The following is a 256,226-nucleotide window of genomic DNA, read 5'->3' as shown; positions in this document are numbered from 1 at the left end:
AATTTGACATGATGATAGCTCACATTCCCGATTAACATATAGGCATATTCTTATTTCAAAAATCCTCTCGGGCTCCGCCCCAGTGGCTCTGCAGTTCCCTATGTTAACCTTATGAGTATTCATATTTAAAGGGAATTAAATGATTTAGCCAGCTATTTCAACTAAAAGAGTTGGTTCTATGATATGTAAAAGCATTAAAAAGTTATAAGATTTACCAACAAGGTGCAGCACTTTTTTCATTTTATGAAAACAGCTAATTTGAACTAGGCAGCAACAAAAACTGTGATACGGAATGAGAACTGTTAAAGTGTAGTAAGGAAGCAGATTTTCTCAAACCGTGTCTTCTCACATTGCAAACGCAAAGATCGAGTATAACTGCAATTGGCATTTTATACTTATATGCCAACCCCGTACGAAGGACGGGTACTCTGCTAGTATTGCAATATAATTTAGATTAGTAAACAGCTGGTTGGTCATCCAACATGTGTGATGCAAATGAGTGAAGATTACGAATGAATTGATACTTTATTTTTACTTTAAATACACACATTGTACACGCAAACGCTCTCTGACAATCCTTTGACAGCAAATCTTTCTAATACGGACAATACTATTGTTAAAAATTACTTTTATTTAATTATTATACAGGGTGTCTCCATAAAGAGGCTATTTTTGAATCGATAATAATCCAGACATATGGAACACGCATACAAATAAGTCTACTGTTATAATTAATAAATATATAAACAAATTCCCTTGGGTCTCATTCTATTCTGATGAAACAAAACGAAATAGCGGATTTGCAAAATAATGGTACGTTTTGTAAAAGTAAATCTATATATTTGATAAACCTTATTTAGCTACTTTAAGTTTATTTACCTAAGTAACACTGAACAACATTAACTTTTACTTTGAAATTATTTGGCAAATGCAATTAACATTTACGTACCATTATTTGGATGTTCCGTCATTATGTTCTGATTAATCGGAATCAAATGAGAATCTGAAATAGCTTCCAATTTTGGTGCCGTTTTTAATTTGGGGACACCCTATACAATGTTAGGTATTTCATATAATTTAGTTAGACAACCATTTATGAAATACTTTTAACTTTAAAGGTGGTGACGATTTTAAGTAAGTGTATTCTTTAACACTGAATTTTATTTCAATTGCACATCTTGTGTACATCAGCTAAATATTTTTTAGTTGATACTTATTCAACTGGTTGGTGCTGGACCAGAAGGGGGGCCTTCCCAAACTACTGGTGGAAAATCCGAACCACAACTTGAGAACACCGAATCACAACTTGGTGAGATTAAATTATCTATTTTAGCGAATTTCCTTATAGAGAAGTGGCTATTACCGTAGGTGGCACGGTAAGACCAAGGCCCGGGACCGATTTACTTTTTTATTTTGATGTCCCCGGTGGCCAAAAACACTATTCGTTCAAATTTTTTTAATGTTCAAATTTTTAAATATATATACGTCCGTGAATTTAAGTAATTTTTGTCCGATCCTGATGCAATTTGGTTTGAAGGTGTAAGGCAGGATAAACCCGAATGAGTTCGCGAACCAGCATGATCGAACCACGAGAACGGGGTTTTACGGGGGTCTTTTATGTGGTAAAAAATAGTTTTTCTCATTTTGACCCTCAAAACACAAAATGTCCCATTTTCTCTCTAGACCTTTTTAAAGAGCTTAAAAAAACAAATAATTTAGTTTATCAAAGTGTTTTCGTACGGTTATTGGTAAGGAAGTAAATTCAAAATATTGTAAATTAAAAATTTCCATGTTATTCTTAAGGAGAATATTGTTAAATGACGTAGTTTGCTTGTTTATTGATATATTTGGATCAAACTTGGCAAATTTGTTTATTTCATACTAAGCTAATAATATTTTACTAAAAAACTTGCTTTAATAATTTCCTGGTAGCAGCAAACCTAGGTACTCGTTAAACCTAATGTTATTTAAATAGATTTGATTGAAAATCAATTCAGAAAAAATGGAAATTAGCTAAGTCGGCAGGTTTGCTGCGGCGGGGGTATTATTCTTGCATAATTATTTTAGAGGATGTTATTTTGTGATCGAGGAGTTATTTTGTGATGTTATTTTTTGTGATGGTATTTTGTGGATGTTATTTTGTGAGGATGAATTTTTGATTATGCAATAAAAATGAGATAAAACGTTTTCCATTAATTTAAAAATAACGGGTTGATTTTCTTTTTACGTAATATACAATTTAGATTATAATTAATGCAATTTTATCAGCCTACATTTAATTTTAAATTGTGGCTCGGTTAGTTTTACTGTAACCAATTCATTAAACGCTATATCCCTAAAGTATAAACTGTATAAAGCGCATGTAGCCTACTTATCAATTTTATTTTGTTCCAGCCAACCTACATTCAGTGACGAGCGATGAAGACTTCGATAAAAAGTTGGAAGCAGCTAGACACAACAAACAGCTGGTTGTGATAGATTTCTATGCGACATGGTGTGCACCTTGTAGTGCTATAGAACCCTTTTTTGCCAAATATGTCAACAAGTTTCCAAACGTTATCTTTTTTAAGGTGGATGTAGACGAACAGAAAAATATTAAGCAAAGGTACAATGTTATAATGTTGCCAACGTTTAAGTTCATCAAGAAGGGTAAAGAGAAGACGGTGACTGGAGCAGACGAAGACAGCTTTGAGGAAACGTTTGAACATTTTATCCGAAACACTTACACATTAAAAAATTTCTGGAAAATCTTAATTCCAACCAGGCCACATTAAAGTATCCTTGTCTGACGAGCATTGCTACAACTTCATTTACCCTCAATAATGTGTTTTCAGACAGAAAATTAATGAAATAGACATTAGGCCTAGCGACTCACCAGTGAGTGACGTGGTGCGACTCATCATGATTGTCTGGGTAGCCGAGTGGTTATAGTGCTTGCCTTCAAATCTTAAGGTCACTGGTTCGAATCCAAGCGAGGTCGTTTCCAAACCCAGATGCCATTTGTCATTGGGCTATGAATTAATGATGCTATTTAACAAAAAAGGTCGATGTTAGATATTGAAACATAACTGAGTGCCCAGACCCCAGAAATAGGCTCGTGGAACTTCAACCAAAATTTGTGTTCGTGAGAGATCTGCAGGTTTTTAATAAGTGAAAGATGATTAACAAAATTTAATTACCAACACTCTAAAATTATTAACAGAGATGTGCCCTTAACAACTAGAGAATGTAATTTTCAATTGGGTACAAAGCTTAAATAAAATAGTTAGTCCTAGTATAATACGATTACTTTTCTTTTTGGTAGTAAGTGACAACTTCTGCCAGACCATAGGTTTAAACTTATTGCCAAGTTGGTATGTGAAATTTCTAAGATAAATAGATACTCAGAATAAATGTTAGACCATAATGAAAATTAAAACATTTTGACATAAAAATAACCATAGAATTAAATTATGCCTACCATAGAAATCATTAAAAAGTAACTTTACTGCATCAATAACAAAAGGCTACCTCTAAGGAAGTACGATCGGGCAAAAATCCGTACAGCTTTAAATGTACACAAGATTAACGTAAAATTATTTAAATAGCAACACAGACAATTATACACATATATTACACTAAACACAAAACTGGAGTGTTAATTTTAACTGCAAAAAGTATATATTTAGATAGCAAAAATTTTGTGGGGATGAATTTAGCACTGGCGTTAACCGAAATGGAATTTTGAGGAGGTTTGCCGAAGTTACCCCGTTAAAAACAGAAATATTCAGATTTTCTCTAACTTAACCTACATATACACAATTAATTATATATACAAGGAATTGTGGCATCCTACAAAATACATGAATACTTATAACATCTGACAACACTCGTAGACTCGAGATATTCGTTTTCGAAACCTTTTTTGTCCATTCAAGTCCCATAACTCACCCCGCAGCTACAGAGAGATATTGACATATTTCAAAACAGTACTTCTTCTAGGCTGCTGAAATATAAAGGTTTAACGGTTGAATTTTAATAAAAAAAAACTTGATATAAAATAACTGTTCTTGATAGTAGGCTAGTAGAAAACGGTTGAAGAAGTAATAATAAAATGGAGTTGATAGCACTTGGTTTGTTGAGATGATGAGGCCTAAGTTCTCGTAGAATGCTTCAAGGGAAGTCCTTCCGCTGCGAGTTGGTTTAGGTTAGGCCTAGGTTAGTCCGGAGGCATGATGCAGGGCTAGAGATCTCTAGCCCTGGGCATGATGTCTCCTCTTGCCTCGCCACGAGCTAGGTCAGGATGTACATAAGTACATATGTACAGGCAACGCACCCAAATAAAGGTGGTAAGTGTTTCACTTCCCCCCTTCATCCACTTTAAGTTTCACTTACACCCTTCATTCATAACTCTTTGTGCTTCACTTGTCCCCTGCACTTACCCCCTTATTGTTAGGTAAAAGTAGCGTACTACTGCAGCTAACATCATATCCAAATCAACTGACAATGAAAATTAATTACCTTGGACAGTTCCTATTTGTATTTTAGTGCGTTTTAATAATGTATCGGACCGTATTGGACCCACTTAGTACAATGAGTTGTTAGCTATTCTTTATAGGTAACTGCTTCCATGAAGTAAAAGATTGGACATGAAAAAGAAGTATTTCTTAGAAAAGTTGCAGAGATAAGACATCTAATAAAAGACAGTTATTACTTACACATTTAAAAAATATTAAGTATTTTTAACATTGTGGTATTTCTTTTGCATAGCTGGCTTTTAGTTACTATTTTTTGGACATAATTACAAGTCAGCACATAAAGTCTACGATAAAGACTTTATGTAAGTTTACTTGTTACATTTAACTTTATTTTGGTGCAACAACCTTATTTAAATGTACTTTTTATGGTAACATGTTTAAATAAAGTATTTTCTTTTTACCAAAAATAATTTATTTCTTTCGTTTACATCACTTACCCCTTCTTCCACTACGAAATTTTTTTTTTAAGTGGATTAAGGAGGTAAGTAATAAAAAAGTTAAAATTTTAGTAGTAAGGAACATTTTAATTTTTATAAAGTATTACGCAAAAAGATTTACTACTCTGCCCTTCCTAATAGCGTTTTAAGAATGAAAAAAAAAAAAAAAAACTAAAAATGAATAACCTGCAAACTTTAGGTCCATTTATCTCAAAAGGAACAAAATGTTACTTACCCCCTTCCACTCACCCCTTCAATTATTGTAGCCCCTATTTTTTAAGAAGGTTGCCACGAACCAATTTCAAATATCTCAAAAGGTTCATAAGATAAGGGGTGAAAGTTACTTTTCAGCCACCCTGTATAACACATTTTCCAATACAATTAAACCATTTATTCTGTTAATAACCTATCACGAAGGCAGCGTTACTATGTAAAAATCATGAAGGTAGCGTTACTGATATACTGAATAGCTAAATAAATAATATAGTTTCTGTTATTCTAGGTTCAATGATTTCAATAATATTAGATAATATTTTTTTGTATTATTAGAATGGTTACCCTGAAGACCCCACACAAGCTGGCGTAATGAATAGGGTAACACAAACATCTTAGGCCTATTTAGGAACACAGGCTTGACAAAAAAGGTAATCAAACATAAATGAATAGATTTCGATACTTTAGAGTTAATAATAGTAAAGTATAGTAAAAGAGTAAATAGATTCCTTACTTCCTCGTAAAAATGTGTCTGAAGCGGCCAGGGAAGCTACAATATGCTATCGTTTGGTAATAACTGTTGTTAATATTAGGAATTAATTAAATACTGTTATTTAAAGACCATATTTAATAGCGGTGAAACTGAATTCAATCTGTAATATAGATTGAATCCACCTACACAATTGATAAATCGGATCAGAGAGATTTACGAACATGGGACAGTTTTAATGAAATTACGACGTTCAATCGCTTTACTTGCTGTAGCTGAATAACAGTTTTTTTGTTCTCGAACCGAGGTTAGCTTAAAACTTCCTATTAATCAATTGAGTTACACGATGAACTAAGTAATAACAACAAAAATTTGGAGTATAAAAAATAAGTAATAGAAAATGTTGAAAACAATTAAAAAGGTTGAGTATTTGGAGGGTAAGTCAATAGTTTTTTATGTCGACACTGACACATTTGTTAAACAATCATACCAAATTGTATAAAATTGCTGTATACAGTAAACAAAGGATAAATTCTTCTTGAAGATATTATTAATAATACCTGTGATTTTAGTTTTTATAAACTAGTTTTTTGTATATAGGCCTATATAAGAAAAGTCTGTTGCTCTCATTAAATCTACGTTAACTTTAAACTAAGTATAGTTCATATGTTTTCTATAAAATATCTGGAAACATTCTTCTTATCAAGAATCTTCCTCATAAGTAATAGTATATTACAGATATTACGTTCTGTGTGTAGAGATGGCAAAGGACAACTTTTCAGCGTATCAAAACGGATGGAAAAGTCCCTGTTTCTGTGCAGTATGATGTAAAATCTATTACGAATCTTTATATTCGTAGTTCATTGGTTTGTGTCAATAACACCTTAATGCTCTGCGTTTGACGGATGTCAGTTGTACCCCAACTTGTTTCCAGACATTGTTCTCTTAAGCATATTTGATTTACTTTTGGGGATATCTTACAATGTGTTCCTAACGGACAATAGCTCAAACAATAAATTTCTTTCAGCTGGTACAAATTTGTGAAAAATAGCTTTGTACATAACTGCAAATAAATTAATGAAGGATTAATTATCTGCGTGCATTGCTTTTGCAGCCTTAAACGTTTAAGCCTGTTTTAAAATTGTAGAGTTATAATTTATAAAATGCATTTTATGTTCAAAATGAGCTTGTTCAGAGTTAAAATCCTCTTTGTTTCTCCTCTATGGAAGGGCAATCTCGTCACGGTCTAAAGATTTTAATTTTTCACTCTGAGGTAAAAGCCACGACACTATAGTTTAATACTTTTTCTCTGAAGAAAATGTTTGCTATAAAGCAACACTTTGTATTATTCAATTGTCCGTTTTACTTTTATTTGTGTAGAAAAAATGTTTATGTAAAACATATTTTGTATTTATTATGGAGGATGAATCAAGCTAATTAGTATTATTTTTAGCAGATGAACACTTTCATAGCACAATTTGTATCTCAAATGCAGCTTTTTGAAGGGTAAATAAAAAAAACTTTAAGTTTGGTAAAAAAAAATATATTTATTTAAATAATATTTTCCAAACGCTCAACAAAATTCAATAACTTTCAACAAACTAATAAATCGTAAGTGGATCATCCGCATTACTTAAAATTACAATAGCTGACTATAGCTTCTAAATTCAAAACTTTCTACTATCCATGAAATGTTAATTTATATTTCTGTTTACGAGGACTGTGTTGTGGATCCTGCTAATGGATTCGATTTAATAGATTTTGATAGACTTGATTTTACTAAGTCTACTATTAAGCTGCTTTAACAACAATCAAACTACCAAGTATTTAATTATTATCTTTGAATTGCCTCAGAATTATAAACTATGATGATTCAAGAGTTTTGAAGTTCTCAGTATTGTTGTTCCTGTTTTGCTTAGAGTGATTGGAACGTATTACAACTATTTAGCTTACATCCCGGAACTAAATTTCTGTAGAAGTTGGTTATAATGCTTGAACACTTTTATTCTATAATGGGCATGTGTCAATGTAACACGAAGTAAGAAGGAAAACATAGTTATCTATTAGATCTTCAAACCTAAAATTATTCTAAAATAAGTTTAAATCATTTTATCAGTTTATTGAGGTACATTATACAAGTTTAATTTAACTTATAATTTCTTTCAGAATTATACAGTAACTATTGATTAACCAACAAAGATTATGCATTCACGAAAACAAAAAAAAATTTTAACACTTCTTTAACCCATCCAAAATCGAGTCGAAATGTGATTTTTCCAAAACTAAAGGTAAGTTTAGGAAAAATCACTCAAACAACCAATTTGATTATTTATCATATTTCATTACAGTACTCCTTTATTTGATCTCACGCGGTGTAAATAAAGCCAATTGTATTTGCCTGGCCAATACGCACAACATGTATTGGCTCATTGGTTTATTAAATGTCACCGATCAAAGGAAGCCACTGTTTATTCGACCTGAACGGTGAACAATTTATTACCCCCCCCCCCCTTCATAACACACCTTTTATGTATAATGTTAAACTTTAACTTTCGTTTTATGGAAAATGAAACAGCTTAGTGGGTTTAGTAAATCATCTTATTTCACGTATTTATTATTTCAGTTTTGGAAATCAATATCCTATGAGCAGATCAATTGTTTGCCCACGTCTTGAGGAGGTTTTTCGCATACTTGTTATGAAGCACTTACGGTAACCCTTACATTCAAAACCCTTTCAACCCCCAAGCTTGCCACTTAGAGTGGAAGTGCCTGTACGCCCTTACATCTGCCACGCATTTTCAGAAAACGTTTCACCATTTAAGTCTTAAAAATCAGATTTTAGTGTTAATAAAAATAAATAATATTTTATCGAAAGCCTCATATATAGATTTTCAATGTAACAATGCATTGCTTTGTTTTAAAGGTGAATAGTTAGATTATGCATCTCAGTACTGCAGCCAATTGACTTGTTATTTTTCCAATTAAGAACAATTATTGTTATTGTCTCTGTTGTCTGTTTGAATGTCCAATTAGACCCATACTGGGCGTGTCAGGTCATGTTAGGATGTTAGAGATGGATTAATGAAATTTGAAATTTGCTTCTACACGGGTACTATTAGAATATTGCGTATTTATTCTAAACTAGCTGTTGTACCCGTGCTTTGCAACGGGAAGAGGACACAAAATAGAAACATTTTAATATTTACATCTGTTGCATATAATAGTTACACATCCGCCAACGTTTTTAGAAACAAAATTCAAATTTTATGGCCTTAATAGAAACGTTTAAGTTATGACTTTTAAATCTGGTAAGTAGTGGATACCACCATTTTGGTTTTGACTAATTTTAAATCGTGTGTAGGCTGATATGAGAAAAACTGACCAAATCTTCGAATTAAACTTTGACATACATGATTTACCTTCATCTCCCTTAATTAAGTATCTTTTAATTTATTATTGACATTATAAATTTCAATTTTGAAGTTGCAAAAATACTAAATATTAAATTTAAATTTTTTATTTCACTCTTCTTTATATTTAATCACAGACCCTTCCATCTTCAGTTTTAGTACACTCACAATAAATCATTAGCAAAACTAAGTCAGCTGTTATAAACTTTAGAAATATTGCTGTAGCTTATCAATACACAGTCTTTTGAAATATTCAAGAAACTATATCCATAGGTACTATAAAAAACTTTAAACAAATAATTTAGCATTAAAGACAGCGGACAAAACTAATATGATTATCAAACCATCAATGACTAAAAACTGTATTTGCTAATACAGTATATGTTTCATTGCATCTCTAATTCTACTCTACAAAAATATCAACAAACAACTTAATATACAAATCAGTTCTTTTAATCAGTTCCATCGTCCATTGCCTTTACATTTTCACACGTACCATTAAGTAAACAAAGTAACAGATTTTTTGTTGTTTTTAGAAACAAAAGAACACTGTGTACTGCTTAGTTTTATGATATTTTCCTTGGTTTAATTTAATCAGTGGTGTGGCAAAACACAAATGATAAATGTATCAAATAAAGTAAATGTGCACTGAAAGCTAAGTTAAGATAAAATAAGAGTATTTTGTATTACCATTTGATAATTAAATATAGATACACATATACAACAGATTTTAGAAAACAAAAATCAACGACAATTTAATTATTGATGATATTCTTTAGTTTAATTTAAGCATAGGTTTAGCAAAACACCTTAATATACATATAAAAAACAATGTGATCAGATTTTGATGAAATTTGGTACATACGTGTAAAGCTACGTTTATTTGAACGAGTTCACGAACCAGCATAATCGGACCATGTGAACCCTGAGTTATGTTTATGGGGTAAAAATGGGGTTTTCTCATTTTTTACCATAAAAACAAAAAATTCTTTTAGCACTATTTTGTAGAGCTTAAAAAAAGAAATAATTTAGTATATTGAAGCGCTCTTGTATGCCTAACGGTCACGTAGAAAATTCAAAAATAGTGTAATTTAAAATTCCTATGTTATTCTTATGGATAAAATTAAAATTGTTGTAGTTTCCTTGTTTATGGATATATATTGATAAAATTTGGCAAATTTATTTATTTCATCCTATACTATGAACGTATGGTAAAAAAAAAACACTTTTAACCTTCCCCGTAGCAGCAAACCTAAGCACTCGTTAAATCTAATGTTATTTAAATTGGAAATAAATATGTCTTATTTATGGAAATATTTTAGTAAAAGTGTAATCAGACAAGTTGGAATTCGCTTAGTCTGCAGGTTTGCTGCGGCAGGGGTATTTTTCTATAATCATTGACATAGTTTTAGAATAAATAATCCATGATAAAAGGTTAGATTAAAATAAACCTACCTCATAGTTGTGGACAATATTATATTTAATTTTTTTGTATCAGCTATCTGAAATTGTGAATTATTCAGTTTAGCAGTTCTTCTGGTTTAAATGTAAATTTCAAAGCAAATGTAAACAAACATTGTTAGTGTTCTCATCGCAACCATGGAGACCAATCAATATTTACTTTTAAAATGTTCACCTCAGAACTTTTAAAACCAAAGGGGCAAAGCCTACGGTCAGTATTGAAATGTGAATAGTCCTATAATGGTCCTTGGTATGGTAGCTATATTTTCGTAAAATTTAAGCCCAGTTGGTTCAGTAGTTTTTGCACCTATTAGTAACACAGATACAGACAGACACCATTAAATTTGTGTATAATAGTATAGATTAATTACAATCTTCCGACATTGTCGTGTTATGTTTTAATTAGTAATAGCATAATCTATTAATTTTATCCCACCACAAAATCAGCTGCATTAAACTATAGAGTTCTAAACATCAGAAATAATTATTTATCATTCCAACCAAGCGTTAAACAACTACAATTGTCTGGGTAGCCAAGTGGTTTTAGTGCTCACCTTCAAATATGAAGGGAGGTAGTTCGAATCCAAGCGAGATCGTTTCCAGACCCAGATGCCATTTGTCATTGGGCTATGAATCAATGATGAACAAAAAGGTTGACGTTAGATAGTGACAAGACCAGGGTTTGGACCGTTCTTTATCAAAACGTAAAAAATGCTACTCATAAAAAAAAACACACACTAAGTAAAATACAAAAATATAATAAAATCTAAGTAAAATATTGATTATAAAACATTGGAAATATTTCATCATTCTATGATGAAATGACTGGCCGTTTAAGCCTACAGATGAAGAAGAAAATACAATATCAGCAGGATTTATGGTTTGACAAAGTTTAATTGAAACAGTTCAAGCAAACATATCAACGTGTGCTGTAATGAATATTCGAGATATGTAAGGTATTGCAATATATTGGACCATCCATCAAAACTTCTCTGACATGTCTTTAGTACATTGACACAGTTCAAAACGCTATGTAACTATACCCTGCAATATTGTTAAACGCTAAGATCACACAAATATAACGTCAACGTGCATGCTAAAGCTTCTGTTAATTAAAGGTTCAAGAGATAATTCAAAAGTTTGCAGCTGTCATATCTAATTCTTGTTGTGATTTGTTTGCTCACAACGCAGTATTTGTATGGGTAGGCACATCAACGGATCGCTGAACGAGTGAAATAGAATAAGATACAATGTTACTTAAATGTTTCCAAAACTTATAGGAGAGAGCTAGACATAGTGCTATAAAATACCTGCATACAAGGTTCTCTAGGAAAGTAGGCAACGAGATAGTTAGGCATAAACAGATCGTGGTTTGTATTACATTTCAAACAGTCATCTTCAGCATAAAAATATTAATTTTTACAGATTATTATATACAGGACCAATATCTGTGCTAAATAATAGAGGGCAAAATAAATATTCAAGAATTTTACCTACTTCCCAAGAAACCCAATTACAAACTAGAATTGAATAAAACGACAACCAAAAAATATGATTATCTTAAAGCTATTAGCAGATAATGATCTTTATGATTATCAAAATGAGTAGATAAAAAAATAAACATTAGTTTAAACTGGCAATGAGTATACAATGTTTTTGTTCAGTCATTAGAATAAGGAGACTTTAATAGTTTAATTTTTGGTCACTAAAATCATTCCTACGAACAATCGTTGATTTCCAAGACAGAGAACTGATACAAATCTCACATCGTTTGTCATTGTCTCACTGATAACAATGTATTTATACTTACCTTATTCCCACAGACACCGTTTGTCATTACGACCACAATACGGAAGGCAGTGAAATTGATTTGATCCAATACATTGACAGTTTCAAATTCAACCGATTTCAGTAGCTTGTAGCTAATAAAGTTAGCAAAGTGGTTTTAGTTATTCCAAAGGGCAGTCCCTAAAAGAGTGCTATCGTCTTTACTAAACAGATTGTTTTATTGGTTTAAAACATAACTTAAAAAATTTTACATAAAATAAACTGTGGAAACGAAAATACAGTCACAGAACCCCAATTGATTTTTCGGTTGATAGAGATTAAATATGTATTAGAAGGAAGTACTAGTAAGGGATCAAAGGTACTAAGTTTTTAAAATTATATTTTTACAGTTAGTTGTTTTTGTCAAGTAGGGAAAAATGTAAAGCATATAATGTCCTCTGTATAGGCAAAACCTTAGCTATAACTTAGGGGGTTGAAAGGTTATTCCACTTCTTCAACCACCTGATACTATTAAAATTAAATTAAAAGTTTTTATGGACATTTTGTCTGGCAAAAATATTTTTCTCCTCGCTGCACACAATACAAAGTAGAATAACACAGTTTTTTTTCTAGTTTAAGGACGAGTCGTTACTGTGCAGCACAGTAATTGGACACCCTATCTGGAGCGATAACGACTCAATTATTTGAGGGATGTGAATGTAGCACATTTATCAACAATACTTTATATAGGGAAGTTCTAATATTTAATATATTGTATGAAAAAGTCATATAACTGTTTAAAAGCTTTAACTTTTACCTTATAAAAATACTATAAACCTGACATAAACATCAAAATCAGTTTTTAAACGTATGCAAAAATGATATTATTGGATCTAAGTAAGAATATAAAAAAATGATCAAAGGTAAATTGAACCTGTAACATTTAACCGAAAAAATAAAAGAAAGCATGAAGTCTTCGTACAAGCAATGACACACTGCAAAAAAAAAGGCTTAGAATAAGAATGAAAGATATATTTTAGTATCAAATTCCATTGTAGTTTGTTTGCTGCTTGGAATCAAACGTAAGCTATAATAAAAGTAAAGTAAAGAAACCTTTATCGTAAAGGTTTTTCAAATAGGATTCTGTTTTTCTTTTTAAAGAAATATAATTTTTCCCTATTGAACGTCTTTCTACACATTACTACTACCCAGCTGGGAAAAAACAATTTCAGATTATCACTACTTTTGGTGCCTAAAGAAGTTCATGGTAGAATTTTGAAAACACTTACGACTGATATCAGTTAAACATTAGATTTTGTAATTAATTCTTTTAGTGTTGACGATTTTGTAACGATAGTGGACACCACAACTAACTATTCGCCAACCCCTGTTTCTCATAGCTTATACTGTGTTATATAAAATAATATTAAAATAGAAGGGTAAAATATAGTAATATTGTTAAGTGGGCCAATTGTTTTATTCGTTACACGGCCACTGTTTTTCCTCGCCATCTCTTGGGCTGTGAAAAGTGTTCAGTTTACGTCTTGAAAACTCAATCCTCAATTTCCGTACACCAAAAAAATTCACCATTTAACAGAGGTTAAAAAAATGTTATTTAAAATTTTTCACCCCGTCTTCATATATTAACTGCCCATGCGTAGTAGCATAGATAAAAGGAGTATAGACAACTCTACTTCTTTTAATCTATGGTAGTAGTTACTAAAGTATCTCCTAACGTATCTTAATGTATCTATGATCCGTGGATTCCTTGGGAACGAAGTTAAGCGACAGTTAAGAAACAATCAAATTGCACCCAAAAAAGTAATTTTATAGTTATGAAGGTTAATTAAAAATTTATATTTACAAAAAAGTTTCATAAAACAAGTTTAGAAAATATGAATCTTCTATAGAAAAGAATTTATAACGATATTATTTAGGTAAAATACAAAACAAACAAATTTTAATTTTGTAACGTTTGACTGCAAAAGGTGTAAACTAACAGTCGAGCGGATTTTCCATTCACTCCTGATTTATGTCCAACATAACAACAACATTGGTTTCTTATGTTGTTTGCTGCAGCTGTTTAATGGAGTTATCTTTCAGAATCCTTTCTTGACTTTCAAAGTCTTGGACAGACATTTGAAGAAATTTATAAGAACATTAAGTCACGTACGTATAGACATTCCATCCCCATATTAAATATGTAGCCAGCCTTTTCATCAAAATCGTCGTAGTTGATGTGAGCCACCTACAAATTGCGCTGATCTAAATGACTAAATTCTGCCGAATACACAATCTTTTTAACCAAGTCAAATTAAGAGAATGACTTATAATGAGTTATAGCAATTTTTATGACCCATCAACCTGGTTAGCAACAAAAATAAGGCATAAAATAGAATTTTAGACACTAGCGCATTAGACTGGCTCACACAACTACTTTCTTTTTTAATAAAAAAAATGGCTACAGCTGGTCCATATAGATAAATGTATAGATGTGTGTATAGATAAATGTGGGAAGTCAACATGGTATAATAAATTAAGAGTTTGCGAGTTGTATATTATATTTTAAATTTGTAGCAACAATTATAATTTGAAAGATAATTTTAAACGTTCAAACCAATATTTTTCATACTTTTATTCTCAAACGCTTTTAATTTGAGGAAAACTGAAATAAAACTATATAGGCCTAGTGAAATAAATTACCCTCCTACAGTCATTAAAGGGAAACATTATGTTAAGAAGCAATATGAAGTGGAAAGTTTATCTAACGACCATATAGTTTGATACAGCATTTCTGCTGTTGATATCATTAATAACTATTATAATAATTATTATAATAATTGATTCAATTCAAATCACGCAAACACATGAACGAATGTTAGTAGTTTTGATTTTTTGTTGTAGAAACGTGTTTTAAAGACATGGTCTAAAGTAACCTTTTATTAAGTATCAAATAAAAAATTGTACGAAAATCAATACTTATAAATTATGTAACCATGCTTGGTCACTATTCAAAGTGAAATTCTTTAAGACAATTCACAACCAACTTTTTAATCGAATTTTATATTGACAAAAATGAGTAAGGGCAGACGTTTTCCACAACCTTCGAACAAATGCCAAATGAACACTCTACTTATTCTGAAGGCAAGAATGGATGTCTGAGAGATCTCTGCTCAGCATAAACGGACGAAGCCGGCTTTATCGAGTTATGGTAATTGATTTAGGGGAATTATTCAAATTACACGAAACTGTGGAATATTTTTGACACTCATAGACATATTTTTCATATTTAGGCAATGCTATTCAATTCCACAGCCACCTTTCATTCAAACAATAGTACTGACTTTTATACTAACGCAACATACAACATATATGTGATAGAACAATACTTACGTAGAGTTTTAATCAGTTATTATGTTACATTTTTATTCTTACATAATATTGTTTTTCGACGTAAAATTGGTAGAATAGCTTATCAGTTATCTTAACAAAGCACCATGCTTTCCATAACGTATTAAGTTTGTTGATAGGGTAAGTTGACAACAAACCAATTAACCAACAATAGCTATTTACCTTTTAAGTGTAGTAAGAGCGTTTTTACACTACGCAGGTGTAAATTTACCTAAGTGATGTAAACACGCTCTTGCGTAACGTGTAACGTACAAGATTTTACCTGATCCGACAATATACAGGAAGTTACGTACAATATTTTTCATTACCCATTTCACTCATCTTCTAACAGTAACGTTCTTTTACAAACAAAAGCAAGGTTAGGAAAATTCTTTAAAGTATAACAATAAATTCAAGCGCACAGCTGATTTCTAGCGTTGAACGTCGTTGGCTCCATAGAGGTATATTTTTTAAGTTAAGCACTCAATGTTATTTAAATGGGTTTCATTACATCACCGAGTGAGTTTTTGATACTTTACTTCACTCGAGAAGTAAAGAAGTTGTATACATCACGCTTGGGATAGGGAAGTTTAACATGGCGGGTTAGGTAAAACAAATTATACCACCCTTATAAGAAAAAATTTGATTATACAAATTCATCCTTTGTCGGGTAGATATACTGTGGAAGTTCAAACTCGTAGTTGTAGGTTGAGGTTAACTCCATCCTCAGCCTTGTAACTGAACTACCACATAGAAGTAAGATATACAGTACTTCTCTGTGGAACTACTTAGTTCTAACATGTTGAGTAAAGTAGCTCCTCTTAATCGTAAATTGTTGAACTCTTGTTGATCTAATCACAGAGACACTATCCGATAAGATATCATCACGCCTCTTAAATTAACTAAATGCTCTTAAGTGACAGGTCTGAAAACAATGTGAAAACATTTATTTTGGTTTTGATAACTTCTCTTATCTGGATGTGTAAGTATAGTAGGTAGCTCTCAGAGCAGATGTATTACACAAATAAAATAAAAAAAACAACATAAAAACAACAAAACACGTAAAAACGTAAAACAACAAGTTATAACACATATGAAAATATATGTGTATAACACAAAGCTATAAAATAGTTTTTGACAATATTTTCTCATTTTATTTTCCTCCATTTGTTTTTCATGTTCCAAAAATATACATGACACGTAAAATAGTAGTGAGTGTTCACAGACAACCCCAAACTGTAAGCTAAAAACTAGAAATACATTAAGTAAAACAAGGTATATATAGACTAATTTAAAAGAAACATACATTATAAACATATAAATGTATAGACTGTCATTTTAAAACTAAATAATCAGGACAGTAATACTTCCGATACACATAATATAATAATCGGTACCGGTACTAGTAAGCTAAAAATATCAGTTAAATGTCATCCTAATTAGGTTTTCAAATTTGAGAACTCCTACTTGATTTAAGCCCGAGGAAGCTAAATTAAATTTCGTCTGAAGCAGGGCAGGATATTAGATTTGTACATCTGTTTCTAGGTAGTTAACTCAAATTTAGGGAATCGTTACGAAATGTTCGTAAATAAAGGTTGACATTTTAAAAGAAATATAGTAAAATTAGCTTGTTTATTTATTTAGCAAGTTGGCAGTTTTATTTTGATTAGACCAATATAATTATTTTAAAAATTAATTTTCCTTGTTATACAGATACTTTTCTGTTCTGTTTGTACGCACTTGATTGATTAAAGGATTTGAGAGTTATACACAAACCCACCAGCTTTCTGTGTGTAATTATAATCTTGTAAACAAAACTCATCGATGTGGGAGGGGGTTTGGGGGGTAAAACTTTAGTAAAATACTTGCTTTGTTTAATAAATTAATCAATATAATTTTAAAAGTGATAGTTTCGTAGCAAATAAGCCTGAAATGTTTAGTATAGTGAATGTAGAGAAATTTAGTAATTATTAACTAATATATGTCCGTACTATATTTAACAAATTTAGTAATATTATTTGTATTACTGAATTCAACTGTAATGTAAATTCGAATTTTATCTCCAATTCAGAACACAATTGATCGGATCAAATAGATCTAGGGATTTGGAACAGTTCAAATGAAATTACGACCTGCAATTGTTTTACAAACTGTTGCTGGACGAATGTTTTTGTACCAGTGATTGGTTTAAAGCTAACAATAAAGTAAATCAATTTCAAAACTAGTACCTAGAGAATCAGTTAAACAATAAGTATTCGGGGTTTTCTCTGTTGATGGTTTACAATTAATGATATAACGTTTAAGTTTTAAATAATCAATCAAATAAATTATTTCTTGTATGCTGTTATAATAATAATAGAGTAACAACTGTTAATCCAGATTACAATATTTGCTGTTATTTTATATTAGAAGTGTTTTTCAACTAGAAACTTGACCACAAGTGGTGCTTTCATTTTTCTTTAAACGTATTTCCATTTTTCCAAGCAGAGCTTCTCTGGCCATGTATTCAGCTATCCTTCACTTTTCTGAGCTTGACAGATATCAGATGCACTCCAATAAATTCTCTTCCCATCATTGTTCTCTACGCACTCAATGTGTCTTTGATGTTTTATTTATTTTGGCAATATTATAGCGTACGTTTTGTTTATAACCACAGTTACGTATCAAAAGTTTATTATCATATTGCAATTTGGTTTGAAGTTGGCCACATTTCTTGTAATCAATTTGACTCCAATCAAACACACACACACACACACACACACACTCCTTTTCACACACTTTAGTAGAAACCCTATCGTGCAATTCATTTTAGTAGGTGCACAAAAATAACCAATTGATTACAGTCTTATGATTAGTAATTAATATACTGAAAATGAAACAATGACTACATTCTTATTGTTAGTATGTATATTTAACAAGATAGCTATTTGATGTCAGAATAATCTTTCACGAGCAATAACAGCCTAAATCAATATTGAGATTTTAACGAACGTAATCAGGTTTTTGTTCAAAATAATTTGCCCTTTTAAAATAAATTGCAACGTTCTGGTTTTGGTCTCTTTTGAAGGACAGTCTCATCGCAATGACAAAGCATCTTATTTTTCATCTTGAGGTACAGGTCACTACAAAATTTAGCTTCTTTCCTAAAGAAAAGATATCTTTGAAACGCTGAAAAATATATCTTTGTGTAAAAACAGTTACTTTGTCCGTTATTCTAAGTAATTTTTTAGGTTGATTTCATGTTTTTCCAAAAGGAGTTTTTTGAAGGTTAATATCGCCTACTTATTGCAAACTGTATTAATCTACGATACCCACTTCAACTAGGAAACGTTTAAAGCATTTAAGTTAAGTGATCCAAGCAACATCCAAAGGAAGTCCAGTTTCTTTTGAATTATGATAAATGTATTTGCTTTACGATTACGGTGTCTAGATATTCTAATGTGATTTAGATTTCTCATTCTTCCATCCACTTCATCACTAAATAAAACCCTAAAAAAAACCTGTGATATATTTTATATGTATAGTTGATAAGGGCGAAAACGATTATTTCCCATCATATCCCTATTATTTTCATTGCGTGCGTGATTACTTCGAGGCATCTTAGGAAAATTACAAATGCTAATGAAACATACTATTAAAACACGAAATCTCTTCTTAACATTTTTAACAAGTAATATTACTATATTTTACTTAAATTCTCAAAAAAATCAATAAAACATACTAATAAAATACAAAATCCTATCACAACACAAAATTCAACGTAAGTATTTTTTTTTACATTTCATACAAATAGCATTACAATATTTAACTGCAGAACTAAGCACAAACTCTGAAATTTTAAAAGCCCTTAGGACGAAGGGCTTTCACCAAAAATTGTGTTACAAATAAAAAAATATATATTTAATACATTTGAAATAAAAACTTCAACAATATTTTTAGAATTTTTAATTTCATGAGGCCTTTCGACAGCTATGCTGGCATCATCAGACACATCTCAAAACTAATGTAATGTTATTTACTAGAATAACATGTCTGATGATGCCAGCATAGCTGTCGAAAGGCCTCATGAAATTAAAGTCTTAAAATATTGGTGAAGTTTTTTATTTCAAATTTATATTTATTCCAATATTACCAGTTCTTCTTGAATATTGTACATTTTATTCAAAAAGCGAGACTATAGGAGATTTTTGTCGCAGCTAGTAAACGACTTCGTTCTACAGTACACTCATAATGTTAAAAACTCTAACGCTGATTCAAGTAGTCTGCATCGTTTGCACAATAGATAATTTTAACTAGACCTGGTATTTTCAATAAAGCCAATTGTATTTGCCAGGTCAATATGGACAAGAGCTATTGACTCAGAGGTTCATTTAATAATGCCAATAGTCAAAGGAACGTAGAATCAAACTAGAGCATTGAACAGTTGATTAGGCTCTTTGATCTCTTAATTATTAATTTGACATTTATATGACCTGTGTGGTTGAGCAAATTTAATTTTCCATTTCATTATGTCTTATAGCAGTAAATACAGTAAATAAGATGTAAGAATTTTCGAATCACCAATGACAAGAACCATATTATAAGGAGGTAAGAATGAAAGGCTGTTTGAATGGTTAGATCTCAGGACCTCCGACTTTTATCTTTGATGCCCAGTTTATCTAATTCATTATAAAAAGCACTTTCCTCTTCGAAAATAACTTGACCCAGTGGTTCGGAGAACGCTCTTAGATTTGGTTTACACATTAAGTAAAAAAGATCTCTTATTGAAAAATTTTTCTTAAGGGAAAAGGCTGTTTTAATATCCATACAGGGTGCGTCCAAATTGTCTGGATATATTTTGTGTACTTGTTCCTTGGGCTAAGACAAACATTAAACGCCGTATAAGTAACGCCGTAAAATGCCTTGACTTCTGTATGTCGGTCTGTTTGTGATTTAAAAAAACTATTTTATATCTTGGACATTTTCAAGATAGAAATTTCTAAATTGATATAAATACTCGTTTGAGTTTAGATGTATAAAGAGCTTAGAAATACCGTTCCAATATCTCAAACTATTTAAATATGACGGCTATTTAAAATTAATATTAAAATCTTCATGAAAACCGTAATAAAAAAACAAATATGATCAAAAAGACAGGAAATGTAAATCAAAATAAAATGAGACCGTTTTGGCTTCAAAATTGCAGCTAATTGGATTTGAAATGCACCAAATAAGAAACACAATTGTTATTCTCCCTCTGTTGTCTGTTTCATTTTTAATTAGTTCAATGCTGAGAGTGTCAAGTCATGTTAGAATGTTACAGCCGGATTAATTCAAGTTGACATTTACTATTAATTGTTTTGTTAGAATAACATAAGCTGTTTTATGTCGAAATGAATTACACTTTACATAAATATTATTGTCTAAACAGGTTGTTAAACTTTGTTTTCATTTGTATTAACCAATTCCGCCACACCTCATATTGAATTAAACCAACTGATTTTTAAAACCCTAATCATAAGTATTTTTTAGATAATCACAGCATGAGTTAAAAGTAATGTAAAGTGTTAAAGTGACGAAAAGTCAACTTTAACAAGATGTATTATTGAAATCGGCAAATGTCAAGAAAACATTATCACGGTCTGTTGTAATGCATATTCGAGACATGCAAGCTATTGTAATATATTGATCCATCAATCAAAATGTCTGAGATGTCTTTGGCTTTTACATTGACGCAGTTTGAAATATGAAACATACCTTACAACTTTGTTTAACTAAGATCAAACAAAGAGAAAATATTTCATATAGCGTAAGCTTTTGTCAATTAAAATGTTTTAACCTTCGCATTGTACGAATTTCAGTTGGTAAGTGTAGTGGTTTTCTTGAATACAATTTTCTAGTGGTATGTCTAATCACGGGTAACCCAATATAATTCAAAGAAACGACTTGGTTACTTGATACCCCTCAAAAGTTTTGGCAATAGCCTAGAAATTGTGCCATAAAATGCAGGTGTGCCCAAGGTTTCCTCTGGGATTACAATATTAATTTTCTGGGAAGCACAATGAATGTATTCCGTTTTATACTCGTAGTATGGGGTATAAATCAATTAATTTAATACTGCCAAGGTGTGGACAGATGATGTTTATTACACATCTGAAACATTTCATAATACGTTTTTACATACAAAATACACGTTTTTCATGTATCATATTTTTGGAAAACAATTTTCTCTGTTAGATAAGTATTACGGAATTATTTCAAGCTATTAACCTACTTATCATAAATACTACATATCAATCAGTATAACTCAACAGATGCCTTTTTAAATAATTAGATCACCAATTTAAATTAAATGTTCAGGAAAATACTTCGGCTCCACGCTCATTATAAGTTATGAAAAAAAAATAAAATTACACGATATTTCTTAGTTTTATTCAATATGCATAGCACCTTTTAAACTTCAAAGTTGATTATGCTGGAAGAAAATATATTTATTTATTTTTTTATTTATTTACGGCAAACACCATTTTTACAATCGTTTTACATTGTGATACATGCGACAAGATGCTTATTACATGCTGATAATGTTGTACAGATACATCAGTGATACATGCAAAGATTGAATGAAAATATGAAAAACATGTGCAATGAAAATGACACGTAGTTGTAATAACAATTGAAGAGTGAAAGTTGAATTAACTAGGTAATCATAATAATTAAGTAACATGCTCAGCAAATAACAGACTATAACTATAGGTAACAATAACAAATAAAATATATAACATGCTTGGCGATAAATAATCTATAACTAGGTAACAATAATAATTGGCAACAATACTGACAGTGGTGATAGATGCAATATCTATAACTAGGTAACGTTAATAATTGGCAACAATACTGGCAGTGGTGATAGATGCAATATCTATAACTAGGTAACAATAATAATTGGCAACAATACTGGCAGTGGTGATGGATGCAATACGGAAACGAGTAATAGTGATAACAATAACAGACTAGAAATAGATAACAGTGATAATGAACGAAGTAGGCAACAGTGATAAAATTTATAAAAAAGATAACAAAGTTGGACTCTGATGCAAACAGCAGATAAATCGAAACAACCCCACGCCCCACAATGTGGTTGTGATCCTTTAAAGGCGCCACCAATAACAAAACACAACACCGTTTCATAACCAGAACACTGTAGCGAGGTCACTTTAGTGGAGTAGCCTCCGGACGTCTCGCTTGAATGAAGCTGGTGATGGCCCGAAGAAGTCGAGACGAGAAGACACATCTTCGCTGGTTCTCAGGAGTCTAGAGATGCCGTGGTTACGAGCATAGTTAGTTGGTTAGCATAGTTAGTTTATGGTGTATCTCCTTGTGAAGACTGCTCAATATATGATGGCATGCATCAAATATTATATATATTTTCTTACACAAAGATTATTTAGCAGAGAGAAGTGATTGGATTCCAATCCATTTACACTCTTTACTCATGCTTGATTTTCTTAGAAATATACATACTGCTATTGGCTTTGGATACTGAAAGTAGTTTTATAATTTTTTTTTGTAAATCCGAAAACATACTTTTGCTTTATTTCTCGTTCAGTAGTGTTTGAGTACTGCTGATATCAATTCTTGTATGCGTGTTTGTATATTTTAGGGTGTACCTTATAATGAACCATTTTCCACTTTAGTAATATCATCAGACAACGAGCATTAATATTATAAATATTATAAATAATATGCAACAAACATTATAAATATTTGTAACGTCTCGACTCACAATCATACCTTCAATGCATAGGCCCAAGGGCAAATGCAATATTAAAATAGGCTTTTAACCCCCTAAACTAAAAATAAATACAGGCTTTGCTGCAATTTATTATCGTATTTCCTATTTGGATTTCCATGTGCTTAAAGGATGTAATTATTACTTAACACACAAATTTTACGTTTTATATTATTTACCAGCACAACGTACCTTCATCCTTACAACGGTCTTGTTACTATTTACCTCATTTAGGTACAACAATATACAGAACACTTTAGTGCCTAAAAATATGTATGTCTATTATTTTTATGTTTTATCCGCTAATTCAAACCCTATTGCTAATCAATCAATTGAAATCCCAAAACTTATGTGACAGCCTATGGAGTTTTTATAATTTTTATTTAAAAAAATCTTAAATAGCAATGCAAGATAAACATCAGAAAGTTTACACTTTATACAGGAGAATATATCTCATGGCAGTATTTTAAAGGCGTTACAAAACAAACAAATATGTTATGTAACTTTGGACTGCAAAGAGTGAAAAAGGTCGAACGGATTTTTCCATTCACTCCTGATTTATGTCCAACATAACAACAACATTTGTTTCTAATGTTGTTTGCTGCTACCGTTTAATGGATTCATCTTTCAGAATCCTTTCTTGGCGTCTTTACTCTATGAATGGCATTCATTCATTAATAAGATAGTAAAAATATAAAGTTTTACAAAGATTACTAAGTGTGCTATATAATATAATCTTTTAAATAATGTAACAACAATAATAATTTAATATGATAAGATTAGGAACGTTGGAACTAAATTACATTTAAATTGTGTTAGGAATTACACGAAATTTTATCGTACTTGACTATTTAGTCGTAATGAAGAATACAATAAGACTTTTGTACGTCAAAAACAATAAAGGTCTGAAAGTGCTATAACGTATTTTGAAATAACTATACTGTTTAAATATTCCTCAAAACAAAGTAAATCATACTAAGGGGTAAGATAAAATGTTATGTTTTGTTATTCATTGTAATATACAATGAACTAGTAAATATAAGATTTACGGAACACATGCCAACATTCACTATTGGCTATTATTAAAGAATCAAATCCCTTAAACTTATGGTGTTTCGACCTCAGCTAAATCAAAACTGAGAATTTTGTTTACAAATTTATGAAGCCTTTAATGTAAGAAAATGAATTATGGAAATGTGTGAATTAATGTATATATATATATATATATATATCTATCACTCTTTATTTAACAACCCAACAGAATATAATTGCTTTCTTGCAATACATTTTAAACACTGCAATGGTGCCAAGCACATCACTGGCAACCTTACCATAACCATTTCCGGAAACAATACAACGGCTACACAACTCAGTTTATTATGCATAGAAATATGTCCTTTCTAAATAATTATATCTTTAAAATTTTATTGATCCGTGTTAAAGCTGTTTTCTGGATAAAGTATTGTTTATTATAGTATACAATGATATACAAGTTAATACGTTGTTTACATACTGCTGAGAGCTGATGTATCTGAATCGCATTATTGTTAGTGTTCCGTACAAATCATACCGGTAACCGGATAGAAGTTTTGCATAGAAAAAACTTTTAAATTTATACACCATGTATGATTTTCATTCTGAACAATAAAGAGTAATTGGGATAAGGATAAGACCAAAGTAAGTAATCTTATATGGGCCCCAATAAGTCTATAATTAACAGTAGTTTGTACAAGTTAATTGTATACAATCAAAACTATTATCTAAATTCTTTTTGTTTCAGCTGGCACTGAGACAGCAACACCAGAATGGAGTGAAATATTCGGTGTGGATTTGTTACTTACGAAGAACAGTCAATTAAGAATTTAATTGTTTAAGACAACTAAGCTCAGTTTCCAACAATCAAAAAGTTCTAATTTTTAAGACCGAACTGGGTGCCTTTTGGCTATGTATAACACACTAACTATTTGGCTACCTATACTTTGGTAGTTTTACTGTAGTCATATAAAGTCTCCATATACAAGGTCTGACATGTCGGCAGACATGTCCGGTCTGCGGGCCGTTTTTACCACACACAATCCGACCAGTGTTTCAACCGCCATGCCGACTGCGGAATCATCGTGTAGCTTCGTGTAGCTTAATGGGGTCTTCATATTTGAAAATCTTCTTTAATTCGAATATGTCTCCTGGTCCTTTGTATTTTATATACAATCAATACTAAATAATCATGGTTAATTCGAATTATATTTTTGATAGTTAGTTTGTACACGAAAAAGGACAAGTGCCTCAATCTTACCCCAATTTTTTGTTGACGTACTGTTTGCTTCATATATCCCACAAGCATGGCATACTCCCGTACAATTGAATTAAGTTCCCTGAAAACCTGTTGTTGTCACTGCAAACTTTAATAGTTTTTACTCTGTACAGTTCGCCAAACAACTCAATTTAACTGCCAGTACGCAGACCAGGTCTGTCAAGCCCATAATCGGTCCTTACGCGGTCGGAGTCGGCCGAGTCGGCCGATTTGTCAAGATCGAACTGGATGTCTTTTGGCTGTCGGGAGAGCAATATAACTATTTGGGTAGTCATATAACACAGAACGGTTGTACACAGGGTGATATAAAACAATATGACTTACTCTTACTTACCCAGGGCCATTTATATCGGAGGTGGTATTTAGCCGCACCAACAAATATTCGCTACGTAATCCTATCCTCTGCATCTCCCACTACAATTCTCTTCAGGTCTGCTTTTACTTGTTTCTATCATCTGTGTTTTAGTTTTTTTTTGCTCTCCGTTGCGATTAGTTCCCATCCGACACCTTCCAACGACCCTCTAATACTCTTCTCAGTCTGCATTCTTCCCTCTTCTGACAGAATAGGTGTCCAGCCCATCTGATTCTTCAGAAATCACTTTCCCCAATAAATATTAACATAAAAAAATATTGTCACTTAACATTGTTTTGATAAAACAATATTAGGTGGTAAAATTATATATTAGGTGTTATAATTATATATTATAGATTAAATATTAGGTGTAAAAAACGAAATCTAAAATTATGGTCCATGTCTGTTCTACTATATTGAGCGCAAAGAAGTTCAGAAACACAAGCAGTACTCTAACAACAGTAAGTTTTTTAATTTGACAAAAAGTCGCTTTTAAATTCTATATCTGATTATTTCACAACCTTACAACAAAGGTCAGACAGGACAATCTACTTATTCTGAAGGCAAGGATCACTGCTTAGCATAAGCGGACAGAGCTGACTTTATCAAGTTATGGTAATTGATTTAGAATTATTCAGATTGTACGGAAGCCTTTCGCGAACGGCTGTATTTTATTGCTGTGTAAGGCAGCATTTACTTATTTGTTTTCTTGAATAACTTTAAAGTTTTTTTGTTTATTAACATGGGAGTTTACAAATGGTTAATTTTTTAATTGCAAAGAGTATTATATATTATGTATGCATTCAAAAACTTTCTGAGTTATTAAGATGAGTGCAAAAACGGGTATTCATAACTACAGCGCAAACTTAATAATATTATTCTAAGCTTTGTATAAAAAGCGTAATCAAAACATTTGCTTGTTCAAACAATCGTGCAATTTTTCTGAGAAAACCTTTTTCAGTTTTAGAGACAGGCCCCGGGGTAACTATAGAAGTAAAGATAATAACCGTCCTTTATAAACATACAATGTGCTCCAGAGCAACCGTATGAGTGCTTCTCCCTTTATAATATCAAACTAACAGTGAACCCACAATCGCGTAGGTTTTTGGGCATTCTAATGTAAAACTAAGTAACTTAAAATAAGTTTAAGGGATGAGAGTAATTTAGGACTATATCAATGTTTTAGGGAGAATTAAAATCAATGCATGATTTGAATTATGACGTATACATTTTTTACAATATTTGAAGTTCTAAAATCTTTATTAGATTTTGGCTAGTTGATAGAAAAATCTTCATTTCCAACCTTCTTACATTTTATAAAGCACAACTACAAACTTCGTGATGACAACTATTATTACAAGAGCCTTAAAGAATTTTTACACAGTTATAAAAAACTATGTAAGGATCTACAATATATCCTTAATTTAATAACAACATAACTGCTTTCGTAACGTTTTAATAAATATCATTTTGTAAGGTTTTAGGATGGTTTCAGTAAAAATCTACCATGGCTACAACAAATCCTATCTTTTATCCAGTAATATTTAAAGTAATATTTAGTAAGTATTTGGTGAGTCGGTGGTTCAGGCGGCAGGCACAAGACAGAGATGTCGTGGATTCGGATCCTAGTCACTACCGCAAACATTTTATTAGTTCAGTTCACCTTCGTACTGTACCGGCTCACCCCTTGCTTTGCTGGATACGATCCACGCACAGATACTAGTCTTTGTGGAGGGGTAAATGCAAGGTTAAAAGGGGCCGGGCCACCAACCTCTTAAAAAAAAAATATAATTTGTATAACTTCGAAATAGCGTTAGTCCTGCAGAATGCGCTTGCTATAAATCCTAAATAAAAAATGAGTAAATAGGGTTTTACACTTGAGACATTTTACTCGATTTGAGGACGAAGTAGCAATATTAAATTTCGTCTAAAACGGAGTTGGATAGTAGGTGTCTACGTTGATTACCAGAGATACTTTACGCGTACAGTGATTAACTTGAATTTTGAGTTACTTAAGGGAAAAGTTATCAATAACAGCTTACACATAATTTTAAATAAATATAATACAATTAGCACACCAGTCTATGATAATATTATAATAACCTCAAGTAAAAACTTTAATTAACTTTGAAGAACATTTTGTTAGTAACTTGTGTTCTCAAGTTTGGTCTCATTATTTTGATTAAGTAAACCATTAATACAGTTGTTTAGACAACGTAATATTCTGATGTATAAAGTTTGAAAGTCATTACAGACATTATTCCACAGGGAACACGAAACGAGGAAAGTTTTGAATGGATCAGACACTTTTATTGTTCTTTGTATGTCTGGAAATGAGATGAGTAAATCACACTAATAGCTTAATCTTTCACACCAAAAGAAATTCAGTTTTTACAAATAAATCAGAAGAATATGAAATAAATGAAGATATTTTCTGTTAACTGGTTTAATTTTGACATGATACATTTATGACAGCCCCACTAAGAAAAAAAATCAGTTTTTAAGGTCAACTCTTTAAGGCGAGAGGATTTATTTATCCATAAAAATAGACATAATTAGAGCAAAACCTCTCGATAATTCAAAGATTATTTTTTGCTGAAAATATTGGACTTTTTTTTGTTTATTAATAGGTGGAAAGTAAATAAAAGAAACGTCTTATAACACTTAAAACATTTATTTACGCTTATACTGTTACTCACAAGACGGTAAATATACAAAAAAGGTGGTAAGTGGTGATCGATTTCGATTGGACACTCCAATCATCATCAGACCCAATAGGCGAATGACCTAAACTAACTATTCATTAAAGTTGTAGTAAATATGACGACCGTTTAGCTTTAATGTAACAGTTTGATAGCTTAATAATAAATCAGATTATGTAAAAAATAAACTTTAAACCTTATGTGTTTACCTAAGGCAATGATTGACAAATAACAATAATTTAAATACGAATTAGCACATCAAAGTGACCACGGATTATATTCAACGGTCTGAAAGAGCTTGAGCTATTGGGAGAGCTTAGTTAAGTATACACTTCCACAGTCAACGATGTATTACAATAACTCCATCCATAACAGGCCTGTCAAGTCGTGTCCACTTTTCCTGCAAATATCTACCGTTAACACTTTCCCAACCAGAATATTTCAAAATAATATTTATTAACATTTGCGTAGTACAATTAGATATAATAACAATTGATGATTTTAGCTATGCGATTTTGCTAGTATTAACTAAAAATTATTTTGTTAAATAATAAAATTACATACTTATGTGAGGTTTTAATAGATATTGATCACTCGTTTATAAGTTTATGATTCACACGATATTTTTGGGTGCTTTCTACTAAATCGAATAATACTTTTTTTTATCTCTTACATCTTTAAGAAGGTGAGTGTTGCGTATTATATAATATCTTATATGCTACTGAAATATCAACACACAAAAGATGGTCTATAATACTTTTCCTCGTCGGTTGTGAAAACATACCTCAAAGGAAGTAGATGAAAGGATAACAAAAGGTGGGTTTTCTTAGAATGAAGAGAAATATTTTTGGAATAACGGAACAAGGAAAAAGTGTTTACATTATATTATTAAAATTATATTAGTGAAATTTGTATATTATATATTTATAGTATATTGTATAGTTTTACGTAGTGTTATCACAAAATATATAAAATGCTTCTAAAAAATGTTACTAATTATTTTCTAGGGGGATACGATATGTATTCTTCTAGTTATATACATTTTCTATTCTACAATAATTAAAGTTTGAGAGGAATAATAAATAAAAAATATAAATCTTTACTTCTATTCTATCAATAAGTGTTGTGAGACAGTTTATTTCATAACACCTGTTAATTTCTATTAATTATTATCATATGTTTATTTGTTATTCTATGTTTGTATAAAGGTAAATAAAGTTAGTTGAGTTTGAGTTATGACATAAAACAGTGCATTCACTTAATTCTTAGTCAAATAGTACATGGTGGCAGCGGTTTAGAGCTATGCCTCAGAAGAGAAATCCAAGAAAGAAACAATCTGACTATGAAGATAATGAAAATGAAAGAAGCAGAGAAAATGAATACAACAATTCAACTAAGAAGTCAATCATTGTATCAAACACTCATTCAGTAATTCAACCTCCAGCTAGTTTCTCCTTTGTACCAGCAGATTGGCCAAGATGGAAAACACGATTTCAAAGATATCGGTCAGCATCTGGGCTATCTGAAGAGTCTGAGAACAAACAAATCAACACTCTTATATACACATTAGGTGAGAAAGCTGATGAGATTTTTGCATCTTTTAATTTAGCAACCGAATCAACGCTAACATTTGAAGAAGTCTTAGATTTATTTGACAAACATTTTATTCCACGTAGGAACTTAATTTTTGAAAGAGCAAAGTTTTTGAAGAGACAACAAAAAATTAATGAAACAGTTGAAGAGTTTATAGTTAGTCTCCATTCCTTGGCTAGAACCTGTGACTAGGGTTCACTTAATGATGAAGTGGTGTTGATGGTACTAATACTGGGTTTAAATGATGAGAAACTTAGTGATCGCTTGTTGCTAGATCCCGAGATGAATTTAGACAAGGCCATTACAGTAATAAGACATGCAGATAACGTAAAGAAAGAGAAGGCAGATTTATGTGATGAGAGAAGAGTTCAAATTGAAGCAACTACGTCATCGAGTTCAAACCAAAATCAAGGATATAGGTTTCGTCAAAAGAAACAAGAATACCCAGCGCAATGTATCTGGTGTGGTTATAAACCGTCTCATCCAAGAAGCACGTGTCCAGCAAAAAGCGCAACATGTAACTTATGCAAAAAGATTGGTCACTTTTCGAAGGTCTGCAGATCTAAAGAAGCACAGGAAGTAACTGATGAAAATGAAGTAAGTGAACTTGGACCTTCAAATAATAAAGTATTCATAGGTACACTTGGGGATGGGTCAAAATGTAAGCCCTGGAAACTAGAATAACTATTTGAGGGAAAGCCACAAACATTTAAAATTGATTCAGGGGCAGATGTAACAGTAATTCCCCCTGGCATAGTTGATCCAAGTAGGATCCAGCCGACTCTAGTTGAGTTGTTTGGGGTTGGTAGAACAAAATTAGAAACTGTAGGTTGTGTTAGAGCTAATATCCAATACAGAGATGTTAAAATAAATCACATGGTATACGTAGTGAAGGGACTCATAACACCCAGCAATACAGGACTTGAAAATTTTAACTTTTGTTAATTCAGTTGCAGAGGTAGACAGTGACTTTTTTACCGAATACCATGAAATGTTTAGTGGTCTGGGCGTCATTCCTGATCCCTACACAATAGCACTTAAGGATGGCGCAAAGCCATACGCAATAACCACTCCTAGGACAGTACCTTTACCCCTAATGTGTCAAGTAAAAAAAGAACTAGAAAGTATGGTCCAAAATAATGTAATCACACCAGTTGAGCATGCTACTGAATGGTGCTCAGCAATGGTAGTAGTGCCTAAATCTAATGGAGATGTCCGCATATGTGTTGACTTAACAAAGTTGAATGAATCCATCCAGCGGTCTTATCATCCGATTCCCAAAATTGAAACGTCTCTCAGCTCAATTTCAGGAGCAAAATGGTTTTCAAAACTTGATGCAAACAGTGGTTTTTGGCAAATCCCCTTAAATGTAAATTCCCAGGATCTAACTACTTTCCTTACCCCTTTTGGACGTTTTAAATTTCTCAAACTTCCATTTGGAATCACATCAGCACCTGAACATTTTCAGAAATGCATGAACAAAATCTTAGACAACCAGTCAAATGTCGCAGTCCATATGGACGATATTCTGATTTGGGGCAAAACGAAAGAAGAACATGATACAGTTGTTCGGCAAGTACTTGAAAAGCTTAAAAATGTAGGAATGACACTTAACAAAGACAAAACTGAGTTTGGGAAGTCAAGTATTAAATTCCTCGGGCATTTCCTCTCATCCGATGGAATTTCTGTTGATAAGGAAAAGGTTTCCGCCATTCTCAAAATGGACTGCCCAAAAAACGTAAAAGAACTTCAAAGGTTCAATGGGATGGTAAACTTTCTTGGTAAGTTTATTCCTGACAAAGCTCAGATTTTGGCCCCAATGAATTCACTACTTCAAGCTAACGTTCCATGGATATGGGGTCCAGAGCAGGCTAAGGCATTTGATGAAATAAAACTCATTTTGACCAACTCTCCTTGCCTAGCTATTTACGATGTAAATCGGGAAACAATTATCTCATGTGATGCCTCGCTTCAAGGACTAGGATCAACTCTTTCTCAAGTTCAAGATGATGGTTCTATACGACCAGTATCATTTGCATCCCGAAGCCTTCTTCCTTCTGAAAAAAACTATGCAAACATCGAGAGGGAGGCTACAGCTGTTGCTTGGGCATGTGAAAAGTTTCAAGAATTTATTATTGGCAAGAGAATAACAATACAAACAGATTACAAACCACTGCTTCAAATTTTGAAGTCCAAACATCTTGATGAATTGTCTCCAAGAATTAAAAGAATTCGATTGCGTCTCATGAGATATGATTTTTCAATTACTTATATTCCTGGAAAGCAGCTTCTAGTTCCTGATGCTCTTTCAAGAGCACCTCTCCCATTTTCAGGTACTGATGACCGTGAGTTAGAAGAAGAAACTCAAGCGTTTGTTCAAATGGTTTTGTCATCCATCGATATAAACGACTGCATAGTTGCTAAAGTATTGGAGGAACAAAATAAAGATCCGACTTTACGTGAACTGAAAAAAATAATCATCCAAGGTTGGCCTTCTAAGACATCATTGCGAGATGACCTAAAACCGTACAATTCAGTTAAGGATGAGCTAAGTGTTGATAATGAGATGATACTACGAGGTTCAAGACTTGTAATTCCACCAGCTCTGCAGTCTTGGGCACTTCAAAGAGTACATGAAGGTCACTTTGGAATCACCAAGTGTCGTTTACGTGCAAAAGAGTCAGTCTGGTGGCCAGGAATTTCTTCAGCCATTGAAAGTATGGTGAAATCATGCCCTACTTGTATTAAACATTCAAGGAACAGTCATGAACCATTGCTTCCCACACAATTTCCTGACAGGCCATGGAAAACACTTGCGATGGATTTGTTCAAACTTGAAGGCGTTTGGTTTTTGACTGTGACAGATTATTACTCCAGATATTTTGAGATAGCTGAATTAGAGTCATTAACATCACGAGAAGTAATAATGAGATGCAAAGCCTTTTTCTGTCGACACGGCATTCCAGAAGAAATTAGGTCTGACTGTGGGTCTCAATTTCAAGTCCTTGAAAATTCAGATTTCAAGACATTTTCCAAAGTTTATGGCTTCAAGCATGTAACAAGTAGCCCAAAATTTTCCCAAAGCAATGGAGAGGCTGAAGCGGCAGTGAAAATCGCCAAAATGATTCTAAAGAAAAATGTGGAAGACCCTTATTTAGCGCTTCTAGCCTATCGAACGACACCCCTCTGGAATGGGTTCAGTCCCTCTCAGCTTCTTATGAACAGGCGATTACGGAGCACATTGCCTCAGACAGGACATTTGCTTTGTGGAAAACCAGATCTAAAGGATCTTAAAGGGAGAGAAGAAAGATATCGTGAGAAGTACAAACACAACTATGATAGAAGGCACAAAGTGCAAACTCTCAATCATCTTCATATAGGAGACCCAGTTTGGATTGTGGACCTTAGAAGACATGGCAAGATTGTGAAAATCCTGGACAGCCCTCGTTCATATATTGTTGAAACTGATAAGAGGAATGTGAGAAGAAATCGATTCCACCTCAAACTTGCCCCTTATTTAAGAGAGGAAAACAGTGAACAAAATTTGTCAGCGAATACACATCAAACAGAACCATACAACCGTACAAAGAGAAACATACAAAAACCAAGCTGGTTGAAGAACTTTCAAACTTAAAAGGGAGGATGTTGTGAGACAGTTTATTTCATAACACCTGTTAATTTCTATTAATTATTATCATATGTTTATTTGTTATTCTATGTTTGTATAAAGGTAAATAAAGTTAGTTGAGTTTGAGTTATGACATAAAACAGTGCATTCACTTAATTCTTAGTCAAATAGTACAATAAGTAAGTTGTTTATTATCTAGTATAACTGTTGTCTTAAATACTAAATATTTTATTTAAAGGAAAATATAAATTACTACAAAGTAATACATAATATCGTTGAACATTTTTGAGTTATTATTTGTTATAAACAAATGTATGTATTCGTGTGACTATACTTTATAATGATATTTATTTGATTGAATTGGAATGTTGGGATATAAAATGCACAACATAAACTATAAACCGTAATTTGTTGTGTAATTTGAATTTATCAACGAACGCAGCACTCAACAAATCCATTATGATAATAATCCTTGTAATCCTTTAAGCTGTTTTAATTACAAATCGTATATTAAATTTTTTAAATACCACTGGCTGATTAAAATATTGTCATTGTTTATTGTATTTAGTGTCAGCAAAAATTTACCAGCCTTTTGTAAAGTTCATAAAATTTAAAAAAAACCTTATAATTTGTGTTTAGAAATTCACTTATTTATAGTTGTTTTATCTATGAACCAATGGAGTGTATAAAGTCTGATTATCAAAAGTCATTTTATAATATATAATCCAATTTGTACAAACTATTATAAAACTTTTATTACTTCTAGTACCGAGAAATTACGTTTACAATCGATCAACGGTATAACTAAAGAAGAGTATACATCACCTGAATTTACGAACATATTTGCTCAATACGTTTTCCCGTTCTGCTTAGTTGATTTTAAACTACGCATTTGGTGAAAGTGAAGTAATCAAAAGTAACAATGATCGTTTTATTTAATAATCATGGGGATAAAACACCATTTTCCTATGTTCTCTTCCATGGTGCAATTAATAAATTAATATTCGGGTCAGTTAAATTTAATTTATAACCTGTCGCTTGTTTTGTCCCAAACATATCACCTTCAAAATATCTAAGAATATTTGACAAGTTGTTATGGAAACAAAATCCTACTTTTTTAAATCTTGGTATTAAATAAAGTGGTTTTGTAATATAATTTACAGCATGGTTTCACTTTCATGGCCTAGATGAGTTAGTGTGCATTTCTACTACTGTCTGATCAAAATATTCTCAACTGGGATTTCTCGTTATAGAATTTAAAAAAAATGTAATAAAATTGCTATTCTGTAAACAACCTCTTTATATTCATTTCCAAATGAATATTTCATATATGTTCCCATCATATTATCCAATTTCCCTACTGTACCCAATACGGGTAAAGTATAAACTTTAGTCATGAACCCTTGCGAAATTGCACAGTTAAATCCAATTCGCATTAGAGATGTGCAGCTGGAATTAAATTACTTTCTTCTTGGTTTGTATTTAAAAGTCAAATTAAATTAGTACATGAAATCCCAAATCGTTTCAAATGCTTTTAGAAACGAATATTTTCCATGAACTATCAACCTGCAACCCCCATTATTTTTTTAAACGAATGTAACCACAATATATATTTTGTTTAATTTATACATTTAGACATTTGTATTTGATTCAATTAATTTCAAAAGATATAAAATGTGGTACGTATACATATTTGGAATATAACATTATTGGGATTGCTCTGCGAGATTGCATAGCACCAAAGGAAGCCAATTAATGCAGCAGCTATGATTGATGATGATGATGTTCTTTGTACTAAAAGCAAACCTAATCAATCTCCTCCGTTCATGTGGATATACACAAAACACTATATTTTACGTTTAATTAAGTGAATAGTAAAATGATTGACCTGATTTATTTAAACGAAATTTAATACCTCAACATAATTATTAACATAGTAACACATGGGTACTAAAATCTCATTTCTATCTTTTAATGAACATCCATCTTTTGTAGCTTCATACGTGTAAAACCTAAGGTTGGTGTTTATAAATTATTTCAACTTTGAAAATGTGTTATAATTTGTTATAAAAGTGGAGAGAGATAAAGAGAGTTAAAAAAGAGGGTTAAATAAATACCCTATCAATGCAATTAGATATATTCTTCCTGCTCTGGTGCCTAAAACATATATTATTTTGTAAATAATGTATCCATTGATATAAATAATTAAATAGTAATAAATAAATAAATAAGTAATACATAAATAAATAAGTAATAAAAAAATAAAAAAAATAATAAAAAATTAATAAAATAATAAATAAATAAAAGAATAAATACAGCCTCTGGTTGGCTGGAGTACCCGGGACAGTGCGTTGTTTATTAATGATGATAGGAAAATAATCAGGTTATGCACACTAGTCTACTGATCAATGTCCAAGTTGATTATTTTCTAACCGCATTGTTGTAAGGCTAGTTAAAGTGAGTTGGAGACTGTATTTAATAATATATTCTTCCTCGGACAGGAATTGAAATTAAAACCTAATTAATATTTTAGGACATAGCTAGTGTAGTGGCGATCATGTGTTAGCTAGTATATTTTGGTCGTTTTACAAGAACGAGTATATTGCTTGTAGGCAGCTGATGACAAATTTTACCAGCCACCGATGAAATTCACTAATTTATACTATCACACAGGTTAAAGTCCAGTTTTTGAGGTTGAAGGTAGTATGCTAACCTATCGAGAAAGTATTTCAAGCGAAAATAAATTAAATAAGGACTCTCTCTACAAAATAAATAGGATATTTATGATTTGAAACAATTAATCTGCTTTAAAATGCATTAAGAAAGTTATGATTGTTCTTTATTGCTTTTTGATAAAGTAACATTAAACAGTGTGAACGTTTGTGATTAGGAATGATAAATTATGACACAGTGATTAAAATAGTATCTCATATCTATCTACACAATCGCTGAGCGTTTGTATTAATTAATGTTTTAGTTTGATTTTACACAGTTGCACAAAAGTGATGAAATCTGTGACGTCTCCAACCTAATATTATATCAGGATCTGGATAACCACATAGGACCGTGTCGGTTACATGTGTCGCCTACGTGACCTGGTATGTCATGGGGTGATCATGTGTTAGTTATTTACAAATGTTTGCAAACTGAAGTAATATTATTTGTAATCCATATCTTTATTGTTTATGTATCCAAATGATTATAAACATACAATCTCGATATTTCAGTTCTTCTCCCATACGACAAAACGATAATAACTACTATATCCGGGTTTTTGTAAAGTTCTCGGAGTAATCTGTTTTTCCAGGTCTGCCATATTTTATTTTATTTTATAGGTCCGAAAATCTGTCCTAATAACTTGGTCTCAAAGATGATTAATCTCATCGTTTTGTTTGGTTAGGCTCCAGGGCGCTAGTCCATACAAAAGTACCGGTTGATAATTTATAAATTCTTATATTTGTGGATTTCGATAGTAATTTGGATCCTAAGATTTTGCATATGCTTCAAAAGCATTATTGTACACCGTGTCCAAAAAAGAATGGATCAAATCTACAGCTTAATATACGTGTTATTAAGGGTCGTAGGAAAGTCAAGTATGGCTTATTTTAAAGCTGACATCTTTAAGTTTTTTTTTAGTATGATTCGACAAAAATCAGCTGTCCATTGTTGTGAGCTCGTTTGAATTTTCTAAACATAAACAAACCACACAGTTGCATTATGAATGTGCAGTTAAAAGCACAGCGTCTTGAGTGGTTCATTGAGACTAAATCAGTGGTTAAGGTAAAACGAAGATTTCGCACTGTATACAATGTAAATCCACCAACCAAAACAGCATGCAGCGATGGTACAGGCAGTTGAAGGATTCTGGAAACATCGGCCAGACGGATGAAACCTTCCCAGTTGGATTGGTCGCGGCGCGGCGGTCCCATACGGTGGTCTCCTAGATCTCCTAGATTACGCCTTGTGATTTTTTGTATGAGGATTTGTGAAAGATCAAGTGTATAACTTGCCGATCTCAAACTTAGATTAACTCAAAGCAAAGATAAGGGAAGCCTTTGGGAAAATATCCAATGAAATGCGACACAATGTGTGGTCTGAGCTTGAACACCGCCTTGACTTTCTCCGAGCAAACAACGGAGAACATGTAGAGGTTGGGCGGTGAAATCATGTTAGGAAAAACTTAGAATGTTGAGAAATAAAATCTATATAAAGTTAATTTTTTGTCTTTAAGAATAAAGTGTTCATGTCATTTTACTTTTGATCCATTCTTTTTGGGACACCCAGTATATTGAGGATCAAAAAGAGTTAGCCTATAATACTATTTGTGTGTACTAGTAGTAGTATCGTACTCAAAATGATCCTCCTGTTTAGTTATTATAAAATGTATTTAGCAAGAGTATTTATCAATTGATTAATATTGATGGATCTGTATACTTCACTGGTAATACACTTAACTCGCCTTTGGCTCGCTGGAGGTTCCGCCCCAGGCCCCTTTTGGTCAGGGTATTGTAGGAAATCTCCTCGGGGAAAAGTTGTAATTGAGGATTTTTTACTGAGTAAAATACCAATAATAAGTAGGTAGTTATAAACTGTAGAAGTGGTTGAGAAACTGTTATGGGAGTTTCTGTATATTTAAAGGGGGTTGCTGTTTATAAATTCCACATTTCAAGTTGATATAGAATTTTGAAGCAGTTAGCACAGTAAGGCATACATTAGCCAAACTCGTCAAATGGAGGTTTCTATTTATAAGGGTGTATGTGAGGGGGTTGAAAATAAAAGATTGGGTTAAGATTTATGTTATAATGACGTATTATACAATGTTAAGGGTTCCATTTTGATAAAAGATACTATCCGGTAAAAATCATTTATGGAATTATGCGCTATTATTCATAGAGGAACTACCCACTATTAATTTTAAATGTTGGTGACTTTAATGTTGAGATGAACCAGGTTAACTTTATGAACGTCAAGTCACCATAAGTTGAACATGATACCGTCATTGAATTGTGCTGACACTGATGAAGTATAGTTTTGCCAATATTTAGCTTTCAAACACAATATACTTTACCAATTTCACTTAAACTGATTCAATCGCGTGGAAGTAATTGAGGGTTCAATCAACGAAAAGCTTTTATGTGTTTGACAATGTGATTTAATCTCGGTTCAAACATTAGAATAGGATTACTCTGGGGTACCGTATTTAGGCATTGTAAAAAACATTTTTGAGAATTTTCTAGCGATACAATAAAATAAAATACACACAATGCTAATATATATATTTTACTTTGTAGTATTTAATTAATGTATACATTGTTGTAAGAAATTCAGATAAATGTCTCCTTGAGAACTATTGTTTCTAGTTTTTGTCATAGGCGGATCTACATCAGAAGCAACAGATGGGATTGAGTCCGGGGCCCATGAATGGACTGAGGTTCCTACGCTCTAACCATATGGTCAACTGCCATTCACCGAAACTGTAAAAAGCATACATACCTATAAAGTTTTAGTTAACATTTTAATTTGAATCTAATTCAAATTTACCATACAAAGTTATATGAATAAATTCTTCAAACATATTTATGATGATATCGGTTAACTGAGGTAGCAAAATTGGCTATACTTCTTTATTCGATTCGTCATCTGAAATAAAATAAGCATTCCAAAATATGAGGAAAACAATTACAAATAATAAATAATGAAATATATCGATATTTCAATAGGATAATGTTTATTAAATATAAGTTTGCTTAAAAGTTTTACAATCACAAAATTAATCTCTACCAAAGCATCAGCTGTTGCTTCAATTCAGCGTGGAAGTAATTACTTTATCTAATTAAACTTTAATGAAGATCCTTTGTGTTTGAGATTTAATTTCAATTTAACAGTATTTAGGTATTCAAATACTGAAATACGGGTCCAAAAATCTTAATATAATTTAAGTAGGGAATGAATGAGAAATGTTAAGGTGACATTTTAGTTACACTCTGATCAGTCAAACGATAATTCGCTTATCAAAGCGATAAATGATATTTCTGCAGGTTTGCTGTAGCGAGGGTATTCTGTAGTTTGATGCCACTATTTACTAAAGGTCAAACTGAGTTACAATGAAAGGCAATAGAAAAAGTATACGATGTCTTCTCCGTTTAATAAGAGTCTTGTTGTGTTTTTTTCAAAATTCTGAAGTGTTTAGAGTGACGACTTTAAAATTAATTAATGTTATACAAAACCTTAACCTATGTAAACGGTTATTTGCTTCAGAGCAGAAATGACCCTTAGACCAATGAACTTATACTGGATATAAGTTGATGTATACTGGAACTTACATTACAAGATAGACTCTACCTTTAGCATGGTTAAAGCAACCTAATCCAATCACCCAACCGACATTACTAGCTTCAACAAAGAAAAATTACAAACTAGTATTTTTCAGAGTGTAACATAACTGGAACACAAACATTCTGGGTTCCCCAAATAATTTACGTTACGAATTCCAGAAATAACACAACTAGGTGTTTGATACAAATCAATTCTCTATTGAAATGCATTTCAATATGATATCCACTGCGTTTACAATCCAGTTTTTTTTTCAATTTTGATTTTCAAACGCACTACTAAACTTTACCTGTTTCTGCTCAATCTAATTTAATTGCATGAAAATACTTTAATACAAGGAAAAAACGAGTACTCATAGTTTCTATCAACCTAAGCTTTGATGTGTTTGACAATCTTGTTTAACCATAAATTGGATTGCTTGGGAATACTCTATTGTTGTCTTTTAAACTTCCATTGGAACAATGGAGATATTTTCTATGTCTTTAAGATAACTAAATAAATGTAAATGCAAATATAAGAGTATCTTAGTATGTAAAATGATACGTATTTAACTACTGTCTGGCTCATCAGTACAGCTAGGTGTTTCCTCCTATTGAAAACCATAATTTATAGGTTTTAACATTAGTGGCTTGCAGCTTAGGTTGGGCTCTCCAGATCCTTGATGGAGTATTATACTGCATAAAACATAATATATACATAATTTATTACGACGGTTGGATTTTAACTTTAGACTCCAGAGGAGAGGCCTAACGATCTAGTATTGCTGTGCCCAATGCCCACTGATGCAATCAGAATGCAAGTACATACTGTAATAAAATGTCAGTCAAAATTTTATTTACGTTTATCTAACGATCACTAAGTCATACAAAGGTGGATCTAGTTTATATATTTATTAATGAATTCAAAAGGCAAATTTAAAAACATTTCATTAAAACTTCTGTGTAAGATCAGCGAATAGCGTCCAAGTTTGCTTTCTACAATTAAAAAAGCTCTTAACTTTCATACGGATTAGTTAACAAAATGCTATATTGAACAATGAGTTTTAAACAACGTTTTCAGGTTAAGATTATAAAAATACTATAATTAGAAGAACTCTAGTTTAAAGACCGAAAACAATAGATATATTGCGATCACATTAAGAGACTGGCGTTCAAAGAACGTAGTAGATGAAAGATTTTTGAGTCATTTTACATTTTTGAACAATGATTTGGGTTTATTCTTAACTACAGCCCTTCCAGTCTTGTGGTTTCTATAGGACCATAATTAACAATAACAACTCTCATGTACAATTCACTAATTAAGTATAAACACATTGATTATAATTGATTTGAGCTTGACCATATTGTTTTTGTCCAGTTACAAAAATGTCTTGGAAAGAAGTTAAGAGAATATAAATAGTTGTTGTTTGTCCTGTGTTTATTTATATTATTAACGAAAAAAGTTGCTTTCAAAGATATATAGTTAGAAAAATTAATTTTCAAAGTTGTAAATAATATATACGAGTAGCAAATAAATCATGTAAAGAGTTACAAATGTAATGTTAAATAATGTAATTTATATATTAAGTTATTAATTTTTGTAACATTTACTTTATTGTTTTCAAACAAAAGTTAAGATTTATAATAAGTAAACATTGCAATGAATGATGTGAATTAGTTTTTAAAGTCACTAATTAGAATTAGTTTGGTAGATTATAATTGACAGTAAACGTGATAATTTAATATTAATACAACTCTATGTACCATATAATAGTGGGTTATTTATTTTTATTGCTTGGTACTTACTCTAAAATAGTTTCCTAGATAAATTGAAATTGCTATTAATTTTGTTTCATATAATTTTTCTTAATATAAAAAACCTATAAGATATTACCAGGAAAATTAAAGAATATTTTGACTATTTATTTCTACAAAACTTACTCTTATTATTTCAAATAGTTTTTAGCGGTGAAAAACTCCACCTATCAGGCAAGTCAATGAAACAATCATTGATTTCCAAACAGAGACAGCTGTTTCAAACATCACGTCGTTTATCAATGTCACGGTGATAACAATGTCCTACTTCTACATTGATTCCCATAGAAACCCTTTATCGTGGACTGTCATATTGGACTCAATACAAGATAATTCATAAACATTAGGTTATAGGATGAATTTCTTAGCTATTGTTAACACTGGTGCGTGACTTTGCAGTAAAGCTTGATGTAGATGACTATTGGACATATAATCACTTAAGAGTCTGCAGGGCCGTCGGCCATCTTGGATTTTCTGCCTATAACGACAATATTAATCGTTGAAGCATATAACAGCATTGTTTATTAAGAAATTTTTTTTCAAAATATCTCATTTTAAAGCTATTGAAACCACGGATGTGATTTGCTATCTAATTTTTCATTTTAATTGTTATTATTCTATCAAACTACTTAAGTATATTGACTTAAACTATGTACAATATACTGACATAAACTAAACAAATTATTTCCACTTTTAAAACAAACATTTTTAAAATGCGAAAAGCAATTCACACGGAAAATATATTTAAGAGTACCATAACATTTTCTGCTCGGTAATCAAGTTTATGGTGTTTGGATTAATAAACTCCAACGTGAACGCATATTTTTGCTGATCGGCGCTAGGACAACAACTGTTTAGCCTGGCATCTGACGGTCAACAACAATGTAAAATTATCGACCCCTCTTGTGACTTATTGTATGATAGCAATATTTTATTGCTTTGAAAATTACTGTCGATTCATAAATGTAGCTCTTTTGTTCGAAGGTTCCATTCACTTCAATGGTTACAATTTTGTATTGGACTTTTTGTGGACTCTGTATATTGTTATGAATATTGATTAGCTGGATATTTGCATTTATATGTCTGAGTTTTCCTCCTTGATTCAAAAACTTAAGTATGAATTTGAATGTTTAGTAAGAACCGTTTTGTAATTAGGTATCTTAGGTAGAGAATTTTTTAGGTATATTAATTCAGAGCAAGTTGAAGTTGGAATCACATATAGTATTTGTAGATGTTAAAATATCCAAAGGTATGTTTATATTAAGAAAACTAAAAAATGTTGTTTCAATGGAAGTTCTGCTTACTGTTTACTATAGCTACATACACTGTCATCTTACCTATGGTACCATTCTTTGGGCTAATTGTGGTTATGTAAAATCTTTATTTGTATTGCAGAAGAGAGCTCTTAGATCAATTGCTGGTGTTCCACCGAAAACTCATTGTAAGCCCATTTTTAGTTGTTTATCTGTCATGCCTCTTATTTGTATATATATTTTTCACTGTCTTATGTACTGTAAAAAGAACTTAAACACTTTGTCTTCCCACTGTGATGTCCATAGTTATAAGACCAGAAACTGTGATAAACTAAGAAATTGTTAATGTACTTATAGTATTACTCAAAAAAGCTTTAAATATTCCTCGATTAAGTTATTCAATCATTTACCATATTATATTCAAGAGTTACCATTAGATAAATTTAAAATAGCTGTTAAGAATTTGTTATTGAAATACTGTTTTTATGACTTCGATGAATATTTTGACAATTGCTTTGACCTTTGAAATGTTTTATTAATTTACATATTGACGCAGCCTATACAGCATTGTATGATTTTTGTACATTGTTGTCTCGGAATAAAGATTGATTTGATTTAATTTGATTGGTAGTTATTGCATACGTTAGATTGATGAAGAATTAAAAACAATTACATAAGCAACAACAACAAACAGTTACATGGATACATCTAACATTGACAACTTTAAAGTAAACAAAATATTTGTAGTAATTCGCAATTTCAATAAATATTAATGAAGCACTTTCATGCAGTCTATTCAGTTTAACGGGGGTTTTAATACAGGAAAATATAACAGTGGTTCATTTAAACCAAACATTTGATGGAAGTTTTTGCTAGTTAAAATAAAATCAACGATCTTATGATAATTACTTGGCCATTTTCTCTTCTAAAATCTAACATCAGACACTTAAATAAGAGCTAACTTTATCACTAAATAAGTGATAAAGAGATGACGATAAAGTGATAAAATACTAATGATTTATATACTGTGTCAGCATAATAAAAGGATAACGATTTATATATTTTGAACCTCATAGTGTTAAGGGGAATTTTTTTAAGAAAACATGGCTGAGAAAGAAAAATACTTATTCGAAACTTTTAGCAAATGAAACATATTTCTAGTGGAAGAACCTCACATCCGTGAAACATTCTCAGATTGATCTCACGTGTCACTTGCAAATGTTTTGCAAAGGGTATCCGACTTATTCACTTTAAAAGCCCTATTCAATAACATGATATATTTTCTAAATTAAAGTGGTTATTTTTATATTATGTCATTTTAGGTTACATTATATACGACATTATTCGAGTATATACTTGAACATGGTGTGAAGATATAGTTTGGTAAAAAGAATCACTGACAAATAAACTGGCCTCTTTACCATATGGTAATATGTTTAAAACGACGTTCAATAAAATTATCTTTTCATAAGAGACCAATAACCAGCAATACCAAGTAAATGAGCCTGGGGTTGAAATAAGAGTACTGGGGTAGTAATTTTTCCTAAATAAATTATCAGTTAATGATCTGGAACTTCCAAATCTCGCTCTCAATAATTGAAAAACTTCACTCTTTATAACAATCAGATATTAAGGCTACATTAAAAAGGCAAATTAAAAAAAAACTATATCACACAAAGTGTCTCCAGCTCTTGAAACTCCAGCAAACTTGCAAACTCTGAAAAATGAAAATTTTTCTTGTCGTAAAGAATTATAGAAATTACTTTTTGTTCAACTAATCTAGTGATATTTGTAATTGGGTGAAATCTGGATAGTTTTCACAAAAAAAGAGAAGCTTACCACATAAGAGATACGTCGTAGATTATCACAAGATATTAGTAAAAACTAATAAGCCACATAAACAATAAAGAAATTTTTAAAGCTATAATAATTTATAATACAGTTTTACTGTTTACGTATTAAATTAAAGGTTTAGCAAGTAATACATCAATAAGTTGTATGACTGCAGCGCTGCCAACTGCAAAACCGGCCACCAATAATACCAGCGACATACAATTTACGTTTTAGTACAGGTAAAATAGGGTTTTATAAACAACAAAATTTGTACATTCATGAAAATTCACCTGTGAGTTACTAATAATATGATAAATGAAGATCCGATAAGTCCCCAAAATTTTGGGCGTCCTAAGGCCCTTTTTGGGGCCCTTTTTGTTCCGAAGGGCCCTTGTTCCTGAATAATTTTGTTTTTACGTTTAAGGTCGAGTGAGGTGTGGTATTCGATGGTTTTAGTTATTTTAAATCAATTGGGACTAGTTTTAAGTGTATTAAACCACTCCATACAGGGTGTTTCGAAATATTATTAATTTTTACGATATTTAAACATTTATTCATAAAGTAATAAAATTAGTTACCTCCATGCTCTATATAAAAGGGGATTATTGAAAATAATTGTAATTATTTACTACGTAAGGGGAAAGGATCACAAGGAGTAAGAGAAAATATTAAATACCCCCGTCACAGCAAACCTGCAGACATAGCGAATTTCCGTTTTACTTACTTGATTTACAATTAAATCTAAAATAGCATTGCGTTTAACGATTACCTAGGTTTGCTGCTACAAGGAGGCTTATAAAGTTTGTTTATAGTAAAATATTAATAGCCTAGTATAAAACAAATAAATTTGACAAGTTTGATCAAAATATATCTATTAACAAACAATCAAAATCATTTTACACTATTCTACATAAGAATAACATGGGAATTTTAAATTTACAATTTTAGTATTTTTATCCGTAACCATACAAAAACACGTTAATATACTAAATTATTTGTTTTTAAGCTATTTAAAATGTTCTGGAGAAAATTGGGAAGCTTTGTGTTATGAGGGTAAAGTAAATAAGAAACCCAAATTTTTACCCCATAAACCTCGTTCCCATTGTTCAGGACAAAAATGCTTGTACCGACAATGCTGCTCTGATGTCTTAGTGCTGTCCTGGTCGTCATAACCATGAAAGATAACCGTACTTGTATCTTGTATTGATTTAAAATAAGTTTGAGGAACTTAAGATACAAGTTGCAAACGTCAGTATGTATGAAAGGTGTTTTTGCACCACATTGTTCGTGCTTTAAGATTGGTGTTGCCTGTTCTGCAATATGCAAGGTTTTAGGTTTGTAAAGGGGAATCCTACTTGAACACCAACTTGGAAAAAATCAGTAAAGATGGACAAGTTGCTAAGAATAATAAAATTGTTAATGAGTCGTCTGAGAATAATTATTGTGATGATGAAATTGTAAAGAGAGATACTCCGGAAATTGTAGAAAAATAGCTTTAGTTTAAGTACTTCATTTTAATATAATATGTAATGTAAGGTTTTATACAAATACAATTGTTTTAATTTTTAATAAATGTAAAAAAAATAACTTAAATAACTACCTAAGAAAAATACATATCAATTTGAAATTGGTCTTAATAGATTTGCACAAAAAACACGTTGAAAGATTATTCTTAAAAGTTGCAATTTTTGCTTAGTAACTTATGTTATTATGTTATAGTGTAAAACTTAATCCATCCCCTTTTAGCGAACATCCCATATAGGAGATAAGCTATTACCGAAGGTCTTATGGTAAAACATAGACCCTAAACCGATTTACGATTTTTATTTCGATGCCCCCAGAAGCCTAAAGCACCATCCACTCAAAATATTATATATGTGTTTATATACATATATATAATATAATATATATATGTTATATACGTGTCCGTAAACATGATAACTCGAGTAATTTTGGTTCAATTTTAACGAAACCGGCATAATCGGTCCATGGAACAGGGTTTTATGTCGTAAAAATTTGTAATCTTTGACCCTCAAAAGACAAAGTTTCCCAATTTTACTCTAGAGCATTTTAAAGAGCTTAAAGAAAACAAATAATTTAGTATATTATCATGTTTTGTAAGTGTATTACTTACGAATAAAATTTAAAAACTGTAAATTTAAAATTCCATGTTATTCTTAAGGAGAATAGTGTAAAATGATTGTGTTTGTTTGTTTATAGATATGTCTTAGTAAAAATTGTCAAATTTATTTGTTTTATACTAGGGTATTAATGTTTTACTATAAACACACTTTATTAGCCTCCTTGTCGCAGCAAACCTAAGTATTCATTAAACTCAATGCTATTTTAGATTTAATTGAAAATCGGGCAAATGAAAATTTGCTTAGTCTGCAGGTTTGCTGTGAGGGGGGTATTTAATATTTTCTCTTACTCCTTGTCATCCTTACCTCTTATATAGTAAAGAATTATTACAGTTATTTTCAATAATCCCCTGTTTTATAGAGCATGGAGGTAACTAATTTTTTCACTTTATGAATAAATGTTTAAATATTGTAAAAAGTAATAATATTTCGAAACACCCTGTATGGAGTGGTTTAATACACTTAAAACTATTCCCAATCGATTGAAAATAACTAACACCACACCTCACTCGACCTTAAACGTAAAAACAAAATTATTCAGGAACAAGGGCCCTTCTGAACAAAAAGGGCCCCAAAAAGGGCCTTAGGACGCCCAAAATTTTGGGGACTCATCGGATCTTCATTTCTTATATTATTAGTAACTCACAGGTGAAATTTCATGAATGTACAAATTTTGTTGTTTATATGGAGTGTTTTTGTATTATTTTACCTGTACTATTTATACATTCGGATATATCCATGTTGGTTTGTTATTTATGAGTTCGTATTATGACTTTAGATATAATACTAGTCTACCGACTTCGTACTAAGTCCTTTCTATGAAATTGTTAGTTATAACTCTGCAAGGCAGAAACTTTATTTGAAGACAAATTGCAACAATTTATATTTTGATTGATTTGGGTGTCTTGAAGCCATATGAACAAACTTTGTCTCGTTATAGAGCATTTCAAAAGAAATAAAAAATGTAATATAACTGTGTCCTATCTCATTCCGTTTTCAGTATATCTGTCTGTATGCGATTTTATAAAAATATTCATAACTCATTAACTGTTTGAGCTACGGCGTTGAAGTTCTGTAAAAATGTTTATCTTATAGACTACTATGTTTGTGCAAACTATGAAAAAAAATGTCATAATCGTTTAAAAATAACGGATTTAAAAAATATTTTTTATAATTAACGGTTTTCATTGAATTGTAATCAAATATTTTATAACATAGTGGTCTATAAGACAAACATTTTTACAGAATTTCAACGCCATAGCTCAAACAGGTTATTAATTAGGAATATTTTGTAAAAATCATATACAGATAGATATACGCAAAACTGAAAATGATAGAACAAATGTTGTGTTAAATTTTTGGTTTCTTTTTTTGTTCGTCCCATTACATGTAACGTTGTTGTTCTGCATACGGTATTATTATTTATTTAATACATACTGGATTATTTGTATAATTTCTGTTCTTATTAATACATTCTTACATGAGAAAGAATACATTTCTGTTCCGATTACTGCAACGGAAACTAAATTATGAATTATGTTTCTAGGGAGAAATGTTCGTCTTTGATACATAGCCAGTTTGTTTTTAACGTTAAATATTTTAAAACTAAATATCAACTATATCATGAAAAGCTTAAAATGTATATCACATCATCCCATAATCAAAATTTGATTTCTTCTTCAAATTTTGTAATACGTCATATGGACAAAAGGAATCTTGGACAAAAGAATATATTAAGTATTAAGCATTCCTTTCTTGTCATGCTACACAAGTATTTCATAAAAAAATAAACTTACTATCCGCATATTATTGCGTGTAAGTTGAGTCAAGGTAAGTTGAGTTTTTAAAATGTTACCTAATGAAGAAAACTAATTAAATTTCAAAAAATTACTATTAATACAAAATCTGTGTGATTAAGGACTGACAAAATCATACGGTATTTCATATAATGATGGGCCAAAACATTAGTCAAAACTAGAAGTTTGGAATTCCAACAATCCTGTAACAATTTGGTAATAACAGAGGCGTGTAGTCATGTTTTATAGTGCGCTAAATGTCTTAAACATTATAATTCTCATTTAAATAATTACTAAGACGCAATAACAATAACTTCTTTCAGTGTGAAACATTTTGTTGATTTTATTTACGATCTAGATTTTAAGTGTAATACAAATTCCTACGTTATATTGTTTTAATTGTATTATATAGAAAATCAAGAAGAAGTAAAACAATTATTTAAACTAAATAATATAAATCGTATTTTGGGTATATTATTATCATCATTTATCATCATTATCAATTTGTAGCTAATAAATTGATAGTAATGACGCTGTGTATTTGATAACATAAAAAGATGTAAAATAATGTAACATAAAAAGTTTTATATTTTAATGTATAGAACAAAATTAGTTGCGAATTTCTCAATACCATCCCTACAAAGGTATCACAAATAAAGCAATTCTTATGATAAAAGAGATCACTTTGCATAAGGAGCGACAGACTTAAATCAGACCGTGGTAATGTATTACCAGCGTACTCGAGGTATTATTCAGGTTAAATGGCAATTGTTATGTCAATGGCTTCATTTTATCTCGGTTTGAGGCTTAAATTGCATTCGTACTTATATTGTAAAGCAAGTTATTTTTAATTATTAGTAGTTTTTAATCTTTCACATAAAATTTTATAAGATGTATAAGTTTGGTTTATAGCTTTAGGTTGTATTTTATACAATTCATATTTAATTAATATTTGGGTTGAAATACGTCCTCGTTTCAGTAGTAGCCAGAGTGTGATTACTTATAGCGTGCTAATTAATTTAAAATTAAATAAATAACATCTTTTGGGTAGTTATTTGTTAAGTCTCCTTTTAGTTTTCCAACTTCTCTTCCAGATTCTATTTCCTGGCATCTATTTATAAAAAAAATTCAAAATAAATTTTTATTAATATTATTAGTTTGCTTGTCTCCAATTCATATCATCATAAATACTTTCTTGGATAACAATTTTGATGCAACCATACATTATTGAAGAAGTAATAAATAAATATATATATAGATATTGTCTTTCAGCTATTTATGAACTCTTAGTTGTTCAGTAAATTTTAATTATCTCTAAACCATGTAAAAGTGATGTAATCGATGTACTTAGTAGACATTTTGACACGCTCTGATAATATTTAAAATGTGTTTCTTCAAGTAAGTGAGATTAACTGAATGTTTCATATACTTAGTTATATTTAGACTAATCGCTTAAAGTTTTAGGTAATTATCTGCAAAGCCCGTTAACATTTGTATTGTTGCTTATTTTGTGTATTGCATTTTTTCTATAGTTTTGTGTGTAAATATATCATAAATTGTTTAGTAAATTACGAAATATTGTTAACTAAACACTTGATTTCCTAAATAAACGAACTCCCTTGAATAAAAGTCTAATTACTCGTTCATAAATCCTAAAATAAAAAAAAAAACAATTGTTCTATGTTATAAGGAAAACAAGAACTACAGGCTATTATTTCCATCAATTCATCCCAGAAACCACACAATTTTCAGTTACTTTCTACAAAACATAATGCTTCATGTTTAAAAACCACCAACCTCAAACACGTCATTGTCAATGTTCCACAAAGCATGTTCGTGCTGTAAACACAGATAAGAAGCACGTATGTGAATATGTAACGTAATATGCTCTGCGGGAAAGGATTGCTGACAAAAACAGATTTATATTTACCACATTTCTTTGAACAGCACTCCAAGCTTCTGTTTGTAAGGTTTCAGAGATGTTGGTTTGAAAGGTTTCAAAGCACCTATGAGAAATATATTTTTTATCAAATATTTAAGTATTTCTAAATGTTTATTTTATATAAAGAAATGTGACTGAAAATAATGGAAGCTGCTTTAATAAGCGGACTAGGTGAGAAAGAGAGTTTTATTTAATATTTACAGGATGGAAAAATAATATTCGTAGCCAATCATACAAAAAAAAAAAAAAGATTGTAACAAATAGTTGTTTTGTAATGAGTAGTAATGAATAATCATACCATTCTTATTAGTAAATGGTTCTTCTTTGTGTTTCACCTTAACAGTTACAATATGTTTGTTTTGTATAGTCTAAAGTAGTATAATATACTAACTTATGAAAATACTTAATTACAAGCAACAAGCACATTGTTGACTTGACATTCCAACGATTTCTCCAAACTACAATCGTCGTTATTGATATAACCGTCATTAGATACAACAACCGTTATTATTATATTACACTTTTTGGTGATTTTCACCATTTCAATACGAACAAAATCCTTACTTAAAGGTATTTAGTGAACGAAAATTCATTTGTTTAAAGTATTCAAATATGAACGTGATCACTGATTTATCATGTCGATTTTCATCATTGATTGTTAAATGACACAGAATATTATTCGCGCAATAGCTGGAACAACATGCTATTACAGTACAACATGCAGTTCAATGTATAGGTATACAAAAAAAATTGCATGATCTGCACAGAAATACAGGGTGTCCCGGAACTCTCTACCAATATTTTAGGGCATTGCTCCTAATTTTTGTAAAATCAATGGTTTTTGAGTTATTTAAGAAAAAAATTTTTAAATGGCCGCCATTTTGTTTTATGAATTTGAAAAATCGTCATATTTTTTTTGTAGCTTTGTCTACTTGTCATAAATGTCTGTGCAAAGTTTCCATTTCGTATGTTTAACCATTCTTTAAAAAACAATTAATAACTGAAAAAAACAAAATGGGGGCTGTGTGAGTAACTAAGGACTTCCGGACAATTTAAATATGATATTTAAGTACGTTTCTTACCCAGGATCAATGCCCTAAAATATTGGTAGAGAGTTCCGGGACACCCTTGTATATACAGACAGTTTGTTTAGTATTATAAAAAAAAATAAGATAAAAACAATAAAATAACTTGTTTGACGCTTCCAACAACTAACTGCAATGTTTACTCACATAAATTCAATTCATTCGATATTGTACATTCGATAAATTTAACATAAGATAATTTGCAATTTTTCTTCTGAGTGCAAATCACGTTTGAGCACGTTTCAACCCCTCACTACTTGACCAAACACACTCCTGATGTGGTTTGTACGTTTGGCCATGGTTGAATCATTCTTATGTTATGCCGTCTCGAATGATAAGTTTTCATTATATTTTTATAGCGTTAGTTAGTTTTAGAGTCGTACAGTATTTCTACTCTTTTTATTTTATTTTTCATTTATATTTCATATATAGCAAAAATACTTAAGCTAGGGGTGGTAGTGGGAATGAGGGGCTTCGACTCCTGCAACTTGTTATACATTGTAGTAGTGTTTGTTGATATTATTTACATATCTATATCTCGTTTGTATGAAAGTATGTGTGCATTCAACAAAATACTATCTTATTGTACACTACTTCTATCTATGTGAATGCATTATAAACATTTCTTTTTATCAGAAAAATACGTCATGCAGCGGTGTGTGTTGTATAAAAAAAACCACCGAGCTAACGATATTATTCAACGCCAACTGTTGTGATGTTGACTAAAATTGTAACAAAAGCCTTAATAATTAAAACATTTGACAACTAATCATAGATTTTGTTTATGATAGCGTGTACTTACATATTTTATTTTTAGGAGTTTGTGCAGTTAGTTAATGTTAAATAAGACTGATTGACTATAATATATCACCTAACAAACAATATTATACTTACAGGGAAACGTTTACAGTCCTATAAGTTTAATATAATTTTGTGAAGATATATTTTAATCAACACATTTTTATGTTGCATAAAGATATTTTGTATTTGAAACCGTTTAGAATAGTACACAACACTTTGTACTTCTTTGTCCCGGTTAGAAGTGGGAACAAATCAGCAGCTCAAAGCTACAACACGACACATATGTTAGAGACGTGCTTGTCATACAACACAACATTGTCTACTCGTTTTCTTAAATATCTTCTTACTTTTAAAAAGTATTTTTTTCTATAATGCTTGTCAATATACTGTATAAGGAACAGATTTTCCGTGGTAAATCCTAACGTAAATTAAACAGTTTTAGTCGATTAAGTTAATATAAACAGCATGATCATGCAAAATATTAGTAAACCTTTATTCCAGTTTTTCAGATTTATAACGTATAATGGCATCTTATGAATTTATTCATTCTCACTGTACTGATAAACAAGATACAAGATTTTGGGGTTAGCTCTATGACCATCATGAATACATTTTATGATTACAATGTGGCTTATGTATTATCATATACAAATCTATAATGGCAGGCTCCATAAGTAAGATAGATTTATGTAAACCATATGCAATATTATACTTAAAATAACACCACCAATAAATAATATAAAATAAAAAAATAAATAAATACATAACACAATCTTCACATTTTTACTCCTAATCACCTACCAAAATCAGTTACACATTATCAAATTCCCTGAGATATTAGGTGAAACAATTAACCTAACCAATAAGGAATAATTGGGGATATTAGGGTTTGGAAATAGGTGGTGAGTACATACCCTCAATATAACACGAGTAGCACCTGAAACAGTCCAAATATAGAAACGTGTAGCTTAACATGTGTTGCCTACGTGATCAAATACATCATTTGGTGATCATCTGTTCTGGTATTTTAAGCTACAGACAGAAATTTATTGTAAATAATATATTTTGGTGTGTAGCTTAAAACTACGTTATAATTTCACATTTATCCAATAAGTAGTTAAAGTTTGAATGGTAAATAAAAAAAAAATATTTCTGGGAAAACATGGCTATTTTTTTCATAAAGTATTAACAAAGATTATATAGGATGGCCAAGTGTTTTTACCAGTGTCTTAGATTGGGGTATGTAATAGTGTAGTTAAAGTTGTCAAATCAGTGGTGAATTACGCATTTAAAGGTTGTTAGACCTTGCTATCTTTCTTTCTAGTATTATTACGTGTTAAATATACATTATAAATTAGCTATTATACTTGATATATTTATGATTAATTTTAAATTTCAGAACTAAACACAAATAAAAATTGCATTTAAATAGGCACAAAATTACATGTCGTAAAACTATGCACAACAACAACAAAAATTGTTTTACACATTCTTTTGTTTTCCGTCATGGTTCTCACATCATCATTAACATAGTTTGTTATATTTATTACTGCCAACTTCATAGTTCATCATATTTCCAGACAACAGTTTTAGTAATATCGACAGTTATTTATACAGTGAGCTGCTGCATCATCATAAAGAGTAAAAGTGCACATCTCTATACAATTATTCACACACTAGATATAGGAGAAATATATACATATTGGGTGGTTAAAACTCTAAAGTATGAGAGTATGAGGGCATTGCTGTACTGCAACAAAATATCACAGAACATTCATATGTACGTTGTTTATTCTGAGATATTGCTGAGTCGCTCGAGTGTAATAATGTCAAAGTAGAGAAACGTGTTTTGAGCTTATTGTTACTTGTTAAGAACGCCTTTTTAAATTAAGAGCTGCCGTTAATTTGTATGAAGTATTACCGAAAACTATAATACCATTTAGGATAACGGTTGCCGATCTTATATCTGACGACATGCATGATCGAATGGAGATGGTTGAAGATGGCCTCTTTAAGATGAAATCATACCAACTATTTATAATAAATAAGTTGCGGTAACAGTATGCTGCACGTGGAACTCCATTTCTTTTCTCATTAAATCCATAGAACATCAATACCGACTGATGGGGTGATACAGAATGATATTACCTTAACCGCCCTGGCGGGATGGAGTTTATTAGGCTTGGGTGCAGCAGAGGGCATAAGTGTGTGTGGGTGTAACATATTACACACACCGAAGGGATAAGTAAAATAATGTTATTTCATTATTGTTATGCTACAAACTGTGTTGTGTGTTTTTAGTGTTTTGTTATTGCTGTTGGTTTTTAGGGATGAAGGTCTGTGAGGTCATAAGTTTGACTAAATAAATAAGGACATTTGCTATTTTTTTTTCATTCTTAAGTACATTTAACCACTGGTAGATCTAAGATATAGTAGTGTTTACAAGATAGTCCTGATTATTGTAAATATTGGTTGACAAATTTAAACAACATTAAATTTAAATTGGAGAAGTCGTTGAGCATCAATTTATTATAAAGAATATTACTGTAATATCTACTTACCTATTGGGTAATTTGCAAAAGAGGGTTTTAAAAGAATCTTATTACAGTTTAAAAATATAAAATCGAAAGCTCATTTATCTCAGTTATCAAGTGTTTATATTACGAAAAGAAACATTTTTATAATTAAATTACAACTTTTAAAATAATTATCGAGGCTTGTGGACTCATTCAAGTAGGATGCAATTAAAAATAATTGATTCAAATTAAACTCTACTACAAAGAGTTTTAATAAATACCCAATTACGTGCATCCCCAGCCCTTTTGTCTCTCGTCCTTTGTTCCACTGTTGACCCTCCTCATAAATAGCTCCTAAAATACCAGCTTACTGAAATAATAGTTTCTCCATTTTGTTGTTGTTATTCTATAAAAAAAAATGTAAGCAAATATTGTTGACCTTATCTTTAAATAATTATACCCTTGAACATGCTATTTAAAGTTTCGTATACAATTGTTAGTTTCCATGGACAATGTTTAACTATCACAAAGGAAACAAAATCGATTAAGGATGAAGTTTAAACATTCTTAAAGAAGAGTTTTTGTAACAGGTTAAGTACTATTTGACACGTGATAAAGTGATGGCAAAGATATTTTAGTTTCAACCTTTTCGTTCGCGTTGGCTGCTTCCTACTCCAATAATGTGTGAATTAGAAGGTTAATAAATTAAAATATTTATATTAAATGTTGTGGATATAAACTTTGGGAAGTGGTAAACTTTTACGAAATATGTCATACATTTTTCTAGCTAACATATATTGGAAGAAACGACACTGAACATTAATGGATTTTTATTTTCTCTATGAAATGACTGCTAGGGGCGTTGAAAATTACTATCTGAAGGAGGATGTTGCTCATTGAGTTTCTGCGAATATGCGCACGTTAGTACATAAAAAGGTTCTGAAGCAATTTTAACATTTTTAATATTTTTCATCTGCAGTACATTCAGTTGGCGAGTGTTTTTTTTAGTAACTAAACAAACTTAAATGGTGTTGCAATGACATTTTACTGTGTTTGTAACTAGTGATTGCTAAAATAAGCCAAAGGCCTTTTTGAAACGATTTTAATGATAATATATTCTTTGTACCAAATTTATTCGAGGCACATGATACATCCCATCTATTGGACCTAGGACAGTTGTAATGGAATTACCAAGTTCAATTGTTTCCCCGGATTAACAAAAATGCATTGTCTGTTTCGTGAAATGTTTACATCTGAATGAAATGTTAACTGATTTGATATTCACGGTTGGAAACAAAAAAATACTAATCATTGATGTAAAATAGTTATGCCACTATGACTTTACGATGTTATGCTAAGAATGATTTTTACAGATTTAATAAGAAATTAATCTACATATTCAAAGAGCTTAACTTCCCTAACATTTAGAATCTCGCATTTTCTGTAAATTACTCACACATGAATTACATTTAATTTGCAGTTGTAACATTGTCAAATTGTGTAGTTTTGTATTCGTACAACTGTAATACAAAATTGTATTTTAGCTAAAAAATCTTATTTAGATTACATATTTTCTTTGGCTTTGGGTTAAACCATGGGTGTATGTCAAAACACATGACACACCTGAATTGAAAATCGTTAATTAGCGTTTTAATATTTGTATTTATGAGAGGATTCAAACTTAAGTTATTATTATCAGGTATATATGGGAAGACAGATAAGTCAGGTAGGCCTACAGAGGAAACATGGTCGTGCGCTTTCAGCTTTCAATGTTGTATCATAAATATAATTGGAATGAAAGAATAGCAAACACAGTGCGGAAATTCCAATTCACTAGGCCGTAGACAGGGTCCCTCCAAGAGATAAACATATAAAAATATGTATATCTGTAGCCCTGGTGTCTCTCTCCACCGTGATCTGCTAGTACATGGTGAGGGGCGATGTTAATCTTTGTCCTAGACACCAACCACTAATGCTAGGCACCAGCCACTAATGCTAGACACCATTTAAGTGCATTATTTAATGTTTCCTCTATACCTTACTTCTCTGGGATGTTAATTAGATTTGCCAACTGTGGTTGATTCTGTCAATTACATACACAGTAGCAACCGAAAGGTAATTAAATCGGACAGATGCCTGGACTAATTGATCCTCAATGTTGAATCGTTTAACTTTCGGCTGTACAGTGAAGCAATTAGTGTATCCGACAGGGCAAGGGGTTAATTAGTTTGTCAATCATAGCATCATATATGTATAATGAGGCTCTATTTATTGACAATTATTTAAAAGTATATATTTTGTTAAAGTTGTGATACGATAAAAATAAGCTAAATGCTACTAATATTTTAGTAAACATCGTTTTTCTGCATACATTTTTACGACCACAATCCTATTTACTAATCTTGATTTATAAAAACAAGATGGCTGTATTATGGTTCTATTTATATTGTTTCTAGTGGATATAAATGTGTGGCCAAAGATGTATTGTATACCCCTTTGAAGAAGAAAACCAAGATTTAAAATGAAATATGTTGATTGCATAATACTTTTGCTTATGACATGTAATTTTTAAAGATAATCCTAATAAATATTTGGTCACTATTGTTCTGTCAAAACTCTATGCTCAAAAACCACATTTGTTACATAGATACAAATGTAATAAATAATAAAATAATTGGATGCACATTCTAAAAACTTAAATGCAATAGTGGTCTTAGTATTTATAAAGGCTACAAAGCTTTAAATTTGGGGAAGTGGGCCTCCAATTAATTATGTTATAACATTAAAGAGTACTTGTTTAAATTCAAACTATTACATTTTTATAAAAAAAAAAAAAAAAAAAAATAGCTTTCACGAAGTAGATTTTACTAAGTAAGGTATTTACGAGAACATTGATTAAACTTCTAAGTTCAAAGGAAAGGACACTTTTAATTGAACTTTAACTGGATCTGAATAATTATATTCTGACGACTTTCTAAAATAATTAGTTATTAATCTCTTTTTCAATCTATTTAAGTTAAGCCAATATAAATAACACGCAGGATGTATTTAGTAAACTAATCTGTTTTAAACGAGTTTACCGTGGCTAATATTTTCAAACAAAATTACAAAAAATATTATTTTTTGTACGATTTACCATTTTATTTTGAAAACAATAATTTTTCAATCACATATATGACTTATTAATGTACTTAGATGCAATTATTTTCTCTATGGTATGTCAGCATTTGGTGTATAGGCCTACAATATGATCAAATAACTGATTCTTTCATAAATTCTTCATTGTTTCAGGTTTAATTTGGTTAATATGTTTTCTGATTTCTATACTGTTTTACGCGTAATTATCCTTGTGATGTTACAGCTTCAGCTTGGTTCGTTTACTGATGTTATGTTTGTAGGTACTTTTTCACCTGAGGACGGGATCAGATTCCAGATTTATTTACTAATCTTGAGGAAAATGTCTGCAACAATCGTTAAAACACCATAAACCAACTATCCCAAGATATTACTTCTAGCAAATAAACAACACTTTCCATAAAATAAAGCAAATAATGAATACTTTCGATTTGTACATAATTATAGTTTTTGATTTGGAGCCTATTATACGATGTTACTATAGTTCCAAACAAAACATGGATTACAATGCAATTTTATATTTTGCCTTCGTTACAAAAAGTAAAAGTAATGAATAACGAATCTATTACATTTTTTTTTTCAAAACACTGAAAGCATAAATTTTAGAGCTGGGAGATAAAAATGTATGTTTGAGCGGTACAATGGACTCGTGTGGATTAGTGGAATGTTACATCAAACGGGATATTTTATACAACATGAGCATACAACTGTTGAAACTAAAAAAGACTCTACATTTATTTTTCCTATTTGGTACTTTGTGTTTAAGGTTTGTCAAATGCTTAAAACTGCAAAGCGTATTCTATAATGCTTTTAAAGACTACCTTTGTGAACTGTTCAAACACATAACACTCCATGTTTATGGAAACATATAAAGATTTATGTATATTTAAATGTACTATGGCTTTTAAAGGATAAAAAACTTTCTACACAAAATTTAGCTGATTCAAGTTAGACCAACAATCTAGACTGTATTGTTTAGCTCTTTCGAAGAAGTAATATAATATTGCGTAGAGCTGAAAATAACTAAAATAAGTATCCTACATTGTTTTTTTATGTATGTATCTAAAGTTGAGTTTATTTTCAGCAAAGGTCAGTTAGTCAGGGAACACAAAACCTCTGTTAATACTTGTTATAACTTGTAAGAAATTATCATTTAAGTGTTCATTATAGAAAACTACACAATCAGCTAGAAAGTCATATGCTGTTTTTGTGTACATTTAGGAAATTTACGCTTCCTACTAAGTCAAGTAATAAGTAGGAAACCTGTTTAATTCTAAGAATTTCACGTACTATTGACAATATAACCACAGGTTCTTATATAAGAAAAGTTTTTATACCATAGTTAATTCAATATCTAATATAATTGAAAGACAAAATTAAGTTTTCATTTACCAATGTTTGTGAGCGAAACACGCAAAAGATTCGTCATTTCCTCTCAATATTAACTACTTAAACGTAGCTTTTATTCAGGTTTCTTTCAAGCCCTAAAAATACTTTTTATTTGGAAACGATTGTTCAGCTTTAGTGTAGGGTTTCCATACATAAAAAAATTAGAAACACCTTCCTAGACTAAAATGTTTCTCACATATTTCATTCTACAGCTAAATGTTAATAATCAGTGTTAATTTATATGTTGAATTTTGGTTTTATGTGTAAGAAAAACAAAAACAAATCTAAATAACAGTTCAATATCTTACATATAATGAAATTGAAGAAAAGGAAAGGATAACTGTTTACGAGGGGTTGTAACGGGTTTTCATATTTTGATTAATTAATTTGTTAATTCAAGGGTTCTCTTATTAACAAAAGTTATGCCGTAATATATCCTAAGTAAACTGACATTTTGCCTAACAAGTGGGATGTCTCATTCACTAATCATTGAATTATATTTACAATACATCATGTGATATTACCCTCTACAAACTCCAAAGCCAATCACACTTCCAAAATTTTTTTCCCTTAAACGAAAAAAATGTTACAATCGAAGATATTAGGAGAGTATAACTCATTATTAATAAGAAACACTCGTATAATAAATTGGGTAACAAATATTATAAACAGAACATGGAGAGATTTTTATAGCTAACAGAAATTTGGAACCTTTTCCGTTAATTCACTACCACTAGTTTTAAGAGCAATAGATTATTAGCAATAGAAGTGGTAGTGAATTAAACTTTGGAGAGGTTAGGTTAGGTTATGTTAGTATAAAGTTATAAAAACCTAACCTAGCCGAACCACATTCCACTAGTGGTAATGAATTAAAGGATAATGTCCCAAATTAGTTTTCAATACTAATTATTTCTAATACCTCTATTTTTCTCTATTTCAATGAAATATGTTTTAGACTGGTATTTTATACATGGTTTATTGTGCAGTTTTGCCAATACATAACTTTCAAACATACTAAACTTTACCAATTTCAGCTTAAACTCATTCAACTCAGGAATGTACTTGAGGTTACAATCTACGGAGAGCTTTTATGTGTTTGACAATGTCATTTAATAGTGGTTCAACGATTACAATAAAATTGCTCTGAAGTACCGTATGGTGGTATTCCATTTGCATTTTGTAGTTTCAAGTCTTCCAAGTGACTATATTTACTTCCAATGATAAAAATAATTTAGCATATGTAGTTTATAATGTTATATGATATTCATCCAATTCTTGCATGGCATCTGGTGTAATCTACTTAGACATTTCACCTCACATTAAGGACCATAATTTCTAGTTTTTGATATGAATGGGAGTAGTTTGTGGGGCTTCTGGCTAAGCTATAACCCTTTCATAAGACATTGACAATGTACATGTTGATATTTCGGCTGGCAGGCTGAGGTTTCAACTGATCTAACTGTGAGGTCAGTTGAGTCCACTGGGAATTTAAGAGTGTAAAACCTAAGGCTGTAGTAAATATTATCATCTTAACTATTCCTTCGGACTGAATTAGTGAATGTTAAATGCAATAATAACATGTTCACGAAAGAATGACTATAATTATACAGGGTGATTGATATAAGTGTGCCAGCCGTTTTATTCGAAAACTATAAGAGATATCAAAAAAAGTTAAATGGTAAGTGCCTTGGATTTTTTATTTAAAAAATTGTTGTCAAGTCAAAAAAATTATTTTAGCCGCCATTTTTCCAATATGGCCGCCAACTTTGATTTTTCTTACGGAACACCCTATATTTTATTATGTATTCTGGTAGAAAAAGTAATTTTAAGACGATTTTATTCTTGTAATTTTTTTCATAAACCTAACCGTTTCAAAGATAATTATGGTTAAAGTTTTGAAATTTCTGCATGAGAAAGAGTTTCGATAAAGGCCTAAGCAAGCATGCCAGCTGTTTTGTTCGAAAACCATTCAAAATTTAACAAATTAAACCATTATTATCTTTGAAACGGTTAGGTTTATGAAAAAAATGACAAGAATAAAATCGTCTTAAAATTACTTTTTCTACCAGAATACATCATAAAATACAGGATGTTCCGTAAGAAAAATCAAAGTTGGCGGCCATATTAGAAAAATGGCGGCTAAAATAATTTTTTGGACTTGACTATAATTTTTTAAATAAAAAATACAAGGCACTTACCATTTAACTTTTTTTTATATCTCCTATAGTTTTCGAATAAAACGGCTGGCACACTTATATCAATCACCCTGTATTATAATTAATTAAAGTAATTATATTTGTCTTAAATCACCCTTACTAAAAGAATGAACTATCCCCAATGTACACTTGTCACATATTATATAGGCCTAAGCTCGCACAATTATGTGGTAAAAGATGTTTGAATATTAGTTTTCAATTATATTTATTAAACTATTGTGTATTAAATACAGTTACTAAATGGCTTGTTTTTTATTTTTTAAACAGATTATAAGAGAATCACAAACTCCTAAATACAAAGCATCTGTTGCTTCAATCCGGCTTGGATCTAATTACTTTACCTAATAGCAGTTTTATAAAGATCCTTTGTTTTTGGAACTGGATTACAATTTTAAAGTATTGAGCAATTTGAAGACTGCCATCCTAGTTCTAAGATTTGAAATAATAGAGGTATCAGTACTTAAAAATATACAAACGATCCAGTAAAATTCTTTTTTTACTTTCCCTCTTTATTTTTTTACAGGTTCCTCAAACATAAAAATAACACACTATTTTAAGAAATGTAAAACATTTTTACATGAGATTAGTAAGAAAATAATGACTTATTACATTCTAAATAGTTTACTACGATATTTGAAATTAACTTCTTGTAGAAAACAGACAGGAACAAAATTATTTTGTTAAAAACATCCCATTATTAGTAGAATCCTTTGAATCGGCTATAACGATTTATAATTGGCCATGAAAACTATCCGATACAATTCACTAATTGAAGGAAAAACAATGGTTTTAATTGCTTTAACGAGTTAGACAGTTATAGTCTTTTTTAGCACAAACATGTTGTTGAAAATATAAAATGGTAACATAAATTATTTATAGAATAATAGAACTTAGTCTTATATGTATGTATATATTGGTATGTACCAATATATATTACTATGACTATATTACTATATTACTATGACCTATCGTTTTTGATACTTGTACAAAACCAGGGTTTTATTTTTCAAATTTTTATTTTATTTGTTTTTATAATTTTTCTAAAACTTTCGTGGCGATTCACTGAAATATATTTTTTTTTTTGTGCAATTATTTATGCCGGTGAAGGAAAGTTAGCTGGTTTAGTGGTAGAGCGCAAGGCTTCGGTTCACCAAGTCAAGTTCAAATCCCGCTAAACCACCAATGAAATGTATCCTTTTAATAATGCCACGGCCCTCTAAGACCAGTTTAAAGTAACCCATAAAAAAGATGTGGGATATAGCTAGCCTAGCTTCGTACAATCTGATGTGGAATATAAAAAAGCCGATGTATTATTTTATATCAACAACTAATAGTTAATTACATGTTTAATATGAATACTGATGAAATTAACAAGAAACTTCAATCAAAATAACGCTGTAAGAAAAATAACTTAGGCCTAGACAAAAGTAGAATTGCTTGAAATGAAACGTTCAAGTAACATAACAATTAATACTTTTACCAGCAAAATTAATAAAAAAGAGTATACTTGATCAACTCGTTTTTTAGTTAAGAAATTCCTCTAATACCTCAAAATAAAAGAATACGAACAAATCCATTTCCAACGAACTCCTTTAAACGGAAGAACCTCACATCCTTGTAACGTGCACAGATTGATCTCATTGTGTTGAGTCACTGGCAAATGTTGTTTTGGCCAAAGATATCGCCGTTTTTCACTTTCAAAACAATGTTCAATAGCACCAAAAACAGCTGCATGAAATTTATTGTTACAATGTACATGGCATTAATCAAAAATATAGGTAGGTCGTTTAAGTGTCGTAATTTAATTGCGAAAAGTCAGTGACAAATTTACTTTTTTATTTCCCCAAATAGTTATTAGTCCCAAATTAGTAAAGGAGCTTTCAATAAGGAGTTCCTGGGCTAGTAAAAATTTGTAAATGCCATATCAATTAACGATCTACATAATTTTAACCTAGATTTTGAAGACCAATCAACTTCACAGATTTAACCCTTCATACCAAATCTACATTAAATGACAGAAATAGGCAAAGGTTAAAGAAATAACAAAGTATTAGGGACATTTAAAAAGTTTACAAACCAAAAAACCTTCTTACTTAAAAGTTTGGTATCTCTAGCTAGAAATCCAGTAAAGTAAAATATAAAAAACACACCAATAAAGGAAAAACTGATATTTGGTGAAATTAGGATAGTTAAAAAATAAAGTGACTTTAAAAGCAAACATCAGAGTTTATTTATTATCACTGGTTATACGTTAACATAAGAATACCATTTTACTTATTTGAAGTATATAAAAGACAATTTCGACAAAATTGATTTAATAACTTGTCGAAGAAGTGGCCTGACAACGAAGTAAATTGTCGAGCAACTGGTAGGCTCCTAAACTACATGGCTAAAATAGTGTAAGCCACCAAACTGGCGACTTACCCGGAAATGCCATATACATTTCCGGAAGCAATACCAACAGCCTCACAACTTAGTTTATTGCACATCCTTGTTGGATTGTTATTTCTGTCGTGATTGCTATTGCTTTGTGTTATTTCTTCAGATATACTAAAATACACTATAATAATCTGATAGACTAATTAGATTATTGTAGTATCTTTTCCCAGAATTTGTAAAAACCCTATTAACATATAATATTTTTGATCTAGTTAGCAAAAAGGCACAATACAAAAAAACAATTTCGAGGCAACGTTTCCTAGAAATGTGTTGTTTACCAATCTTCAGCTGGATGTGGAATATGTATTTATGTGCTGAGTATTTTAAAAACCCGTGTTTTACACAATTAAATAATTCAGATTTTATTATTAAATTATGAAAAAATACGCATTTATGTCAAGCACTGACCTGATAAACTCATTCATCTAATTCCAATAGTTGATAAAACTACCTCAAGTTCATTTAGGACAATTTGTCACTAAAATGAAATGATACATTCGATACATTCCACTGTTGCTGTAAAACAATAAATCATTATCTTCTAGGCTTCTTAGTAATGTAGAAGATAATTTGTGTTTTTTTTGTAGTTTATCATTTACTAGCAGTTACCCGGCACCCGTTGCTGCGCTTAACAACTATTATTTTAAATAGTAATTTGTTCTGTAAGATAAAAATGTATATTAAAAACAAAAATAGAATATACAGGGTGGCTGAAAAGTAACTACCACCCCCCCTTAACTTTTCAACCATTTAAGATATTTGAAATCCGTTTGCGGCAAACTTCTAAGATGTGAGGGGCTACAATAGTTATGGTAAATTTTGAAAATTTTACCCTTAGGGGTAGCGGGGGTAGGGGGTAGCTCAAAATTTTCAAATGGCAAGTATGGTCGAGTTTGGTATCATTTTATAGGTATTGGCGAAACAAAACAATCGACGTAAAGAAAACTAAAATCGGCCTACTAATAACAAAATGGCGCCCTAAAACAATTTAAATCTACAGAACCATGAGGAGGGCTGAAAAGTAACTTGCACCCCCCCTTAACTTTTCAACCATTTGAGATATTTGAAATCTGTTTGCGGCAAACTTCTAAGATGTGAGGGGCTACAATAGTTATGGTAAATTTTGAAAATTTTACCCTTAGGGGTAGCGGGGGTAGGGGGTAGCTCAAAATTTTAAAATGGCAAGTATAGTCGAGTTTGGTATCATTTTATAGGTCTTGACAAAACAAAACAATCGACGTAAAGAAAACTAAAATCGGCCCACTAATAACAAAATGGCGCTCTAAAACAATTCAAATCCAATCATCCATGATAATGAAAATTTTCGTTAAAAAGTCTTTTAAGAAATGGTAGAAATAATTACCTTTTATTTGATGAGATGCTCGAATTGTTTTTCCTGTATCTCTATGCAGTAGTACAATCTCTGTTGAAACATGTTCCTTACATTTTGGAAAGTTTGATTGTTTATTTTTCTGCATTCTGTTTCTATCCGTAGTCTTAATTCTTCGAGGGACCTTGGCTGTGAGGTATAAACCGTTGACTTTAAATGGCCCCATAGAAAACAATCTAATGGATTTAGGTCCGGTGATCGGGCTGGCCATTCAATACTACCTCTTCGACCAATCCAATGATTAGGAAATTCAATGTTCAGTGTATCCCTTGCATCCCTAGCATAATGTGGAGGAGCTCCATCTTGTTGAAAATACACGTTATCTCTATTGAAAATTGGGTTTCCATCTGGTGTTGCAGTTGTTTCTATTAAGTTGTTAATAGCTGGAATTATTTGTGTGATTAGCATGTTATTGTATGCTGTGCCATTTAAATTACCATTTATGATAAAAGGACCTATGATGAAGTTACCAATGATTCCAGCCCAAACGTTTAGCCTCTGCGGGTGTTGAGTGTGACTTTCTCGGTACCAGTGGGGGTTCTCTTGCACCCAATACCTACAGTTATGCCGGTTAACGTGTCCGTTAAGTTGGAATGAAGCCTCGTCACTAAAAACTATTTCGAAAGTAGAGATTTCTCTAGATTCCAACTTCTGTGTCATTAATTCACAAAATTCAATTCTTCTATCAAAGTCATCTTCAGACAGTTCCTGGACTAACGTGATCTTATATGGATGGAATTTGTGGTTTTTTAAAACTTTGTTCACTGCCCACCTACTTATATTATGTTGTTGCGCAACTCTTCTTGCAGATTGCTGAGGATTAACAGAAAACTCTGCTAAAACTCCTGCTTCTGTTAATTCACCTGTGCTGGGCCGACCGGATCTGGGCTCATCCACAACACTCCCTGTACGATGAAACTTTTTTACTAGATTAGACACAGCTTTTCTAGTGATTTGATGTTCAGGATGCCTTTCGTTAAAGGCGTCAGTTGCTCCACTGTAAGTGCCAGTTTGCCCAAACAGTAAAACAATTTGCACTCTTTCTTCTGACGAAAAAACCATGACAAATTACAAACCAACATACAACAATCAAAAAGTAGCAATAGTGTAGGCCTGCAGTTTGGTTATGTACGATATGGGCAGTTCTCAGTACTGTACTACTGAACTTTCACCTAGAGAAAGAATTCGACAAACAAACAAAAAAGGAAAATGGACAGGAATAACTGATAACAGCAATTATGGAGTTTGGGATTTTCCAGGCACTGTTTACTGACCACGCATCTTATTAGCAATGATCCGAAATAGAAAAAAACTTTGGCTGGATACAAATTGATAGTAAATTAAAATTAGCCTTTTTTTAACACCAAATTGCAATTTTCTGATAAGGATGTCATTTATTAAAAGTATTTTTTAGCTGCCATTTCGTTATTATTTGGCCGATTTTAGTTTTATTTACGTCGATTGTTTTGTTTTATCAAGACCTATAAAACGATACCAAACTCGACTATACTTGCTATTTGAAAATTTTGAGCTACCCCCTACCCCCGCTACCCCTAAGGGTAAAATTTTCAAAATTTACCATAACTATTGTAGCCCCTCACATCTTAGAAGTTTGCCGCAAACAGATTTCAAATATCTCAAATGGTTGAAAAGTTAAGGGGGGATGCAAGTTACTTTTCAGCCCTCCTCATGGTTCTGTAGATTTAAATTGTTTTAGGGCGCCATTTTGTTATTAGTAGGCCGATTTTAGTTTTCTTTACGTCGATTGTTTTGTTTCGTCAATACCTATAAAATGATACCAAACTCGACTATACTTGCCATTTGAAAATTTTGAGCTACCCCCTACCCCCGCTACCCCTAAGGGTAAAATTTTCAAAATTTACCATAACTATTGTAGCCCCTCACATCTTAGAAGTTTGCCGCAAACGGATTTCGAATATCTCAAATGGTTGAAAAGTTAAGGGGGGGTGGTAGTTACTTTTCAGCCACCCTGTATATTTTTCTTAATTGTTAGTGGATAAACAATGTTTTTTGTTTTTTCATTAGGAGTATAAATATAAAAGTTTTTTGGTGTAAGTTACCCTTTTATGTTTACATATTTAATAGTGGAGAATTTTAACGTTGTTGAGTGCACAGGTGTGCTGCGATTGTTGCTTAATATGTTTAAACTTATCCAAAAGTGAAATGGTTTTCTTTGCTGCATTATGTGGAAACAGTGTGGCGATATTTCAAATCATGACTAATACAGAATGTTGTGATTATTCAAACCTACAAATCAGTTGGCGAAAGTAAACATCTGCTTTTAAATTATATTTATTTGTACACATTGTAGTTCCAAATATCTGACATTGGACCCCTTAAAACCCTCTGGGGTGGAGCCCTTTTGACGAATCTGCACCAAACTTCGCACAAAGCATCCTTGAATAATGTTCAATAATGCCTGAAATTTTCATTACAATCTGTGGGGCGGTTTCGGAGTCCATAAGGTACATACATACATAGTTCCTCTTTTATAGACATAGATTATAGTTAGTGCATGTTAAGGTTCCCATCACGATTAGTAATACACGCAGTTTTTATAACGGGAAGTACCTTACACACATCTCAATAAAAAATATACCAAGCCTAAGTTGGAAAAAAACACAGAGGCCTACATGATGCCCAATGTCTAGGAACTTTGTAGCATTTCCTTTGCGGACAATGTATGTACTGTAGATTTAACATGTTTCCTATGCCACCAAATGGGTCTTTTGCTGGGTGGACACGTGACTTCAAGAACTTAATCTGCTATATTTTTCTAATTTGTTCTTTACACCCTCCTCTGTTATTTTAGCGTAGAACTGTTTTGTTATAGGTTCTTTTTCTTTCAGACCACGAATTGATTTTTAACCTGTGTCTTGGCCGATCGTAATGGAAAATGTCAGCAATACTTCCTTAAATAACACAATTTTGTGGTGTTCTGACAGTAGGGATGGATCAATGTTGGGTCACAAACCTGTAACTAGGCCACTGTGTTATTGCTTGGTAAATCACATAAACGACCCCATTACATACGACGTCATTGTTCTGCATACAGCCTTACCCATTCCATGTATCGTCGATTTTTATTATTTGTATTCTTAGCAATGCATTGTTACACGAAATAGTATTACTTGAAATAAAATTATTATAACGTGAACTATATTTTACATTTTTTGTCTTAAGAGAAAATTGTTGTTTCCTGTTTTATACCTAGTTAACTTGTATTACAACGTTAACGCTTTTTAATGAACTCTCATTACAACAATGTTTGAAACACATAAATTCGTCTTAAAATTGCTACTTTTTTCTTGCTTACCGTTGGTAAGGACCAATAGCAAACAAGAAGTAAGGAATGTTTTATTTGGTTACATTTTTTATACTCTTTCCTCTGATGCTGCATTTACTTTTTTTATTTAAGCACATCTTATTACCTAGTAATTTATTAAATATTATTTTTAATTTTTTGTTACTTTCAAGGATGATTTTTATATGTATTTGATCCGATCTAGAAAATCGATAAATCGTCAAACCCATGTATGGTAAACAACGGAGATTTTTTGGCATTTTTAAGAGAATATTTCACAAATGAAATCCAGAGGATTTAGATTCCAATATTCGTACAACAATTAATTGTATTATCAAATTGTGGCGATGGTTGTGGCGGGGACCGTGACTTATAATGGAGAGAAACATGATTTTTGTTGTTGCCATAGAATAGTAACAACTGATCGAGATAGGAAACAGTGAAAGTTCAGTGTAAAAATTGGTGTCTCTATATAAATTTAGGTTTTTGGAAAAAATAAGCTTTCACCACAAACAGTGTGCCGATTCGTTGTTTATTTAATATTTGTAAATAACTTCTTGTTTAGCATTGTACGTGTTATTACATTTGCGGAAGGTAAATAAAAGATACAAAACATATATTTACGCTTATACTGTTACTCACAAGACGGTAAATATATGTACAAAAAAGATAAGGTAAAAGGTAAGTGGTGATCGATTTCGATTATTCGCTTATTGGGTCCGATGATGATTGGAGTGTCCAATCGAAATCGATCACCGCTTACCATCTTTTTTTGTATATTTACCGTCTTGTGAGTGAATACATGCTTTCAGGAAAAACAATTGCATTTCCTGTTACTACTGAACAACAGAACAACCAACGGTAATAGGAGAAAAATGATGTTGACCCATATTTTTCTCAGAACTCATAATTATTAATTTGTAAAAATTTTATTTGATCGTAAAAATAGGAGACTCAAGTGAATTGAAAATGTAATATATAAATAACACATATTTCGAGTGTATTTTTATCATTATCAAAACTCTTCATGGAACTTATTAAATAATTTTTGTAATCGTTATGTAAAATCATGTACGTAAACACGCGTAAAACAAAGTAATGTAATAGGATTTTATATATTTATGCAAAAAAACGTTTTATAATAAGTTTTATATACCTTCACTTCAAAGATCTCACAAATACAGCCATTCTTATGATAAACACGCTTGCTTTGCATGAAGAGCGACAGACTTTTATCAAACTATGGTAATGTATTACTAGGTTCGCGAGGCATTATTCGGGTTAAATGGCAATTATCATGTCAACGGCTTCATTCTATCCTGGCTTTAGACTTAAATTGCATTTCCACTCGTGAAAACATGATTTCCTTATTAGCTTTTGACTTTACAGAGATTTATGTCAAGTTCAGCTTATTAGTTTATTGACTGAAAGATAACCCATGTATTAGATAACTAATATTATTACAACATTTCAGTTGGGATTTTTTGCTAAGTTATTGTTAACCTTAAAATTCGGCAAACACTCACCATTTACATATTGTTAATGTTCTTCTTGAATTATAAATTACATTGTTTTTATGTTTATTGATATATTTTTGACATGTAAGATTTAATGTAATTTTTGTACAACTCATTTTCTGGTTTATTATTATTATTAAGATAAAATAAACTACCTACTTTTTTACTCAGTTGTCATACAAAGTGCGGAACAGAAGTAGAAAAGTAATAAGTTAATACTACAACCTTAATCCTTCTTTCCCTCAAACCTTAATACTTCTTTCCCTCATTTCGGATTACAACAACTGTATAGGAAGTATTTGAAACATTCCAAAAAGTGAGCAAATAAGCGTCAACGAATCATAATGAGCAAAATGCCACTTTTATGACCATTGCAGGCAAGATTGTTTTTTCTACCAAGAATTTTCTGTATATTTAAAAAAATAATTCCTAGTATTCCATACATTTAGAGTTATATTTTACATGGAACAAGAAGTAGACAAACACCCTGTTTGTAGGACAAACACGCAAACATCAATGTTCCACCACAAACATGTCCAGGCTGATAATACAGATAAGAAGCACGTATGTAAATATGACATGTTATGCCGTGCGGAAAAAGATTGCTGACAAAACCAGATTTTAGCTTACCGAATTTCTTTGAGCTCACAATCTATCTCTCTGCGAACCAATTGTAGTTGTAGCCCTGAAGTTAGTTATCCTTACTTATTTTTATAATATTTTTTTATTATTTCTATTAAAATTTATTACCAAACTACGCTCAAGGTCAAACAGGTGTACCAAACTTATTGCTAACGTTCGAAACTAAGACTGGCAAATATATTGTACAGCACCAAAGGATTATTATTCATCCATTTAAACATATATACTCTCGTGAGGTATTTTTAAAACTAGGGAGTTGTTTTTCGGACACTCTGTATAAATGTGACTCGGTTAACAAAAAACTACGATATTTCCCCATAATCTTTTTCACTTTGAAGCAACAAATCTCTGCTCCTATTACTAATTAATTTGGAATTGTTATATTTTTTAGTTACTATGATGTGTTATTATATGTGCTCTAGAATGTTATATTCACAAACTTTACGTTTGATTTGTCATATGCTTATGAAATAATTATAAGCAAAGGTTTTAAACAGATCAAATAAATAACTACACCATATAGCAGTACGTGTATTAGTCACACCTCCTATTGTGACAAAATAATTCAACCTTAATAATTGTGGAGTCAGCTAATAATAATAGAATAAATCCCTAACAATTATAATTATAGTTTATTATTTTAATAATTAATTTTACACTTCTCATCAATCATATCTATAATAATGTAACCTGATCTAATGAAATGTCATGCTTTAAGAGATCAGGCGACTGATAAAACATTTGATGCATTTGAAACGTACTTTATAAATGGATGTTTAGTAATCAATGTGTTATTTTAAATAGGTAAAGCTGTTATAAAGGTACAACTATTCATTCCATGATTAAGAATACCTGATTTTAAGAGTACCAATGTAATCAAGGATCCTTTCAGACTGAAAGGCTGACTGAGTCACAAGGACATATTGCCTTTCTTGTCACACTTTGTATATAGGTTCAGTATGGTTCGTTGTATCAGTAGTAGAGTAATAACTTGCAGACTTTCTTCTATGCCTACTTTGTGTTTTTCAACATCATTGTTTTTTGGCGAGTCTTTGTGAGGGAACCGACCTGTTCTTCTATCGTACTTTAGTTAGATGGTTCAATTCACAACTCTTGTGATAGAAATTATATCAATCGATGGTTTGATAAGAAGTTTCGAATCTTTTTCAAAATCATATTATGGTTTGTTTGCCACAAGGTGGCATGTAAGGTCTTTGTTGACTTCTGAAATTAATTACAACAAAAGCCACAATTTTGAAGGATGTCTCTTGTACATTATTTTAAAGGCTTTTTGGTTCTAATCATTGAGATTACGTTTTGTCTTGGTATTGTCGCTTTGCGAAAATTATAAAACTTATAAATTATATATGTATCATTTATAAAATAAGTACCAGAAAAACTAAATGTTTATGTAAAGGTATATTTGCATTCTAATTGAAAACAAAACGCAATGGCAAGTCTCCACTGGCTGCATTCATGTTAAACAACTTAACTCAAATACCGATTCAAGTTTCAAGTCAAAGTTTAAATAGTGCGCTCATTATTGATGCAGACCTTTGATAAATACTATCACTCAAAGCTGCTGCAATTTTTCCCTTCTTTTGCGAATTAAATTTTCCAGGAAAAGTTCACAGTATTTCTTTAGTATGATAGGAGACCGAGGTAAAATAAAGTAGGATAATTTGCTTCCAGTCTCCTTTAAATTATGTAATTTTATTTATAACTAACTCTTAGGGCAAACTAAACAACTCAATGCGTTAACCTTTACAATTAGTAAGATTACAGTAGGACGGATAATTACAACAAATATATAATGCATATTTTCATGGAGTAAACTGTGCATAGAAGGCACCTGTGTGGCTTAACAAGCATGATGTAAAAGTATGTATGTTATCAACATTTGTAAATCTCAACTCTGTGAGATTGGTATAATTCATTTACACCTTGATATGACAAAATTTGATTATTATTTTTATTTGCGACCGGTAGGTCACAGATATGGCCCAGTAGTAAATCGTTTTTCCCTGACTTAGAGAGAGCAACAAAGATTAAAGGGTTCAATTTTTTTCTTGGTCAGGAACGGTGTGCAAACGTTTAGGAAGTCGCCAGCTACAGCAGAGCCAGGTCTGATCGGAGCATCTAAAAATACAACATATTTATGAATATACAAAGCAGGTATATACAAAATGTGTGGCTTTGAAAGGTCAATTATGAAAGGTCAGTTCCAATCCTAGGTCAACAATGACCTTTTCCTAAGTTGTCAAAAACAAGCAACAACGAAGATAATGTATTATGAAAATTACATTTTATCACCATGTTTTCCCTTAAAGGTGTATATTTATAGAAACTAGCTTAGCGTTGTTTTTTATACAATCTGAAGTTACTAAGTTTATCCAAACAGAATTACCTAACAGTAATAGTATACAGGGTGAATAAAAAGTCAAGACCCCCCCCCATCTAATATTTTTCCAAGTAAATATACAGAGATATCCTTTTGGGGGTCGTGCAATCTTAGCAGGAAGTTTCTTTTTATGATTTTGAAATTTTTGAGTGTCTCCCCAAAAGGGGAGATTTGGGGGGTAACTCAAATATTTTAAATGTAAACCCCCTTCAAGTGACACCTAATTTTAAAGTGTTTACAAAAACTTAAAGAATGGTGAAAACTAGAGGTTTTCATTTTCATTCACTATCTCTTCTCTGACCAAAATGGTAAAATTGGTTCGTAATTGTAATATTGGCTACCATTTTGGATAGAGAAGAGATAGCGAACTCTGGTTTTCACCATTCTTTATGTTTTTGTAAACACTTCAAAATGAGGTTTCACTAAATGGGGGTTAACGTTTAAAATTTTTGAACGTCCCCCCAAAAGGGGGGGATTGGGTGGGCAACTAAAAACTTTTTAATGTAAAACCCCATCAAGTGACATCTCATTTTGAAGTGTTTACAAAAACTTAAAGAATGGTAAAAATCAGAGTTCGCTATCTCTTCTCTATCTAAAATGGTAGCCAATATTACAATTACGAACCAATTTTACCATTGATTTTCCACAACCTTTGACAGGCTACCATTTTGGACAGAGAAGAGATAGCGACCTCTAGTTTTCATCATTCTTTAAGTTTTTGTAAACACTTTAAAATGAGGTGTCACTTGAAGGGGGTTTATATTTAAAATATTTGAGTTACCCCCCAAATCCCCTCTTTTTGGGGAAGACTCAAAAATTTCAAAATCATAAAATGAAACTTCCTGCTAAGATTGCCCGACCCCCAAAAGGATATCTCCGTATATTTACTTGGAAAAATATTAGATGGGGGGGTCTTGACTTTTTATTCGCCCTGTATATTAAGTATACTATTGAATAAGTTATTATATTTGTGTATCACATACCATTAAAATAATTCGTACCATTAGACTATAAAAGTAGTTTGAAGATTAAATGTATTAAGAAAATAAATTATAACTGGGATGTGACGTTTTATAAGATTTTTGTAACAATGCTCTTAATGTTCTTTCTCCATCACGAGTGTTGGAGAAACAGATGCAAATAACAAGAATATTTCAAATTACACAACCCAAAAAGAGGCATCATTACAAATAGGAATAATGTGGGAGATGGGACAGTATTTCAGATAGAAAAACATTGTAAAAATGAAAACATCACAGATGAATCATTAGCATTGCAACATTGTGTATTTTTCAACAATGTAGATTGATTAACATTGCAGATATATCAATATTGCTGACCTTAAAACATTTAAAACATGTTGAGCGATAAAAAACAATACTTTTAAACACATTCAGTATTTCGGAGACAACTTCAGATGAGGCAACATTGCAGATAGGGAAACATTTCACAAGAAACAAATAAGTGACATCAATTTAAGTGCTTTGATAATGCAACACTCTGACACAAATATTGTGGTGTCATTATACACAGTGTATAGTACAAGAGACGGTCTGAAACTTAATTAAGGTTTTGTTTGCTCAAAGCTTATAGTGGAAGAGTAAAATTCTCTTAAGAAGTTGTATATTATTACGCCAATATATATAGTTACATTAAATTGTAAAAATAGCCTAAAATAAAGTAATTTTTTATAAAATTAGATTCAATGTTTAGAATGATGAACTAAAATATGTAAAATAAAAATAAATTCTGAGGTATTTAAGGGTAATTTATTTATTTTAAGGTTACACTCAACGAATGTTTTCCATAATAGTTGTATGCTAAATATCTCTGATGAAAGCACGTAGTACTGGTAAGTATAAAATCGCTGTCAATGTTATGTTCTTATCTTCAACTGTATCTAACAAAGTTATTTTCTTAAGTTTATTTATCAAACCAATATATACTTTTTAATACTAACTATTTAACAACAGTATACATTTCGTCATACGTCAAATATTTGATAATTCATTTGTACGTTTAAAATATGCCTTCATAAATGCTTTCATAAATAAAATTAAAAAGAAAACATTCTTATACATTTATGATTTTTGCTTGGACGCGTGTACATGACTTAATATGGATTGGAAAACGATTATCACGTTAAAATTGACTGACTGAATTTAATGTTCATTCAATCGACTGTATGATAGCGTGTAAACTAAAATATTACCTTAAAAAACAACACATTTTATTACATATTAACTAAGAGGTTTATTTAACGACAGAAAATAATAATTTAATCATAAATCTATATAATGTTTACATTTTTCCACCGCAGTGCAGGGAATATTTGCAAGACACATATACAACAAAGATACAACTCTTGACAGGCCAGTAATGGATGGTCATCTGGGAGTCATTGTAACACATCATTGTTGGAGTGGATACTTAATTAAATTATCTCGTTGGTTTAAGCGTTTCATAATAGTTTTATATAATTTATTTTTACTTGAAACACACAATGTATTGGATTAAATTACACAAGTTATCTTCTGTATACGTTTACTATTTGTGGTTTATTAGAAATCCTTTGAAATTGGGGTATTTCACTAATTTCTTCAATGCACACGCTTGACCGTTTCTCGTCAATAAGGTATATTTTTAGTAACCAATGTGCCCATGAAATAAACTCAACCATAGTAATATAGGTTAGACTTTTTTTATGTTGAACATTACATTTCGATACCCTAGTTCCGTTTCTCCAGGCAGTAAGAGCTCGGAAGATCACTCTAAAGACTTGTGGGGAAATAATGACAGCATGGCACGCCATTGCGAGTCCTAGATCTTGGTTTGAAAATCGAAGGAAGAACTTGTTTTAAAAACTGTTACCCAATCTATTTTACAATACTGAAAATCTATCTTACAATCACTTCTTGTTCAAGATTTTTTTTTTTTAATCTCTTCTTTTTTGTACAGCCTCTAATCTTTCGAAAAACGAATTAACATGTATTCTGGATACAAGTAACTAATAAATGAACAGGTCCACAGTAATTTTTTTTCGGCAATGATTACCATGTTTTATCTAAGTTTTATTTACAGTAATTTATTGGGTTATTTATTATGAAACTTTAGTTTTAATTCACATAGATTGAGTATTCCACAAATACTGAAATGCAAGTGTAGTAAGTATGATAAAATTAACATTCACCTTTTACTTACTCAACTACATTCTTGTGCATAATCACTTTAAATTAAATGTAACTATAGGTTAATGTAGTTAAGAGGTATTTTTGTATGTCACTGGCTCTTACTAGCTCCACATACTTAAAAACCAACTTGTAATGTTTAAAAACACAAACATTACTATGAAAAGGTTTCTTTTGAAATTAATTCAATTGGAATTGAAAACCGAACCGTTCTAAAAACATTGTTTTCCTACAGTTACCTAACAATGTACATTTTCTCTCACTAATTTGAGAAAGCAAAGTGGCCAATTCGCTCATCAGTGAGACAATGTTAACATTGTCTCACTTTAATTACTTTGTCTCACTCCAGATTTGCAACGTGAAGGCACGAAATAGTGAGCGCGTAACATGCAGGCAACGTCGTATGCGCGCGAAGTACGTTGGCAGCACTGGCTGTAAATCAGCTGGTCAGCTGTTGAACTGTTGTATTTGTCACTTCACATTAAATGTTATATTAAAAGTTCACTTCTGTGTAAAAATAGGTTATGTTTCTTCACCAATTTATTTGTTTTATGGTAACTGTAGGAAAAGTATAATGTGCAACTCGAGTTCAAAGTGCAATTGCCTCACTCGAGAAACCATTCTTCACTCGCCTACGGCTCGTGAGTAAGGATTTCTCTCGAGTGAGTCAATTGCTCACTTTTCTCACTAGTTGCACAAATAACTATTAAAATACTCTGGCTTACAATTTGTTATAAAGTTACAAAATACAGGACGGCATAAACTAAGTAGACCTATTAGTCTGGATTGTAACTATTTACACAGCACGAAAAATACAATTTTATAACCTCCTTGGCTAAGGTAAAATATCCTAATTCGAAATGTCAAACCGCAGTTTGTGAATGAAATGCTATGCACAGCTTAGAAGGCTGAAGCAATTACTTTAAAGACTCAAACATTCTTGGAAATCGGATTTAACCTTTCCGAATCGTTCGTTTATCAAGAACTCGCTCCTTTTTGTTGTCAAAGCAACTAAGTGTAATATTTCACATTTACTTTTAGAGACTGCATTTAAAACACGCGACTCCTTTATTTGTAAATGACCGGGTTAACTGGAACACTCGTACATTTCTTTTTGTAGTAAAAAATAAACTGCAAATATTTTTGCTATAAACAAAAAAAATCAAGCTGATATTTTTTAAAGCATATTAAAAACCTGTAAACACATTTATTTTTACGAGGGTTTATCATCTTTATGATACATTTTAAAAAGGTCACAGATATAACAGATACAAAGAATGCAAATAAGCTTAAAACACAAGAAATGCTGTTATTTGGATCTGTTTTTTACCTTGTCAATTTCAAATGTTTATTCATATGCTGTCTACTGCATAGTGTATACTACATAGGTCACTGTGGATGAAATTCATTAAAATTTATAAAGTAATTAAAGTTAAAAGATTGAGATATCCAAACTTGTCCTTAATACTTGTTGGTATCAGAGACAGTATTAAAGTCTGATCCATAAAGAACTTATTTTAACTTTAATATCACACAACTGTACTAAAAACAAATTTGAAAATCATTACTATAGTTCGGCCGCTTAGAAAACGACCTCCTCCAGCATTAGTTTAGCATTAGCGCGCAGGTCGTTTTCTAAGCGACCGAACTATACAAGAAGTGTGAAATACCAACTTTTAAGCCTGAAAAATGAATTGGCTCAATTATCTCCAAAAGTCTTATAAACGCACAGAGATAATAATCTTAATGAAGCACATTCCTCACTTCATGAAGCCCCTCTTTACTTTCATTTAGAAACTATTTATTTTGAAACGCTAAGAATTACACTCGATGTTTTCAAGAGTTTCTTCAGATAAATAAAATTAAGGAGAGAGTTAATAAATTACTTACTTTGATCATGACAAGAATGTGACCATCATATTTAATTTTATAGCTCTTGTTCACTCATTAAGTTTCAGTTAATAAAATATGCATAGACCTACTACGAAAAGACTTTGATATAAAAACATAAAAAGACATACCCTACCAATAAAATACGGATGTTTCATTAATAACGTTGTAGTAGTTATTTAAAATATTGTAACTTATTAAAGGCAGCTAGCCGATGAAGTTTAATCAATTATAAAAAATATTTCCATCGCCTTTTTAAATACTTTAAAAAGTATTAAAATGAACATTGGCATGGTCCTGAAGTTGCTCGTTATGAATAAAAAACTTTAATTAAATGGGGAAATTAACAATTTACCCTACGTTATTTTCAATAAATAGCTTACTTATCTGTAGTTCAGTATTAATGTAGCATGCTACTAGTCTTACTCAATTGTTTTATTAAAAAAACATTTATGTCTTTCAAATTTGATATTGTTCACAGAGCACTATCTTAAAAAACGCATGATTCTCTTGAAACTAACATTTTGTACAGCGCAATTCCTAAAACGCTATTCCTGGATGTTCAAATTACATTAGGTTGACCTGATAAGGCAAGAGGAATCCTCCTTTGAACCTTAAGGACGTTATCCTTCCTGTAGGCATGTCACATCTGAACTAAATATTGTTCGAACCTAGAGGAAACTAAAAAATACTGGATGCATTGCACGACGTGCAATTGTCACGATGTCCAAGTTCCACGACTTCCAGTCATAATATTAAATATACTTTATTGTTTATGGATCAATAAGATAACAAAAAATTTCACGTAATGTATCTATGCATAGTGAAACCCATATTCCTTAACATATCTCAAGACGAAATATGTAATATCCTAATAGGCTACCGATGCAACGTACAGTAGCCATACATGTTCTAGAGAACCTTCGTATACAAACCTCTTAAAAATACCAAAACATGTGGTATGAAAACAAATTTTGTAAAGAAAGAGCTTACAATGTAACAACAGTAAATACATCATTGTCACTCGTTGTAAAGAAGCATACATAAACGGGAACATCTGGTGTTTGGGAAAAACACTTTAAGGCCCGATTTCACCAAATTCTCTCTAACGATGGTTTAGTTAAACTTCGGTTAAAACTAACCGATGATTTAAACCACAGTTAAGGAAATCTGGTTTCACCAACGAAAACGCGTCAAAACTAACGCTGGTTTTATAAACGAGAGTTTAGAGTAAAATCCAGGTGGCGGTGGCAGTGAACTGTCATAATACCGGGCTGTTACGGGAGCAAGTAAACGTAAACATAACCTAGAAAATAGATCAGTGTCACTGAGCTCAGTGATCAGTGTCTAGTCTATGAGGTAGTGAAAACAAAACTGGAGACAGCAAGCTTACAGGAATACAATAGATTCTGAGCAAAATAACAATAGAAAGCAAGAATAAATACAAAAAAATTAACATTAGTAAATAAAGGCAAGGCAATGTTGATCAAACTTATTCGAGGAACAAATTGGTTGAGTTTTGCGGTCAAGTCAAGACTCATCAATCCAACTTTTTACAGGGTTAGGGTTGTTCAATATTCTGTTTGTCCACTAACCAGTTTGGTACATTTGAAGTAGTGAAAAAAACTGGAGCCAAAAGAATTACAAGAACGAGACACAATAAAGATAACACCAAAATAATCATTTTCTATAAAATACTAGCAGAATAGGTTTAGATTTTGCTTTAATTACGTCTGTGGTCTGACCGAACGCAAAACAATTGTTTGAACGTTGGGTTAGGGTTACCCAAAGCCGGGAGAAGGAAAAGGCAGCCTTTTTTTCAAACAATGAAATAATAAATTTGATAATGTTGGTAGAAGAGCCGGGACACTCTTTTTAGCCGGGATAAAGGAGTACGGCTCTTGATCGAAAATCAGTCCAATGCGGTCGCTGATCACAGATATAACTTACGCCTGAACTAAAAACCTTGTGGGATAACCTAAAGCAATGCAATGGATAGCCTATTTCCTAAAGAAAAAGGCTATACGTTTTGATGGTTCATATCTAATAATAAAATCAATTTCATCTTTGTTATTAAAATTATTAACCCTTTATCTTATCCACCTAGTTCGGAAAACAACATAGGCTACTCTTCATCGCAATCACCCAACCACTTTCTAAAGCAAATTCGTTTCGTATTCTCTTCTACCATTTGGCTTTTCCATATAAACTTTAACCTTAAATACATCTGATAACCTCCTGATCTGATCTGGTTTCCTTAACGAAGGATTAAAGAAGTTAACCGGTCAAAATTGGGCAGTTAATTATCTAACGACGGTTTAGTCTAAACTAGCTCTAACGGCGGGTGGTGAAATCCGATTTCGTCAGTTAAGAGTTAACTGCAGTTAGAGCATGGTTTAACGGCGGTTTAAGAGTTTGGTAAAATCGGGCCTAAGTGTCTGACACAGTTGTTGTTATATTGGAAAACATTCTCATCCCCACCTCTTGTAAGCTTTCAAATCACAAAGGTTGTCCTTTCAGAACTGTTCCATTGAAATGCATTGTTCCGATCTTTCTAACCTTTTAGTTTTGAATTAATTAAGGTTTAAACTAAATCGTTTATTGATCTATGAAGATATCAAAGTTAGAATAAGGTGAATGATAACTAATAAGAGTTAAATACATAAACATAATTCTACAATTTCATTATAAATACTGTAAGCTATACGTATTGTCAATATTAAATAATTTCCTTTCAAACACACTTGTATTACTAAAACAAACCGATAATGCTCATAAGTAACGGTTGTTTGATTTATTAAAATTAAATCCCATTATAAGCAACAACTCGTTATTCAATCTAGAACTAATCTCACATATGTTGTTATTTAATTTTGTCAACGATGAACGAGTTTCGCTTAATGATTGTAATTAGCACACACTTAATGGTAATAGCTTAATCTGAAATAAAATAAATTTTGAATTCTTTTTTTACACCATAGCCTACATCGTTATTTTAAACTCTAATCTTTCCAGCTAAAGAAGCTTCCTTTTATAACATTAATAGAGTTTATCTTTATGCACAAAGAATTATATATAATATAATAATAACTTTATGTCACATCATTTTTTATTTCCAAGTAGTCCTAATGAAAGTTGATTTATTTTCTTATTGCTAGATTCATCGACTTGTTCCAAAATGTGTTTTATGCTTGAATGTAAGCGCAAGTAGAATGTTATGTTGCATGAAGCTGCACAATTGCCTAAGGCGAGCGGATGTTAACGGGGAAAGTTTATGTATTAAGGCTCCAAGTTCTCTTATCTACAATGTTGTTTCATACTTTCGTGCATTGCCCAAAAGTGGTTTACGAAACTATTTCGTAAATGTAGATAAGAACTAACTAGAGTACGTAATAATTCTAGTGAAACTCTTCTAGTGAATGGTGGACAGGGAAGGGTGTTATGGTGATGGGTGTGAAGGAATTGCTACTTTTAAATTAATACATTTATTTGAAAACATTAAAATTTTAGCTCAATTCGTCTCTAATTAGTCAGAACGAAACGGCGGAGCATTAATGTAAGAACTGAATTACTTAAAAAAAAAAAAAAAAAACTGTTGCCAGTGTGATTTGATAAAGTATACAGTGATTTAATTACACAATTTGCGGTTTAAAATAAATGTTAAGAATCTAATTAACAAAAATGGAATTTAACAAAATTCATAATTTACCACCAACTCATCACTTATATTGCTTCACTGTAACAGTGTCACTTAAGTAAAGTTGTAAAATCTAGAATTTATGAAAGGGGTTTGCAATCAAATTACTTTCTACGAAAACGCACCATTTTTATGTTTTACCATTTTCTCCAGATGTTTCTGAATGCCGTTGGACTTGGTTCTTTTACATATGTGTTTGACACGACTATTTAGTTGCAAGTTTGCAGCATCTTCGAGCTGTCTTGTATGTTAGAAGTTTATTGTAAGAAAGGACCATGAGGTCATAAATTCGCCTCTACAAAGAACCATTTTCATTTCATTTAAATGAATGAAAGAAAACCGGTATACACCAAACCTTGAAGAGAAAAATATTTAACAATTGAAAATGTGAGTTTTAAGAAGCTCGTGGTATGTAAAAAAATATCAATACTATTATAGTAAAAAAAATAATTTATTATAAATGATAAACAATATCTGCTATTTAATTTTCTTTGTACTTTCACAAAATCCTACAAGTTGCTAATAAATACTCAAAGCATTTAAATTAGAATTAATTAATAATGACTCTTTTGGTACGTAACAATTATACTTTACTAATCATATTCATTATTTTCATTTAAAGAAACAAAAACAAAACAACATGTAAAAATATTTACTTGTTAGGTCGAACACATTTAACGATACAATCGATACAACGATATACAATCCCCCATATTATTAATTAACGTTTATAATTGGCAATAATTGCTCTCTGGCACAATTCACTGATTAAGAAAACACAATTATGCTTTAATTGGTTCATATGTAGACCGTTATTGGATTTGTTTATTCAGTTTACCGCTGAAAAAGACAAATAAAAAATAATAATGGCAACTATCGTATGAATAAAAGAACTACTAATACTAATACTAATAGTAACACTACTATAACTACTAACTAGTAGTATCTACTACTACTACTACTAATACTAAAAATCTAGTTTTTAATTTTGTTTTAATTTGTTCATTTTTATATTTTTTGTACAATTTTTGTTTTGTAAAAATAGGGATTACAGATTTTGCACTTTGAGTATTAAGGAGTATGGATGTTTTGAATTATTATGCATTACGATAAATGCTAGTTGATAACAAACTTACTGCAAGAGCACTTTTTGGTTTTTGGGACTTGTTATGGTAAAAAATATTTGAAATTGATTAAAATGATTTTTTTATTATTTTATAAAATAAAGTTTTATAAACCATGTTGACATAAAAAACATATTGACATTTAAAATACTAAACTATCAGCACGGACATTTCTTTAAAAAAACTCACGCACTCAGAGGAACAAATTTATTGGTTTAGGGAATTAATTTAATTCTTTAAAAGCATAAATTTGTTTAACAAAAGTATCACTATTGATTTTTTAATATTTATAAGTGCCGCTGTACTATTATATGTCCATGCGGTTATTACAATACACTCTGGTTTAACGACAGTAAATGTTAAATAGTCAATAAGCTTAGTTACCTCGATTAATGTTATTTATAAAAGTACAATGATAAAAGTATGCTATGTTATTAATACATCCAGATGAAAGTGATAGTTTTGACAACATAATTACAAGTTTAGTCAAGTCAACATTCTAATCAATAACAACATTGCCACTAACTTTTTTATATAATTACAACTTTCTTACTGTCAGATAAGGTGAAGTTTAACTTTAACTTAAAATTAGGTTATTTAATTTAACTTTAATTCTTGTTTATTTACAAACAGGTGTATAAATTTATCATCTCAAGTTTATTTTCTATTAGTAAAACCTTTTACTAACAAATAATTACAAAATATATTTCGTAAAACAAAATCATTGACTTCCAAGATAGAGGTGACTGATTCGATCTTCACGTCGTTAATCATTGTCACACTTGTAACAATGTCCATCCTTTCCCCTTGATTCCCACAGGAACTCCTTGTCGTCGACAGAAAAATAACCCGGTAAAAATCTATTTTCAAAACTTGTTTTTGTTTTTCAAATGAGTTACTTCTATGTGGTTTAGGTGTAATGCACTTATATGCTATTGCATTTGAAAGAATATTCAATAGTGTTTTAGGTAAAGATCATCTTCCTTGTTGTGGACCTAAAGGTAGCCATTTTACTGTTGTGTCGTGATAAGCCCCTAGTTTATTAGGGCTAAAACAATTAACTAAATAAAATACCTCAAATGACTGTGTACACTAAATGTTAACATAACTAATTTTAGTACAACCTCAAATGAGTACACAGCATAATAGGAAAACAAATCATACCCTTAAATATATTCTAAAATGTGCAAATGAATAAGTAGAAACTCACAGCCAATTTTGGTAACCAGATTCATGTAATACACATTTGACATGACTAAAACGATCATAACCATCCTATAAGATATTATATGCTCCTCAACTAAAAATTAATAACTATCCTTTTTAGGAAGAAAGTATTTTACTGACATTTGCGTACCTTGAATCTTTTCTAACCCAAAAGCTGCATATATTAAGTATTTTCAGTTAAATATCATACCAATTACATCCCGTGATAATTTTATACCACAGAAGACACATCCTATATGCACACTAAAATTTTACAAGATCCACAAATTGAATTAAAGTTTATTTTAACTGTGTACTATGCCGTTATTATTAATAATATTCCTGCTACTGACAGAAGGTAAACGTTGGCTTCTACTAGGATCCAATCATGAAGTCAAACTGTAACTGGATACCTTGACTGTTAACACAGCAAGCAAACTACCTTGTCAAAGAGATCATTAGCAGCTGCCGTTTCCTTAATTGATTACTTTTAACAGCAATGATTACCGTATTTATAAAAAAATTCTGTTCTGATTTACAGAAAGTTTAGTTATCGTCTATTTCTTAATTGTTTAACGAACCAGTGAGTGAACCCTGTCACACACAGTTTGTAGGACTACATTCCTAAATAAAAAACCAAAATCTGCTTCCATCAAAATCTAAAGTCTTAGCTTGAAAATAAAACCAAAACCAAATTAGTTTTTGAATTGCGTTGAAGAATAAAGGTAACTTAAAAAGAAAAGGTTATGAAAATGATGAGAGAAATAAAAGGTAAATTTATGATAAAGGGTATTAGAAAATCCTTTGGATTAATTCTCTATATATTATAGATTGCTTGACGACAAAACGAATATTTTTTATATTTAATTTGGTAACACTTCGGACAATGCATACAGTGTACGCTATGACAATTGGCTATAATTGTAATACCTTTATCCCTATTTACCTATTAAAAATGAGTTTGCTGAACATTAAGTCAGTAAATTATGTAACTGAAGGGCTGCCACCACAAAAGTTGTGCCCGGAAATGCCGAGTTTTCGTTTTGTTTTCGATTATATGACCTTCAACCGTAAGAAAGGTAAACTACGGACTAGAAAATTGTAATATAATTAGACTACCGACATTAGGAGATACGAATATACACTACTGAAGTTAGGAAATACTTTATAAGCACTTTTTTATAATTACATATTTTAAAGAAGAATTAATTCTAATAATACTATGACCTCCTGTTATAAGACTGCGATGAAAACAATCGACCACAAACTTGAAACCAATAATCTACTGCACTGTGCACATATACATATATTTAACATGGTTGGAACTGTGTTTGACTTACCCTGTATAATTGTTGCTGGTATCATGGACTAGAGTATCGTACGCATACCCAGGAAGGTATTTACGGTAGTTGCAAGAAATCCCATATCTGTGCACTGAAACTTACCTGAAGATACTAAAAATTGTTCACATGAACATTAAATCATCAATGATAATCAATACACTAGAGTTATTGATGTTCTGAATCCCACTGATATTAGGTATGCAGTAATGTATGAATCTAGAACGTACGCTTCCCTAATGCCATAGATACGAATCAATTAGTGTGTTGAATCCGCTTAAACAAGCCTCAATTATAATGTTATTCATTATACGTTTTAAGGGTTAATTCATTGTCTCTTGGCACCGATTGGTGACTATCTTCAGGTAAAGCGTATTGTCTTAAATTAACCACAAATATCTTTGTACTAACATACGAATAGTTGTAGAGCCCGTTCTTCAAACCCAATACAGCTCTGATCAACTTTGACAGGTCTTTCTAAAGTTTAAAGTAAATTCTTAACATGTGACTTAAAATATTACGTGGAATATTGCCAGTATCAGTTTAAACCTTTGTTTTAAAACTTAATTTACTATTAGAAAATAATTATATATTCTAAATAATATACTAGCCTTGCCCCATTACCTACATACAGTAGAAAACACAAAATATGCTCTCAAAATCTATGATATGATATGCTCAACAGTTTTTATTGGTTCGTAAACGTAAATCTAGAGAGACTTATAAATGTTTTAGAAAAAAAGACGTTAAACAATGTAAAAATTTACATAAATCTGTATAAAGATTGAAATTGCTATAAAACTGCTAATAATTGGATTACTGCTGTAATTGGACTGTACTGTAATTAAAACAGCAGTATTTCCGATTGTCTAAATAAGTATAAAACAGCGTTTTGTCTTCAGTCTGTTATACCCAGATCCTGTAATTAAAATTCTAAATAGGTAATAAAAGAAGCTAACACGGCAAAAATATTGTGCTACTAGGTGATTTGTTGGAGAAATTTACATTACTTATTGTATGACACAATACATTTTTCTATTGTAGACTACTCAAACTAAATTATTGTATGAAATTTACGATAATAATTTTTTTACACGGATCATTGGATAAGTAATATTTTGAATTTCAAACTAAATTATTGTCGTACGAGAAGTGGAGACAAATCAGCAGCTTAAAGCTACAACACGACACATATGTTGGAGACGTGCTTGTCATACAACACACACATTGTCTACTAGTTTTGTCAAATATCTTGTTACTTTTCCCTACTTAACTTAAACTTATTTATCTATCGCATTAAGGTTTTTAATTGATTAAAAGTGAGAACTTACAGCATGGAGTTGCAAAATAGTATATGATTCTAATAAAAGTCTTTAAATTTAGCTCTTGTAATGGCACTTAAAATAAATTTAAAATTGATAAATTTATCTATACTCATAGAGGACTCATAGACAAGGCGAAACAATTTTAGCTATGGGATTCGATTTACAGTATTACGTTTATAATCGTGTGTAAATTTTATGAGTAAATTTCCACATTATTACAACGAGAATAATTGGTCATAGGACCAACATTATTATTAATAATGCTGTAAAATCCATATGTAATTGACATTATCAAAGCTCTTTTGCCTAAAATAAGAGTATCGTTAAAATTATTTTAACTATTTTTTTGTTTTTAGATTGCTTTTACTTGCCACTCTGTTTAATGTCTTCTATCGTACATTAAGTGTCACATAGGCAACTGACACTTACAGTTGTTTATAGGAACTAACTAAACAGTAACTGCTAAAATCTGTACCTGAAATGTGCTGAAACCTAAAAGTTATTCTTACATCTACTAAGTACTTACCACATCACGTCTTTTATTGGTCGTTTCAGATATTAAGAACAAATTAATATTACATCACATTAAATGGATATATCAACATAAGAGGTATAAAGAGTGTGTGGCTTTGAAAGGTCTTTTATGAAAGGTCAGTTCCCATACTAAGTCAACAATGACCTTTTGTTAAGTGGTCAAAAACAATTAATACTAAAGATCGAAATCCTTAAACAGACATTTTCAACACCGAGTTCTCTCACCTTATAGTCCGTATTTAAAATAAAAGGCTCGTCATTCATATTTGATACCTCCAATTTTAGTTTTTGATAAGACACGAAATAAAAATATGTATACCAAATACAATATTTTACCGGTAGAGTATTTTTAATATGGCTTACAATATTTAGCGTCATTTAAGCTTTTTTACCACACTTCATTAAGTAGTTGGTTTTTAGTACTCTTTGTAGTTGCGAAAGGCGCTGTTTACTGTAAGATGCTGGTAATGTCAACTAGAGTAACATTAATTTCGATCACACTCACTTACATATGGCACTTTAAAAAAGGTATAATATGAGTTTATTCAGTAGGCTCTCAACGAGGATATCCATAACATTTTGTGTTTGAATAATGAACTGTATACATATTCAAATTGGTTGTGATTGTACATATGGATTGTGTTCGACTTTCCCTGTTTGTTGCTGGTATCATGGAGTAGAGTATCGTACGCATACCCAGCAGGGTATTTACGGTAGTTGCATGACATACCCGCAACGTTCTTGTACCTAAAACACTTACTTCCCGGCCTTGAAGCATAATATACTATCATGCGTTTTTTGAACACTGAACGAGTTTGAAGATAAATTACAAAAAGATGTTCACAATGTTACATGTTTGCATTAACATCAATCTGTCGTGTGGACACTCGTATGGAGAAGCAGATGCATTGTAACATGAATATTGCAGATGGAACAGCATTGCAACTGAGGCAGTATTGTAGATAGGACAAAGCTGAACAATAAGCAAGAGCCATCACTTTAATTCTGTGCTTTGCTTTGCACTGAGACACAAATTAGGTCTTTGAATTATTCACAGTGTAGAGTAAAAGGGAAGGTCTCAAATGTTGTTATAGTAATGTTAGTGGTAGAGTAAAATGTATATGGGTTAGGTGTTTTTTTATTCAACTACATAAAAGTACATAAATAACCTCAATTATATAGACTTTAATAGAACAAACTTTCCAAAATTTTATATATAAAAAAAAACACAACTTTGAATATTTAAACAAATTTATGAAATGCTTTGGAGAGAAACCCTCCCCCCCAAATATGTTTCCTATGCTTGAATGTTATAGAACAGCATGAATGCTATGTTTGTATTGAATGTTATGTTTGTTGGATGTTATGTTATGTTGTTGTTATGTTGTATATAAGCAAAGAAACTGTTCACTCATAAAATCTATCAGTACTGATTAGTGGGATCAGCAGTGATTAGTGGGATGGTGATTAGTGGGTGGGGGTGATTACTTTAAACCGACTTCTCATTCTCATTTAATCATAATTTGAATCTTTATTAGACCATAAAATGAAAATTTAAATATAAACTTGTTTATAGGAAAAAAATATTCAGCTGTTAAGTGAAAACGGTTTTATTGACACAATTTGCAGCACAAGTGGGCAAGAGACTTGACAGGCCTGTAATAGATGGTCAGCTGGGAGTAATTGTTATACGTCATTGTCTGGGGGAGTGTATACTTAACTAAGCTATCTCTGTGTTTTTTAAGATATAATTAAATACATGTTTCTTTTACCTGTACCATAATGGATATAGTGTGCACTATTAAACTTTATTTCTTCTCTATACATTAACTGTTTGTGGTTTATTTAATACTCTGGATTAAAGGTATTTTACTAATTTCTACAATGCTCGATCGTTGGCCCTTTGATTAGGTTACGTTTCAAATCAATATGCTGGTCAATTAAAAATAACCATAATAAAATAGAATGGACTGAAAAATAATAGGTGTTACTTTAGCAAAGCTTTTTAATTCAAACATTACATTTCGTTGCTCAGAGATTCTGAGAAACCGTTTCCCCAGTCAGTCACAGCTCAAAGTTTCATAAAAATCAGTTGAACAAATTCAAAGAAAAATTGTACATAAAAAATACAAAATGGTGGATATTAGGTTATTGAAGCGGTTTTTGTTGATGTATAAATTTGTGTGTATCCAACTCACTGTGAATAAAGTTAACTATTTTAAAGTACTGTACAAAAAAAAAGTACTGTACAGTGATTTTTACCGTTAAAAGGCATTTTTATTCTTATAAAAGTTGTTTATTTATATAGCTATATGTTTGACCGGATTTTGAAAAATGTTATACAAAGCGTAAAACTTATCGCTAAATAGAGCGTTGAAAGAGAGTTTTGTTTCACGTTTTTGTTCAACGTTCTGTGTCTATAGTACCACACGTGTTTCACATAAAAGGCCTTTTGGTATAAGAGATACTTTTTATGAAAATTAAAACACCTTTTTATTCTACTTAAAAATATACACACTGCTTTTAAAATAACTTACAAGTGTATTAAGTGTATTAATTAAGTTGTATGAGTGTTTAAATTACAGGTTGATATGATATGTCGAGAAATAAATACAAAACCTGTGTGGTACAACCTTCAAGTCTAAAACTAAAGTAGTGTCTATATCTCTAAGTCTTATGAACGCAAAGAAATCATGCTTTGGATAACCGTATTACTCATTTTTTTGGAGCCCTCTTCATTTTTATATAGATGATCTTCATTTTCGAACGTTAAGATAGACACATTGTTATCCTCAGGGTGATTGAGAATTTGACTTTTGATCAGTTTATTTAAGTAACATAAAAAACCTAGAAGTTTTCTTGTAACTTTCCTATAGCTCCAGGTAACTAAACCCGATACAGTTCATTGAAGTATGTTACAAAAAGAAGCAATCATTAATTTGAAAAAGTTATTGAAGGAATATGCAATTACGGATATTTCTTAACATGCTTAACATTTAGTAGGTGTGGAAAATTATTAAATTATTAAATATAGCTATTGCATGCGATATTTAAAATCACTTAAAATTTCCAAAGGCGGAAAGGGCTTATAAAATACTAAGATTTACTTGAAGGATATTTGCCAGTCCTGGGAGCATGCTTGCTTTACCCTTCATATTATTCCAGCATATCCTCAAAAGCATTTAGCAAAAGATTTTATTTTTTTATTCAAATGTAATTAAATTGTGGTTGCAACTGTAAGTTCTTTTACACTGAACTAAATAGCAATCGCAAATAAAGGTGTATGTAATTTCATTACTATCAACCTTAACATGAATAAAGTGATTTAAAAATAAAATAAAAACGCAACTAATTTTCTTGTATGTGTCTCATAACCTACATTATCCTTTTGTTTTATATACATCATACTTTGAAAACGCAATATGATAATAATATTACCGTTAATATCCATTATAGAGAAATAGCTTGTTTGAGGAAATACTAAATACCATAATACCATAGCATGTTGAATTAACAAACATCTTAGAAAGAAAGGTCTTAAATCTAACACTAATAAATAACATCATTGTAACTCTCAGCAAAGAAGCACACATAAACAGGAACATCTGGCGTTTAGAAAAAAACACTTGAAGTGTCTGACACAGTTGTTGTTATATTTGAAACATTCTCATCCCCACCTCTTGCTTTAGCTTTCAAATCAGAAAGGTTGTCCATTCAGAACTGTTCCATTGAAACATATTGTGCTGCTCTTTTAATCTTTTAGTTGCAAATAAAGGTTTAAACTAAAGTAAAAAAAAAAAAAAAAAAAAAAAAAACTATACATTTAATATAAATTTTATACATGAGACAGTAATTTCGTATTTTGTTGTAATTATTTTTAGCAATGTTGTCAATATAACATTATTTTTGTCAACACACTTATATTACTACAACAATCATTGTAACTAACGAAGGTTCGATTTATCAAAATTAAATCCTATGAAAGCAACAAGTCGTTATTCAATCAATAACAAATACAGAACATAAAGTTATTTTCTTTTCTTTTCACACTACGGGGCTGCTTAATAATCGTAATTATCATTTTTCCACTAAACCCTAAATATATGACATTTCATCTTGACCGTTGTTTTAAAGCATAGCCTACCGCGTTAATTTAAAAGAGTAGTCGAACCACATCATTTTGCACACTAATCTTTATAGTTATAGCAGTTTTCATTAACACTAATGACCTATATTTCATGGTAAAACTTTTTAAAATTAGTCTATGTTTGCATTAATAATGCCCACTTAGACTATAATCATGTAAAATGCCACCTAATGTTGTTATGGAAAAGAATAAAAAATTATAGCACAACCATTTTAGAATATTCTGGTTTAGTTAAGATTCGGCCACTTTTGTCCATATTTGTTGTAGCCTGCAATCACTATGGTATAATCATTTGTTTATGCGCTGTGTACAATGTGATTAGTTAATAAATCAAACTAATTTTTAAGTTATATTTTTGAAAAGAAGGAAATTAATATAATCGTTTCGTTTTTATTCTCTTTGATTGGGTGCTTTGGAGTTTCAACGTAATTATAAAGTGCTGTTACATGAAGCTGCACATGCCTAAGGCGGGTGGATGTTAACGGGGAAAGTTTATGTATAAATCTCAAAGTTCTGGTATGTATCTACAATTTTTGTTTCATTCTTTCGTTTTGTTGTTCGAAAGTGGTTTGCTAAAATATTTGTAATCGTTTAATATATGAGGACTAACTTCACGTATCAATATTACTGAATAATGCTTTAACTGAATGGTGGATTTTAGAACGTGGATGTAATTTACATTTTAAAATAATTAATTTTATGTTATAAAAGGATGATTCTTTAATATGTTGAGTTAAAAAGAAATATCTTTTTATCATTAGTTTACTATGTTTTATTATAGAGCTCACAATGATATTATGCATCAATAGAACCTCATTTGGTGCCGTAAGAACCCCTGAACCACTAACCCATGACATAACTTCAATAATATCATCCCGGGTGGTCTGTTTGTATAGGATGTACCCTGCTGGAGCTCTTTATAACAGTGTGGCATCGTGGCTTCCTTGTGTATAAAAACAAGTATTTTTTTTCAATTAGACTTCTTTGTCAATCCAAACCAATATGAAATTTACGTATTCTAAGGTTTTTACGCCTACAATGTTGGTATAATTGCAGCATTACTTTAAAATATAATGTCATTTGCTACTTACCATTTATAAAACAGTCTAAAAGAATGTACAAAACCTTGAAAATATTGTGCTTTTTTAAGATGGTGAGTATTTTTATATCGTTAAAATTTGATAGAAGTCATAATATTTATAACTTAATTCATATTATTTTATTAAGTGGCTTCTAAAATTTAAATCATATAAGTTTGGTAAAATATTAGGTGAATCAAGTATTAAGAATATGAAAATAATACTTTTTTTAAATACTGGTATAATTTTATTTTATGTTCTTTATAAAAGAGCATAAAATAATATACTATACTTTTTAAAATAGTTTTCATACATTTACTAACATAAAATTAAAACGTTATGACGATGGAAATTATGACATACTTTTATTTCATCAGCCTTTTAAAAAATGCATTAAATTTATCATTTAATTTGATTATTGTAAAGAGTAGGCCTATACTACATTAGATGTAGTAGCTGCAAATTCCAAAATATACTTAGACTCAGTTCATTAAGTTTGTACGAGTATGCATAATATTATTACTATAACTTTAGAATTAGCAAGCAAATTAATTGTTCTACAGAGACATGATATGACAGTAGTTGTGATATCTGAAAACGTGTGTTGTATAATTTCAGATATGACTAAGAGGCTTCAAAGTAATTATGACAAAGTAGAGAGACGTGTTTTGAGTGTGATTGCTGTTAAGTGAAAGTGGCGTCGCTAAGTGAAGTGAATAGATAAACATGTTGTAATTAATATCTGAATATGTTAAAAACTAAACAATATTTTGTAATATTAGAAAGTTAGCCTGTTTAAGTACTGCGGTCATTGGTATTTGTTCTGTAAACCAAGGTCCAAATCCCAAAAAAAATCACCAATATCTACAATATGTTTTGATCCGCATTTGTCAAGTTTTAGTTTTTAAATTAACCCTTATGAGAGTTTTTGTAAGAAAGTAATAAAATGCACCATTTTATTATTATAAAGATTAAAGTTATAACTACCTTCCTATTGGGTAATTCACTATGTAAGTATTTAAAATAACAGAAAAATACAAAAGGGTTTTCAGTGTAAATCGAGTGATTAACTATAGCTACTAGATATATTAATTATTTTGAATGTACCCCATGATAAGACATACACCATTCAATACAAGAACAGTTTTCATAATTATCCAGACTGCAACTTAAGTAATTACAAAATTGAATGTATTCAAGCTATAGCAATGTAGTTTTACATATACTCAATTAAGCTCGGCCCATTTGACTCAATGCTTTTGTTCCGGTTTTAGCCCTTCGGATAGTGGCAGTTCCAATTAGTCCAGTTTATAGTCAAAATAGGTTGGATTGATTGTTTAATGCAAAATTAGATGCAATCGTCCCTGTTAATTGATTGTTAATTTAACGCTTTGATACACTTTTATTGGCTGCAAACTAAACTCCTAATAGTACTAAGTGTCACATGGATTATTGAATACTTAATAAATTTAACTAATAAAAAAATTTAAAAGTAAATACACTGTTATAGTGACTGCAATGTTAAATATTTCGTGAACACAAAATACATTTATACATTTCCATACAGTATCAAAATGGTGTTTTTATTCCAATTGCCTTATGTATGCTAAAATTAGTTTTGAAATTAGTTTTGAACGCAATAGTTTTTAGCAAAGTTGATGTTTCCAAGCCAGGTTGTTTGGATAGAATTTGATTAAATGCGAAAGCTCAAAGGAAACGACCACTTTAACTAAACTTCAATTCTATTAGACTAATAAAATAATGTCTTTGATAAATAGTTCATACCGAAAACATCTATTATAATTAAGCTGGTACGTCTGTTGATCCTGTTCTTTATACTCAACGTGTATCCAAATGATACAAACATTCCTTCTGATACAAACATAAAAAAACCAGAAACAGAGTAAATACTGCTTGTTGTCCATATAAGGTGTATTTCATAGATTAGTAGCAGTCTAAGAATTAATTAAAGAGAGAAACCAAACTATTTCTGAAGTGGTAGAAGTAAAAAAAAACTAGTTTATATTTATTGTTCATAATGTAGTTTAAAAAAGGACTAATTAAAAATAATGTTTACTTTTCAAATGGGTACTATACTCATTGTAACTTATTATACAATAACTTTTAGTCAACTTATTTAAAAGTGGGTGGTCTAACTGTAACATCAACAAGAGCAGAAAATCACATATGTGTATTACAAAAAGTGTTTGTGAAAAGGGTTCTAAGTGAATGTGTTATTTTCTTTTCCTACGAAATATATAAAGTGTCGTGCTTTCCCAGGATCCTTTTAATCCAAGAGTGTATCACTTTACTTGGACGCATCTGTTCAACCCTTATTTTCCGCACATTGATAAAGTTCTGCCATCCTAGACGAATATGTTACAATGTACCAAAGTTTTAATAGTTTGTTTGTCATAAATCCCTTTTTCCAGGCGAAGCCATTAACATACAATACACCGTTGCAATATATTCAAAGGTAAAATTGAATAAAAAAAAGAGAAAGTTATTATAATACATACTGTTTTAGGAAATTCTAAATTATTCCACTATTTTAAGGAAAATTTTCTTAACATCTTTACAATTACATTTTAGTCTTACTAAATTTCGTCTTCAACTTGATAAGCAGTGTATAATAAGCCTTCAGACCGTTTAGGAGGCCCATTTTAAATTTGTAATGGTTATAAGGATTGTGGCTTTTTTGTGGGCTATGTATTAAATTACATAAATTTGGGTTTTAATGGGGTTTAATTACTTTACTTTACAAAAAGTATTTTATAATAAATTAGTCTAATTGTAGTCCGGTTATCCAGGGTGGATTTACAGTGTAAACTGATATCTACCTAACGAGCGGGATGTCCCTTACTCTAATTAACAAATGTTGACAATGCAGTATTTTTAATACCGTCTGAAAATTTAGAGGCCGTTCATTAGCTTAAGGCTGATAACATTATTATGTACCTTTAAAACCATTTTACCAACAAATCTTTTACAAGTAGTTCACTAATAAAATAATTGAGCTATCAAAAAAGTTTACCAAACAGCTTTTTAAACGGATTTCAGAACTTAAGATATTAACATATTAAAAGTAATCAATTCTAAGATATCTCATTTCAGTGTAGCCAGGATTACTAAATTTATTCCTCAACCACTTTTTAGTATTGCCAAACTAAATTTTAAATCACACTAACTATTTAATCTATTCCAGTTGTAATAGATTAAATGTCAGAAATGTACTTCAAATACCAATCAGCGGAAAGCTTTGACAACGTTTGGATTTGATCGTAGTTCAAACGTTTCAAAGGCAATGATGAATTCTGCAATATCATTAAGAGTAGTGATAGTCTAAAGATATTTAGATATTCATTACGTTTTTTAAAGAAATAATTCTGTAGAGTTTTTACGTTAGTAAAATGGTTCCTCTTCATAATGGTATTACAACAATAACCTAATTATTTTAAATTAGCCTATGCATTGCTGCAACCACTTGGCCTGAAGTAATGTGAAAATCAATTTCAGGCTAGTGCCTTGCATCCTAGAAAAAATGCTAATTTGCTAAAATCAGAAACCATACTCCCCAAACGTATTTTATTATGAGGAGAAGTTTCCTTTCTGATACTTGATATTTTGTTGGTCAATCACAATAGAACATCCCAGCAATCTCCGACACACAAGAACACATTAAAATGTGATATTTACATATGTTGTTATGGACACAGAAATAATACTTTAAAAGGTTCGTTGGTAAAACACACTGTATATTGGAATTATTACTGTTAATAATTCCATTTGTGCTCAAACATATTACACCATATTACACATTACAATTGGGTTTAACAAGGGTAAAACGTCAAATACTTAATGACTTGGATTAATATTATTTACATTACGTTAAAAGCATGATATCTTAATAATATTTCTAGATGGATATGACAGTTCTGATTAATTAATTACAAGTTTAGCTAAATCCTCGTTTTTTATCAATAAATCAAAATTACCACTAACTTGTTGATGTCGTTACAACTTTCTTACTGTCAGATATGAAGGTAAAGTTAAGCTTTTACCTACAGGTTAACTTTTAATTAGGTTATTCAATTTTAAGTTTAACTCCTGGTTGTTTTCAAACAGGTCACAATTTTATTTCTCAATAGGAAAACCTTTAATGACGAACTATTTTACTAACTACAGTACATAAAAAAGAAATCATTGTTTTCCAAGACACCTGACTTCCCCTTCACTTTATTTATTGTTTTCAATTTGATAACAATGTCCATCTTTTAATTGAGGAGTTTTAATACTAAGTAAACTGAAAGCTCCATTGTGCTATACAATTCTCGCCCAAATTGTTAAAATCAGTAATAAAAACTCGGTCTTATAAAAAAATATAAGTACACTTTTACACTAATATCTGGCAAATTAACTATTTAACGAACTTTGGGTAGTATTACAGAAAGAACGATATTTGACATGTTTGAATCAATAATCAAGATGGTGTGGGTAGCCTCCGGATTGCGAATAATAACTATGATAGTGGTTTAAATACCTTATTCATGCAATCCAATTGTTGTCTCCACAACTAGTTTCAACCTGCTAGGAGGTCATCATCAGGTGAGTACAAGGATGAATTACTTCATATGAAGGTCGTCAGTAACAGTTTTTTTACACTTACACAAACACACGAATAATAAACACATAGTGCGCACACATATACGGCCGATAAAAACATTGAACTCGACAAGCGGACCCGTGTTGAGAATGCGGAAGTTGCGTCTAGACTGTAGGGTAAACAGCTGGTCAAGCATCACGCGCATTTTCTTATCGCTCGTCGGTTCCATTCCCATTGTCTCTGCCCTCCCCTTCCCTCTCCAGTATTTCTATTGCAGTGTTGTATATGATGTTTGAATTAAAATAAAGTTGGTCGTTTAAAACGTTATCCATGTCTGATTTGACGGCTCTATAAATCTCGAATTCTTCCAGGGTGTTAATTTTTTTTTTACGTCATACGTCACAGGACAAGTTTAAAATTAACACCCTGGAAGAATTCGAGATTTATAGAGCCGTCAAATCAGACATGGATAACGTTTTAAACGACCAACTTTATTTTAATTCAAACATCATATACAACACTGCAATAGAAATACTGGAGAGGGAAGGGGAGGGCAGAGACAATGGGAATGGAACCGACGAGCGATAAGAAAATGCGCGTGATGCTTGACCAGCTGTTTACCCTACAGTCTAGACGCAACTTCCGCATTCTCAACACGGGTCCGCTTGTCGAGTTCAATGTTTTTATCGGCCGTATATGTGTGCGCACTATGTGTTTATTATTCGTGTGTTTGTGTAAGTGTAAAAAAACTGTTACTGACGACCTTCATATGAAGTAATTCATCCTTGTACTCACCTGATGATGACCTCCTAGCAGGTTGAAACTAGTTGTGGAGACAACAATTGGATTGCATGAATAAGGTATTTAAACCACTATCATAGTTAATAATCAAGAATAAAGTTGATAATACATCTAACGGTTTTAAACATGTACATTTTATACTCCAACACATTCTTTGCTAAAATATTACATCTATAAATTATACAACTACAGTGCTGCCAACCACAAAACTGGCGATCTACCCGGAAATGCCATTAACATTTCCGAAAACAATCCTAACAGCCACAACTCAGTTTATTATACACCAGTATATGTCTTTGCAGGAATGTTATTGCGGTTGTAATTGATATTGCTGATATTGCTTTGTGTTATTGCTACCGAGATTGCTGGTCTTTGAGATATTTACAGTTCATACCATATTGGGTTTGTTATGACTCTTTATCGCAAAAGGGTTTCTATGAATTGTAAAGAAATATTTGATATAACAGAAATTTATAATTGTATTGTATTGTAAATAATGGCTTCACCTACTTTTGGTTAAAATTTTCTTCCTTAAACAAATGATAACGTATTCTAATATGTGAACAGCTAAATGTTTTAAATGATTTTTATGTGTAACAATAACAATGTTTTTTTTTTTTTTTGATTGACCCGTTTTATTGAAATAGTTTAAACATAAAAACAATTACCTTAGAGTGTGATATTTATCGTTTGATACCACCAAGACGGGCAATATAATATTAATTTGTACAAACAAATGTTTTAAGAAGGGGTTCTTGTGTGTGGTTGATTCCTGGTTTTGTGTCAGCATACAAGAAAGAATGCTTGATATACACAACAATATTTGGGGATTCACTCTCACACAACAATAAACCAGCTGTATCTATACAACAGTGAACAACAACACTATATATATATTATATTATATTGATATTATAATGAGTGAATGGCTGTGTGTAGGATTCTGGTGTAGGAGGTGATTTGTGGTGTCCTGACAGTAGGGATGGATCAATGTTGGGTCACAAACCTGTAACTAGGACACTGTGTTATTGCTTGGTAAATCACATAAACGACCTCAATACATGCTCCGTCATTGTTCTGCATACAGCCTTATTACTCATTTAGTTCTTTAATGATTTTACGACGTATGTATTTTTTTCATAATATTATTCTTCCTTGTAGTTAACTGAAATTATTACTTAAATATTCAATGAAAGTATCACGGCTATACTTAGGCTACTATGTATCAGTTAGATAGTGTGCATGAATATGATGCAATTTATAATCGGCATTGCGTCAGACAAAACTAATTGACCCATCCTCTAGCAATGCGTGCTGAGGTGAACCACGCCCAGCGCTATGACAACATTATCTGAACACAACGATAAGCTTACGTCTAGGTTACCTGCAATATTTAACTTGTTTCAAGTTCCTAACTGCGGAAGACTTGACTAAAGAACCGACTGATTTAAATCATTATAGGAAAATATCATCTCATGGAATTAGCAAAGCTTGATGTCAATAACATTTAAACTTTTCTTCATTCCTGAAACTTCTGTTCTGGGCGATCGACTGTAAACTCCAAAACCAGATTTTCCATTGATTAGGGAGCCGTTTGTGTACCAGAGGAAGCTCTCCATATCTTGGAGATGCCCTTTCCTTCTTCACTCGCTGGCTGCTAAAGCTGGGGAGACGGCAGGTCAAGCAGGTACTTGCTCTTATCACTGGACACGGCCATTTCAGGAAACATCTCCTCATTCTAGGAATTGTCAATGACAAGCAGGAGTGTCGACTTTGCAACCAGTCCGATGAGAAGGACTCTGTTTGGTCTAAAGCAGCCAGGTGATGAACCAGACGCTAACATTGGGCAAAAGCTCCTGCACCTAGTCAAGGACACAGGCATAGGCTTACCCAGTTAGTGGCAAGTGGGATGCACAATAAGCTTCGGTTGACGTGCTTGGACCACGAGTCCTCCCCTCTCACAATCAATTAATCTATCTTTATTCACATGTATGTATTATTTATGTATGAATTATTTTTATTTCATCATATAAAATAGGATACTATGCCTGTATGAGTTTCACCAATTGGGTCTGATGATGATTGGTGTGATATTAATCATCACCAACCATCTTTTATATGGATTTACTGTCTTGTGAGTAAACAGTATTAGTGTAAATATATTTTTACAAGTGTTATTTGGCGTATTTTTTTTTACTTTAAGTAGATTAAGGGTTTTGATTCAGGATGAAATATCATTAGCATAGTGAATGTCATTTAAACTAAACAATACTTCGAGTTAGCTGGAAATGCATTATGATATTATAAAAGTTCATCATGCAAGTGAGCATGTTTAATAATAAACACGCTAGCTTGACATATTTTTCCGTTATAAAACAATAGATTTCTTCGTGCAACCGTCATACACGTCTTGAATTTTTATTCACCCTGTATAGAGTCTATTTAGAATTAATAATATTTTTACTGCACCAAAAAATAAAGAACAATTATAATACGTTGTATAACAAATTTTTTATTTCAAGAAACTGCACTACATTTTACCATAATATTTTGGTAGTCACACACGAATTGTTAACATTCATAATACATCCTAAAATGACGTGTTATCTAATTTTGAAATGATTTATTTCTACTTAACTCTCTATATCTCTATATCTTACAATTAAAACAAGAATGCGTAAACAAATGTATTACCTTAAACACATCTAGAACGTAAAGCAAATCCATACCTGGTTTTACATTCATAATAGTTATCATTATTTAGATTTAGTAATATATTACTACACCGCTGTTCTGTGATAATTAAAATGTTTTGCGATTATCGGAATTCGAAACTTCCAGATTCCACGAATGTTTTGGCCAATTAGTTTGTGTAATATGCTGCAAATACCAAACTATCCTCATTTATAATAATGCAACGGCTACTTTTGGCAAAGCTTATTTTGTTTTATTGTCAAAGTAACACTTGTAAATTTATCTGGAAATGTTATAATAAATAATTAAAATATGTAGAAACAGGGTGAAAGTGATATAGAAATATATAATGTAAATAATCACGCCTTTTATAACAATTGGAGGAGAAGTAAAAAATAATTCACGGGGAATATTTATATGTATTTCAAAACTGTTAATAACACAATCGGTGCTTCATTAAAAAAACTGTCAAGTTATCAACCTGTTAAACACGTTCTCCATAGAAACATGGCTCAATCTACCGGTTTATAGCAACAATCGGAACTCAATGTTGTTCTTTATTTGTAAGGATTCATTTATAGGGCTATGAAATACTAAAATCAACGATAGATGGAATTGGTAAGGCTGTATGCAGAACAGTGACGGAGAATGTAATGGGGTCGTTTATGTGATTTACCAAGCAATAACACAGTGTCCTAGTTACAGGTTTGTGACCATTGATCCATCCTACTTTTAGAATACCACAAATCGCCTCCTACACTAATGTCGTCTATCACCATTCAACTCAACCATTCACCGTTGTATAGCTTAATTGGGTCTGTTAGAATGTAAGTTTTCCTTCTAGTTGTGATCTCGAATAATGATATTTGTAGTTTGATGACTACCACGAATATAGGTGGAATAATGCGCATGCACTAAAATTAGTTACCGTGCATCTAGTAAACGTTAGCATTTGCACCTCTAACAGGGGATTTACCCAAGTTGTCGAGAGCGAACAATTATAAAGTATGAATAGTGTTTAAATTATTTTTCCTATCACGGTGCAGTGTAAACAGTAACTAAAATAGAGGGAACATTCGTGAATCATTCCCGCTCGCTAAATCAGCTGATTTTACAGTTGTCGTTTCTACACCAATCACAGCCACGGATTTGGTACGTTAACAACCGGTTTAGCAAATAACATAACCTAAAAACGCAAACGCTAACATGAGCTAAATGAATTTATATACCCTACTAAAATGGTAATCTGTGTGTTTTGATAATTTAATTATGGTGGTAGGAAAAATGTTGTACGTATTACGAGCAAGGCCATTGCCGCCTCGAAATGTATGGCCACACTCAGCTAGCTTTTTGCGGCCATCTAAAAAAGTTTTTGAGGGGCAATGAAGTACTTTGCCATTTTTTTTTTAGTAAAAGTCTTTTCGATTAAGTCAATTTTGGAAAAGACCAGTGCTATATTTCCTACCAGGACCTTTTGCTAAGGAATATACACAGAGCTTTATCATAACTTGATGAAATTTATACATAGAGTATCTAAACTACCTCTTTATATTCAATTTCGAATGAATAAATGAATGGATTGCAACGTTAGGCCTACTTCAATTTCTGAGCTAAAGAATATTTTTATATTCCGGGTCGCAGAATACTACAGATGATTAGGAATACCTATATAAGATTGGTTAGTACGCTTTTTTTAATGCATGTCTATATATTACAAAAGTAAAAGAAATATTTTGTTCTAAATGAAAAAAAAAATTATTTGGTTTTTTATTGCAGCTTTTTATGAAATTTTTGAGTAATATGATCTCTCTTAATGGCCCATAAATATAGAAGGCCTATTTAACTTATTCAAATATTTTAAAATTTCGTCCAATATGAAAATATTACGGAATCGTTGACTAATAAACAATTATGTTAACAGCCATTTATCTTAATACCCAAACATGAATATCTTTATAAAATAATTATTCTGTATAGAATCATTTAGACTAAAATTTAAGTTTCATAAATATAATTTGTAAGAAAAATATAACATACGTAATATAACATTTGTAATGCAAAAAGTATTTGTAGAGGCGTTAGGGTCCTGTCATAATATTTTTATAAATGACTTAAAAAAAATACTCATAATATAGAATTGAAAAATTATTATGTTGGGTTAACATAACCTAGTATTTCTACGTCACGCACTTTGTTGAAATATGCTACCCAAAATTGCGTACCAAGAACAAAATCTCGCAGTCGCATTTTGACGTTATTTCTGCTCTGTTATTTGAGTGATCTTCGGAGTAGTTACTGCCTGAAGAACCGCATTGAATGAAACTCCGAGTAACAACTTATAATCTTTTATCGAAACCAATGACTGTCATAACCTATTTACCAGTGATTCGTTTTATCGACTAATCACGAACTTGACGAACTTAACTGACTATGGGCTTAGATGCATTAAATATCAAAGTATTTATAATAAACCAAAAACAGTAAACCTATAGATAAGAAAACTAAGTGTAATAGAAAATAGAACATTTCCTTGGTAATCGAGTTTTTAAAGTGTTCGCCTTCAAATCTCAAGGTCGCTGGTTCGGTTTCAAGCTAACTTAGACCAGATTTTAATTGTTATTAGGCTACCAATTGATGATGCTATTTAACAAAAGTTTTAATTTGGATTTGGAATTATATGTATTTTGGAGCCTAGTAAAAATACTAGGGTGTGGACCACTCCCTTGCAAGAAAACAAAAACACTATTGGTGTAGATAAATAATAAAGAAAATTATATAGTATTTATAATAAATTGTGCGATTTAAGTAAATATTTGTTTTATGAAATGGTCAGCAAATGTATGGGCCACAGAGATAGCTTAGTTAAGTATACACTCGGACAATGATGTATAACAACAACTCCCAGCTGACCATCCATTACAGGCCTGTCAAGTCTTGCCTACTTGTTCTGCAAATTGTGTAATTAAAACATCCCACATCTTAAGCTGTCTTATGAATGAATCTTAAGAGTTAAAACATGAAAAAGATTTAATCCATCTAAGCTTATATTGCTTATATCTAATTGCATATAGAAATTTACATATTTGGGTTATTGCGTTAACTGTAAACATTAGACAGTTTCATCAGGAATGCCAGTTTGCATAGCTTACGTTAAGCAATATTTTTGACCTTAAAATATTTTGAATATCCCTTGTCAACACATGATTAGTATCATAGATTAAAGATGCTCCCTAAGGGAGTATTTTTTATGTATGTTAGTATATAACGTAGCAAGCTGTATACTCTTTGGTAGCCAAATATTCTGCCCTCTCTGCAACTCTACTAAATAGTACTAAATGATTTAAATTATTATCAAATTGTTTTGTATTTAATAATAAAAATAATTGGTTGAGAGTTGTTATTTTATGTTTTTGTGTAACTACGCCATTCACATTTTTAAACGACATGTGAAAAAGAGGTCTAAGCCTTGGTATTCTTACTAACGTCTACTATTTTGTTGGATAGAGTTTTTAAAGTTCTTTTGTTTTATTACTATATTATTTCTGTTGTGCTGAATATTTGTTTCACTATGGGAATACCCTAAATACTATTTAATAATGAATACAACATGTTAAAGAAATCTTTGATAGATATATCGCATACATTACGTAAAAGGGATTGCATATGGCAGTTTATTTCGAAGAAATACTACGAGACAAAATTGAAAGGAGTCACAAGCATGGTTATTCCCTTTATACAAAGCTTTGATTCTCTAAAGATCACAAGGGTTTAGTTATTCTACTTTGATTCTAGCCTTTAGAGTGTTTGAGGACAACATCTATTGTTGTCAAACAGATAATATTATAGGAATATATCGCGGTTAAGAAGCTCTGATTTTATAATAAGTTTAAAAAATTAAGCACCTCAGTTATTCATATTATATAAGTTTCAATTTAATAAGAACTTTCTTCAATTATAAACGATTTTTCAGTTACTACGTCTAAGATATAGTTCAAAGAAAATATTTATAAGCTGTAATAATCATCAATAAAGCAGTGTTTTTGTTTGAATACTAAGCACGGCCTTAAGTTAAATTAATGTAACTTGTTGTAGTGTAATATTACTTTAAAAAATATGTTTAACAGGTAGTATTAATTAGTTTAATTTTAAGGTATTCACAATTGTATATAAGGATATCAATATTATTGAGGGAAGGGTTACATTAGAAATAAAATTCAACTGTTCCTTCTTCAGATTTAAGAAGTCTTAATCATGTGTAAGGCATTGTTACACAAAATTACTACACATTGTGAATATTTCAAAGACTTGATCTTCATGGCAGAGTCAATTAAAAAATACAATGACTCAAGATGTTGTTACTTTTAATTTAAAATATCACCAGGGATGCTGGTGTAAAGATTCATATACTTACTCTCTTCTCTGCCTTCTTTAAGGTTGTTGTAAACACTTTTGCCCATACGTACCTACATTTAGCAACGAATATCTTGATTTACAGTTAATAGAATAAACAACGTCATCCTATTTTAAATGTTGTCTCTTTTGCAATATTTCTACATCTGAGCTACCGCATGTTAAATGGTACATATGATATGTTTTGGCATATTACTGTTAAATTAATTTTTAACATGCAAAATGTCAACCTTCATCATTGAAATAATAAAAACATAAAACATGACACTTAGACAAAACTCTCAAAATAGCTTGATTAGGTAAAAAAAATCATTATGTAAATAAAATACTAATAAAAACTTAATTTACATTGCAGATAAATGAATCCTTGTTTAAATCAAAGTTGAACCCACTAATATCAACAGAAAGCTGTTAGATACATAACGTGATAAAGGAAATTGTTTTATGCACAATTTAAAAGGATGTTTTTTGTTATTGCTTGTACTCGACAACTTTGGAAAGGTCATCGTTGACCCAGGCTGGGAACTGACCTTTCATAATAGACCTTTCAAAGCCAAACATTCTTTATAAAGGCTACGCTTTTTTGTTTTAAAATAGCGGAACCTATTTGCATGTAACCTGTCATTATTGACGTCTTCTAAAAAAATCGCTTCAAACCTGACGATATTTGATATAATTCTGTACTTTCTTTTTATTATTAATATTATAAAACATTTGTGTTTAAATCTAGTGTATAATAAATGGATATTATGATGAAGAAAAAACACATTCTTATGTGAGAGATGTGATTTGGAAATATGTACTAATGCTGAATTAAGTATTTTTCTAGTTGAAGATTTTCTATTGGTGCATTTTATTTGCTTTTAATTGGAAGTGGCACTTTTCTAAGTGCATAATTCTAAATTTATATTAATGGATGCTACAATTTGTAAAGTGCGACAACAATATGATAGTATCTCATTTGAAGTATTTTAAAACTACTTCAACATGTTTAAATTTTGATTAGGAAAGAGAAAGTTCGTTAAACATATTCCGTAATAATTTATTTATAATTTATTTATAATAATAATTTAATTTTTAAATATTTACTTGTCAAATCTAATCAAAATCAATTTTGATACTTGAGGACGAAAATGTTAAATAAATGATGAAACGGTGACCTCAGTGTTATTAAAAAAGTAATTTAGCTTTTATTAGTAGTTAAATAATTTAACACATTCAAATACAAAACAAACCCTAAAGTTGTCTACTTAGCAAAGAAAGGTAAATTATCATCAACACAAAAAATATACCTAAAATAAAGTATAATTCACTCCCTTTTCTAGTGTTATGCTGCCAACCTGCTTTTTGTGGAGATTGGAAATGGAAGATTATTTTTATCTTACCACGTAAAAGTTGTATTTTCCTGCCAAAAGGCAAACTCACCGCTTTCAAGCAAGACAAAAACGCTGAACATTTGTAATATTCACTAAATTGGGTTCTTACATGTTAGTAGGGACGAATAGTGATACAATAATTTTTATTTATTTTTTTAATTTTATTCATTTTTTAAGAGGTTGGCGACCCCTTTTAACCTTGCATAATCTTTTGCCCGTCCACATAAACTAACTGCCCGTGCGTGAAACGTATCCAGCAAAGCAAGGGGAGAGCCGATACGTTACAAAGGTTTACTGTACTGATAAAGTGTTTGTGGCAGTGATCCGAACCCACGACATCGCTGCCTTGGGCCCGAAGTCCGGGACCCTAACAACAGAGCCCCCAACTCACCTAAACTCATACTTAGAAACGATACAATTCCCTAATTTATCGTCTATCTTTTGATATCAGAAATTCTTCAAGGCAAAAAGAAGTGAATTCAGGCCTCTCCTTAATGTACACAATATTGAAAAAATTTTAAAAGTTTGCCATAAACAAATAAGATAGAACTGAGTTTTACAAACCAAATCATATTTTATCTTCGAAATTTCCCTACACTTTCACGAACATACATTCGACTGTCGTTAATATATTAAAGTGAGTTTTAGAAATTTAGTACTGTACAATAAGTGAGAACAAATCAGCAGCTTACAGCTACAACACATATGTTGTAGACGTGACTGTCATACAAAAAACACGCTGCTGTAATGTTATGGTCAACAGCAAGTAATATTTTCAGCTTTTATATATTTTTTTTCATTATAAATATTACACAGAGGAATCCCTCGTTTCATTATACTATGGATTAAGGAAACAAACTTTGTTTCCTTAGTCTATGATTATACATACAACAGTAGGTTTTCAATTTAAACTCAGTAAGATGTACCCTTTCTATTATTATACATCTTAATTGCTCTGTTTTTTTTGTACGTATAAAAATCCATATCATATGACCTCTTCACCCAGCCCCCAGTGGTAATAACAGTTTAAGGCTAGTTTAACTTAACTTATATTTTCAAATACTCACTGCAGAATCGAATTTTCAAGCCGGCCATCCAATGGTATGGCCATTATTGACGCAGAGATTTTCTTAATACTGCTTTTAGCGCAAAGCAGACCATCAATCATAATGTTTGCATTTGTTTTCTTTCCTTTCTGATGTAAAATTTTCCAGGAAACGTCCATTATTTACCTACCGATTCGTTGTTTTACGCAAATGTTTAAAATGCAGTGCTAAACAAAGTAAAGACAAAGTGATAGGGAGGAATAATATATATATTAAATTCTTCAGCTATACATAAAACCTAGTTTTTTTAGTATTTCAAATATAATAAATCAAAAGTCATTTTTGAACCTATTTAGATCCGTTCAATCTTACAATAATAGTTATTAGGTACGGTATATTAAGGTATTATTTACTCTCAAAAAATATCTGTAAACAGAAAAATAGTTGAAAAATAAACAAAAAATGAGCTGAATACATTTCCTTTATTGCAGAAATGAAACTCAACAGGCTAATAAAACTGATATAGATACAACCACCTACACTGGATCTACATACAAGGCGAGACAAAGTAGGCAATATGTCTTTGTCGCTCAGTCAACATCTCAGACTGAAGGGACCCTAGATTACATTGGTGTTGTGTATTCATTTTCCTAGCTTATAGAATAAAATCAGTGTAAGCGTATTTCCTGAAAAAAAAAAACAAAAACAAAACGCTATCTGCAGTGCATGTTTTCTTCTTCTTGGTGACGATCCAGTCCAGTGAGCTGAACCCACTGGACTGAGGCTTTTTTAAAAACTTTGTCCTCTGTTGCATTTTTTATTACAATAACTGTTAATAGTAAATAGCTATTTTTTTTGTAATACATACCCATTTTTAATTCTTGGGTCAGATAATGCTGTCCCATCAAAGCGTGTGGCTTAGTAGTATTGTAGAATGTGCTTACAAGAATTTGTTCTAACTGTATAAAGAACATATAAATACATATCTGGTACTATACGAAGTAATTTTATACTCTGAATTTCAAAGGGGTGGTCCAAGGTTAACATTATTTACCCACAAAACATAAGGGTTTAGGTTTAGGTTTAGGTTAGACTATTTTCTGATTCTCTGAAGTCTCTCTTCTGAAGTCAGATTAAATAAATAGTTTTTGAGCATAATCGTAACGTTCTAAATGTTTATTATAATCTTTAGAACCAATAAATAATGGCTTAGTAAAAAATGTTTACACGCAGTTTTTTTTTAAACGTGTGAAAAAGTATTCCTCATAACTCTGATATTTACTTAGTGTTAACCAATTAGCTCATAGTACCTTTAACCAAATGTCCTTTAAAATGGAACTCAATTTGTATGATCAAAGAAATATATAAACACAAATCTGCCTATTACAGTAATCTTTTTTCACACAGAATATTTTACATCACATCATTACTTTGCTTCTTGTCTGTGTGCCTAAGAAGCACACGCTGTTTGTGCAATACCATTGACATTGGCGTGTTTGTTCATGTTTCCTGTCTGGTATAAATGGTATTATCCCATTGTAAAGTTTTGAGATTAGAAAACTTATTTTCGAATATTTATCTGGTATGAAATACAAAATTTACGCAAATATTTATCAATTTTATATCTGTTCTATCTTTTTTTATTTTGACGACACACTTACAAAAGTGTTATGACAATAGACAATAAGTAAACATCTCTATAGGTAATTTCTTTAAGAAATGCATGACAAATTATTATACAAAATATAAATCTTTCTTGTTTTACAATAATTGTTTAGGTAGTTTCTTTGGGTTTCTATTATGTTCTTAGGTTAAAAAATCCTTTATTTAAAATACTGGTTAATTTACAGGTCAGGTCCAAAGTTTTTCTCTGTTTTTCCCTATTAGGTTTGTATGTGCCAATTAAGGGAATATAGAATTGTGCAGCCAATATACGATGGTTTCTCACTGAATTGTTTGGCTTGGTGGATGGGGATGGGAATGGGAACACAAAACTATTAAAAAAAAAAAAAAAACAAAGAAAAGATATTTTTGTGTAAACTGCAACAATACTGAATTATAAATAAGAAACGATACTAAAAATTAAAATAATTATTGTTTTGTGCATTAAAAATTTAATATTAAATATCGGTGATAATGTAGTTTATTATACCCTTTAAACATGTTACAATAAAGTTAGTTTACAAGAGAATTTTTGTTTTCATTTAAAACATATTGTTTGCTACGAAATGTAGGCAAACAAACTCTAAAAATAATATAAAAAAAGCCAGATGAAGAATAATAAAGCTGTATTTAGTAATTAAGTATCGGTGATTTACCAAGCAACAAAACAGTGTAACATAAAGAGGTTTGTGACCCAACATTGATCCATCCCTACTGTCAGAATCTCCGCCTACACGAGAATCCTACACACAGCCATTCACTGTTGTATAGCTACAGCAGGTCTGACAGAATGTAGGTGATTGTCCTAGCTACAGGTTTGTGACCCAACATTGATCCATCCCTACTGTCAGAAGACCACAAATCTCCAACTACACGAGAATCCTACACACAGCCATTCACTGTTGTATAGCTACAGCAGGTCTGACAGAATGTAGGTGATTGTCCTAGTTACAGGTTTGTGACCCAACATTGATCCATCCCTACTGTCAGAAGACCACAAATCTCCAACTACACGAGAATCCTACACACAGCCATTCACTGTTGTATAGCTACAGCAGGTCTGACAGAATGTAGGTGATTGTCCTAGCTACAGGTTTGTGACCCAACATTGATCCATCCCTACTGTCAGAAGACCACAAATCTCCAACTACACGAGAATCCTACACACAACCATTCACTGTTGTATAGCTACAGCAGGTCTGACAGAATGTAGGTGATTGTTCTAGTTACAGGTTTGTGACCCAACATTGATCCATCCCTACTGTAATGACACCACAAATCTCCGCCTACACGAGAATCCTACACACAGCCATTCACTGTTGTATAGCTACAGCAGGTCTGACAGAATGTAGGTGATTGTTCTAGTTACAGGTTTGTGACCCAACATTGATCCATCCCTACTGTAATGACACCACAAATCTCCGCCTACACGAGAATCCTACACACAGCCATTCACTGTTGTATAGCTACAGCAGGTCTGACAGAATGTAGGTGATAGTCCTAGTTACAGGTTTGTGACCCAACATTGATCCATCCCTACTGTCAGGACACCACAAATCTCCGCCTACATGAGAATCCTACACACAGCCATTCACTGTTGTATAGCTACAGCTGGTCTGACAGAATGTAGGTGATTGTCCTAGTTACAGGTTTGTAACCCAACATTGATCCATCCCTACTGTCAGGACACCACAAATCTCCGCCTACATGAGAATCATACACACAGCCATTCACTGTTGTATAGCTACAGCAGGTCTGACAGAATGTAGGTGATAGTCCTAGTTACAGGTTTGTGACCCAACATTGATCCATCCCTACTGTCAGGACACCACAAATCTCCGCCTACATGAGAATCCTACACACAGCCATTCACTGTTGTATAGCTACAGCTGGTCTGACAGAATGTAGGTGATTGTTCTAGTTACAGGTTTGTGACCCAACATTGATCCATCCCTACTGTCAGGACACCACAAATCTCCGCCTACATGAGAATCCTACACACAGCCATTCACTGTTGTATAGCTACAGCAGGTCTGACAGAATGTAGGTGATTGTTCTAGTTACAGGTTTGTGACCCAACATTGATCCATCCCTACTGTAATGACACCACAAATCTCCGCCTACACGAGAATCCTACACACAGCCATTCACTGTTGTATAGCTACAGCAGGTCTGACAGAATGTAGGTGATTGTTCTAGTTACAGGTTTGTGACCCAACATTGATCCATCCCTACTGTAATGACACCACAAATCTCCGCCTACACGAGAATCCTACACACAGCCATTCACTGTTGTATAGCTACAGCAGGTCTGACAGAATGTAGGTGATTGTTCTAGTTACAGGTTTGTGACCCAACATTGATCCATCCCTACTGTAATGACACCACAAATCTCCGCCTACACGAGAATCCTACACACAGCCATTCACTGTTGTATAGCTACAGCAGGTCTGACAGAATGTAGGTGATTGTTCTAGTTACAGGTTTGTGACCCAACATTGATCCATCCCTACTGTAATGACACCACAAATCTCCACCTACACGAGAATCCTACACACAGCCATTCACTGTTGTATAGCTACAGCAGGTCTGACAGAATGTAGGTGATTGTTCTAGTTACAGGTTTGTGACCCAACATTGATCCATCCCTACTGTAATGACACCACAAATCTCCGCCTACATGAGAATCCTACACACAGCCATTCACTGTTGTATAGCTACAGCAGGTCTGACAGAATGTAGGTGATAGTCCTAGTTACAGGTTTGTGACCCAACATTGATCCATCCCTACTGTCAGGACACCACAAATCTCCGCCTACATGAGAATCCTACACACAGCCATTCACTGTTGTATAGCTACAGCTGGTCTGACAGAATGTAGGTTACACGGATAAAATGCTCTTCTGCTTAAAGTCGTTCGATTGATTGGAAATGTTATCGTTTTTTTTTCTCCAAAGTAAGGTTAAGGAGCATTTGGCTTTAGAACGGTATTTAAAAATACTGGGTCAGCCTTTGCATAATGCAAAATTATCCTTTCCAACTACTTGTTTAACGTAAAATATGTTGAGTTTTTTGTTCCTCGTAACAATAATAATTTTATGATATTATGTCGTCTTGTTGGTAAACAAGATGATTTTGAATCTCGAAAAGAACACATTTTTAAAGTTGTATCACTTCATCATTCCTACTCTGCAAACAACATTAAAACAAAAGTTGTTTTTAACATTGATAATAAATCAGAAGTCAATGGGAAACCTCTTTCGGCTGTTTCCACATCCGATAGTCCGAAGCTGCAAAACATATGTGTTTATCTTTCAAAATACTTTGAAATGTAACCTCATAATTCTCTGCTTAAAGTGATTTTAGAGTTTTACACAAAGATTTAAAAAAAACATTCCTTAGGGTTAGGATTTTTAATACGAAATGAATATCATATAAATGTTTATTAGTGTAAAAAACGTTAATTAGCTTTCTTTTAAATACTTTGTGTTTATAACAATATCGAATAAATATTATTCTAGATTAAGATTAGGTGTAAATAAAAGCCACTCTAACTTAAGATTTGATATTCTTAAAGTTTAATCCAAAGACCAACAATCGATTTTATTTTCATCAAAAGGAAAGCACCCTTTTTGATTAGTGAACACAATCTTCCAAAAGTAGTTGATAGGTTTTACTCATTATCTCTTTAACAATGATAAAAGACACTTGTTTAACTCTCTACACAATATGCTAATAATTTAGTAAATGACATGACAATCATTGCGGTTATTTGCAAGTAATCAATGTTCAGAGCAGCAGCACATAACGACCGTTTTGGCAAGGTAATTGGTCTGCTATGTTAACAATCAAAGCAACTAGTTATAGGTTGATTTCTTGATTGGATAATTGCTTACGAACGATTACATTGCAGGAATATAATCGTTAGCGTCAATTGAATGGCTTAAATTTAATTTGATCTTAAATTTATGGATCTTATAAATGTGTGCTTCTAAATATACATAAATACTGACATTTTTGCATGCATCATTAATAAAAGTGAAGTTGTATTGTAACTATTAACTATCAATCTATATTTTTCTGCAAGATAATATAGAATGGCTTTAAACATTAAAGAACATAACTTTGAAATAAAAAGGGAAAAGCACACTTCAGATGAAAAATTTAAATAATATCAAGTTTTTGTACAAAATGTTTATGGTTGTGCATTATATTTATATAGTAAAGAGTGATAAAATCTTCTTAATTACATAGGACACATTTCTTAATTAATAACAAAACACTTGATAAATCATTTTTCTTTTACATGCACTCTGCCAAACTAAGATAAACAATAGGTTTCAGAACAAATACAAACGTTACTATCAATAAGAACAAAGTACCGGTAATCCATTTAGTAAGCCACCCACGATTTTATCGTGTTGTGTATTGTATCGTATTGTGATGTTGTGTGTTTAGCCTATTTATTTCATGACAACGTTTAGTGTGTAAATCAAGGCGGAAGAACAGACATTGTTACCAAAAGTGACATTATAAATGACATGAAGATAAAATCAGTTGCCTTTGTCTTGGAAATCAATGATTGTATTTAATAATGCAATATTAATTTGTTACTAATATCGGATATCGAGACAGTTTATTACCAGACAATAAAATTGAGATAAGTTGATGTTTCAAACTAATCAACATACATCTGAAGTAAATAACAATATGTTAGGCTTTATCTTCAAATCTGATGATTAGAAATCTGTAATAACATTGTTGGCAATGTTTTTTATTGGCTAAGCCTTCTGTTTAGCTAAACTTGTAATTAGGTTTGGATTACTATAAGGATCCTTCGGAAATATTTGTAGGATAGCATAGTGTTATCTTTATATTAGTTATAGCAATCTCATTAACTTTGAGGCTAGTTACAAAACCTGATTTAATTGATAATTATTATTACAATTATTGAAGTGTGATTTTAATGCTTATCTTATTTTGTTCACTTTTAAGCGCATATACTGTTACAGTACTACAATATCAGCTTAAATAGGTAATAGATTTATACGATGCGATTCATTATTTTGGAAATCAATTTGGTAACTAGATTAGCAAATGTAATATTTGTTTTACATTTAGATAGTAGTTAGTGGATTGGTGTGTTAACCTAATCGGTGGATTGTACCAGAGAGCAATTATTGCCAATTATAAACCGTAATACCCAATACGGGAGATTGTATGGTCGTATTGTACTTGGAACTGTACTTTTTCCATTATAATATTCACCTACATTCTATCCCAGACTTTAAAAAGTACTTTTTTAAATTTACACAAATATAATTTCTTTGTTTATTACGATTGATATTGGCTGAACTAGAAAATTAAAACCTTACAAAAACATTTATATTTCCTCTTATAAAACCCATGTACTTTTCTGAGAAGGATTGTGGATCAACTTAGTTCTATATGACATATTCCATATATTACGTGTGAAATACTCTTAAAACATTACTGGTCGTACATAATTTTATAGTAGATTTTTATAGTTAACAGATTTTATTGGCAGTTACACTGGTTGTCGTAAGAAATTGCATTGATATCCTGTGATGTATAGACACCATTCGTAAATTAGTGTAAAGGAACTCGTAAATCCCTTCTCTTAGGACAGATATCAGTTTACTTTGCAGGCTCTCTCTGTATAAAATGCCTCTAACATAAAACCCCTTATGAAGCTTATTGTGACATTGAGGTAAAAAGTACCTCGAAATCTCAATGTTTAGTAGTTTCTTCACTTAGTTTCCCTACTTGGACAAATAAATCATGATCAATTATATTGTAAAATAAATATTATGAACATCTTACTGCAATATTGATACTAGGTAAGCCAAACAACCTTAAACACCTAAAAAAATTGCAAAAACCTTAAAGCCAGATGGTTTAATCAATTCAGTTATCGGCTAAAACTAAAGATAAAATTTAATAGAACAAACTGAATCGTAAAAATGTTAGAGGAATGTTCCTTCAAGTTGGTTTAGTACTGGGACAAATTATAGCTCAAGAAATATAAGACTCTTTTTTTTTAAAAATATTCCAATTGACTTGGCCATAATAGTTGATTCCATAACTTGAAAAATGCGAAAAATTACGTAAGTAAAATTGTTCTCAGAGTGCTGGAAACGTAAGTGTCATTGAGACGTTTCTGAGTAAAGTGGCGCACTCAAGGATTAAAATGATCCTGGACAGGTTGAAACTCTCTCCGTTGTTTCTGTTGAATGAAAATAACAAATTTGTCACAAGTTCCACTCTAACATTACATTTTTACACTGAATATATAAATATATTCTTGTAAAACTGGATCATTAATCTAAGAAACAATATGTCCAACATATCAAGAAAAGACGAAGGTTACGATCACAATAAGTTATGTAGAATTTCAAATAATCTTGTTATAAATTGATTTAAAATAATGTATCGTTCATGTAACGATAAATATACTTCTAAACTAAAATGATTCTTGGTTCTATTTTAATTTGTTTATTAAAACTGAATAATGTACAAAAACAAGAATAACTGTTCGAAAGATTGAAGACATTGAATTAAAACATTTAAGTTTTAAATTAAAATTTTAAATAAATATGATTGTCAAATACTAAAATAAAAAGTAAAATTTAAAATAATAAACATTTGGTAGCTCGACGTCATTCAAAGTCATCGCTTTGTTCAATTAGGAGAGATAATGTGTTTACAGTTAACTTTGATAAATTACTACATTAATATATTCTTTTTAGTGATTGGAATATCGAATACTTAAGTTTAGGGGTGCATTACAGGGAAATTATTATTATACTGTATAATGGAATTTACTACTATATTATTAGGTTCAACCAACTACTTTTCAAAATCAACAGTGCACTTTAAATATAAAAAGGATATATTTTATAACCAAATAAAGATTTAAGTTATTAAGGTTTAAGTCGTCCGAGCCATGGGCATATAATTAGTTCAATATAGCCCAAGATCAATTAAGATCCTAATATCCTTTGAGCTTTGTCGCTTAACCATCTTTCCTATAAATACATTAGCTGTGCAAGATTGACTCGGCTTAGAGCATTATCCTAAAAATGTTAAACCTTTGAACAAGAGCTTTATGTTAAAAATGAGTATCAAAGCCAACTTAGCCTACTTGTACATTTAATAGCATGAATGATAACAAGTTACTTGAAATATTATAATGAAATCCATGAAGTTAGTTTGAATCTTGTTACCGATCAACGTTCCACTACCTCAACAAATTCTTTTTACTTTTCTAGAAGAGCCGGAGACCCTTTTCAGAGATTTTATTTGTATCAATGCACATCACATGTAGTCTTGTAATATTATTCTGTACAATGAAACTGAAATCGAAAGATATTTCAAAATAAAATTTATTTTTATATTACTTAAGTTACTGTGATTGTCAAAATTAGGAAGCTATACATACTTAACTCTATGAAACTTTAAAAACTTCTCATACTCTTACACCTGTCCAATGTGTATTTTGGTCTATCAGATGTAGTTGATCAATTATATGCTTGGAGTGAATTAGAAACTAGGAAATTATAAATAAAATAGAATGATTTTTATCTCAGTAATTTCTTTGAATTGAGTTAATTTTTTATGAATATAGGTTTGAATGTACTTTTTCTTAGTTTATAGTAAAACAACAATTTTTCTATTTGATAATGCATAAAAATTATACCAATCTTCATTGATTATGTTCGACTTTTAATATAATTTATCATTTGAATAACTACGATCCTATTTGAGCGATTATTATAATCAAAGTTATATTTTGACAATAGAGCTATTAGTAATGTTCAATTATCAGTTTCAGGTGCAAAATCTTGCAAATAAAAAGGTGAAATTTTCAAATAAGTTATAAAATATACTTGAGCCAAAACATTGGTGCAATGACATTACTTAAGACAAACTATTGATAATGTTTTAAATGTCTCTAATAGTCATATTTTTTATGAGTAGATTTAATAATGGACGCATATCCAGCTTGTACTGGCTTTCCGTCGTAAAGTTGATCTGGTTCGATCGCTGCAAATTTGTCACCAACGTTTAACAGAATCACGAACTTATTCATTTATGAAATATAGACTGTTTTTCAGTTGATAGTATTATTACGTAAACAATTCGTAAGAATAAATTATTAAGCTCAATTTGACGACAAATTAACTTATCCTCACATCTTTATGTATGTTTTAATGTAACCTCGATTTGGCATATTTATTAATATAATGCAAATAAGCAATTTTTACAACTAATCTTTAATCAGTATGTTTAATTAAACAGTTTATTTTTGCATAACCTACAAATCTTGTGTTTGGTGAATTGGGATTACATTTTTTTAGTTACAATAAGCCTACTAGCCATGAAAAACTAAATAAACCCTTTTTATTTCCTTCAACTTATAAACAACTTAAAACAGTCATGCAGCATTTCATACTTTCTTTATTTTCACTTTTAGATATCGTTTTGTTATCATTGTTAATGTACTTTAATGCATAGTTATCTTTTTGCATTTTTGTCTACTATTATATATTTGTCAAACGTTTTTCTATCGATTTTATTTTTAAATTTTACTTGTTGTGTTTGGCATTGATAATACGGGTTATTTTTATATTTAATTAGCTACATAAACATTTTGTTCCCGATAAGGATTTTTTTTAAGCGGTTTGAGCAGCTGTTGTTTACACTACAGAATTCCATTAAGCACCCAAATAAGACCAAGTGTTTTCCTGGAGCAATTTGTGAGGAATTCTTGGTAATGATAAAAATAGTGTATCAAAACAACTAAACTTAATTGGCTTCTTGGATCTAAATCAAAACTCAGTACACAAAATAAATTGTTACTGTACAAAACAGTTTTAAAACCAATTTGGACTTATGGTATTCAGCTTTGGGGATCAGCAAGTACCTCAAACATTGAAATTATTCAACGTTACCAATCAAAATTATTACGTAAAATTGTCAACGCTCCTTGGTTTGTTACCAACAGAACACTTCACAATGATCTTCAAATTCGAACAGTAAAAGAAGAAATTACAAAATATAGTGAAAAATACATTATAAAATTGGAAAATCATTCAAATCATCTTGCACTTAATTTATTGGACAATCTCAACACCATTTACAGACTGAAGCGACATACGATATTGGACCTACCATTCAGATTCGGCTAAGTGTTATCAAAATTCTCTTTGTTTGCTAGTGTTGACGGTGGTCAATCACTAGCTCATGTTCTTCAAGTTATTTTTGTATTACTATTTATATCATTTGCTTATTGTTCAACTTGAACAGATTGTAAATTAAATAAAGTTAAAAAAAGTGTCACACGCAGAAAACAAAAACGTTCGTTTCCTGTAAAAAATTATACTTTGTGTCTCTCAATTATAAATAGTTCATAATTGTAGAAACAATCTAAAACATGCTGGTAAAAATGAAATGTACATCAAATGTGATTTAACATTTTTCTAGAATTAACCTACATAGTTTTATCAATCTAAAAACAATGTTTATGTTAATTTATAGGGGATAAAAATGAACTAAATGTTGTATTTATTTGTTTAAGAATACAATTTATTTTGAACCATCCACTCTATGTCTATTGACAATGTCTAACAAAATTAGATTTGCAAGTTATATATGCAGTTTTAGTCCTTCACTATGCTCTTGGGTACCTTAAACAGTAATTTAGGGGTTATTTAGAAGTAAAATATACCGAATCATTCGATTCAAAATTTTTAATCACGAATGAACACGATATATACATAAATAATAAAGATTTAACACCATCAATCAGAGTACTTACAATATTTAAGTTAGCGTGTTACAGATTTCAAAACTGAGAATACCAATGTTATTTAAATTTGATGGATTTTTTTGAATAATTTGGAAGATAAGAGTTTATCTCCACGCTAGATAATTTAAAGATATTTCCTTTACTAGGCCCATGACATACCACACTCTGTGTAACGGCTAAATCTAGAAAATGGCAGATGTCGTGCATAATATTTCAAGCTTTTATCTTGCCACGCTATAAGCTTTTTTATTAATAACTTACAACAACTTAGCTGTTAATATTTGTTGTTGTACCAAAAGCGTACAACTGGTGAGTATAAAACCAAACACCAACCGTGAGTATAAAAACCCTTCTATGTGAAACACGTGTTATATTGACACAGAACATTGAACAAAAACGTGAAACAAAACTCTCTTTCAACGCTCTATTTAGCGATATTTTTACGCTTCGTGTAACATACTTGGAAATCCGTTCGGATGGAAATGCTGTAACAAATCCAAATCGTAGTAGGCTACCTGTAATGGGCTAGTAAAAACGTTCATTAAAAGGATAAATTCGTCCTCATCAGTAAAAGTGTGCTGTAAAACCCATTTACGTGGTCGGTAAATATTGAATAAACAAGTTTATACAAAAATATTTCACAAGTTAGTCGTGAAGAGAGTATTGAGGCAATCTGCGAATTATTTATATACCACAATACAATCAATAACGTAAACAGATTTCCTTGCAAGTGAATAATAAAATATGAAAGGTAATAAATGTGTATTTATTCAGTTACAATCACAAACACACAAGTGTATCTAGTTTATCCAGCAGTTTTATATAAACGTGTTTACATTTAGTTGATTTAACAGCAAGAAAGAGCAATACCTTGGTCAACGAACAAAATGGAAAGGTAAAAGCCGATTTCCTAGAATCTTTGAGTCTTAAAGTAATTGCCTCTGCCTTCTCAGCGAAACATGAAATGTCTTTAACAACCTGTGGTTTGACATTTCGGAAAAGGGAACCTTACACTGTCATTTAAAGGAAAACATTGAAATTTATTTTTTTTATATATTAAACATATCTATGTTATGCCTTTTTCTTCGTCAGATCTTATTTTTTGGTACAATTTTTCTCCAATTTTAGGCTGCAAAATTCTAAAATATCAGGTGTGGTATTACATTATCAGAATCATGTTGTCGATTATTTAAATCACGTTTAATCATTAACAACACACGTATATTTATTCGCCTAGTATATTATTTATGAAGTGAAGCACATTCTTTGAACAGTTCAATGGACAAGTACTTATGAGAAATGTGAGAATGCAGTTATTAAAGCTCGAGAAACTAAACTCAGGGTTTGTTACTTGTCACTTGTCATGACTAATGTCTTGAGATGTATTTCTCAGTACATCCATCATCTACTGTGATGTAACAGGAATGTTAAGTCAGCACAAACATTAGGAGTACCTCCAATAACCAACAATTCTGTAACATGTTAAAAGGGAACCCTGCAATACTATTTATACAAAAATTACAGCGTGAATGTTATCCATTGTCATATTTATTTAAACGAGTTTTGTTAATGCTTACTATATGTAAACGTAAATGTATATGTATATGTGTTTTGTGTATGTGTTTGTTCGTTAAATTGTTAGGAAAATCAACTTTAACATTACCAAAAATCAAGTAAAAAGTTGGTTAAACTTAGTGAGTCTTGCAATTCAATTGATGTCGGTCACGTCAAATCTATCAATCTATTACTGCTCAACAACCTTTAAACTCGATGGGGAATGAATTGATTCAATGTTTGATAGGTGATATTTACAAGAAATTACCGTGGATGTCTTCTAATGTGCACAATTTGAACCTCAGTTTTACTTAAAGCAAATCTAGGAAGGATCAAGCTTTTTACTCGCAAAGTAGCCAATTGCTGCATATTTACTTTTGCAGCACGTCAGTATTTTAACCAAATAGTGTGCTTTTATTAGGCATATGATAGTGTACGCTTAAAAAAGGTCGGCAACACTTAACGATACTACGCCTAAGATCAGCTGGTACAGCTTTTCTTATTTCATTAAACGCTTGGATTTAACCTAACCAAAAACGTGTTGTATAGTGTTTGAAAGACTATTATACGATATTTAGTAACTGTAGGAAAAATTTCATGTGTAACCCGAGTGCAAAGTGCCACTTCGCTCACTAGTTACACAAATATCTACTTCTAAGCGTTAGCACTCTCTCCAAAATCACCATTAATTCGGAAATAAAATAAAACGAAGTAATTTTTGTAAATAATGTAAAATCACATAAAATTGTAATCCTGCACAGTGCATTGTAAGTGCACACTGCTCATCAGCATTAGAACATCTGTCCTTCAGGAAAAGATTGCACATAACTCAAACTGGCAAGATCTTATAACTTGACATGAGATGGCTGACCTTTACAACCTAGAGGCAATTGTGTTAGTTTTGTCTTGAGAGAAACAAGAAATGATTTCTTATCTAATTGATACGGTTAGAAATTTATTGTTACAAGTAGAAGGTTGCCTTTAACTGAGCAAGCGCTGTGTTTATTTGTTTTGGTACATAACGATAATATCGTTGGGTTGAGACAGCATAATATGTAACGTCAATATGCATAATAGGTAGATAGATAGATTGTGTAGATTGTACATAGATAGATTGTGATTTTACTTTATGAACGTATAAACAGGTAAGATAACATTATGTTGTGAATCGGTTAAATTAATATTACTAGGAGCAAATGCTGGTCTAGATGTTAAAGCACTGGTCTTTTTCCCAAAGTTTCGGGTTTGAATTCGCCAGTCACAAAATTCCGTAGTAATGTCATCACCAGAACTGAATGTCAATCACCTGCGACTGAAGCCCACCTTAAGCTTATAAGTCTAAAAATTAAGGAAAAGTCACTCATGTGATGCAAACTACAATAGGAGAAAACTACTTTTTCTGAAAGATGTGTGTTATGGAATACAAGTTAAGACAACTTCAACTTTGTAACTAAAATATTATTTTTAGTTTAATTTGTTGATAATAGCAGAAATAGAGATAACTATATGCAATGATAGTTATAGTTATGCCTATGAGATAGTTATGCAATGGTTATTCTAGACTACGTTACCTACAATCATTATATAAATCATAAAAATAATCTGCAATCAATGAATTAGTAAGGTACGGATTAAAAAAAAACTCATTTCGATTACTTAATTCCTACCAGTTGTTGAGTAAATAGTGAGTGGATTTTTTGTAAGTAATATTGTTTGCCTGCTTCGTTTTAGTTGTAAGTTAAATTTACGTGTTCAATAATAAATGTTATTACTGAAATACCTTTATTTCCTTTAGGTTACGATATTTTCATTAGGTATTACCAACATAAACAAAACAATAATACAAAAAGACAAAACTCAGCTGATTACATACATTGCGGTACTAACACTACAATTTAATTAGTAACTTAGATTTACCGATATCTTCAACGTGACTAGACCGAAGCAGCTGATTTTAAGTAGTTCTAAAATTGAACTTTTGTCAAAAGATTTAAGTATAAATTGCACATTTGCTGAACTCAAGAGACAAGACTTGACATTCCTGTAATGAATGGTCATCTGGGAGTTATTATACATCATTGTCTGTAGAGGGTACAATTAACGAAGTAAGTCTTAAGAGCCAAATTCGGAACCAATAAAAATCGTACACTATTAATAAACGTCTTTAAAGCTTCCTTCTTATCATTAAGAATAAAATACTAGCAACTATAATAATTTAAACGAGTGGCTCCTAAAAAGAAAGGAAATAGTTTTCACAATATTAAATTGAACCACTTTTTAATTCACCTGCCTTTACAAATCACGTATGTCACACATTATCTCTTACACATTAGATTAAATAGTATTGAAAACCATTATCATAAAGATAAAATCATTGAAACATTTACCAAAAAGAAATACAAACATACTAATATTAGTGGTATATTTATATTGGCCATGACAATAACATTTAATGGCATTGGCCCTGAATATCTATACGGTTACGGTCCCATGACAATAATCCCTCCGCTCATATTCAAATGAAAACTTTTTACTGTATTTCTGGTAATCGCTTAACAATCAGTTGTATAGATTTTGGCAATTTGCATTTCACTCTCTTTCCTAATATTTTAAATGTCTGAAACAAAGCGTTTCAATTAACTGATAACGCGTTCAGTATATTTGCTAGTAAACTATTTTGGTACTAGGATTGAAACAATAAAATCTATAAGAGTGTGAATAAAAAGAGGAAATGTTTCATTTAACTTATTGAAAAGTCCGATTAGCATATCAAAAGTAGGTACACAGATACCACAACCATAATTACGTTAAAGTATTCAATATTGCCTGTATTAAGCCTGTGTTAAGCCCACAATTAATTAAAACGTTGTCGTGCACACAAAAGCATTCAGTTGATGGAAACCACCAGTATTATACTGCGGTAAATATATTTGATCTGAATGAATTTAGTAAAGTTTAGAACGCTTGGAATTTAGTCGATAAATTTAATGAAAATAAGTCATTTTAGATTTCAAGTCTATAATACTAGTGTAACTTTTCAGAAAAATGTTCCTTAAAAAAAGGTAGTGTACTTGGCAATAACTGAGATAGCAATGACAACTCATAATCCTAAGAAGCGCTTTCTTATGTAATGATACAAAAGTGAAACTTTTATCCTGCTGATAAATAAATAATGTAGTAAAATTGTAGTCTCACATATTGGATTTCTTATTGATATAAGGAAAATGCGTTGGCCATACAGTCGCTTCCCAGTAAAGTGGCTCACTCTAGCATTAAAGGAATCCTTTAGGGCGAAACTCCTTGAGTTGTTTGCACTGTATGACAAAAATATAGAATTTCCCTTATAAATATGGGGATTAATTCAAATAATAAGGTTGACATATTGGTTCATAATGACGTACCTATTTCTAGATTTGAAAAATTTAATGATTGTCAGTCAAAATTCAATAGCTGAAATTGGCCCTTCTTGTTGTAGCCTATTTCTTGTTAAAAACCATGGCATTTTCTATTCTTAAAGACATAATTGCTACTTAACACAACAACTCTTACTCTAGATGTACAAAACTTATCTACAAAAACATTCCCATTTAACTTGCACAAAATATAAATGTTCTTATTCGTCAACAAACACAAACTTGGAAACAATTTCATTAGTTTTTTTTTCAACTTTTAACGTAATTCTTTCTGTTTAAAAAGTTGTGTTATTAACAGTGGTTGTAGTTAATAATTTATGAACAATATTCTCTCTCTATTTTATAATCTTATTCAAAAAATGAACTTTAGGGGCTTATTTCTCTCTAATTTCTCTGAGCCCTTCTGAACACAAAAAAAAAATACATTTTATTGAAAAACTATGAAATGAGACAAATATTTGAAACCTTAAATAATAAAATGGATTAAGCAATAAGGCTAAGGATTAGGTTCGCTATGTTTCTGAAATTCAAACGATTTAACTAAGGAATAATCATACCGCAGTCTTCCGTTCGATTTAATTGTCTTTTGCCTACTAACAGCGTATTGACAGGAACGACCACAGTTAGGAAATCTTAGAACCATAGGCCTACATACGTAAATGAATGTGTCTGTCTTATCCTGTCAATCCGAAAGAACTATATTATTTGTAATATTGAAATATACCAATAAACTATAGTTTTGTTCCATATGCAAAGTGCATTCAACGCATCAGTACGTTATCTTAGATATCAGTTGACATATTAATTATCTCTCATTAATGCGGAGGATTATACATATGTATTTCATATTTAACCCTATGAAATAATCAAACTTGCACCTGTAATTAAATTACATCTTGCCAAGAAATGTATTAGTTACTCAGATGTTACTTATCAAGTGTGGACATGAAATAAATCTGGAACAAAGAACAGACAAACAAAAGAAATCGATTAATCAAATGTATTGTCTTCGGCAACATGGCTAAATTTGTTACCTATTGAAATGTCTAATACAATAATAGTAGGTCGGGACTTTATTATTCTTGAATGCTATTCAATTTATCACAAGCCCTAGTATTTTTTGTAAGTTAATACATTACACATTTTTACAGTAAATAATGTACCATGAAAGGTCCAACCTAATCCTAAGTAAATCTAAATTACTGTGAACCTGAAGTTAATATTTTGAGTGTCTATTTGTTCAGCAATAGAACTCATTTGGGAATTTAAGTGTAAATGTCAGTTACTATTTTCACAGTTATTTATATCAATACGTATGATTATTACTGTCTCCATGGGTCGAAACATAAATATTTTCAAAGAGAAAAACCTGTGAAATTTTGAAACCGTATGTTTGGTACCTATTTTAATGTCAGTAGGAATAGATGTCAGTACAATTAATCAATTGACGGAATCATGTCCAGTTAATGCTGTTCTGTCGGTCGTTAAGTTCAATCAGTGCATCTCTGTCAACATCATGTGATGAATAATTCCAAGGCATACCTCTATAAATAACAAGGTAATTTTGATGAATTCCATAATTCGGACAATAGCTAAGAGTAATAATTAAAAAGCTCAATCTGGCTAACACATTGTTTATTATATTATTTGTTATTTATCTTATTCCATGTGACCTAATTTAAACAAATCATGTAATTAAATTAATTATATTTTATGCACTTTAATTTTCTATTTCGGATGGAACTTTTTCAAACTTTTGACATCCAAGCAAAATTCAACCTTCATGGTTTCAGAGTGACTGAAAATGTTGACCTCCAAATATGTTTTGTGGTAGATTTTTTTCTGATTTCCTTTTTTGAATTCGTTTCTACTATTTCGGTAGTTTTGTCTCTTTTTCAAAATTCTTTGCTGCATGGTCCAAGGTTTCTAGCCTATTTTTATTTTTTGTAAAACATCTCTTTCCTTCTTTAAGGGTAACTATTACTTCCTAAAATTAATAATTTGATCAGGTAATTAATAACACATAATCAAAATTAATAAGGCTGCCTTAGAGTAACACTGTTATTTACACTGCAGAATCTCAACAAACGACAATTTAATACAAACGAAGTAATCAAACAAATTTTCTATACCTCCCAAAAAAATAATTTACGTAGTGTGCTAAATTGTGTTATAAGTATAAAAGTTAAATCATTGAGATTTATTATTATTTCAATAGCTTAATGGGTTCGTAATGAGCCAAACGTTCCTGTTATATTTCCTAGTCTGTTGATATGATGCATATTTACTTTTGACTAATTTAAATCGTCATATGGTTTTGTTTTGTTGTTGTCATAATAGTTTTTATATGAGTTGTTGAAAATAGAAGTGTGGTTTTAAAAGTCTAGTTTTTTCTAATTTTATCTTTATAGTTTTCATCACTTAAAGAAGGTAGGTGTGTAGTGTAAAACAACATTTGGCGACCGTGACAGGATTGTAGAACTCATTTGTCATGTTCTAATTGTAAAAGGAAACATTATCCTATAATGTGTCCTAGTATTCATTCCAAAGAAGTAGTGAATGAGTGTGTAAGCAAATGTGTTGATAAGGTATCTAAAGAAATGACAGTAGTGGAAGATACCGCTTTGGCCAATAAATCAAGTAGCAGAGTGAAAGTGTTTCTGCAAACAGTAAAGGCAAGATTAAGAACCCCAGGTAGTAATCAATTTGAGACTGTTCGCATTCTTTTTGATTCTGGTTCACAGCGTTCTTACATTTTAAAGGACTTGGCTGAAAAAATGAAATACGAAAGCTTAGGAGAAGAAACAATCATACACTCTCTTTTTGGTAATGTCAAATCTGGTGAAGTAATTCATAACAGACATCGTGTGTTTCTAACCAGTCAAGATTACAGTTATAACTGCAACTTTGAGGTATTGAGTCAAACTACCATATGTGGGGAAATTCCACCTGTTACCGAAGGTCCCTGGATACAGGAACTTTTAAAGAAAAATGTTTCTCTGACTGACATACATGAGACCGAGCTACCAATTGGTATTTTGATTGGAGCGGATATAGCGGGTAAACTATTCACGGGAAATATGATTCAACTGAAATCTGGACTAGTGGCTATGGAAACTCTTCTGGGATGGACACTGATGGGTAAGGCTATAATTAGTGGTAGTACAGGTTCAACTACACTCTCCACTGTTGTAACATCAATGTTTATTAATGATGCTGACATATCAGAACTGTGGAGATTAGACACTATAGGCATTACTGATACAAGTGAATCAGTTTCCAAAGAGCAAAAGGCTTTGGCAGTTAAAGAGCATTTTATAAAGACTACCACTATAAATGAAGAAGGTCGATATGAAGTAAGTTTGCCCTGGGTTGATTGTCATCCTCCTTTGCCTAGTAACAGAGAGTTAGCCGAAAAGAGGTTATCAACAGTTGTAAAGAAATTGGATGGTAACAATTTAACCGAAGACTATGACTCAGTTTTTAAACAGTGGTTAAGTGATGGCATCATTGAAGCTGTACCTTCTGACGATTTGAACAACAACTTTCACTACCTGCCACATAGACCTGTAGTGAAGGAGAGTAGTATTACCACACGAATTCGTCCAGTGTTTGATGCATCAGCAAAGACCAAGTTTTCACCCTCATTGAACGACTGTATTGAAAATGGACCAAATTTAATTGAACTGATTCCTTCTGTTATGATGCGTTTTAGGGAAGGGAAGTTTGGAGTTATTGCTGATATAGCAAAAGCCTTCTTACAGATATCGTTAAATGTACAAGATAGAGATTTTCTTCGGTTTTTATGGTTTGACATCAATGAAAGAAGCCGAAGTATTGTTTACCGCCATAAAAGAGTTGTTTTTGGAGTGAAATGTAGTCCATTTCTTCTAGGGGCAGTAATTGATCTGCATCTTCAAAAATCTATGACTTCTCAGGAGTTTGATGATAATGTGGTAAAGAAGCTGAGTAAAAGTTTTTACGTGGACAATGTTTCGACCAGTGTAGATACTTATGAGGAACTAAAACACTTTGTTGAAGAATCGAAACAAGTTATGGCTGCCGCTAAGTTTGATTTAAGAGGATGGCATGCCACGAGCGTCATTTAAGAAGGAGATAACAAGTTCGTCACTAATGTTTTGGGAGTTCAATGGAACTATATTGAGGACGTTCTGTTTTTTAACCTGACGAACTGTATTAAAGATTTGGACGTGTCTCGAATCACAAAGAGAGACATTTTATCCATATCTCACAAGATCTTTGATCCAATTGGTATCCTTTGCCCTGTTACTTTGTTTCCTAAACTTCTTCTGCAAAGTATGTGGGACTTGAAAATTGACTGGGACACTGAAGTAAGTTCAGACATCAGTAAACGATTCATACTGTGGTATAATGAGTTAAGCGCTGTTGAAAAAGTGAAAATACCCCGATGGATAGGTAAAATGACTATGGATTCAAATGGTTGTAGTATTCATACATTTTGCGACGCAAGTAAAGATGCCTATGCTACAGTTATTTACTTGAGAGTTGAAATTGAAGATGAAGTAAGAGTCCAATTATTGTCTGCAAAATCAAGAGTTGCTCCTCTGAATAAAACTACGATTCCAAGGTTGGAATTATTAGCCGCCACGGTGGGAGCACGTCTCACAAGCTGGACTAAAAATCAAAGTTCAAAAAAGGTTCATGTTTGAGTAGTAATACTACTCGGTGGGAGGATGTTATATTTCCTAGTCTGTTGATATGATGCATATTTACTTTTGACTAATTTAAATCGTCATATGGTTTTGTTTTGTTGTTGTCATAATAGTTTTTATATGAGTTGTTGAAAATAGAAGTGTGGTTTTAAAAGTCTAGTTTTTTCTAATTTTATCTTTATAGTTTTCATCACTTAAAGAAGGTAGGTGTGTAGTGTAAAACAACAGTTCCATTGTAGATACGATTTAACCTTAGCTATATTACTTTTGCATATTCTATTAGGTAAACGGACTTTTCTTCTACTGATCATATATGCCACAACTTGTGGATCATCTGACATCAAAAATATACGTCAACTACTGAAACGACGTTATTTTTTCACCATTCAGAGAACACCTGTAGACGTTTGAATAGTGACTAGGAATCTCTTCATCTTTATTCTGTGATGGATCCTAAAGCCTTTGGTGTGACCCCATATAGAGTAAAGACTCCAGTTCTGGAAACCCTTTTGGCTTTGAATGAATTTAATCCCAAGAATCCAGCCGGGATTTTTTAACTTTGATATTGATTATTTCTTTTTGCTGTTAAAGCTAATAGCATTCATCGTAATAGCAACCTTCCAAAAACAAGGCAATTTCACCCTTTGAACATTAAGTTATATATTAAAGATGTAATAAATAAATAAATAGTAATATTTTTAATTGCCCATACTATTTCTTTATTGAAAGGGTTAATTTGAGTTCTGTGCCCTAGCTCCACAAAAATAAAAACAGTTCTTGTAGTGTTTCAAGATGGAATAGAATAAAATAAAATAATAAAACATATAAAATAACATCAAATAAAATAGAATATATTTTAGAGCTTTGATATATTATTCGTAAATTCATTAACCTCTGAAAACGATTCTGAAAGATATTCTTTATTAGCAATTGAAAAATTATTTGGAATATTTTAGCAACTGTTTTTCAGATGTAAACAGTTTTTTTTTTATTTTTATTTTGAACAATGATAAATACACTAACGATAGGTTTTTCCCCTTTTAAACTATTACTTTTTACTATTATTGACAATGTTATTTTATCAATCTAAATATACCAACTGAAATAAAACCTACACATCTCCAAAACAATAAGTTGAAAGATCATTCGAAGAGAAGAGAATAGACATTGTTTGCATTAAAACCATTGCAGAATGCTCGCACATTATCGTATTACAAACAGTACAGATTACAAATGAAAATGGTAATAAATATGATTAGAATTATTAATAAAAAGTAATATTAGTCTTAGACAACAATAAACCGATGAAAATATCGTGATAATGAAAATAAATTAAACGTAATTCTTGTGTGAGTATTTCGCATTTTTATATTTATATCATAAAAAATAACATAGGTATATAGAAACATTCTGGTCATGTATTAATTTTAACCAATTTTCTTTATATATATATTTTAATGTGTCTATATATATTGTTGTGCAAGGTAATTAAACAAGGATTAAGGGTTCACAAATGTAAATTGATCAGGTTTAATTTTAGCACAAAAATAAAATCAATCAATTCCAATGCATTGATTAGCTTCCTTTGTTGCTATGCAATTGATATAGAGTTCCCAACACGTTTTATATTCGAAGGATATAAAATTCACGCTATATATTTTTTATTTGGCACCTTGAGAACAACTCATATGATATTGCTATACAATACAAGGCTTTAAATAAAGAAATACTTCTTCAGACATCGAGTTGAGCATTCCTTTTTACAACTATTGCTTATTACATTTTAAAACAAAAAAACCGTAATAAAATCTCAATTTAATACCTGACTAAACCCTTTTCGTCCTTACCCCCTTAACGATGGACAAATAATATTCTACATCGTTTATCATTTTACAAAAATGTCAACTATCATTCAAACAATAATGGTAGTTACCAAGAGGTTGAGTATTTGATTTAATAATTGCAATGTATAAAAAGTTCAATTGACAAGCGTTACCAAGCTAGAAAACGGCTTTTGGATAACTCAAGTCAGCGCCTAAACTAAGCAGTGGTTGATAGCTATTATTCAACTCCATTAATTAGATTTGTCTTACTTATTTACACTTTATAGTAAAAAGCCTAGTATTTCCTTTTCTAAAAATAGATAGAATTTATAATAGTATTATGGTAAACGATTGTTGGAACAGTAAGATATTACCTTAATGACCTGCTCATACCCAATATTGAAAACGTTTTAATTTCGTTTTGTTAATGGTAAATTTAGTATTATTATGCGCTAAAAAAGGAAAATTAATAACAAGGACCGTGTTTTGTACACAAGAAAGCCACGATGTTACAGTGTTATAAAGAGCTCCTGCAGGGTACATCCTATACAAACAGACCACCCGGGATGATATTATTGAAGTTATGTCATGGGTTAGCGTCACGTAGGGTATTACGATACAATATGAGGTTTTATTAATGCAGAATAACATATACAAGGCATTAAGAGCTCTACATGAATTCGGTACATTTTATGTTACAAAACTACATAAATTATGTGGTCATAAATTATTGGACAAATTTTAAGATTATATAATAACCAAGTAACCTGGAAACATGAGAATCGTTTCATTGAATAGCAAATGTAAAACAGTTTTATACAGTATCTGCAAAACAATAATTATATAAATGTCAGTAATTATAAAAAGGGTGCAAACATCACCTAAACAGTGAGTGTAAGCTATGTTTTTTCACAATGACTTGTGTTGTGGCATAGTCAGCATGGACAGCGTGGCATAGTTAGCATGGAAAACCCAGCAATGGACCTTTCTACACCAACTGTGTATGACATTTGGTGAAATAACCCTTAAACTGGCTTAAGTAACAAAACTACTAGTGTGCAATAAAAACAAATAGTTTGGTTTCATGAAAGCAAATCTGTTGTAACTGTTCGAAGAAGGCTTCGTTTAGAATATGGCCGTAATTTTCCGTGTAACAATTTTATAAAATGATGGTACAGACATTTCAAACGACTGGAAAGTGTCAAACATATAGTCTAAAGAGTCCATCTTAGAAGAAAATAACTTACAATAACAGTTTAGGTGATTTTTACACTATTTTTATAAGTAATTTTTATAATTGCTGACATTTTTATAATGATTTTTTTGCAGTTACTGAATGAAATTATTGTTTTATTTGCTATTTAATTAAACAATACTCATGTTTTTATTTTGTTTGGTTATTTATTATTTTATCTTAAAATATGTACAATAACTTATGACCAACATGTATTTTATTTGAGCCAAACGAAAAACAAAATGCTACACTGTCATCAGCTTTTTTGTCTGAACCTGTTACCAAACAAAACTGAATCTTGGCATTATAATAAAACCATGACACTTAAATGTATTACTGTATATCTTACTGTAGATGAATGTTTTAAGATGTGTACAACTTGTCCCATCGACCGATAAAGAGGTTTAATTTTATACTAAGTTTACTAAGTTTAAGTTTAATTTTAAGCTGTCGGTACATAAATGGACTAGTAATACTAGTAATACTAGTCAATTTATTTACCGACAGCTTTAAAACCTTATACAACTTGCAAGGTAGGGTTTAAAATTGTTTGTAAATGTTTTGCTATCTAATATTTATAAAGAGAGACGAAATTGTGGGTTCCTGGATATTTGACAGGTTTTCTTCCTTTAAAATTACTTTCTTAAGTTACTACTTGATATTTTACAGCGTTACAGCACAGTTTAGAGATAAAAATGTGCTTGTAGTGTAAAATAAAGCATTTAAGCTCTTTTGGCCATCATGTACATAAACTTCAAGACATAATTTTATACAAATAAACTCTTTTTGAAGTTTTCCGACGTTTTTGTAAACATATTTTGCAACGCAACACAAGTATGAAACAACATTGTAGATAAGAGAACTTGGAGCCTTAATACATAAACTTTCCCCGTTAACATCCGCTCGCCTTAGGCAGTTGTGCAGCTTCATGCAACATAACATTCTACTTGCGCTTACATTCAAGCATAAAACAAGTGTTTATAAATGGTGATACGTTTAAGATTCAAACGATGACATAACGTTTAGTTTGGAGTCTATACATAATTTGATATGCGGCATCAAACACACATGTTTTATAACAATTACTTTGCATAATAATACTTTTTTGTATTAGGACGCTAGGCACGAGCCCGGAATTGTTTTTCACATCTTTCAGGCTACACCTAGGGGTTACGGAATTATCACTTAAATAAAGTCCATTGGTGATTTGGCGGGATATGAACCCGGGACCCCAGGAACCGGAGTCCCGCGCTCCAACTACTAGACCAGCTCACTCCCCTGTATATTAATACTACGACGATTAAATGTTACCGCACGTAAAGACAATATGGTGAAAAATAAATTCGAATAAAATTGAAATCAACGATTTGGTGAACGGAATACAATATTTCATTTTCCAATTATTTTGAATAAAAAGCGTTCACTGTGATATCAACGTGTAGTTTGAAAAACGGAGGAGGCAAAATGTAATTCATTTTAGCTTAAGGGATTACCGATATTTTATCACGATTATTGAGCTTAATCCTTTGTGCTTTAACGAAATAAAATGATAACACGTTCGAATTTTTTCATATATTGAATTATTTTGTTTCAATAGACTTTCAACCTAACAAATCACACTTCATTTTTTCTCTGATAACATAATACATCTAACAACGTAGACAATCGTGGAACGCTAGGGATTGAAGAAAAAGGGAAATATGATATTATTATTGCTTCATAGAACCCGCAACCTTTTACAAATATTATAAGTCTGATTCATGATAATAACGGACATTTTAATATGTTCCAGCTGCAAGGTTTATTAATTAAACAGTCTGACAAATTAAATGTCATATCTGGTATTTATAATCAACACAAGACCCACATCTATCTCATATATCTATCATTCTTATTTAACTTCAAATACAACCAAACAATCTGTCGTTTGAAATTCATAGGTAAATGAATAAATTAAATGAGGTCGCAAAAGAAAACATTTAGAAATCAATTGATTAGTAAGTAAATACCCATTAACAATTTATTGTCAATATTCAATGATTTGTAAGAGTATTGCTCTTTTAATATAATCAAATTCACGCAAATATACTGTAGAATCGTTAAAATAAATAAATCACGTAGCACAAAGGTATATGGTTTACTGATCAAGTCAAGTTTACTTTTTAAGGCTAAATTATGCAAATTTTCAGATAAATATTAATGCAACAATTTTTATTTCTGGTTATTATGGCAAACAAGAAATCATCCGTTGAAAAACCTATAACATCTGGTCCTTCACTTTTTGGCAACATAACAATTTATCGATGTAAATAGAAGCAAGCACTTTAGCATAAGCCTTTCATTTGGAATTAAAAGGCACAACAAAGCTTTGTAATGAAACAGTTCAGAAAGGGCAAACTTAGTGATTTGACAGCTTAAGCAGGAGGAAGGGATGTGAATGTTTTCAAATATAAAAGCAACTGTGTCAGACACTTTCAAGTGTTTTCATAAGCGCCAGATGTTCACATTTATGCATACTTCTTTACAACGATGAAATAATGTATTTACTGGGGTTCTGTTTTACCATTTCAATATTCAATTTAATATTTAAGCTTTTTCCATGAAAAAAAATCATTGTTGACGTATTTTGCAATTTTACAATTTTGTCTGTGTGAACATTAATACATTTTCCATGGTCACTGAGAGTGTGTAAAGAAATGCAGACGGAATAGTTGTATGATTCTTCTAAATTTTATAACTGTTATTGTAATCGTTTAATATAGACTACAAATTCATTAATAATAACATTATCAAGGGTTAATATGGGTTATGAGAGTTATGTTCTAGAAAAATAATGTTGTCTGCCGGTTATTTTACATTATATTGCAATTTATAACTATTTTACAGTAAACACATTATTCTAATTATCTTCATATAACAGGGTAAAATAAGAAAACTAATAACACTCGCGTTCATTTTCAATTCTTGAAAACCTCTAACTGAAACTAAAGTTTGCGAAACATAAAGAGTCTCTAAATGAAAGTAAAGAGGGCTTCAGAAAGTGAGGAACGTACTTCATTATAATGATTATCTCTTTGCGTTCATAAGAGCTTTTAAGATAAATAGACACTGTTTAAAGGTTAATATTTCGCCGTGTTTTATACTACTTTTCACTAAAAGTCTTTTTTAATGCTAATGCAATTTATATAGGTAGTATAATAGCAGAATATATATATAAATGCAACATTTAAGGTACAAGTGCTATTTTTATAGGGCACCATCTCTGAAACCAACACGAGGTATGACTTTACAAAACATTGAAAAAAATTCAAACAAAACGATCTTTTAACAATTTATTTAAAGAAATACGGTTCGTGTAGATCATTTAAAAATACATTCGGATGAACATTTGATAGCAAATCAAAAATAGGAGTACCTTACAATGTCTCATACATTTGTACATTAAAATTATGAATTCACCGTCAGTGTTGTGCAGTAGTATTTGTTGTAAAAAAAAAAAAAAAAAAAAAAAAAACTATACATCAACATTAAATAGAGACATTTTAACAGACAAAATAGATCCATAAATATTTTACAAGTTGTTTGTTAAGGTAACGTGAGTACATATTTACGAAGTGTTATACAACTGATAAAGTAACAAAATTTCCTTGTAAGTTTTCAATTATGTTTTCGGAAAACACATTTGAATTATTTGACATTATTTTATTTAATAGCTCAAAAGCATGAAAAATTCGTTCGGTTGCAAAAACACATAAATCTCTAACCTCTAATTAAAACAGCCGTTTCATATTGGTTTAACAACGAGTAAGAACGGTTTCTTTGGTAACGAAATGGAAAGGTTAAAGCTGATTTCCTGGAATATTTGAGACATCTGAATACTCCGCTGAGCATTAAATATCTTTAAGAACCTGTGGTTTGACATTTGAATAAGGAAATCTTACACTGAATTATCCAGGAACATATTGAATTTGTTTTCAATATTAATTTCATATATATATTCAATTCCTTTTTTTATTTATAAGATATTATTTTTAAGGGCAGCCCTTCTTCCATTTTATAATTTTACCCTTCACAGATTCAAAATATAATTTCCTTTATAGCGTCATAAAAACCCTGTTGTTGATAATTTTATTAAATCATATTCATATAAATATAAATTGTTATAACAGAAATACCCACACTTTGCTAACTTATTTTAGCTCGGTTATTTATATCTTGGGTAACTCTTACTTTATATTTATTATCATTGGATGGTAAGCAAGTAAAACTCTACTAAACATTTCTGCCCATCAACATATCGGCCTCGAAGTAGGGTACATTTAAGATAACAAAACTTCAACATAGCTTGCACACTTTCATTGTTTGACTTGATAGGTAGGTCACGTGCTGAAACTAGCTGTCTTAAAATAACACTTTACATCGGAAACAAACATTTTAACTACATCAGAGCAAAATTAATAAAAACATAATTTCTCCCTTGACTACTGCCCGAAGACCACAAATCTACGGCAAGTGATCTTAGACGCTTATCCAAGACGAAATATCCTATTTTTTTGTTAAGGTCGAATCAAATGAAATTTGTTGCATAACTGAACGTAATTTAGGATATTTAAAACGTTAAATATCTTTTACCATTTACTAGCAAATTTATAGATATAAAAATATTTATAGACTGGGACGGGTGGCGTCGTCCTGTAACCTAGCTACTAGGAGGTCACGAATTGTGGATATTTATAGGCATGCTCTGTGGATGCGATACTCCCTGGTGTGGATTAACGTCCGCACGGGTGAGTACCGCACTATCCATAGTACTATCCTGATAATTAGACCAATTCGAAATTACCAAAGCAAAAATGTGGTTCGGATTCCACTATAAACTGTAGGTCCCTTAGTTGCCATTAGCTGTATGGGCTATTAATTAACAGCTGTGTCTAAGCATAGACAAATATGGTCTAAGGAATGTCGGCCTTAGTCACTAACAAGACTACAAGATCGCGCCACTCATCCTACACTCATCTCCATTCATACTCGGCTTAAAATACCTACTTTGTATGGTCGCCATTTCATAGAACAGTATTAACAGTATAAGCATTGCCACTTTAACTGTTAAAACAACAAATATTATACTAAGTGACATTGTATTTATACAAAAATAAACCTTTTTGGCAGCAAAGTAATCACTACTCATCTTTATTTGAGCAAATTATAATAAGATAATCTCATATCATGACAATATTGCACATAACTCAAACTGGCAAGAGCTTATAACTTGACATGTTATGTCGTAAATGTCAGCTTAGAGGCAATCGTGTTAGTGTTGTCTTGCGAGAAACAAGGAATGATTTCTGATCTAATTGATTGATTTATTATACAAGAAGAAAGTCGACTTTAACTGAGCATGGGTGGTGTTGGTTTTTTTGTATTATCAGTATCCGTAGATATATTTGAATATAATATATGCAATATCAGTAGATGGATTACTTCCGTGTTAAGCAATGAACGCATAAGTAAGTTAGGCCTACTCTGTGTTTTTTTTTAGATTTTTGTATACGTAACGCAGGATCACAATGTGATAATCCAACGACCTCGGGGTTTGAAGTCTACACTGAGCTATTCTTTCATCTATCTATATAGAGAAGAAAATTCTCTTAAGGGAGGTGAAACCCCCTTTTCCCTCAGTCTTTGAATTGGGGAACTACATTTAAACAGGCTAAACTGTAAGAAATATAACTATGCGTTGAAGTCTTTCATAATTTAAACTAATTTTGTTTTGCAGCAATTTTAATGGAATCGGAACAGAAATTGCTTTGAACACTGATTAATATCTAGAACAAACTATTTATACATATTTAATCACTATATAAAGCAGTGAATTAATAATATTTTGATCAAAATTTAACTTTAACATAATTTGATTAATATCTTCAATGAAACTACTCTAGAGCTGCTTATTTCAAGGTTATTATTTCGCTAAGTCACCACGGTTGTTTCCACATTGAATATTTGCTGGACAAGTAGGCAAGACTTGACAGGATTGACTGATTGTCATGTGGGAGTTGTTATACCGACATGATGGCTGTAAAAATGTATAACCTGAACTAGCTATAAGTAACTAGCTATAACTAAATTCATAACGTACACTGTCTAAATTTTATGTCTAGTTCAAGAGTGTTCTACCCAGTCAATTCAAGATGGCGGCTAAACATGCTAATGTTTCTAAACATGCCTCTAAACAATTGGCCTTATCAGAAACAAAACTACACAAGGCACTCTATTCTACACTCATTCTTTGGTGATTTTTGTGTTAAAATACTCACCTAGGTGATTCTCCTTTATAGATTGATAATTCTAACGATAATATTTACTTTTGCAACACTTATATTGTATTTAATGTACATACAGTCACGAATTCTGTAGGTAAATTTAATTAAAAACCATGACCGGTAAAAATATTAAATCATGAAGTATTTTACTGGAAATGAATGCGAAGATACCAATATTAGTATTATATTTTATATTGCCATGGCAATAACATTTAAAGATATTGGCACTAAATATTCATAATGCTGCGCTTCCATAACAATAATCCCTCCTCTTCAATTCAAACGGAAACTCATTAGTGTATTTCTGGGAATCACTTAACGATCAGTCGTATCGTTTATAACAATGTGTATTTTTATCTCTTATTTTTTTCAGATTACTAATTGTTTTTTCAGTAATGGCTGATGTTAAACGATTGCCACACGGAATAACGGACCTGTATATCAATAATATGTAAATAATGGCCTGAACCTTTCATAAAATGGCTATACAACAGTATATTTAAATGAAAATTATTAAGATCAATGTTTGTCGTAATACAGGTATAACTGGATACGTTTTTGAATCCTTCATATTTTTAATGTTTTAAACAGTAATATATTGTACATTTTGTTTTTGTTGATATTTTTAAAGTCCTATAGAAGTTACCCAAAGGGTGATTTGTGTGAGATGAGTCACATTTATTTACCCTATTGCAATTTTCTACCATTAGAAAAGAATTATCGCCAGTTTTGATTTTTTTTATGTGAGAATGAGGAATAATGTAGTGATTTTATTTGTAATGAAAACCGAATTAACCTACCTATTTCTTCGATGTGGATTTTATTTTAATCATTAAGAAGTTTTTTAAAAGCTATTAAAAACTAAATATTTGAATATTCTTCATATTTTGTCGATTTGTAGTATTAGTGGAGTTAGATTATATACTTTTCTCTTCAATCTCTATTTCTGTGACAAATTCCTTGACATCAATGTATGCACTCCTATCAGTTTTATGTTTCTGTGTAAGGTTGTGTAGTACATTCAGTAAGTGCAGCTGTCCTTGATCATTGAGCTTTTAATAATTAATTGATACTGACTAGAGAACTAGCTGATCGTAGCCAGTAACAACGCTGGCTAATTAAATTGAACACTCATCGTTCAGTCATATTCATCTTTTAATACGTACCCTGAAGTCTTCTTTCTGATCTCTATCAAATACTGTCAAAATGAAAGTTGTTGGTCACAAATGAAACACACCATAATAATTTAAATTTTATATACTTTTACAAATTCAGTCAATAATAAATTCTTATATGACAATATGAAGTATAAAACTATGTACAAACTCCAAACCGTGATAAAATTTCTATTTACAAACGATGGTATGTAGTTTAAAAAATTAAAAAGCTTTAAGATTATTAATACTTAAGATCTTATCATCTCAGCTTATAAAGAAGCACCAATATCATTTAAGATTTCTTAATTTTAAAAGTATGAAGCAAAAGATTTAATCGTTATTCTAAAAAAATGCCTATAAAGTATTTGTGATGAAGGTTCGACATTTATTTTTTTATTCTAAAAAAATTTCTACCATATTGATAGTTGTGTTATTAAGGATTTGCAAAATTCATTCCATTTATTCAACCAATTGCACAAACTTTACCTAATTGTAAAAAGTATTGCAGGCAAATAACAGCCGTTTCACAGTATGCAAAGCATAAATAGTTTGATTGATGAAGTAAATTGTTTCGGTAAAGCAAACTTGTTTAAAGTACAATGTTATGTGTGATTTGGACGATCACATAAAAGTGCAAAATGAACAAGATTACAGTTATATACATTACAAATTATATACTAAAATACAAACAGGCAAAAAGTAACAAAGTTATACACGAATTCAAAAATAGTTATGGATTATTCTCTATGATATCAACTTACAGGGAAGTATACATAGAGGTAACTAAGGAGGAAAACCATGTTATTGATGGCAGAATCTTTGCTTACATACTCTATTCATATATCAAGGCACTCTTTTCTAATTTTACAAAAAAAAACAAAAATTCTGCATTACTACGGCTAGTTGAACAAACATTGAAAAATACCTGTTGTTTTTTTTTCAAACAAATATCTGACGTAAAAAGGCTGTTTTATGCAATGGTTTTTATATGTATATATTATACCTAAATCGAGATAATTAATTAGGAATAATACTCCTACATCTACAGTATTCCAACATTTAAAATTTATAGGAGGAATTATAGCTTATTAAATTTAAATTTTAATTATATGCCACCCGTTTTATTGGCAGTTAATAATTATCAGTGTGCGTATTGTTAACAAGATCATTTCAAAACCCAGAGATGTAATTAGTTCATTTGGAATATATTGTAAAATTACAGTAGTAACAAAAAAAGCTTTTTTTATTAAAATATTATAACAATTTTTTTAATTGCTCAATGTAAAATGTAAACCATTCCAAAATTGTTTCGATTTGGTCACAAACTCTCTTTTCATATAATTGAAATATTGTTTTGTCCATCGTATCCAACTAAATTACTGATATGTCATAGTAAAACATACCATTTAACACATATACCTCATCTTCAACAGTGTCACACACCGAAGAGATTAATGGGTTAGTCTTTCTGAATGTTCCTTTGCACACTGTTAGAGCTTCTAGGATAAAGATGTCTATTTTCTTGCTACTAGAATCCAATCAATAATAAAAGTTCCTTGCCACCATGCAGTAACCATTAAGATTCAAAGTTTTTTTTTTCTTGCAGAAGGAACCATTCACTAAGAAGTGAAGTTCCCTTTTCTCCTGAGACAAGCTAAGATGTGATCCATCCTCGCCTCATTATAAGGAACTTAGAAGATGTGAAACCTCGTTTTTCGCCACTAAAGATCAGTCTCCAAAGGGCGAAGGGCTGAATGCTACTTGGGGTCGAAGAACTGGACGCTGTTCGGCGTTGTCGGACTTGCGGGCAGAAGCAGCTCTGTGTCGACTACCAAAGACTTACTGGACTCTGTAACACAAACACCTACTTTTTATTAGTATTGTCTTAAACAATATAAAAATTATATATTGATTTCAGCAAAAGCCTCCTAAACACAGGAGATTTTTCATCAGAACTTATTTTGGTACTACACAAGTGTAGTTGATAACAGGAAATGGTGGGAAATATTTTAAATGATAATTCAACAATTAATAAATCATGAAATACAGATAATAACAACCATCCCGTTTAAATAGTTTGGTTTGTAATAACATTAATCCTTAATAATCGTAATAGTGATTGTTCTTACATCTGATAAATAAATTAGGTAATTCTTTTGTTGAGTAAAGATCTACAATCCAGGATGGATTATAGAATTTTGAAATTGAAAAAAAATACATATATTAGTTTAGGATTGGCAATGGAGGTAAAATTTTAACATCACATGAAAAGAAGATTATTTAAAAGGTTTTTATTTTTTTAGGTTTTTAGTTCACAATATCCGATTATATAATACGTTGCACGCTATTGACAAGCAGCCAACTAGTTATTTGTCACTGGTTTTAATTGCTTGGTGGCTCCATTTAACTGTGGAAATAGCTCCTGGAAACAACGTATAATTAATTATGAGTTATTAAAACAAACACACTTGTTTGGTTACGGCTGACACGTGTGCGATTAATATATTTTAACAACAGTAATCAAACCATTTATCATACATTCCCCGCAGCAATTTTAACAACAAAGAATTACAATTAGAGTAAATAGATTAAGCACACAGAGATCGTTTTTATCATGGTCAGGAGGTCTATCGAAATTGTCATGTGAACTATATTTTGAATCGTAACCAAATATTATTGTTATCTATAAAACTCTATACAGCAAAGTAGTTTAGGTATGAGCACATGTTTTTATTTAACATTGACTACCTTGTCAAAAAGTTAAACTTGAGTAGTTTACTGTGAACTTCAATTATAGTTAGAGCCATCAATTACCATGAGACATCCAAAATAATTTTAATGTCTGTCTTCTATTAATATTGGACACATATTCGATAAGAACCGTTCTATAAAATAATACTTTTACGAGAACCCCAACATCACATCTACTTTAGTGTCCAGCTACACAAACTATACAATAAAATAAAATCCACACACTCTTAATGGGAATTTATATTATGAGAAGAAATTGTTTTTGGATACGAGAGTATTATTTATTCTTTAAAACTAGCCCTTACTATTTTGCCATCCAATGTCTACCAGATGATCAAATAACAGATGACTGTTTCAGTTTTGCACTCAGACCTTCGCCTACCTCTAGCTATATCAGGCGGCCTCCAGTTCACGTGGAGGCAGTCATTATTCCCACCGAACTGGACGTGTTTGCTATTGCTGCGCATGCGCGGATCCCCCACTGGCAGAGTGGGGTGGGGGGCTGTGGGACTCTGGGTGGGGGAAGCCCTTGTCTCGTGGTAGGTAGCAGCCCGTCTGGTGCTCAGGCAGCTTGTCCCTGTGGGCTGGGCTACGTATCGCACTGGAGGAATCTGCAACCAAAGATGTTATGAGTTTTAGTTTTAACATAAGAAGATAATTACGAAATACATTATAACACTTAAGCCTGCGACATAAAAAATATCACAAAATTGTCATATACATGATCTGAAATACAATTACAGCTAATTTAACAATCCAAAATCTGTAGGTAAATACAGAGAATTACATTGTATTAGCAATACATATCATGCTGAAATACAAATAAACAAAAATGGCCTTGATCCTAAAAGAAAACAAGCTAAATCTGTATTGAACATAAGTGAGAAATCTTAATTGTCAAACTCTTTTTCAAAACGTTTTTATTCATTCAAATACTCTCAGCTATTTTATAAGATTTTTTCTGTTACTGTATAGAGTAGTAAAAATATTAATGGCATCGGCGCTAGCAATATAAGTGCTACTCGTGTGCTGCAAGTCTTGCAACAAAAGATTAGCATGGCGCTGATGCCCACTCTGTGGTTACTAAACAAAGATTACTATGTATTTAATTTACTTTTTAGTTGCAGAAATCCTGTTTGCAATGATTTAAAAAGTTGTGTAGGATGCCACGCATGTAGAAATCGGAGGACGCTTTAATTTTGATGCACTTCATTAGAAAATTCTGGCTTAAACTCGTTTGCATGTCAAAAACATACTCAATGTGGGTCATCAGTCACTAAAACCGTGTACTATTGAATTCGGTGCATGGTTGCTCATTTAAAGGTTTTCAAACAGATTTACAGTCTTGCACTCACTAGAACAATCCGTTATTTAATTGCTTAACTACTCTGAAACAGTTTATCACAAATTCAATTTAAAGCCTCTGGTACAAGTGATTTTGCACGAACAAAGCTTCCTAGGAAACTTGCAGATAAAGGAATGTCCTTTGAAAATAATCATTATGTCGAGGTCTTATTTTCACTAAAATTTAGATCCGAGAAGATTAAACTATTTGAAAATCATATCTAAAAATCATAATAAAAATCTAAACAATAAAAAATTATATATAAAAATATCTAGCCACAATAATATCTAAAAATTAAGTGATAAAAGAGTGAAGGTGTTGGGTACACACAAGCAGGCTCACTTTGATACGAGCTCGACGGTCTAACTCATCATGGCCAGCCGTGCCTCGTCCAGCCTTGTACTCCTGATACTGGGATACTACACACAGTAGGCAGTATACCTGCACGAAAAACAGTGTTTCATATCAATAAAAATACCCTTAATGTTCACGTTTCATATACGAATAAACATATGGGATTTTATAACTGATTTTACATAATCGTTAGGATAATTGTTTGCACTTTTCATCCCAACACTTTAAATCTTACATAACAACCCTTATTCTATGTGTAATTGTGTTTAAAAATGCTGTTAGACTTTTACAATTTGTTTACTAAGTGTTAAACCTTCACGTGACGTGATCATATATTAACAAAACGTGCTTACACTTCGCGATTGGTTGGATGGGAAAATTATAATTATTACAAGTAACCATTGACTATTGGATACTAAAGTTGAATTAATAGTCAAATAAGTACCATACTCTCTTACACTTATTATCACTAAACAGTTATGAACCTCCGCCAAGTTGTTCCAATTTTAAACGTAAAAACTACCTATATCTTAAAAGGTACTAGAATTTATTAGTTTACTCACATTGAGACATAGAAGAAAGAAGTCTAAGGTGAACAGTATTGCAGTCATAGGATTGAAGCTCATCTGAAAATTAGTTTTATCCGTAAACAACTACATAATAAGTATAATTTAAAATTTTTTTTGTATAAAATGCTATATGAATTAATTATATGCAATATATGTTAAAACTATGCTTTCGCATTATACGGAGGCCGCATATTTTACAGCGCGCTACGGTGATTACATTAAGTTGGATAATCATTAATATGTTTGTAGGACTTTTCTCGTTTCGTTATGAATTGAACTATACCAGATGAGTCATACTTTCTATGTGTGATAACCCAACTAAACATAACCACCGCATCGCGCTGTATAAGGGTGGCCTCCGTATAATACCAAAGTACCGTTAGAAGAACCATAGATTGAATTTTATTTCTGTTCCTAAAATGCACTCTTAAAAACTCGCGTCAAAAATTAAATAGAATTTAACAGTCAAAAAGCTAAATTTTATTTTCGGTTTAAGGTTAGAAGATATTTTTACATTTAAAATACCAATTTGAGTTCAAGTAAATAAATTCCTTTTTTGGGTAGTTTTTGTTTAAGAATTTAAGCATTAAAAATTTAAATCCGTCTTTAATAAGGTTTAATGTTAACTTATAAAAAAATATTACTTTTATAAAAAAAAAATTATTTTATCAGCCACTTCTTCCTTTCTATAAGTTGAAATGGTTACTACTATTTTAACTTCACTTACATTTCACATAGGCATAAAGTTTTCATTTCAATAATGTTATTATATGTAATGTCATATTTTCTAAACCAATCAATATGTAACATTTTCTTACAGTTTCCAATGCGAACAGATAGAGAGAATGAGCGAGGTCCACCATGGTTGTCATCATGACTATGAAGATCCAAGGGATCAGGAACACTCTCTTGTCCTAGGACACAGTTAAAGATAAAAAAAGGTAAATACACAAAAAAAAATTGAACTACACATTATTCTGGTGAAACACAACATTTTAAAAGAACATTGATACATTTTGATGTAGGCAATTTAAGTCTATTGTAGATAGTTTCTTAAAACGTTAGACCAAGGTACTGTTAAAATACTTATTTGCCCCAACGTCATAAGTTATTCATTATCATGTTTACACTTCCATTAAAATACGGATTACATCAATGACTACCTTGGAGACATGTTAAGTTTTGATTAGAATATCAAATCTACCATCGATGTTATCTATACGTTCGATGGTATAGGGCCAAACGTTTTATTCGGTTTCTTAAAGTAATTCTACAAATATCTTTGGAAAATAAGATTGAAAACCAGAACTGAATGTTGGGTATTAAACAGTAAAAATAAAACCCAATAACCAATTTGTCCAAACAGTATAACTAATACAGTTTTCCCAACACTAGTAACAGTTAGGTTTTAAAAATATGAAAGACTAAAAGTAGGTTTAAAATGTCGTCTTGCATGGTTTATTACTTTGGTTGCTGGTGTTTATGGGGCAATACCCCCAGAATCCCTGTTTATGAATAAGCACAATCGTAAAATAAAATGCTAATAATAATATTTCATCTATACGTATATACATAATGAAAAAAGTTAGCACACAACTATAATGAAAGCGTTTATACTGGTGTCTGTTATCATACAATTAAATAAAAATAAATAAATTACAAAAACAAGAAATACTTACAGAAAACAAGCCGTACATGAGAAGAAGACAGGAAAAGAACCCCAACGATGCACACACCAGAACCACCATGTTGAACACCATCGTTGCTGGAAAAGTAGTATTTATTTTATCAACTGGAATAAATAGGTTTCTAAGATAAATTGAATGACTGAGTAGTGATCAGGTGTTACTTGATAACATGTTACAGCCCCTATCAAAAGTAAACTAATAACGGTTTTTGTATTCAAAACAATGTTATCATTAACATTTGCTCAATGGCCATAGCTACAGATCCTGAAAAAATATTAGATGCAATAATAGTAGAACTCAAGGTCACTTGATCATTAGTTTTAGAAAGAGTCAATATATTGGTACTGTCACTGAACAATTACTAGAATAATTAAAACACGTAAAATAGAAAATTAGTAATACTTTTTTCATAATTGAGTTAAATTTACACATTACACTAACATGTTATTTTATATTATAGATCCTCTGATATATAGTTAGGTAAAAATAATAAATGCATATATTTCCCACGGTAAAAAATAACATCTTTATAAATTTATTTAATCTTTGTGAAATTTATATTGGTCCCTTTCATAAGTAAGTAATTCATTTACATATTTTGTCATAAATAAATACATTTTTTTTATAAAAATTCACCCTGATGACAAAAAGAGGACGAAATAATCCTCACTGAAGATAAACTACACTGGATGTAAAGTTGAAGTTCCTTGCTCTCCAAAACTTCCCAGACGATGTATTGTACCCTGATATACTGTTATTCTTGTCATGTTGAAGTAGGGCAAGTTTAAGTTTGTCATATTGTATCCATATAAAGATTTGTTACAAAATTAAACGTGAGAAACTTTCAAATAAAATGTATCACATTTAATACTTTATTTAAGGATTATTGTCATTTGTAGAAAATGTTCACATAGCGTACTTTTAGGATACGTTTATGATCATGTTCAATGTATATAATACAGACTCGCTTTCGACTTATTTAAAGCACACACAAATCAATTGAGAGATCATCCTTTTGTTGTAATGCATGATAGTAATCTCACTTTATTCGTAATCCAATTTGTATCAACCAATTTTTGCAAAATTTAATTTAAGCTTTGTGTTCGTTCTTCTGTGTATTCTTACTTTTACTATTCAAATAAGCACATAGCTAAATTTGTAACAAATTTGTATTTCTACTAACACAGTTTCATTAATTTTTTTCATTAATCTGATTACATAACACGAAGCCAAGAAACATATGATACTACACTATTTTGACAGTTTCTGGGATGCTGAACACTTTCCATTATACTATACAGTACTATGTGAAATTCTCAACACGTTCAGCGTAGCGTAAGGATTTATGATTGAACTTATCTAACCTTAAACCGACTAATTACTCCATTGAGCCATAATTAATCGCTTCCATGTATCCTGATTGATATTTAGTGAGAGAATCTACATTATGTAACATACACGATGGTTGACACAATGTTTCATACACAATAATAATTTTGAAACGTTTTGCAAAAGTTGCTTGAAAAGAGGTTTTATTTGGACAGTAAACTATAAAGGCTAAATAAATAAAAACGCTATGTCATTTAAGTCCAGTCTATCTCATTCTACGAAGACTGTGGTTTATGAAAAGGACAAAAGATAATCCTTGACTTGGTGATTCATAGGCCGTCACATCACACAACAGCCCATGATGGATCGTATGCAACTTTCAGCCTGTTTCGATATTCAATCGCTACATTTACCATCAGTACGGATGGAAGTGGGCGTTGTCAATTGCTTTAGGATGGTATCTCATTCCTTCTTCTGATTACGGAGTGGTTTTCAGCAGACTGTTATGATTATTGTTGCTTAAAATTTGACTTAAGCACAATATAACTTTCAAATAAGTATATATACAACCTATAAAAGAACATTTCATATTACCTTGACAATACGTTCATAATTCATAGCCTGAGACTGGCTGGGTAGCTAAGTGATTAAAAGTGATCGGTTAAAAGTGAGACCTGGCTTATGCAGTAACAAAGCTACATAGATCATCTCACAGCATTCTTCACTCAACCTTCACTCATATTTGAGCTAAAATACGCACATAGGTTGCGTCTCCTATCTTATAATGATAATTTGACCATATTATACTATTTATTTTAACATATTTTGACATAGATTAAAAATATTGGTTGTGTTCCATATCTACTATTGTTACTTACATAAATACCAGCTGTTCCTTTTTCTTCTAATAATCATCCCACCATCTGTTCTCAGAGAGTGGAAGCTTGTTTTAAAAATTATTAACCCAATTTTTATGGTGTTACCTTTTGAGACAACGTAATTGAGGCATCCCTATACATTGCAGGTTCGAATTCCGTTTTTCAAGAGTTCGGTGGAGATTGGGGAGCATCCAATTAAATAAACTAATAATTCGATTAAAAAATGATTGAAGTACCAGGATATATGTAATAAGAGACAAATAGAATAAATATAGACAGTTACAGGAAGGTTCCGGTGGCCACCGCAATGAGTGGCGTGTAGTTATGGCGCACACTACTGCAGGCGAGGAGCGCAGGAGCCGTATGCTACCAGCAGACGCTGCAGCGGTGGGCGCCGTAACAAATGTTAATCAAGATGGACCGGTCTATATTTATTCTACTTGACTATGATATAATGTAAAGATATTTAATTAGACACGAAACTCACTTGGTGATATGGTTTCTGGCTCGAGGAAACTGTCGCTGATAGGTTGAGTCATGTTTCCAGTTAAGTAGAGCCTCTCTTCGTGCAGAAACTTGCTTACAATCACGATCGTTACTGAGAAGTAGCTCTGCAACAAAACCACCATTTTGAGTGGTTTCTTTGGCTAGAAATACAACTGGAGGTAGCACTGGCACGGCAACTCGGCTAGATAATCGAGACGCTGTATAGTTTTCTTATCATGGTACTAACTGGAATAAGTTCATTGGGTCGTTTAATGGATTTACAATCCCACAATTCCCAATCACCTTAGCTCAGTAGTGGAGAAACCACATTTAAAGTCACTTGGGGTTTTTCCCCCTTAAGAATAACATGGTGATCATTTTTAGACACTTTTTCAAAAACTCTGATCTTTGCCTATAGCCCAGGAATTTTAGAAAAAATAATGCCCTATAATAGAACAAATTAATAACTAGCTGATTTTTGGTGTGGTGTTAGTATGTCATTAGGTAAGTATTTTCTGAAAGTTCCCCTCACTTCCTCCGCTTGCTTCACCCAGTAAAGGGCTAGAAAGGGTCTAAGTGACGTAAAAATACAAAAATATTTATTGAGTGACACCAATGTCACCAATTTTAGTCGTTTTAGTCTTAAATAATTCAGAATGAAAGTATTCATGCTAAATAATCATCGCAACAATAATTCATAGCACTTTAGGGCGTTTTATTTTATATATTTTAATTTTTACAGTAAATTTTAGGTTATTTAAAGCGTTTTTGCTGAGAATTTCAGTTTTTGACATTTACTACCCCAACTTATTATTTGTTATTCGTCCTAAAATATATTCAAGAAAATTTTTAAATCAAGGAAACAATTATATAAATCATTAGTGTGATTTTTGATGGGCATAGTTATACCAAAATATAGATTCTAAGTTAAGAGCACCGAACCGCAGCGTATGAATCCTTCGCACATTTTTAACTATTTAATTTGTCTATATATTAACTTAAAATGGTCTAATTAATAAATAAACTCGCATAAAGAATGCTAGTAAATAATAATATTAAAACCCCTCATATCCATGGATACGAAAAAATAAATCATAAAAACTACAGGGTGTTGAGAAGTTTAAGTTTGGATATTTTGGGTTGGCAGCCCTGAAAAAAAGTTTTTGCCCAACAATGCTTTCACACCTGTTATTATGTACGTTCACAGCTTTATACGTAAAATAACCCCACCGAAGCAAACCGGCAGACTAGGCAAATTTCCATTTGCCTGATTTGGATTTACACTAAAATGTCTCCTTAAAAATATCACAATTATTCCTTACTAGCTGTAACCCGCGGGCTTTGCCCCGTTTAACTTCTTAATTTTCAAGATTATCTCGTTCGCAACGTTCACTCACCTTTAGGTTGGAGCTCGTTCGCTGCGCTCACTTGCCTTCAGGTTAGCTCGTTCGCTACGCTAACTCGCCTCCAGGTTGAAGTTCGTTCGCTACGCTCACTCACCTTTTGGTTGCAAATTAGCTGTTGTCATAAATGTAAAAGGGCTGCACTTTACTTGACATCCTACACTCATTCAATTGTTTTTTTCGATTCGATATTTTCATTCGATTCTTTCATTCGATATATCGTTTGGTTAGTTAGGTTAGGTTAACCTTACCTAACTAACCAAACGATATATCGAATGAAGCAATTGATTAATCGATATATCGATCGATATTTTCATTCGAATGAGTGTAGGACGTCAAGTAAAGTGCAGCCTGTAAAAGAAATAATAGTGCTGCACCCTGTTGGTAATTTTTGTAACTTTAATGCTATTGATCATCACAGAACAGAACCAACTTGTTTAATTGAAACAGCTGTTAAGATTCAATAATTTCATTTCTCATAAGGTTAACATGGGAAACTCCAGAGCCACTGGGGCGGAGCCCGAAAGGATTTTTGAAATAAGAATATGCCTATATGTTAATCGGGAATGTGAGCTATCATCATGCCAAATTTCAGCCCAATCCGACCAGTATTTTTCGCGTTCACTTGTCACAAACATACATCCATACATCCATACATCCATACATCCAAACTTTCTCATTTATAATATTAGTAGGATTTAAATATCATGGTACTTAGGTTTGCTGCATCAGGGAGGGTAAAAAGGTATTTTTTTTTATATATAAAATGTTAATAGTTCAGTATGAAATGAATCCATTTTCCAAATTTGATCAAAATATGATCATGAACAAGCAAACTACAACAGTTTACTTATTCTCCATAAGAATAATAACATGGGAATTTTTAATTTACACTTTTTTGCAATTTACAGTAATCTGATTCGTCCTGTTCGGACGCAGAGGAGGGCCCTAGTCGTCTCTCTCTCTCGTTCAAGCATCGATTCGGTGTTGGACTTAAACTGTTTGTTTTGTGGTAAAGATGCCTTGAACTGTGCCAGTACAAAACTCCCACAAAAATATAGAAAGGTTGTGCATAAAGTGCGTACCCTACCAATATTTAACTCCGTCAAGAAATCTGCTATAGAACGTAAAGATGAATGGGGTCAGTTTATATTATCCCAAATAGCCGGATTCGGAGATTTAGTAGCTGCCCAAGCAAAGTATTGCCGTGACTGTTATTCAACATTTTTTAGAAACCCGTCAAAAAAAGATGTAGGTCAACCGGTCACTACAAGAGATGCATTTTGAAATTATGTCGTTATATTGAAAATAACGACGAATCCCAGTTAAGCGTCACTGTGCTATTAGAAAAAATGGAAGAATTTTTACCAGGAAAGGAAATTTACAGTTCATATTACTTAGAAAGGAAGCTGTCCGAGCATTTTGGGGAGAAAATTAGAATTTCGACTTCGGTAGGAAGGGGAAATGTAACAGTTGTAACGTTGAGTGATACTTCTCAGAAACTATTACGGGGGTCATGGAACGCTGATAGGATGACGGATTTGGAGACCAAGCGCAGGAAAATAATTGAAGAGGCTGCCCAGATTGTTAGGGAAGACATTAGAAAATTAGTATATGACTCATCTGTTCATCCATCGACAGATTTTTGATCAAGAGGCATCTAAACTCAACTTGTTCTGCCATGTGTAGCCGCTGTTTTGGAGGCTGCGCCAATGGACCTCCCATATCTCTGTAGGGTGATGAAGATGTTGATGCGGGATTGTAGTTACAAGAAAGATTGTGTGTAGGTAAAGAATATGCTTTATTTTCGACGGGTTTAAATTCGCCCCAAGAAACTGATCCGTACTTTTCTGAAATGTGCAGGAAAAATTATTAACTTATCTTAGCTATATTTTTAGTTGGTGATATGTGAGTATTAGTTGTATATAAGATTAAAAAAACTAAGTTAAAGAAAGTCCAATATTACATATCTTACAAATAATGCAAGAGTTTTATTTATTTTTTTATATATATTTTTGTTAAACAAAAAAATAAAATATATCAAATAAAACGCCTTAAAGTGCTATGAATTATTGTTGCGGCAATTCTTTAGCATGGTCACTTTTATTCTGAATGATTTAAGACTAAAACCACTAAAATTGGTGACACTGGTGTCACTCAATAAATATTTTTGTATTTTTACGTAACTTAGACCCTTTCTAGCCCTTTACTGGGTGAAGCAAGCGGAGGAAGTGAGGGGAATTTTCAGAAAATACTTACCTAATGACATACTAACACCACACCAAAAATCAGGTAGTTATTAATTTGTTCTATTTTTTTACCTAAAGTGCCTGGGCTACTATACATTCCTATAATTTAACATAGATTTTGTATTTATATAAGACTCATGCGTGGATTTATCAAGCGAAAATGGGAGAGCTAGTAAACTAAGATTGAACCGTTAAAACGCTAAGCCATAGCGTCTCACCCTTGGTTTTAGAGTCCCACTACCAACTGTGCCGATTCCAATTTAGTTATTACTACAATTTATCTAATGTTTTTATCTTTTTATATACACATAATTATATGAATACTATTACATCTTCTATATTGCCTACAATTGAAAATATAACATTTAAATAAAGGGTGGAATTATTTTTAAAGGAGGCAGTTTGTGTGCAAATGTAAGTGACTTTTCTAATTAAGTCCGTAGCTGTTCGGTGGCCTTTACGTGCCCTCTGTACTATCATGGTATGTTTGTAATACTTGAAGTTTTTTTTAGTATTTTTTCAATAATTTTTAATGTACTGGCAACTTGCTTACTGGTAAACTAAAAATAAAAAATCTAAAATTAAAACCAAGAAACCAGTAATTTACGAGAGACTAGAAATATACTTCGAGAGAGAACTTTTTTCATTTCCCCAAAGCGAGGCCTAAAATTGAGAAGAGAAGCTTCACTGATTGTCGCCCAAAACATTTTAACAAACCCCATGTTGAACGAAGGCCTATACAATTTTCAGGTTCCTAGGCGATATAAAAAAAATAATAATATGAAAAATGAGTAATTGTTCTATTTTATTTAGTTGTTTTTTATACAGTGTGATAGAAAAGTCCCGGAACGGTTAAATATTTAAAAAAAATGATGCATATAGAGCTAAAATACTTGGTACAAAGCTACAGGGCATAAAACTTTATTTAACACATATTCAGTGATCCAATAATTCTTCAGGGGGACGGCCCACAAGGAGTCAGAAGAAAATCTTAAATGGAAGCATAGGTCAATATGCACATCAAATTAAAGGTCTTTTTTTGTATAATACAATGCCGCAAACCGCACTTCAAAAGGTTGATCCTGCGCAAAATGACAGTTGTTCAAAGATTAATTTAATTTACATTGCTGTTATACGCTTTCTCCTCAGGAGGCACAGCCCTAGGAATCGGAAGAAAATTGCTAACGTAAGAATATGTCGATATGCACATCAAATTTAAGATCTTCACTTTTAGAATACAATGCCGTAAATTCAAGCTCAAAAGAATGCCTGAGTAAAAAATGGCAGTCGTTCAAAGATTCAAAATGGCGGATTCAAGAAATCTTTGAACATCTGCCATTTTGCGCAGGATCAACCTTTTGAAGTGCGGTTTGCGGCATTGTATTCTACTAAAAACGACCTTTATCCATGTTTGCCTCCTGGATTGAATAATAATAATAATAATAGGTTAAATACCTTGTATACGTCAGTTGTGTCAGTCAGTGTACCGGTCCGCACAATGATGTAATCACTTTTGTTTAGGCCGGCCAAAAAAGTATAATTTTTCAATGTTACGTGTAAATATAAATGTTTCGTGTGTCAGTGTATGTGTATATATGTACTTCAACGGTGACCAATGCTATAAACAGTAATTAACAAGACAGAAAATTTGACAATGGGGCTGTTGGCCCCGAAACTATAGTCATTTTAAAAGACGACTTGGATTGAGGACGTATACAAGGTATTTAACCTATTATTATTATAAAAACGACCTTTAATTTGATGTGCATATTGACCTATGCTTCCATTTAAGATTTTCTTCTGACTCCTTGTGGGCCGTCCCCCTGAAGAATTATTAGCACTTTAGCTCTATCTGCATTATTTTTAAAAAAATTAACCGTTCCGGGACTTTTCTATCACACTGTATATTTTATTGTGTAAATTTTGCTCTTACAGGTTTTTTGATTTCTTTGTCTTGGAATTAGATTTTATAAAGATGATGGCTAAGAGAAACAGTAATTAAAAAAAGAAAATCTTGTTCAGTGGAGGTATTTTATTTATATAGAGCCAAAGGTTGCCAATGAGCAAGCTTTTATTGGTTTTCGAATTGAAAATACTGAAAATTGAAATGTCTATAAATGGGGTTTTGCGTATCTAATTTGAAAGAGCTGCACTTCAAAGGCTTGGAAATGTTTTAATAACGGTTTACGAGAAGTTGCTTACTGCCATGATACTGATCGAACTAGTAAAGGGTTTCGACTTGACATTTATGATGCAATACCTCATTTTACAGACATGTAAGAAAATCAATAAAACCAATCAAATTGATATTAGTTTTTGCTGAGAAAAAATTCGTTTCCCAACTACTTTCTTGATAAATATACACTGTGTTCATACTTGATCGAGTTTTCTACCATAAATACACATCAAAACCATAAATAATATGTACTTAAAATTAAGTTACATATTGTTTTATAATTTATTATAGAATAATACTTCAAAGTACTCAAATTTTAAAATACTTAAACTAGTAATTTGACATCACATTCACAGACTTGAAATATAATTCATGTAACTGCGAATATAAATACATTTACACTCATACTGTAGGTTTATGTTTATGGGACGTAAAATATCTATATATATGGAATAATTGATGAAGATTCATTTACACTGGCTATTTTTACGTGCCATCAGTCTCAAAAGGAATGTCAATTTTAAAATTGGTTGCCTTTTTAGCCAGAAATGTGTATGGCATGGGCCATTTTGAAACCTTTATACAATGCATATTTTCAATGTAATTTTTCATTTTTTCATAAATTCCAGCCTTTAGTATACGTATTTCTTTAATAACTTATGTTCAGTATTTAATTAGACACAACATATTCGAAATTCATATTTTTTCAAAAGTCAAAAAGCTTGTACTGTTAACGTATTTCGTTGAGGTATTTTTAAATACAGTAGCAAGCAAAAATTACTTTTTTTCAATGTCATATTTATATTAATTAGAATTATTATGGATTAGTTTCATATATTCTAAACCCCAGTCCTATTCCAAACTCAACGAATTAAACTAATACCTCAGTAAAGGGTTCCAAGAATCTAAAAGCTTTTCAAAGTTCAAAGTTGCTGAGCGTTGCACTTACGGAAAGTGGTTTGAAGTTTCTGAGGAATTATTTTGGACTCCTTTCTATATTATTTCCATCTTTGTTTTCACTGTGACTTGTATTTCATGTTGTAAATTTTATAAATTAAACTACTTGTTAATAATCCTTTTTTATTAGTAGGCATACGCCAGTTTAAAGAATATTATAGTACTGTGGTGAAATACACAATCATATCATTGACATAGAACCTAAACATAACATACAAACTCTTAAGTCAAAGCATAATCTAAAATTATCTTACAGTTACTGATTCGATTTATTTTCTATTTAAAAGTTTCTTTATAATTATAACAGTATACAATATTTTTCCTAAAAAATGCTACTCGACATAGTTGACTTCATTGCACTGATTATAGTACAAAAAAATTTTAATTGCTGCATTTACTTACTTTGTCTTGCCATTTATACTATGTCGCACGGTTTATACTTTGGCGCACACCTGTATTCCAACCAAACAACTCAAAATAGCGTGGTTTTATTACGCACGTAATCCACGCTTACGCTTGGAAATAGGTTGGCAACACTTAAAGATACTACTATTATGATCAGCTGATTGACTATTGATGCTACAGTTTAACCTGTCATTTCGTGTTTATATTCTATTTTCGTTCAACGCTTGGTTTGAACATAACCGAAAGTGTAGTATTAAAAAGAATAAGCGGACCTAACATATTTGAAAATAATGAATTCAGTGAAAGTGGTAGTGAATATATATGTACACTAGAAGAAATATCAGAAACTGCAAAACATGTTTCGTGAAACCCGTTACCTGAAAAATCAAAAAAGAAGTATGAAAGAGCATGCAAACTGTTTTCTTTTTGGTGCGTAGGTAAGAAAGTTACAAAACTGACAGAAAATGTGTATTCGTATTTTGCAGAACAATCAAAAGTGATTAAGTCTTCAACTATTTGGAACATTTATTCTATGCTCAAGAAAACAACCTAAGTTAAACATGACGCAAACATATGCAATTACAACAAATTTGTAGCCTTATGTACTTATATACTGTTATATACTGTATATATATATTACTGTTCAAACGTGTACTCTCGAAAATAAGTAACACCTTTGACTATTAATAGTCAATGGTAACGCTTTAAAGATACTATGACTAAAATCAGCTGGTGCAGTGTTTTGCATATGCCTACAACGCTTTGGTTCAACCTAACCTGAAAACGTATAAGTTCGAAAGACTAATTATTTATATGCTCTATAGTGACTGTAGGAAAAATATAATGTGTATTAAGAGCGCAAATGGCCTTTGCTCACTGTAGTTACATAAATAACCATTTCCACCACTCTATGGCTTAAGCCGTTTTACAAAAGACAATTCTGGAGGCTGAATGATATGCATTGTTGTCTATGCCAGATGTCGTAGTGATTTGGGGACCGAGCAGGTTTTTACATACTTAAGGCCAAAAATCTGCTCTTCGCTTTTTTACTTACAACATTAATGTATATGAAATACACAAGCAGTATTATGCATTGTAATAGACTAGTTATAATGTCACCCCTGCCTAGTAACTATTTATTATTTTTCTGATTCCTCTAAATATTTCTTTAATTAACCTTAAAGTTGTAGTTGTGTGCATTTATTGTATACATGTTCTTAATTTTGTATAGTGTGGTGAAAAATAGCGTTCGAACCACGGGCCGAAAAGGTTCTGCAGCTCTCGATCGTTTTAGTTCTCGACTTCGTCTCGAAAGTGATATCGAGTCGGTAAAACTTCATTTTCGGCCCCAGGTACAAAATATACTATTATGCAGCGTATAAATACAAGTAAATAAATACATTATAACGTTTAAATATATTTAACGATAAAATTTTAATATTATAATACAGTATTTTATATCTGATTAGTTATATTTAAATAATAAATATACTATAAATATACTATTATGCAGCGTATAAATACAAGTAAATAAATACATTATAACGTTTAAATATATTGAACAATAACATTTCAATATAACACGCGTAAAACTTGTTATGGATATTCATATTAAAGACAAATTTATTTATTTCTTGGTTAGTTACACGTGAAAGATTCACTTTTAACAAATGTAATTTTAAAAAAAAACTATTAAACTAAGAATAAAATCGTGGTGTAATAATATTCGTAATAATAATAAGTGTATGAGAAGAGTTTTTAGATTTTTTTGTTTTTCAAACATGAAAATGAAAATAAAATCCCTTTTATTGAGGTGAACTTAGGAACCCAATGGTCCTTTCTTACAGTTAACCTCTAACTAACTAATAATAAATATAAAATACTAACCAAAAATACTATATTAATACTGGTGTCAGTAGTTTAATATAATATTATTAAGAAATAATATTTTATTACCTATCAGTGTTATAAAAGAATACTGTGTACGATTAAAGGAAACGAAACTCTAGAAAATATTGTGTTCTTTAATACCTTTATCCTGCGTTGTATTTATTTCGCCAAGATAGCAGTGGAGCAGATAAAAGTGTGTTTATATAGGACGGGAAACCCATCGTTCCAGATAGGCCACAATTAACGACTTCAATGTTTAACCTTTTTGTTTTACTGCGATACAGATAATACACCCGATTATTTAAACAAATATTATTTTTTTAATAATTTGTGGATTGATTATAGCGTTATTTAAAATAAAATGAAATGAAAATGCTTCGTTTTTTTTTTTTTAGATGAACTTAGGATCCTATGGTCCACCCTTATAGTTAACCTCTAAAATAATAACAATAGTAACATGTTCTAATATTATTCGATCAATTATATCGTCATTTACATTGCAATTCACATGCCATAAAATGCTTTTAGAATAAAATGAGTGCATCGACCCTTACATTGAATAAAAAAAAATACAATATTTTATAAATGCTATTTATAATGGCGTCAGTAGTTTAAGATAATTGAATGTGTAGAGCTTTTCAATAGGAGCATATTAAACATACAGGTTAAAAATTAAAGCTATACTTTTATGTTTTTAAGAATCTCTTTCGTATTATTTTACAGCTCTTTTTCTTCTTAAAACAGTTATCGGCTAAACACTCCACTAAATGAAACTGAAACGGGATTAAGGCTTAAATCAGTTTTAACTTCCTATGAAACATTAAAAGCATTTATGGTACCTGTTATGTTTTCGTTAAGTTTATTTTTGTAGCTAGGACTTAAAACTAGAGTGTATAATAACCTTCATATTATACTCTATCATGGCGTTTATAATCTGGCTAGGTTTATAAGTTTGTCTGCTGAATTTTGTGGCACGATGTTGTAGTATTGGAGAAGATAAACTACGACATGAAACTGTACAGGAGAATTATTATTATGAGAAAATACATTTAAGTTACAGGTTAGTAGGTTTTGCAGCCAGATAGTGATTTGGCAAAGTAATGAGGCTGCAGAGTCACTTCCTGTCGATTTCTGCAATTCCGGTAGAAGATGTTCGACATTTCTAATTCTAATAAAGTTCTAAGTTATATGTCGGTAATTGCAATAAAATGTATTATGTTGGCACTGATTTCCCCATATCTTATTAAGTATCCAAGTTTAAAATCCCAGGGCAATTGAAATAAGAAAATATTAAGTGACGGTTAATCAAAACCTACAAGATATAAGATTACTTAGGCCTTTGTGTCACTAAAAAACCCTAACAGGATAAATTATATTTTGTAGCTAAATGGGTAAATGTAAGTGAATACTTTTTTCCCATCAACTATCAACTATTCCAAAGAAAGTCGCCGATTTATTTTAAAACCGGCATCGTAACAAATAAGCTAAATACCTCTCTTACATAACAATACTAACCAATACCATAAATGTGAGAGTAAGATAAACAAATAATTTTATATGAAGTTTTGCCGATCAAGCTATCTTTGTAACGCTATATACTTGATCAAAGTAAAGCCATTATTAATTTTAGCAGCCCCTGTTTATTTACTAATGCAATGCATGCAATATTTTTATTTTGCTACAAGCACTGTGCTGGGTATCAGGGCAAACCTTAAGTTGCAGTTTATCCCTAAGATCTCGATTATTATATTGATTATAAGGTCTTTCTACAAAATTATTTCTTCCAGGTTGTATGCATACTCTCTGGAAACTTTTTGGTGCAATCGCTTTGTTTTTAGATATGAAATTTCAAATGGCTACCATTTTAAATTAATAGTATTTAGAAATCCAATACTTCCACTACATAATTATGAACTAAGTTTGAAATCAATTACTTACAGGGTACAACATCTATAGATACATTTTGAAAATCACATACACAAGGCAGATGAAAAACCAGACATTTTAGACGCATTTGTATACAATTTTCTTTAATTTTTTTTACCTGAGGAACAAATACACAAAATATATCTAAGATGTTATACACCCTGTATACAAGTGTAGATTGTGGTGAATTTACTAAAAAAGAATCACGGGTTTTAGTTTAAAGCTTTCTACTCACAGCTGTATAGATGGCGCTGGCGTAGCTCCCTTTTCGTAGAGATCGCCAACAACAACATGATTGTAGAATGGCCATTCCGTCATCCCCGGTTCTGACTGCAACAAAATTTGATACATGAAAAACTGAGTTTTTGGAATGTGTATCTAGTTTTTAAGGTCCCTGAACTACCATAAGAATCCAAGCCACCTTTCGAGCAATCTTAGCAATCTTCAAAATTTGTTGGAAATGGGTTTCGAGGGTTCTTAATTTTGTTGTTTGGAATTCATTAAGAGTGGTGTTAGTATTTTAAAGTTCTCAGTAAAATTGCAACCTTTGACGAGAATGTATATAGCAAGAAATAGTCGTAGCCTTACAAGTGCAAGTCTACTTCAATTTTATCCTGCAACCAAATTTTTTAGCGTGACTAACTGACTAAAACATATTTTCGCATGCGTTCTTTTATTCAATGTTTTTTCTGGTAATATATTTTTTTATCTTTACTACTAATCTTAGTGATAAATATAGGTAAAATACTTACAAAAATTCTTATTTTGAAAAGCTGATTTGGGCTCTCTATTTTTAAAATTTACAGAAACACATTTTACGTCTGGATATTGAAAATAAATCATTTAATAATAATAACTTAACAAATTTCCAAAACATTATAAATAAGTTGTAATTTTTACAAATTATTTTTGAAAAAAACATTTTTTTCCATGTATTACATAGTTTGTTTGTTTCATTATCAGTTAGGATCTTTATCCACGTTTGTATACTGCATACATAAACTCTAATATCAACTGTTTAAATAATTATTGTTCTTTAAACTATTTATAACATTATATTATAATAGTATCGATTTGTTGATATTCTGGTTTGAGTCTTATATAGAAAATAAAATGTTAACACTGGGAGGAAATAAACTTATATTGAACAAAGCTTTCTTATAAAATGCATTCCATCTTGGTGCTCATCGATATTCTCATACCTCCCGTGCGCGGATTTTCATATCATGCATATTATTATTCCTTACTGGTACCTCTACTATACCGTCTGCTATGTAGTTTTATGGGATACAGAGCGATGTGACTGGTTAATATAATTTAGTTTGAGTAAAACCTATACAGGAAAAATACTTGAATAGACAAAGTTTATGTTATAAATATTTCCCCAAAATATTAGTACTGTACATTCTACATAAAATATACATTCTTAGACCATGTAGACAGTTCAATCACACAATGCCTCAAATATATACCTACACCCTTCTTAACTTTATAGATACATGTAACATAGACTACACAGGTACTTTACATTTTAAATGTATAACTATTTTATGACGTTTAAAGAACTCAAGGAAACTAAAATAGTACCAAAAATATAAAGATAATCTTAAACCTTAGAGGTAAAAATGGAATACTGAGCATGTTATGGAGGTTTTTAAAAGTCAATAAAAATCATCCGTTTGTAATGCACAGAGCTCTTGAAATAGATCATTATATTTTTCACTGAGGGAATACGCAATCATCACCTTGTAGAATTATTTATCTTGGATGATTAAATAATGTTTTATGTACAAACAGCAAGTAATTAGGTTGGTTTGAATCCCCCACTCCTCTGATTAAAACTTGAAAATTCCCATCGCTGAGCGATTTAGCTAAATTACTTTTCTCTTCATATAACTGTTTGACAAAAGATAGGAGTTGAACTTTACTATACTGTGCAGAGAATATAATTTCAAAATAATAACAACACAAAACCAATTTACCATTGTTTTAGTTTCAGCTCCACATATGTAGGCTAACTTAGTTTTCAATAATGCTACTCAAACGATTTTCTCATGAGACACATCGTAAGCCGGTGTTCAGTCCCGCCAGTGAAGGCTTTAGATCTGCTGGTAACTATTGAATTATTCAGAAAGCGATAAACTCACGAGAAACACGTCAACTGCAGACTAACCTGCTGGAATACAAAGTTGTACAGTGCAAAGAAACTTGTTTACGTGTTACGGTTATTCATCGTTTTTACATAGCTATTATATCTAGAAAAATGAATTACCTGATAATTTTGTTTAAGCCTTAAAATGTATATTCAAATATAGATGAAGGCTCTAGAAGGTAATTTAAATATAATACAGAGATAGTAAATATAATAAAAAGTACTTTTACAATTAATTGTAAGAAGCATACTAACTTTTACCGAATATATATGTAACGATTGAAATTAGCTTCAAATTTCAAATTAAAAACATATACAGAAAGATATATTACAGGTCCTATTGAACCATTTCGTTCCTATGGAAAGTGAAGACACGCTAATATTCACTTCCTAGTCCCCTTTGAAAACTTTGGAAACCCTGGTTTCAGAAAAAGAAAATAAATTATAAAGAAAAAAATACGGTGAATCTAGGTTTATAGATAACCTCTGTGCAATAGTTATATCGTCTGGGGTCTTTGAATGTTAGTAAAAGTCTAGTATTATAAAATTATATTGTTATAAAATTATGGTATTTTAATTGCCAAGTTCAGTTTATGTTAAGTAATTTAAGGTCAGTAATGACATCATTCATAAATATATCCTGTTTCTTATAAAAATACAATATGACCTTACTGGTGATCTTTTTTACTAACCTAGTTAGTACAATAAATAGCAAAACACAATTAGGAACCGCCTGTTAGAGGCTAAATGAAAATAATGCACGTATTCTTAGAACTGATGAATCATAGTTTACAGTTTAATGATAATCTTATTGTACTGTACATAGAAATAAATAAATATGTTAAAATAACATAAAAGGACATTTTTTACATAATACTGCCTATTGTAGATTTATATATATATATTAAGTACAGTCTCAAGTTTAGAATATACAACTAACTATTTTTTTTTACAAGATCAGATAGTAAATATATACATTCATGATGAATCTTACGTGCTGATATGCTCAAATGTTTAGAGAAACTGAGTAAAATACAATATACTTAATTTACTATGTCCCAGAGAGACAAGGGGAGGGTTTTCACAGCTAAGCCTTGGTAAAGCTCTCAACTACGATGGCGTACAGCCAGAACTCCTTGTATTTCCAAACGTTCTGAAGCGTCAAAGAAAATAAATATCCATGTGTCCGGAACTTCTATTGTCTCTTACGAAAAGTAATAAAGATTTCAAGGCCTCTCCAAGAAAACTTTATACGTATTATTTTATAATTTCTTTCTATAATTTTTAAATCATGTCTTAGAGTAATTACCATAACCAATTGATTTACGGTTTCCTAAAAGGGTTAAAAGTTTCAAAATCAAGTTAAGGAAGCGTTAGCTGTGGAAATACATTAGATCAACTCCGAAGAGATTTTTAAGAGCTTGTTATTTTAAAAGTCGTCATTAATCTTCAAGCTCGCTGCTTCTACCAACCCTTCCTTACTTTTGTTTCAATATATATATTTTTTTATGTTAAAACAAATATCTCGCATTGCTACGTATTATATCTTTATTTTTACTCTTATAAAAATACATTACAATGCATTGCTATAGTTTTGTTCACAGTCCTTTATTTATTTGGTTATGCTAAGGTTTGTTCACAGTCCTTTATTTATTTGGATAACCAAATCAGGGATACTTATACTAAAGATGCGCAGTGAGGAGCTTCTTAGCCTTATTTAACAACTAAAAAACTTGATTATTCAGCTATTTGGTCTTGAGGTTCTGTAGCAGTGTTTTATCACCTCATATCACCATATATTTCAACTCACTCATGGCTGCTGGTGTCTTTCCCTCAAATCTTAAGAATGGTTATGTAACTCCAATTTTTAAGTCCGGATCTCCTGCTGATGTCAGGAACTATCGCCCTATTGTTATCCAGTCCACATTAGCAAAGATTTTTGAATCGCTTGTGCTGAAGAGATTGTCGTTCGCTCTGAAGAGTGTGATTAATGCAGAACAACATGGATTTATGAAGGGACGCTCAACCACTACGAACCTCTTGTCCTTCCAGAGTAATGTTACTACTGCCTTCTTAAATTCCCACCAGATTGACGCTGTTTACACGGATTTCTCCAAGGCCTTCGATCGAGTTAGCCACAAACATCTGATAGCTAAACTTAGAGCCATTGGAATAAATGGACCCCTTCTAATGTGGTTAGAGAGCTACCTCCAGGATCGGTTTCTTCAGGTGCGAGTGGCTGGCTCGTTGTCTCAACCGTTTCCTGCTATTTCCGGGGTTCCTCAGGGATCGCTTCTGGGCCCGGCCTTGTTCACCATATTTATCAATGATTTGGTTCAGCATTTGGATTCAAATGTATTGCTTTTTGCTGATGATGCCAAGATCTTCAGAGAGATCTCACATGTGAGAGACTGCGAGGCTCTACAGAATAGTATTGATTTACTGTCAGTGTGGTGCCAGATGAATGAAATGTCTTTGAATGTCTCAAAGTGCTCTGTGGTAACCTTCACCAGATCTAATAATCCTATTATTCATCCGTATAAACTAGCAGATCAGCAACTTCAACGTTCTTCAAAGGTCAAAGACTTAGGCATCATACTCTCTCCTGACCTCAATCCTCAAGAGCACATTAACTACATTTGCAAGAAGGCCAACTCAGCACTTAATTTCATCACCAGGGTCAGTCATGACAGATTTTCAGTATCGGCACTGGTAACTCTTTATATCCATCTTGTCAGACCCATACTTGAGTTTTCCTCCACAGTTTGGAATCCGTACCAGTCTGGTCAGATCGCCAGGCTGGAAAACACTCAAAGCCGTTTTGTTCGCCTGGTTGGTCTACGTTTGGGGATGCAATACCGTGCTGTTCCTGTTCATGATCTGCAACTCCAGTTGAACCTGTTGCCTCTTTCTACCAGACGTGAGTTAATGATGTCTTATTCCTGAAGAAATTGATCACATCCTCCATTGATGCTCCCGACCTGCTCTTGGAACTAGACTTCCGCACATCACGTAGCCTTCGCCATACCCAGCTGTTTGCGAGGCGGCAGTACTCAACACAGTACATGTACCACAGTGCACTTCCTCGTCTGCAACGTCTGGCAAAAAACCTACCTGGTCAATTGGACTTGTTCAGCATGAACAATGAAACGTTTAAAAAAAACTCGTTAGCAGCTTGCGTTCCTCGTAGATTTATCATTATTATTGTTTTGTTGTTCTTGTCCGTGTTATGCTTCATTGTTACTTTTTATATTTATATTTATATTGTTATTTACTATATTTTGTTATATTTATTTCCTATTTACACTGTTGTTGCTTGTTATATCGTTATATCATCTTGTTATATCTATATCTTGTTATATCTATACCTTGTTATTTCTTATATCTTTATATCTTATATCTTTCTGTTATCATTGTTAATCTATTTATTGAATGTACTTCAAGTTGGCTAAAATTTCATCAAAAATGTCTATTTTTTTTTAGTCTTATATAAGTTTTGTCATATTTATGTATTGGTTTGACCGTTGGTATAAATAAATAAATAAATAAATAAATAAATAAATAAATATTTGTCATTCGTACTCTATAATCTTGATTTTGTTGTATTTGATAGGAAACTTTTAACGCTAAACTAAAGTGTTTTTAAAATGTTTTCATAAAAATAACCATTTTGTAGTAATTTAAGTTATAAAAATTGAAATGGCTGCCATTTTGAAACTTAAAAAATATGTTAAATGAATGTTTTGCAACCAGTTCATTACTATAGCAAACTGAATAACAAATTTCAATAATTTATATTTAACTACCCTACTGAACGAGACAGCTGAAAGAGTAGCTCAAGAATAAGCTTGGAAAGAAATTTGGCGCTGATAAGTTAGGGTAGTACGGTAGTTAACTTCAAAGTCCTTTTTTAAAACGTTTTGACCCACCCTGTAATTACAGTTAGAGATAATTACATTTTTTTTTTGCACCAAAATGATCGGGGTGATTAGACCTTTAAATTGATGTATCACAAAACCCATGTATACATTTGAAAATCTCTCAAAAAGCACCCCTACTCCCCAAATTGGGCCCTTTTGGGGCATTTTTCAAAAAATAATTGTATTGGATTTGGCATGTCCAAAGTAGGGGGAAATGAGAACAAAAAAGTGTTAAAATCCTTAAATTTGCACACAACAGATATGGAAAGTTTTCAAATGAACACCCTGTATACCACACGCTATTTATTGTAGGTTATCAGTTCATATTTTATCTAGCTGTAGGCTAATTACTAATAGTATAGATTCTTATAAAAATCTGTAAGACAGAAAACACATTTTTTAACCATCGTTAACATTGTTTGTTAAGTTTTTTGTTTGGTTAATTATGGTCAATTATTTTATAAGAGTTCAGTAGAGAAGTAGTATCGTAGCATTTCATGTAAAAAAATGTGCATACATCAATCAGCTTACAGATAGTAAAAAAACCTGATGTTTTTAAATACTTATTTTTATTTTGGAATAATTTTTTTACATAAAATAAAATCTAATTAAAAATCAAATACAAAAGAAAACATAAATGTATATTTAAAACTTAAATTACCTTTTTTAAATTCCAACAAAGGTTGCTAATTTAAAAGTCGATGGCCTGTGAAGAGTCGCATGGCGGGAAAAGCCGAGAATTTATTAGAGCTGGGTATTATCTAGATCTTGCTGTTTTATGCTTTGTGTTGCTTATTTCTCGCTACACAAACTCCCTTAGGCTGCTATATTTTAAATTACGATCAAGGAACAAAAGGAAAACAAGCGAATAGTTTATAATGATGTACAGCGCAGTTAGGGAAGACGAGAGCTACTTTGGTTTATCTAGGTTGAATCACTTGCATTTGTATTGTAATGCGAATTCTGTACAATATTTTTGGCTAATTTCCAAGCGTGTAAAGTAACTTTTGATAAAACCATTGACTATTGGATACTGAAGTAGGCGTCTCATCTATATGGACCAACTGTAGCCAATAAAAAAAAAGAATGTAGTTGTGTAAGACAGTCACAGAATGTGCTAGTGTCTAAAACTCTATTCTCTACCTTATTTTTTGTTGCTGGACAAGTTGATGGGTCATAACAGTTTATATAGCTCACAATAAGTCATTCAATTAGATTGAATTGGTAAAGAAGATTGTGTATTCGTCAGAAATCAGTAATTTAGATCAGCGCAATCTGTCGGTGGCTCACATCAACTACAACGATTTTGGTAAAAATAAAACTGACAAAAAATTTAACATGGGGATAAAATGTCTGTTATAAAACTGATGTCGGTTTTTTACAAAAACAAAAAAACATTTAGTTGAGTTGTAATTCATTCTACTATCCTGTTTGTGATTACAATTTGCTTAAGCTTGTTTACAAGGATGGAAATCTATTCTTACAACCAAAAGGTCAATGGTACACCTAGGTTTTTGTTAATGTTGAATTTGATCCCTTATTTGGATGGTTATATAAAAGCATTGTTTTCATATAATTTCCCATTTTGGGAGATCAAGAGTCCTAAGTTCGCAACTAAGTAACAAGAAACCTATTATTTAACCATTACAAAATTTGCCTTGAAATAAGCACACATTAAATAAATTTACGAATAACCTTTAAATAATTCCAATCTATTATTACATTAACTAAATTAAATATGTTTTACTGGTCTTTCTGCAATGCACAACACTTTGATGGGCTGGACCACCTTTCTCTTTAAAGCTTATTTAAGTTTAATCTAATTTTGATTTCAATAACAATTACACTGGCGCACATAAAAAAAAAACCTAAGTAACTAGATACTTAAGTAGCCTATCCATGTTGATGTGTATTCAAAACTATTAAGAATAATGTCCACAGTGCTTGCCCCTGAACGGGAAAGACAAATAAAAAAAATTGTGGTTTATTTACCTTTACATTCGTCCCAGTTCAAAAATAGTTGTATTAACTACAATCATGGTGTTGACGCTATTTGCGCCAAGATCACTTAGTTTGCAAATAGAGAAATATCTTGTCATTGTTGGTCACTTGGACGTCGTCATATTCGTCATATTATTAGTGGACATCCAAGGGACCGACAATGACAAAATATTTCTCGACTTGCTAATTACGTGACCATGACGCAGCTAACGTCAAAACCATGGTTGTAGATAATACAACTATTTTGAACTGGGACGAAAGTAAAGGTAAATATATTATAAAAAAACACACTATTTGAACTGCAAGACGAAGTATGTTTTATTTTAGTCTATACTAAGCTGTTCAGGGGCTAAAAAATGGAATATATTAAGGAATTAAGGAATTATTATGCAATATATTAACAATAAGTAAGGTAAATAAACCACTATTATTGAATAATGTCCATAATTTTAGTACATCTTGGGTAAAGTTACAAATAACTTTTAGAAAAATCCTTTCTATTACTACATTAACTAAATTTAAACATTTTAGTTTGCCATCTGTAAAGTATACACATGAAAACGGAATATTTATTTTGTCCTCCCTAAATTAAATAAATGTAAAATCAATATACAAAAACTCTAAACTTATAAATAACTACGTTGTGTCTTAAAGTGGGTAATGTAATGGATGTACATGATGGTAATTCTCATCATAATATCATTACTCACAGCTAGGAGTAAATGAGGAAACTAATCATTTAGAGCTTTCACAAGAGCACATGAATGCAGCACTTAACCTAATTAACCCTTTTCATGCAACAGTGTCATGATAATATAATGTATTGCACTTGCAGTAGCACGCCACTGTATTTTACACAGCGTTGCATAAAATGATGAAACACGGAACGTTGCATTACACATAGTCTGTGCAAGAACATCTTCCTCAAATGTTTTTGCATGAAATATGAAATGCCTTTTTAGTTATTGATTTATTCAATTGACTTAATTTTTTTGTTATGTTTGTTAACGTAAATGTAAGTATTATAACACTTCATAGATTTATTTTAAAACAAAAGTGTTTTTGGTGTAAACTTTTTTAAAATTATAAGCTTGCATGACACATGTGTAATAACTATTAGGACGTTTATAAATTATGTTAGTCAAATGTTATTCCTATCATTGTTTTGCTTACATAAATCAGTAAAACTCTGTGTCATAATAAAATATTGTTGCTATAAAAACGGAAAATGTCTATGAACCAGGCCATGATGCAGCGCGGGCAGCGTAACACAACGTCACAGTGGTGGATAGTTGTAATAGAATCTTGCCGTTAAAATCTGACAAACAGAAAGCTTAACCTAAAAAATATGGGATATGGTAGTGAATTTATCCAAAAATGCGATGTAAATGATAATGCAGCATGGCCTGTATTTCTAGTGGGCCTTGTATAAATTCGAAAAGTTTTATCTTTGGATTGAATTTTGTATCAAATACAATAAAAATTACTTATCAAGCATTTTGACAATGATTAAATAATGTTCATGTCAATTTAAAGTCTTGAAATGTTTAAGTATGTTTACAACAAGTAGGCATTAAGTTCTGAACAAACTCGTGTATTTAGAGATAAATGTATACTGTATATTGTTACGATATGACCCTTTTAGTCACATCAAGATTAGTCACAGTTTTATTGCAAGGCGTAAGCGTATCTAATCTTGTCCCGAATAAAACTTTGGCCCGACATTCCATTTTCTTATTACGTATAGATATTCATTTGATCCTTTCTTAGTACTAGGTGTACGTATAGAATTAGTGTTTTTATGTATAATTAATGTACATTAATTAATTAAACTAACAATAAAGAAGTAGTAGAGGAAAATTACTTGATTTATCTAGGCCTATATTTATAAATACTTTGACTATCTATCGTGCAAATGTTATGTGGAAAATATGCCAATTGACCCGATAATAACTGGTGATTTAGCAGTTATCTGCCTAACAACACCGCGAACGACGGAGAAAACAGCACCTGAAATATAGCATCCACTTTTAACCGCTTGCCACGAAATGAGCCCGTAAAACTGTCGTATCTTGGGTTAATTTTTACAGCTTTCCCCTGCTTAATTGGGTTTCTCAAGGCTTGAATGATCAACAGCGACGGGTTTGCCCTAAGTCATAAGATGAAAAATAATATCAAAAGATAACTTTGCATTCATGCAGCACGTAGAAACCTTCTTTATAATATTTTTTCACCCAAAAAATATAAAATTGATTATAAGAAATAAATTTAATCTCTAGTTTAGTTTACCCATTTGCAACTTTCTGTAAAGATTAAAATAAATTACTTTACATTTTCAAACATTCGCGGTTTAGCTTCTACTATACACTAATGTTTTAATTTCATTAGTATACCAGTAAACGATACGCATAACCATTTCAAAAGTATATTTCTCACTTTAGGCAACAATAAAGCATTTCAATATGCACGTATATAAAATACTAAGACGCTGATTGGTCGTCAAGTTATGAACCTCCCTATTTCTGACACGGAAAATGTTTTACAGATTTGTAATTCGTTAAGTATCCACCTTTTACAAGTAGTTAAATTTATTTATGCCTAACATCACGTACTCTTACATTAGCTTAGTATATTAAAAATTATAACACAGTTTTAAGGATAGTGAACGTTTAATAGTCAAAAATCTTGCCTTTGTTAACTTACCTTAACTACAAGTTTATTTAAGACCATTTCTTGTCTACGACTATTGGCGCCGGTTACAAAGAAAACAACTCTCATGCTAGCCAAGTTATTGACTTACCTGCTCCCTACCCATCCTTACAAGCAAATGCTACGGTTCCAAATGGGGATTTAATTTTCAAATAACTATTTAGTCAACCTTAAGGTGTACCACTAGATTTTAAACAATTGTGTTATGTATTGTCTCATCCCTTTATATATTTTCATCAAAATATATTTAATTTAATCTACTGTAAATTATTTTTTTCCAACTGTACAGATTATATGGATTTTTACTTTAGATTATAAACACCCAAATAATATTTATTTGGTTATATAGTTTTTCAAAAATTTTAGCTTACGTTTATGGTGAACAAATTAAATTCATCATTACTATCCATCCTTCCCACTCATCCTTTTTTGATTTCATGCTCCCTCTATACCTTTTAATCTATTCTGTATCAACTTACTGTTTTAACCTTTTTTTCGAGTATTACATTTTCTAAAAAAAAAAGATATATAACTTAGTCATTATTATCCTTTCATATACTACAGAGTTTACTTTTCCTGCAGTCATAAATAAAAACTTAATCTTAACATGGCGATAAGGGAAAAAATCTTATCTTTTTTCAATATGTCCTGTTGATGATGCAATAAATTCAAGTGGATTTCGTTTTACAAGCATGGTATATGGAATAGGTTTGTTACGTCATCAAAATGTAAACGTATTTAATACATCGGTAGGACAAAACGGTAGCGGATTGAAACAGTATTGTTTGTATACATATTACACTTTTTTCACATAAATTTATGTAAAAAATAGCTTACACAGTTTAATAGCAGTAGATAGTAATAGAATAGTATATTAATAGAATAGTATAATATTTATGACGCATTACCATTATTTAAAATGAGGCGAAAGATTTATGTTTCCTTTTACAACATAATTTTACAATAACATCTGAGGAGGCGTATGTACTACATCTACACATAATGAATGAATCCAATAGTATAATTTTTGGATGGAAGTAATTCTGAGCCTAAGAACAATCGCAACCCAGGCACGTTAAGCCAAGTTCTGCAATTGTGCTATCTGGATACTAATAAAGACCTTATCTGCATTGCAAATAGAAACATTCCGGACAAGGTCTTCTTGTAAGACTCTTACAAAGCACGCATGGGCCTTAATACGAATTTAAATTCAACTGTAGATGCTGTAATGCTCTTTTTCTTGGATTATTTAAAATTTATAGAAGGACTCAAGGATAGCAAACAAATAGTTTTTCAAATTATATGAAATACATTGATTTTGTGATAAGAGTTGAAATTCTTTTTCATATATTGTGAGACTTGTGAGTTTAGAAAAGCAATGCAAAATTTTTGTAAGATACGAAGGAAATGGTCAAGAAAAATGTTGTTCAAATTCGTATACGTGTATTTCAGTGAGATAAAATAAATTAATGATTACTATTATTTTGGTTATTAATATAATTCAATAAAATTCAACTCTAAGTCAATAACATCCGATTCATGTATGTGTGGGTGTTCTCTCATTACTTAAACTAATTCCCACCATTGAGTAGAGATTTGTTTTTTGTTTTATTGGAATAAGTATATTCAAGGTCGCTTTCCGCTAGATTACAAAACTATATTAAATTATTATTGCTCCTAATTGAATTATACTTCGTTCACAATATCTAGGTGTTTTGAAGGGAAGTTTTCTATCACTTATTTTTCATTTAATGTATGTTACTTTATCAGCTGTTGAGCTATTAGATAGATTTCTTCCCCTAAAACTGCCTAAACATTGTGAAAGAAGAATATGACTAATTCAATAGGAACAATTATAATGTAATATAGTACTCAAGCCCCTATGTTCCATTAGTCAATCTACTGATCCAATATTATACTCCCATTTGGTATAACTGTTAAAAGAAAGTGCGTTCCTACTCAAACATTAGTTGAATTCAGATATATAGTTCCAATGTACACTTCATATGTGTTTTCTAGTTGTTGAATAATGATTTTTTAACACACGTAATTTATTGATAAACATATAAAGGCGATATCAGTAGATCAAATGTTCAAGTCGTCTTGTCGGTAAAGTAGTTTTACTATCATAGACCATAAATTCAAGTCGGATCGTAAACAAAATCATAAACCTGTGTTTGGCGAGCCGTAAAATCCCCTTTTAGTTCACAATACTGGAATCTCACCTCTGGTACATTCATTGTACATTTTTAACCCACGTACCACTAATACCTCATTTAATCTCAATAAATAAAGCTTAAAATAAAATGTAAACATCAATAAAAGTGTTATACCAGTCCGCTTTGTGGTATCCACTGTCCAGTTGTGTCAAGTTTCAAGTTTTGTATATTGGTGAGTTTAAACCACTTTAAATTAAATAAACTACAGTTCGTTTACTTAAAAATATTCTGATTTCTACTTGAGTACGCCCATTGTGTAAGAGTTGACCCATCAACAACAGAATCACAAAAGATTGATTACAATGATTGATTCTTTGTATTGTAAATGACAGCCACACCCTTAGCCTTTCAACGCTCGGAATGCTAAAAGCTTCGATCCCTCACCTCTTTGGTGATTGTTCTGTTAATGATAAAAAAAGTTATTAAGTGATTACAATAACATTAATCCTATTGTAATTATGATGAATTAGTGATAAAGTGAACAAACCTAGTTTTAAGATTCTTAGTAAACCATTAAATCAATATTAATCATTGAGAGCTTATATCCATTTGGATGCATGTAATGGGAGTTTATATCCATTTGCATGCATGTTATGGGAGTTTATATCCATTTGCATGCATGTTATGGGAGTTTATATCCATTTGTATGCGTGTTATGGGAGTTTATATCTATTTGCATGCATGTTATGAAAGTTTATATCAATTTGCATGTGTGTTATGGGAGTTTATATCCATTTGCATGTGTGTTATGGGAGTTTATATCCATTTGCATGCGTATTATGCGACTTATCCAAAGCCTAATTTCTTCCCAAATATTCTTTTCAAGATTGAGAGAATTTTGTTTCTAAAGGGAAGGTATTGCAGACTCGTTTTGTTTTCGGGAATCGTGATTAAGCTGAGTACAATAGGATATCAACTTATGTGTGTGGGTGTGTGTAGAGGACTAAGACTATTCAAGTGTGCCACTTTTAGAACGATACATTAACCTCTTCTTTGTATATCCATTTATCGACAATGAGCTTTCAAAATCTAAAATAGAATAATTCCATGTGTTTAAAATATATATCCAATAAATAATTGTTGTAAATTGCATCTTTAACTAACCCAAACAGATGAAAGTCTAATAATATTATAAGAATGAAAGAAATAAATTTATGGAAAATGAAAGAAGATAATCTCTTTTCCAAACACTGTGATAGCATCTTCAATATCCGTGTTATAGCGTCTAGCCTCCTATCGTTTGCACTTACGCAATCTTTCGATTTAGTTATGCTTTCTACAGATTGAATATATTTCTAGCAATCTTAAAAAAAAATAGTTAAACAGCACATAATAAATTTGTGTATTTAAATTTAACATAAATGAAACTAGGTTTGGATTTTCTTAATAATATTTTGTTCGTCAAATTGAACCACTGTTCAATTATTAAATAATATCAAGATACAATGTTGTTTTATGTAATTTTTTTCAATATCATTTTTAACATGAGTAAAGAAAAAGCCAATAAATTACAATGATTTTGAAAGTAACTGAACTAGTTCATCTAGGCTCAATATTCCTTCAAGACAAACGTTGTCCATATAATATTGGCAGTTATTTTTATGCTTATAGTATTTTTTGGGCTGTATAATCTTCACACATCCTTACCCTGATCCTTTATTGAGTGAAGTATTCGTGCGACAAGTAGAGTATTTCAATATGTATAGATTAAAGACCCGGATCCAATATCTCAGTCTCTAAGGAGATCTATAGACTCAAGGGTAACTTTGTCATCAGATAGGGTTGGTAAGATGCATTTGTGCAATTCGAATAGATTGTAATGCATACTTGCTCAATATGCTGTCACAAGAGAAAATTTCCTTACCTGGTACACTATATTAATATTGAAGGATTTTTTTAATGCTACAGTTTAGTGAGGCGGATAATGTTTGTATAATACACTGTCCATGCATTTTAAAACAAACTGTACTTTTACAGTATATACGATTACAATATCGCGTCGTTACAAGATAACTTGAAACCTAGGAAAGAGGAAGAACAGTTAATTATTTATAAATTAGGATGTGTGACATTTATCTGCTATTGACTCCACTTGCCTACTAACCTTTTTATCCAAAGTTACACTATAACACATTATAGTAAATAATTTGATTTATTATTTTAATGAAATACTTAATGAATATTCCATATTTGCATAAAAAAGCCGTAATTCCATCTACAAAATGGTAACGGATAAAATTTTAAAGACTTCAAATTGTATGCATACTGAGCAATATCACTTACTTAAACCCCTATATAATATTTGAAGGTAATAATATTTAAAATACAGATCACCAATGGTTATCGTAGTTATTATATGTAATATTAAAAAAAGAGCCAAGCTTTTGTTGTAATTACTCTCTAGGATGACTTAATGATTTATTTAGGAAATTACGTAATCGTGGTCTTAAGCTGAAAACACATAAACGAAACATTTATAATTTTTCCAAATCGTACAAACGAAACATAAAAATGTCTGAAATGTCCACCAAACAAAGCGGTGCTGCATTAAAGTTAGCATTAACTTCATCACTGAATGTTCTTTGTTAAGATAATATTCTATCTTTGTAAATTTCGAGCTTTAGGATTTGTAAAACTGAATAGCGTTTTAGTTTTACCACAACTTTTTTTTATAATATTTCACCCTTTTTCAAAGTTGTTGGTATTAGGAGGTACATTTAGACATTGAAAACCATAATATTATTTTATCTTTAGGGAGTGATGATTATACGATGTTGCTGGATTTTGTTGGCATGAAAAATATTTAATATAGCCATTGTATAACATTTTTAGAGTTAGGTTCATAAAGTTTATTCTGTTTAATGTTTTTGTTTCCAGGGTGAGCTTAGGTCACAGAAAATATACATAGTAGTACGTTTTCTGGGCTTAGGTTTAGATGTAATACTTTTAGGGCAAATCTGGACCAGTTCAAGCTATTTATCATAGCCATAGTATAGTAGTGTGATATAAACGTATCCAAAAAATGATAGTAACTTATCTACATTTTCATTGCTTTTAGAGAGAATGTGATTTCTCAATGTAGAGAAATCAAATGGAGACAAGCAAGAATTCCAGAAAATTGGGAAAACATTACATCACTATGAGCTTAAAATTTATTCTCGAAAAATAACAAATAGGTGACTTAGTCCAATACCTTTTTCAGTAAATTTAAATTTTACTACAGAAACTGATAGGATATAACCACTCTTCATAGAGCCTAGAACGTTGGTGTACAAATATGACAAAATATGCCAGATTGTGGTGTGTTATCAAACAGCTGCAGATAATTAATACGTTCCAATAAAAGGTGTTTGATAATTAGCCGAAACATGTGTAACACCAATTCAACTGTATGAAATTGCAGACGACCAAACTTTTTATAGTGCCATACATATTATCTATTCATCAACCTATAACGGGATCAGTTGCATGCAGCTATCTGTCAGTTAATTAACTAATGTACGCTTGACATATATTTGAAAATAGCCGGATTAAAATGAGTCTTAGTAAATATAAAGTTGATAAGTTTTAGAGTTGCGCCATGATAAGAATGTGTTCTGGAAAGTCTCAGTTTTCTTCAACTGAACCATAACAACCCTTGACACCGTGTCACAAAGTTAGTGGTAACAATTGACTAAAGTTGTGTTGACTGGAGGTGTCCACCTCGCTATTACTACACTATCCCACCTGCTTAAAGTAACCTTAAAGCTATTTAAAGAATTGTAAATGCTTGAAAAATCATTGAGTTTTCATATTAAAGTATCGTGACCAAAAACCAAAACTTAAAATAATCAATTACAAACTTCAAATATTTAGTAATAAAAACACATTTACTCACCAATGCTGCATTTTAGTATGTCATTTCTTGGATGGACTCTGCAACACATGTTGTATTGTTAAGATAAACAATTATATAGTCTATATGTTGAGGATTCAAAAGTAATTAAATAAGTATAACAATAAAGTAATAGTTTTATTTATCCGAACACAACTATTTTATACAGACTATATTCTTAAGCAAAAGGATGAGAAATACAGTGGTCAATATTATTTATGAAAAGTATAGTAAACATAGTATGTAGTCTCTCAGGATGAGTAAACTTTATAATGTTTTTGTGATGTACTTGAAATGTAAGCTCACTCAAGGTTATAAAAGCTTAAATAGGTTAAAATAACTTTCAGAGATCATTCAAAATTTTACACTGAACAATTCTCTTCTTAAAACATTTTTGATTTCAAATTATAGGGTGTTAAAAGAATTGAAACATTTTAAAGGCAAATACTGATACCAAATAAGTGACTATGTTTAATGTTTTATATATGTATTTAAAGCTAAAATTCTCAAGTCTTATTAGAAATTTTGTATAACTCGATATGAGCACCAATAGTGGCCAGGAATAAATCTAAGCGAAATTTGACCTCTTCCTATGGTTTGGTCAGTACACCTGCAACTATTCTCTGTCGGAGATGACTCAGATCACCAAGTAAACATCATTCTTTACTGTCCCTAAAAGGAAAACGTCCAGAGGAGTCATATCTGACCTCCTAGGAGGCCATTGGATGGACCCTTCCCTGCCAATCCACCGATAACCTGGGAGTACTGATCAAAAAACCTAGGAAGAGGTCAACTTTCGCTTGGATTTATGCCGGGCCACCAATTCAAAATGGATTTCTAACAAAACTTGAGGATTTTAGCTTTAAATACATATATAGTACATTAAACAGGTTTCTTATTTGGTATCAGTATTTTTGATCTCTGTATTTTTCTAGCAAAAATGTATTAGATTCTTAAGCAATGTACTAATCAATGTCATTTCTATTTACTAATTTAGAAGCAATTAATTAATTGTCCCATAACAGTTTTATATCAAGGTATTTAAATAATTTACTCATTAGGTAATAATATAATGTAATGCAGAGATTTAAGATCCTGTGTAATATGGTTTCTAGGCAACCTTCATGAGAGGATAATCTGTTTACTTTAGCAGTGATGACTATTGACAGACGACGAATCCAATAAACGTCAATAAACCTGCCGTTTCTAATAACACAGTGTTTACTTGAATGCTACAACCGTTTTATTTTGTTTAAACGATTTAAATTTATCAAGAAAACATCTATAAGACATCCCTCCAATGAATCGAAAATTATCAAATATTATTCTCAAATGGACATATTATATTACTGTAGTGTACTGTAAACTTATTGAAACCTAAAATATTTAACAGTTGTTTTCAACTAGAGCAACGTCGTTGCTGTTTTATCGTCAGGACCTTTAAGACATTCTAACTAATAAAATCAATTAAATGTTAATATATCACATTAAATACAATATCAAATAGGTATGCTGCATTTGATATAAAATACACAATCATTGGGATATTTCCTTTTAGTAACACAAAAGCTTGAGACGAATCATAAAAGAGTAACATAATAGGTTTGTTCCAGAATATCATTATCCTCAATAACTAAAGTTATTTTTATTTTTCTGATTTTAAAATGTGTAAGGCAGTTAATTTCTTCAGGTTTTAAAATTAAATTAAAATATAAAACAGTTTTGTAACTATTTATTCGATTAATGTGCAAATATTACATATTATAAGCAGCATAATCATTTTCCATCGTTTCCTAACAACATCATCCCAAAAGAATCCCATTTGATAGCAAAACGCTCCATTTGCGAGTAAGCAACTCGATTCAAATACTGCCATAATTATCTTCACAATCCTGTTAAAGACTTTATTCAGTTCCTGGGATTTTCTCTGTTAGAAAATAGTGACATGTAGTCGTATTAAAAATAGCATTGGCCACCATAGTTTTTTTGCTATAAGTAAATTGCATTTTTTCTTATATCCAAAATGCTAATTCTGTTTGAAAAATCTAAATTAAATTTCAGAAATAAAATGTTTATTGTAAAAGGAAATTATTAATAATGATTATTAAAGGAGTCCAAATTTGTGTTTTTACATTTGGAAATCTATATCTTTAGTGGTAACGAGAAATATGTATAGAGATATTTTTTATCAAAATTATAAACAAATTGGCTCGTAAAATATTGATATACAGTAATTTAAATATATCTTTTTACGATAAATATGTATAGAGATATTTTTTATCAAAATTATAAACAAATTGCCTCGTAAAATATTGATATCCAGTATTTTAAATATATCTTTTTACGAGAAATATGTATAGAGATATTTTTTATCAAAATTATAAACAAATTGCCTCGTAAAATGTTGATATCCAGTATTTTAAATATATCTTTTTACCTTAAGAACAATGATTGTTTTATGAAAAATTTGCATTGCTTTGTTATGATAACAACCTTCATGCATATTTATGATCTGAAGTTTTTTATATGCTTTTACTCTAATTTGCATCTATATTGAAATATTTTTACACGTCCTTTTACTTCTAGAGTAACGTGTTTTAGTGAATAAAGTGTGTCATAAAATGTACCTTGACACATTCATACGCAACATGAAGAACTATATTTCACCTTTCATCTTCGGACGAAGCAAAGGCAGAATACAAAGTCATTTGAACACTAAATTAAGTGTTCACAAGCTTGATAAAGCCCTTAGCCAACTCAAAGAAAATTAATTTTATTTTATTTATTTTCTAATAACAAGTTTTGTAAAACTCGAACTAATATACTTATTTTCAAAAGATTTCTTGCGGTGGCAGTTTATTCTCATAGGCTAACAAACGCCTGCATAAGTTGTTATCCCTCTGAAATCCGTTAAAACATTACTTTTACTTCCCTGTAAAAGATTCATGTGGTGGGTGTAACAGTGTTCGTTGAACCTGTAGGAAGCCAATAACACACAAACTGACCCTTTATTCTCACCTTCCACACCCAATATTGCAGCCAGGCTTGCCGATAAATCTGCCAGTCTGGAATGGACCGAGGCTTCACAACTTTCAATATACGTTAAATAAGATTATGCTAACGATATTTTAGTCGTTTCAATTGCATTCAATACCTTTTTTATATTATAAATTCGTTCGATTAAAAGTCATTGAAAATAAATAGGTTATATCACCTTAAACTTCTGATTTATATTACTTAAAGTTCTTTAATGCCTCATAATCGAACCACTCATCATAAACCAAGGTAATTGTTCGTTAGGTTCTATTGCCGGCTAAACGTTCTACAAAAGTTACATGTGTGAAAATGTTTAGTGTGTAAGAGCTGGATGTGTGAATGGTTATTAATGCATTACGTGTTAACAATTTTTAACATTATTTTTAACATCGATGTTCATCGAAAACATTGTTGCAATTAAACTTTAAGTTTAGTTAAATTACTTTTTATTTATGAAATAATACATTGTTGAACAGGTGCATTAAAAAAATTTAAGAACGAGGTTATGTACTTAGGCGTCTTGCACGTTGTTACCACAGCTAAAATTTGGATCCTCTGTTAATCCATCAGATTATTTATCTGTTGTAATACTCCATTTGCCTTTGTATGGAGCAATAGTCTATTTACCTAGCTATTTCGGCAACCTTAATATTGTCGTACAATTAGTATCACTAACATCAACGAAATTATTTAATCATCGATAAATGAACGTTACCAAATTAGATTATAAATTAATAAATTATATTGACGTATGGAAACAACTGATTTCCCCCTTTTAAACGTGTAGGACATATTCAATACAAAAAAATATGGTAATTTCTTTTTCATGTTTCACTAGTTAAATTTCATCACCTTTTTAAGCTGAAGTGTATAAACTGCAAATTCTCAAAACTCCAAATCTCAGTGGCAAATATTTACGAGTTAAAGTAATCCCACATCAAACATCTTACAAACATCACTTTATTCTCAAGTTCTATCAACTTTCCAGATTGCGATTTACAAACAGAGAGCCTTAGTCAACAGATTTTGATGTTTGGACATATTCAAGCTATACTATACATGAGATCCTTCCCGCAGGGAAGATTATTTTCATTTGAACCATTGAAAATACGAAATACTATAAGTTATAATTTTACGCAGTTTTGTTTTGTTCGTAAAACACAGTTACAATTTTGGTTTAGAATCTAAATGCACACCTATCCCTAGCTCTATAATGTACTTGTACACCTACACACTTAACGTTATACAGTGTTGAAATATCTATTTATTGAGTACAGTAAACAACTATTTTCCTAACTAATTATACTTTGAACTTGTAGTTGCTCAATGTTGAAAAAGTTATGTAGGATAGAACTGTATTAGCTTTTAAGTAACTGAACTGGAAGCTATTTTTAAATTAGTTTTTTCAGTGAAAACTTAAACCCATAAATTCAAGTATCCGTTGCTCACATGGTAAAGTGGGGTTTTTTAACATTAACTACTATTCTAGCTGATTTCCATCCTTATACGACGATTATAATAGGTTTTTAATGGTTTTTAATGTTAAAAACCTTGTAACAAAATTGACACTCCCACCAAGATATAATAGTATGCCTACAAACATGGAAAAGCATAAAATGTGCGTTCCTAAATGTAACCCCAACCTCATAATTTACGGTGGGTCCCATGATTTCAATCTTATTTTTTCAATTAACCTCATTATTAACACACAGCTACTGCTGAAAATTTGCAAGGATGTAACATGTCATTTCAATTGATTAAAAACAAAAGTGTATTTTGGATGGATTATTTCCAATATAGTGTATTTGAAATTATAAATAAGATATACTCAATGAAACACTACTTTACAATTTTATTCGTAGATAGAAATTCTAATAAGAAACATCGCTAAGCCTTTGAAATATCGGCGTCCTTTACTAAAAGATAAAGGTCGGTTTTGACTCAGAAGAAACATTGTAGAGTGCTTCTATGTTTTACAACCTTGTTTATGGGTTCTACCTGGCTCTATATCTGATGGTGCCTGACTGTTCTAGACCAACATGAAATACTTCGGGTCATTGCACCTTAATACTAGCGATATTAGTTTCCAAACCTGTCTTGTTGGATTCGGATGGAAAAAATTCAGGTAATTGTTTTACAAATCAGCAGAGATAGCTATTTTCAACGATGGACTGAAATTTTCCAGAGATATTCTTTGTTTTTCAAGCTCTTGGTGAGGGTAAAACCATCATTCTTACACTTATTTTTGTTTCCCAAACTACCAATTTGCTATCAATTCCCTATATGCAATGATATTTATTTTCAATACAAACCACCAGCACTGTGTTCATGGAAATACATTTACTTATATAACTAACAATAATAACGACTTATTGTCTTTTTTAATTACCATTCCAAAAATTCAATAATTTTTCTTTTTTTCTATTTGACAACAACTTAGCAGACGCACAGGTAGCACTGCCTATGTCTGCTCGTTCCTTTGTTTTATTGTTATATATTTTGGCTTTATTAAAACTCGTATGTATTTTTAGTTTTTATAATGGTTTTTCCCTGTCTTATATACTGTATTTTATTTTATAATCACAGTTAGTAGCCGATGTTTTTTTGGAACAAACTATAAATTCATTCATCTCATGATTTGTATTAATTAGCTTACCAATTATAGCTTCCCTCATTGTGTATTTTAGTAAACCGGTCTCGCAATCCGTTAATAATGAGTCTACTTACTATGTAATCGATATTTACACTTGGATGGTTTCCAACCCAGCTTTATCAATTAACTCTGCACATGTTTTGACTTTGACTAACTATTGCTTGTCAAACGCGTTTGTAAGTTTGCTCTAAACACCTACACTTACAGTTAATAGAAATACATTGCACTTTTGTTTTACACTTCTGGCAACGATTAATGCAAAGAAAATCACCTAATTGTTGTAATACTTTTATCTGGAATTTATAATATAAATGTAATATTTATAGAAATACTTTTTTTATGAGGTGTAAGTAATTAAGCCTTTGGAATCGTTAATGAATTGTTGAGAAGAACCAGTTGACACTCTATCCAATTGGGGGTTCTTAGTCTTCTTTTTTCGCCGTATTTATTGAAGCAGAAGAACATTAATATAAAACTGGATGACACATTTCATGAAATATGTCCATATAATACTCATATAATTATGACTGAGGATGATCATCCTCAAACAAATAAAAGCGTTAAATGAACACAAACAAGTTAAAATGTATATTGTTTCTTCTTACATTGCTATTGATTAAATTAGCTTAACCATAATCGATATACGATTGCTATAATTTAACTTACGTTAAAATAATTCATCCACCCATATTTTTTTTATTTCACAGCGTTTTAAAAACAAATTACAAATTACATAGAATATAGTTAAGTATGTACAATGTACAAATATATTTTATTTGCATCATTTGTTTACCAAATTATTTAAATCTAAGACGTAAAACGGTTATTATAAGCATATTACAATGAAATAAACACTGAACAAAATAGCCTACATCATAAGGAAGATTACATCATAAAAAGTATTGTCTGTTACGCCAACTCAATCTCCAAGACGAAATGTTATTTCATATTTCAAGGAAAATAACATTGACCAGCTAGAAACCAAACCTGTTCTAACATTATTCTGCCAATGAGTTTTTCAATCCATTTTATGTAAAATAAATCGAACTATCGGATTTTCTATTTTAACAAACTAATCTGACTTTTAAGGTATTTTTGGTAATTATAAACTAAATAACTCAGTGTCAAAATAATGTTTATCATCGTTTTTTTTTATTTACCAAATGTTTGTTACATTGAAAATTTTATGTTATATAAAATAAAAACCATAGTTTTAATTTAAGATTGTTACATTTTAAACAGTGATTTTTGGTACCTACCTCATCTTTGTATTATAAATAGTTAAAAATCGGAATGTACAAAAATACGAAAATATTTAGTAGGAAACCAGCTATATTATTTGAAAGAAGTATCAGTTAAGCTAAGGATAGTACCAGGTATTCTCTCATTTTCCTGTTAAGATTTTGGAGTAAGACCACATTTCCAAGTCACAATGAATACATGGCATACAGTTTATTTTTCTAACAAAATGAAACGTTTAAAGTGACATTTTGGCATATAAACAAATCGTCAATTGAAGATAGCCAAAACTATTTCGTCGTAAGCATTGGATGGCAGTTCCATCCAATTAGTTCCATGAATTTATATAATACTGGACAATTTCGGGTAAAATACAATTTCTGTGTCGTCTGGGGAAAAAATTGCTTAACTAATTGTGTCTCTTCATAAAGATAACATTGTTCCTTTGTGATTCACGAGCAATGGTTCGCTTTCTTGGAAGCCACAGTCGAAATATTTAAAACTTCAGTTACAGTTATTAATGATTGCATTTTAACTTTTACCTCAGAGTAATAACTTTTACTTGTCAAATAACATATTATTTCTTAGTTTATGCCTTTAACAACCTGAAATATTTTTCTTATTTCTTGTGACATATTTTATTTTCTCTATCAATATCCTGGCTCATTTATTCATTGACTAGTTTATACTAGTCTATGGCTTAGTAAAATTGCGTTTAACATAGACAAGTAAATTGATAAAGGGAGGCTATCGCTTGCTGTAGCTCTAATAAGCTGATTTACATATTATGTTTTTATTATTATTTTATAAGTTGGAAGATAGGTTCATTGGTTAATTTTTCCTGCGTACCAACTTAAAAAATACTACCTATTTACTTGCAATTATTTTTCCCAATTCTATTTTTGTAATGACTACGGATCAAATGTGTGGTTGATATTTAAAATTGAATTTGTTTTCTCCTTTGCTGTGTAGATAATATTATTGAGCTTTTATTTGGATCAATACAATTATGAAAACGTATTTTGAAAGCTTCATCTTTGTTAATCCCAAACATAAATACCTCTCTTGACACTGTACCTTAAAGTGTGTAACAACAATTGTCCCCTAATATATTCACATTACTTGAGGTGCCTACTTATAAGTAACAATACAAATCATAGATCTAAATGTAAACCTAAAAGAAATTGCAGGTATTGTAAAAGCGTTTAAAGAAATATTTAATGTGTAAACGTGGTTATTTAAAATACTTCATATTTTTTCAGTTATCCTACTTACCAATGCTGCATTTTAGTAAATCCTTTTACTTCGATGATCTCTGCAAGAAATGGTATTTTAATGAGAATGATAATTTATTTTTGTAATCAAAACTGAAATTTCATAACCTAGTAGTGATCGTGTGCTGTTTATTAAATCGTAATATTGCTTAAAAAAAGTATAAACAGATATTTAAATATTAAAAAAAACATAGTTTTCAAAACATTAAGACAAGTAAAACTACTCGTATTTAAACCTTCTGTGTACACTACTCTACGAGCAATACGGCGTTCACAATTCTCTTCAAGTTTATAGCCATGCCACCAATAAAACAGGAGTTGGAAAACAAGATATTCTCGTGTCACTAAATGGAGCAGAGATATTTTGGTCTGTTTAGATTTCTGTTTACGATTATCACGAATGTTACTCGCTCATTGGAGATCCAACAGCTTACGCCAAAAGTCATAATATTTTCAACATAATTTCCCGTAGTGGATAATGTTTATTTTTTCAGTGCATTCACTAAAAATGCAAATGATGCATTCATCGATAGTAAAATTTCACTAAGAATAAAGTAGGCTTAATTCAATATCTTGATAAAATTCAGTACTTTACTTTCTCCTAATTTATATCCACTCGAATTATTACCCTTCAAATTTAACTCTACTCAAGCTTTATAAAATATTTTGTAGATGACTAATTCAAACCGTTAAAAATAAAATTGTATCATAGGCATTCCTTTAAACAAAAGAAAAAAATTGTCTCAAGCTTCGTTACCAATTGAAAAAACTGGCACGCTAGAGTTTTCAATTGTTAAGGAGTTCAACAGTTGCGGCTCTACCCCCTTGGGACTCTTTAGCCTACTTTCTTCTTCACATTCTTGGAAGAGAAACATTGATGCGAGACTGGATAAAACAGCTTTTTTGTTATATATATATATATATATATATGTATCTAGCATATGTTTTAATTTCGATGTTTTAAATGAAAATAAATAATTTTAAAATGAATTGGAAATAAAACCAATATTTTATTACAAGAGTTATCATGAAATAAATACATGACTTAACTAAAGAAGAATAATTAGGGGCGGTTTGGGAGCTCGGTATTAGCGCTAGTCCGCGACTAAATCCGGATATTTGGTCCGGTTATTAAATTCAGTTGAAAAGTAGAATGGAATCATTCTTTAGGTAAACAGTGCACAAACACAACACAGGATACAAATAAGTTTAAGATAAGTTTATTATTTAATAATATTAACGAGAAAATTGTATAGCTATTGTTTAAGGTAATGCTGCAGTTAATTTAATATACATAAATCATTCTCAAGTTAAAGGGAGAAAATATTAGTTAAATTAAAGAAAACATTTCTGTTCGATTTCCCTCAGGATGAATATACAGGGTGAGTTTTAAATGAGTTCCCCCCTACTTATTTCTACATTTCTTAAGATATCAACTCCGGACCACGTCAGATCATTGTAGAGTAGTATGTACTTCATTTTGACTGGGTATAAATTTTTGGCCGCCATCTTGGATACAAAGTTTTTTTTCAAAAGTAAAGGTAGGGTTGTGACCCTTTGCCCTTTGTTTTAAACTAGATTTTTATGCTAAATACGATGCTGCAATTCGTTTTTAAAAATCTTGATCCATTCTAAAGTTATGAGAACTTTTTTAACATTATTTTTAGCCCATTTTAACATTGTGAATTTAAAAACTAAGAACATAATCGCAAAATAGTGCTAGATAAAGATTTATGTATATTATGTGGTGTATACTTATCTTTATCTAGCACTATTTTGCGATTATGTGTTTAGTTTCTAAATGCCCAATGTAGAAATGGGCTAAACATAATGTTATAAAGAGTTCGCATAACTTTAGAATGGATCAAGATTTTTAAAAACAAATTGCAGCATCATATTCAGCATTAAAATCTAGTTTAAAACGATGGGTCACAACCCCACCTTTACATTTGAAAAAAACTTTGTATCCAATATGGCGGATCCAAGATGGCGGCCAAAAATTTATACTCAGTCAAAATGAAGTACATACTACTCTACAATGATCTGACGTGGTCCGGAGTTGATATCTTAAGAAATGTAGAAAAAAGTAGGGGGGGGGACTCATTTAAAACTCACCCTGTATAAAAGAATGTTCATTGCAGGGGCAATAAAATTAATTGCGACACAGTTGAAATATGAGCTCTTTAAAATGCATATGAACACAAATAAATTATAATGACACCACGAATTGATTGTTTAATTATACATTAATCAGTACATGACTTTCAAATACGCATATTCAATTTGTAATTACCTTTGTAGTTTTTTTTGTAGTTTCATTTTAGTTACATTTTAGTTATTGGTAGTTTATTTTTCTCTGTATTTTTATTGAATCCTTCAAGGACATCGAGTATTTCTAATTTTGTTTCTGGCGATCCAATTTTAGGAATTATGTTGAGGCTCATATTTTAGATACTCAAAACTCGATAAGCGTGCTGTTTATGTTCATGCATTCATGTTATGAGCGTTGATTTGTGCCATTTTCAGAAATTTTTTATATTGCTGTATAAAATGTATTAATCGGTAGTTTTACCGTAAATCAAAATGTATAGAATATATCTCTGAACACTACTTGATGTAGGCCTATTTCATTTAAAGTATGCACGCTGATGATAGTATTACAAGAATTTGTTGTATTTTTATATTTAGCAAATCGACTTCTAAATAATTTTACTCCTAATATTTTCCGATATTACTCATGTGGTTAACTTACTATTTCAACACACTAAAGTAGGTACGGCAATGGAGAGGTTATTTTTAGGTCTTACTTAGTTATTTTATGGTGATTATAAGTAGGGATCGTAGCTCACATCAAAATGTCAAATTCGTATCCTATTTATGTTTTCTTCATTATTATTAAAAAAAAAGCCCTGAAAAGCGTTCCGCCATTTGGTAGACGTATTTCGTATTATTAAGCTAATCAACAACAACTTGACTTATCGTGAACTTTGTTTGACCAAACCAAAACTCGTGAGCCATAGTTATAAGCGAGTCTATTGAAGTAGTAATCCATATTAACAGTTGGATGGTTTCTGCTGCTGGTTTACCACGAAGCACTGCTCGTGTTTTGACTTTGAATAATCATCGCTTGTCAAAATTGTTTGCAACATTGCTTTGAAGTCTTACACTGTGTACAAATACACAATCTTGAATATTTCCACTCAACAAAGTAGATGTAAAGTATAGAGTTGTTAAATTAAAAAAAAATTACATCACACTTTTGAAAGTGATTTTGGAACAAAATACCTTGTAAAGCAGATTACAATTGTAAGAGGATTACCTGTTTTGTCACGTCTTCAAGAACTCATTTTATTTCACGTTCCAATGGAATTTTACAAACAACATTTGAATCATCTAGAAAATATAATAAGTAATATTTTATACATTACTAGCAGAATACCCGTCCTTCGTACGGGGTTGGCATATAAGTGTAAATGTTTATTGCAGTTATGGGAGTGTGTACCACAACTTTTTGTTACTGGTTGGTTCAAATTAGCTGTGGTCATAAATGCAAAAAACAAAATAGTGCTGCACCCTTTTGGCAAGCCTTATAACTTTTTAATGCTATTTAATATCAAAGATCCAACTTTTGCAGTTGAAACGGCTGACAAAATTCTTTAATTTCTTTAAATATGAATAGCCTACTCATAAGGTTAACATGAGAAACTCCAAAGCCTGGGGTGGAGCCTGAAAGAATTTCTGAGTTAAGAATGTCTATATTATGCAATGCCAGCTATCATCCTACCAAATTTCAACCTTGTCGGTTTAGTATTTTTCACGTTTACTTGTCACAAACGTCAATCCATGCATCCATCCATCTATACATCCATCCATACATCCAAACTTTCTTACATATAACATTAGTAGGATAAGTAAACTGTTGTAATATTGCTTGTTTATGTATAGATTTTTATCAAACTTGGCAAATTTATTTATATCATACTAAGTTAAAAATGTTTTCCTAAAAATCACACTTTGTTAGCCTCCCTGTAGGCAGCAAACCTAGGTACTCGTTAAACCCAATGTTATTGAATTAGATTTAATTGAAAATAAAGTCAGATTTAATTGAAAATAAAGTCCCACAAATGTAAATTTGCTTTGGCTGCAGGCTTGCTGCGGTGGGGGGTATTATGGAATTGTAATTGATGTAGAAAGAAGACTTTGTGGTAGTGCATGATTAACTCTAAATTATATAAGATACTAAATAAATCAATCCCGTTGGTCACAGTAGCGCCGGTCGCTTGTTATTTGAACAGCTACTGCAAACCAGATCTACTATTCGTATTTTTGCTAGCAACTATACCCGTGCCTTGCAACAGGATCAGTATGCAAAAGAGACAATGTTGGTTCTTTGAAAATGCCAAATTTCACTCCTACCATTTAATTTAGAAACAAAATGTAACTGTATTACTTAACTTGATAATAGTACGTTTTTGTTAACTCATACTGTGCATACCTATTTAGGCTACCTACGTTACAAAACCAATGATCGATTTTAAGGTATAATAAAATAATGTGTTTAATGGTTTGCACTATAAACGAAAAGCTATCACAATAGATCCAAACTTCAGGATAGAAAAAATTACGAAAATAGAAATAAATATGGAAAATAGGATAATTTTATAACATAGTGAAATTATAATCAGGCAAATGGAAGTTCGCTCAGACTATATATTTGCTGTGGAAGGGGGATTATATTACTGTTGACACAAGAATCAATAAATAAAATAAACCTCATAACACTCAGGATAAGGGCCTAGGTTGATACGGCAATGATTATATATCGAATCTTAATTATTTCATTTATCCATTAATGATTTCTTTTATAACGAATTATTTACTGTAAAATATTATTACAGCATTTCGCAAATATTAGAACATACTCAAACATAAACAAATAAAGTAACTGAAAGAATCATATACTAATGAAATTACATTAACATGGTTTGACAGCTCCATTTAAGTAGTGTTAGGCTAAATAATATTCGGGCGAGTGACATCATATTTTAAATTTATAATCCGTACCCTCTCTGTTCTAATATTCGTGCAGTATTTAATATGTTTGAACCAGCTGTTTGTGAAATCAAAATTCATTTGACAGTTAGTTCTGCTTGTTTATATTTTTAAACATTGTCTGTAGGCTTGTTCTTTGTTACCATGGATACCATCAATCAATATTTACTTTGAAATCTCTCACTTCAAATTTTTGAAGGCCCACGGGGCAGAGCCCTAGGACAATATCGAAGCGGGAATAATTCTATTTGTATCCTCGGAGTCGTAGCTTCATTTGTGTGCAATTTGAGCCCAGTCGGTTCAGTAGTTTTTGAGATTATCTCATACAAACACACACACACACACACACACACACACACAGACACCATCTCTTCTTTATAATAGTATATAGAAGATGTTTACGTTTTGAAGTATGTTTATATGACCTGATCTCAACAAAACAACTAATGTCTCTTACAAATCAGGCCAAGTAACTTGATAGTTCAAAATATTAACAAATAATATAGCTGTTTTTTCATACTGTTTGCCTAGTATACGATTTGAAAATTTTATGTTCCATAAAATTAAGAGTTACTTACGTATAATGGATTAAAATACGTGTACATATTGCATGATTCATAGTAAGCACGTAAATTGCATTTCGTTGAATAATATAACTTTTATTTTCCATTCAAATAACAATTTAAAAATGTGAATTAATTTAAACTAAAAAAACCTGTATAAAACCAGAAATTGTATTTTTTAAATCTTACTTACTGTGTCGAAATCTTATAAACAGAATGTTTTGGTTGAACAATAAACAACCCAATGCATATCCGCTGATCGGTAATAGAGTAGAGGAAGCAGGAATACAAATATAACAGCTTCTTTTGTTTCTAAATAGGAACTCTACGTACTTGTAATTAAAATAATCTGAAAATCTAGAATGTATCTTTCAGAACATAGACTTCCTAAATATGAAAGGAGACAAATTCAATATCTCAGACTCAGGGGAGGTATACTGTCAGTGGTTATTTTGCTGTTCAATAATTTTTTTCTTGCAATCTTGCAATTTTAATATATACTCACTCAATGTGCTATCATAAAACGAAATTGTATTTCCTTACCTGACGAAATATATGAGTTAGGTAGTTTGTTTTTCATAAATACAAATTTACAAATAAAATTTGGTTGGTCCACATTTGTAAAAAAATTATTACTAAGAACGAAAATTGATTGACTAAAAATATACGTTGCTTGAAATTGAATAAGTATTTACATTGCATTCCTTATAACCCATTTTATAAAATATTTGGTTTTACAGTACCTTTTATAAATTCCAAAGGTTTGAAACTGATAAAAAGGTAATGTAAAACGAAATATTTTATACATTACAGTTCCTGGGCTACAACAATGAATTTTAACCCATTTTAGTAACCGACCATATTCTATATCCACACTTTATAAAATGCTATTAGGAGCCTATATTTGAACCTTATAATATACTTTATTTATTATTAGAACCAATAGTATACTAATTATTTTCGTGGAATGCCTTAGCAATAAACACGATAAATTCACTTAAAACAGACAACCAACTCTTCGATTCAAACTGAATGGTAATGGATTATATTAACATAACAAAATAAATTTTATTTTTACTGATCAATAATGTTACTTCTGAATGTTTTTAATATTATGGAAGGTAACATATAACCTACTAATTGCCCATTTAATTTTTTTTTTTTGCTTAGACTCTCTAAAAGATTTAATTGTATAAAAAAGGGACCATAGAAATACTAAAATCAAATATTTATAAAAAACATATAACTCGGACAAAACAAAAGATATAAAATGTCTGGCAAACAAAGCGGTGCTGCATTAATCTAGCATTAACTTCATCACTGAGGGTGCTTTGTTGAGATAATATTCTCTCTTTGTAAATTTAAAACTTCATACTTTGTTAAAGTAAATAGTTTTTTTTTTTGCCAAAAATTTCTTTTTATAAAATAATAATTATTTATCGTATAAGAGCTGTTTCGATAAAAAATTAGTTTTTTTTTGTTTTGCCGAAAATTTCTTTTTATAAAATAATAATTATTTATCGTATAAGAGCTGTTTCGATAAAAAAAATTAAATTACTAAATACAGTATTAAAAATTATAAAGGTATTCAGTATAGCTAAGGTGGATGAAGAGATTATTTTAATTTACAATCTACTAATTTTGTTTGAAAATAGTACATTTTTGCGTTTCTTTTCAAGAGCTATTTTAGGTGAAATTTAATAAGGTAATTTAAAACATATTTGACATAGTAAATATGTATTATGCAAATAACTATCGTAATACACCTTACAAATTTATGTTTAAGCTGCGTCGCTTGATACTAAGCACAATTGTTCATTTTGCCTAATTATCAAGCAATTGCTTTATGATTCAGAATAACAATTAAATTAATCCTCTCTCGTAAAAATACATTTGGCATAGCAGTTATACAGAGATCAATTGTTTTAGAATTCGCATAATAATATTCTTTGCATTTCAGTACTATTCTTAGAAAACTTTTAAGCGTAATCTGTCAGATAACCTTCTGTTTGGACTATTTTTTGTTTAAATGTTATTTTAGAACCTATTGAGAATAAGCTTAGGCTATATTATTAAAGTTTCAAGCCATATTATTACCATGGATTTAATTATGTGAAGGTTTTGTTACATATCCTATCAACATATAAAGATATTTATACAACGCGACTGTATCTGATATCAAAGTCCCATCCCACTAACTTTCAATAAGCACTCAGAATTTTGTATAAAAACCCATCCTATGCAATTTTATTTATGCAATAAAACGAATAAAAACCATAGCAGGGAAAAATCCAGCACTAATACCCACCACTCACTCAAGGCATCTCACATCAAATTCGGCTTAATAGCCTGGGGAAGTGCACCTCAAACATACATAGAACCAATCTTAATACTACATAAGAAAGCTAACACTACAGAAGAAAACTATAAGAATAATAAATGATCTTCCATTCAACACACCATGCCGACAGTACTTCAAAGAAGACAAAATATTAACAGTCATATCCATATACATCTGTGACACCATTCTATACTCCATACAAAAAAAAAATAACAAGACAGGAGCGGATATTCATCAACACAATACAAGGAAGAAAGAAGATATGGATCTCCATTACAAAAGATTTAAGAAAGCACAGGACCAACCCCTGTATATTGGCACAACATTTTACAACCACCTTCCCCAAAATATCAAATTCCTAAAGTCTAACAAAACCAAATTTAAACAAACCCTAACAAATCATCTCACACAAAATCCATGCTACACTAAACAAGATTTCTACACTATTAACAAAAACACATACACGAAAAATCAGTGAAATAGCCTAGGCTGTCTTATTATCCAAATCAAGAACTCATGTCAATTTTTGACCATCAATAAACTTCCTGGGGCTTTGCCCAAAGAAGAAGACGTTCCCCTGCCTTAAGGAGAGTGGCGGTGAAGAAGAAGGTAAAATGTAAAACAGTACATCTATCTGTACAGTCTAAATTCTATTTGGAATGATTTTAATAGAGAGTATGTTTGGTAAGTATTTACTTAAAATAAATACGTTAATCAGACTGTGCGTGTTTTACTACGCCATGCATCGGGTTGGCCGTGTAAAAGAGCCTTGTCAGACACGACAATGTTTACATACCTAACATGTATGTGCTGGTAGATATTTACAAAAGATAATCACGTGATCTAGACAATGTTTGTTCGAGACAAAACGCACGAAACTGGCCGTCTAAAAGTCGTTGGTGGACATACTATCAGTTTTGTTGTATATTTGCGACAAAGTTATTACTTGTCCTTAAACGGCTTGTAAGTTAAAGTAATATTTTCACCCAACCAGTGTTTGCTATTCTTTTATACATAATATGTAAATTTATTGTACCTACTAAATATTATAATAGTAGAGTTTTTACACATATTATATATAAAATTATTACTATAGCTTGTAAAAAATATTTTGTAAAATACTGAAGCATGATCATATTTTTTAAGGTCCTAAACAGCATTTTCTAAATACTTTCGGATATATTTAGGTCCTTTCTTTAGTATCAATTCACCATTTTTCGCTATTACAACTTAAAAGACTATTGCATAATAGTTGTATTTCAACCGGTTGGATTTAAATGAGATATAAAAATGTAATCATGTGGGAATACGAAAACCTTAGTTTTGTACATCAACATGTAAAAATTGTACAAATACTATATTTATATCATGAAACCTGACTTTCTCAGCTCCTAATTTAGTTATGACCTTAAAGTATTTGTAAAAAGTTAACATACGCTTTTTTCAACACAAATGTTAGCTTTAAATCAAGTTAAGATTTTACAGGGCTTACGGGGAAATGAAATGTTCTCATATAATTAGTTCTTTTGTGTGGAGAGCTTATTGCAGTTATACCCTAACCTTTATGTGGTTATCGTGTTATTATCTGCATTGATTGTAATTATTGTATACAAGTCTGCAGTGATTATGGTTATTGTATAGAGGAATACAGTTATTGTGGTGTTCCTGTATTGTTGTCTAGATTATATCACAAATTGGTTCCTGCAGATTGTTTGTCTCTATGAAAACACACTCTCAAAAAAATAATTTCATTGGATTGCCCCTTGTGTCCTTGTTAGCTTTCATTTTTATTAAGTTAAAGCGTAAATACATTATCAACAAAATTTAAACAAACTCCTTGAGAATGACTGTGAAATAAATTAAGAGCGAGGAAAGAGTTAAGTACAAAACACTTCTAATGAACAACGATCTACCTATCTAAGCTCTGTGTTTGAAAGAATAATTACTATATAAGCCTTGAACAAGAAAAAAGCATTTAACTATTGTATTATTTCTATACTATTATACTATTCTATTATTCATGGAAACTATTTTCAACACAATACTTGGAGAAATATTAAATGTTGTGCCTCATTAATTGATATCCCGATGGTTTATATCATCTGGGTCTAGAACCGATATTTCTTGGAAATAGGCCAGCAACCAGAATGTTAAGGCAAACATCATAGCCACCTGACTACCTACGAAATTATTGTAGGCATCAGTTAATCTAGTCATATTTATTATGTCGTGTGTGTAAGAGGTGTTGTTGGTTGTTTAGATCATTCACTGATGGTGGTTTTTTTTACCTTTTTTAGTGAGAGGCGGGAAAATGCGTTTAGACAGGCATGTGGCCAACCTGTATGACTCAACGATGTAAAGAACTACTGGATTGCGCTCTCAGAGGCGTAGCGGGCGCTGTTTTGGGTCTAGCTTCCCCCACTCTCTACTGGCAAGATAGAGGCGGCGTACCTCAAGTGCATGCTAACTGTCAACTGTTTCAACATTTGTTTGATGTAATAACAGTGTGCGGTTTTTTAAAACTGTGATTGAAATTTATCAATATCTTTAATTGTACGCTAAGTATGTGTTTAAATGTTTGTGTCTTGTTCCGCTTACAACTGCACCAACAGAGTACAGAAAGGCAGTGGCATTTCGTTTCACGTGTTAAGTACCTAATGTAATAGATTATAAACAAGGTGTCTGAGTAAGTGATTCCTTAACTCGTTACAGCATTTTTAACCATAGATAAAACATAGTCCCTTGGACTGTGTTTTATCATTGACTGTGGTTATATAGTCAATGGTTTTATCTATGGTTTAACTTAACTGAAATTTGTTGTTGTTTTTATTTTGTTGATAGGGTTAAACTAAAACTGTACATTGTAAAACATGCATAATGAAATAAATGCGTCCGGGCTTATTTTCTCAGAGGTCAGTCAACACTATGGGTTATGATGGTAGGTCGGGTTGATATTGATCAGGTATAATGTACTATTTACATCTTGTGCTATAAATCCCTACTCAAACAAAAGAAAAAGACAATTGTTGATGTTGTTGACAATGAGTTGTTTATATCGTTGGTAGGACTCAACGAGTTTAAGACCCATAGACTTCCCGCTAAAAACCTCGTCTAATCTTTATGCACTAGCCTGGGTACACTTACTTGTCGCACTTAATCAGAACTAGGCTGAGTTTGCCTGCGGTCAAAACGGTCACTCTGTGACCATCCATTCATTTTTTACATGACCTAGACTCAGATATTATTTTTATTCTTTATGCATATTATTATTTAATTATTAATAAATTTTAACGTAATGTGTCCTGTCAAAGGTAATTGCTTATATAGCTAAGCGAATTTGATAGCCAAGACTTTGTTTGATAATCCATGGTATATAAAATATTAGCAAATTTCCCTATAGGGAAGTAGCTATTACCGTAGGTCTCATGGTAAGACCTAGGCCCGGGACCGATTTACTTTTTCATTTTGATGTCCGCAGAGGAAAAAACACCATTCGTTCAAATTCAGTCTAGTAAAAAAAAATTAAAATTAAAAGTGGCTGGATGGCATGTTTTACAAGAAACTTATTCCTACAGGTTATTTAAAGGAAATAATCCGACTCTAAATAAAAGAGTAAATTAATGGAAACATAGTACAGTAGTTTTATTTCCCTTAGGGAAGATAAATCTAAAATATTTCATATGACGCGGTTGAAGTATGAGCTCATTAATATTCATTTGAGCTGAATTAAAAAGACAGAACTAGTTTATTCCTGAATTATAATCAAATCTCCATGCGACTTTTCCCGTATTAAATCAACCTAAATCAATTTATTTTCTGGGTATTATTTATTTCAAAACTCAGTAAGCATTTCTTCTTCTGTTAAATAAAAAGATAATACTTTTCATGGTAGCAGTATGCCGTCAATATTATTGTTTGTTTTTAACCACACAAACTTAAAAAAACCTTGGAAATGCGGTCTATATTATTAATCATTTTGAATTTTTTTCAAGAATAATTTTGAGCAATTGTTGTATAGCTTTTCAAACATTTGGAGTGTTTAAATTGCACTGCAGAATAGCTTTTTATGAGACATTGTCTAACACTGGTAGTGAGCATACGAATTATGTTCTGCACACGTCCATTTATCGGCAATGATCCATTTACTATACAATGTATAACAAATTGTTATTTTATTTATTGTATATTTGTTGATTAAACTAAAAAACTAATAATTTACTGATAAAATATAAGGTATAAGGATGTAAGAGGGGTTTTCTGATACTGTGGATTGTATGTTTTGCCAAACCGCCTTAGCTTTGATAGATGTGAAATTGTTATCCAATTTACTTCAACCTGTTCATTCTAAAGGCACGTACTTTACTTGAATGCTTCAATAGTAGATTTTTCATTTAACGTGTCTTTAGTTGTAAAAATACAACTTTTGTCTCGGATGGAAAATACAAAAACTAAGAGTAGAATCATGAATTGATTGTCCCTCGCATATGTATCATTAATTTGTGCCAACAGTTATTTTCACTGTATTGGTTATAACAGTTTGATGAAAAAATAAATCAGTCAACATCAATTAATGTAACTGATTTGTGAAAGTAAATGGAAATTTATCATTAATATAACTATATTATGCACACATTACTATTTTAAGACAAACAAATACATAACATAACAAAATAACATGATTGTAATAAGAGATCAGTTTCAGTAGGCCATAGATTTTCACTAATAAATAATGACACTCTTTTTTAAATTTGTCATGCAAATATGATACTTGAAAACTCCTAATATTAACATAAGAAATCAAATTCAATATTTTAAAAAAAATTGTGAACTTAACCCAGTCGTAAAGCAGATTTAAATTGTAGAAGGGTTATCTGATTTGTCACGTCAATCTTCAATCCGTCATTTTGTTTGGTAAAAAAAAAAATAACATTGGCTATTTTATAAACCAAACCTACCCTTACTTAACTATTACAGCATTTCCACATAAAATAAACTAGGTGGCGTTCGCAGAGGCATCCACAAAATTGAGCGGAGTCATCAAGGGTTCATATTATATTGTTTTTGTCTTACTGCAGTAAAAACAGTATTTTTTCATGCATGCGCTGCGGGTCTAAAGTAGCATTTTTAATATTTAGGGAGTAAAAATCGTTTTTAGCCTCTATGGAGTAAAAATCAGCTGTTGTCAACTCAGTTGTAAATTTCGATTGTAAACGATTGCATGTATCGAAAATATGTATTGATTTGTGCTTCGTAATCATTTTTAACATATTACAGTCTACAGTCTCTTCCCGTAGCATTTTAGCATTGCAGATACATTAATGTAATTGCCAAAGACAGTTCCCACACTCTGCGCTGTTAGCCTTACTACTTCCTTCACCTGTTCCTACGTCGCGGATCTGTTTCCCTCTCTTCCCATAGCATTTTAAGATTGCAGATACCTGAATCTAATCGTCATAAACAGATCCCACACTCCAAACAGCTCGCCTTTACTACTTCCTTCACCACTTCTTACGTCGCGGACCTCTTTCCCTCCCTTCCCATAGCATTTTAGGATTGCAGATACCCTTATCTTATCGTCATAAACAGTTCCCACACTCCGGACAGCTCGCTTTGACTACTTCCTTCACCACTTCCTACGTCACGGGCCTGTTTCCCTCCCTTTCCCATAGCATTTTTGATTGCCCATACCCTTATCTAATCGTCATAATAGTTCCAACACTCCGGACAGCTCGCCTTGACTACTTCCTTCACCACTTCCTACGTCGCGGACCTGTTTCCCTCCCTTCCCATTGCACTTAAAGATTGCAGATACCTTAATCTAATCGTCATAAACAGTTCCCGCACTCCGGACTACTCGCCTTGACTACTTATTTCACCACTTCCTACGTCGCGGACCTGTTTTCCTCCCTTCCCATAGCATTTTAGGATTGCAGATACCCTAATCTAATCGTCATAAGCAGTTTCCACACTCCAGACTGTTCACCATTACTACTTCCTTAACCTCTTCATACGTCACGAACCTCAAGCTAGTGTCGTCATTTGATTATAGTGCCTGGGGACCGAGCTTTGCTCGGGGAAAATCATTAGTTCACTCTGAAAGCACCGTAGTATTGGAGATACATAAATCCACACATCTACATCCTACACAATTTCCTACGTCATGGACCTGTTTCCCTCCATTCCATTGCATTTAAAGATTGCAGATACAGTACCTTAATCTAATCATCATAAACAGTTCCCACACTCCGGACTACTCGCCTTGACTACTTCCTTCACCACTTCCTATGTCGCGGACCTGTTTCCCTCCCTTCCCATAGCATTTTAGGATTGCAAATACCTTTATCTAATCGTCATAAACAGTTCCCACACTCCGGACAGCTCACCTTGACTACTTCCTTCATCACTTCCTACGTCGCGGACCTGTTTTCCTCCCTTCCCGTAGCATTTTAGGTTTGCTGATACCTTAATCTAATTGTCATAAACATTTCCAACACTCCGGACAACTCGCCTAGACTACTTCCTTCACCACTTCTTACGTCACGGACCTGTTTCCCTCCCTTCCCATAGCATTTTAGGATTGCCCATACCCTTATCTAATCGCCATAAACAGTTCCCTCTCTCCTGACAGCTCGCCTTGACTACTTCCTTCACCACTTCTTACATCGCGGACCTCTTTCCCTCCCCTCCCATAGCATTTTAGGATTGCCCATACCCTTATCTTATCGTCATAACAGTTCCCACACTCCGGACAGCTCGCTTTGACTACTTCCTTCACCACTTCCTACGTCACGGGCCTGTTTCCCTCCCTTTCCCATAGCATTTTTGATTGCCCATACCCTTATCTAATCGTCATAATAGTTCCAACACTCCGGACAGCTCGCCTTGACTACTTCCTTCACCACTTCCTACGTCGCGGACCTGTTTCCCTCCCTTCCCATTGCACTTAAAGATTGCATATACCTTAATCTAATCGTCATAAACAGTTCCCGGTCTCCGGACTACTCGCCTTGACTACTTCCTTCACCACTTCCTACGTCGCGGACCTGTTTTCCTCCCTTCCCATAGCATTTTAGGATTGCAGATACCCTAATCTTATCGTCATAAACAGTACCCACACTCCGGACTGCTCGCATTCACTACTTCCTTCATATCACTTCCTACGTCACGGACCTGTTTCCCTCTATTCCCATAGCATTTTATGATTGCCTTTACTACTTCCTTCACTACCTTCCTACGTCACGGACCTGTTTCCTTCCCTTCCCATAGCATTTTAGGATTGCAGATACCTTAATGTATTCGTCATAAACAGATCCTAGACTTCGCACTGCTACCCTTGACTACAATGTATCGAGTAATCTTAAGTATAATCTTTGCTCAATATTAACAAGTGATGTTTTTCCTTTTGTACTGTATTTGTAATTTCCTAGTATACTGTGGGTAGTTGGCTTATTATGAACACATGCTAAAACTTCAAATCTTTTGTTTACTTTTTACTTGTTATTTAATTCAGCCAACATGGTTACCTAGCAACCCATAAGACTAATGTTAAGAAAATGTGATTTTCAGTTTCATTTTTCTACGGATTCCTGAGAGACTTTTTTAACGCCATATAGATGTTGGCACTCACCGATATGGTCTTTATCACCATGCAAAATTTGAAAACGATTGATTCAGCCGTCTAGGAGGAGTTTGCGTATTACGAAATGCATAAAAGTCGACGTATAAGAGCTTCGCTCGCTTCGCTCGCTCCGCTCAATAAATAACTTTTTGTAATATAAATTCAGAGACAACAGACCTCAGAGTTTTAGTAAATAGTTTTCCTTACGTAGATTATAAATTAGTAATATAATTAAGTTTGTATCGTATTTTAAAGTTTATACATTTAGAAAGCTTTGATTCAGATTGGGAATTGATAAGCTCTTCATCTGCACAGTGTCAGTAAAGTTAAACTTAGATTTAACAACTCGTTACACCATGTCAGAAATGACAGCATCAATCGGCCAAAGTTATTTTAAATTAAGTAGAAACTGTCTACCTGAAAAGTAATACACTTTTTCATCTTATTGAAGGAAACTTTAAAGAAATTATAATAAAAAATCTTAAGTTTAATATTGCATGGGTGGACACGAATATTGTTAAAATCTACTTTGAAACATTACAATTCCATTTACTTCTGAAATATAGATAAATATATAGTTACTTACCAATGATGCATGCCAGTTAATACTTTTACATTGAAGACCCCTGAAAAACATGTTTTATAGGTTAAGCAAATAGTTTAATATATTTTGATTATGTAAACTATGAATAACCTTACCAAAATATATTCTTTAAGAAAGTATATTTGGTTTACTGTCTATCCTACTGATTATTGTTTTCCAAACTCATTGTTTTAATACTGTCCTGTTTAGCAAAACATACGTAGAAAAACTGATAACCAAACAATCACAATCTTTTACTACTCGAACCTCTTATGTAGTCTGTTCTAAGAGCAGGATGGCGTTCACAATACCCCTTTAAAAATAGAAAACTCAAAAAAAAAGGATCTGAAAATCTAGATTTTTTGTGTCAATTAGTAAAGCAGAGAAATGTTTGGTTTTTCTGTTTATGAACCTCAAGGTTAGTGAATGCAGATGTAACAGCTTCCACTAGTCTCAATTATAAGATAATTTAGCCTCTTGGATAATTTTACTATGCAATTACTAGGAAATATAAAACCTTACACAGCTCACTTGTGTGATGCAATACATTACTCTTGGTAGTAATTTGTATTTTTCCAAATTTTTCATTATTTTAAAATTTTATTTCAGTACTAAAATTTATGGTGACTATTTTTTTGCTGTATTTTTTGAAATAAATTTAAAAAAGCCAAACTGTATTATTTTTAATCAAACTCGAAAATAATTTATAATTATCCTGAAGTGAAAAGAGAGAAATACTCTTAAAATGTTTGAGTTAAGGAATATTGTACTGTAGTTCAATTTCCCTGAGAATGAATAAATTTTGTTTGTTTGTCGTGACGTGGTTGAAATATGATCTCATTAAAATTCATATGAGCTCAAATAAATTAAAATGCCAGCATGAGTTCAATGTTTATATGTTTATGAAAACTGCACGGGGCTATAACATGTTACATTTTGCATTTTAAATCGCCTTGTTGTGAGTTTTGTTTTAGTTTGGGCCATGTTATTCATTACACAGTCTATATAAGGCTCAAAAGGAAGGCTTGTTGTTATTTTCTATGCTTTTGAGACATTGTTAGTGTCTTATAATGATATACGCGTAGCTAAAATAATATTGAAACAGTTTATGTTTGGTTTTGTTCTTCGGTTTCTTCAAGCAGATTTAAACCTCTGGAATGATTCAAATTATTTATTGAAAATAACATTAACAAAAGCAAGCAAAGAGACAGTATGTTTTACACAAAATATTTGTTGTACTGGGTTATCTTTCCTGACACATAGAAAATTTGATCCTCAGTTTGTTTAAATATTACAATAAATGTTTTACATTCGAGATTTTAATGGACTTATCTCTATGGTTTAATCTCTATGGTTATACAATCCACTAGTTGGTTCTTGTTTCTACTATGCAAGTATAAACTTATTATCATACAGTTAAAGCTAATTTTATTTAGTTATAAATTTGATTTAAATCCTGAATAAATTAAAAAGTAAAAGCAGAGATGCAAATATTCACTTTTTTCGATTGTAAAACTGAATAATAATACTTTTTATAGTATGATGACTTGGTTGAAAATCTGGATTTCATCTCACCAAACTTCAATTCACAACTTTGATTTATTGATAATGAATTTGATAATTTTATTGTTCAATTGTTTTAATGATAATTTGTTTTGATAATTTTATTTTATTTTTTATTGTTTCAAGAATGACATAAAATAATCACTTTTTACACAAATAGAGTGATGTAAACGACACTACGGACTGACTTGGCGAGGTATTGATTCACACAGATAACGAACGTTTGATTGATTTCCCACACAAATCCGTTAGTCTGTAATGATATATCGAATCCGCATACTGTTTACCTTTTTTGATTGAACCTAACAAAATGTCCAAAAAACATCGTTTCTTTTTATGTGTATTTAATCTTGTTTTCTCGTTGTTGACATTTATTTTTGAATTAATTGGTATTACAAGATTGATATTTTTTTCAATTTTATAGTAGCTTTCCTTTTATAATTGTACGTGTAAGTGATTTTATAAAAACAGATACGCCACCCATTCTGTATATTACTTATGTAAATATTTTTTTTAAAGATTCAAATACGTATAGACAATTTTACACCAATGTTCTGTCACATTATTTCAAAAAATCTAATACATTTAGATTTTTCTTGAAGATTGCAGTATTCAAAAACTTTAAGTATTATGGTCCTTTATTAGTTCTTTCATTTTTCTGAATCATCATAAAATCCTCAACTAGAATATGGTTTAATAATAATTTTACATCCACTAGAACATAGTTCCATGTCAATAACAAAACTGTTAGAATAGTAATATGTTCAACATACATGTAACACGCCATGTTGTACAAGGACAGTGACCAGGTAATCCTAGCCAATAGCTTGACAACAGATGATGTTTTTGTACCAACTTTAAGTATATTTTTAGACGATACTGATATCGCAATACACTCTCAAGTAACAATGGCGATGGATGAGATTTCCTTGATATCAAGTTTTATAAAAGAATTGTCTTCTATAGAGAGCTATTTTGTAATGAATTTGATGCGGTTAGCTATCTTTGTTGAGTATTTATAATAAAAGTAAGGATTAAAGTTCATGTGTCTGGTTGTTAAGAAAGGTTGTGGATATTTTTTTACAGTTATCAGTTTATCTATATTCCGTCAGGAAACATGGGACACGAGGTGCCAAACCGTGTGCAGAAAAATACATTGAAATAGTTAAATCGAATAGTTAGTAATCAAATAGTTAAAAAGAGTGCAAGTTAATTTCGAGCCACCCACATGGTTATTTGGATTTGAGACGTTTTAGGGTGTCATTTTGTTATAAGTAGTCCGATTTTAGCTTTCTTTAGTCAATTGTTTAGTTTTGTCAAGACCTGTAAAATGATACCAAACTTGACTATACTTGCAATTTGAAAATTTTGAGCTACCCCCTATCCCCGCTACCCATAAGGGCGACATTTTCCAAACTAACCATAATTATTGTAGCCCCTCATTTCTAAGAAGGTTGCCGCAAACCGATTTCAGATATCTCAAAAGGTTTAAAAGTGAAGGGAGGGTGCAAGTTACTTTTCAGCCACCCTGTATATGAGTTTGTCCTACCATAAAATTACATTTGTACCTTTACCTATAACTAAGTATCTTTATTTAGTTTTATTTAAACATTTTTTTTAATTTTTTTTTTAATTTTGAAAGATTTTAAAAATTAAACTCAAACCAAAAAGAAGTCTTTACATTTCCGTTATTTGACTATGCAAGCGATATTTGGAAATGTTATTAAATGTTATATTTGTTTTATTTTATGATCAAGAAGTTATTCAAAATTTATAACCAGCATCATCTTTTCCCATCCTCTTTCACATCGTCCCCAAAGAACCACATCTGATAAAAACGCTGCATTTGCAAGTCTAACAAGCCATTCAAATACGGCGATATTATCTCCACGACGCTTTTTAGTATTATATTCGTTTGTTAGCTTTTGCTGTTTTCAGAATCACTTTGCTTATTATAGTAAGAAATATCTTCGAGACTGGTTTTAGGGAAGAACTGTTATAAGTCCTTTTTATAACGGATGTAAGTACAATTTTTATATTACGTTTAAGTTTAGTTGTTTTAATAAATTACGATTGTTAAAGGATAACTTTATCAATGCTTTTGAATTGTTTATTGGCCACTGTTGGGTAGCTAGCAACACGTTTTACTAAAAGTGAGATAATTGAGCTAGATCTATTAATACGTAACAAGACCAAGAAGAGATTTTACCAACAATGCTATGCATTTACTATTTATATTTTAAATGAATAATTTAAAGCATGTTTTATAGTTTTACCATAGAACCACTTATAACAAAGTGGTGGTAGTAGAAATCCCCCGCATTGAGCCCCGCGTTCTGATTGGTCGAGAGCTCGATGACGTCACAAAGATGGCGGAAGGAGTAGGGCAAAAAGTGTTTGGCGGGAGCTGGGATGGAACCTGGTCCGGCGGCATGAGAAGCCGAAACGCTAACCACTGAGCCACGGCGCTCGATGTTAGACTTTGTGTCGAGGTCGTATACGAGGGCCGGCTTCGAGGGCCGGCATCGGGGGTCGGTATCGTGGATGTTTTTTTTTTTCTTTGGCACGAGATGATCGTGGTTCTGCTTTTCTCCACCAGAGTGTGCTGATATCGTCTGTTTTGGGAAAAAAAGGTGGTTCCGTCCTTCTCCACCAGAGTGTGTTGATACCTAGGTCGACTGGTCTCTAAACCTATTGTTTTTGTTTATGGTTGTATTAAATTGATTGTGGTTCTGCTTTTGTCCACCAGAGTGTGTTGGCACTGTTTGATGTATTTTGTGACTATCTCAGATTATACAATATGTTATTGTTATAGTTGTACCAACTTGGATGTTTCATAGTCCTACCCTCAGGCAAACTAATAATATTTCTGGTATATTATTTGCCTTGACTTATATGTTATTATCATAGTGATACCAACTTAATTATTTCATAAGCGTAGGTTAAACAATCAATGTTGATTACAAATTTGCAATAATATGTATAACAAAATGTTCTATACCATCTTTTATATTTTACTGTAATCTAAACTGTTTACCATTATATGTTACTAACTGCACTAGTTTTGCTAATATAATTAGTTGTTGTTGTTATTATATATATATATATATATGTAATTTATCAAACTTGAGAGATATCTGGGTTTTAAGGAATGAAACTACAGCATACATATACAAATAATGTTTCTTTTTATTTAAAAAATAGTAAATTTATGCTTCTACCAGACATCCCTGTACATTTCAATCGAAACCCCCCTTTATTAAAATTTTCAATCTGCTCGTCTGAGAGATGGGTCACAAAACGCTGAGGGAGAAATGTTATTGCTGGTCCTCCACCATCAGGTAAGGTTATCTCAGCAACGACTGATGGTCCAAATTTGCTGTCCGTTCTCTTCATAGATGTTATAGGGTATCCTTCTTTAGCAGTGAGCTCCTTACAGCTGTATTTTGGAGGTCCCTCATACTTTTCCAATTCAGCCAATTCACTGAGCATCTTATCCATATTCTGTAACAATTTGCAAACTAATGTATTTCTGTATTTAACCATTTGTTTTAGAGATAAAAAGTTAGTACCGTCTGAGCAAGAGTTAATTCTTTCTTGACAGTCTTGGTGTAAGCATGATAATTATCGGCAGTAGCAGTTGTAATGTATAGGTTATAAAACTAAGAATTGTTTGGTACCTAATCAATATGTTAGAAAATATATATAAAAAACGTGTACGTTTTGCTGATCCACTTGTTACCAATGTCTACTTATTGCCTGATGAAGAAAGGAAATCAGTTTGGGAGATGGTGGCTAGAGATAGAGTTCGATTTCAGAGAAGAATAAAAGAAACAGGTGAAATAATTTCAAAGGTACTTATAATACCTCGTAGTTAATAATAATATATCAATAATATAAAGGACAGGACAAAATTAAAGTTAAAGTTAAAGATCGAAATATTAATAAAATGTGTTCAAATTACTTACGTAAAATTTGCGTGGAAGTGCTTGAAGAGATTGTAGCAGTAGAACGCTGTAGCTTCGAAGTAAGACGTGTACTGTGAACTGTGGTGGTACGATCGTTTATATAGTGGGGAGTTGGCGCGCTTTCCGGTTGACCAATCCCGTGGTAGAACTGGGTGTGACGTACACTATATAGCGCGCGAGTTTCAAATGTTGCGTCAATAGCTGTTCACTAGTTTCTCTTTGAGTGTACGAGTGGCTGTTTGATGGTGAGTACATATTTGTAGTTTTTACTATGGAACCTATTCATATCGTTAGAAGCCATGATACGTATGTTAGAAAATTTAGAATGTCTGGAAGAAAAACCATTTTTAAATTTAATACACCACCGGCTGGTTATAATGAACTTGATTGGATCAAAAGTGGTTTTGCTCAGTTGGTAGAGGAAATGAAACGTGAATGTACAGGGACGAATGATTATTTAGGATTTACTTTGAAAAGTTTGAATTTAAAGAATAAGGAACCTGGATACGTTGCTTTTAGACCATCAGAGGAGGTGAATGATGATGTTTTGTGGACTATATTTGGGGGTATTATACAAAGTAATGAAGAGTCTGTTACATCTAGTGATACATTTATAGTGGAGTGTACTAAAGTTAGTCTACCTGTAGGATCTGGGGGTCATAAAAGATCAGGTTTCTATAACAATTTTTCAGAAGAGTGTCGTAGTAGAATTGGAATTGTTACAATTAAAAACATAGATAACCTGTGTTTAGCTCGAGCTTTGGTAGTTGGAAAGGCTCATGCTAAAAATGATCCTCTTTACAAAGCAATCAAACAGGATAAGGGTAAAAGACAGACGTTGCGAGCTGAAAAATTGTTAGCAAAAGCTAGGGTTTCAATACCTTTAGAAGGAGCTGGCATTAGAGAGTTAGAAAAGTTACAGTCTCATCTAAAAAAATACAAAATAACTGTTTATAACTACAATACGAGAGGTAGAGAGACCTATTTTAGTGGTGACAATGCTGATGCAAAACTAAAAATCAACCTTCTTTTTAATGAAGGCCATTTTAATGTTATAACTAGTTTAACATCAGCATTTGCCTGTAAATACTATTGTGAGGCTTGTCATATTGGGTATGAAAAGCAAAATGAACATAGATGTTCATCATTGTGTTCAGCCTGTATGGTAACCTCACCGCCCTGCAAACTGGAACATGATGGTATTACTTGTCCTGACTGTAACCGTCATTTTAAAAACCAAACCTGTTTTATTGCTCACCAAAAAAACATTTGTTCATCTGTAAAGAAGTGTGGGGAATGTAACCGGATTGTAAGACCCAAGGGTAGAAAACAGATCCATGTGTGTGGAGAACAGTTTTGTAAAGTATGTTTAAAATATACTGATCCTAACCACAAATGTTATATGAGAGTAGATTCAAGTAGACCTAATGCAAAGAGCTTTTTATTTATATTTTTTGACTTTGAAACTCGTCAAGATGAAAACATTCAAGATGATCCAGAGAAAAAACTTCATGTTGTAAATCTTTGTGTTAGCCAACAGTATTGCTGGCAATGTATATCGAATGATGATGACATTCACTGTGAAAACTGTATGATCCGTCAAAGAGTGTTCAATGTGAATCCTGTAGAAATGTTCATGAACTATGTAATGGAGGCAAAAAAGAAATTCAAATCCGTTTGTGTAATTGCGCACAATGGGCAGGGCTTTGATTTTCAATTTCTGTTAAAGTATGTGTACAATGAGACAAAACACAGTCCAAAATTGATTTCAAGAGGGACAAAAATCATCCTAATGGAAGTTGATAATGTAAGATTTATTGACTCTATTAACTATTTTCCTATGGCATTAGCAAACCTCCCAAAATCATTCGATCTTGGCCCTGAAAAAAAGAAGGGATACTTCCCACATCTTTTCAATACTTTGAGCCACCAAAACTATGTCGGACCTATCCCTGACAAAAATTATTACTGTCCAGACTCTATGTTTACAAAAGGGTATGAAAAGTTTATAGAATGGCATAATGAGCAGGTTGTAAATAACTACACCTTTGATTTTCAAAAAGAAATCCTAGAATATTGCATTTCAGACGTGGACATCCTGGCTCAAGCCTGTATTAAATTTAGGACGATGTTTTTAAAAGAATGTAACGTAGATCCATTTTTGGAAGCAGTAACTATAGCAAGTGCTTGCAACTTAGCATTTAGAAGAAACTTCCTCAAGCCAGACACCATAGGTATTATTCCTATAGGTGGTTATCGTCTTGCCGATAACCAATCTGCAAAGGCTCTACAGTGGTTGGCCTTGGAAGAGGACAAAAGAAATGTGAGGATTCAACATGCTGGCAACAGCCGAGAATTTAAAATTCCAGGCATTGGAAAGGTTGACGGGTTTGATGGAGAAATAGTTTATGAATTTTATGGTTGCTATTTCCATGGATGTCCGAAATGTTTTCCATATAAAAGAGAAGAACCTCTTCAAGATGATCTATCAGACAGTTTACACTTGCGGTACGAAAGAACCATAGAAAGAACAGGAAGGATACGACAGCAGTTTGATGTAATAGATATGTGGGAGTGTGAATTTGATGATTTGAAGAAGAGAAATAAATTGCAATATCTTAACAATATCCCGATTCTAAACACAATCCCACTAAACCCGAGGGATGCTTTTTATGGGGGCCGAACCGGAAACTCAAAGACATACTATAAGTGTAAGAAGGAAGAAGGAGAACAGATATTCTACGTAGACATTTGTTCTCTCTATCCTTGGGTCTGCAAATACGGTATGTTTCCTGTAGGACATCCTACGATATTTGTTGGTGATGAAGAATGTCTAAAGAGAGGAATGGAAGCTGAAGGACTTCTTAAATGTAAAATTCTACCCCCTACAAATCTTTATCATCCTGTATTACCGGTGAAAATGAATGATAAATTAATGTTTGTCTTGTGTCGTGTGTGTGGAGAGAACTTGTCATCTTCTGGAGAGTGTCACCATGGAGTGGAAGAGAGAGCTTTGGTAGGAACATGGACTATGATGGAAATAAGAAAAGCTGTAGAGAAAGGCTACGTAATTCTAGAGCGATATGAGTTGTGGCAATATGAAATGGCTACTTTTGAAAATGGAGGTTTATTTACAGAATTCATCGACAAGTTTTTAAAAACCAAGCAAGAAGCTTCAGGTTATCCCGACTGGTGTAAAACAGAAGAGGAAAAACAACGATACATAAAAGACTACTTTGACCATGAAGGAATTTCATTAGATTCTGACAAAATCGAGAAAAATGAAGGGATGCGCTCGCTTTCCAAACTTATGCTCAACTCATTTTGGGGCAAGTTTGGACAGAGGCAAAACCAGACCAAAACGTTAGTGACTAGGGATCCTAAGGAATTGTTCAACCTCCTAGTTAGTCCAGTAGACCAGGTAAACAGAATTAAAGAGATCAATGAAGAAGTTGTCGTTGTAAATTGGCAGCATTTAGAAGAAGTTGGCGAATGCTTAAGAACTGTCAATGTGGTCTTAGCAGCTTTCACTACAAGTCAAGCCAGACTAAAACTATATGAACACCTTGAGAAACTAGGAAACCAAGTGTGCTATTATGATACAGACTCGGTTATCTACGTCTATAGACCAGGATTATATAAAATACCTGTTGGAGACTACTTAGGGGACATGACTGATGAGTTAGCTAAAGATTATGGACCAGGCTCATTTATTGTGGAGTTTTGTTCTGGTGGTCCCAAAACCTATGGATATGTTGTTTATTCCCCAGTAACAAATGAGTATAGAGAAGTTTGCAAAATCAAAGGTATCACCCTAAATTTGTCTGCTAGTAGAAAATTGAACTTTTCATCCCTAAAAGCTATGATTTTAAGTGAAACCAGTGAATCAGTACCAATTATAGAAAGTAGAATTAGAAGAACAGAGAGTAGAGATGTGGTAACAATTGTGGAGAAAAAGGATTTCAAAATAACAGGTCCTAAGAGAAAACACGATGGTGATCATGACACTTTACCATATGGATACAAAAAACAATGTAAGACTCCATAAGCGGGGCATGAGAACACACAAATTTATCATTCATTTTCAACGGTCATGTTTTAAGATGCAAGTGGACAATGTAATGTAAAAATAGTTATTGTAGTCAAATATAGGTAAACAAAATTATTATTTAGTATCTTTAGAGATTTTGGTGAGTGTAATTACATGTTAGGACAGTGTTAAGTGTTTTAAAATGATATTCTGTAATATTAATGATTCAATAGAAAAGATTTTTATACTAATATTATTTCTTGCAAGTATGAGTTTTATCTACATTATGAGAATCACTGAATTAGATATGATACATAAATTATGTAATACAGAATAATATGGTCATTTCCACAATGGAAGCTAGACTGGCAATTGCTGATGAACTACATAGGCCTGCTAGAAAAAATTACCTCAGACGTAAAGTTACTCTTAAGGGCCTCAACGATTTATATCAAGCAGATTTAGTGGAAATGCAACCATATTCTAAAATTAACAAAGGCTATAAGTATATAATGACTATGATCAATTGTTTTTCCAAGTTTGCTTTTGCAATACCACTAAAAAGTAAATCTGGTATAGAGGTGGCTAAAGCTTTAGAACCAATTTTAGCTAAAAATAAAATGAAAAACTTTCAAACAGACCAAGGTACAGAGTGGTTTAATAAACATGTAAATAAACTTATGAATATGTATAAAATTAATCATTATCATACATACTCTGAATTAAAAGCTAGTATTGTTGAAAGGTTAAATCGAACTTTAAAGTCAAAAATGTACAAGTTATTTACAGCAAGAGGAAGTTATGAATGGGTAAGCATATTAGATCATATTACTAGTTCCTATAATAATACAAAACATCGGACCATTGGTATGAAGCCAAAAGAAGTGAAGAAAAAACATGAAAAACAAATATTAAACAGAATAAATGAAGCAGCAAATCCAAAAAAGGTATACAAATTTAAAGTAGGGGACAGTGTTAGAATTAGTAAGGCGAAAAGAATGTTTAAAAAAGGATATTTACCAAATTGGACAAACGAGATATTTAGAATACATGCTGTCAAACCAACTAGACCAATCACTTATATTCTTCAAGATCATAAAGGAGAAATATTAAAAGGTGGGTTTTATACAGAGGAAATTAGTAAGTCCAAGACTGGAGATGTATATTTAGTGGAAAAGATTTTGAAACGAAAGGGTAATAAGCTCTTAGTTCGTTGGGCAGGGCACGATAAAAATAGTGATAGTTGGGTTCATTCTGATGACCTGCGACTGTGATCTGTTGTTATTTTAAGAAATAGCAAATCCTTATCAAGTATTTATCATACTGTCAGCACATTTGAGTAATCAGTCAGTATGCGGCTTAAGAAACAGAATGTTCATTTAACCGTGCAGAACTTTGACCAGTTTATCGGTACAGGATGTGTAAAGAGGAACAAACATGGGGATTTATTACCAAACTCTATTCGTTGTATAATTTGTGGACCTAGCTCTTCAGGGAAAACAAATATTCTATTTAATTTAATTTTTGATAAAAACGGTGTTAGGTTTAAAAACATTTATGTTTTTTCAAAATCTCTATATCAACCAAAATATGAGTTTTTAAAGAAAGCTATGCCTAAGGAAATTGGTTATTTTGCTTACGACGATAACAGTTTAGTCATTCCCCCGAATGAGGCTGAGCCGGATTCTATCATGATATTTGATGATATATCTTGTGAAAAACATAATAACATTCGTAGCTACTTTACCATGGGTAGGCATAATGACATTGATACATTTTATTTAGGACAAACATACAGTGCTATACCAAAACAGCTCATTAGAGACAATTGTAATTTTCTCATACTGTTTAAACAAGATGAAATGAATTTGAGACATGTGTATGGTGATCATGTGACTACTGACATGTCTTTTGAAAAATTCAAAGAGCTGTGTGCAAAGGCATGGGAAGACAAATATGGGTTTTTAGTCATTGACAAAAGTCAGGATCAATATAATGGACGATACAGGATTGGTCTTAGTAGTTTTATAACGGCTTTCTAATGGTGCGCATTTATACTTACAATGATATAAAGGGTTTCGATGTAAAGCTTCATAATGTTAAATCAAATTTATGTACATTTTATTACAAAGATAAAGGTAAATTTTGTGGCAACTATTGTAGTAGAAGCCCTCCACATGGTTTTCAGTTTAACAAGAGATGTTGGAGACATAAAAGACCTAAAAGCTCAACAATTATACCACCTGTAATACTTCTTATGATCTCAGCAAGTGAGAGGACTTATAATAGGGATGCTTGGTTAAACTTTGTATACCGTTGTCAAAAGAAGAATGTTCCATTGGAACTAGTGATGTATCATGAAGATATGAACAACTGTACGGTAAGAAACCCGCAAAACCTCATTTCTAGGTTCAGACCTTTTCCTGATATATTTGGACCGACCCTACCCCTGCGAGATCTACATGGAAGCGTTAATTTTTCACAAGTCGTGTTTAGAATGTTAGAATATGGATGTTTGATACCGAATGCTAGTAGATGTATAGTTTTGACAGAAAGAACAATACCGATAAGGTCACCTTTAAAGATTTATCAAACCGCTATGTCTTTAAAGTGTTATATAAATATAAGTTATAATGTTGCCTATGATGTTGTCCCAGACGGCATTCCTCCTCAACCTAGGGGTAAACCATTCAGTGGTGTTAATAATCTCTGTCAAGGGTTGTATACTGTAGATTTCTTAAGAGAAGCTTTACCTACAGTTGCCTTAAATTGTGAAAAATTCGGAATCAGTTTGAATAATTGTGTGTATTCTGTAACAAATTCAAAATTACTCGAACAGTGGAAAAGGTTTACAGGGGCAAATCCATGCGAGTTTTGGCTCTTGAACTCATTTTTATTACAGAACATTAACAAACACAGACCAATTGATACGCTCAAGAGGTTCATGACGACAGCAGTAGAAAAAGATGTGTACATAGTATCAGAAATCCCTCAGTGGAGAGATGATTGGAAAAGGACATTTATATTTAAAAGTCTTATACGACCGTATGTGATACCACGTTTTGATTCTAGAGTACAGAATTATTATAACGGACTGGACTTTAGTTATGGAATCTCCTTAATAGATGTAATACATTTCATACGAAAACACAAAAAGCGTGCAATGTTCTTTAGACAGGTGGAATTACCTTAAATTCTCAAAGTAAAACTCAAACTTTTAGTTTTCACTATGGAACCTAAGAGTAAACAACTTACTGCCAAACTTATTGAGTTGCGTAAAGCTATTAAACACAAGTATAAGATGTTCAAAGAAGGAGCTGAAGAAAGTGATATATTACTTGAAAAGCAATACAAACCGATCATACAAGAGCTAAGAAAAACACCACAAAACGTCACCGATATAAAAACGGAGCAACCAACTATTAAGGAGGAACATGTGTACGACGACGACAAAGGACAATCGTTAAATTATTATTCTACTGATGACGACGAGGAGGAGGAGACTGAAAGGTTCTCCCCCGACACCATGTCAACACCTAAAGGTAAAGATTTGTCAGCACTAGTGTCCACACCTCAACAACAAGCGTCAACAACTCAGTTTATTGAGACATACTTTAAGAATCCCATTACACAGCATTATATGGATATGTATCTAAGAGATGCTGGTGGAAATAAAAAGACCATAGACTATGTTTATGGACCTCAGTTTTTAGATGGTGAAAAGTTGATGGTAGGTGGAAAAGAATTAGATTTTGATAGTGAGGGAAATATAAAAATAGGTGGTATAAACTATGGGGCATCTGAAGGTCTTTATGAATTACTTTTCAAAAGACTACCAGATAGTAATACATACACGAATGAAGATTTAAATAAATACAAAAGTATACTATTTGATACAAATGCTCATAGAGACGGTTTCAGGCATAACGGTAAAATTAAATCAAGTAGAGGGCAAAAATATATCAGAATTATCCAAAAACTATTTCCCAGTCGTGGTAAAGGTATGGCGTGGAAGAATACAAAACACCACGATGTGTTATATTGGGACGATCCAAACGAGTTGGTGGAGCGATTTGAACACATAGCTATGTCCACAGAAACTGGAAACAAAGTGCATGCGAATGAAATTATTAGTATTGTGGAAGAGTTGAAAGAGGCCGGCTTTATAAAGGGTTTTGGTAATAGTAGATTCAAGGCATTGTTAAAATGACGATTGACAAGTTTGGACGCAGCTCAAAGTCCTCAGAAAAAAATGTCAAAGGACCTAAAGGCGATGGATTTGATATGACAGCTGATGGGCACTACGATATAAAGAGCAAGCGCCTAACTAACATTGGGGAGGCTGTAGAATCACTTGATGCGGTGTCCAAATTATATGTGGATTCAAGACTGATCCCACTGGAGAGTGGAGGTTTTAATTTGGGGTCTAAAAGGATGAGAAATGTAGATGATGCTCTTGAGGGAAAAGATGCTATTAATCTACAGACTTTAAAACGAATGTGTTTGACACAGGGTGAGGACTCTGACTTTGACGCTGGTAAAAAACAAATAAATAACTTAGCCGTTCCTAGACATCCAAGAGATGCTGCAACAAAACGTTTTGTAGAAAACATTTGTTTAAAGGAACATTCAGCATTAACTGCTAGCTTAGAAATACTTCGTGAGGATCTGAGATTATTTAAAGAAAGACTTGCAAAATGTGAGGGCTTAATAGCTAGTAATAAAGACTACCATGATAAAAACTTGAGAAAATTCGGAGTGTTATTGTATAATTATATAAATAAAAAGGAAACCGGTAGGTCTGCTACAATACCGATAGGAGGTGAAAAAGATTTCATAAATTGGGAAGTTTTGTTTGCCGATCATTCAGTAGCAAAAAAGAGTGGAGCAGAAGAAGAAGTCCATCCTCTCCCACCCAATAGCTACGATCTTTTCATCGACGAGGAACTGAATAGACCTTCTACTTAAAGAAAGTGAACAACTTAAAATGTCAGAATCCAAAACTAAGAGATTCAGATGTAAACAAACAACCGTTCAAGGAAGAGGTATAGTTTCTTCGGTTCTTAATAAAGCTATCGACTTATTACCCATCGAACTTCATATACCGGGAGGATATCAATATTGTGGACCTGGAACTAAACTAGCCAAAAGGTTGGCCAGAGGGGACCCAGGAATAAATAAATTAGATCAGGCTTGTAAGGTGCACGACATAGCCTACTCTAGATATAAGGATTCAGAGAACAGGAGACGTGCGGATCAAGAATTGGCTGAACGGGCTTGGCAGAGATTCAAGGCCCCAGATTCGTCTTTAGTGGAAAAAGCAGCTGCCTGGACAGTTACAACAGCCATGAAAGCCAAAACAAAGTTCGGCGGAGGACGCAAGAAGAAACGAGCCCCAAAACGCAAGAGTAGTAAAGGTAAAGGGTTATACTTGAGACCGTACAGAAAGGTTCAAGGATCGGGCAAGAAAAAGAAACGCACTACAAGGAAAAAAAAAACATCAAAATCCCGGTGAAACACTACCAAACTAACAAACTACGAGTTGGAGAAATATGCAAAATTACTTAAAATACCAAACTTTAGAGGAGTGTACATGAGAGATATGCTACCTTCAAACCCCAAAAAATATGAATCAGTAATAGTAAACCTGGATTCTGGAAGCGGTGGTGGCACTCATTGGGTATGTTTTAGAAAATTAGACAACAGAGTGTATTATTATGACAGTTTTGGTAGTTTGAAACCACCACCAGAGCTCTTGAGGTATTTTGGGAATTGCACAATTTACTATAATTACAAAAGAGAACAAAATTACGATTCAGTTATTTGCGGACACTTGTGCTTAAGGTTTCTTTCTAGTAATGTTTTGTCTCACGGGAACATCTAGCGTTTTGTCACATGAACTAGCATATCCAATAGATGTAAGTACCGGGGATTGGGAGCTTGGTCTGGTCGATTTAACAACTTACAACTCAATTCCCAACATTGAAACAAATATCAATGACAAGTTTTACTATGGTGAAAACAAAAAGGTCGTTATTCCCGAGGGAAGCTATGAGATCGAGGACATAGAAAAATATATAAAATCTAAATTAGGTGAAAATATTACCTTCTCATTAAAAGCAAACAATAACACTCTACAAGCAGAATTGTGTTGTAGTGAAAAAGTTAACTTTTCGGAAAAAGACAGTTTGGCACAGGTGTTAGGTTTCAAGCCAGGTGTATACGAAGCCGCAACACTTCACACATCAGACCTGCCAATTAATATAATTAAAGTGAATTCCATACGTGTTGAGTGTAATATCAGTCGAGGCTCGTTTTTAAACGGTATAGAAGGCCATGTCATACACCAGTTTTATCCTGCAGAACCTCCAGGGTATAAAATAATTGAGATTCCAAAGAATGTGATTTACTTGCCTGTCATCGCTCAAACGATAAACAACTTGTCTGTATCTTTAAGAGACCAGGACGGTAATTTGGTTAATTTTCGTGGAGAGCCTATATGTGTAAGACTCCATCTCAGACGTAGAGATGGGAATACTATTTAGAGAAATAACTACTACACAAAAAGTCAGTTCATCAAGAAAGACTGACCAGTTAAGTTGTAAAAATATACGTTTTCTACGTTCTCTCGGTTTTAAAGTAGTAAAAAATGGCAATGCTAGCGATAGAAAACGCTGCTATGTACGATGACTCTGTCACTAGTATGGAGTATCATAATCATCAACCATACGTCTCGTGTAGCTATAGAAACAACGACGAAGTCAGAATACCGATCTTACAACAGGATATTCTTACCTTGCCGTTTGATAGTTACGTTGTCATTCACGGTAAAGTAGAGGCAACTAAAACAACAGGAGCGACAGCATTAGATGTTAATTTAGTAAACAACGGTATCGCATTTTTGTTTGACGAGGTTCGTTATGAGATCTGTGGTAAAGAAATCGATAGGACTAGAAATGTGGGAATCACAACGACTTTGAAAAATTTGGTTTCCATCCGGGAAGAAGAAAAAAACGTGTTACAGAACGCCTGTTGGTTCGGGCCTGGTGAGACAGTGAATGTTAAAGACTTTATATACTCCATACCGCTTAGACTTCTTTTAGGATTCGCAGAGGATTATAGAAAGGTAATCGTCAATAGTAAACAAGAACTTATTTTATTGAGGTCCTCGACCGACCTGAACGCCGTTAGTACGTCTGAAGCTGGTACTTTAAAATTGGAAATCGTAAAGATATACTGGCGTGTGCCTCATGTGATGGTAAACGATTCGGCAAAACTCAGACTTTATAAGTACATCGAGAAAGACCCACACATTCACATACCGTTCAGACAGTGGGAAATGCATGAGTATGCGAATTTACCTACGACCAGTGATTCCTTTTCCTGGCCTATCCGTACGACCAACCAGTTGGAAAAACCGAGGTACATAATTGTCGGCTTTCAAACAGGTAGGAAAAACGACATCACCAAGGATATGTCACAATTCGATTCTTGTGACGTAAAAGATATAAAAGTGTACCTAAATTCGATATACTACCCTTATGACGCTCTACTCTCAAATACGGCGTTGTTTTACGACGCTTACGCAAATTTTCAAAGTTCTTATTACGGTAGAGTAGGCTCACCGATATTAAACTTTACAGATTATACAACAAAATGTCCCATTTACATAATCGATTGTTCGAAACAAAACGATTCAATGAAGACAGGCCCTGTCGAAGTGAAGTTGGACATTCAAACTAACAAAAAGTTTCCCGCCAACACTTGGGGATATTGCCTCATCATTCACGATTGCCATTACACTTACACGCCACTAACCGGCGACGTGCGAAAGATCTCCGTCTGAGACGCCGCCCAAGGCCAACTGGTTATCCGGGTCCGGGGTCGAAGGCCGAGGTCGAGGGCCGAGGTCCGGGTTCGAAGGCCGGCCAAGGTCTAGGCGCGCCACACAGACACGTGATCACCTTGTGCTGTCGCCTTGTAATTGAGGAAACTGAGCTGAAAATATTAATCGCTCGCAGACCTCTGATCTTGACGGGATAATTTTGCAAAATTACATCAGAGACATGGACGCCAAACGAGATATAGAAAACCATCCGGCATTTATGACGGTCGAGAACGAGGAACTTTTAAGAAAGAGACTTAAAGTGTTGAAATTTTTAAATCGTCTCGACGATCATATTGCTCGTCACAATCTAACAGAAAGAGTGGACACCGCCGGGCCTGACGAGTTTTCACATTACAAAGAATGCGTTGAAAGTGTACAAACAAACGAAACCGGAATTGATGTAGTAGATACTTGTAAATGCTGCTTAGCAGGTATGTACCGCTGTCGCGCTTTGCAAATACTCGACGAAATACACTCGATGGTGAATCAAAGTGAAAAAGACGTGTTGTTTCGATTCAGTCGCCATGGAGACGCCAAAGAGTGTTGAAGACCAAAAGATCGCGCAGGAAGGAAATCCAGAGGTAAGTGAAAATATTGAAAAACATGACAAGCTCGCGTTTATAAATCTAAATCTTTTTGACGAGGACATGGTTTTGATAAAAAAACATAAAATTAACGGAAGAGAACCTGTAAACTTTATCGACTTGTCAGATGTTCATTTTTTAACAATCGAATTCATTACACGCTCTCAACTAAAACAAGAGTACACTGAAAAGGAGTTGGAAAATATTGTAAATGAAATGTTTGAATATAAAGGAATCGGTTTGAGATTTTACAGTAGTTATACAGCTGAAATACCATATAACCCGAAGCGTGTGATGTACACGGATACTAGTAAAAAGTCACCACTCAACGTTTACAAGTACGGGTGTTTAAAGTACCATTTGGTAAATCGGTACTCTATCTTTAGTCAAAATATCAACAGGGGATCGGAAAATGATTGGTACAAAAGTGATAGTTGTTCGGATACCGAGTCTTTGCAGTTTACCGATAGTGACGGGTCTATGTCTGCAATAGATGATGAAGATGATGACGATGATTGTGAATATGATGATGATGATGATGATCACAACGAATAGACAATAGGGGTGGGGGTACATATGTAGGAATTGTATAATTGTAAAAATAAATTCATTCGAGGATCAGTCTGTGAGCCATGGAGTTCGAGAAAGCAACTATTCTTTCAACACAACAGCCGGCGGAGCAGGAGGAGGTGGAGGAGACCACGGGTCAGATCGAGGTAATGACCGCGAAAAAACCCAGAAGGAAGAACACAAAGGTGCCCCTTCCTCGTAGCACTATAAGAGAGATATTTTTAAAAAGTATTTTCTATTTGGACAAGGACTGTTCTAAATTCATAGTAGTCGGATATTTTGAAAGTTTAATGCGTACTGTAGGAGTATTATTTAAAACCGGGAAAAGCTACATCTTTTGGCCCTATAGTGCTTTTAACGATTTAGCCGTTCATTTTGATGAAATAACATCCTCTTTGACTGATGAAACTAAAAAAGGTTACAGTGTCACGACTAATGAAGGGGGATACACATTGAAAGTAAGAAAGGTGTTTGGTAATCTCTATGTATCCATTCACGACAAAGAACGAGTGATTCTCTTAAACCGTGATGAGTGGGATCAGTTCGTGCGCAGTCTCCACGAAATCAAAAAATACCTTGTCGAGCTATTTACCAACGAAGAACTGATTCGAATGTTCATAGACCGCGTTTTGATCTCACAGGAGGAGGACGACGCTATTCCACCCGCGGGTTTGCCTACACATTTTGTAAATAAATTAGTTGACGAAGTTTTGTTTTTCAAGAAATGGTTAATATGGGATCAGTAGAGCAGCAGCAGCAACAAAAGCAGGAGAAGGGCGAGGACGATAATAAAACTAAGGGACTGTCAGCAATAGTTGAATTTCACGGGTTCAAAGATAATCAAAATCGTTTTATAATCAAAGAGTTTGCTATAGTGAGTAAACATTTTCACACACATTTAGTTTTTGATGCTCCTTTTAACGAATCATTTTTAAATAATAAAATGTTGCGATCAGCCAGGTGGTTAACGAGGCATTTTCACTTCATAAAATGGGATACTCAAGGTATACCATACGATGAAGAGTTAATCCGAACTCTTTGTAAACCATTTGCTACACTTTACACCAAAGGTAGCGAAAAAGTTAAGTTTCTTAAAGAGTTTCATGTCAATGTTGAAGCTATCGAAGAATCGTATACGAATTCTTCTTCTTCAAACTTACAGATGATTTGTCTTTTACCTCAGCACAATGGTGGGGGTAAATGTGCTCTGCGCAGTGCCAAAACATTTTACAAATTAAAATTCGAAAACTAAATTCATTATTTCATCAGCCACCAAACAAGATGGACACAAACGCTTGGGATATTCTCTCCTCCGAACCAAAAGAGCCGGTAGGTGTTTTAAATGATAAAATTATAATGAGATTTGCCGGATTTCTCAACTGGGATTTACTGTCAACTCATTATAATTTTGATATTGAATTGCTTAGAATGTATTTTCACAGAATTAACTGGCACATACTTTTAAAAAGATGCCAAATCGATGAGAAAATTCTCAGAGAGTTTGCATCGTATTTCTCTGCCGAATGTTGGTCCATTATCAGTGAAAATCAAACCCTATCCGAATCATTTATTCATGATTTTGCAGATAAAGTCGATTGGACTAACATTGCTTTGTACCAGGTAGTAAGTGGGAAATTTCTTTGTGATCACGTTAGTTTCATTTCTGAATTGAAAAAGGTTCATGGAAACAACGATGAATACGTTCTCGTTATTACTAAGAAAAATAAAAAGTAAAAAAAAAAGTTAGATTAGCTCTATTGTAAATATGATTTCTATTGATGTAAATATACTTTTCAGATGTAAAATTGCTGTGTGAGTTGTGTGTGTGTGTGTGTGTGTTTGTGTGTGAGTTTTAAAAACCAAAGAGTCTGTCATCCTGTCAACAGTTGTAAAATCCTATACGGAGAGGTTGCCTTAAAAAGCATAAAACGTAATATGTTTTCCTCAGACCAAACCAACACTATTACTCACAGGGTTGCCGTAAAAAGCATAAAACGTGATATGTTCCCCCTGGTTTAATGTGTTACAAAAAAAAAAGGTGAAGTCATCCGTTTTAGGTTAACTTTGACAGGAAACAAAGTTGGGAATAAGCCCCTGTAAAACCGTGAAATGTGTTTTCTTTGTGACAACTCTAGTATGGGTGTGTGTGAGTATGAACAAACATTTACACAGCATTTTTACAACTGAAAACTACTTAATGTAATTTAACTCTGGGGGTTGTGGTAATATTAATGTAACTAGGGTTGGTCAAAGCATATGTTAGTCCCTCTTGACTCCAGAGGGTTAGGCCTCCAGGGGAAGCCTCTGGGTAAACAAAAAAAGAACGCGCCATGACCCTACCTCATGGGTGGTGTGGAAACTTGGGTCAAAAATATAAATAGGAGATAGCGTTTTGTCTTTTGCTAGCTATCTCTATAAGTGAGGCCCCTTACATAATAACTATGCCTTGTCTCAGAATGGCGGGACACGCCTGACCTTGTAGAGCCTTGACGTTAAGAAGCCAGCGCTATTTAATACGCCCGCAATCGTTGCAAGCCTCAGTCGCTTCAACATGACCAAGCTAACTTCTACAGCTGTGCTCTTCTACATGCTCTTCATAGTGACCTGCTGTGTCGCTATCCGACCCCCGAATCAGGTATGTGATTTTACAATATTTTAAAAACTACCTGTTTAATAATTCTCCTAATACGCTTATAAATTAACCTTTGCAACAAGTTATTAACAATGTTATAAATATACACTATTCACTATTAAAGATTCTCCATTAACCATAACCTGTTTTTTTTTATATTTTTTTTAATTTTTATTATAACATAATCACTAGTACGTTCACATATAAATGGGTTTACTCTTTACTAAAAATCTAAAAGCTATCAAAAAACATAAGTTAAATTTTATAAAGAAATTCTTTTTAAATCAGATCTATATTACAAACATTATTTTTGACTATTTTTATGTAGCCTCCTGCTCCTCAGCAGTCCTCAGACGACAGGGATCTCTTCGCACCAGAAGAGAACCTTGACATGGTCGAGGAGATCTCCAGCGAAGAAGATGATACAACTGACATAGAAAGGGAGGAGAGGGATGTTACACAGCAGATGCTAATTAAGGCACGCCGAACTCTGTTGTTGACTGAGACGCTAGACTCAATAGATGTCGAGTATCATCAGGCTTGGACGAGAGTTCGTCAAAGCCTAGATAGGCTCATGCCTCACTTTCGAGGTCCAGCCTCGAGCGTATGTATTTAATAATAATAATAATGCAATTTATTTTACATAGAGTATTGATTTATATTATCAAACTGACTATATTTATCCAAATAATGAGTATGTATTTATTCAAAAAATATTTAACTATGGTTTATCAAGATATTGCTTCAATGGACTAGCAATAGTTATATTTTTACAAAAATGATATTTACTATGATAATAATTATTCAATATTTCTCCTTCTTTAAACATAATGTATGAATTTGGGTTGAGTCACAACTAGGATTTTTAACACTTCAAAGAGATTCATGTATAGGTATTTTCAAGAGCACTATTATAATTTTCAGGGTAACCCCCAGGCCTGCGATGCTGCAATGGAGGACTTTATTACAGCCATCGAGAATCTCCCCGACCACCTGAGAGCTCGGTTCCGCAGGAGTTTTATGGGTCTTCGGCTACCCTCAAGAGCCAGGCAGCAAACTGCAAACCCTGCCCCGACTCCATCGACCTCCCAAGCTAGCGAACCGGTTGACGAGAACCGACGAGTTCTCCCTGCCTGGATGCAGAGGATCCTGGCAGAAAATCAAGCTTCTTCTTCTTCATCAGGCTGGTTGTCGGTCAGGAGGACACCATCCAATCAGGCCCAGTCAACCAATGCTCCTCCTACCCCTACCAGCTCTCGACGGCCCAACATCCTGCGTCGCAGTTCGGAACAACCAACCTCAAGACCTATAGAAGAGGAGGAGGACGACGAGGACGTTTTTGCCTTCCCACCACCACAACGGAACCGACCCACACCCCTACAAGACATAACCAATCACCGTGTAAGTTTCTAGAAGACTATAGGTACAGACAAGTTATCAACAAATCGTTTTAAATAGTAAATGACTATAGGTACAGACAAGTTATCAATCATTTGTTTTAAATAGTAAATACTAATCGTCTTTAATTTTTTACAGAACCAGAATGTCAATATTGCTACCACTAGCAATGCAGCAAATCAGCCTCAGAGAACAGCTTCTACAGACCCAAGAAGCTTCTGGGGGTTGTGTGGGTACTGCTGTGGTATGCTCCAACATTCTGGAGGTTACATATCACCAAACCAGCTACTAGTCTCCAAACGCATCTTGGACAGGGTGGACAACACTGTGACGGTATGCATTTTACATAAAACATGCATGTTTTATATATTTAGCACGACTAACCTGTTGTTAAACTCAAATTCCAAACAGTTCCTAACATATTGTCTGTATACTAAACATTTTTTAATTCCAAACTCTAAGACTCTCTGTTTTATTTTACAGAACACCAATGCAGAACTAAGGGAGGAGTGGCGATGTGACTGGACAGATCCAAGAGCATCCAATGTAGTGAGACAGTGGATACAGAAGCTTCGAGATCTACTTGTTTTCGTCAGCTACTTTGTGGCTCGGACGAGTGCGATCCAACAGCAATTGTTAGCTGCTACTATCTTCAGAGAAATTTATCATTCCCTGACGACAGCCTTGGCAGCAGACAACAGGTTGATGCGATCGTATGCGGCTGAACACAGGAATGACGACTACAACGTCTATGACCACACAAGACCATCGATGGACCCAGGGCCAGCCCGAGAACAACATCTTGAGTGTCCGATATGTATGGAGTCTACTCCATCAGTGGTACTGATACCGTGTGGGCATATATTTTGTGGACCCTGTTTGCTATTTCTTGGAACATGTCCAACATGTAGGAACGCTTTTGAGGCGAAATATAATATTTATTTTTAAAAAAGTCTTTTCACTTTGCTCAGTAAACAGTTTGCAATCGATTTTATGCTTACCGATAAACTATAGATTTAAAAATTGATACATAGCTCACAAATGGATGAAAATGTAATTTTATATCATTTTATACTGTTTATTATATTTTACCTCAAATGCATTCCTGTATGTTAATATTATTTTTAATTGTATATATGTATATCTTAGTATTCAAGTACTCTTAGTTTATTATATCATAGACTTGTTTAACTGATTTTAAGGGAAATAAATATATTCTTATTCTTGTTATATATGTAAAAATAACTTTTGTTAAGTATTAATGATTTTATATATAAATCTTAATAATCATTTATTAACACTATTTCATAAATGTTATGTAACATGTGTAAACATCTTTTAGTATAATAAACACATCATTTTTTATTCAACCATATTTTTACTTTCACTCTCCTTTTTGACATTTTACCATACTATAAGAATCATGTTATTTCAGTTTTTCAAAGAATGCAAAAATTAAAAGTAACAAAGAATATTCCATCCATACAAGATGGTAATTAGCACTCGTTAATCAACATGAAATAATTGATGTGGTATCATCGTGACAACAGTAACATCTCAAATAGTTCAAAGTACCAAACATATTATTATTAACATAAATGAGGATACAACTATGAAACAACCAAGCTTGTACAACTATAAGAGTGACATTTCATATAATTCAGTTAAACCTAGTGGAGAAAAACAGAACCATAGTATTAACACACTCTAGTGGACAACAGACAATATCAGCACACTCTAGTGGAGAAACGCAGAACCACAATCAATTTAATATAACCATAAACAAACAAAAATACATCAATAGGTTTAAAGACCAGTCGACCTAGGTATCAACACACTCTGGTGGAGAAGGACGGAACCACCTTTTTTTCCCAAAACAGACGATATCAGCACACTCTGGTGGAGAAAAGCAGAACCACGATCATCTCGTGCCAAAGAAAAAAAAAACATCCACGATACCGACCCCCGATGCCGGCCCTCGAAGCCGGCCCTCGTATACGACCTCGACACAAAGTCTAACATCGAGCGCCGTGGCTCAGTGGTTAGCGTTTCGGCTTCTCATGCCGCCGGACCAGGTTCCATCCCAGCTCCCGCCAAACACTTTTTGCCCTACTCCTTCCGCCATCTTTGTGACGTCATCGAGCTCTCGACCAATCAGAACGCGGGGCTCAATGCGGGGGATTTCTACTGGTGGTGAGAGATTTTGATCATTCTTCCTTGATCATTCGGCTTTAAATAAATGATCCTGGCTAATGGAACAGCTGATCTTAGTCAGTAACAAAGCTACACAGATCATCTCACACCATTCTACACTCATCCTTCACTCATATTTGGGTTAAAATACGCACCTAAGTGGCGTCCCGATCTTAATGATTGATAATTGATTGATAATTGATCACTATAGTTGTGCATAACTATAACATTTAGGAATATATGTGCTTTTTAGTGGGTGTTGTTGTATAGTTAACATAGTAATGATGTATTAGAGTTTATAAATTTGAAACTGAAAGTTAAAAATGCATAGATCAAGATAATTTGATGATTTTTAGGTTCTTAAATGGTTAGGCATATTGTTTGGTACTACAAAAAGCAATTAAGTTGTTCAACTAATTATACCATTAATACAAACAGTTCAGTAGTTTGATAGTTTGACCTTAAGATAAAATGAAGAATTAATTTTATATTGCCATTGATATGATAAAACTCGTCCCTCAGCATACGTAGTAAGTCAATTAGTCTTTCTCAAGAAATCTGCAACTTTTGTCAAGTGGTGTTGGTCACTCCCCTACAACATGTTCTCAGTTCGCCCACCAGAATGTGTCTATTAGTCTCTTAGAGTAACGTTGAATGATTGTCATAGAATGTACTTGACACCTTCACTAGGAACACGGACAACAATATTTCACCTCTCATCTTCAGACAGAGCGAAGGCTGTGATAAAGTGACATTACTACACCATCCTCCTACATTCTGGACAATTGTGTTGAGACTGAGCAAGACAGTTTCACATACAGTCGAACCTCGTTAGTACGAACCTTGATAAAACGAATTCCTCGATAAGACGAATTTTCAAAATCCCCTTGAAACGTGTATAAGGGTCAGTGATAAAAACACCTCTGTATTACGTAGTTATTAGGTTAAAAACCTACATAAGACGAATTTGTTGCTGACATGGGTTAGGGGATATTAACCTCTATACAACGAATATTCTTAGCACAAAACTTCACCGAGAATCCATCAACATGAAACGCCCACCCATCGCTCTTCCTTCTCCAGTCATCAGGTGAGGAGAACCCTCTATAAGACGAATAACGGCAGTATCAAACCTCGATAAAACAAACCTCTTCATTTAGAATACCTCGATAGTACGAATTTTTTCCTAGGCCCTTAAAATTCATATTATCTAGAGGTTCGACTGTTGTAGAACATATCTGAAAATAAATATCAAATATACTAATTGCCGATACATAACATATGTGACAAAGATATGAATTTGTGAGCATAATATCTTTTACTAATTCGAAAGATATGGAATTATATGGTTACAAAAATTATAAAAATAAGTTTATTGCAATTGACACGTTGTATTCTAAAATAATGCTCAATCACGAAATAGTCTGTTTCTTGTAGTAATGGATGTTGATGAACTAATTGAATATAGAGCGTTACTGGAAAGCTCTGTACCACTTTTCATCTTTATTATATTTGACTGTGGAAATATTTTACTAAATGAATGTTCAGAATGAAATACTTTTTGACCAAAAAATTTATTTCTCTTCATTCGAGCATAGAATACATTGCGGAACACTAAATTACAGACACTTGAGGATTTTATTCATGGAAATAAATATATAGTTGATATACAGGGTGATTTTTACTAAGTGTGACAAAATGTTTTTGGTGTTAGTACAAAGTAAATTAAGTTTGATGATGCATATAAGAGGTCCCAAGTCTAAAAAATAGCTTCCCAAAGAATTATTTTATGTTTTTAAAAAATGACTGTGTTTTTATACTTAATACAGCTATTGCTCAATTACCTGTATACGGTTTGAGTAGATAATGTCATTTTCATATTCTCCATTACATTTTGAATAAGAATAATAGACAATTACGGAGGATCAGTAGTAAGAACACCATTGTAAATAGATTCAAAGATAAATATTACGATGCTTGATAAAAATTTAAAAAAACATTGGTCTATTGCATTTTTCTACACCCTGTATACAAGAAGGTGGCCGAATTTGTTAAAAACTGCGCCATATTATAAGCTTTCCAACAATATGCTACACTATTAAGCTTTATGTCTGCTAATGTACAATTTAGGGGTTTGAAAACTACAAAACATGGTGTCTTTAACGGTTAAAACATAGAAAGTCGGCATGTGTTAAGCGAAAATTGTATTTTTGTTTCAGCTTGAACAGTGAAAACAGAAAAAACGTTCCCTGTTTTATGGTATTGTAGCTTTCCTTACTATTTACTTGGTACTTTGCTCAAAGAAGGTCAATTCTAGCTGAAGATAACTTAAAATACCCCCGCCGCAGCAAACCTGCAGACTAAGCGAATTTCCATTTGACTGATTGGATGTACACTGAAATGTCTACTTAAAAATATAACATTTATTCCCGATTTAAATAGAATTAGTTTAACAAGGACTTACGTTTGCTGCATCAGGGAGGGTAAAACTGTTTTTTTTTTTTTTTTTTGTTAAATGTTAATAGTTAGTAAGAAATAAAAACATTTTCCAAATTTGATCAAAATATGTTCATAAACAAGCAAACTACAACAGTTTACTTATTCTCCATAAGAATAACATGGGAATTTTAAATTTACAATTTTTTGGAATTTTCTCCGTAACCATTAGGCGCATAACAACGCTTCAATATACTAAATTATTTGTTTTTTTAAGCTCTACAAAATGGTTTGGAAAGAAATTGCAAAATTTTATGTTTTTTTGGTCAAAATGGGAAAAACCTATTTTTACCCCATAAACCCCCCATAAACCCCCGTTCCCATGATCCGATCATGCTGGATCGCGAAAGGGACCTCAAAACGAAAAATAAAACGGTCCCGCATCCAGGTCTTACCATGAGTACTACGGTAATAGCTTATTCCCTATATGGGAAATTCGCTAATAGGCACCTAGGTGGCGTCCAAATCTCAATTAGTAATAGTAATAGTACTATTAACTGACACTGTGATAACAAACTGCAGCTGCGAAAAGTTGTACTAACATTTAAAAAGGAACTAAGGAAATTCCATTTAGACATAACTCTATTATACCTCCTCGCCCTATACCAATGTCTTTTACTCTTTATTGGAAGAATGCGCTGAGAAACGCAGCAAAAACAGTCAAAACGCCATTAATACAAACCTATTGATACCTGATGGTTTAAATACGCACTAAAACATCGGTGACCCTTAGAACAATTTAGTTAATAATATTATGACAAACAAATTCCTATTAAACTCATTTTACTCAGTTATGATGTTTTGCCTAATGATGCATAGCTGGCGAAAGGTCTCATAAAAATTAATAATAATGAAATATTGGTAAAGTGTTCAATGTTAAAAGAGTTTGTTTATCAAAACGGAGTTAGTTCTACAAAAAGTTAGTTCTTCGTAGAGTTTTTACTTGTTCGCAAAAATATTAATTGCAGTAGCTTACCCTGTAAAAGATTCATGTGGTGGGTGTAACAGTGTTCGTTGAACCTGTAGGAAGCCAATAACCCACAAACTGACCCTTTATTTTCACCTTCCACACCCAATATTGCAGCCAGGCTTGCCAATAAATCTGCCACTCTCGAAGGTACTGAGGCATCACATATTACGTTATACACCCTTAACAATCACTATATTAATTAACTTATTCAAACATAAAATGTTTCAAGCAAATTGCTATATTGCAGATTTCTTGTAAACCTATTCTATAGAAAAATATTTTTAAACAACTTTACATTACTCTGTACGTGAAAATAGCTCATATCCACAAAGCATAGCTATCTGAAAATCGTCGAAGTATGTCCTAAAGTTTACTTTTCTATTCCCAAAAAAACTCTTGACACTCTCGACAAACTCTTTCCTCACCCAAACAAACAAAATTAGGTTTAGATCAACATGACCACACGCTGATTTTAAATTAAATTTTAAACTTATGCTTTGGCAAACTGAGAATTGCTAGAATATGGAATTATATTTTTGTATTCAAGTCATGAATGTTTGTGCGATTTACTGCATCGTGAAAAGAATCTTTCACTTCTCACGAAAGTTCTATTCCGGGACTGGATAGGCGTTTCCGCACTCGCAATTGGCTCGTTTAAAACCACTATATTGCCCCAAATTGAGCCACCTTCGGGACTAGTAGTGTAATATCCTATTTTAGAATACGATAAAGAAATAGAAAAATTTTGTTTGATTACAGAACCTGAACATATATTATTTATAGACCACGAAATGTACCATTAGATAAATTGGTACTTTCCTGTTAAAGGGAACATTCATTATTATCGATGGCTTTTTTCTCGATATATCGATATTAACAAATTGAAACATATCAGCTGACAACTACGACAAATATTGTTCAGTATCAACAAACAATTCATCAACAAAAATAATAAAATAGTAGTGGTAATAAGCTGGGTTTACCCCACTTTCGGCGTTTTAGAGGCACTTTTAGGGCACTTTTTATAGGGGAAAAATGAGAAAAAAATGGAAGAGCTTTTTTTGGCCACTTTTTTAAAGATCCAGCTCTCGACCTATACACCCCTATATAAATTTTCTACTTTTTTAATACTGAAAAACACGTCTGGAATATGGCTCATTTTTTTGGCCACCCGGCTCTCGGCACGCGAACTCGGGCGCGCTCCCTTGGACATCCTTAGTGGAAATCCATGAGTTCTGGCTACTTGGAAACCCAAGCCATTTGACATACAACGAATCACCCTTTCTCCTAATTACCTTCTCTACCAAATACATGTCCTTATACTTGGTCTTTAACAACTCCTCTGTATAGAAGCCTCCCCTGATTATATTGCCATTTTCATCTTTCAAGATATAAGTCACAGGCTTTGTATTCTTAACTTCTGCTATTGTAAATAGTTCCCCTGTCCAATTTGGAGTATAACCTTTACTAAAAACATGTTTATACTTGGAAATCCTTACGCTATCGCCTACCTTATATCTTGGTTTTTTAACTTGCTCTACTTTAGAAGTCCTTTCATGCAACCTCTCATGCACATATTTACTATTCTTAACATTCACTTGGTTAGGCTTCATTCCTATAGATCTATGCACCTTATTATTATATTTTCGAATTAACTTTGGAAGTAAATCCAACCATTTATAACTCCCCTGAGCACTAAATTCCCTATATAACCAATTCTTTAAAGTTCTCTGAAACCTCTCTACAATTGCAGCCTTAGTTGTAGAAAATGTGTGATAGTGATTAATATTTAATTTTTTCATTAGTTTGTTAAAATATTAATTAAAAAATTCTTTTCCATTGTCAGATTGAATGTTTTTAACCCCCTTTGGTAGAATGGTTTTAATGGCTTCTGTAACCACTAACCCTGTCTTATTCTTTAGTGGAGCAGCATAAGCTTTTTTAGAAAATGTATCTATTAAAGTTAAAATATATTTATTGCCAGAATTTTCTCTAGCATAGTTTTGCATATCAATTAAGTCTATTTGTACGGTTTCATTTATACCTAATACTTTGAAAGACCTTCTTATGAAATTCTTTCTTGCAGGTTTATGAAGTTCGTATGCAATTTCATTCATTTTTTATAACATCATCCTTTCCTGTAACTCTAAATACATCACCATTAGCCCCAATCAATAGATTATCTTCCATTCTTTTAAATACATAGTTTTCTGGTATATATGGTCTATTATCTATATACTTAAATCCACTCAAAGATGTGGGGTCAGCAACTAATAAATCAGGATTATATTCCATCAAATTAAACTTTTTTTCTCCATATACAAATTTTGATCCATCGTAATGATTGTGACATTAGACAAATATCATCCAAATGTTCCCCCTCTGGTAGATTTCTTATAAATTGTTTTTTGGCATCCCAACATTTTTCTTTTTTATCAAAAGTTATAGTCTGTTCTTTTATAACACAGTCAGTTTCATCAATGGCAGGTTTAACACGTACTAACCTTTTACTATTAAAACTCCAATAGCCTGCTTCCATTTTTGGAACTTGTGAAACATTCACAGCATCTTTACTATCTGTACCTTCCATCAAATTACTAATTTTCTGTTTCTTTGCATTCCAAACACCATTCTCTGATTCTAAAAATTCATAATTATTATCGTCTTGTATAAATTTACCATCTTCTTTTCGTATTAAAGTCTGTTGTAAAGTGGGCACATCATCTAAACTTTCACCCTTTTCTACATTAGTAATTTTCTGTTTCTTAGCATTCCAAACACCATTCTCTGATTCTAAAAATTCATAATCATTATTGTCTTGTACAAATTTACCATCTGTTCGTATTAAAGTCTGTTGTAAAGTGGGCACATCATCTAAACTTTCACCCTTTTCCACATTAGTAATTTTCTGTTTTTTAGCATTCCAATTTTTATTCTTAGATTCTAAAAACTCATATTTAGTTTTACCTTGTAAGAAGACATCACCTTTTCTAGTTAATGTCTGTCCCAAAGTTGATACATCATCTACAAACTCCCCATCTTTAACATTACCAATTTTACGGTTTAAACCATTCCAACTATCGTCTTGTAAATTTAAAGTAGGTTCACTACTAGCCCTGGGTTCTGCAGGCTTATTATATGGATTATATAAACGATAAAATAATCTATAAACATATTTTTATTTAATAAATAATACCACTTTCTCTCAATTCCTCAATAATGGAATCTATTTCATTATCCACTCCTGAGTTACCGGCTTGGCGACTTAGCCAAAGAAGTCTTAACCTATCTACAAGCTCATTAGGATCATCCCAATAAATATAGTCTATTTTATTACCAGTCACTTGTCTCAAACCTTCACCAACAGATTTAAAAAGAGGTTTAATTATATTAAGATATTTAGTATGTCTATTACTTGAAATTGGTGCACCATCTTTGTAACTCTTTAAATGTCCATTTGTAGCTTCCAAAATCTCTTTATAATTTTGCAAATCAGCCTGAGTATAATCCTCAGGTTCTTTTAAAGTTAACAATTGCCACAAACCTTTTGTCCCCTTGTAGGTTTTATTTGCAATTGTAACATCATCATTGGCAATATCAACTTCCTTATTTCCAATAAAAAATTTATTTGCTTCTCGTCTAATACCATATGTAGTGTCTGTCATACTACTTTTACTGAGGTAATTTCCTAAATAGTCTGATGCTAAAAGACCAAAATCTAATTTCTGTGGGGTGGATTGCTGTAATGGTTGCAATCTTGGTATCATTGATATTCTAGACGGAGTCATTGGGAGAATCTCCATTCGAGGCCTCTCTGATGTGATTTTTTTTAATTCTTGTAATGGCTCTATTAAAGGTTGAAATGTTTGGAACCTCTCTTCAGCCTCTAGAAACTTGCCACGTTTTAAAGCTCTATATTTCTCTCGTATTTGATTTGCAGAGTCAACCAATTCTTGTTGAATGTTTTTCATCTTTTATTTACATTTTATTTATCTCATTTGACAAAGGATTGTACTCAAACACTTTATCATGTATTATCAAACAATATGCAGATGTATTTGCTGGCACATTTTCTGCAGTTTCAATCTCTAATTTAATATCAACAATTCCTTCCTTCACTGTTTCGTTCTGTCTAGAACAGTCTATTACAATTAGTGGATATTTCTTCATAAACTCGGCCCTACTAATCATAGGATCTGGGATAGTATTATAGTAAGTCTCTCTAAACCTCATAAACATCTCATAAGCTTTAGAGACATCTCCATGTTCAAAGTCGAGATTTAAATCACTATAAGGATAATATTCAGAGTTTAGAAATACTTTGAGATTTTTTAATTTACAGTGATCAAATTCATCAGTTCTTTTTCGTGCACTATTATCCCTAGCTGTTTGGAAACCAAATATAATATACCTAGGCTTCTCCAAACTTGAAGATGTCTTTACTGACCATGTATGTCTTGTAGTATTCGGATATGATGGAAGTTCATGCAGCTCTAAACTTCTAAATGCAATTTGCAAATTTTTATTTTGCAATAACATCTTTTGTAATTGTAACTTCTCCCCATCTGATGGTATCACATGTGGCATAACCCATTGAATTGAGTTAAGTGTAATTTTAGGAATCATATCAGCAGTGCCACTCGCTGGAGCACTAGTGGTTGTTAATATACAATTCAAATCATTTTTGGATCTTTTCAACACCAATTCTTGTTTGACATTTACTAATACCTTATTAAAATCCTCAAATACACCCATTAACAACTCTAATGGCAAACATGTACTAAACTTGCCACCTTTATGGAACTCTTTTAAATTCATGTCAGAATCAAATGCTACATTTGTCAATTTAGTAGTTTTATTGTAAGAGCTCAATATTTTCATAAGACTAGAAATTCCTGGGTTTCTTACAATGTCTATTTCTTTACCTGCGACTTCATATCTAATTTCATCAAATAAGAACGCAAATGCATTATTTATAAAATTACCTTTATCATGATTTTCAATTTCTCCCTTAATATACAGATAACTCCTACATGGGAGAGTTAGCAAATCTTGATTATTAATACATATTCGAATTTCATCAGAATTATTTATTGCCAAAGTGTTGTGGGGAACATAGGAGTGATTTGTAATTTTAACCACACTATCGTCGAATTGGGATTTCCCTGTAACGTCTAGAAAATCTTCCATTTTTATTAATAGAAAATTTTAACTTTAGTCCTATTGATCGTAGGAACCTAGCATTTTGCACACTTATAGATAAATTCTTATAAATTCTCATATCTTTTTTATATGACAAGTAATTGTAGTTTCTTCTCCGTTAAAGTCAATTGCCTTGTCGTGCTGGTCGGCAAACGTAATACTGACAACATCCAAACTTCTCTTATTTACAGGAAAATATATAATATTTCTTGGAACTTCAATAATTTTGTAGCCAGGAGGAGCTTCTGGATAAAAGCTATGTATGGTGTGTGATTTGTTTCCATTTAAATAGGACCCGTTTGCAATATTACATTTTACTCTAATCACATTTACATTATTAATGTTTATTTTATTTGTAGATTCAAACTGAACACCAGGAGTAGAAACACCTTTAAATCCCAATAAAACAGACCCTAAACATGGTTTTGTAAAATCAAACACGTGGCTAGAAAGTAATGTCGCTTTCATAGTTTTATTATTAGCTGTAAGGAAAAAGTTTGGAATTTGCTTTTGAATTTCCTTTGCAAGCTCAACCACCTCATATGTTCCTTCAGAAATTTCTATTGTAACTGGAGCATTGTGGTCATAATAGAAAACATCATCACCTTCTCCAATGGTTAATTTGTTGCCTTTAAGTTGATTTAATTTTGGAATAAGCCCTTTAAATAAAAGTTTGGATTTAGTATTAATTAATGCTTCTCCATTTTTATCTATTATAACTTTAAGTTTACCATTTAATAACCGGTTTAAATCATCAACTAAGATCTCTCCCTTTGGTAATGTTTTTTTCTCTACTTTGTAATATGTTAAAGTATTAAGTGGTTTTTTTACATTAAATATAGAATTATAACTTTGAAAATCTACCAATCCAATTACATAATCATCATTTAATTCTATGGGAGGAAAGAACACTGACTTTAGCTCTGGCTCTGTACCCGAAAATGTTATAGTAAATGAATCCATTTTTATAAACAAAAATTTTTTATGAATGATAAACATAAAATTCCACAAATAGAACTATTTAAATCTTGTATTTGATCAGTAGTATAGAAGATTTTATGTCCCTCAAAATATTTAATTACTTCTTTTGGAGGTTGGATTCCGAATGGGTCAAAATAAATTACAATATCTTTATTTTTGCGATATGCTGTCCAATGTGTGCCAGATGAACTGTCTAAATTAACTATTCCGCACTCTTTTACTTTTGGTGTTAGATTTTTTAGCTCGTTTTTTAGGTACACCCCCCGGAAGTGAGGCACGTCTTTTGCGGCCTCTAACAGCTGATAGTTGTCCATATTTTTTATTAAATTTTAATCCCATTCCCATCTTTGCTTTTGCCTTCATCAAATTTGTCACGGCATAAGCAGCTGCTCTTTCAGCAAGATTTGCATCCTTGGCCGTTACTCTAGTCCAAGCTAAGTCTGCTAATCTCATGTCTGCTTTGTTCCGAGCAGCGGTATCGGGATTATTCATGTAGAATATGTCATGCTCCTTACAATAAGAGTCTAGTTTATTTTTTGGAGGTACATTTTTAGCTAAATTCTCACGTATATTCGTTCCAGGTCCACAGTACCGATATGATGGTATGTGAAGTGGAAATGGAAGGTTATTTATAAGAGTATTCAATAACCCTCGACCCCTGTAAGGCTTTAAGAATAAACCTTTGCCCTTTTTACATGTTTTCTTATTATTTTTTACCATTTTTATTATATAAAAAATGTCTTTTATTCAACAAAAACACAAATTTAAAATAGTACATACTAAGGAAAATATACCAAAGAAGTTGGGTCTTTTTCCTACCAATATTCGATGTGTTATTTGTGGTCTCAGTGGAAGTGGGAAAACGGTTGTAATTTATAATTTAATTGTAAGAAAGGAAGGATTAAAATTTACAAACCTATATTTAATATCAAAATCTTTAGAACAAGAAAAATATAAAAAAATAATTGAAATATTTAGTTTGTGTGACGAAGTAAAATTACACACGTTTACTGACTGTGAAATCACACCAAATGATGTCGAATCACAGTCAGTTGTCGTATTTGATGACATAAATAGTCCAAATATTACACAATTTTTCTCAATGGGTCGACATAAAAATATTAACTGTTTTTACTTGTGTCAATCTTATAGCAAAGTACACAAACATTTACGTGATAATGTAAATTTCCTAATATTATTTAAACAAGATGATTTAAATTTAAAACATGTATATCACAATCATGTCGGTAATGACTTTTCATTTGACCAATTTAAAAATCTCTGTCATCAATGTTGGAATAAAACTAAATATGGCTTTTTCGTAATAGACAAAGAAAGGTCAAAGAATAATGGCAAATATAGATTTATGTTTGACCAATTCTATCAAGTGGATGGTAAGGGTAAATAAATGAAAGACTGGAGTTTTTTAACATTTGTATTTATTATATATCTACACATACAATTTATTGAACATCAATTTTATAATGACCAAGTGCAAGAGTATTGATGCCATCTTCCAGAATAAACCTCTTGTCATCGTCAAACGATAGTACTTTCTTATTCATAGTTAAGGTTTGAAGATGATGATTTGTAGATTTAATTCTTGTCACATTCTCATAGTAATCTTGCCCAGTGGCAAGACAGTTCAAATAATGTTGATGTCTAAGGAGATGTTTAACTGTAGCACCATCAGCTCCTTTAGCTTTCTTCACCTCTAAAGCTTGTTTGTCTTCTTCATATAACCATTTTAGAGGAATATAAGAATATAACTTTGGTCTTAAACCACAATATTCATACATAATATGACCATCTAATTCGTCTTTAAACTTGCCTGTGACTTTTTTATTTTTATCAGAGTATAAGAAATGGTCTTTACTATATCCAGAGGTATCAAAATAGTGCAAGTCACATTCTATTTCCTTGTAAAAGTCCTCTGTAACTATAGAATACATTAAAGAATCTGTATCTGTCATAAGAAATCTTTTGTTCTTAAATTTTGACATATAATTATAGTGGAAATCATACATTATTACTTTACTAATATCCAAAATGGTCATTCCTAAATATATAGGTTTATTAAACTTTACAACTAATTTATTTAAATGTATAGCATGTAAATTGTTATCGAACTTTTTGCTACAGTCAAACCTTGGATTAGTGACATATTTTGTTAATAGTGACTCATCCTTGAGATATATGTCACGAAACTTTCGTTGATTCATAATTGTTCGACCAAAGAGACTATTATTTAACAATTTGTAAAAGTCTTTTTCAAAATCATTTTTAGCCCATTTTCGTTTTTCAATATTAAAATTAATATAGGGCGCAAGCCATTTAGACTGTCTAAATTTTAAAATTCTGTGGTATTTTGTAGCAACCAAACCCAATTCCTCATATTTTTGTAATGCTTTATAATGTAAAATATATTTAGTTTTGTCATTTAAATTAGGTATTAATTTGCCATTCATTTTCTCTGGTGCCAATGGATAGTCATTATGTAAATCATGTAAGCTTTTATCATATTTTAAATCAACTTCTAAAATGTATCCAAACTCATCATTTTGATTGTATTTGTAGTCTACCTCATTAGTCCAACGAAATCCATCCACGGGCAATGGCTCACACATAGCTGTGGAGTATAGCGAGTTACAATCTAAATATATTAAATACACACTCTCTTGATTGGGATCATAATGTTCGCCCATATATTTATTATTGGCTTTAGCGTAACGTGTGGAAATCATACTGACTCCTCCTCTGATTGCACTTTCTATGAACAAATGCATGTCAATATCTTGAAATAATTCTAATTTTATACCAGTCATTCTAAGACAGGCTTCCCATGTTAATCCAGGAAGTGAATACATATGTACGGGGTCAAGTTTATAATCCTTTAAACACAGGTCTCTAAATGTCTCAAACACATCAGCCAGTAGCAATACATCTGTTTTAAGATATAAATCATGATATTCTTGTAAATTGTTTATATTAAAATGGGTCCAGACATTTTTAGCATGTTCATATTCAATGGGGGAGATATGTCCTTTAGTTAGAGTACTGTAAAAGTTTTCAATTGAAGGTAGAGACTCTGCAAACTTATCTGGTCCCGTCATGTATTCATAGGGAAATACGCCTTTACGTTGTAGTAGTGGATTGTCTATGAATCTAAATGTATTTAAATTGGAAGCTAATTTGTATAATGGAAGGGACAGAAAATTATAGGAATCCAAAAATACTAAATCATCAACTGAGAATGAAATGTACTTTTCCATATCCTTGGCTATGCAATTTAATTTACGATCAAACTTTCCCAAGTGTTGCATTATTAAATGTCCATCATAATTTTTCAAGTTATGGAAGAATACTGGTATTTTCTTTGTTACTTTATAGTTTAAATTACAATCATTATGGGCAGCTCCACGGTATTGGCCAGATGAATGACAATGATCTCTCACCCTATCAAAATATAGGGGCTTTTCACAAATGTGACAATGAGTTGAGTTTTGGAAAGATGCCTCTTGCTCTGGAGTCATTTCAAGAGGAATATATATCGACATTTGACTTTTAATGAAGTCATAAGTCTCAAATAACCTTTTGAAAAACACATCCATAACATTTGCACCACTATATAACTCTTCAGAAATAATCTTAGAATCTCTCACTACAACAAATGCAAATCCAGATGGAGTATGATTGTTTGAGTTTATAAAACATTCAAAATCTGCATAAATCACAAATGGGGCTTTAAGTTGATATTTATAATTTTTAAATTGTAATGTATCTTGTTTAGACATTTCCACTCGTTGGGCATCAAAGTTCTTACAATATGTTATATGACGCTCTAATTTATCATTAGTGTAAAAATGTTGTAAACACAACTTGCAAAAATGCTTTTTACGGTTATCTTTTGTAGAGTAAAACATTAACCTATTAAAATCACGAATTAAACAATAATGTGATTTACGACCTTCTTGTAATAATAATAAATCTACATGAGTATTACTATTCAGTTTAGTTGTTCTTAATGGATATATACATTTATCATCTTCAACCCCAAATACATTAACACTTATATTATTTTGTTTTTCAAATTTATCTATATCAGCTAATTTCACTGGATACTTTATGTTTGACATATTCAGCTGACTTTCATGTGGTACATAATTGGAGACTCTATTAGCATGTTTAGCATTCCTTGGATTTAAAGCTGCTAATACCGACCAAAGAAAGCATTTATTATCATCATTTTTTATATTTAAAACTGCATGTTTTGATTTAATACTCTCTGGTGTAGAGATATATGACTTTGGAGTTAGGGGCTTATACTTGTAAATATGTAACTGCCAATATTTAGTATGGTCATAAATCCATCCACTGCCTTGGGCTTGAAATTTGTGTATAGATGCATCAATCTTTAAATGTGCATTTTCAATTTGAGGCTTTAAATCTCTCTTCTCAATAGTTAAGGTGGTAAGGCTTCTAAAATCTGCAATACATTCTTTCTCATTAACTAATTTTCCATTTTGATCCACTGAATATTTTATAAATTTGATTCTCCTTACTAAAGTCCATTTTATTGGCAGAGGACAAGACTGAAGAGTATTTTTAAGTTCAGTTCTAATCGATTCGCCAACAAATTTTATCATTGTATATGGACATTTATTGCAAGAATTGACGTGTCTTTTAAAATGACCAACAACATTTTTCTTACAAAAATTACAATTCTTGTGATTTTGTAATATATGCGATTTTAGAGCCACATTATTATCACAGATTAAATCACAAACCTTGCACAGTTTCACCTTCATTTGATGCATTACCTTGTAGTGGCGGACCAAATTGCTCTTCTTGGACAGCGAGGCGGGACACAGTGTACAAGTCGGCATCACGCTCATGAATGAAATACCACCCGGATGTCACTTCTATATATAGACTCTCACCACCTGGGGATTCCCCAGTCGCATGACCGCTTCACATGACCCGTGTGGCAGTGCCCACGGCCGGGAGCGCACCCGAGTTCACATACAAACCTCGCACTGTCAAGTTGATGATTTTGAGAATATACTTGTGAATGGATGTGGATTGAAGTTGTACAATGGTATTGAACATTAATTTAGGCTTGTATAGGCCAAGAGCTGGATTTTTTAAAAAGTGGTCAAAAAAAGCTCACCATTTCCAGACGTGTTTTTCAGTATTAAAAAAGTAAAAAATTTATATATGGGTGTATAGGTCGAGAGCTAGGTCCTTAAGAAAAGTGGCCAAAAAAAGCTCCTGGGGCTTCGGACATTTTTTTCGCCGAAAATTTTAAAAGTTCTGGGCCAAAAAACGCCGGAAGTGGGGTAAACCCAGCTTATTACCACTACTTAAAATGAAACTGTTTACAAAAATAACATAACATAATTAACCAAACTTGCTGTAACATTTAAAAATTCCGTGTTTAACTTGCCTTTTCTGTTATCAAACGGAGTTTTTAAATGGTACAGCAAGTTTGGTTGGTTATGTTAGGTTAGCTTAGACCATGAATGTTCCCTTTAACAGGAAAGTACCGATAAATTAAACTGCTTGTTTACCTTCCACAAGATCTATTAAACGTTAACCTGAATTACAGCAAAAACACTATGAATGTACTTACCAAAACTTGCTGTACACTTTAAAAATTTAAGTTGTAAATGAATATAAATTTCTATATTTCTCTTAGAGTTGAAATTATTTTAGTCTTGTAAGCTAAACTGTATAAACAGTAATTAATCATAGCTCTAAATATATGGGACAAACATATGTATTTAGGTAATCCTACATCAAACATCTCACAAACACCACTTACACTCAAGCTCTATAAACTCTCCGGATTACAAATTACAAACAGAGAACCCTAGCCAACAGCTTTCGGTGTTTGCTCTTATTTAAGCTTTGACTAATCATACATGTGTTACTTCCAACATTGAGGTTAATTTCATTAGTTAAGCAATAAAACCCAAAAATCGTAAGTTATTTGTTTTATAGATTATATAGTGTAAGAATATTAGTATGTTTGGAAAATATTATGTTTTAATATATGCTGTGAAGTTGTACGCCTTTAAGATCAATGATGTAAGCCTTAGTGCTAAATATATATCTATATTCTTAATATAGAATATAATTAGAGAATTAGAATTCTTTATAGAGTGCAGCAGAAGGATTTTTGGCACCCATCGTTTTGTTTCGTGTAGCAAAGTAACAAATCATGATTTATGATATAACTTAATAATGAATTACTATTATGAATTGTGAGATGTTTGATGCATGATTACTAAATCATGGAAATATTTTCCACAGGAATTTAGAGTTACTACTATTATCTGTTTATAAAATTCAACTTATAAGACTTAGATTTATCACGTAATTGTGATTTGCATAATTAAAATCATTTGTTTATTACATTATTACATTTAAAATAGATAAAAATATAAAAATATTAATTAATCCTTGACAATTCCTTTCAATATTTTAAAGTCTAAATTAATAAAGGAATTTACACAAGAATCATCATTTGGATGACAAATTTCAAAATAAAAGTAAACTCGTGTAATAGTTTTATTACTGCTGAACACACTTAAGGGAACATTCGTTATGATGGAGTAGGCCATATAACTTAAAAGCCATTTTATTTTGTAGACCCCCCAATTTTATGGTCTGTTTACTATTTTTTTTTTCATTCCTTATTTGGACCACTAAATAATAGAACGTCTAGTTACACTTTTTTTATCAATATAAAATTTTAGAGGTTTTATTTCGAAGCTTTTTTAGAAGTATAAAAATATCACCTGTGTACAATATCTACAGTACACTTGTTGATGCAGTTTACAAGTGAAACATCGCTAAGAATGTAAAAATATCGCCGTCTTTTACTCTTAGAAAGATCGGTTTTGACTCAGAAGAAACATTGTAGAGTGCTTCTATGTTTTACAACCTTGTTTATGGGTTCTACCTGGCTCTATATCTGATGGCGCCTGACTGTTTGACACCAACATGAAATACATTGGGTCATTGCACCTCCGTACATTGGGTATTTATTTTGAAACCTGACTGGTATAATCATAGACTAAGCAATACTAAGGGAGTATGTTTTATCTACGGTATAAGTGAGATTGATAAATTGTGAGTTCTTATAAGTCAGTAGAGCTATTTAAATGTTCAAATGAATCTTCTATCCCATGATGTTTATTTTTGACCCTGATAAGGCTACTTATAAATAGTTTTGTTCACATTATTTTCATAGCTTCAAAAAGTTGCGATTACAGTAGTGGACATTTACATAAATTGATTTCTAAGCTATAAAGAAAGGCATCAAGATAAGATTGTTTTCTTACTTCTAATTACTTTCTCATACCTCCCGTAATGTTTATGATCCAAATATTTGTAAAGTTTGAATGCCATGCTTTTACAGTTCAAAAATTTACCAGTACCAAGAGAAGACATAGGCTTAATGTCTCTCGAATTTTTGTATAAGTGATCCAGTCCTGAAAATCGTTCGGTTACTCTATGGGAAATTGTTTTATCAATTAGCTTAATAAGCACAGTCATAGGAACCGATATGATTAATTCGATGATAATCGATATTTACTAATTGATTGTTTATAACGATGGTTTATCAAGCTGCTCTGCTCGTGTTTCGACTTTGACTAACTTCGCCATTTACTATCGCTTCCAATAGTATATCGCTTAAACGTATTTACGAATTTAATTTAACCTCGTACACTACTTGTCTAACCACTTTCAGTATTATAATTATAATACATTTTTAGAATTTATAATATACTTATTTTCTTTATAAATTATCTTTTTGTCAAACATAATCAGTTGAAACGCGAAAAGTTGGATTTTTAAATTGTCGAGCAATAAAACAGTTAAGACCCTTCAATTGTTAAATCCCCTTGGGTCTGTTTTGCATACATTCTTCGTCGTACTCGCGGAACAAGAACGTTTATTTAGACTGGAAAACACATTTTATGGAATATAATATACTATTTAGATTACTTCCGAATTTTAAATGACTTTACAAACTTAACAAAAGCATAAAAATGAACTGCACATAAAATTAAAATTTAATTCACAGAATAATGAAAAAGATTATTATTTTACATGTGGAAAAACAATTGTGGTACGTATTTTATAAACTAGCTGGTGTACCAAATAAACGCGTAAAAAAGTAAAAATAAAAGAATTCTTTAAAATGTTCTTTTCATGTATATTTACTCTTCATTCATTTATAATAAACTCTTTTGCTTTACAAGCACATAAAGTCGTTTTATGTTTGTATAGTATTCTCATCTTGTTTTGCTTAAAACTCAAGTAGTAAATAAAATCACTTATTTAAATGTATTGTATTATTATTATGCTACAATAAGTCAATTATAAATTACTAAGCTGTTAATATCAACAAAAAGATTAAATCACCATTAAAAATTCTTTTGTGATCAAAATACTTTGCAAAGCAGATTACCACTTTTAGAGGATTGTCTGTTTTGTCATGACAACCTTAAAGACGTCATTTTCTTTCATATTTCAAAGGAATATTGCTAAACAAATTTGACTTATCTGGAAACCATATTTAGTCAAATATAACTCTTCAATGGAAGTATTGTTCGAAATCTGTGTATATGCTAGGTTTTCAATTTCTGCTAGAAAAATGATTTGTATTATAAGTTACAATTAACTCGCTTGTCTCGCTTAATAATTTAAAAGTTCAAAACCCAATTGAACAATATATATATATACTTAGATTTGTTTTATTTGCTATTAATATTTGTGTCAATTAAAATGAGTTAATTTTTTCATGAAGGTGATCTAGTTTAGGATATTTTATTACGCTTATTAAGGTACAAAAAAAAAATATGCATTTACTCAAAGAGTTTTTAACATGGATTTGAATTCACTTTTTCGCTACACTGTGACTGTTTTTTTTTTCATTAAAATTTGAGTATACCCATACACATGTTTTAAAATGAAAATACACAAAATATTGTACATTACAGAGAAGTTTGTCTATGTTTACTTTCAGAACCAATAATTTGAATTACAAACTTTATCCGTATTCAAAAAGTAAAATAACACTTTAGGTGGTACACAATAAACTTTTATTGTACCCTAATAAAAAACAAAAGACAATCTGTTCGCATTTTTATGTAATAAATTGAATAAGTATTATCTAATAAATGAGTATATAGTAATTATTGATCTCATAACTATATTGTTAATAAATATTGTAAAAATCTATAAAAAGACCATAAAAGATATTGTACTGTATAGATGTGTGTTCCCCATTTTAAAATGTTATCGTCTACAACATTGGAAACACATTATTCAGACAAGTAACTCGCTGTTGTCCGTACGCTTCGAAGGAACAGAGGAACGCGGAACGTAGGCGAGTTTTGGAACTAGGAACGGTGAACGCGGACGCACATGTGGGCCCACGTTTTCCATGTGGCTACACATTGTCGCGATGCCAATGCCATATTTTTTCTTAGCTTCGTCGAGTAATGTTTTGTTCCGGAAATAGTTCGTCTGATAGTTCATTGTATCCTTGCCGAAACAATTCGCTATTTATCTGGCTGTTTTCAAACTACTGCGGTTCAAAATACGTCGCAACAAAATTTAAAACGTTGTGTACTGGGTTTGTTCCAACTTTTCCTTTTACTATTTTTTATAAATATGTGTCCCATTTTCTGTGATGATGTGCTGTAATGAGACTTGTTTGATAATATTTCTTATCTGATTTTCCACGATTTGTTAGGGTACATCAGAAATAGAGATAATTTTCCCCTGCATCGGTATTTACTTCCTGTACTGTATAGCCGTCATCATTAAAGACGGTGGCTTTTAACGACTGTTTTTCTCTCGTTAACAACATTGGTGTGCAATCCTACGCATTTGTAAAAGAAATTGAGTGTTTGTCAAAACACGTTTGTTTTGTAGCGAGATTTAGCTAACCCGTCAGTCACATAGTATTATTTCTGTGATAACAATGCCTAGTTTTTATTTTTATGAAATTGTAGCTTAATTGAAAAAAAAGGTTGAAAACTATAATATCCATGTCAAGAATAATATTTTACAACACATTTCTATACAAGTCCTTCAATAGAAATAGAAATCTCAATAACAGGAAATGTAATGAAGACAAAAATGTTAGCTTTGCCTCACCAATTCAAACGGGTCTGAGGTAACAAAGGTTTATGAGACATGAAGAAACGTCACATTAGTAAGGGAAACTTTTGTTCATATACAAAGGAGGACTTGAAACTGTGTCCCCAACGAGTGTTTATGGGTTTCCGATTCATCCATTACAATTCGCCTCCAGGCATTGTCGGGGGTGCGATCTATAGGGCTGTCGATACTACATCATGATTAATATCTCTCCTACTCCCGATATCAAACAACTTTTCCAACTTATTTCCAGCTTTCGACGATTGTTTCCCGTCCTTTCAACTTCTCTTTAAAAAATACTTACGGTTAAATATCTTGAATAGCACCCAAAATATATTAAAACTTTCTGAGTTTTGCCAGCTATTGATAATTGTTTATAGCAGATAAACACCTCCCAAAAATAATGCTATACTAATCTAAATTGGAAATGATGTGATCGAAAGTACCAAGATTACAAGTCAAATTAGCGTCAATCCTACTAAAATCGTTTCTGAGGTAACATAGTTAAAAAAGCGTAATGTAACCTGGAATGAAACTGAGTATTAATGGTGGCTAATCCTTCCTTGAAATAAATTAATTTCAGTGACGTATAAAGAGAAAGAACCACCAAAGCAATTTATTGAGTGCAACTGAAGTACTTTAAAGAAACCGGGAAGTTAATTAAATTGAAATTGATCCTTTGCATGCAATATCGTTTTAAGATTGCTTCGAATTAACTTTTTAAAAGAGGAAAAAGGTCAATAATTTGTAAAAGCTTTTAGATATTGAACTTCAGACCAACAAGAGGGAAAATATTTCATACTTTGATTTACATCCTAAGCTGGTTTCTATTTAAAGGTGCTTTTCAAGACTTTTCATATTGATTCTTTTGACGTTTTTAAAACTTGTTCATATTACATTTTTGTCAAGTTATAATGTTAAGAGTACTTTTTTACTGCTCCGATGCAGATTTTTGGTAAATCTTATTGAAAGGTTACTTTTATAACTTACTTCAGAATTATGATAGTACTGTATTAAAATTTTCTTACGAATTAGTCAAATTGACAAAGTAAGGATAATATTTTACTTCAAAATAAAAGTAAGAGTGTAAAGCTTAATAATCTGTAATACGATGAATTACGCATTGAATATATTACTGACTTGTTTTTTTTTTATTTTAAAAGATTATTTAACATATATTTTAAGCTATCTCATAAAAATTATAACATAGTGCTTCGTGATGTGCCTTTCGGGTAGTTATCAACAAAAACTTTGTTGCTGAAAAGTTGTTATATATTTTCACTAATTGATGACAACAATTTGAAGTGGTTTTGCTATTTTGGATATTGTCAGTTAGCGTAAAGGTTCAAACACCAAAAGTAGAAAATTCCGAACTTAGGACTAGATTACAATGAGCCCTTCATAATATTGTCCACGAATTTAGGACAAAAACACTGAAAAAGTATTTTATTCTTGAATTGGCAATTAGTTTGTCTCGTGTACAGTAACAAAGCATTAAACAAAGCAAACATTTACATTATTTGCAAATATTGTAAATATCAGTTAGTAGAATATTAAACTCTGCCCTTTAATTGCACCCAAAATATCTATTTCCAAAACATATCAAAGGTTGTACCCAATTCTGCGTTTAATTTTGTAAACATTTATAAAAATGTATCTTTAGAATGGGATTCTACTACATATGGTATATTCTATTACATAAAAATTACTAATAGATAAATATATGTAGATTTGGCAACATCCAACCAACAAAGAGCAAAAAGGTTTAAAAAATGCATAAATGTATTACGGTTATGTATGCATATGTACTTAAAATGAAAATGATTTACCTGTGTACAAAATGCGAGGTGAGAGTGACGAAGAGTTAGCCTAGAGACACATGGGCGTGACACTCCGTAGCATCGCGCCGCGACAACTGAATAGAGCGTCACAATCCCCCCCTTGCTTACCCCCCCATTAGCCCCCTCGATGCCTCCCCTGACACCCCAACACCCCTCGCACTTGGCCTAGGTCCTGCGCGTCTCCCGCTACATTTACTCAACCATGATTAATTCTAACCCCACCAAGGCACGGCTTAGTCAACAAAGTTTCTGTTAACCTAAGTTCTTTACCTTTACGACGGAAGTAGGTGAAAATTGAACAGATTTTTAATAAAGAGTAGATATTTTTAGAGATGATTTGAAGCTATGCAAGGCCTAACTAATAAATCTTCCTTAATTTTAGGCTATTTTTTTTATTTTGGGCAATAGTTTTTAATAGCAGACTTAAAAAATGAGTTTATATAGCTCGTTAAGAAATTGAACTCAATTAAAAAGTTTGATTTGTACCAATATTATTTTAAAAAAGAACTTCACCTCCTAAATAAAAAAAATTTTATTTTACATTTGCGTACATACATTCTACCAAAATGTTTTTTTAGGATCTCGTACATTGAATTGTGTAACATGATTTTTGGATTTTTTCTGAATCTTTTTTGTTTAAACCTGATATACTTTTTTCCTCATAAAACTTTTAAAAATGTAGTAACCTAATAAACATGCTTATAATAATTTGGTAGATTGTATTTGTTTTAACTTATTGATTACGGAAGTAGCAAACTAAAAAATAACATTTCTTGTTAAAATTTCGTAAAGGGAGATCTAGAGATTAACATCACCCTTCTGTTATTAGATCCTTTTTGTTAACAAAAAGCTGAAAAGATTGCTCTTAACCTTTAGATGAAGACATTAAAACTGAAGATTGCATTTTATGGGGCGTGAGTTTCAACCCTAGTCCCCAAAACAGACGTCCTGCGATCTATTAGTCAGTCTAGAATAATATTTTCTCATACAGGAGAATTTGTTCACAATTGCAGTGGAAGCTTTGTCCGACAATCTTCCAAATTAAATTGATGATGCAGAAAGTTTTCATAATTCTTTCATCACTTATTTAAAAAAAAAATATTCCTTGAATATTGTGCTATTGTAACTTGTGTGTAAAATCATATCGTCTTGATAGAACAAAATTGTATTCATTGATGTGTATGTGATATATAGTAAAACTCCCTTACAAACAGAAATTATTTTAGACAGTTAAAATAAATATAACATTTAAGAACAAATCTTGGTGGTTATATGCAATTTAGTTTATTTATTATTTTATAACTTTTATGTCTTAGCAAATATCAAACTTGGCGAAATGAGAGAACCCTGGCAAAGCTGTAAAGTTGGAGCAGAAAATTAACTTTAGCATCTTACCGTGCTATAATAAGCTGTTTCACAGGCTATAAATGTTCATTAATATTTCAAAAGTACTTGAGAGTGCTACATTTTCATCCTACTAAAAATAAATGTCGTAAATATAAATGGCGGGAAGAAATAACTGGGGCTACAATGTATTACATGCATCCGGCTTGGAATCTTGGGAATCTTGGTTAAAACGTAATATTAATAAACTAGTGTCCCTGTTGCTCGAATTCGAGCAATTTCTAAGTATTTGAGGCGTTGTTTTAAAAAGAATAACGTTCATAATTTCTGATGACTTTAAAAATATTCAAGATGTACATAACAGAATATATCAATTTATCCAGGCTCTCTCGCTTTTTTCCATTGTAATATTTACAGTAAATATTTCATTTCAGCCAAGTCAGTAAATGCTTGTAGCAAACTCAAACTGTAAAATTAGAAAACTTATTGACTGTTTAAAATTAACATATGTTCTTCTTCTCACTTTTAATTTCTGACAACAGCTGGAGTTGCATAACAATTTTTGTTTCCCATGTTAATATTTTGGAGAATTACGAAACTTAAAAGGGTCCTAGGGCCTCACTCTCTGATTATTTCCCTAAAAAGAAAGTTTCGTGCACAACTTCACGTTACGCTCTTTCCAAAGACACCAAAAACATGTCACTCGGTTCAGTAGTTTCGGAGGAGTAATTGTCACAAAAAACCTGCTTGCGTATTAAATAAGTATAGATAGATAACAAATTAAAATAAAAATCAGTTTAAAGTTATTTTGCTAATTTACTGTTTCTAACAGCTGTTCTCATGCTAACTATTTTATATCTTGTTTACTTTTGTTCAGTTGAAGAAATACAGTCCACTAAGAAACATTATCTAGTTTTTTTTCTCTATTTATCTATCTTCATCTACATTTTAATCGAAGTTCATTCATCTATCTAAATTCTTTAATCAAAATCCTACTAAGCTCTAAGAAGAATCATAAGTTATCATGATGATTACATGATCACATGATGATCACATAATCACATTATCATGATGATCACAATAATATTAAATATTACTGATGATGATGAAATCCTATTAATAGTCTACGATACGTAAACAAAATTCATAGTGTCAACATTGATTGGAACATTATCATAGTTTACATTCTTGTTAGCACACACTGGCTAACACTGCCTTGCAGTGTACAAATAAATCTAACTTTTCAGTTTATCGCCTTTATTTAACTTGTTATAGCCTTACAATAACCTTTTTACTTAAATATGTGTTAGGTAAACAATAACAATACTTGTAAAAATAGTTAAATAACCTAAAATTTGTAAATGTACCACAAATTGTTAGTACAAAAATATCACTGTAAATGGATTGATGTTATAAACCGTATAACAACATTTTGCAGTTACCTACTATGTTTTCATCACTAAAAAATAGTCAAAATAATCCTCATTAAGTGCTCTTCCGTGGAATTAACTACTCTCTAATACAAAAAGCTCACTAAAGAGGCACTTTATAGTTACGGTAACAAACTAGTTAAGGACTTGGAGTTAATGTTATGTTAATGTAAACGATAATGGGGCAACCAGCCTGTGATGTTAATGAACTGTTAATGTTAAACTGTTCCATCGTGTTTTTGTCTTTTGACCTGGATTTTAAACTTTGCGTGAACAGAGGTTATATTAATCAGAAGCTAAATAGTAAGTATTTAAGAAACCAATACATCTTAAGTGTTTTATTATGTTTTGTCTATGTGGGATAGTAAAACAATTATTAGCTTCTCTTCATAACAAATTAGCTAAAGCCAATTATAAAAGGTGATATTGAAGTAGATCAACTTTTATTAAATACTTGCTAAATGAACCTCAAGGCATTTAGGACTGAATTAAGGTAGTTGTATGCATTAGGAGAGAAATCTAAATAGCTTTTACTTTATTACTTTCCAGAATGATAGTTTAATTTAATCGTTAGTACTATTGACCTCTTTCTCTTGTAAATTTTGAACATTAGGATTTATTCGGGTTTGTAATTAACCATTACTACTGAATACGAAGAACTATTATCAGTAGGCTATGTGGGCTATGTTGTAGGCTCTGTTCATTTATAGTTGGTGAAATTGATGTACCTCAAACCCAATTTATTTTTAAGACGACGAAAGGAAGTCATACTTTAGAAGCAGAATTAGACACTATTATACATATATTTTGAAATTGGAATGTGTATTTTTTCAGAATGATATGACATTTATTGTAATTAATTTTGAATAGAATGAGCCCAATAGACCTTGATTTACAATTACATGAAAACTAATTGTAATTACTTCCTCCAAGCAATTTCTATGTTGTAATTGCTGTTGGTAAACTAATTACTGTTACTATCAAACTAGTCTAGTCTGTTTTATTACAACAGCATAATTTACGGTTAACTGTCGACTTTTATAACTAAAGTGCATTAAACTCGTTTAACTAATGTTTTAATCTAGTTAATAGCATTAGCTAATGTTTGTGGTAGGTTTTAGTTTGATAACTATGGCTGATGGCTTTAATGCTTCATTTATTGATGATTTAAAATGTAAAAATTCACTTCATATGTCTGTGATATAATTTTGGTTTGCGTATGCTGCATAAGATTTAATAAAGATTACAGTTTTGCACAAAGATTTGTCATTGACAAAAGCATCAATATCTAACATTTGAACAGTCAGTGAAGATAGTCATCTGATGATATTGAAGTTTAGGAATCGAAGCTGAAAGCAAAAAACTTCTCTTATTTAGGATTATTACATGTTCACTTAAAATTAAGTTACACAATCGGTTGACACTAGACTAGTCTATTATAACTACTTCCGTTTTATAATAATAAAAAAATATTTAATCAAGATAAACTAAATTTTGTGAATACATAAACTAATCAGCGTAAAGATTTTAATGAAATCAAACGTGTTTAATACTCACTGTGAAAATGTGGAAAACCCCTTCAGTAAGTTGTTGAATGAGTTGAGTATTATATTTGTATATTTGTAATAACTCAACTACTTCGATAGTAACACGAATTTTAAAGTACTGCCATAAATAGACAATTCAAAGTAATTAGTCTGCTGAAATACATTTGGACCAAGTATTAAGACTGTCTTGACTGCATTCCAAGTTTGTCTGCTAACCAATTTGAATATGGCTCTAAGATTGAGGAAGTGAATTGTGCTTTACTTGAATTTGTGTGTAAAATATGTTTTGAGAGATAGTTTTTGAGATCGTAGCTAGTGTAATATAGCTTTTGTATGAATACTATATGATACCCCCTGTGTGAAAAAGTTTGGTCAATTGCTTGACACTAGTTAGTGGCGTACACTGCCGTGAAGTGACGTCATAGACTACATATACAACACGATGGTGACGTCACATGTTATCTGTAGTCAGTGGAGCGTGTAATCTAACCACTGCACTGGTTCCATGTGAAATCACAAGTTCATGCTAGATATCATCGGAACGGTAAATCTCAGTTATACTCGTACCTTTATGAAAATACATTTTTAAGCCAGTTTACATGTACTTGTTCCTCTTTACCAACAAATAATAAATCAGTATATATATTAAATACCCATTCGGAAATTAATAATAGACAATACAAGCTCATATTATTTTAAAAAAGGTATCTAATAAAGTTTACAACAGTAGTTGAGCTGCCTTAAGCAGGCTCGACACTTCCAAGATCCAATTAACGAACAGCTAAGCTGTGTACATTTAATTACTAATGCTTAGGCTCTCTTTGACGCTATGTTTGTATGAATCAACTTTGATCTGCATAAATTAAAAATTAGCATAAGTTATGTCAAGGAGTTAGTGTTATATAGTTTTTATTATGAACTAATCTAAGTTAACTTGGAGATATTGGAGATATTGGCAAACTATTGTAATGTAATACTAAATTTTAAAGTTAAAAAAGGCCAACATACATGTTTGTTTAATTTCACAAGCACTTTCGAAAACGATGTTTCCATCTTCATGCTACGTTCTTTTTTTTTGTGTTAAACACAGCCAGAATATGGAAACATAGTATTTAACACAGCCTAAATATGGAAACATATTTCGAAAGTGCTTGTGGGATTAATCAAATTATTTTATATTGACCTTTTTGGACGTTTAAATTTAGTATTAGATTATAATCTAAGTAGTTTATATGTGCTATGAATTAAAACAAGTTAAACTCTTTTTTTTATTGGTACAAACAATGAAATCTATATGTTGTTTCAATTTCGAAAGTAAACACCAAGAAATATTAATCGTTCAAAAACAAAAAGTTTCGATATTACGACTAATATAAATGTACTCATAAACTAGTTATGCATAAAATTAAGTATGAGGCTACTAAGTCACATACGGGTTGGGCAACGTCCAACGGAGTCTGTTCCATCCAATTGAAGTTTGGCTTCACGGCCAAATGTCAAATAATCTGGCAGCACATGTGTTTATTTATGTGAGTAAGTAGGTAGACGTATACTTCTCTATCACCTTGGTAGAATGTGCGTCAGGTAATCTCTCTTACTATTCCATATAGCACTTCTAATGAATAATCAACTTGTTAAAATAGGTAAATCTATTATTGAACCATAAAAGGTTTAACCTATTTTAATGTTCTATTAAGGTTAACATTGCATAAATATACCTTAACAATTAATTGTAGGATGTATAAAAAGATTATATAACTAAGCAATTTCCATTTTTGGTGCGATTTAGTCACAAGATGATTAATTTTGTTTATTTTCCTAATTTATATTAAATTGACGTATAGTACTTTGATTTTTTATAGTACAGAAAGTCTTTGTGTGCAAAAAAAAAACAATCATCCTAGTTTCTGTAAAGAGAATTACGTTTTTTTTATGAAGAGAGATCATTAAATTTTCTTGACAATACTTTAAATTAATGTCGATATTTTTTTCAAACTTAACGTTTTAATGAGGTGGAAACACATTGCTGAACTATATGTTGATGACTGATATGTGATTTATCACTTTCATTTACACTAGGAACCTCAGAGATGAAGATCTTTGATTTTCTCGGACTTTTGAAAGATGAAGACATCAAGAGGGAAGTGTCCCATCAATCTCATGTTTCACATCAGATTTTTCAGCTGAGAAAATGCACGTTAGTTTTACGATGAATTTCTGATCGAGTTACGACTTATGATCTCCTGTAAACCTTAATACAGTATATGTATACATATAGAGTTTATGTATTTATAAAATTCCGAACCTTCTCTCTAATATGTGTTGTATACGCTACGATAACAGTTAGAAAATCGTATTTTTAAATTTATAGGGTTTTTTTTGTATTTTGTTGTGAATTAATGAACCAACCGCACCGATTTGTACATGAATACTATTTGTATGATATGCAGCGTTTCTCAGCTAGTTAAATATATAATTACCCTGCTAAGAATTCAATTAATCCTGCCAGCAAACATTTGAAAGTCTGTCTGCAGCATCAATATCTCACCTGTATATATATACATATATATATTTAAATATATATTGATTTGTTTCCTTAGTTAGACTAAGAGTAGCTTAAAAATTCTGGTTTTCTAATTCTTAGTGGACAATTTATTATTTCATCTCTGTAAAAACAATACTTATATATATATGATTATATACGTATGAGATTTCAGTTGTAGTTTGGTTGAACTAAAATCTAATCATTCATTATTCTTCGTCAATGTTTTATCAAACGCAACAGATGAAATGTAACAGGTATAATGTGTTGTCTGATTTTGGTTCTTTACATTTTAATATTAGTATTAGAAAAATGAGAGAACAGATTTTTTTATAGTTTAAATACTAATTAATATTATATTGGTTTTGATTTAGAAGACAGTTTGGATGGATAAATGTAAATAATTAATTGATATTAGTTTTTTTAATTACTATTAAATTATAAAAATTGATTACAATATGATAAATATGATACCGAAACTAATATTCAACCTCCTATATAAACGAGATTCAAGAAAAATTATGATGTCAGCACTTCTGACCATTTTATAAGGCACCAGATGTAGTTGTAAGACATCAGCTGTTTGCCAAGACGTTGGAGCCGCTCCAATATGGCGTCGAGGAGATGGATTTTACTCATTAATTAACCTGTAAACAGGTGAACTTGCTAACTCGTGTTAGCGTCAGTTGCTTGGGAAGTGACACTGCCTCGAGTGGAATTTATTTTTTATTTCAGCCTACTTATAAATGGAACATCTTCAAACAAAACATTTTATTCTTATTTGACTTCCACTACTAAGGTTTAAATTAAATTAGTTTAGTAAACTTAAATTCATATCTTCTACAACTAATTTTATAAAAGTAACTAAATAGTACAAAACACATACTCAGTTTTATACAAGTATTATACTCGTATTTCTTAAACCATTAAATGCATTGTTAAATATTTGTTGTGGGTTAATATGTATTCATTGGATATAAAGACAATTTAATAGCGTGCAACTTCAATTATTATCAAAAAGAGTCGAAAGCACCTAATTAAGTATCTAGATAGCTTACTATTTATCCGAGAAAATCAATCTACT

The 256,226-nt window shown here is 31.7% G+C and overlaps 1 protein-coding gene across 5 annotated transcripts; it reads right to left on the bottom strand.

Moving 5' to 3' along the window:
- Positions 1-140,348: 140,348 nt before the first annotated feature.
- LOC128996031 (uncharacterized) lies at positions 140,349-248,347 on the bottom strand. 5 transcript variants are annotated; one of them, XM_054421153.1, is made up of 12 exons: positions 248,268-248,347; positions 201,785-201,824; positions 185,626-185,665; positions 177,426-177,463; positions 160,783-160,877; positions 149,543-149,666; positions 146,840-146,925; positions 145,979-146,074; positions 145,155-145,217; positions 144,568-144,678; positions 143,275-143,503; positions 140,349-142,005 (listed from the first exon to the last, which is right to left on the bottom strand). In XM_054421153.1, exons 5-12 carry the CDS (start codon positions 160,855-160,857, stop codon positions 141,899-141,901), a joined length of 891 nt encoding a protein of 296 aa, XP_054277128.1. In that variant the 5' UTR covers positions 160,858-160,877; positions 177,426-177,463; positions 185,626-185,665; positions 201,785-201,824; positions 248,268-248,347; the 3' UTR covers positions 140,349-141,898. The 5 variants fall into 5 exon arrangements, with proteins under 5 accessions (XP_054277128.1, XP_054277126.1, XP_054277131.1 ...); XM_054421151.1 differs by lacking the exon at positions 185,626-185,665; XM_054421156.1 differs by lacking the exon at positions 185,626-185,665 and having other exon boundaries at positions 140,349-141,990.
- Between the last annotated feature and the right edge of the window lie 7,879 nt (positions 248,348-256,226).

This window comes from Macrosteles quadrilineatus, unplaced genomic scaffold (genome assembly GCF_028750875.1).
Source record: "Macrosteles quadrilineatus isolate MER2022 unplaced genomic scaffold, UCM_ALF_1.0 Scaffold_5__1_contigs__length_97177068, whole genome shotgun sequence".
Classification (NCBI taxonomy): domain Eukaryota; kingdom Metazoa; phylum Arthropoda; class Insecta; order Hemiptera; family Cicadellidae; genus Macrosteles; species Macrosteles quadrilineatus.
Note: the sequence above shows the minus strand (reverse complement) of the source record. Positions and strands in the feature narration are given on the sequence as shown.

Bases quoted from the DNA above. Each gene is read 5' to 3' on its own strand.
- LOC128996031 (XM_054421153.1), bottom strand. From the start codon at position 160,857: ATGGCCATTCTACAATCATGTTGTTGTTGGCGATCTCTACGAAAAGGG. The intron at 149,667-160,782 runs GTGAGTAGAAAG...GTTTTGTTGCAG, and splicing joins CCAGCGCCATCTATACAGCT to AGCTACTTCTCAGTAACGAT. The intron at 144,679-145,154 runs GTGAGTAAACTA...TTTTTCGTGCAG, and splicing joins TCTTTCTTCTATGTCTCAAT to GTATACTGCCTACTGTGTGT.